Here is a 288,358-nt window from a genome sequence, read left to right as displayed (position 1 = left end):
GGGTATGTGCTGACACTTCTATGATTGCAGTTTGAAACCACGGTTATAGCTGCACAAGCAGTTGGACGTAATGCTTCATCTGGTGGGGTTTAGTTTGACTGCTCCGGTGGGGTTTAGTTTGACTGCTCCATCTGCCCTCTGCAGGGGTGGTGGACCGATTAGAATGGTCCACCCCCGGAGGCTTATGGATCGCTTGGATTCCAGAAGGTGCTCGGGGAGTTTCCAGTGTCCAGAGCTGGTGACCCTGTCGAAGCCCTGGTTGATCTCTGGAATGGAGAGATGGCCCAGGCTGTTGACATGGTTGCTCCTAGACGCCCTCTCCAGCTTGGTGGAGCCCGTTCAGCTCCTTGGTTTTCCTCGGAGCTTAGGGTGATGAAACAACTCAGGTGACAGCTGGAACGACGCTGGAGGAAGAGTCGTCACGAATCCGACCGAACACGGGCTAGAGCCTATTTTAGGGACTACTCCGTGGCAGTGGGGGCGGCAAAGAAACGCTTTTTCTCCGCCTCCATTGCATCTGCTCAGTGCAGACTGGCGTGTAACATTACCTCCCCCAGGTAATGGGGGAGGAACCATCCACAGCTCGCTGCGATCAGTTTGCGTGTCACTTTGCAGATAAAGTCGCTCTCATCCGTGCTGACTTGGACTCCAGAGTTTTGGCAGTTCCGGCAGAAGTGCCTCTGGTACCATATGGTCCTATTGTATTGGATTCTTTTCAGTTGGTACAGCCTGAGGATGTGGACAAGATCCTGGGCAGTGTGCGGGCGACTTCGTGTGCTCTTGACCCTTGTCCTTCATGGCTAATAAAAGCTGCCAGGGAGGGGGCAGGTAGATGGTTGGAGATGATTATCAATGCCTCATTAAGGGAGGGCAAGATGCCATTGTGCCTCAAGGAGGTGATGGTGAGACCATTATTTAAAAAGCCCTCCCTTGATCCCTCCAACCCGGACAGCTATGTCTGCCCTTTTGGGGCAAGGTGATAGAACATGTGGTGGAGTCCCAGCTGCAGAGGGTCTTGGATGATACTGATTATCTGGACCCTTTTCAATCTGGCTTCCACCCTGGATATGGGACTGAGACTGCCTTGGTCGCTCTAGTGGATGACCTATGCCGGGAACTAGACAGGGGGAGTGCGTCCCTGTTGGTTCTGCTGGACATCTCGGTGGCGTTCGATACCATCAACCATGGTATCCTTCTGGGCTGCCTCTGGAGTATGGGAATCGAAGGTACTGTGTTGCAGTGGTTTCGGTCCTTTCTTGGAGGGAGGGTCCAGAAGGTGGTGCTGGGGGACTACTGCTCGGCTCTGTGGCCATTGGTCTGTGGGGTCCCTCAGGGTTCGGTCTTGTCCCCCATGCTGTTTAACATCTACATGAAACTGCTGGGAGAGGTCATCCAGGGACTTGGACTGAGTTGTCAGCAATATGCAGATGACACTCAGCTCTATCTCTCCTTATCACCTGATCCTAGGGAGGTGGTGGACGTCCTGAATTGGGGGCTGGAGGCCGTGATGGCTTGGATGTGGGCTAATAAACTGAAATTGAATCCAGACAAGACGTAGGTAATGTTGGTCAGTAGGAGAGACAATCGGAATGAGGAGATTTTACTGGTTCTGGATGGGGTTGCACTCCCCTTGAAGGAGCAAGTACGCAGCTTAGGGGTATTACTGGACCCAGCTCTGCTTTTGGAAGCTCAGGTGGAGGCGGTGGCCAGGGGTGCCTTTGCACGGCTTCGGCTAGTGCGCCAGCTGCGTCCCTTTCTCGAGAAGGCAGATCTGGCCACAGTTACCCATGCCTTAGTCACATCAAGGCTGGATTACTGTAACGCACTCTACGTGGGGCTGCCCTTGAAGAACATCCAGAAACTGCAGCTAGTGCAAAATGTGGCAGCTAGGGTCTTATCCAGAGCTGCCCAGTGTGAGCACATCACACCCATTTTGAAAGAGCTGCACTGGCTACCAGTTTGTTTCTGGGTACAATTCAAGGTGCTGGTTTTGACCTTTAAAGCCCTAAACAGTTTAGGCCCCGGATACCTGAGGGACCACCTGCTTCCAAGTGATGCTGCCTGCTTGACAAGGTCATCTGAGGGGGCTCTGCTCTGGGTGCCAACAATGAGTGAGGCTCGGTTGTCGTGCACGCGGGACAGGGCCTTCTCTATTGCTGCCCCAGACACTGGAATGCTCTCCCAGTGGCTATTCACTCCTTGGTCTGCATCACAGCTTTTAGAAAAAGTGTAAAATCTTGGCTTTTTGCCCAGGCATTTATTTGCTGCTGCTCTTTATAGTTTTTTATTGCTTTAATGCTTTTGTTTTAAAATTTTAAATGAGATTTGTTTAATATTTCCCCCCACTTAATATTTTAATTGTGTCTTTTTTACCATCTTATGTTAAAAAAGGCTTTTTTTTGCTGTAAATTGCCTTGGGATTGCTTTAATGAAAGACGGTATATAAATTTAACAATCAATCAATCAATCAATCAATCCCCATTCAGCCATGATACTAGCTGGGTGACTCTGGGCCAGTCACTTCTCTCTCAGCCTAACCTACTTCACAGGGTTGTTGTGAGGAGAAACTCAAGTATGTAGTACACCACTCTGGGCTCCTTGGAGGAAGAGCGGGATATAAATGTAATAATAATAATAATAATAATAATAATAATAATGATAATGATGATGATGATGATGATGATAATAATAATAATAATAATATTGGCAATGGCTTAATGGCAATGGCAATGGCAACTTGAAGAAAGAAACAGAGGGTTTAATACTGGCTGCACAAGAACAGGCACTAAGAACAAATGCAATAAGAGTAAAAGTAGAAAAATCCACAACAAACAGCAAGTGCCGCCTTTGTAAAGAAGCAGATGAAACAGTGGACTACCTAATCAGCTGTTGTAAAAAGATCGCACAGACTGACTACAAACAAAGGCATGACAAGGTAGCAGGGATGATACACTGGAACATCTGCAAAAAATACAAGCTACCTGTAGGCAAAGATTGGTGGGACCATAAAATTGAAAAAGTTGAAGAAAATCAATATGTAAAAATATTATGGGACTTCCTACTACAAACAGACAAACATCTGCCACACAATACACCAGATATAACTGTAGCCGAGAAGAAAAGAAAAACAAGTCAAAATAATCGACATAGCAATACCAGGGGATAGCAGAATAGGAGAAAAAGAAATAGAAAAAAATCACAAAATACAAAGATCTACAAATTGAAATTGAAAGCTGTGCTGGGGATGGGTAGGGCCAGTAGCTCACCCACTGATAAAGATAATCACTACTTTTAAAAGGTGCCTCTTTGTTCAGTTACTATATTCAGGGGACTATGGAAGTAGATTGCCGTCCATTACCCAGTAACAACGAAAGGCTGCTTACTCTCAAAGAGCCCTCGAAGTGCAACCACTTTATTTATTATTATTTCTTGTTTACACAGTCAGACAGGTGCTATTGACTGGTTTGTTTCATCCAGACATCGAGTCCTTCTCAAGGACCTGGGATGGCTGAATTTTATCATCAGTACTGTTAGTTATTGTAGATATCATCGCAGAATATAGGCTGTTCCCAGTAAAGCTGCTTTTTGTAATTGGCTGATGGTGATTTCTGTGGCCCCTATGGTGTTGAGGTGCTCTTCAAGGTCTTTTGGGACTGCACCCAGGGCGCCAATTACCACTGGGATTATTTTGGTCTTTTTCTGCCACAGCCTTTCAATTTCAATTTGTAGATCTTTGTATTTTGTGATTTTTTCTATTTCCTTTTCTTCTATTCTGCTACCCCTGGTATTGCTATGTCGATTATTTTAACTTGTTTTTCTTTCTTCTCCACTACAGTTATATCTAGTGTATTGTGTGGCAGATGTTTGTCTGTTTGTAATTTTTTTACACTGTTTGTCTCAGTGTTCATAGTTTTGGATTTATTATTTATTTATTTATTTATTTGATTTTTATACTGCCCTTCCGAAATGGCTCAGGGCGGTTTACAATTATTACAATTATTATTATTACATTTATATCCCGCTCCTCCTCCAAGGAGCCCAGAGTGACATACTTGAGTTTCTCTTTCACAACAACCCTGTGAAGTAGGTTAGGCTGAGAGAGAAGTGACTGGCCCAGAGTCATCCAGCTAGTTTCATGGCTGAATGGGGATTTGAGCTCGGGTCTCCCTGGTCCTAGTCCAGCACTCTAACCACTACACCATGCTGGCTCCACCAGCACTCTAACCACTACACCACGCTGGATTTGTCTTCAGCCTATCATCAAATTCCTCTGCTCAAAAGTTCTCACATATACACAGTTTTCATTACCCCAGAGGGTCTTTTTTAATACAAAAGAATGGATTAGCCTCAGCAGCTTTGGTATTTCAAAGAATGATGCATTCCATTTTTTAGGACTACAGATGGAATCACTTACTTTCAGGATGACATTTTAGTGTATGGCAAAACCATTGAGGAACATGCTGCTAAACTGACAGAAAACTTAAGAAAATGCCAACGACATGGACTTACTTTCTCTGCAGAGAAATACCAGTTTTGCACACACTTGGTGATGTACCTGGGACACACAACATCTCAGAGTGGCACACATCCCCAAACAGACTTGGTGAAAGATATTTGGGAAGTACCAGAGCCACACAACAAGGATGCACTTTGCTCATTTTTAGGACTCTGTATTATTCTAAATTTGTTGCACAATTTGCCTCCAAAGTTGCTCCACTGCATCTTCCTTTGAAAAGAAGAGAAAAGAACGTAGCATTTAACTGGCATGCATCCTGCAAGGCTGGTTTTCATACTATCAAATTGGTTATTGCTGAAAGCCCTGCTCTCACTTCTTCAGTAGTGTGCTGTTCAACAGGCACTGTTGTAACCACTGATATGTCTGAATATAGTTTGTATGCAGTCTTGACCCAACAAAAAAGGGACAGAGAAGTTGCTTTGCTTCCAGAGTGCTTACTGCATCAGAGAAGATGTATTCTGTCATAGAAAAAGAAGCTGTGGCATGTTTCTGGGCAGTGAGGCACTTCAGGACTTATTTGTGGGGCAGAAAATTCACGGTATGGTCAGACCATAAACCCTTATATTAAGATGTGATCAGGCACTGTATGGCTTGTGTTGTATCGGAACAAGTCACAGAATACCTTTTTCACCCCCTTGACTCTAGTAGAGTATCCCAATACTTGCTCTGGATATAATGCGATCTTTTGATAACCAACCCACACACCAAAGATTTGTTATCGTTATGGTGGATTACTATTCCATGGGTCCAGAAGTTTCATTTGCTGACCATATTAATACAAACAAGGTGATCCTATACATGGCTGAAGTGTTTGCAAGAGAAGGTCTTCCTAATGGTCTTCCTAAAGAAATAGCGACTGACAATGGGACACAACTTACCTCATTGGAAATGGAGTGATATTTGCATAACCATTTTGTGTTTGTGAGGGAAGTCACTATAAAACACAATGCAATGTCTGAATAGGGCTCAGGAGGTCATTCTATATATAATACACATAAGATCAGACTGTACATAAAATGTATGACCTTCATGATTGTAAACAAACTGTTCAACTATACTTACATTCTCTAGACGTAAAGGAGAGGTCTGTCTCCGAGTGCTTCCAGTTCATCTGGTAGCAACTTCTCTCTAGCTGCAACTAGGGAGTGTGCACCCCACATCAATATGAGCTGCATATGTTCAAGAGAGCTGTAAAGGCTTGGGTTTTTTAGCCTGGATTTAACAGTGTTCAAATGGTTTTAAATAGTTTTAATGTGTTTTTAATTTTAATTTTAATTTTTTAATTGTTTCATTTTTCATTGTGAACCACCCTGAATTGTTTTGGATTGGGTAGTTTAAAAATGAAATAAACAAACAGTATCTTTCTATCTTTAAATGGGAGTTAGTCTGTAATACCTTTTCATCTTTCTATAGTTTTGTAATTATGCTGTAATATTATTATTTTAATAACAACAAAATGTCTTTCAAAAGGTAATTAGGCCTTCTAAAAATGTGAAATGTAATCAAAGTGCATTTCTGCAGGCTTGGATTTTAGTGCTAGTCTATTGGCATCATACTGAATGATTAAGAGTCTCTTTCCAGATTCAGCCATTAGACAATCATTAAGTTGATCACTACATATTGACTGCTGTTCTTAGCCCTCTGATCATACTACAGAAGGAAAATGTCTACCCTCAGAAGGAAACAATGTCTGATGACAGTTTTGCCTAATAGTCCTTGCAGCTGTTTTGTTCTAGAAAATGCTTTGACTTTTGAAATAAATTTTCACCTTCATATTTGAAGATGCAAGGTTGTCTCTGGTTGTTACAGTGTGTGACCTTAGCTGGAGTTGTAGTACAAAATCAACCTGAACAGGGGACCATTTTGAAGCCCACTGAGAGTTTCCTTTGTATTTCAAATCACTAAAGGTCAGTCCAAGGCCTATATTATATCACAGCCAAAATGAAATTCAGGGAGAAATAGAAGGACTGTGTTATTCTTGCTTTATTAACCTAGTAGGACTGACTGATGTCCAGACTAATGCTACACTAGTACCACAGTGGAGGAGCAATTTTAGTTGATCTCCCCTTTTTCCAAAGCCGACTATAACTCCTGAAAAAACAGGAGTACTTCAAAGGGAAGGGGAGATCAGCAAAAAAGTGCCCTGTAGTGCCAATGCTGCTATGAGGAACATTTTCCCCTGTAGTACCACTGCTGCATTTGGATTTCAGCCACTGACTATAATAATAATAATAATAATAATTATTATTTTATTATTTTTACATTTTATATCCCGCTCTTCCCCTAAGGAGCCCAGAGTGGTGTACTGCATACTTAAGTTTCTCCTCACAACAACCCTGTGAATTAGGTTAGGCTGAGAGAGAAGTGACTAGCCCAGAGTCACCCAGCTAGTATCATGGCTGAATGGGGATTTGAACTCGGGTCTCCCCGGTCCTAGTCCAGCACTCTAACCACTACACCACGCTGGCTCCTTAATCTTAATCCTTAATCTTACCTGGCATACTAAGGCTTAAGCCTGGTTCCCATAATCAGGGGCATGATTTAACCTTGGAAATTAAGTAACAGGAAAAAAGCAAGCATTTCCGAGAACATATGCAGAATTTATTTTGCTCTGCCTCTGCAAGACTATCCAACATCTGCTTAGCTAGAATCTGAGGAAGAGTTTGCAGGTCAGAAGAAATGAGATCCATTTGAAGTTCAGCACTTGTTTCAAATTAAGCAACAATCCCTTGAATTTTTAGGCAGTTTTGACATATGACATGAGTGTGTCTGCAGAAACCATGGTTACATGTCCTGTATTTTACAGATACACTGCAGAATACACTTGGCACTTAATTTAAAAAAAACCCATATTTTTATTTTTCATATGGCTTGGCTGTATGATGTGCCTTGCTTGCCCAAGTCCTGTGAAGCTATTGTTCTTCAGGTATACAAACATGCATATCAGGTGGTAAATGTTCCTAGACCAGGGGTGGGCAAACTTGGCCCTCCAGCTGCTGTTGAACTACGACTGCCATCTCCCCTAGCTTCAATAAATTGTGTCTGGGGATGATGGGAGTTGTAGTTCAACAACAGCTGGAGGGCTGAGTTTGTTCACTCATGTCCTAGACTGTACAACTTAAGATAGCAAGTGAGAAACAAAAATATACAAATTGCTAAAAACAAAAAAAACAAAAAAAACCTACAAGTCAGGGAGTTTAAACCAAGACTTGTCACTGATATGTTATTTTGATTATGCAGAGATCCACCCTCCCCTGCCGGCATTATACCATGCCCTGCCTGCAGCTTGCAGTGGAACAATCCAGGGCTGTTTTACCATCTCATCTTCTGTTTGGGTAAACTAGACCTGAATCTCAACTTTTGATTGCTTTTTGTGATTTTGTGTGATATCTTTGTAACCTGTTGATAAAATGAGGCAATCCATCTAGAACAAACTAAGCTTGAGTACATTTCATCTGGAACTCAGTTTACATGGGTAAGGTCCATTCCACCAGCAGAGGGTGCAATTGGCATTAGCACAAAACTCCCATTCTGATTTCATAAATATCATTTCAATTCCTCAGACTGAGCTCTGCAGGAAGAGGGTAGAGGTATCATTGGAGCTGTCCATAATGAAATGGCTTCTGTTGATACAGCACATAATGGAAACTCCAAGATCACAAAAAAAGTTGGATCTCTTTAGCTTCAGAATACTAGATTTATTAACATATGAAGCTGCCTTATGCCAAGTCTGACAATTGATCCATCTAGGTCAGTATTGTCTCTACTGACTGGCAGTAGCTCTCTGGGGTTTCAGAGAGGTGCTTTCAGACAGGTGGACCTTCTGCATGCAGACATGCTCTGTTCCACTCATTATGGCCCTATACCATTGTATTTTTAGATGTCAGGCAACTTCAGTAGGCTTTCAGCTGCTACTGTTTCTAAGTGCCAGGATCTTTTAATAATCATAACAATTATTTTGTTATGTGCATGCTGGCTTGCCCTCAAGCTGGCTTGAGCTTGAACCGGATTGGTTTGAGGGCTCAACCTCAAGCCAGACTGGCCCGGTTTGGCTCAAAGTCAAGCTGGACCAGTTTAGACCCAGTTCGGGGGTGATATGGATGTTAAATGCTTTTTTTAAAAAAGGTGGACTTATCACTGCAGAGGGCTTCAGTGGCCTTGCGGGGGTACTGCTGCAGCCATGTGTGTGTGTGTGTCTTTGGTGGTTCCTGTTCCCACCACCGGGCTCCCCATGCTCTCCAATGGGTTGGCCCAATTTGGGGGCATTTCAGCCCTTTGTGAGTGTGCGGCGGCTATTTTTGAGTCTGCACACACGTGCAGCAGCCTAAAAATGACCACACTCACAGAGGGCCAAAACAGCCCTGAAACGGGCCAAACTGGCCTGTAGGATACCAGGGAGGCTGGCGGAGGAGGGTGAACCTCCAGAACCGCCCCCCCCGTGGCAGCACCCCCCGAGGCTGCCGAAGCCCTTGGCAGTGGTAAGTCCGCCTTTTTTAAAAACCAAATTTAACATCCATATCACCCTCAAACTAGGCCCAAACCAGTTCAAATTTCAACTGAAGGCTATTACGACTAGGGGAGATGGGATTTGTAGTCCAACAGCATTCAGGGATTCACTCTTGATAACCCTTGGTTTACAGAATTTCAAAAGCCTTTATTTCAAAAGTTTACCTGGTTACAAAAGCCAGTGCGCATCAGCAATGTTCTCAGATCCAATCTCCAAATAACAATAATGTACTTGTAACATGTACTTGTACTTGTAACTATCAGTACCGATATGGAACAGACAATCTCATCAAGATTCAATGCACACTTAGACCACACTAGTAACTTGAGCATACAGTTCGTTCACATATGCATCACTGCAAGTGAGTGATGATCAGACACCACCGACGGAGTTTCCATAACCAGTAACATAATCTCAAATACAGTGCTTTTAATAAGTGATTAAATGATGAGCGATGTTTGTAATGTCTGAACACATTAACAGCCCACAATGAGAAAATAACGTATGATACCTGTTTGAGGTTGGAGGGTGTAAAGCAGGGCTGCTCAACTTCGGCCCTCCTGCAGATGGTGGCCTACAATTCCCATAATCAAGAATTTAGCAAGACTTTAGCAAGTCTCCAATGCTTTTTAACATCTACATGAAACTGCTGGGAGAGATCATCAGGACGTTTGGTCTGGGATGCTATCAATATGCTGATGACACGCAAATCTATTTCTCCATACCAACTTCATCAGGAAATGCCTGCCTGGAGGCGATATTGGGCTGGATGAGGGATAACAGGCTGAAGTTGAAGCCAAACAATATGGAAGCACTTGGACAGGCAGTACTTGGACAGAGGACAGGCAGATCTAAACCATCTCTTGGATCCCAACCCTCTCTCTCTCGGGATCTAAGAGATGACTTAGATCTGCCAAACCTGGATGGGGTTACACTCCTGCTAAAAGATCAGGTTCATAGTCTGGGAGTTCTCCTGGATCCCAGACTCTGCCTGGTTTCTCAGGCTGAGTCTGTGGCAAGGAGTGTTTTTTATTAGCTTTAGCTGATATGCCAGATTCATTCATTTCTGGAGATAAATGATGGTGGTACATGTGCTGGTAACCTCTAGGCTTGACTATTATTATTTATTACTATTATTTATTACATTTATAAACCACCCCATCCAAAGGCTCTGGGTGGTGCACAACAAATTCAAAAAGACATAAAAACACACAGTGCTGAAAATGATATAAAAACAATCCAGAAACAATTAAAACCATTTAAAACCAATTAAAATACTTTTTAAAAACACATTACAAACATTGGAATGCCAGGCCAAACAAATAAGGTTTTAGGGGTCTCTTAAAGGCCGACAGCGAGCCTAAACTGTAGATATCTGCTGGGAGTGCATTCCATAGACCAGGAGCAGCTACAGAAAAGGCCCGATTCCAAGTCGCCACCAGACGTACTGGTGGTAACTGGAGACGGACCTCTCCAGATGACCTCAATGAGTGATGGGGATCATACTGACTACTTTGACTACTACAATGAACTCACCAACATGCAGTTGTTACAACGGGGACATTAAGATTCTATACAGCAGCCTGTAAACTGAGATGAGAGCAATTGATTAGTGGTGACTGAGATTTTTGTATCCCTTGATGCTCTGTTATTTAGATTTACTGTTTTGATATCATTTTGTTTTAAGCTGATTTGTATTTTGATGAGTATGTTGACTGGTCATTGACCGTAATGTTAAAAAACTTTTGACTGTAATGCACTCTATATGGGGCTGCCTTTGTACGTAGTTCAGACACTACAATTGGTAGAGAATGTGGCAGCCAGATTGGTCTCTGGGTTTACCCGAAGGGATCATATAATAATGATTCTAAAATAACTGCACTGGCTGCTAATATGTTTCTGAATGAAATACAAAGTACTGGTTATTACCCAGAGGCGTAACTATAGGGGGGGCAGGGGGGGCACGTGCCCCGGGCGCCATCTTTTTTGGTCACATGGGGGGCGCCGCCATAACAAAAAAATTTTTTTTTGTTAATACAAATGTTTCCTGCTCAGTGCAGCAGCGCTGCAGCAGTCAAGGGAGCGCGTCGGCGCCCCCTCCCCCATGAGCGGTCCCTTCCGCGCCGCCTGTGCCCCCCCCATTGCTTTGCTGGCGCCTGGTGGCCAGTCAGTGGCCTGGCTTGGCGGCGGCAGCGGGCACTTGTGAGGAAAAACCTAAGTATAATGTAGTATGTTGGGGGCGCGGGGGGCGCCATTTCAATGCTTGCCCCGGGCACCGTTTTCCCTAGTTACGCCTCTGTTATTACCTATAAAGCTCTTAACGGCTTAGGTCCAGATAGCACCTTTTCTGTCATGAAACCTGTCACCTATTAAGATCATCTGGAGAGGTCTGGTCACGGTTGCTGCCAACTGGTTTGGTGGGAACTTGGGACCAGGCCTTCTCTGGGGCTGCCCCAGGGCTTTGGAATGCATAAGAGCCCCTGGTGGCGCAGTGGTAAAACTGCCGCCCTGTAACCAGAAGGTTACAAGTTCAACCCTGACCAGGGGCTCAAGGTTGACTCAGCCTTCCATCCTTCCGAGGTCGGTAAAATGAGTACCCAGAATGTTGGGGGCAATATGCTAAATCATTGTAAACTGCTTAGAGAGCTCCGGCTATAGAGCGGTATATAAATGTAAGTGCTATTGCTAAGTGCTATTGCTATTCCCTGCTGAAATAAGAGCATCTCCTTCTCTGTTTGTTTTTAGGAGAACCCTAAAGATGTACCTATTTTCCCAGGCTTTTTACTGAAACCAAATTTTTAGAATTTTAATGTGTTTTTAAATCTATTATCTTGTTGTGAATTTTTAATGTTTTATATCTGATATTATGTTTTAATTCTGTACACCACCTAGAGATTTCTAAATTAGGTGCTATATAAATTCCATAATAAATAAATAAATAAATAAATAAATAAATAAATAAATAAATACATAAATAAATAAATAAATGGCGTTACTGCCCTAACCATCCTGAGCCATTTTGGAAGGGCAGTATAGAAATTGAATAAATAATAACCATCAGCCAATTGCAAAAAGCAACTTTACTGAGAACAGCCTATATTCTGCGACAATATCTATAATAACAGCAACAACATTGATAATAAAATTCAGCCATCCCAGGTACTTGGGAAGGACTCGATGTCTGGATAAAACAAACCAGTCAATAACACCTGTCTGCTGTGTAAATAAATAAATAAATAAATAAATAAATAAACCCTGGCTATTGGCCACTGTGGCTGGGGATTATGGGAATTATAGTCCAAAAACAGCTGGCGGGGCCTAAGTTGAGCAGGCCTGATGTAAAGCTACTTCAAGAAGACTTATTCATCCATTAGGTTTTCAGAAATGCTGTGCTTCCATTTATGCTATGCTAAAGCTTAATGCTATAGATTTGTCACATAAATGGCCCACAAGTGCGTTCCCATTATACAGCCTTTGATTCAGTGTTACAAAGGAGGATCAACCATGAAAGGAGTAGCCTTTTTTTGGATAATTTATCAGTCCGTATCTCTGGGCTGCCTTTATTTTGCTACTGCCTAGACTAATATTATGAAGGTGTCTGTACAGCTTTGCATGTAGCTATTTAAGGAACAATACTTTGTAGCCAGATTAATCACAGCTTTACAAATTAGAATGCCGGAATATGAAAAGAGAATAGTTCAGCTTTTTCATAATGCAGCATTGTACACTGCACAAATGATGTCCTTTAAATTGAGAAATTAGTTACATTTCCTTGATGGCTCACTTTCTTATTAGGTCACATTTGGCTTAATCATTCAAAGCCACTTCTAATTATTCCTATAATATCTTCTCACATGCGAGAATGGCCCATTTTCCCACTAATTTCTCAAAAATAGCTTCTTTTCCTTTAAGGGCATACTGTCAGCTCCTAATGGAGAGAGAGAGAGAGAGAGAGAGAGCCAGGGAAGGAACAGAGGAGAAGGAAGGTGGTGGATGGGCTATCTCTGCTGTATGACTGAAATGGGTAATTATGCTCTGCTAAGCACATCGCTGCAGTCCAGCTGGCACAATTAAAGAAATAGCTGATCAGTTCCAGTTATTGATTCTGCTAACATGTTTGTTCACGGTTGCTTCTAGTCTAATTAGGTCCCCCACACCCCAACCCAGCTTTCCCAGGCTGAAAGCATAACTTTTAGCCAGATCTATTTACAGGCATTGAAAACAATACATGATACCCACTTATTTTTCTAGAACAGATATTATTATTATTATTATTATTATTATTATTATTATTATTATTATTATTAATTTGATTAATATGAGCCTTCCAAAAATGGCTCAGGGCGGTTTACACAGAAAAATAATAAATAAATAAGATGGATCCCTGTCCCCAAAGGGCTCACAATCTAAAAGAAACATAAGATAGACACCAGCAACAGTCACTGGAAGTACTTCTTTTATTCTATGGAAGGATAGTTTAGCTGCACCGTGTGTGTGTGCGTGTGCGTGTGTGTGAACGTGCATGTCTGTGGCCAGTTCAGACAATACTTCGACATGTGATTAGATTCCTCTGCATGTGTACAAATGATCATCTGAATTGAAAACCATGTATTCTCTCCCCAGGATTCGAATACTAGATATAATGTAGGATTCAAAATATGTGATAGTAACTACCATATGATTAGATGATCATCCAGATTGCCAAGTGGTGTTTCTTTCCCTGTAACTATTGAGTTCAAATGGTAAAAACAATAGAGCCCAGGATAGGAATTCATTCTACCCACATTGGTCTGTTCATCTGAATTAGTTTTCCAAGTAAGTATAAAAAACAGATGTATTAATCACATGTTTAAAAGTATCATCTGAACTGGCCCTGTGTGTATCTTAAGAAGAATGACTTTAGGCTTAAACTCCCATTCCTTGCCACAGTGTCGGCCAGTGAGGGTGGTGTGGGCGTCGGGGTGCAGTGAGGGGTACCTTTAAAACTCCTTACTGGTCATACCGCCAGCACCTGCAAGTGGTGGGGAGCAGTCACAGACTGCTCGGCATCCTGAGCAGTGGCTGCCCCACCTACAGCACTCACCTGGCCTCTGCGCATGTGTGGCTGCCATTTGCATGGTCAGCAACACCATGCTGACCATGCAAATGGCTGTCACGCATGTGCGGAGGCCAGGTGAGTGCCGTAGGGATGCCAGGTGCTCCCCACAGCTTGCAGGTGACAGCGGAATAGCCGGTAAGGAATTTTAAAGGAACCTCTCATTGCACCCCCACCCTCACGCCACCCTCACTGGCTGACACTATTGCAAGGAATGGGAGTTTAAGCCTAAAGTCATTCTTAAGATACACACAGGGCCAGTTCAGATGATGCTTTTAAACATGTATCATCCTCACCAGCCGCCACTGCCCTACAATAACATCATGCCTGTAAAAATCACATTTGTCCTCTCCTTATAATTATGGAAGCCATCATAAGATAAATGAAGTAACTTTACAGGAATGTCCTCTTAGGCATTTGTGAGAGAGGGACATCTGACTGAAGGAAGTATGAGAGAGAGAGAGAGAGAGAGAGAGAGCGCACACCTGCATGTCATTTCAGAAGTGTGCAGGTTTCCTTTCATAAAGAACAAGCATATCATTTCCTTCTGAATGAGTTTTAAACTCTTTTCTTAAAAGCTATACCTGCAAAGAGCAAAATGGTTTTGACAGACAATCTTAGTCGTGTCTGTGACAAGCCTTACTACAGTCAAAATGGCTGTCTCAATAGTTAGCAATGTCTTTTTAAATAAAGTAGACTTACAGAAATAAAAATCCACTGAGATACAGCCTAAGTTGTCAGTTGGAGGCCTCCGTCTCATTTCTGTCACTTACAGAGATTGAGATGCTACACAAATGGTCTGCACAAATGGTCTGTGAAAATTCCCCCTTTGAACCTTAGAACAAGCACACCAGCCAAATGCAGAAGTGACTGTGCTTTTGGCTGGCAGTGGTGCTCGAACAAGAGCAAGCTGAGTAAGTAAATGAAGTGTTGACCATCCCAGCCTTCAAGGGAAGGGGGATGATTAAGTTGCAGCTTGCAAGCTGGTGGAAGTTTGATGCATTTTGTGAGTGTGAGGAGTAAGCAGCAAGGCCTTTGAGGTTGTGCGGTGACAAACAGAAGTGCTGTAAAGCATAGCAGCTGGGCAGCAAGAAGAACTGAGAGATGGGAAGAGACATTAGAATCCACCTAGTTTGGAATCAAATTTATTATTTATGTTTAGTTTAGTTTAGTTTAGTTTAGTTTATTACTATCAACAATCAAAGATCAGCAATGCAATTTAAAACTTTACAGAAAAGTACAGATAAAAAAAGAATACATAAAATAACAATAGTAATAACTATTTATAAAATAAACCCAGCTAATTTGGCAAAGAGGCACCTTTTAACGTGGTGATTCTCTTTATTAAGCAGGGGGAGAGTAACTGGCCCTATCCACCCCCAGCACAGTACCTCCAGTGACTGTTGCTGGTGTCTATTTTATGTTTCTTTTTAGATTGTGAGCCCTTTGGGGACAGGGATCCATCTTATTTATTTATTATTTCTCTGTGTAAACTGCCATGAGCCATTTTTGGAACGGCAGTATAGAAATCGAATAAATCATCATCATCATCATCATCAGGAGAACAAATCCTATTTGCATATAAAGACAGCTGTTATCCGACATCCTAACCAAGCCAGTAATCTACCTGTAGAAGACAGGACAGGGTTAGTTGCTGTCGAGTCCTAATAGCAATAGAGCAAAATTTAGCCACCTTAAACATAATGGAAGGAATTTTATCTGCAAGCAAAAAAGCAACATAAAATTCTTCTGAACAACTAGGTAAAGATAATACAATTGGAGTTAATAAAGTCTGTCGTATGTCCTTATACAATAAGCAATGCAACAGAACATGTTGTACATTTTCAACATCCCCTAAACCACAAGGACAAGGTCTGTCACTCATTGGGACCTTCAAAAATCTCCCAGAAAGCACTGCAGAGGGAAGTACATCGTGTCTCACCCTGAAAAAAGTCCTTTGATGGCGGGGGTAGATTAAAGTTTGTAAATAAGAAGACGAAACTCCAAAAGGAAAATCAAGTCTCCTCCTGATAAGACTAAGGTCATTCTGATATTCTATGTCCAGAATTCTTTGTTTCAACTCCTGTACCACCTGGTTATAACTTAACAGAGAAAGGTAATCTTTAGAGAGACCCAGGGCTGAAATATTATTTATAAAAGCATCTAAAATGTACTAGGCACTGCACATCACTAAAATTGCAAACCATTTTTATGCAAACTGTTTTATTACGATTAATCAGGTGACATTTATATTGGCCCCATTCAAACATAATGGGAAACTGGAGTTGAAGAGGCCTGAGATTGAATTTCTTGTTAGTCCAAATGCAAGCAACCACGGTTTAGACATAAAAGCAACCTACGATTTCCCTCCCCAAACTCCAGTTTGAACCTTAGCTTTGTAGTGAGTGTTGCTGCTCCTACTTGAGGTTTCCTTTTGGGGGTCATTACATCTGAATGCTGCAGCGAGCCCTAACCAGAGTTCAGGGAGGAAGCTCCTCGCGCGATCTAGCTATGGCTGGCTACTGCGGCTGACCTCATTCCAGAAGGAAGCCCACACAACCAGTTCTCCCACCCATGCAGCCAGTTTGCCCTCCTCTCTCCAGTCTCCCTGACTGCAGTTTGAGTCATGGTAGTTATGTCCAAATGTAGACAGGTAACTATGGGGGTGAGGGGGTGGAACTCAGGGAATCCTCAGTTCTGTGTTACGTGTGAATGCACTGATTGTGTTGAGTTATCATGATCTGCCTGGGTTCAAGCTGAAAGTCCATGTACTGCTATCCCTTAGGTAACTTCTGAGCCCTCGTGCCCTAGACTAGGGAACCTCAACGATGGGTCCCCAGATGTTATTGGACTTCAAATCCCATAATCCCCAGCCCCAGTGGCCTTTGGTTGGGGATTATGGGAGATGAAGTCCAATAACATCTGGGGACCCAACATTGAGAACCCCTGCCCTAAACTGCCCTATGACATTCAGTGAGATCAAGTACCACACCAAGCACAACAAACAGGGTTTCTGGTTTCTGTGAAGAACTGATTTCTACATTTTAGCAAATGGTGATTCTTCACAGAAAGCAAGAGCTGACCAGCAGATGGCACTGAGAACATCATGCTAGGACCCTGCTGTGTTTCTGAACAGAGTGCGCCGTCCCACTGCCTAATACTCCATAAATCTGCTGAAATGTATGGATAGAGAGTGAAATCACACTTAGAAGAGCACTGTTATAGCACTTTTTATTGTTGTTTGGGAGTGGCCAAGTTCTCTCTGGCCACCAGTTTGCTGTTTATTCCTGGCTCCTGGCTGTTTGTAGGCTTCTGGGCTGGTTTGGGCATGCCTCTTCAGTCATACATAAGGTCTTGTGCATGTCCACATGGATACTTGCTATTGTTTTTGACATCAGTTTATTGATAAACTGTAGAAACTTGCCTGAGTATCAAAGGTAATTGTTGCAGTGTGTGGGCCTGTTGCTGGAAAGGATGATTTGGAAGATCTGCGCCCAGGACACATGCAGAGCTCACTACATTCCAGGCTATTGAAATGTAAATAAATGTTGGCTAACACCATGGGCTACGCTGTGCTATGGGAAATGTTATGTTGGTTTGTTCCTATGTGAGTTTTAATTGAAATTTAAGTGTGGTTTTGAAGTCTAGGTTGCATTTAAAAAATGGTGCAATAAAGTATCACTAAGTCTTTTTTTGTTGTTGTTGCTTTAAGTATCATTGTAATGTCAGCTACAAAGTGGTATGAATAGAATGAGAATCTTTTAAGAAAGTTTGGAGCAGCTTCCATATCTGTGTTTGAGGTCCTACTTCTTCCTTTTCCAAATTCGTTATCTTCCAGCTACATGAGCAGCTGCTTATGGTGGACTTTATGATGTCTGAATGTCCTTGCCTTCTATAAATATAGGGCTTTATTCTTCAACTGTGCAGTACTGGTAATGGATTGTGTTTTGGTATGCCGGTAATGGATTTCAAGAACAAACATTATTTAGTTTTCTCATACTTTGGAAGAAGACACAAGAGAATTATAATTAAGCTGGACATTTGAAGAGTTGCTACACAGCTCTTAATATTTTTTTTTAGCTCAACAAATAGTAACTTCCAATGGACATGCATTTAAATGAAGTAACATGATGCAAATGAAAAGCAGATTGGTTAGGTGGTGCATTTTAAAAAATCTATCTTTAAGGAGAATTACTACCACAGGGAGTAAGGGGGGGAAAACACCAGTGGAGATTCACCAGGTTCCACTATTTGCAATAAAGCTGTGTGCATCTGTATTCAAAGTGATAAAGCCATGCCACTTCCTATTCAAAGCCAGTGGCCCTCATTGTTGCCACACAGCAAGATTTGAAAGGAGAATTCTGCTTTGCAAAACTGTATTTTCCCTGAAGATTTCTGTAAACAAAACCTCCCGGTCATGGTGGTGAAAAAGCCACCCAATATAGTTAATAAAGGAGAGGGAAATGCACATGGTACCAGAAATTTCATCTTTGTTGGAAGTGGGAGAAATAAAAGCTTCCAAATATGGTAACAGATGCTTGTGCAAAATGGAGGGCTTGCTTTTGTGCCACAACAGAAAAGTCGACCAATAAAGCTTTCTTGGGCTGTTATACTTGTGTTCAATGGCTATGACAGCTGTCAAGGAGCAGAGGGACTCTCGGCGATGCCTTGAACATTTTAATCACACCAGCAGGCACACAGAATAAAATACGTGTGTCTTAAATGCTGTCGTTTTCATACAACTCTTACTCACCGAAGCATTCAGAATCAGAAGGAGCCTTTAATCTCATCACCCTCACATCTGTAAATGGGGAAGGGGAGGCAGGTACAGTCTTAATTCCTTTAAAGGCAAAAAGAATAGAGAGCTGTTTCTGCCACAAAACTCTCAAATGGCAGATAATGAACCATATTTCCCCATATGCTCATCCCAGATCATCAAATGACAGATTTTAATATTCATTAACTTTACTGTTTTACTATTACAACATATCTTGAGGTACTGGGGACTTATCCACATCCAGGAAATTAATTTTCACTTAATTTCTTTTTACTACCAATACTTTTCTGTTAAGAAAAGTTTTAAAACTATTGATGGTATGACTATAAAAATGAAAAAGTGACAGAAATAATTAAGATTTTTTAATATCTGATTATAGCTCTCATGCTATCATATTCATCCTACAATTAAGGTGCTTTATTAAAAGGTGTAAAACCTCTCATACAAAACAAAAAATCATAATGGTGTCACATCTGAGAACCCCTTGCTAGTTGTCATGAATACATTGGTGGATTTCTGTCTCTGAAAGACCCTGAGAGAGGCTTTGTACATGTACCTGTGGGCTTTCAAAAGATTGTTGTTGCACTCTTAAAAAAACACCCAAATTATAATTGTTCAGTTTACATTTTTTAAAAAAAAAAGGTTAAGGCACAATTCAACCATTTGAGATACAGATATGGTCCAGGGCATTTTTCACACAAGGCTTTTAAAGCCCTTTAGCTCACATCTACTCTGGAATGGAGGGTGTGTGTTCACATATTGGGCAGATTTATCCCAAAGTCCCTGTGAGCTATCGGGGAACACTTCACACACAATTCGGGTTTTTCACTGTGCATTAGAGTGTCGCACGATTTATATCCTGGGTAAAAAAAATTCCACCTTTTGTGCCGATTTTTGGGGACTTCAAGTTCGCAGTAAAGCCTTGCAGAAAACTCATGGTAAAGCTGTGTGAAGAATTCCCAGGCATGTCCTGCCCCATTCCCTTCAATTTCCAGGTTTGTATATTCATGGACTAAGCAATTGAAAGATAAGTTGGTGGCAGGCAAAATATGTCTAAGCCTTTCAATTTGGATTCAGGGCTGGTTTAGTCAAGAGAACAGTAGTGCATGGCTGTTGTGTATGCTTTGACACTCTTGCAGAAGAAGGGTTGCATGTTACAAGAAGAACTCTAATGGGTGAATGATTACCCTGAAGAATGTATGTTGCATTGGCTGAGACTGACATGACTCCATGACATCTTTGGCCATTCCTCATCTTAACAAAACATTGTTTATTTTAAAAATCAATATTTGAGGGGAATGTGACCTCATCTCTCTACCCTACTCCTCTAAAACCTTGACTGGTTAAAAGAAGTATTCAAGTGGACAGCACCTCCACGTTGATACACGCAGTGCTTTGGCTTTATTCCCTGGTGACTAAAATATGACTGTACTCTTACTGGATACACTCTTCCTAATCACAACAGAAGGAATGCCACCATAATTGAGGCCTTGAATAAATTATAACTCCACATATGCTCGGCTGAATGTGCTTGTAAATCTTGTGAAACCTCCTCATTACACTCTGCAGAAAGGCATTATATGTGTTACAAAGAACAAAGGAATGGGCAAATATAATAACAAAAGATATTTCTTGGAATTAGCTATCACACCAAATAGTATTTGAAATTACCAATGAGCTTGGGGTTGTAAACACACATGGAGCCCTTTCTCATGATCCATGAGAAGGACATGAAAGAGTGAGGGGAGGAAACCTCAAAAAGCTTACCTCCCCCACAGACAATCTTCTCCTTGTTGCTGGGAGGGCAGAGGATTGCCAGCCCAGATGACTGCCAGATGCTTCCGGCAGCAGGGAGATTTAGGAACATAGGAAGCTGCCATATACTGAATCAGACCATTGGTCTATCTAGCTCAGTATTGTCTTCACAGACCGGCAGCAGCTTCTCCAAAGTTGCAGGCAGGAATCTCTCTCAGCCCTATATTGGAGAAGCCAGGGAGGGAACTTGGAACCTTCTGCTCTTCCCAGAGCAGCTCCATCCCCTGAGAGGAATATCTTACAGTGCTCATACTTCTAGTCTCCCTTTCATATGCAACCAGGGCAGACCCTGCTTAGCTAAGGGGACAAGTCATGCTTGTTACCACAAGACCAGCTCTCCTCTCCATTTGCAGGCTGGGAGGCCCCTGAAAATCCCATAATGCACTGCTTGAGTGTGTGGTGCCTTATGGGGAGTTATTTGAAGCAGGCCGGGAGACTGCTGGTATGTGGGTGCCGCACAGAGCCACGTGGCACCCACACACAATCAGTTAGCCTGGGCAAATGTTGAGTTTGCATCTTTAACCCAGGCTAGCAGCTGGGGTTCCCTTACAGGTTTGCTGCCGTGCCGCCACCAGGAGCTGTGTGGCTCCAGATGGTTCGCACATGCAGGCAAAACTGGGCTGGACCTCCCTAGCCCAGTTTTGTCTGCATGTAAGAACAGCCTCAGAGTCTTTCTGCTTTTAATCCTCATGACAATCCTGTGAGGTAAGAAACTGAGGGACAGTGACTGACCCAAATCATCTTGTAACCTGTGTGGCTTAGCAAGAACTTAGGCCACCCCAGTGTCTACTCCAGACACTCTTTTGTGTAGAAGTGCACACTGTTTGAAGTTGGGACATTGCGTTGGCACCTCTCTAGACAGAATGTTGGCAAAGCCATTTGGGTCTCTTCCAAAGTCCCTTACTATGAAGGAGTGGCTGCAACTTGGCTCCTTCTCTCATTCTTGAATCACACAATTCCATCATTCTTGGAATGATGGAAGGAGCTTTAAATTGCATAGTATGAATACACAGCACAGCATCTTTCCACTCCAGTGTTGCTCATCTCTAGAGCATAATGATGCAGGTATGGGAAACAGCCAGTCATCAGATCCTCCCAGATGAAAGGCAGCAGGGAGAGCCTCATACTGGGTCTCCTGGAAGTCATGAATTCATGCCTCCTGAGACACCTACACTCCACCTTCTCTGCAAGACACACACACACACACACACACACACACACACACACACACACACACACACACCCCTTTTGGTGCTAGAGCATCATCTAGGCTGCAGTGCAACCTACCTAATGGACTGTCAACAGACTCCACAAGTCAGTCCTTGCTCATCCAGGCCTATAAATGGCTTAGGCCCTGAGTATCTAAGAGAATGTCTTCTTCATTATGAGCCCCACCGCCTATTGAGGTCGTACGGAGAGATCCATCTCCAGTTGCCACCAGCTTGGCTGTTGGCCACATGGGGACGGGCTTTCTCGGTTGCTGCCCCAAGACTGTAGAATGCACTCCCTACTGAGATACAATCCTCCCCATCTCTGGACATTTTTAGAAAGCATTTGAAAACCTACCTCTTCACCCAAGCTTTTTCAGTTCTTTAAAATTTTATGGTTTTAATTTGTGGATGATTTTTAAATTGTTAAACTGAAGTTTGGGGAGGTGTACAAATGTGATAGATAGATAGATAGATAGATAGATAGATAGATAGATAGATAGATAGATAGATAGATAGCCCTGGCCTCAGAACTTGCACCTCATGTCAAGCATCATATTACTGAAAGTAGCAGTATGGGCCCCTGATGCCTAGCCTCACCCTGACTCACCTCACCCTACCTCCCTGGGAATTCTGTTTTCACTAGACTCCAACTTAATCCTGCCTCTGACTTCATCCTGCCTGTGGCCCTTCAGTTTGTGATCTGTCTTTTCCAGAAGTTGGTATTTAACATGGCCAGACTATGCTTCTGTCTCTGGATCTTGACACTCAGCAATCCAGAACAGAGTTGGCTGAGGCTTGAGACCAGGTAATGAGGACATTCTGAGAATACTAAAGCGAGAAGAAGCCACACTGGCTAAAGCCACTTCCACATCATTAAGGTAAGATCAGAAAAACCCTGAAGAATATGTCTGTGACTTTTCTGTGCTGTGGCATAAGCAGCAACAAAATATAAATTGTTTATGAAGCAGAAGCAAAACTCAACATCAGCAAATTCACCCCAGTTCTTAACTATCCTTTAATCAACTGTGTTTGGGAAAAAACACCATGGGCACAACCCAGTGGGAAGTTTCCTTGTAGAAGTTCAATGGAAATGATGATCAGGAGCTACAAGTTCCTTGTATCATGGAAAATGTCTAGCAGTTTCAAAGCTTTTCTCATTAGAAAATAGACATTCAGAAGCCTAGAACTGAAATCACCCTGTAGCCATCATGTAGCTCTGCATCGTTTGCTGCTTTGCCCAGGGCATGGTCCAAAGGCGTGATGCACCAACCCTCCTGAATCTCTGTGGATCTAGATTTAGTCAGTACCTGAATATGAAACCACCTGGAAATCCTTCTTTGAATGAGTAAAAGAAAGGTTGAATATAAGTAAGGACATTTATAGTCACCTTTCTATGTAAGGTGATTTGGGGGCATTAGATTATCTCATTCCTTATCTTTGTATTGGCTTATTTGACTTAGATGCTAATGAAATGTGTTTCTTTGATTTCATCCCTAGGAACTGCCTGTTCTGCTTTTGGGAGGGCCACCATGCATGTTAAGAACAGCACCCTCATTGTACTTAAGCACACATGCACTTTTGTTCTCAGTTAGAAAAAAGAATTTTATTAAGCCTCTGAAATTTTTTATGGCAGGAATTTTTGAACCTTTATTAAGTGGAGACCCACTGCTAAAATCCTGTATCAAAGCACACTCATCGCAGTATGGCAAGTCGTCTCAAGGTTCTCACAACCTGCTAATGGAACCCTCCATTTGAATTGAGTATTACCATTTTATGACAGAGTAATAAAACATAAGTTACCTTATGACAATAATCCCAGTCCTCACATAAACCTAGACAAGTTTCAAACTTCTGAAGGACTAATTCAGCATTGTTTTTAATCCCACTCTGTATCTTGGGGACTGTGCAGGTTAAAATCAGTTTTAGTGTTTTGTTGGGATGCACAGGCTAACTGCATAGACCCATACAACACTCTCTGGAAAATGCAGGTTTGGTGGTCCTAATAACATCCATGTGCTATCATTTGCTATGTGTCCCATGCACCAAGGAGAGTCCAGATTAATCCTGGAAAATTGAAACCTTGGCCCCTGACTAGTGTAAGAGACTGGACCCCTGTGTTAATTGTTTCTAATGAGAGTGCTTCTTTTTTGCCGAGGTTTCTTAAAACTAATTACATAAAATGGAAAAATATATTACATAACAAGACAGTCAAGCTAAATTATAGACAGCACTTTTCCATCTTGCAGCTGGAGTTCTGTGTCAATTTATACAGCTCCCCCCACCTCTTCAACGTTGTCATGGAGACCAGGGACTTTTTTTGTCATGCACATGAGTAAGTCCCATGTGTCTCTATTTCCAGTGAAATCTGCTGTCACTGTGATGGTTCCAATAATTTGTGTTTCCCTCTCTCCAACTACCTTTACCCTCTAATACCCCCTTAGAAAGAAATATTCAGTTCAGCTGCCTAACTTGATTTTTGACAAGAGCATATGATGTTCCAATGCTCCTGTATACAAGAAGACAACAGTTTTTCTTCCCTTGAATTTCACCCAGATGCACCCTAATCGAAAAAGCACTCCATTGCTACTCCATATGCAACAGCCTTGTATGGCGTTGGCATTTCACCTTTTTGCTTCCTTTTTACTGATGCAAGCTCAGTGTCTTTCAAATGAAATGTCAGCCTGCTTTTTTAAAAAAACACAAATAAATAAATAACAAGAAACAAGATCAAAGTTACAAATGGAACAAAATATGCACAAGAGATCTCCTTCAAGATCAAAGATGTGTTCATAATTACCATGAATAAGTGGTGCAGTCTTTACCCAGAACTAAGCATTCCATGAGCAGGGCCAATTCTACAAAAAATAAAACAAAAGAAGGCTGTAGTGATGGAGATCTCCTAGAAGCATGTAAAAGATGGACCAAATGAAGAATGATGCAGAGAGTCCACATTTTTATTAATTTGTAAAATGGGTTGTACTGTACAGTCTTTGATTTCACCACAGCATTGTCCCGAACATTGTAAGCAAGTTACAAATTTTAACCAAATTTGTTAATTAAATGTATATTCCATCTTTCTTTTCCCTCTAGAAGTGAATACGATCCATTCACTTATATGATGAAATAGGATGCACCACTGGGGTGGGTACTAAACTTGTGGCCACCATGTTACTATCCTTTACGAATCAAGAAATAGGTTGCTGCCTATGAGAAAGGTCTCCCCTTTCTTATAGCCAAGCAACTTTCATTGGTTGGCTCTCACTCAGTACTTTACACAGTAAATTCAAGGATTGTGAGAAAGAATCAATTAGCTTATGTTTACGGTTTCTTTAAAAAGCAAAATGCCACCCACTCAAATGAGGGTAAATACAGTGGATGGTTTACTAAGTGGAAAATTCCCACATACAGGGGGTTATGAGTAATGTGAAAAGTAGGTCCTAAGCTGGGTGGGGAGACCTTTTGCTGCTCAAGAATATTTCAGCTTCCCCCTTGTAAACGCTCAGCTTTCATTAAAAAAAGGAAATACCTAACTCTTTAAGTTGTGTGGATACAAGGAATACACTTGTTGCAGGCAGGATTCTACCCAATTGTTCACTAATATAATGAAATAATTTTTAACATTATTAGGCTGCCTGTATGGAACCTAGGAAACTGCCTTATACCAAGTCAGACCATTGGTCCATCTAACTTAATATTATCTACACAGACTGGCAGAGGCTTCTCCAAGGTTGTAGGCAGGCACCTTTATCAGCCCAATCTGGAGATGCCAGGGAGGGAACTTGGAAGCTTCTGCATGGTCTGCTATTCTGCAATTATTCTATGTGTGTTTGTGTGTGCACACACACATGCACACACACAGGCTAGGCTCCCTCAGCACAACATTTCTGTTTACAGGTCTGTGAGAAGGAGCCAGCCCTCCCTTTACTAGCCAGGTATGAGCCTGGCTTGTTGAACCTCGCCCTGGTTCATCTCTTCTAGGATTTGGAAGGGAGAGGACAAGGCCACCACTTCCTTATTCCTGCTCATCTGGACTGTGTCCTGGAAGACTTTCCCCATGAGTAGGTTTTTCCTCCCTAGGGGACCTAGAGGGCTTAAGACAACTACAAGAGTTTTTTGCTTCCCAGGTTCCTAGTTCCAGACAGGCTTTGGTCTCCTCAAGAAAAAAACTCTGTGAAAGGATGCCATCCCCTGCAAGCCAGGCAGATCAGCATGCTCAGTCCTAATTGTATATCGTTAGGACATGGGAAGGTATTGAAAATGTTGCCACATGTCTACATAAATCAGAAATCAGGGCAAACAAGACATGGTGAAGATCTCATTTGCAGTACAGAGAGATACTCTGATGAGCTGTACGCTCACCCTGATGGGTGAGCTCGCTGAACTTTACAGAAAAAAGCAAGAATGCTGCCAAAGTTACCATCCCCATCTTGAGTGCCTCCTGTTTCCTGTAACAAGTAGAAACAGAAATACATGACATGACATCACTGTGTCATGTGTTTGCCTACCCACTTCAGTAATAGTCACTGATGTGGAGTTGGGCAGCAAATGCAGAACAGATGCTTATATCACAATACCTTACAAGGGACAAGAAGGGAACTTGACATGGGATTGCTATCTTTTGCAGAAATTATGTGTTCATTGTCACGTCTAGAGCCATCTCAGACCCTTGTGACCATCCTGAGGACTCTGTAAAGGTGAAACTAAAACATAGAATAAAATGGATTCTTGCAGCAGAAACTTATGTCTTTCTTCCTTTTGAAAAATGGGGAAAGAAAAAAACGACAACCCACATATATTTGAAGGCTGCCCAAGGACAGCTTTCATTTTCTTTTGACCTACTTACATAAAATGCTCTAGCAAGAATTATTCTGTTGTTTGGAAAGGAAACTTTCTAATGATCACTCAGCACACAGAACTAGTCCCTAGACCATTGATACACAGCTCACATCCCCAGTAATTCTACACAGAAAATTAAACAAAAAAAGATAAATGAGCAGGAATGGGAATTAGAATGAAGTACGATTTAAATCTTACAAGATATACACCATACTTTGAAATGCAATTCTGTTTTTATGGATGGGAAAAGTTACATAAATGACTATATCTCTATGATCTCAGAAGGGTAGACATATTAGTCTGCTGCAACAAAAACAACAAAAAGTATTCTGGCACGTCAAAGACTAATGGCAAAACTTGCTCTTGTCTTTTCTGTGATACCAGACCTGTTTGAGCTAAGGAGGAGGTGAGGCAAAAGTGAAAGCAGGTACTGTATTTACCTGAATCCAAGACTAAATTTTTTCCAAGTTCTTTGATTTTATAAATTGGGGCATCATTTTTAATTCAGAGTCCTTTTCATTTGGGTAAGTAGGTAAAGAGGCTGTATTTAACCTCTATTTTTAAGGTGGTCATACATTCAGAGTCATCTTCTGTTTGAGTAAATATGGGTATTATCACGGTCAGCTTCAGGTTCCTGTGGACCCTAGGAAAGAAATCTGTGTGCTTTCCTCATACACAGAAGTTCACACACACACATCCCTTCTCATTCACAGACACACACTAAAGTCACCCTCTGCGTACACACATAGAACACAAAACAAAAAATAGAGAAATGCACATTCACATGCAAAGGACAAGCTACTTTAGCCTTCTATTCAGGAAAACATTAGCCCGATTCACAGATGTTGGAACACTAGGACATGTGTTTGTGTGCATGACTGTACCTCTGTTCATTTTAAAAGTGAACCTAGATACAGGCCCTTCAAATGCATGGCACAGATAGGAGGAGAGCTGGTCTTGTGGTAGCAAGCATGACTTGTCCCCTTAGCTAAGCAGGGTCCACCAGGTTGCATATGAATGGGAGACTAGAAGTGTGAGCACTGTAAGATATTCCCCTCAGGGCATGATGTCACTCTGGGAAGAGCAGAAGGTTTCAAGTTCCCTCCCTGGCTTCTCCAAGATAGGGCTGAGAGAGGTCTCTACCTACAACCCTGGAGAAGCTGCTGCCGGTCTGTGTAGACCAGGCTTCCCCAAACTGCGGCCCTCCAGATGTTGCTGAACTACAACTTCCAGCATACCCAGCCACAAAAAATTGTGTCTAGGGATGCTGGGAGTTGTAGTTCAGCAACATCTGGAGGGCCGCAGTTTGGGGAAGCCTGGTGTAGACAATACTGAACTAGATAGACCAATGGTCTGACTCAGTATATGGCTGCTTACTATGTTCCTATGAATTGTACCACTGTACCTGTGTTCAGCATAACATGTGAATGACTGTACCTCTGTACAGATCTGTACCTGTGTACACTGTACACTCGTACAAGTGTTGAATAAAATGTGTGAATTGGCCTTCTGTAAACACAGGGAGGGGAAGGGGGACTGCGCCTGTTGGCCCTGCATTCCCTAATGTCCACATGCTCACCGGTATGCACTCTGGTGGTCATGTGATTGGCTTTCATGTTAAGCATATCTGCCTACACCACAGGAGTATGAATTCTGATTCTCCAGGATTCTGGGTGCCTTGGTGCACATGAAAAGCACCCCTTTCTTATGAAAACTGAATGCATTGTAACCAGGGAAGTGTGCCCAGCAGGCATGTTGGCATCAGAGGGCAGGACCAACAGGCATGTTTCCCTTTCTGCATTTATGGAATTGAGAAGGAATTTATGCACATGCATTCCTTGATGCTTTTTAACTCTCACAGACAGATGCAGAAACTGGTGAGGAAGTCAGGTAAGCCTTTGATTAGGCTTCCTCGCCCTTCATGCCAAATCTTGGTGGGATACATGATGGCAGGCCTTCGAAGCAAGTGAACTAGCATGGCAATGAAGCAATCTGGCTGCTGCCAGTATGCAGGCCTGAGCCTGAGCAGTAGTTAGCCTGGGAACCAATTCCTCTTCTCCCTGTAGCGGCAGCAGTGATCATGCATGTACATGCAAATAATATTAAACTTTTAAAAATTGTAGTGACAGTTTGTAAGGCATTGGTTGGTGCCAGGTACCCTTCCCAGTGTGTGGGCCTAACAGTGTTTGATGCCAGACTTTTCACAGGAGACACAATAGCAAAAACCCCAATCTAACTTGGAAGCTTTTACAGAGGTTAGAGGAAAATGATATGAGATCTCTCTCTCTCCCTCCCTCCCCCCCCCCACTCTCTCTCCACATTCACATGTAACATTAAAATGGAGGACCCTTCACCTCTGTCTGAATACGGGCAAGCTTAGTTTCATTCAGAAATGGACCCGTGGCTTTGCTACCCAGACTCCAATTTGTACCTTTGGTTATCAAAAGGTGTTGCTGTTTTCAACTCCAGTTTGGCGGTGCCAGTGTTATGTCCGAACACCGGCACCGCACTTTCCCCCTTAAGCAACTAGACTTGAGAGAGGAAGCTTCTCCCTCACTCTGGCTGCTATTGACTGCCGGGGCTGTCCTTCATTAAAGAAGTCAGCAAGACTGCAGAGAGGGAGCTCTCCTGAATTTCTGAATTCAGACAGGAGAGGTGGGAGGTGGAACTGTGGGTCCACATTACATACAAAGGCGGCCATGCGTGTGTGCGTGCATGCATGCATGCGAGCGCTCTCTCTCTCTCTCTCTCTCAGTGTTAAAAGAGCATTTTCAATAATTACGCCCAAAGGTGGACATGCTCTTGCGCTCTCGCTCTCTCTCTCTCTCCCCCCTCCAGTGTTAAAAGAGACTTTTCAGTAATTCCGTTTTAAGGATCACTAGTAACACAAAGCAGTCTTAAAGAACTGCATCAACATATCCATTCCTAAAAGGTTTCGTCTATATTTTTGAACTGAATCCAAGGTTAAGTCTGTGTACTCCCTATATTCAAGAGAAAACATGTCATTAAAGATATATATGTACAAAGGCATGCTAAGGATGGGTCCACAATAATGAAATGATGCATTTGCTAAGTAAAACAGGAAAAGCCTGAAGGCCATGCTGTCTCCTGATCTCACCTCAAAAAAGTAGTATGAAGAATCATAGATTTTTCATACAGCTGACATAAGAAATAAGTACATGATTTGTATGAATGACCTGAAGGCATCCTGAAAGTTTACATGATGAGGAAGATAACAGCTAATTGCCTTGGGTTCAAGCATATTGTGGAAAGAGGTAATCACAAATTTTTCTGAAGTTACCAAATGGATCTCGGAAGAAGTACAACAGACTCTAATCTGTAACAATCCACCTGAGCAATATCTTTTTCGTGGGGAAAGTCTCCCTCCCAAGGAAGAAAAAAAATGTATTTCCATTCCAAGGGGTTAGAAAAAAGGGTACATAAATTAGGATGGCAAAATATGCCAGTAAGCTGATAGAATACTGAAGCTTAACCTTTCATTTAATAGCTATACTTAACCTTTGTATGGTATGAATTATGACAATGGCAAGTTGAATCTTGATGTTGAGAGCTTACTCTTGATAATATATCCATCCTGTGCAGATTGCAAGCAGAAATAACTTGGCATAGAGACAGATATTGTAAGGCCAGCTTATTTTGCTATGTAAAAAATGTGTCTGACTGACACCGTGATGCTTAAGTCATTATCATGAAATTCTGCTCTTTGAAACATCCAAGTAATGTATTTAGCTTTGGAGTGTAAGAAGTCAGATTCAAATGGTGTCTGGATGCTGTTATTTTATAGTTGGACACAACTGAACATAATGTAGGTTTGTTGTTTTTTTCTCATGATCTTTTTTAGGCCTTGCTGAATAGCATTAGTAGAACCTAAGGAAGTTCTTAAGGACCACAGTAGCAGAGGTTAAAGTGCCCAAAGCCAGATTTTCAAGCCTTAATTGAATGCTAGCCACTCAACCATCCGAAAGAATGGTGGTGTTTTCTGTGGGTTCCAAACAATAGAGATGTGTGGGTTGATGCCATCTGCAGCCTAGGGTTTGGGGAACAAAAAGGTGTTTGAGCAATGGAGAATTTCTCAGAGATATGATAGAATGGGAATGATCTGGAAGTCATCCATCACACCACTGACATAAATCACAACGTACAACAGCCCACGGCCTCGGTGTCAGACACCGCCCGCAGCGTGTCAGTCTCACTGGCATCAGCACTTTTGTGCCTTCTGCAACCGGTTTTTTGTGGGCCATTAATTTCATTGGATGAAGTTAGCCAAGAATACCCCTCTTATCGTTGCTTGCTAATGCGGGCTTTATGATTGCGCACCCTAACGTGCACTCATGGCGCATTCATCCGTTGACACAGGCGGACAACAGTTTTTGAGCTGGGTGCCGAATTTGCCAGATGTTGCTCTATCTCGTAATTGGGTTAGCGCTATTCCACCAGCCTAATGGCTTTGGGGCAATACCAGCTGGTCTGGAATACAAAAAGCTTCCCAAGTCCCTTAGATGGGCCACCTGGTCAATGGCTGACCTTTCTGTTCTTTGTTGCCTAAAGCATTTTGTTTCATTCTCAAATGTATGTTCTCATTCTTGATTCTAAACTGAATCTTCTGGACATTAAATTAAATGACAAGTAAGTTTCTGGAAAACATTAGAAGGAAGAAGTAAAAACCTACATAACAAATAAAGGATCAAGAATTCAAGGGGAAAAATATTGTTCACTGCCGTCTTGAAATCTAATGGTTCCATGTTTGCCATAAAGCATGTCTATATTAAGGAGAGTAATTTATTAGGAAACCTACATTAAAAGGAAAGTGGACACAAGCTATACATTCAGTCTAGACAACCATGACATGAAATATATAGTAATTTTTTTTTTTTAAGTGGAACTAAAACTGCATCCAAAGTTTTGATTTTCAGCTGCAACCCTGGAAGTTCTTCTAAATTATTTAATCATCTAATTAACTTTATCTATCTATCTATTTATCATTCAATTTCTATACTGCCTTTCATAAAACTTATCATAAAACTTAAACATAAAACAGCTTACAAAAGTTAAAATACAATATTAAAATCCATAAATGTTGCATTAAAATAACATTAAAATAATTTAAAAACCATTTAAAAACACAAAAAATACAGTACATACAAAAAAGCAACCATAAAATGCAAAACTCTTGATCTTTATATCAGTTTTAGATTTTTAATCAGAGTCCTTTGTTCTTTTGTTACATTGAACAAGAGGACAATGAGGCCATCCTAATCCAATTCTACACCAAATGGTAGCAATAGTCAGCAGTAACAGTTTGGACAAGAAGAGACAAATGCATATCATATGTTTCCAATACAATACCTTACAGGAGAGAAGAAGGAATTCATGATATGGGACTACCCTCTTTTGCAGCAATCACGTGTTCATTGTCACAGAGAGAACGGCATTCATGTAATGAGAGCTTATTCTGAGTTGGAATGATGCTTCAACCTAACAGTTATCTATAGATGTCTGAATGACAGGCCTCCAAAATAACTACATGCAAATTGCTACTACTACATTATTCTTTAGCTTGTCAAAAATTGACTATGCAAGAGCAGCTGATGTTCAGAGAGTGTGTTTAAATTCCATATCTTCAAACCGTGGCTACCAGATATATCTAATGGGACCATGTATAACTATTTTACCAGCATTATTCATCTTAGTTGGCATTTGTTTCCCATTTCCACTGTTGTTGATTTAAAAACTGGGAATTTCTGGTCCAGCACATTAGCACAGCTATACTGCCTAAAAGAGTCACTGAGGTTTTTGTTCATCCTTTTTCCTATGCAGATTGAGGGTGCCATTCCAGGTTTCAGTGGGTGAATCACAAGCAGATATCAAAAGGAGAACATAAAGATTCAGCATTTTGCAATGGCATAACAATCTCCCCAGGGTCTCCTGTTCAAAAGTAAACACACACACCCCAAATTATTTATTTTGGCGGGGCGGGGGGCGGAATGCAAAACCAGTCAGTCGATGTGGATGGTTTGCACAAGAGCTCAGGCCCAGGGTGAGTAGAGGCAAGCAGGGGCGGTAGCGGCTTCCCCACTAATAACAGGGTCCCCCAATGGCCTGGGCATGCCACACAATTATAGTTCTGCCCCTTTTCTTATAACAATCCTAGGCTATGGTTGTTGTTTTTTTAACCTATTATTTTTTTCTAATCCCAACCAAAAAATTTTGTACATCACATCTTTGTTTTATAGCTGCTTGCCTCACAAACACAAAGTAACTTTGTGTGGATTGAACTAAGAGTTTATTCAGAAACTACTCCATGGTCTCCTTCTCGTCTCCCTCATTTTCCTCTCCATCCCACACATTCTCTCTACAGGATCACCACTGGGACAAACTTCTCAACAACAAAACACAAAAGATTACTGGATATAATACAACAACCTTCACAGGTAGTGATCATTCCATACAGGATATTTTTTTTCATCACACATCATTGTTGGAGACACCACTTCTCTCCATAAATTATATTAGAAAAGGAGATGCAGTCTAGGAAACTACTGAATCATTTCCCCTAATGAAGAAAGCCAACCCAGGCCAGGAATGCCTTATTAAATGTTAATGGTGCCTTATCAGTGTTGCTGCTGCAGTGTTGTATCTGTCATGTTTTTATTAGAAATTTTATAGCAGTGGCTGCTATGTTTACCTTTTCTATGTTTGTTTAATGTTTTTCTTAGTTTTGTTTAGTCAAAGATCTTAGCTAGGTCACAGGAATATTATATCATGGACCATTTCACACATGCATTTTCATAACTTGCTTTCTTATTACTAGATTGATCAACACTTAGTGAATTGTTGCTAAATGTGTAAACTGGCTCTACTGAACTCTGAGTTCAGAACAATGTGAAATGATATGAAAATGCTTGCTGTGTTATTTGATCTGATTTTGTAATTATTCTTTTACAGATGCCACAGTTCGTAAACGATGAACTTGCATGTGTGAATCAGCTCTTACTAAGCCCAGCTTGGTGGGCAATCATGATTTTAATATTAACACTATTACTTAGCAAAACTAAGCCAAAGATTTTCTCTAATAGAAAGGCAACAGCTGATTTACCAATTAAAAATGTATCCATCTGCCAGTTCAGTAGCTGACTTGTTATTCAGAACATACTGCTCTAAAAAAGTTGTTTTATTTATGAAGCCCTCCTGACACTGAAAGGAATGTATTCATAAACACGTACAAAATAAATGTGAATGCAGATGGAAATGAGCACGCAGAGAGCTGAAAGGAGGATTTTTGAAAAATGGACTTCAAATAAGGCAACAAATTTTATCTTGGTTTCCAAGCATTTAAAACTCAGTTTCACAACAACAAAAACAAACAACCCATGCTCCCCAAACAGGTAGATTGTTGACAAGCATGGGGGTGGGTGGCTGATCACTCTTCTCACCTGTCTCACCTCACCCAACGGCAGTGTTAGCCCCAAGCATGTGGGTGGCTACTTGCCAGACTGGTGACTACATTGCATTAAGGGATGTACATATCAGGGGGTATAAAAAGATGATTAATTAATTAAATACATTGAACAGCATACAGATTAAGTTAGCTGTGACTAAGTCCCACTGACATTAATAGGACTTAAGTTAGTCATGACTAAATCATTCCATTATGCAGGGGCATAGCAAGGTTGGAGTGGGCCCAGAGACAAGATTTTAAAATCCACCCCCACACACACACACACTGAAGCTCAGCTCATGAAGTAAAGAAATCTTAAATTATTTTTCAAAAGGTTTTGTAAATTGTGGACGATGCAAGTCGTATAATAGTAGTAGAGAAAGACATGCTGTTCTGGTACCTCCAAGTCTTAACACTCACATCAGTTTCGGAGGCTGAATACAACTGAAGGTGCGCGGCTGGGGGAGTCATGTGACTTGCCTCTGGGCGGGCCCCCAAGGCAGTGGGCCCCCAGACAACTGTCTCCCCTTGCCCTATTATAGTTATGCCCCTGACATTATGTTTATTACTGTTAAAAATACTCAGTCTGGGGTTTAGAAGGTCCAAGAACCACCCTAACTGCCAACAGGGATTGGGGAGGATGGAGAGAAAGATCTGGCTGGGCTAGCAGCCAACACTGAGAGCTCCTCCTCTGCTGCCACAGGAAGAAGAGCTTCTTCAGAAGGTGGCTGTGCTGTGGGGGGCCAGGGTTCTCTGACTAGCAGCCAATGACATCTCATCCTCCGTTGTCATGGGAAGAGCTTCTTCTCTGACTGGGGAGCCTCCCCTTCTATCTTGGTCACCATAGGAGGCTGTGCTGCGAGAGCAGGCAGCCCTACCGGACAGGAGAGCCTGCATGCAATGACCTCCAGGGGGCCGGCGACAACTTAGAGTAGACCTCAGTGGCTGCCTTTGCCCCCCATGACCAGCAGCATCACCCTTTCCTCTGCCTGCCACTCTGTTCCTAGCCCTGCCCTGCACCCTCCTGAAGGACATCTTGTGGGTTTTAAATTAAAGCCCTAGTTCTGGAGCGGGGGAGCACATTTAGGCGGTGTGTGGCTGGGAGTGGTGCCACACACGATGCTATCTAGAGCACTGTCGTGCACACACAGAAGCGACAAAGATTAAATCCTCCAAAATAAAGAAGCAGGCTTTATTTGAAGGGGAGGGGTTTTTTGAGGGAGGGGAGTAAGCAACAATGGGGCTTTCCCCCAATTTAGGTTTAAGGGAAGGGAGGAAGAGGGGATTACTTTGGCCTAAGTTACCCAGTAACCTCCTACCTCTGCTACCAAGTCCTAGTACCTATCTACCTAAATTCCTCCCCCAAATTTGGTTCTATTTGAAAGAAAGACCTCTAACCAAGGGTTTCTTCAGGGCAGGGAGGCTCACCAATCTGACATCTTCTTTTTTTGGCGTCTGCAGCTGTAATCTGTCTGACCAGGAACTCCAAGCAAGGCACATCAACAACGCAGCAAGGCAGCCAGCTCTCTTACTCCAGAGGCAGAGTGAAGCCAGGCACTGGGGCAATTCTCACGACCAACAAAAATCAGGCTAGGAGAGCCTAGCCCAATTTTTGTTGGTTGTAAGAACCACCAGACTCGCAGCCGAGCCCGGTGGTTCTTGAGCGGGTAACCCGCTCAAGAACCCCTGCTAAAAAACTTTTTAGGCTCGTGAGTAGACCCCCGGCTGGGAGGTGAAAAGCCGCCTCCCGGCTTGGGGGTCTCCCCAGTATGCCCTGTGCACTCACGCAGGGCATACTTGCGGCCCCCGCTCCCCCCACCCCCCGCCAGCTCTGTCACGGAGCCGGCCATTGTGTGGGCGGCCAATCCAGCCGCCCAGGGCTCCCTGCCCGCTCATCTGCGGGCTTACCCACCTCATCTGCGGGCATACCCACCTCATTGTCTGCTTGGGCTTTAAATAAATGTTGAAACTCCCTTCTTTTTGCTCCTGCCTCCCTCATTCATCCTCTCCCCCCAGCCAATGGGGGCAGAGTTGCCCTGACAACACTTGATTTGGAATGGTAACAAGCCAACCAGAGGAAAGGAGATCACAAGTCAATCAAAAGGCAGTGGCAGAAGACCAATCAGCAAGGGAGAAAAACCAGTAAACAATCAGACAAAATGGTGGCCGCCATAGCTGCTCAAACCTTCGAACCAGTTTAAACCAGTTTGCATTGAACGGGGTTCTATTCAATTTGATCATGGACCAGCCACCTTTCCTGAGGGCTGATCCGGTTCACAATTGAACCAGATGAACCAACCCAGTTTGCAGTGAGCCAATTCATTTCAAACCATTTGTGCACACCCCTAGTTAACACGTATTTAATTTGGGACCCATACATTATCTCTGTGCTCCAACACAGCTTTTCAGAAACAAATGCATGTTGCTTTTTCACAAAACATTGTCATGCACCTTAAAAATGTGTGTGCACATCTCTGAGAAAGGCCACTCCACAACTCTCTGTCTCATCTATGGGCACATCTGTCCTCTGCATATACAAATGTATCTTGCCTTTATAAAAAGCTTCCAGGGATCTTTTCCAGAGCCCTTTTGATTATATAAAAATCCTTGCACAGTATGTAAATACAGGAGAATTAATTTTTATTTTGAATGCTCACATACTTGCTTTCCATCCACATGGTTTCAAAAGGTTTCATTCTTAATAATAGGATTGTCTATCTCGGAAAGAATGGCTTAATCGGAGTAATAAAAAAGAGCCTTAATTAGGATTTATGCTCCCCTCAGAGTGACAAAAATCTTCAGTGCTCCACAGGGAGTCTTGGCTGGGGTGTGGTGTGATTTCTGCTATCATTGCATAAATAATCTCCAAGTGAATTTCTGTCTCCAAACACATAGGATAAACACAAATTAAAGCTCCACAGCTCACACATCTGTCATTCTGCTTTTTAAATGAGTTTGCCAAAAAGGCAATTCACTGAAAGGTTGTTTCATCACAGACAGTATCGCTAGTGGATGATGTGGAGAGGTTTTTGGAGCATGACTGTTTTTTATACTTTTCAGATTAAACACTAGAAAAAGGAAGTCAAGAGAACAGATATGGATCACTGTTTGAGATAAACAAGGTGATCAGGATCTGACCCAGAGAGATATATTATGATCACGCTTTGATAAGGTCATTTAACAACTCAATTGCCTGGGTCCAGTAAGCCATTTTGGTAAACTGCCAATCTAATCTTCTTGGCCTGTCCACGTTTAGACATAATGCCAACCTGGAGGCAACAGTGCCAGAGGTTCAAGGTTGTGGTTGTCCGAATGCATGAAACTGCAGTTTCATCACCAGTTTTGGTCAGTTTTCAACCCCCAACCTGAATTTGAACCTTCAGTTAGCATTGAGTTTCATCGCCAAAACCTTAGGTCCAAAAGTGGCATTGTCATTCAAATTCTGCCAACGTGTCATCCAGTTTGTGCCAGCTGCACAAACCAGAGTTAAGGGTAAGCAGCCTTCTTGACTGGCTGCTGCGGCTTTCCTTCATGTGAAGGAGGAAGTCCACATAGGTAGTTCTTTTCCTCTTGCAGTCTCCCAGACTGCAGATGGCGATCATCTGGGAACGTGGTGGGAGAAATGGAGGGAAATTGCGGGTTCATTGGATCTGCAGTTTGCCATTATGTCCAAAGGCGGTCCCGAAGGGATGGGAACAACTGGAGAGGCAATAGTTAGAGCAATAGTTAGATGGACAAAATAGTTAGATGGGCAACTGCTAACTAATGGAACTGAACAGCACATGTTGCGAGGACCGTAAACATGAATTAAAATGGAGATTCTGCCTTCTCCACTGCTAGCTTTTGCCCTCAGGCTCCAACAGAGATCCATGTAGAAATCTGTTTCTTATGCAGATTGGTGCTTCTGGCCACAGACTGCCACACAGTCAGGGTTTTTCCACGGTCAGGTTTGAAGCAGTTTCCATAATTGAGAAGGGAATCCATCTACACACATACTTCCCTGAATGGCAGTCATGACACGCAAGACAGGTTTTGATGTGCAGTTACCATATTGATGCTCACCATCTTTTTGGTATACTTGGAGCCCTCCACCATATTTTTGTGTGTCGTTATTTATGTGTGGCCTATTTCCAGTAACAGACAAAGCAACATGCTTGAAAAGGCAGTATGGTGGCTGGGAAATGTTAAGTATCTTTATACTGGGCCAAGGACTTCTCACCTGTTTTGCTACTTTGTAAAATTTCACATAAAGAACATTAATGGTGCTATACAAGTTAGGCAGTGACTTTGTCCTTTTAACTTCAATGGGGTTACTCTGAGTAATTTTCCTTATGCAATCCAGGAAGGGTTTACCATTGCCATCCCCCGCACAGTATGAGATGATGCCTTTCAGCATCTTCCTATATTGCTGTGGTCCGATATAGGTATTTCCCATAGTCTGGGAAAGATACCAGCAGGGATTCGAACCGGCAACCTCTTGCTTGCTAGGCAAGTTATATCCCCGCTGTGCCATTAGGTGGCACAATCATAAATAAGTTTAAGAAAACAGCAATGGGGCTACAGTCCCACTGGAAACAGGAATCCATTTGTGCCAATTCTTAGTTAAAATTACAAAGTGGTCCAACATATGAACATTATGTCCTGCACTTTCCTGAGCAAATACACTGAAGTGAAGACTGAAGCCCCAACTCATAGGGACATAGGAAGTTGCCTTATAGAGCCAGATCATCAGCCCATCTAACTTAGTATAGTCTACATGAACTGGCATCAGCTGTCCAAGGTTGCAGGTAGGAGTCTCTCCCAACCCTACCTGGATTTCTCAAGTAGTGAAGCTGGGACCTCCTGCGTGTAAGCAGATGTTTCCCCACTGAACGATGGCCCCATCCCTGAGTGAGGACATTCACTGGTCAGCATTGATCACCTGCTTGGAGGTGTGTATGAGGGCAGGATTGGCTCCAGGTTTCAGAGGATCCCCTGGGCGAGCTCTCTGTGCCTACTCATGTATGTGTGACATACTGACACCTCCATGGGGTCCTGGTAAAATGCTCAGGCAATGGGTGACTGAGAATGAGCACCACACAGCACTCCTTTCCTGCCATCCCTGGGTGGGCCTGCCCCAGAGTCGCGGGACTGCCCAGGCCAGCAGCAACATGCGCTCTTCACCCTCAGTGCTGTTGGAACAGTCTAATTGTCCCAGATGCCCCGGCCCTCTTCCTGTAGCATCACTCCAGACTGAGCAATGCATGATCAAGGGCCTTGAGTGGGGAAATTAAAATGGTGCCACTGTGCCAGCACCTACTTAGGTAGAGCACCTACTTAATAAAATGGAATAGGGCCCCTGCATTTGCCTGAGAGCCCCATAAGCTGACATTGGCCCTGTGTGACGGGGATCTTAAATGTATAACCACCTGTATTTTCTTCTGCCCATTTACACAAGAAAGAGAGCTGGCTCACACATGCATATGCGTGCTGATTTCTTAACCCTCAGCAATTATGACTTGTAGCTCAATGTACGAAATACCTCCATGGAAAAATACTGAATTTGAGGTGACATTGGGTGATATAAAAAGTCTGTGTGAACTGTCTAATTTGTGAAAGCTCATTCACATATGCAAGCAAGCAATCATTTGATATTACATTTACGATGAACATTTATATGTGAGTTTACTACATTTGACATGGTACTTGCTTGTGTCTTATTCCCTTCTTTTCACAGAATGCTGTCTTTGTGCCAGCACTCAGCTTGCAAAATGTTCTTTCAGAATAAAACACACCGGGGGGTGGGGGTGGAAATCTGCTGTCTTCAGAGATATTTTTGGGTGACACACTTTTATCTCTAAGGCATATCAAATGGCTTTATAAATATTGTGTGTAATGGGTACCACTTAGAGTGGCTGCTGTTGACATTTATGCATGTTTATTTATTTAAAATAATTAAATAATTATTCATCTTCATTCTTGAAATCAGGGTGGCTTCCAACATTTACTATATATTTCATGAAGGTAGTGTATTTGCTTGATTACTGAGTTTTTTTAAAAAAAGAAATCTGTTCAGCTTAGCTATCATCTTCCCTAACATTGCTCACATCTGCCTAGCTTTATATTCTGTAATCAGATACAACTGCTGACATCCAGACTAAATTACTCTTGAGTAGTCCTGTGACTTTATATGGATGTCAGTCAATGAGTGCAATCCTGAAAACGTTAAGCGTATATAAGGCTGCAATCCTAAACACAGTGACTTGGGAGTAAGCCCCATTGAATTCAATGGGACTTACTTCTGAGTAGCATGCACAGGATTGTACTGTAAGTCCCCAAGAAATCAACAGGACATAAATGCACAATTAGGGGTGTGCATGGAACTGGCCAGGCTGGTTCAGTCCCAGGCTCGGCTGAACTGGATCTGGTTCAGTTTGTCCATTAAACTGGGCTGAGCCAGTTTATGGGCTGGCTAGGGGAGTATACTTGTAAAGGGGAATCTGGGCACATCCCTAACTGGAATAAGAGTACCTCTAGTCTATTGTTTCTCAATGTTTTTTGAGTCATGGACCGGTTACTTTTTGTGTGCACAGTTTCCTGGACCAGCAGTTAGTAAAGGGGTCGCCCCCACCCCCTCACCCCCACCCCAGGCACCCTCCTAAAACAATTTTGAGCCGGTGGGGGCCATCACTGCCAGGAGCTCTCTGGAGCTCATTTCTAGGCAGGCAGCCCTCGCTGCTGGGATTACTTTATTTCGAGGAAGTGAAATGTACATTATCCCAGCAGTGAGGGCTGCCTGCCTAGAACTGAGCCATGGAGAGCTCCCAGTGGCTCTCTATTGAGCCCCCACTGGCTCAAAATTGAGGATTTTTTGCGGGGGGGAATTCCTCATGGACTGGCACTCAACTCCTCACGGACCAGCACTGGTCCACGGACCGGTGGTTGAGAAACACTGCTCTAGTCTTTCATGACGGAATAGGCCTTGCATCTTCTGAGGGAAGTAAAATGGTTTCTTGTCTGGCATAACCTTGTCCAGGGTGGTTGTTAACCACCTAGAGAGCCTCGGAGCCAGGATGTCTATAAACTAACTAAATAAAAATGAATAACATATTCAAAATTAGGAGCTTCAAGTACAAGCAGTCATGTTGCAGAACCCATACCAACAACATTAATGGAGATCTTCTTTCCAGACACCTTTAACTATGAACCTTCCAATTCACACAGTGCTCATCAAAACACTTTACTACATCCTCATTGTTGCAAATGGGGAAACTGGTGGAAATGCAGCTTCTGCACCTGCAGCTTCAGATCAGCACTGAAACTTGCTTAGAGGTCTAGTGCATGGAGGTCACTGATGAGACCCAGCCCTGCTTGGCTTCAGCAAGGTTGCTGCATTGTAGGCACCATGCCCCGAGACCAAAGAGCCAAAGTCGATGTGATATGACTGAAACTGCCACTGTCTTCTTCTCTCAAAAAGGAGCTATATGAGGCCCTGATCTGAAAGGGGGCCATGGGAGGAGAGGCCTTTCTTCCCAAACTGCAGCCTTGATCCAGATTACTTCCCCAAACCTGCTGTTAGCCATTTTTAGCCAGGGAGAGAAAAACTTATGAGCACAAAAATTTAAGTGAGAGCAATTTTAGGTCAGACACTCAGCTGGAGTCAAACAGTTAAAACAAAAACAACCCCGCAATGGCCCCAATCCACATTGTTTTCCTGCCCTGCTTTTTGAAAAAGGGGAAAACCTTGTGAATTTCAACCATGGATGTTCTATGCTTGGTTTTGCCATCAGCAAAGCAGACAATGGCATCAGATGTAGCTATTCTAATGCATGACAGGAAAGGAGGTGCCAATGATGGTCATGGACACAGTATGCAGAAAATGAGGCATGCATAATCTCCGATTGAAATCAAGGAGTTAGTTGTACATAGGGATGTGCAGGCCAGCTCAGTTGGAGCTGGGCTTGACATTGAACTGGCCTGGTTCAGTTTTGAACAAGGCCTGCCCCAATGAAAGTTTGAACTGGCCTGGCCCCCCAAAGTGGGGGGGGGAGGTGCTAGTCTGAGTTCAAACTGGATGGGCCTGGTTCTAAGAACTGGTTCACAGGCCAGAACGGGGTTATCCCAAATCAGCAGGTTTAGAATTAATTATGCACCAAAACGATTTGAGCAGCCACAGCGGAACCATTTCGGTTGGGGTGGTGGTGGTGAGTGGTAGCTTTAAAAGGAGGCATGCAGGTCTTACCTGCTCCTCTACCACCCTCTGCCACCCCACCATGACACTATCGGATCTAAAATAGCAGTGCAGCATGGCTGCAGTCCTCTGATGCCACGTGTGGGCTGTTGGGAGCCACACCGCAGCCATGTGGCATGGATTTTTAGAACTGACAGCACACGGTGGCCGGGGGGACCTGCATGTCTCCTTTTGAAGCGACCACTCTTCCCCCCCCCACCCCTGCATGAAATGTTTCATGCATATATTCCTAATATCAGTTACAACAGTGCCTCAGAACAGTGTCAGGGCTTGCTTAGAAAGCCACGGTAGTCCTGGGGCACAGGGCAATTTATTTATTATTTATTTGTTCAATTTCTATACCGCCCTTCCAAAAATGGCTCAGGGCGGTTTACACAGAGAAATAATGAATAAATAAGATGGCTCCCTGTCCCCAAAGGGCTCACCGTCTAAAAAGCAACATCAGATAGACACCAACAACAGTCACTGGTGCCATAACACATGGAGCCATAACACTGAATGTGGCCAGGGGCGTAACTATAATAGGGCAAGGGGAGACAGTTGTCTGGGGGCCCACTGCCTTGGGGGCCCCCCAGAGGCAGGTCACATGACTGATTCCCCCAGTCGCGCACCCACCCCGGCTTCCTTCAGTTGTATTCATCCTCTGTAACTGATGTGAGTGTTAAGACCTGGAGCTACCAGAACAGCATTTACAAAACCTTTTTAAAAATAATTTAGGATGACGTTCTATCATGGCACATAGGTCTTTACTCATCAGCTGAGCTTCAGTGAAGGGGGGCCCATTTTAAAATCTTGTCTCTGGGCCTACTCCAACCTTGCTACGCCCTTGAATGTGCCCCAGGGTCTTCTGGGAAACTGGTGAAGCACACACCACTTTGAGATCTATCAGAGCAAAAGTCGTGATAGAAATGTAGCAATACATAAAATAATGATCTGAGCATTGTTTCCAATGAGACGGTCGTGTGTCTAAATATTTCCTGGGCTGCAATCTTAAACCTTCTTAGAAACCTCCTCTCTAGTGACTAGTCACTTTTGCAGCCTTTAGCTTCCAAAGCATAAATATTTTCTTAATAGCGTTGTTATGCCAGTGGAAATCCTGAGATAAACACACTTAAGAGTGAAATTTCACTACAAACAGGTAGAAAAGTGTGGGGATGGGGAAGGGATCCTCTCACATTGCCAGTGAAAGTAACCTAACTTCAGCTAGCTTATTAATAAATAAAAATCCTAACAGAATCTTCAGCACAAGAAGGAAAGCTTAGGAGAGTTGGGGACCTCTGGTTAGACAGTAAACCACAGCTGATTTCACCTTCTTTGCCTGATCAAAGTAGATGGTTGTAGTCTTGTTTCTTGGTGAGTTGGTTAATATGCATGGGGGATGTCCAAGGGTGATTCTTACACTCCATTCCAAGTAGCTGTTTAGGACTGGAGGTGTGTGGGAGTTTCACAAAAGGGCCTGCATTTTTGTGAGAAAGCTGTTTCTGAAGAAGCCAAGCAGATCCGTCCCCTTTCAATCTGTGGGGCTGAATATGAAAGGAAGAGCTTGTGTTTCCTTTCCCCCATGACTTCATCTAAATGTAGCACAAGGCCTCTGGAGGCCCAAGTAAACACAATGGCACTTACTGAAGCTCTTGTCAGACTGACAGCAAAAAGCTTTGGGGAAGATGGACAAACACGTGTAGGCAGACGTGGGAAAACAGAGGCCTGAAAAGGTTATATAAAAGCTGGCCAGAACACTGACTTGCACCTCTTTATTGAGCTGTACATCCAAGATCACTTCTAAGACTTTCTTGTACAATAACAAACCAAGTTCTAAACATATTCAACATGAGATCAGGCTGCAAGTCCTCTTGATTTCAATGGCGGGAGTAAAAGTGCTTCAAAGAGTAACCTTATTCTACAATCCTAAATATAATTAAGATGATTAATTACACTGGATTAATTACACTGGATGTCTGGAACTGTAATCATGGAGAGGGCGGCACAGACTCGCCTGGGATCTTGCCTGCTCCATGCCTGTGGTGCTTCTCGCTGCTCACTTCTCCAAGCATCCTGCCCACCCCGTCTCTCATCTAAGAAAGCAGTTGCCCAGCAAAAGGGATACCGCCACATCCCCTCCTAAGCTTCCAAGCCTTTCAAATGGGAAAGTCACATGGGGGCATGCCCTCTTCCCACTCTGTCCCTTGCTCCCCACTCCTGGCAGTCAGGAGAAAAAGGGGACTGGGATGGCAAGACAGGCACTATGTGCTTAGCTCTCAGAAAATGAACCCATCAAAATGTATATTCACAATCACAAGCCCATGCAGTTGTGGTGGCAACATAAAAGGGGCAACCCCATTGGAGAGCTGGGGCAGGAATATATGGCAGGGTGGCAATACCAAGGGTTGGGTTTAAAGGGCAGCCCCAACCATGAATTCTTGAATGGCCCAGGCCCATTTTTTGCACAATGATGTGGGGGAAGAGGGCCCAGACCCTTCCCCTTGGGGGAACAATGGAGTCCCTAGGCTTACATATGAAAAGGGCCGAACATCAGGATCTGCATTGCTACCAGTGAAAAGAGCAATTTGACATGTGTGATGATTATGGATGCTGTTCCTGAGTGGACCGATGACTCATGAGAGTGTAAGGCCATCAAGATACCCCTTCACAACTCATTGGAAGAACCGTCTCTGGGGACAGGGGTGTTGGGCAGAATTGCTAATAATGCGGATGACATTCCTTCTCCCACTGAGTGTTCTGTCACAAGTGTGTCAGGCCATGGAGACATGCATGCAGGCCAGATGGTAGATGCTCTCCAGCCTGGTTGTTCTATAGAAGCAAGCCACGGGGATGGGTACCCCAGCAACACCTTTCCCTGTCTTGGCGACTGCTGTGAAGAAGCAGAGTCAAATCTGGCTATCTGCAAGCCTGTCCACCATTTGAACACGTCCATCTTTATTTTTGCCCAGAATGGAGACCCCACTCTACTGGGGCCGTAGACAACCAGGGCTCCCCTCTCCCAAGATTCCCCATGGTATGAATATCTGCATACACCTCAATGCCTTTCAAACCCAGGAATGAATTCGAATGAGAGTAAAGATCTGTCCCCGGTCCCGGTGCTTTCCCAGTTTGCCCACTCAGCTATGCCCAGAGACATGGAGCATCAAAATCTCCTTTGGGTGTATCAAAGGCTTCCCTGGAGATGAGGGGGTCACTGTGCAAAAGATCTATCATTAACCAGAGAGAATGGGGGCCCCATGCAAGCAGGGCTCTCCTAGTTTTTGATGGCTTAACTCATGAGCGCACAGTCTGACAGAAGACTGAAGGTTTTTGCAAGTCTAAGGTCCTCCCCAGTAGACTGGCTCTCTCATGAGAGTGCTAGTCCCCTGGTGGCAAGCCGCCACTGGGAAAGACTGTGGTTTGGTCTCCATGGACTGCTTTGCTGGGGTGAGCCATCGCAAGAGCATCCTTGGTCACAGTGGGCCAGACCCCAGGATCCTTTGCCCTCCCTCATATACATATACCCCCTAGGAAGTCATCATGTCCCCTTCCCTTTCCTGAGTAACAGGAAATATTAACTCCCTCAGATCCCCACTCTGAAACTGTGCGTGTGCAAAACCTTTTTTTTTTTTTTTTTTTAGGGCTCTTAGGAGGGTGGTGGTGCAGTGGCTGTCAGAAGGGCTTGCTTGCATGACATGGCATTTAAAGGATTTAAATGCCCTTTCCCTGCTGAGGACAGGCAGACCATTCCAAAGAGTCACAATCATGCTTGGCACGGCCCATTGAAGATCATGGCCAATGACTGCTGCCCTGGAGATGTTCTAGTTTCTAATCCGGATTCATGGATCTGGAGCCAAATGGCCTGATGTTGTGTATGTGGAACATAGGAAACTGCCATATACTGAGTCAGACCATAGGTCCATCTCGCTCAGGGTTGTCTATACAGATTGGAAGCAGCTTCTCCAAGGTTAAAATATATATAGCCATAACTATATTTCCTTCCTTCCTTCCTTCCTTCCTTCCTTCCTTCCTTCCTTCCTTTCTTTATTTATTTAATATTTATATACCGCCTGATATACACATCCCTAGGTGGTGTTCATAATTATAATCTAAAAACAAAACAAAACATTTCCACAGAATTTTTAAAAAACCCCAATTAAATCTCACAGGACAAAAACAATGAAGCAGTTTAAAATTAATTTTAAGTAAAAGCCCAAGAAAATGGGCGTGTCTTAAGGGTCTTTTAAAAAGCTATGCCTCCCAATACCAGTGGTAGGGGAGCCATGGCAGAAGATGGGGCATGCCATACCTGCTTGGGGTCTTTCCAGAGATATCTAACTGGCCACTATGGAGTACAAAGTGCTAGCCCTGGCATGATCAAGTATTGTTCTTCTTAGATTCTACTTCTGTGCCTAGTGGATTTATTTCTGAGCAAGCATCAGTAAATTATGGGGCCATAGCCAGTGGTAGAGAATCTATTTTGCATGCAGAAGGTCCCAGGTTGAATACCTGTATCCTCAGGTAGAGCTGGGAATGATTCCTGCCTGAAACCTTGGAGAGCCACTACCAGTCAGTGTAGACCAGGGCTGCTCAACTTCAGCCCTCCTGTAGATGTTGGCTACAGCTCCCATAATCCCTAGCTATGGGGGACTGTGGCAGGGGATTTTGGGAGTTGTAGTCCAATGGTGCAGTGGGAAATGACTTGCCTAGCAAGCATAAGGTTGCCAGTTCGAATCCCTGCTGGTACCTGTATCGGGCAGCAGCGATATAGGAAAATGCTGAAAGGCATCATCTCAGACTATGTGGGAGGAGGTAATGGTAAACCCCTCCTGTATTCTACCAAAGACAACCTCAGGGCTCTGTGGGTGCCAGGAGTCAACACTGACTCAATAGCACACTTTACTTTAGTCCAAAAACAGCTGGGGAGCCTAAGTTGAGCAGGCCTGGTGTAGACAGTTCTGAACTAGATGGAGCAATGGTCTGACTATATTCCTATGTACTGGCACCAATGAATCCTAAGAGCACTATATTACTAACTGGACAATTTTTTATGAATGTAAGAGCTTACCAAACATGAAATCCCATTCACATAGATCTAAGAAATATGACTAAGTATAAATAAACTGTAAGCAGTTTTCCAAGGGCAGACCATTCTTTGTTGATGCATTTGAGATCAAATAATTGCCAGGAAACCTCAAAACTGGCTATGTGTATGTATGTTGATTTGTAGGCACAGAAACCAATTCAGTCGACATCATTTCATTGTGGCTGACCTTTATGAAAGAAATATGAGGTTATAACATGGTGGTGTAAGTTATTACAATATGTGCTCCAAGTGGTAGAAATTTGATTTCAAGTATTTTTGATGAAGCTGTGAAGATACACCAGGCCAATTTAGCCATTTATGCTGTGTAAACTTGCTAATCTTCTAAATGCTACTCTTTCCAGTAAGAATACAATTTTTTCCAGCAAAGAGCTACACAGTAATATGACAGGGCAGATTTAAAACAGAGCACATGGTTCTTTCTCTAAGCAATAGAAAAGTAAAGATCTGGATGAGCTGCAACAAAACCACAGCAACCAAATGGCTGCAAGTCAAACGGCTTTAGAATTCCTCCGGTGTAAACATAAGACAAATGGAGATTTTTGTTTGGTTCTTTGTTTTGGACAGGCACAAGCTTTTAACATCTGTCATTCTAATAAAATGCAACATGGGTCGAGATTTTGTGTATCCCCTGCTAACTGAGCAAAGAGGCACCTTTTAAAAGTGGTGATTCTTTTTATTGAGCAGGGGGAGAGCAACTGGCCCTATCAATGCCCAGCACAGCATCCCTCCAGTGGCTGTTGCTGGTGTCTCTCTTAGGCTTCTCTTTTAGATTGTGAGCCCTTTGGTGACGGGGGCCCCTTCATTCATTCATATCTATGTAACCTTGGGGACTTTGGTTGAAAAGCGGTATATAAATATTCATTTTCTTACTGGACTGCATGTTTTGGATCTCTTTCATGCGCACAGCTCATCAGGGCACAGTGCAGATTCCTCTGTAAACATTTGAGGAGTTCCTCTCTCATTTTACTGAACTCCCCCACCAAAGTGTTACCTTTTCACCTCCCCATAAGTGTTTTTTTTTTAATTCTCCCCACAAACTGTCACTCTTTTCTCTTCCAAACTGTGTTTTTTTCTCCTCCATGCTAAGAAGTGAAGAGTTGCTCCTCAAGTTTCCCCTTTTGTTGGCACCCCTGCAAATATTTACTGAGATACTATTAGATGATTTCTTCATTTGGTTCAGAATTCTGTTCAGTGAACATTTGCTTTTTTCTGCTTTCTGTTAAAAATAGTGAGATCTTCCCCTTTCCAGGTGTGTAACCTCTCCCGGAAAGTTTCCAAAGAGTCTGAATGGATTTGTTGGATATATCACATTATGAGAGCAGAAATACCTGGGTTCCTTTAATCAAGCATCCTGAGTATTTTAATATAATAGACCATCTTTGTTCCTGATTAAGCCAAGCAATCTGGTAGATACTTAAGTAAAGGAAATGCAGCATTTAATATTGCATTTTATTTTCAAGACAATTTTTAAGTTCCTCTTATCTGAACTACCACTTATCTTCTCCTACAAAAATGCACAGGTACAACAGCTATCATTATGGAGTTATCTTTAAATGAGTGCTGCTGGGTGTTCCATAAGATGAAGAACATGTGTGGATCAAGCAAAGCACAGTCTGGATCCAAGCAATAACACACAATTGAAAATGAACCCAAATTAAATGGTATAATTAACTTTTTTTTGTTTTAAAAACAGCTTTTGAAAATATTGCAATCATGCAGACAATAACTAGGTCCTACTAAAAATTAATCTCTATGAGAAATGATGTAATTTTAAATACTGGATATGTTCCAGGATAAAGTTATGCACTTTTAGCTTGCATGGATTTAAGCAGGTGCTTAAAAATTCTCATATTTGAAGCAAAAGAGTTTCAGAGTGTTTAACTTTGGCTAAATTGTGGAGAGAGAGAGAGAGAGAGAGAGAGAGAGAGAGAGAGAGAGAGAGAGAGAGAGAGACTGTAAGATATATTTCCAAGCAGAAATTTAAGAATTATCAACACCTAAGACAATTGCAATTGTCTAGTCAATGCCTTACTATTGTACAGTTTACTGCAAATGTCTAAAAACACAAGGAAGCAGGTTAGAATTCTAAACTCAGTTGAATTGCCAAGAAGTAAGTGAAAATAGTTATTCATTTTCAGTGGGATCTTGCTTTCCCCTGTGATTAATTGTATTGGACACAGTATCCAGTTAATACTATATTTTAAAAACAGTGTAATATATTTAAAAGGAAACGTTCTTCTTGAGAAGTATAAGTTAAGTGCTAAATATTTTATTGCAGTGGTTCCCAACCTGGGGTCCTCCAGCAGTTGTTGCTGAACTACAACTCCCAGCATCCCCAGCCACAATAAATTGTAGCTGGGGATGATGAAATTTGTAGTTCAGCAACATCTGGAAGACAGTTTAGGAACCTCTGGCCTGATACATCTGTTTCTGAAAGAAGGTGCCCACATTCAGATCAAGTTATGCCCAAGTTTGGCATTTAGGAGTTTAGCACTTACTTGTACATGCTCATTAATTTGTATTAATTAATTAATATCGACTCAAATGCAAAGTAGAGTACATAATCATGAAGTCACATTTTGGGCTGTTTTGGATAATGTGTCCAAACTGGCTCTCGTCTATCCACCATTTGCCCCTTTCCTGGTGTAACTTTCCTCTTCTCCTAATCGTGTGGGGGATGGTTCAGCCAAACAGCTCACTCACACATGACCAAATGCCACATTAATACTCTTGAGTCAGCTCTCACCATAATGTGTCCAGGCCAGCTTCTGTTCACACATGATTGGGGGCATACATGAGCATGTCTCAGTTCACCTTGTGGCACATCTTTCTTCTTCCCCTAATCAGGGCCAGGGAGAGGTTTTGATTGAATTATCCCATCACATTAAATACCGCATTAATGCCTGTAGTAACTGGACCACCATCTGAACTGGCCATTTGGCAGTTTCATAAGCAGTATAATATCATCAAACTAGTTTAGATAGAAATGGAAGCAGCAAGAACTATATAACATTTGAATATTTAGATATGTTACAAAACAAAAGAACCATCTATGTACTGAGGATACATGCCAGATCACATTATTATTATTATTATTATTATTATTATTATTACATTTATATCCTGCTCTTCCTCCAAGGAGCCCAGAGCGGTGTACTACATACTTGAGTTTCTCTTTCACAACAACCCTGTGAAGTAGGTTAGGCTGAGAGAGAAGTGACTGGCCCAGAGTCACCCAACTAGTATCATGGCTGAATGGGGATTTGAACTCGGGTCTCCCCAGTCCTAGTCCAGCACTCTAACCACTACACCACGCTGGCTCACATATATTGAGCTGGCTTTGGAGAGTGGAGCAAGAGCCAATTATCTCAAGGAGCCAATAAACTAGCTAGGCTCAAGGTTTGTCTCTTAGTATAGTGTGCAGGGATGAGGATGCAGTTTTTGCTTCTCTCCCCTCCCTGCAAAAGCCTTTTTTGCTGCCAGGAATCGGTCCCTGAAGGTCGTACAGCCCTCAGGGACATATTCATGGCAACAAAAAGGTCTTCTCTGGGAAGGGAAGGGAAGGGAAGGGGAAGGGCAGGGGAAGGGCAGGGGAAAGAGAGGGGGAAATCTCATTCTCACCTCTCTCCCCACAGCTAGTTTACTGGCTCCTTGCAAGTGTGGATCTCCTGGTGCGCCTCCTATGGTTGCATAACCTGTAGACTGTTATTTCATTAGAAACTGTGTCTGAAATAAGAGACACCTGTTATATTCTAGTGTGTTGTGATGCGTCTTAGCATGGAAGGTTTCCTTATAAAATGTGATAGGCCATGCTATTTAGCACCTGTTCATTGGAGATACACCGTGGCTTGGAGAAAACAACAACTTGCTATCTCAGACTAAAATACATTGGCATTTTATAATATTTTGCTTACTTCAGTGCAGCATTGAGTAGATTCAAAGAATAGTGAGGCCCTAAATGGATCCATTTTCTGTGTAGTTTCTTTTCTAAAAAAAATAATCATGGATCAATATGAAGCTGCCTTATACTGAGTCACTCCAGGGGTCATTTTAGCTCAGTGTTCTCTACAATGACTGGCAGTTCATCCTGGAAATGCCAGAAACTGAATCAGAAACTTTCTGCATGCAAAGCTTGCCCTCTTCCCGGCTAACAGAGCAAAGGGGCACCTTTTAAAGTGGTGATTCTCATATATTTAGCCTGGGGGAAGCAACTGCCCTATCCAGCCCCAGCACAACACTCTTCCAGTAGTGCTTGATAGTATCTGCCTGGTATTTCTTTTTCGCTTGTGTGAGCCCTTTTGGGACAGGGAACCATCTTATTTCTTGTTTTGAGAACTTATTGCTTTGAGAACTTATTGATGAAAAGTGGTATATCAAGATTAGCATTGGAAAGGGCCATAGTCCAACACTAGTCAACTGTAGCTCTTCCCCACGAGTATTCATGTGCACTTGTCCAATGCATCACTTCCATACCATCACTGCCTAAACACATCCTACCCTCCAAGCTGCTTAACACACTGCAGGAGCGGGTCTCCTCTGAATGGCAGAGGAATGTGTCTCCTCTGGTGTATTAATTTAACCTTCAGTGATGGCTCCTTCTGAAGTAGGGTGTCAGTCCATGCAAATCTCCCCAGTTGCATTCACACCAGTGGGGTGCACAAAACCATTTTAATAGAATGTTTAAACCCACAGTGGGAATCTCCAGTTCACAATGGATATGGCTGTATTTATTCTTCGACTGCTTCAACTCAAACACATTATACAACATTTACGATATGGATGGGCAATTTTGAGCGAGGGGGAAACAAGGTAATAAACATGTATTTATTTATCTATCATATTTTTAGACCACCTGAGATGTGCATCTCTAGGTGGTGTATCAAATGTAAAACATAATATAAAAGAGTAGAAACAGATTAAAATTCCACAAAACACAATAAAAGCACAGTACACAGTTTTTTTGTTTTTGTTTTTTTAAAAAGAAGTGCCAGCCAGCACTCAAACAGCGACAAAATAACAGCAGTGATTTCTCAAACATTTACCCGATAAATCAGGACTGTCCCTGGTAAATAAGGACATTTGATAAATAATGATAAATAAATATGATAAATAAATTGGAATGTATTAGGACCACAGGTCACACTTTCTCCTCTGCCTTTATACATGCATTTCAATGTACACATGGTCAGTTCTATAGTAGTCAGATATATTTAATCATTTCATCTTCACATGCTCCCTGAGTAAAATAGACTATGCTTTTTTTGACTCTCTTCTTTTAAAACAGCATAGCTATATTGGTAGGCCCTGGTGGGCCTTGAAGATGATATTGTAGATTTATGTTCAGGCAAGAGATAGAAACTTGAATTGTTGTCTTTAGGCCCCGCATGGTACTGTGGAAGCTTGTATGCAAAGAAGCTGTTATATCTACCCTTCTTCCAGTGAGTATTTTAGATATTCAGCTTTGTGGATTATTTGTGTGTTGCAGGTTTAAGAATATATCTCAGCACTTGTAACCGGGAAGGGTGCTCTCGAAGGCAAAGGCTGCTAAAAGAGAATGCTTAATATTCAGTGTGCTGTCCCTTTAAAAAGGAAAGCCGCATTACAGCAGATCTTCCCTATGCTGTGGATGAGCCCCTACAGAGCACAGGAAATAATGATTTCATTTGCATATTTGCAGAAAAGTGCGGGGCCCACAATGTCCATTGATCAAACCCAGTGCTCAGAAGCCATCTCACTTCTTTGTTTTACATTTGTTTCATCTGAGCAATTTTGAGTAGGAGGGAAAAGCCAGCTTCCAGCTTTAGAGCTGTTTGGAAAATACCCACCATTTGGGGCAATCATGTGCATTCCGAAAGGAGGTAGTAAAAGGCCTTTTGGAGCCAAGGAATAGAATTAAGCTACATCAAGGCTGCTTTCAGAGAACATCTAGGGAGAATTACTCTTATGCCAGGAGCAGCCAGAGAAAAGAAAACTCTTCACTACTCTCGACTTAATTTAGAACATTGTGGTTTTTGTTTGTGATCTTCTGAGCCATCTACATGTTTCAAAGTGATAAACAGAATGGGTGGGGGCGGGGGAGAAAGAAAAAGGTTGCAAGTCAATAGATTTGTTAAAATAGATGTTTGCTAGTTCAATAGTAAGCCACCTTAAGTGGCACAGTGGGGAAATGCTTGACTAACAAGCAGAAGGTTGCCGGTTCGAATCCCTGCTGGTACTATATTGGGCAGCAGCGATATAGAAAGATGCTGAAAGGCATCATCTCATACTTCGCGGGAGGAGGTAATGGTAAACCCCTCCTGTATTCTACCAAAGACAACCACAGGGCTCTGTGGGCGCCAGGAGTCGAAATTGACTTGACGGTACACTTTACCTTTAGTTCAGTAGTGCATAGGGAAACTCCCTCTCTACCACACAAATCATCACTGGAATTATCAAAATCAATTGGATCCCAATTTTGTTACAAAATGTTCTTAGAGTTAAACAAGGCAAACACCCAGACTATGCCTCGGAATAGCAAAGGTGTAACTGTGTTCCAATGGACAATGGAAATTATAAGGGTTAATAAAAATCCAGCAATACCTTTTAAAAGAAGATTGTCTGATACTTGAAATAATTATTTTTCTGAAGCAGATCTTAAAACAAAAGACTGTCCTTGCTGTTACAGAACTCTGAATCTAGCCCAGATTTGCAAATAATTATTTAGAGAGAAGTTTGCTTCTCCTCTTCTTTGCCTGATGGTATGGCATCCACTTCCAGATGCAATGCTATGTTCACCCTTTCTTGGCAGAGGGTGAAAGAGAGGAAAGTAGAGTTGCCATTTCAGTAGAGGGGGCAATCTGTAATTTCAGTGTCGGAGGGCGTCAAAGTCCAACAGCCTTTGAGTATGTACAAGGTGAACATTTTAAAACACAACCTTAAGAGCTTTGATTGTGTCCATTTTACACTTCTATTGACTGCTACAATTATAGCAGGTGTGTATATTAAGGTAGGGGTGTGTGTGTGTGTGTGTGTGTGTGTGTGTAGGAGGGGAGGGATCTTGCGTGTACCACTGGCCTGGTCTTTACATGTACAGAAGAACAACACACAGATACATTGCCTCCAATCACACACTTTTCTGGTGTGATTGATTGATTAAATGCCGTCAAGTCAGTGTCGACTCTAGTGACCACAAAGATAGATTCTCTCCAGGATGATCTGTCTTCAACTTGGCCTTTAAGGTCTCTCAGTGGTGCATATATTGCTGTCGTAATCGAGTCCATCTACCTTGCTGTTAGTCATCCTCTTCTCTTCCCTTCAACTTTTCCCAGCATTATGGACTTCTCTAGGGAGCTGGGTCTTCACATAATGTGTCCGAAGTATGATAGTTTGAGCCTGGTCATTTGTGCCTCGAGTGAAAATTCTGGACTAATTTGTTCTATGATTCCTTTGTTTGCTTTTTTCCTGGCTGTCCATGGTATCCTCAAAATTCTTCTCCAGCACCAAAGTTCAAAAGCATCGATGCTTTTTCTGTCCTGCTTCTTCAAAGTCCAGCTTTCACATCCATAGAGCGTCACGGGGGAAACCATTGTCAGAAGAATTATAATCTTTGTAGGCAGACTACCAAGTCTATTTGTAAGTACCTATTCTAATCTTTCCATAACTGGATTCTTATGTGCCTAGGGCACGATGTCCATGTTCTGTCTGTGTGGAGGGGGTAGAGCCAGCAGCACAAGCACAATCCTCCTTCACTAAGGGAGACAATTCACATTTGGCCATCACGGAGTATTTTTAAAGGGCTGGTGGAGCCGTAGGGGATACTGGTGTGGAAAGTGAAGAGTTTGTCACATTTCTGCTCATCTGCTGGGTTAATTTAAGATTTTACGAATCTGATGGTGTTTTCTTTAGGGCTTGAATAAAGATTGTGGGAAGTTTTCTCATTCCAAAACATAAGTTGCTTAGTGTTTGGCTACATAGCCCCAAACACAGCAGAAATAATGCAATGCTATTAGGAGAGTTGTATTATCCTTAATGCTTACCTTGCTAAATTGGTTTTCAACACACCACCTCCTCAATCGATTCCATGCACTGAATGAAGTAGGCCGACCCCCTACGAGGCTAAATGTTACCCGAAACCAGTGGGTTGCTAATGTAGTGCACTTTGTCTTAATCTCCTGAGGCACTGAAGATCTGCAGAAAACATGTGACCGCGCTTCCAAAGGCATATTATTTATGAAGTTGTAGGCGCTAGCAGAGAAAAAGAAGAAGACAAGACTTTGGTGCAAACACTTAAAAACAAACAAACCACCGCCTTGTCACATTGATGTCTTTGTCTGGCTTCTCTTCGCTAAGCGGCAGCCCACGAGGTGGCGCTGTTGCTTTGTGTTGGAACAGCTCTCTCGATCTCTCGCTCCCCCCGCCACTTCCCGCCGCGTGTGTGAATGAAACGCTGCGAGGTTCCTTCCCCTTTTCTCCCTTTCCGTGCGCCCAGCCCTTAAACGCCGAGGGCTAAGCGAAGGAAGTCCCCAGCCCCATGAGCTCAGGGGAAAGAAAGCAACATCAAATCAATAAGTGGCCGGTGCGATTGCAAGCCACCGGTCGCTCGTCTGCCCACCTAGCCGACTTTTGCCCAGGAGGACTCTCTCTGTAGAGGCGCACTGTGTCTTTCTGCCACGTTCAAGCCACGATGGCTTGAGGGTTTGCTTTAAAGTGTGCGAGAGCCCTAGCAGGGGAACAGCACGGTCCCCACATCCGAATCACCTAACGTCTGCCCGCAGTTAGCACCAGGGGCTGACTGATCATCGCTCGGAGGAAATCCTCTCCAAAACGATCTGTCCGAACATTGCAGATCCGGTATGCAAAACTAGATCTCTCTCTCTCTCTCTCAAACGACTCTTCAATGACCTCTTATCCTGCCCCATTGTCCTGCCCTCGCCCGTTTATCAGCAGATTGAAAGATCCCCCGGTTCTTTGGATCACAGCACAGCCTGCCCCATCTCTGTGTGCTGCCGACTGCCGGATTAGGTGAGGAGCCGAATAAGCCGGTGACCTGTCTGTCGCCAGACAGACAGACGAGAATAACTTTTACTGCTCAGCAAGGCAGGACGATTGAGGAAGGCGGCTTGGAGAAGCGTCGCGTAGCATAGGCATGGCACTCGCCCCCGCCCCCAAGTCCCAGCCTTGCTGTTCCAAAAGCAGGCATTTTCTCGAGAGCGTTGCTTGGAAAACCAGATTCAATTCGTAGAAAAGCGCACAAGCAGCCGCCGCCGCTCGGATTCAGTACCCTTCATTAAGCCTAACTCTCACTCAGGATAAGGAGTTGGTGTTTCCATTCTTATTTTCACCATTGCTGTTGTTATTATTATTATTAGTCACTTTTACGTGTGTGTGTGTGTGGGGGGGGGCTCATTTTATTGTCCGTACGAAACCCTCCTTTCCGTCTTGAGAAATTAAGATTCAGGACACCGCTCTTTGCTCAAAGCCCAGGAAATTCGGAGTCTCAACCGTGCAGGGGGCGGGGGTGAGATCGCATTCCTTGCTATGCCCATCTTGCAGACTCCTGTACTATGAAAGCCGGAGTGATGCCTTTGGCGGGTGGGGGGGGGGGGGCGGGCTGCAGAGAGAGATCGAGTAGATCCGGCACCGGCCACTTGCCCCACTCAAGAAAGCTTTAGACAAGGCATAGAATCAGAAGGTGCAGAGGAACCCGCGAGGGGGCGTGGCTGTGGGGAAGGAGGCGGGGTTCTGCTGGCAAGGGGCTCCTGCGACAGGCGCGTGGGGTTGATGGACGCGTGGACGTCACGGGCCCTCCCCGCCCCCTTGGCAATGTCTACAGCCTGCTGCACTCCCAATTTAAGCATTTATTCCACTGGGATAGAGGAGGCTAGAGCAGCGCTGGCACCAAAAAATCATGGCTGGGATTGTATATTTCACCGTCTTTTCTCTTCTCTTTGGGATTTGCGAGGGGGTCACCGGCTCTCGGGTATATCCAGCCAACGAAGGTGAGTGAGGCAAAGGGGGTCCGTCCCGGGCTGTTCTCAGCTAGCCGATGCGCTCTCCCGGCTTTCTCCTGCAGCCGGTGCGGTCTGGGTACGTTTTTCCGAGGGGGGGGGACGGGACTCGTTAGTCACCGGGACCTTGCGAGAGGAGCCGATGGACGCGCTGCCGGGCGAGTGGCTGGCAGCGCCGGGCAACTTGTGTGCGGCGGGCAGGAGGACGACCAAAGTTCAAGCCTTCGGGGACGGACGATCGTGCGCTTGGCTATCTGCAGCGGCCGGGACAAAGTTAGCCTTGAGTAACCAGGCGAGGTGTCCGGAGCGTGGGCTCTCTGCCGCAGCGTTGCCAGCAACACCGGTCTTCGTCCCTCGATCGGCTCAACCCGTCTGCCGTCGCCCTCCCCTCGATGGGGAGGCTAAAGTTCGGAGCTTGGGGCTGGCTGCCGAGGGCCGGCTCGGATCCGCCCCCCCCCCCCCCCCGAGCTGGATTTGCCGCAAAGTAGCCATCCCTGTCCTCGGCCAGCCCGTGCGCTCGGCGGCGCAAACCGCGTGGGAGCTTGACCTGGATTTCCACTGCGATGCACTCATCACCCATGGCAGCAGCTGCACCAGGACGCTCGTGGAGGCGCCCGCCACGCGAAGAAAAGGCCACCTCCGTGGAGGGCGCCAGAAGGAGGCGAGCCGCTCGGATGTTTGGTGTGCTTTGGCGGGGGGGGGGGAGAGGGGGGTCAGTGGTTCCAAAGCAGAACCCGAAAGTTCAAAGCAGTGCCCTGTAACAGAACTCCCCCCCCCCCAACCCCTCGACTTGCTGCGGCATTCAGCCGCTCCGTCTCCTGTGTGGACTGGGCCTTTAAAAAAAATAAATAAATTGATCACCAACCTCTTGAAGGGGGCGCTGAGATAAAGAAAGAAAAACTCATGGTTTTGGTGCTGATAACCCTGATGTTGCATAATCGGGGAGACGCGCGCGCGCGACCAGACACATATACACGCGCGCGCACACACGGACTCGCACACGCATATTCACACTCCCGAGTGTTACTTCGCATATTCAGGTGGCTACTAGCGTGTCTACCCAGTTTGACAGGAAGGGGTGCGTGCATGCGCGCGTGTGTCCACTCGCCGTGAGATGCGTGGTCCCCCCCTTCCCCCCTTTTGCCTGCCTGGCTGTTAGTAATCTGCCCTCTTTAACTCTTTGTGTAACCTGCACATGTTATAATTTCAGAGGCCTGAAAAGCAGTGGATTCAAGACACAAATGCAGCAATGTGCAGTTTAAACTTAAAACTTTAAAACAAAAGGGGTTTCTCTGATTGCTTCGGGCTGATGGGCTTGGTCACCTCTGCCATTACAAATAAATAAATAAATAAATCATCTGAAAGTGAGCCAGGTCTCCCCTGCCACCACACATCATTTCCTTTGGGCTCCTTCTTCTATTTTGCATTCATTCAAAGGGTTGTGTTGCATTGTCTTCTCTGGTGCAGATGTGGTGGACCACGTTGAGAAGGCTTTGTCTCCTTTTGCAAAACAGTTCCTGCATTTTTGATCTTCCGAAGTGGGTCAAAATCTTACATGAAAATTGCAGATTATCTTCTTGGCTGGAAAAAGCAAGATGCAACTGTTTCTTTAAAAAGAAGTAGAATAAGAATATCCCACTTGTTTGCTATAAGTTAAAACCCGGTATTTATTATTTATTTAGAACCTGTGGTTTTGTAGGCTATCCCTCTGGGAAAGACGGAGCAGCTGAGGTTTCATTGAATCTGTCTCGGCATCTTTAAGTTAAATTTGCACCAGGGGAGCCATCTTTCACTTCTAACACACCCCCGGCTCTCACTCTATCTTTAATAGGAGTCTCAGGAGGTGTGGAGAATGCAGCGGTGGGCCATAGGACAAGCTGTTCACCTTGTGGATGTTTTTTTCTTTGTTTCCTGTAGAACCACCCCTTCCACTGCTCACTCCCTACACCCATTTTCTCCATATAGCTAGAATGTTTGGCTGGGGAAAAATAAAAAAAATGAAATAAACTTGCTTTTCTTAGAAGTGTCATTAAGCCAACTAGAAGGTGAGAACGTGTTAGCTTTGATGCTTATGATGGCATTGATACACTCATTTGAATTATGCTGTGTGTCGATCTTGCATAAGGCACCTGCCTCTTCAATTCATTGACATATTCCTAAGAGGTGTATATTTTATAACCAGAAGTGACAAAGAGTGTACACAAGTTCATTTGTTACAAACCAAATGAAATTGCTATACAGAGTTATTTATCTGATGGTCCAGATGCAAAACAGCATTGCCACACACACTCACCTGGCCTTGCTCTGCGTCCTCAGCTTTGTACATTATATAAGCTTAGGAATAAAATCATTGCGAAGTTCTTACCAATAGTTATGTTTCTTTTGTGTCTTTTTTTTTTTTAAATGGGAACTGTTCCCCTTTGAATGTAAGTGTTAAGTTGCTTGAATGTTCCTTTGGAACGTCTTTTTGACAACTGAAGAAATGGGAGATTGTGTGGCATTTTGGGGAGGCAAATGAACTGTGAACTGAAAAGTGATCAGTTCAGATTTCACTAAATGGCTATAGTATATTCACAAGGCAGTATGCCTCATCACTCTGCCTGTAGTATTGCTTGCCCTGCAGGACTGTTGTAAAAGTTACTGAGGTGTGTGAAGCACCTCAAATATACAGGGGGAAAACACTATATAGATGTTGAATTCAATCCAATAACTGGGCTGAAAAAATTGTTTGATCAGTTTATATCAAGTTTATATCAAATATCAAGTTTGTCACACATGAACTAAAGGCCCATGAATATCATTGGGACTTAAGTATGTCTTCTTTTCTCTTGATTGAGGTCACAAAGTTGCTGTTAGTGGTTCTTTTCAGTTAAAAATAAATATTTATTTTTGATTGAAATTAAAATAGGACCATCTTTTTAATGACATTGGCATGACTAGATGAAAAATTGACATAAAACTCATGTTAATAGGATGTTCTTCCTCATATATGGAAACAGTCAATTAAATGCTGTCTATAACTTAGTCTGTAGTTTCTGAGTAGGTGGAAATTAATATTTGGATGTTTCTTTTTTGTCTTTTTGCAGTTACCCTGTTGGATTCCAGATCAGTTCAGGGTGAGCTTGGGTGGATAGCAAGCCCTTTGGAAGGAGGGGTAAGTTCTGAATCACTATCTGATTGAGAAAGTAAAAAGAAATAATTAGTTTGTTTCTGATGAATCCTAATGGCTCGATTATTGCTGATCGAGGGTGAAGGTCATATTTCTTTCATGGCCTGTGATGTGGATGACACTTGTCTGGAGAAACCTTATACTCCCAATGATAGCTCTGTCACGAAAAAACGTTAAACTGAAAGAGTGGAGAGAGACTTTCAGAACCAGGAGTTTGGTCAAGAAATAAATATTTACTCAGGTTAAAAATATAGGTTAAAAATATTTAACCTATTTTATAGTTAACATAAACAGAAAAAGTGCATCCTGGTGATCAAATGGAAATCTAAAACTGTATTTTTCTAAGCAAAGTTTCAGTGAACTTGCATTTAGAGTAATTGCTACCCAGTCATTAGATGACCGATAGAGGGGATTAGCATATATACAGTACCTAAAACATTCTGAAAGGTGTGAAGCTGCAATCATTTAACAGATTTATCTCCCAATGAGTGAAAGCACCACACTCTCTAACTTGGTAGTCTGGTTCACAATGTATGCTTTAAAAAAAATACAAACATCTGGCGAAATGTCTGATTTCTGAAGTGGGGAGGAATTCATTGTACACAGAGAATCAGAGCAAAAGCTTGGTTTAATCCAGTGCTGAATGGGGAATGTTTAACACATTTGCGGATTTGGACATTGGGGGAGAGAGCGGAATCTCATCTTACTCAGCTATAGACAGACCTTCATTCCTAATTTAGTAAAGAAATTGTAGACAAAAAGCATGTGGCAGTCCACCATGGTGCTGAGCCATTGCTGAGTAGCCCATAATTCTTACTGTAGTCATTGGGTAACCTAGAATACTGAATGCCACAGGATAAAACATTTTACTAATTAAAAACCTTCAGTTTTCACTGCCACACACGTAGGGTGAATATTAAAAACAATTTGTTGAGGGAAAATGCTGGCAGTGTACCCACTATTCCCAGCTATATCCAAATATCCTCAAATCCCTTTAAAATTAAATGTAAACCTCTTCTTACTGTGCTTAAGTGCAAACAACTCATGCCTAAGAGAGTCAAAATAATTAAAAATCAAAGTCTGGAAAATTGCCAGATGAAGAATAAATGCAAAAGCAAGTTATTCAATTTGTTAATAAAATGTACTGTAGTTTAATGAACAATATACAATTTTTCATTTATACACACACACACATAAAAGGAAAAGGAAGACATAGTGGGGAATGGAAGGAATGTGAAGTTGTTTGGTGATGCATTATGCATACGCTCTGAATTAGCTCCATCATGGGAAAATGGGGTATTGTCCTGCCCTTATTGTTGCTCTGCCTGAACTTGACTGCAGTCAAGTTGTACTCTGCCTATGCACCCTGCACTGTCTCTGAAACCTCCCCCCACCCCCCAGCAAGAAAGAGGGAATGATTGGCAGGCCTCTGGCGGTGCAGACAGCACACATTCACTGCTGATTGCAGGCAATTGCCCTCATCTTTTGACAGTGGGGAAAGGTACAGCTTTATCTCAGTGAGAGTCAGGCATCTTAGTTAATCCTATACCCTGGAAAGGTCAATGAAAGAGTCTTTCTTTTGGTGCACTGGGGGACATCTCTTCTGTAGATTCAAATAGCTTCATTTTGAACAAGTCAGGAATCAAATGGATCAGCAGACATAGCTGGTAGTGACTTGCTAGGGGTGTGTGTGTGTGTGTGTGTGTGTGTGTGAGAGAGAGAGAGAGAGAGAGAGAGAGAGAGAGAGAGAGAGAGAGAGAATGAATACCTGGCCTGTTGGCCTACATCTTAAAAATCTTCTAACACTTTGAGGAGAAATGTATGGTATTTTGATAGGACTATGTTCACTAAATCTATGTATATGTTCTGTAAAAATGCAAGAGGGCACACTCAGTGCAAGCACTTGGAAAGTCTTTTATTATAGCATCCTTAATGCTGTGGATTTCTTTCCAAGAATCAGAAAGAGAACACTCCCCCCCCCCCCCCACCGCCCACTTCCTTTAAAAATGTCCAGAGATCATGTGGTATTCAAAGATCAGTTCTTCTCCCTGTGTAGCCTATTGTGTGTTGCAGAACCCCTGTTTTATAGATCCAGAACAGGTCATTTCTGAAGTGTGAAGTATTTCTGTGTTAATATGAGATGCTGGAGATAAAAATAGGCCCCTTTACCAGTGAATAGAGCTATTACTAAATCTATAATAGCCCTAGAGGAATGAATGTGTTATGTTATAAATTTAATTAATGATTTACTTCTAAAATTCACAGTTGAGAGGAAATATTGTGTCTGGAATGCTTTACTGTGGATTATTAAACCATGGGAAGAGTTGGTTTAGACAGCTGGGGGGGGGAAGTGTTGTCTTTGACCACACATTTAGAATTGTAAACAATAATTTATAAGAGGTGGAAATTTGGGACTTTTATTGTGTTCAGCTCTTTAGCTCCAATAATGGAGTAAATATTAAATTAATTAAAAAGCTCTGCCAAACCAAAACTAAAAGGGAAAAAGTCTGAACCAAACCCGTGTGAGGAATTTTGTGGTGAGAGCCCACTAAATGTTGTCATGTTCTTTTCATAGACTACAATAGGCTTTGGAGCCAACCCTATAACTGGAGTCTTCTTTGTGCAGACTTGCAAAAGGAAATCCCATTGACAATTTTTATTTCCCTCTCCTCTCCTCTCTCCACCCCTTGAACCGACTACAGGATGATAAAGAGAATGGAAAGCGATGGATCATAAAGGGCAGGATTGTAACACAATACTAGTTTCATGGCAGTTGTAAATTAAAGTACTCTGTTGCTCACATCATGTTAGCATTTTAGACTGATAGATGGCTTTCCAGTTTTCCCTGTTATCGGTGACACAGGTTGACACCTAGAGTATTGATTTATCTCCTCTCCCCCCACCCCCTGTTTTTGAATTCACAAGTATCTCTAGGCTGTAACTCAAATATTATCCTCTTGACTCTGGTGACACTTGGTGTTAACTGCCATAGATCTATAAATAGATCCAGCTAGCCTAGTTTCTTTCTTTTGGGTTTGTTTTTTAATTAACTAAAGAAAACTTGCCCAAGAGGTTTATGGTTATAAACGGTATAAGAGTGTAGGCTCAGCCTGTAATGTTTTGTCTGTTTTCACAAGCACATTTAATAGTTCATTTCTAGGAAGCCCTTGGAAGTTACCGGTATGTTCTAACCCTATTCCAAACAGATTTCAGGAGCTTCATAATATGGTCTGGAGTTTCAGAGTTTTTGGCTATTATTTTGCTTAATTGAGAAAGAAAGGTGGGATCCTCCCTTTGAACCTTAATTCAGCAGAACTGTGCTTCTTTTTTTCAAAAGGAAACACAGAAAAGGCCACAGCGGTGGCATTCTTTTCTGTAGAAAGCTTATATTGACTACTTCCACTTGTTCCTTTATTCTATGATATGTTCATCACAGTACTGCTGGAACACTGCTTGATGCATGTGGAACCAAATCCCTTAATCAAGGGACTAGTTTTGAGGGCTGTTTTTACATGCATCAGAATTTGAGGAGAAGAATCTGCAAAGAATTCAGAGAGGCAATATAGATTTCTGAGGCACTGTTTGTCAGTCCTTTATACCCATTGGAATACTTAAGAATATAAACTGTATCCTGTTGTTGGATGTTTGATACCAGAACAACTTGAAACTAAACCAGTAGGTGCAAACCAAAGAAGCTGAGATTTGCTTAAGTTCCACTAAGATTATGCCTTGCAGTATAAAAATATGTTAAATAAATAAATAAAATGTGGCTGTTTCAAAGAGCCTTCCATTATCCTATGCCACTTTCTACATGTTTAACAGAGGAGGCCTCTATTCATCTGATGTAATGGGTATCATATAAATGTTTTGAAAACAAAATGTGTGCTGTTGCTGCTCCAAATTGAAAATAAGACCATGAGAAGTTCTGGAAAGCACAGCAGAGCACTGAGCCTGTATAATGTGATGCCTATAAGTGGTTCAAATGTCACCTCAGTTATGAACTTGCTAGATGGTTTTAGACAAACATCATTTGTCTTGGCCATTTGTCCTAATTCATCGTCTGCAGTGTAATACTGGCCTACATTGTAAGATTATTATAAGAGTTCCTGGGATTTGTGTTTGTGAAGTGCTTTGAACACTCCAGAAGTGCCACATGATAGTAGCTCTTATTATTACATTTATTTATTTATTTGATTTTTATACTGCCCTTCCAAATGGCTCAGGGCGGTTTACAATTAAAACAAAACCATTAAAATCAGTTAACAATTGAAACAAAAATTATAAAACAGTACAAAACAACAGTTAACAATTAAAACATCACAAAACAGCAATTAAACAATCGCAACAATTAAAAAAACCCTGAAAACCAGATTACAACATTGATGGTGTTCTCCTGCACTCAGTACGTATTGAGATTATTGATTCTCTTTTGTGCCACTGATGTTGTGCACAACCTTGATTGAGATTTGTCTTTTCTTATAATCTTAGTTAAATATTATATATAGGGAAAATATGTTTTCAGGTTACATGTGGTTTTTATAAAGTTCCTGCTGGTTGGATCCAACCTGTTAAGATCATCTTATATGATAGCAATATCCCCATACAGCCAAGAAACTCTCTGGGTGACTCTGGGTCAGTCATATATCAGCCTAACCCACCTCACAAGGTTGTTGTGGGGATAAACATAACCATGTACACCACTCTGGGCTCCTTGGAGGAAGAGTGGAATAAATAATAATAATAAATAATAATAAATCTGCCATTTTCTTTGAACCATATGAAAAATCTCACTTCCCTGTGATGTTAAAGTACTTTAAAAAAATTGTTTCTTCTTTATATATGTCTTTGTTTTGTTCAGGTGTTTGAATGATCCTATGTGGCTTGGTTTCATGGCTTTTGAATAAAGAGAAATACATGAAACTCACTGGAGAACAGGAATTTAATTCTATGGTGAAGGATTGATTGTACTAATTTATCCCTTTGATTCCACACAGTGGGAGGAAGTGAGTATCATGGATGAGAAAAATACTCCAATCCGCACTTATCAAGTCTGCAATGTGATGGAACCAAGTCAGAACAATTGGTTACGAACTGATTGGATTCCCCGAGAAGGGGCTCAGAGGGTTTATATTGAAATCAAGTTCACACTCAGAGACTGCAATAGCCTGCCAGGTGTCATGGGGACTTGCAAAGAGACTTTTAACCTTTACTACTACGAATCAAGCAACGATAAGGAACGCTTTATTCGAGAGAGCCAATTTGCCAAGATTGACACTATTGCTGCTGATGAGAGCTTCACTCAGGTGGACATTGGTGACAGGATCATGAAACTCAATACAGAGATACGTGATGTGGGACCCTTGAGCAAGAAAGGATTTTATCTGGCTTTCCAGGATGTAGGTGCTTGCATTGCCTTGGTGTCTGTCCGCGTTTTTTACAAGAAGTGCCCACTGACGGTTCGTAACCTGGCTCAGTTTCCAGACACGATCACTGGGGCTGATACATCTTCTCTTGTGGAAGTTCGTGGCTCCTGTGTCAACAATTCAGAAGAGAAGGATGTGCCAAAAATGTACTGTGGGGCAGATGGTGAATGGCTGGTCCCCATTGGCAACTGCTTGTGCAACGCTGGGTATGAAGAGCGCAATGGAGAATGCCAAGGTAGGGCCTACCACATTGTGCAGTTGATTAGGGGTTGGTGTACATAATTGAATCAGAGATGAGAGTAAATGGAATAAAGCCAGTAATTAGCAGTCCCTGTGGGATGTGACGGGACATAGAGGTCTAATGAGGAAGTCCAGTTGTTCCAGGTGGCAGAGCTAAGGAGTATATAATGCTGACAGAACAAATGGCACCACCATAATCAGCAGAAGTGAAAACACATTTCTTGCTATCAGAGGGTCGATTAGAACTGGCTTGGATCTAGCCACTTATTGGAGTGGCTATACAAAGCTCTCTATGTGAGCCCCCATTATTTAAAGGGGCAGGGTCTTTCCCCCACCTCCTCAGAAAGATTTTACGGCTGTAAAAACCAGAGTAACAAACTCAGTAGCAGTAAACTGTTTTCTCCTTCATCAAGGAAGATAAAGCCTTCTTTTTGATTCTCTAAGGCCTTTACAAAGTGTAACTCTTTAGTGTCTCATTTGTGAATTTTTGCACTAAATAATCCTTGAATACGTGACATGACTGCTTTTGTGAAATATTTTTATTTCTCTGAAGGTCTCCATTGTTTCCTTTACAAAGGGCGTGCTAGGAGACTCTAAGAAATGCAAGAAGTCATCTGTTTGCCCCCCTTTCCCTAACCCCTGCAGAATTAGGGATTAAGATTTGTATAAAAGGCAGCTTATTTGAAAGTTGGGGGCGTGGGGGAGAAAGACTTATGTCTCCCTAGTTGAGCTCTGTGAATTTTAGTTGTACATCATTATGTTTTTATAAGTAGACTATTATTAATTATGGACTGATTATTCTTTTACTCCCATGTTCATTCTCTCTCTCACTCTTTTGACCAATTAATGGCTTTTGGTATAGAGTACTAAAGTGATTAGCCTGAATTGGGCCCAGTAACATTTAGTCTGAAGCCCGAATTGGGCCCAGTAACATCCAGTCTGATTAATTTTAATTGCATTTGCTAGGGGTAATCATTTAATCTCTTTTTTTATAATTGGTGAGTGAGAGAGAGGGAGAGGAAGCAAACACCAGACTGCTTTTCAGCAAAACTAGTGCAAAATGGCAGCTTCCTCCCACCTCCAAAATATCTTGCACTGAAATGCTTTTATATCATCATTTGTGGGCAGTGTGTATGGGTAATGTGAAGTTCATTATTATGCATTGAAATTAAGAGTTGGCAGGGAATCAGCTCTGAGCACAAACATCTTCCTTTGAGATCACATTTTCATCAGATGTGTGCATGTCAGTGAGGGAAGTGGGGTGGGTGGAGGGAGCACATCTTATCAGCTACACAATTATGATGGGCTGGAGTGAGAATTGAAAATTGAATAGCATAATGACAGAGCACCATGTCTAGAGTAAATTATTCTGTCCCTTAGAGCGGGCAGAGGCTTAGAAATCTTTGCATGTCAAAAAAACACCAAACTGCACTGCCAACATACAGATGTCATGCTGAATGGATGTTATTTAGGAGACCAGGGGTATCTTGGAGGATTTTCTAAAATAAGTTATTTCCCTAATTTGCAAGAGACCATTTTTGAAAGCCTTAAAAAATTAGCTTAGATTATTGGGAGGAGGGTCAGTTGGAAAACATTGGAAAGTTGCCTATTGCATCCAGATTATTGTTCATTCCTCTTAAGGAGTTGTTAAGACAGTATTGACTTACCTTGATTGATGCAGAATTAAAACACTACTTAGTCAGTGACCCACACATTTTTTCTAATCATATGACAAGAAAAGTGTTGTGTGGAAGAAATGACTTGCGATATTTTGAGAACAAGAAGTATAGTTCTTGGGTTTTTTTTAAATAAGAGTTGGTACTTGAAATCAATATCTACAAAGAAAGTACCTGGAAACTGTCTGTAGGCTTTACTGGACTTCTGAAAACCGATTATTCATATCTCAGGTTAATGACAAATCCTGATGAGATCATATATAAATAGAAGAAGGAAACCTTTTGTCTTGTGTGCCTCCCATTATAAAACCAGCCTATTAAAGGTTCTTGAAGGGAATGCAAGCCAGTAAGCAATCTTACAATGTGAAAGCCATTTCATCAGTTGTTATTTGTGGTTTCCTTGTAAAACTTTATGCCTTCCTTCCAATTCCATGACAAACCCTCCTTTTTATATACTCTTCCCAATGTCCAGGAATGACTAGAATTGCTGCTTAATCATGAAGTCTGCTGGGAATCCAGGCTTCATATCTTATAGTTTGCAGCTGAAGAATATGACCTGAAATCTTGATAGTCCTGAAAAAGCTTATGTAGGTGTTTGGTTATCATTAGAACACCTCAGGAAATCTGTTGTCTTTTGTAACATTGGGGGAAATAACCATACAGAGGGGGGAACACAGTTTTGTTGTAGAATCGGAAGGAAGAGAAGAAAGCCACCTCAGGTGACAGGTCCACAATGGCTTATAAAAGGACACTAACCCAGGTCCGCAGAGTGGTGAACTGCTTCCACCCCAATTGTTTTTCGATGTGCCGACTGTGGCAGGACAAATGCAAAAGGAGGTCAGAGGTCAGTCACTTCCTAATCCATCTTCCTCCTGTGATCCTGAGGTCAGAGTTAAGATTGATTAAGATCTTAAAAGCTAGACAAAGGCTTGGTGGGCAAAAATGGGCAGGGCGGATAGCCGGGCAATGGGTGCCCCTGTTGTTCTAAGATCTAACATTGCTCATCTGCTGGAGTCTTTAGGACAGAGGGACATTTCCTCTTGCCCCCCCTCCCCCACTCCAGCCATGTATTCAAATTGAGGGGGGAAAGAAGAAGAGACATGTAAAGTCTACCAGGTGATTCTTGAGTTGTGCTCCCTGCCCCACACCAACTGTCAATGCAGCTGCAAGTTCATTCAGTCTCCTGATCCTGAATAAAATTATCTGAACTGGAGCTTTCCCCCTCTTTTCTGACTCCTGGCGAAACAACTTAGTGTTAAGCAAGAAGAACGTGTGATTGGGGTTAACAGAAGCTTGAACTTGCTGAGTGGTTTGAGCTGAAGATAATTGTTATGTTGAGACTTTGCCATATTGTAGTTATGAAAGGGGAGGGCAACAGAAAGAAGCAGGGATCCAACCACATTAACAAGGAAGCTTTAAAAAAACAAAACCCACCCAGGAAGTGAAAACCTTTAGGAATTGTCCCATGTTGTACATGTATATGCCCTAAATGTGTGTTAATACTTTGAAGCCATCAGACTTTTGATTGTTTGGAGATGCATTTGTAGTTTCAAACAGATGAGAAGGAAATGTACACTCTGTTTGCTGATTGATCTGAGTTTAGAAAAAAGTGCATAAGCAATATCTTTAACGAAAATACTTGATCTTTCATGGCTAAAGGCAATTATTATTTTATCAGGAAATGTAGCTAATGCCTGATGCTCCCTTACTCAAACGTATCATTATGATGGAAATTGTTTTATTACACATTTGCAAAATGTGGTTTTGATTTCTGTTAGGTAATTCCTTATCAAAGTAACTAGATGTAATGTATGGAAAAAGCAAAGAAAATGCTAAATCAAGCAAGTAATAGAATTTTAGCCCTCTGTAATTGTTGTAATGCTGTGAAACTGGAAAGTTAAATTTTATGTATGTTATTTAATATAATACTCCATAACATTCAGATATTGTGATTATCCTTTGCATAAAGATTCCAAGAGTTCAGTGTTCTGTAGTCTTACATATTTTCTTGGTTAGGGATTCTGACCAACTCAACTGGCAGAAAATCCAACAAGGTTTAAAATGTAGCTTAGAAAACACCTCATCTTTGCCATGTTTGGAATTTCCCCTTTTACATGAGGGAATTGGATTCTTAAACATCAGTTATTTGAATGATATAAAAATCTTTATTTCTCTGCGTATTTTATTGAACTTAAGGAGCAAAGTTAGTTGATTGATCTTTAAAGAGTCGCCCTTTCCCCTCTATTTTTGAAATGTGGATGCTTGTTCTAGTTTGCAAACAAACCATCCTAGTCAGGTTGCAATCTTGCCCACAATCTTTACAGGTGTAGCTCTAATTGAAATCTCCTGAGTATTGCTGATGAGTAACTTTTTTGTGGTGCAGCCTTCTGGTGTATTCGGAATAAGAAAATATATTACATCCCTTGACTTAGAGGCTGATTACTGTTGACCAGTTAACAGCCTAGAATAATACACTGCTCTGGATTTAAGCTGGTGGTGTAAAAAAAAAAAAAAAGAGTAGGTTATACTTTTATTACGGCCAACCAAAATGCCACTATAGTAAGCAAGTTTTTGAGTTCTTCACAATTCCCCCCCCCCCCCCCCCGGCTGGGTGTTCAGCAAGGCAACAAGGGTGAGGGGAGTTGGTTATGCTGGAAAAGCCTCAAAGTCTATAGTTTGTGACCACATTGAGATGGTGCCAGGTGTAGGAGGCTTAATGTATTTTTGTGCTGTCAAAATGGGTGTGTGAAAAGAGCAAGTCTACCAATATGAGAAACAGCATAATTTTTCTTTTACTTATTACAAAATAAAATTGCTTGGAGATAATACTCTTTGTATTGCAGTACACCTGATCTGTTAGAAAGGATGCCCCCCCCCCCACATTTTTGCTGTAGCTGAATTCAGATATTGCAGTGTTTCTGCTTTTATTGATGTAGATCAGCGTTATCAAAAGATTCTTAAAAATGTGTGGCCTTTTGACAGTTACAGTGTGCATGAAGAAATCTAAAAAACTCCCACCAATTCTTGCTTGTAGGGTTGAATGTAGAAATGCAGTTGTCTATTGCTGGGTTACTTATCTCAGTCTAATAGCATGGTCTACTATGATTTTAGATCTTTTTTGTGACTGTGAGAAGAAGACACGATAAAGGAAGACTCCCTTACATCTTTTGAATCTTATCTTTTTTTTTTTCCTTCCCCTCGCTCTGCTTTCAGCTTGTGGGATCAAAACCTACTCTCATTTGATTTGATTATGCTTCCTCCTTTTGATATTCTTTGAGGGAGCAGGTGGGGTCACATAGTTTCATGAGCTGGAAATAATTAACACTTCCATGACTAAATGGTCACTTTATGAATATTCAGGATCTCCGGTACCCTCCCTGGGAAGCAAACATGTTGGTTCCGTTCTCATCCCCCCCCCCCCAATTGGAGGCTGGAGAAGTTTCCCCTGTGAATGAGGATTGTCAGCTGTCTGGCCAGTTTGCCTTTTGCATGCAGCAGATTCCTCATTTGCATCTTTTGTATGCCCCCTCATGCAAAGTAGCCCACCCATTTCCCACTTTCACAAAGGAGATAAGAGCTTCCTTTGGAAAGTCCTGAGGAGAAGCTCCATCTATTTATGCAGATCCCCAAAGTCCTGAGTTTCATGCAAATTTATTCTGTTTCAATTTAAGTTCTTTGTTTAAGAGATAGAGAGTGTAATATTTGCACAGAATTTCTTTTTTTGGGCCCAGTCTTTCCTCTGTATGAATACGGCTTGATTGTCACCACAAATAAAACCACTTGGGGCCCTCACACTCTTTTCAAGTTGCCTTATGGGAAAGTGCTGCTTCGGGATGCAGTACATAGCTGTTAGTAGATTATGCACTTCAGGTGTGAACTTTTATCTGTTTCAGAGCTTTGTCAACAAAGTAACACTTGGTGCAATTCAACTGAGAGACACCTAAGTTAACAATTTAGAGGCACCTTTAGCAAGAAACAAATAAGACAAACACTCACAAAAACCTGACCTAGCACTGGGATTTCTCATAGCAAATTAACATGAAGATGATTTATATTGACTTTCTCCAAAGGGAACTTTTGTTATGTTGACTTTGTTGTGGTTGGGAGAAAAAAACAACCAGATGTGGTATTTAGTACACTACTATATGGAAGAAGAAAAAAAGAAGAGAGAGAGAGAGCAAACAAGCATTGTGATTAACTTATGGCATTTTTGGCATTATTCTGTTTAGTAATATTTTTAAAAGGTAAATGCCTCTCAACCCTGCCCACCTGCCCCACCACTGAAAACAGTAATTCAAAACTACTTTTTGTGAAGCCGAGTCTTGTTATAGGCTCCAAAATGCAGACTTGCTTGAGACAGATTGGTTGAAAGGTTTATTGATTTAAACAACAACACATACAGCACGTATACCCTTCTTCTTTTTTAAAAAAAGGACTGTTTTGATTTTCTGTCTTATAAATCAACAGTATGAAATTAGAACCAAAATCCACGCTAGATCTATTTTCTCTAAACAAATAGAAAAGGGCAGATTTTTTTACCCCCTGTGAATATGCCCACAAAGCTTTTTGATGTGCAATTAGCGTTTAACTCAAAGTTAATTTCACAGAGCAGTAAACTGCAGAGTGTCAGGCCGTGTGGCATAATTAAGCAGAGGTTTAAAACAACAAAGAAACGTGCATGAGCTCTGGTTTAGTCCTGTACAGCATTGAAGGAAGTGAGACTCTTTGCTTCCAAGTATAATTGCGAGGTCTATTAGAATTAAATAATACCAGGAGGCAGCTCTCCTGGTCTGTGTTTTGGTCTAGCCTGTCAAGAATAGTAGTTTTCAGGCTGAAGGATCATGGGTTTCTGTTTTGCAAAAGTTCACTAGAATGTTTGTGCCCCACCATTTACAAATGTCATTCGATACCCCTAGTGATCCTGCCTCTTCCTACTTGCCTGGCTTACACACACTCCCAGGCAATTTTCTTTCTCTCATTCCTATATGCTCCCCCATTTCTCCGTGCCTCACCTTTTTAAAGGCAAATCGGCACACAACAGTCATGACCATAAAACTTTATTCACTCTTCAGTTATCTCTCAAGCCAATGCCCCATTTACACATTATGCTCAGCACACATACAATCTATTTACACTGCACATACGCACACAATAATAATTAAATAATAATACACTTTATTTGTTAGCCGCCCAATAACAAACTTTTCCCTGGGCAGCTCACAACAGAGGATTAAAACATACAACAAAAAATATTTATATACCGCTTTTCAACAAAAGTTTCCAAAGCGGTTTCCATAGAGAAATAATAAATAAATAAGATGGATCCCTGTCCCCAAAGGGCTCACAATCTAAAAAGAAATGTAAGATAGACACCAGCAACAGCCACTGGCGGTGCTGTGCTGAGGGTGGGTAGGGCCAGTTACTGCCCCTGCTAAATAAAAAGAATCACCATGTTAAAAGGGTGCCTCTTTGCCCAGATAGCAGGAGTAACTGGGCAAAGAGTTAGCAGCAATATACAATAAAAACACATCACACATTAAATCATAAGAGACAAAAAAGAAGAAAAGAAAATGCAAAATACAATATAAAGCTTAAAAACTGATTTTAAAATTAGTTAAACATCAGATCAAAACTGAAAACCAAAATTTAAAAGGCCTGGGTGAACAAAAAGGTCTTTACCTGGCATCTAAAAGAAGAAAGTGACGAAGCCAGGTGAACCTATACGCACACAGATTTGCATGCGCATACTGAGGGTGGCTGTACCTGGGTTTACATTTAAATGAACGCATGTACAGTCACACAATAACATGCATGCCTGGGCCAGTCATGTATCTCTCAGCCTAACCTACCTCACAAGGTTGTTGTGAGGATAAAGATAACTCTTCTTTGGAGGAAGAGTGGGATATAAATGTAAAAAAATACAATGGAAGCTTTGCAAATGAACTCCCCGTTTATTTTTCCTTTTGAAAAAGCAGCCACGAGCAGGAAGGATTTGGGATCTCTCCCTATTTCACTGTGCTGTTTCCCCAACTTAAAACATATTGTCACAAAGTTGCTATGTGCCTTCTCTCCCTAATAGCATTTTCAGCGGATAGATATAAATAAGGGAATTGGTGTGAGGGCAAAGGGTCAATTCCCTCTCACCTGTTCTATGCCCTTGATTTCAGATTTCCACCCTGCAGTGCCTTTTTTTGGGGGGGGGGGAATTAAAGATCTGCAGAGTTCCAATTATAGAACTTTCATATAAAGTCTAGTTTGGCCCTTCTGTATCCATGCAAGCTAATTTAAAGGCTTCTTATAGAGGAATCTCCTTCTGTCTTCTTAAAAATGCCTAGTGTGTTGCATTGCCCTTTTGTATTATTGTATTATTTCAATTTACAAGCTGTGTTTGAACTTTATGGTTGAATTGTGAGTGCATTAAATAGAAAGATTGGACATATAGCTCAGACATAGAGCTACCCAAAGTCATACAGGATGCTATTTTAGTAGTAGTTACGTTTCTCAACCTTTTTCTGTGGACTGAAAGACTCTGGGGAAACAAGAGCTGTGGAACGTATCTCTGGCTTTGGAACTATTAAGGAACAGGCTCCTGTTCTGTCTGCAGGATGGCGACCCTAACAATAGCCACTGCAGTCATGGATCTCAAATCCATGGTGAGATGAAAGAACGTGCTTGCACAATGGTATTCTTCTTCTTTATGATTGCTTCACGTGCTTAAATCCATATAACTGAATGAACACTCTCTTCCCCTGTTCCACTTGCCTCCATCATTTTCCTTACTTCTGATGACTTCCCTGTGTCAAAGTTTAGTTTGTAAGTTCCATGGGACAGGGACTTGTTTTCTTGTTACTGTGTACAATTCTGTGTATATTGAAGGCTCTGTCGATGGTGGATGGTGGTAATGTTGCCAAACTAAGCCCTAGCATTGTTTCTGAGAATGATCTTATGTTCGTTTCAGTCTGGATCTTCATGACCCCTGGAGCTCCAATAAAACCTCCTTAAAGGATACACTCTCCACCTCTTGGTCATGCAAGACGTTGTGGGAGTTTATGAAACCTCCTAATATAGTATAGGTGTCACAAATGATTCAGAACCTGGCACTCCTGCCCAGCATCTTGCAGTCATTGCTATTCACCTGCAAGTTACTGAGTTCCAGGGTTTTGTGGGTTTGGGCCCCAACATTCCAGTGGGTTTGCTGTAGTTACTGCCACTCCCTGCTAATGGTAGCAAGGTTCAGGCTCTGTCACAAACAACCAAGAGATAGACAGGTTCTCATAGTTGCTGTGGATGAAATTACACACCGAGTGGCTTTTGGGAACAGAGATCTGAGTGGAATCTGAGATTGTAAATCGGTTAGTGATATCAGCACTCGTCCATTTGCTCGGGATGTATAGTGAATCCATTCATTAGAACAAGGGGGGAAATGAATGTAAATTGGCAATAATGTGCTAGCACAAGATAATCCTTAAACAACAGTGTTGTTGATATTAAGCTAGCCCCAAATGGTGAGTTATGGCAATACCAGAGACCCAAATAACATCTGCTATTTAGCGACAACCCAGAAAATGATAGGTCCCTGCCCACAAGGAGCTTACAGTTTAAAAGTTGACAGTGTGGAGAGATCAAAGGGAGGGGAGAGGCTAAATTGGGCAATCCTTAGGATGTTCCTACATTTCCGATTAAATGCTTCTTTAACTATGTCAAAAAACATAATGTATGAAGTGACTTCAAAGATCTAAAGTCACAGTATGTCCCTTGTCTCCAGTATATCCAAAGTAACATTATGACACTGAGCTCTTGTGTCTTACAGTAAGAACATTAAAGTAAAGATTTTGGCACCTTTCTCCATCATATTTCAGCATTGGAAGTGGAAGTGAAATATGATTTAAGCAAAGGCTCAGGAGTCTTGCTCCATATTGATGTTGTCAATTCTATCCAGGAACCTAATTTTTTCCAGCAATTGTACTGGGAGCAGCAACACCCAAGTGTAAATACAGAATGCATAGAAACAAGTTTTACACACTGTGAGTTGGTTTCTTAAAAATTACCTAGGCAAAGGAGAATTTTAATTTGTTTCAATTACAGTGTGGAATATTCAACACCATTTACTGCAGGGTGAGGAAAGGGAATAGATAGCAGCCAATATAGCAGATTGTTAGACTTGGACATGGGAAAGGAACAGACCACCAGGTGGCATTGAGAAAGTCAAATTCTCCCAGGCTCAGTTACTCATCTATCAACCTGGTTTACTGATTTTACAAGAGTGTTGGGATTTGGAGGCAGTTTGCATGTTAAATGTGTTGTGTGAATGATTAACAATAGTAATTTCACCACTGTAATAGTGACATATAAGGGATGATTTGGTTACCTGGTTGGCTGTAGAAGGACACTTATGGTAGGAAATGAAAGCTTTTCTAAATTCAAGTCTAGGTGTGGAGTCATCATCATCAAAGCTAATTTCAATATCTCTTCTTTAATATGCTATAGATTGCCAGTTGCTTCAAGTCTAATATGAAAGAAGTCCATTGGTAATGCTAACTTTACTTATTGGCATGGATACTTTGCACAGCAGTAGTTACAAAGCTGCAGTACAGTGTCTTAATTATCCAGATAATCCTGTTTGCTTGTATTTTTAAACTATGAAGTGCTAGGTAATTATTCAATTCTTAATAGAAGTCAAATGGCAATGTAAACAATAATTAGGATGTTAGACAGACTAATGCGCTTCAAAGCAAATTGGATTTTTTTTTCATACTGTTCAGCATGAAGTCCCATAAAGCTAACAATTTAGTGGCAAGGAAACAAGTTCCATTTTGTTCATATTTTATGGGGTTATCTCTTCATGCCTTGTTTGAGAGAATAGCAGTTTGTCCCAATGAAGCTGCCTGCTCCAGAGCCAAATGTCACTTTAACAATCGGCTCCCTGCCGCTTGCCACTTGGCTACGCTCTCCCATGGCTCCAGATTGGGTCTTTGTCTGCTTCAGCGCCAGCGGGTCAGAGGTTAAACAGAATACTGATTTCCTCCCACAATATTGATGGCAAGTAAATATGGACAGGACTGGCGCTTGATTAACATGCAGCCCTCACTGGAAAGATTTGTCCTCTGGTCTCTTCTAGGGAGAGGTGCTTACTTTAAGATTAACATTTTCCTGCTTGACTGTTCTTTTCTTCTGAATTCTAGGACTTGGAAAGCAGCTCCCTTTTCCTTTGATGCATTCCCTTAAGCCTTAAGCAGAGTGCCTTAGAAAGAAAGGATGTGTTTGAAGAAGTCAAGGTCTTCGTACTGCCTAGCTTTAGAGAAATTAATATCTGGATCAAAAATTTAGGCTTCACTTCTGCTGAAAGTTGCTCAGGACCTTCAGTCTAGACACAAACATTTCTGAGATCTGGGGTTTTTCTCAAAATCTTTGTATGAAAGACCCCCAAGAAACAAGTGCAAAGTAATTATTCCTCTTCGTAATTCTCTCTGTGTGTCTCTTTCCCCCACTTCAGTTTAATGGTTATCTAGCATTTTTTCATAGATAGTCCCAGAGACAGTTAATTAAATCTTGTCTTTGTCTCCATTACTTCCATTGTATTCATCCACAACACAAGGGCAGCGCATACTGGTAACAAAGACGTGAGGACGCTGCTTCTCTTCCAGATATTTTAATCATGGGGTTGTCACACAATAATGCTGTTGGGTTTTGTTTAGTGTGTGCTTCAGGTTCTCACCAGCATTTGACTGACTTGAACAATTGGTTTTCTGTGCCCACTGTCCAGACTTTTTAAGAAGGGTGCTAGTGTTTATCTGCACTGAGGCTAGTAATGAATTACATCTGTTTTAATTATACCTACTTGCATTGTTATCCCAAGAAACAGGTGTCTGGGGAAAAAAATAATTAGTAAAACAAGCCAATGGGTTAGATGTCCCTGGTGGTTGATTTGCTTTTTAAAAAACAAAACAAAACAATAGTTTGTATTAGTTGCAAAGTATGGAATAATGTGTGTTTGTTTTATTATTTAAAATGCTGTCCTCGAGGTTCATTGGCAAGTTGAACTATAAAAGGCTAATTAATTAGTCTCTTCTCCCATATCAGTCTACACATTTTTAAAGGTTGTTTATTTACTTTTATATTGCATCCCACCACGTACTCCAAGAATTATCCCTCATGTAAAGGGGAAAATAGAACAGCCAATTCAAATATATCTAACCTATAAGTCAAAATTTTTGGAAGGGCAGTATATAAATCAAATCAATTAAATAAATAAACACAAAAAATTACCCTACCAGTGCTTAAACCTGGCTGTTAGCAGCCCAAGGAGTTAAATCTTACAGTCCCTCTGGAAGCGACACAATAGTGTGTATTTCTGTGACTGGATACTTGTAGTTATTTGTTTTTCCTTTCAAGAGTTTTCTGTAGCTGAAAAAGACATTCCCACTTGGAAAACAATTTCTTTTGAAGTGCCCAGGCTGTCAATGATGGAAGCAGCCACGAGGCAAATTAGCATGATAAAAGAACTGGATCAATAACTTTCCCCCTCTCCACTCCTCACTGCCCTTCTCTCCAAGGCAAGAGAATTTGAGTAGCACCAGAATGATCACTTTTAGCAGATGTGCCAGGCAGTTTTGAGAGTGGTATGTGTAATAGGGATGTACCATCCTCAAGTTGAGATAGCTTGATCCACTTCCCAGACTCTTCAGTCATTTGAAAATGGATTCAAGGGGAATTGAGTCCGGAAGCCCAGGCAGTTCATGTAATTATGGAGAGGATTATAAGTAAGTGTTGGGAGAAACAGGAGATCAATACAAGGGCACAAGTTGACTGAACTCATCCTTAGATGTTGGAGTACTCAATTTTGTAACATTTAGCATGAGTATGTAGAAGATTTCTTTGAGCTTAACCAATAGGCAAGTAAATATAAAACCCCATTTTATAAAATGCAAAAATACCATGGATTTGATGGATAAATTCTGCAAACTGTTAGAAACAGTTGCATTGGCTGAAGAACAACAGGAGTAGTAATTATTTTAAATAATGTGTGCTGTGTCACAAATGCATTTAAATACAACAAGCTGGAACCCAACTTCTATCTTGATGCTATTTAACTTGGCTGGCTTTTGTCTAGACCAGGTATGCTGGATAGTACAATTGATTCTGTTCTATGAACTTCTGCTGTTAGGCTCACAGAAGAGGTTTTGCTTTACAAATGTAAAGAAGAGTTCTGTGATGATCACAGACTTGCAAGCATGGCATATTTTTAGCCGGCTAAATGTGTTATTGTGTTCTTTATGTCCTTCAGTCTCTGGGATTATCATGGCACAAAACTGCACTCCTGAATGACAGAGAGAGGTTTGATCTACCTAGAGCTAAGGAGTTCTGACCTTGACTGCTCTTTTGGCTGTAGGCAATACACTTAAACTTTCTGCTTTTACATTCCCATCTGTCAAGCATGGCTGGCATTAACCTCACAGAAGTGTTTTAAGAATTAGGGAGTGTTTGCAAAGATGCCTTCAGGATGAATAGGGCTATATATTCCCCAGCTGGTAGAGACCCATTTTCTAACCATGCTGGTGTTTTAATTAGGAAATTATTTTGATTGACGATTATATCTGAGTGCACTTTACCTGTTGGGAATGTGAAACATAAAATATTTTCCTTGGAAATACAGTCGTAGTCTTTTTCCTGGCACTGCTGAATCTAAATGCATTTTCTTGGAAGAAAGGGTTTCTCTAGTTGATTCTAATTTGTGGAATCAGATGCAGGGCTGGAAAAAAGCATTTCAGTTTCTGGACACTAGGCAAAAAAATTGGAAGCCAGCTTCAGGTTTTCAAGCTTCAGTCCTGTACAACATTTTAAAGCACTGGCATCAAGCTGGCTGAATAGGTGCTTGGGATTTTTCTTCTAGCCTTGATTTGGTAAATCATTTCAACATTGTGATTTGCACAATCTAGACTTGGGAAGGCCAATGTTTTGTCTGTGGCTGTAGGTTAATCCTGAGCCAGGTTTACTGAGGCCATCTCACCTGCCAGGTGAAAACCTGTCCCTCACAGGTTATCTTCAGCTGTAGATAATACCTTGTTAGCCCAATGGCTCTGCATGTGATAAGCAATCCCAAAGAAATAGGTGACTACCTCTATCAAATCCTGAGGCAATTCACAAGAGGAGGAGAAACCAGGCTAAAGGAGCCCAGCCTGGTTTCTGCTGCTTGTGCACAGCAATGGGAGCTGCGTGGCTCCTGGTGGCAAGCCCGCCTAAATGCACCCCCAATGTGGTTAGTGGGGCAAGTGCTCCACTAACGTAACCTCAGGTTTTTGGTTGTGTGTCTGCCGCGGCTGCTTGCAGCCGTGGCGGACACACTCGGGGAGAGGGCAGGGGGACTCCAGGAATGCACCACACATTCTTGTAGTGCAATACTGGGGCTCAGGGGGAGGGGCAGGTCACCATATGGTGGTGCTGCCCTGCACCCAGCCCCTGGAGCTGCTGGACGAGCCATGGCCGGGTGCAGGAGTGCCTGAGTGAAGCCATCATTTGTTTGGGCGGGCGATCCTCCTGCCCAGCAACAGGCTAGTGATCGTCTGTGGGGATAGCGGGTCAAACCCGCTCTCCCCACAAACCCCCTTACGGCTCTTCACACTAATCATGTGAAGAGCCTCTCTTTCCCCTGATATTCCCAGGGTAGGGATTTCTTGAAAAGCTGGGCAGCTTTTCCTTCTACCTTGCTCCCACCCAGTCACTTCTACCCAGGTTTTCCTTTAACACAGCTCCCAAACCAGGTTGACCATGCTTTTTGATTGTGTGGATGGCTTCGTAGAGTAGCCTGCACCCCAGGCATGGCCAGTGAGGGAGAACAAGGCAGCTGGGGTGGGGAGAGTTGAGTGGGACATTGACCTCACTTCCTGCTCCACCTGTTTGAGCTGCTACTGTACTGAACATTACAAATAGCTAAGCTTATCCATGTGCAGACATTACTTTTGATTTGCTTAGATCACCCATCTAAATTCAAACACATTTGTTTCAAATGTTGGCCTCTCTTTCTGAGTTCTGGCTGACCTTGCAAAGGTACATAGATTATTCAATTAATGAAGCTCAAGTTCTTGTTTTACTGAGCTGAGTAGTTACTATTCTGCTAATTCTGCTGTAAAAATGAGAGAGGGAGTTTATATGCTTTGTAAGAACTGCTTGAAAATCTTGCTAGAATGGGTGACATTCATTATGCTTCAATATTTTAGCTGCATTGCCGAAAATGACATGTAATTTTTCTCTTGGCATGTACTAGTTTAACCTTATGAGGGTTGGAGTCAGCTTCAGTCTTCACATTCACCCATGCCACTCTCGTGACATCAGATTGCGCTTAGAGTTGAACTTGGTCCCCTGAATGCAATGAGGAGGTGGGAAAATGACTCAGAAGGTGACTAGCTAAGGTTTCTGGTCTTATAATGAAAGCTGTGTCTGTAAGTGCCAGCCCAAAAGTAAACCTATATTTATCAGCATAATAGTACATACTGGAACATTCCCCATGACATTCTTCGTGTTCATATACCTAGGAGATGTCTGCAGTCTACTTCTAATTAATTTCATACCGGGAAGGTAGAGGGTACTACAAAATAAATGACACAAAGAAAACATTTAGAAAGTTAAGTTTTATGCTTCAAATTCAGTGGAAGAAAAATGCTTATCTCTTTCTCTCCCCCGCACACACACAATTAACCAACATCATTTTATCTTTATATATGGGTGGCTTCACATAACCACCAGCCTGTCTGGAAGTGTGCTTCTGGTGGGCATGACATCAGAACCCATTAAATTCCAGTTTCTGAGATTTTGCACATTTCCTCAAGGTTTGAAATCGGCGGAGAATCTCTGGAGAATGCCAGGCAGAGAATGCAGGAACCAGACTTGTGTGGATTCAGATGCCATGCCTGCTGGAGCTCACACTATTGTGTGTGTTGAGATATCTCCAACATTTCTCTGACTTCCAGACTGGGCAGTGGTTGTGTGAACTTGCCCTGTGCCTTCTGCTCTCAGAAGTTACTGAGTTACATCCAAAGAAAGTGAATTCTAAGAACTATTGAAATCAGTGGTATAGTACTGTTTAGAAGTTTTTCTGAAGGACTACTTTATTTCAGTAGGACTACTCGTGAGTGATTTAGTCTGAATATCAGCCATTGAGACTTAAGATTCACTTTCTTTGTTTGGGGGAAAAAAACATTTCCTTTGGGAGTCCTAAAATACTAAACCCATCTGAGAAGTGAGTTCACATATATTATTTCAGTAAATTACAATATTTTACCAATATTTCATGAACACTGTTAGACTGCATATCCCCTTTCTTTTCCAAGCTCATGTGATATGGGTCAATTTTTCCATTTCTGCAAAATGGAATACATTTACTTTATGGCTGTGTAGTAAAATTCCACAGCAAAAACTAGCCTTTCTTCTTGATGTATTGTATGTATGTATTTATTTATTTGCAGAGAAGGTGTCTGTGTGTGTTTAGAGGAATATACAAAAGTGGCAACTCACTCCTGTAGTCCACTTTACTATTCTGCCATTTCAGAAAACTCCCTCATGGTCTTTAAGAAATTGTCCAAGACCCATCTTTTTAGAGAGGCATTTTAACATTTTAGCTGTAACTATATCTGGTGATTAAAAAAACCACCTTTTTAACTTAAAAAAACCTTTTAAACTTTAAGTTATGACTTGTAACTTTTAAATTTTGGTTTTAACTGAGATTTGTTTTCAGTTAGTCTCCATTTTATCAGTTTTAGATTGTTTTTATAGCGTACTGGCTTGACTGACCCTGTTAGCTGCCCAGAGCAATAGTGCACTGGAGGGGAGGGGCATAAATATTATAAACAAATAAACAAATAAATAAATAAATCTGTTTGTTATTTACTTGTGTAGAACAAGACCTGAGCGTTGTGGGTGTAGTGGACATGTTAGAATGGTCAGAAACCTATGGATCAAATTGGTTTTGGATTATTTATTAATTGATGTAGTTAGCATAGTAGTTGCTCTGACTTGAAGGTTCTTTGGTATGAGGCTTGTAAGTCATCAACATGGTAAACCTTTTACTTCTTGTCCACTACATCTAGCCTGATGTGGGCTCCACACAAGGAGCAAGTTATTTCAACCTTGCTCTGAACATATTCAGTAGGATGCCTCTTTAGATTTTACAGTATGTTTGGACTCCTCTTCAGATCATGTGAAAGCTTGTCCAGAGAGACTGGCATTCCTAATTCCAACTGAGATGAATGTGAAGGAGAGCCCATTGGAGATTGTGGAGTGAAAGCTGGTGTTCACAACAGCGTGCTTAATTTGCACATTCAGCTGCCACCTATCAATTGTAGAGAAAGCAAATGAGGCACATGCATGTGTTCATGCCCTTGGTTGACCCATGTGCAGGCTGAATTAGAAATAGCACAGCCACCATGTGGAGTGCTGCCATGTGAAGCTGGTTTCCAGTGGCCTCCATATGAAGTTGTATGAAGCAGCCTTCACCTGATACTTCTTCTGTAAATTTTGTCTTTTGTTCTGTCTGTGTAATGTGGGGTCGATGAAGTGGGGAAATTTGTTGGCCAAGTGTGCTTCAGTCCGTTAAAAACTGACTTCACATTGGAAAAACCTTTCTATTTGGACATGTTTGATTTTAATTAACTGAACTCCACACAGTCCATATACTCGAACCATAATTAAAGACATAAGCAAATAGCAATATCTCAGGAAATAAGGGATGTATAGATTTTCTCTCAAGTGGGAGCTGGTAGGTGGCTGTGAAATATTAAAACTGTTTACAAGTTTAGAGCCATATATGGAGCATGCATCATTTTTGAATTATTGTATCATAACCTGAGCAGTGGAAAACAAGAAATAAAGCACCTTACTGTGATGGATGGGGAGATTTTATGTCTTAGGAATGGTGCGAGGGAGGAAAAAGTATGCATTGTATGCAACCTATATTTTACTTTTTGGTGGTTTCTTTGAATGGCAGAAAGATCAACTAGAGAAAGCATTCAATAGCTGAATATATATGGTTATGTCAAATCATGCCATCCAGGCTTAAGCTACTAAATTTAAACCAATTAATGATTCATTTCAAAACTAACTTTTGTGCTAAAACTATTTAGCACAAAACTAAAATTTGGCTCACCATTACCATCTACTAACATGATGAGGCGCTTCACACAATCAGTGACAGAGCTGATACTCATGTGGGCAGCCAATCTGGCCGCCCACACGATTGCTGGCTCTGTCACAGAGCCAACTGGTGGTGGGGATTAGGGGCCACGTGGCCCCAGGAAATTCCAGTATGCCCCACGTGAGCATTCAGGGCATCCTGGAGAGACCCCCAGTGGGGGTCTCGTGTGTTGACGTGGCACAGAGTTGTGCCGTGGTAGCACACAATCCGAAAGCCCAGGTTAGCGGAGCACTCACTCCACTAACCTGGGCTAAGGGGAGGGCTACTTTGGCGGGCTGGCTGCCAGAGAACCACCGGGCTCACCTGCAAGCCTGCTGGTTCTCATAATGGGGAAAAACCGGGCTGGGCTTCTGTAGCCTGGTTTTTCACCATTGTGAGAATAGCCTCAATCAGTTGTGCTATCCAAGTGGAACAGTTGCCCTCATCCACCCACAAAACATAATGTTTACCATATTTTAATTTCAAGGCAATTTTCTTGGGCTTTTCAGAATTTATAATAGTGCTTTCCCTGCCAAATGCCGATACACCTAGGGGCCATTCACATGAACGGGTGGGTGAGCAGTGGGGGGAAGGCGGCTACAAACTCACCTTCCTCTCCAGACAATCACAAAAAACCTGCTGGGAGCACAGACCAGGCTCCCAGACATTCTGCACTGTGCCATGCATCATGGAGCTCTGGAGGCTGGGATGGTGCATCCTGGCACCTGGAGATTCCACAATGCACCGTGCCATGAGTATGATGCATTGATGGGATCCTATGTCAGATGGGCGCTCTAGGCACCTGTCTCTGTGTCTCCAAGGGCTGCGTGAAGCCTGAGGAGACACACGAGCCCTGCTGCTGGGCTAAGGCAGCACATGCTCCCTTAACCTCAGCTTAGAGCTGGGCTTGGGAGCGGGGTTAGGCTGGGCGGCAGTGCTGGGATGGGCGTGGATCCCAGCACGCCACACGAACAGGCTAGCCCAGTCTAGGCTGCTGGTGAGAACAACCACCTAGTTTAAAGGTAAAGTCTGCCATCAAGTCGGTGTGAACTCCTGGCAACCACAGAGCCCTGTGGTTGTCTTTGGTAGAATACAGGAGGGGTTTACCATTGCCTCCTCCCATACAGTGTGAGATTATGCCTCTTTCCTATATCACTGCTGCATGATCTAGGTGTTTTCCCATGGTCTGGGAAACCTACCAGCAAGGATTTGAACTGGCAACCTCTGGCTTGCTAATCAAGTCATTTTTCCGCTGTGCCATTAAGTGGCTATTTACATACACATTTTATCATTACGTCCGTGCTATTTTTTAATGTACACAGCCAACAGTAGCCCCTAACTTCCATTTCGTCTGCACTCCACCTTTTCAAGCATCCTAAAAATGGAAATAGAAAATATTAAAACCAACCTAACAAAAGAGCGGAAGGAAAAAGAAGAGATATAGGATAGGTATGTTGGTCATTGGACTGATCAAATATGATTGACTGGTTGATCGACAATATTGTCAAATGTTCCCTGAAGCCAATAATGTTATTAAGCAGATGGCAGCTTACTTATTTTATTTAACAACAATAATTAATTAATTAGCCATTTTATACCGCCACTGCAGAACAACTGTTCTCTGTTCAGAAAACAACAACAACAATAATAAAGCATACAATGAAAGCACTTAAATTAAAAACAAAAACTTAAAAACTTAAAAGCTTCAAACTTCAGGAAGTCATTTCTGATTGGGGCAGGAAGAAGAAGTGCTTGTCCCCTACCACGTGCAAACCTAGCTGCGTAGTGAAGTTTCTCCTTGTTCTGTAACCATGCATCTCCAAACAGGAACACAAGCAGTCATCAGTGGCAAAGGTCACTTCCTGGGACTGCCATCTTCTTTCCTGCAGAAACAGGCATGTCGCCATCTCTCTGGTTGTTCTGTTCAGCTCCTGTGAGGAATTATACCAGGGTCTAGGAAAACAGAAGCCGTTAAAACAGTGCTGCGAGTAGACATTGAAGCTCTTCTCACAGTCAGAGACAAGAGCTTCTGGCAGGTCTGTGAGGAGAGCTGGCTTAGCCCTCTCTCCCCGCAGACGAGCAGCCTCCAAGCCCTGGTTGGCTGGTTTGGCCACCCACAAGACTGCCGGCGAGGCTGCGAGGATCGGAGACCACTTGGCCCCCGGAAGTTCCAGGATGCCCCCAGGAATGTTCCAGGATGCCTCCAGGAATGCACGGGGCATTCTGGCGAGACCCCCGAGGCCGGGAAGCTGGCTGCAGCCTCCCAGTCAGGGGTTTGCTCATGCGTCACCATGCACCGTGGTGGCACATGAGCAAAAAATAAATAAATGAGGTTAACCAAGTGCTTGCTCCGGTAACCTCATTTAAGGGCAGGGGGAATTAGGTGGGCTATCCACCTTTGAACCACTGGTCTTGTCTGTGAGCCTTGTGTTTCTGACGATTAGGTTCCCTTAGCTTGCTTTCTACTGAACGTGAGAAGAGCATCATTGAATTACAGAGAGTCAAGGAAAGCCTAAATCTTATGTGTTCTAATGAAGTTAAAAATACTTGACCTTTATGTGAGAATATCTGACCAATATTTGACTCGTCTTTTTTTTGTTCAGTCACAGATCTAACCCTGAGGAGAAGGAGAACCCAGGCAGACTAATATCAAGTTGGTTTCCTCTGCTTATCTGGCTATGTGCAGAGTACTTATCTGGCAATGTTGCAAATTTAGTCAACATTTGTATAGCTAAGGAAAGCTCAATTCCTACTCCATAATGCACCCCACCCCATTTAATATATAGTTAAGTTCTGGAAACTGCACATGGTGCTGTTTTGGTCTCATATCCAAGCATAAAGCGTTAAATGCTCCTTAAGCCTCGAAGAGAGATTGGGGATTTGCTTGGTCACTTGGGGACAATTCTTAGTCACCACAGGTGACCAGGAAAATGGCTAATTATAATCCCAGAAAAGTACATTAAGTGTACTTTTTTGTGCGATGAAAGGCATTAATGGCTTTATTAGGTTGTAAAACAGTTGATATCTGTAATGTCCTCCCGTTAGTCTCATTTCTGCAAGTTGGTTCCCCAAAGATCCTGCAGGATTAAATATTATTGTAATCAGGTTGAATTCCAGCAGAGGTGGGAAAGAAAATCAGCAGTTTAGAGAAAAGGAGAAAAACGTCGTTACATGTATGCAATAATGATGGTTATGCAGAGTTCCTGTGGAGGAGAGTTGTTGAAAGTATTTTCAAATAGCACAAATTGTAAAGGGAAAGGTACTTTTGCTAACAGTTGTGATATTATCTCTGATCATGTGATCATAAGCTTCTTTGAGTCTTCACCATTTTATAAAACATTTTTAGCTTCTCATGTTACAGAGATGATGTTGCAACAATCCTATTGGTACTGTGTTGCATGGGTGAGGGAAAGGGGGAGAAAATAAAGCACTATAATTTGGTGACCTGTAGTTTTTAACCAGCCACCTAATTGCGCAGTGGGGAAATGACATGCCTACAAGCAAGAGGTTGCTGGTTCGAATCCTCGCTGGTATGTTTCGCAGAATATGGGAAACACCTATATCAGGCAGCAGTGATATAGGAAGGTGCTGAAAGGCATCATCTCATACTGCATGGGAGATGGCAGTGGTAAACCCCTCCTGTATTCTACCAAAGTCAACCACAGGGCTCTGTGGTAGCCAGGAGTCGACACGACGACTTGATGGCACACTTTACCTTTGCCTGTGGTCCCCAGGAGTCTACACCGAATCGAGGTCACAACTTTACCAGCCACCTAGTGGTGCAGCAGGGAAACTACTTGCCTAGCGTGCAAGAGGTTCCTGGTTCGAATCCCCACTGGTATATTCCCAAAATATGGGAAACACCTATATTGGGCAGCAGCAATATAGGAAAGCGCTAAAAGGCATCGTCTCACAATGCGTGGGAGGAGGCAATGGTAAACCCCTCCTGTATTCTTCCAAAGAAAATCACAGGGCTCTTTGGTCGCTAGGAGTTTACACCGACTCGAGTGGACAACTTTACCTTTACTTTAGTTTTTAACCACCAGCCTGTTCCTTTTATTTCCCCACCCCCACCCTGCAATGTGGGAAATCCAGTGGTCACATGTAATTTCCAGAGAATCAAAGGTTATGCCATTGGCTTGCATGTTGGGATAACTCACTCAGAGTAATCTTGCACAGTTACTCTCCAGATAAGACAGCCTTGGCATGGAAACAGAAGACAGGAAATCACTTGCCAGTCTTCGGAAGTCACCATGTGGAAGCTGTAACAGTATAAAGAGGAAATAATCAATTACCTCCAACCATATGATGCCCATCATCGTCACCCTTGCCAGACAGTCAAAATTCTGGGGAAATGGGGCTGTAATAAGCCCCTTGCCATGTGTCAAGGCTCGTGAACAGTCACCTGCTTCTGTAGTAGCAGTTTCTGCATGGTAAGCTCTGAAGTGTCTCCCTTGTGGCTACCTTCCTTTTCACTCCAAATACTGGCTGACATCCAGACTAGCATCACACTAGTGCAATGAGTGAAGTTGTGTGGGCTTAAGAAATTTGTGGAGCTACACATACATGCAGTGATCCCCAATGTTACTCATCCTCTTATGCAGGATCTTCTCTGGGACTCATGCAGGATTGTGCAAGGTGTTGTGTAAGACATGGAAGATGTGCAAACTGTTCTACAGCACATTAAGGTTGTGCACACAACCTACTATGGCTAGAAGGATGGAGTGCTGGGGGAAGGCAGGCTAGCACCTCCCTCCCCACCCACCCACCCACCCCTGCCAATGATCCGGAGGGGATCTGAGCCGCATGGTTCATGCACCCACACAACAGGCTCTGCTGTGAGACACACGATGTTCTGGAGGCCAGGAAAATGCCTCTCGGCCTCCAGATATCTCACATCGCACAACACGATGAGCACGGTGTTCCTAGGAGATTCCCTCATGTGTTGGGCGCTCTAGGCACTCAGATCTGTGTCTGCTCGAGCTGACTGCCACCCAGCACACGACCCTGTACCTGGGGTTAAAGGTGGACTTGCACTCTTTAAACCAGGTTAAAGCTCAGATCAAAAACTCAGACTTACAGGGGAGACAGTGCCTGGATCGGACCAGATCCCGGCACTTCACATGGGCAGCCAAACCCAGGCAGGGCTGCTGAAGCCTGGGTTTGGCTGCACATGTGAACAGCCTCATTGTGTAACATTTCAGCGTTAAGGAGCCAGCATAGTGTAGTGATTAGAGGGTTGGACTAGGACCAAAGAGACCCAATTTCAAATCCCCATTCAGCTATGAAACTCACTGGATGACTCTGGGCCAGTCGCTTGTGTCTCAGCCTAACCTTTCTCATAGGGTTGTTGTGGGGCTCCTTGGAAGAAGGGCGGGATAGAAATGTAAAAGCAAAAACAAACCAACATCTTCCAGTAGCACAAGAACTAATCTGGAACAGACATTCCTTCCTTTTCATAAGATCATTGCACTATGTCCTTGTACTAGTACAACAGCCTTCTAGTAGCGTAATACTAGCCTGGACACAGGCCACTGAGAAGTTGTGTCTACCTTGCAGCTTGCATTGCTACCACTGTATCAAATTGGATTCTCTTCATATCAAGACTCAAGGAGCAACCACTGTGCTCCATTGTGTTGCTCCTACTTTGGAAACCCAACTCAATTCTGTGGCCATTGCCTGTTGAGCTCAGCTGGAAATGATGTGCTTACATAGGCTATGGCAGGTGGCATACATTTGACATTTGGATGCTTGACGCAGTTACTTTTACAGAGCAGTTGGACAGATTATCTTACAATAGGTCGATCAGTGGATGATAGCCATAATAGCTAATGTAACCTCCATAAATGCCTGCCTGGAGGCAGTGATTGGCTGGATGAGAAACTGAATCCAGGTAAGATTGGGGTACTTATTTTTGGAACTCAGGAGACAATTTTGATCTGTCGGTTCTGGATGGGCTCACAGTTAGCCATAAGGAACAGATACACAGTCTGGGAGTACTTCTGGATGCAAACCTCTCCCTGCTGTCCCAGGTTGAGGTGGTGGTCAGAGGTGCTTTCTGTCAGCTTTGGCTGATATGCCAGCTGTGTGTTTATTCAGATAAATGACCTCAGAACCGTGGTACATATGCTCCAGACTTGACTACTGCAATGTGCTCTATGTGGGGCTGCCTTTGTACATAGTTCGGAAACTGCAGTTGGTACAGAATGTGGCAGCCAGTTTGGTTTCTGGGAATATTACTCCTATACTAAAGACCATATTACTCCTAAACTAAAAGAGCTACACTGGCTACACTGGTTATAACCTAAAAAGCCCTAAACAGCTTAGGCTCAGGGTATTGAAGAGAATGTCTTTTTTGCCATGGACCCCGTTGCCCATTGAGATCATCCGGAGAGCCTTGTTTGCAGTTGCCACCAGCTCATCTGATGGCTATTCAGGGATGGGCCTTCTCTGTTACTGCCCCAAGACTCTGGAATGTGGTCCCTGCTGAAACAAAAGCCTCCCCATCTCTTACAACTTTTAAAAAGTCCCTAAAGACTATTTTTTCCACCCATGCTTTTTAACTTGACTGTTGTTTTAAATGGTTCTAATGTTTTCATTTTTAATTTGTTTTATGTTGTTGTAAACCGCCCAGAGATGGAAGTTTGGGATGGTCTACACCTTTAAGTAAGCAAACAAACAAACAAACAAACAAACAAACAAACAAACAAACAAACAAACAAACAAACAAAAACACAAACAAATGGAGGCAGTGTCCCTCTGAATATTACACTCCAGGGACAAACAGCACAAGAATAATTCTAATAAGCTTCCCAGAAGCTGAAGCAGTATACTGAACTAGACAGAACTTTGGTTTCATCCAGAAGTGCTGCACATGTGAACATGAGAACAGCCCTGCTGGATCAGGCCCAAGCCCCATTCCAGTCCAGCATCCTGTCTCACATAGTGACCTACCAGATTCCTTCAAGAATCCCACAGGCAGGGGGTGAGGGCTTGCCGCCCTCCTGCCATTGCTCCCCTGCAACTTAGCAGCATCTTGCCTCTGAGGTGGCCTATAGCCACTGGTCTAGAAGCCATCGATAGACCTGTCCTCCAAAGCTGGTGGCCATCACCACAGAGAGACAGAGAGTTCCATAAGTTAATTAATGGTTAGTTAACGGTTTGGGCCCGGGATACCTGAGGGACTGCCTGCTCCCAAGGGTTGCTGCCCGCTTGACGAGGTCATCTGAGGGGGCTCTGCTCCGGGTGCCGACAATGAGGGAGGCTCGGTTGTTGTGCACGCGGGACAGGGCCTTCTCTGTTGCTGCCCCCAGACTCTGGAATGCTCACTGGTGGCCATTCACTCCTCAGTATCCATCACAGCTTTTAGAAAGAGTGTAAAATCTTGGCTTTTTGCCCAGGCATTTATTTGATTCTCTGCTGCTGCTCTTTATAGTCTGTACTGCTTTTATGCCTTTGTTTTAAATTTTTAATCAGATTTGTTTAATATTCTTTTCACTTAATATTTTAATTGTGTCTTTTTTACCATCTTGTGTTTAATTTTTTTTTTTTTGCTGTAAACCGCCTTGAGATTGCTTTAATGAAAGGCGGTATATAAATTTAACAATAAAATAAATAAATAAATAAATAAAGGTAAACAAACAAACAAATAATGTGCTGTGTCAGCACATAATTATGCTCATGGTCAGTTATTTCTTATCCCAGCCAGTGTTCCTTCTAAGGCGTGTGCATGTGCTCACATGTTTTTTCATGTCCACTCAGTCAATTTTAGATCCCGCTCAGGTTGAATTAGGAACGTCCCACTCTGAATATATGTGTGCACACACTCTCTTGATACTGCTGCCCAGAACAATATGCATTCTGCACACAGAGGGGGAAAAATAGAGAGAACACTGATCTCTCTATTTTTTTTCCATCTGTGTGCAGAATGAATATTGTTCTGGATGGCAGTATCAAGACAGGGTATGCGCCCATATATTCAGAGTGGGACCTTCCTAATTCAACCTGAGCAGGATCTAAAATTGATTGAGTGGACATGCTTGCCAAGCAAGCATCTGGGCTATTTTATGACTCAGATACTAGCCTTAAACGTCCTAAATGCTCTGTATGATTCTGCCCCCACCTTTTAATCTTTTTGGATATGTTAGTATTGCTTTTGTTTACAAATGTGGCAGATATATATGTGGAATAGGAGGGAGGTGCAGTGCATCATTGACCAGACTTTGCAAAATTATAGGAAAGTCATCTACAATTATAGGAAAGTCCAAGAAATGAAATATGTCATAAAAATTTTTTATTAATGTGCTTGCAAAAGAGAAGTAAAGAATAGTTAGAAATTTGTAAGATTTCAACTTCAAACATTATTCATTTTATTGATTGATTATCATATATGGTAAATATGAATCTGAAAAAGATCTTCTCTTTGGCAGGATGTCATTTGTGAATTATTGAACTCATTATCTCGTTATTGAGTTTTAAATATCTGTTGAGGACAATAACAGTTAGAATATGGTCATTTCTTCAACATTTATTATTTATTTATTTTTATTCAGTTTATATACCACCCTTCCTAAAGTGGCTCGGGGTGGTTTACATTAAAATCAAATGTAATCAAAATTAGATGTGTTTATTATGTCAAACACATAATACAGCAGTTAAAAAGTTTAAAAAGTGAATTTAAACTAGGTTAAAGCTCATTAAAATTAAAGCTAGATATCATTAAAAACCAGACTAAAAAGATGAGTCTTTAAGGCTCTCCTGAAAGCCTCCAAGGAAGATAATCCTCTGATGTCCACAGGGAGCACATGACACAACCAATGGGTGACAGCTGAGAAGGCCTGATCCCAGGTCAACACCAGATTTCTGCTAAGAAAATAAACCTTTCACCAAGCATATTCCGGTGTTTAAAAAAAAAAAGTGCATTCAGCTAATTTCCGTGGCAGGATTGTGTATGCAACATTTGGTTTCTCTAGGTAACTGGGAATTTACTTGACACAAACAAACTCTGTCTGTGTGTATATCAGTGTGTGTGAATGTGTGTGTGGAGCGGGGGCTGTACTCACAATCGCAAGGCAGGCAGATGGTGGGGAAGGTGGGTTGGAAACTATCTTCCGCCCAGATGGTCTAGTTTTGTTCCCTTTGGCACATTGCCGCACACCCATTCAATCCTCGCTTCATAGCACAGCATGGATCTCATTGTCCCAGCTTCCAGGAATCCCACAATGCACCGCACAATGAGCATGGTGCATTGGGGGATTCCCCCAGAAGTCGGGTGCTCTAGGCACCTGACTTTGTGTGTGCTTGGGCTGTAAGCAGCCTGAGCATACACACGGCCCCAGAGCCAGCTCTAAGGGCACACTTGTATCCTTAACCCTGTCTAACGGCTGGGTTCAAAAGTAGGGTTAGGCAGGTGGGCAGTGCTGCGCTCCTCACAGATTCTGGCACTGCACACAAGCAGCCTAACCCAAGCTGAGCTTCTCAGCATGGGTTAGGCTTCTCATGTGAATAGCCTTAGATAACTGTCTGTGTCTTTTTGTACAATATATTCATACAGAGAGAGAGAGAAAGAGAGAGAGAATGTAAGGGTGATGATCCTCCAGAATCTGTCATCTGGATCTTTAGGGAAAATAAAAGCTGTGGATGTAACAAGACTGTTGCTTTAGCAGTATCAATCTCTCAGAGTCGTGATGTATTGTGGAACACTTGTGTTGCTTTTAACTGAAATGCAAAGGCATTTGTATGAATTCAGAAGAGAAGCTTCAGAAATAGCGACATACGTATATGCTTATGCACACACGTTCGCAATATTCACACCCACTGAATGAGGAAAATATTTAGCAATGCACATATCTATACAGTCTGTCAAACTGAAGAGTTTTCTGTAATAGTGAACTGCTTCTGTTAAATAAAACTGAATCAGAGGAATGGACTACATATAAAGGACTACATTAAAATGTGCCAAAGTATGTTTTGATAAATTTGTGGAAGGCCAATTGATTTTTACTTGCTGCACATGTTATTGCACATTTTCTGTAGAAAGCTGGCATTTGTCACTGACTTGTTATAGTACTGGAGATGTCATAAATTTAAACACTGTAATTGAACCTGAATTCACTATGGGTTTATTTATCAGATCAAAGCATGCGTTCAACATATAACACTCATTCTCTTTGCCAGCATAAACTCTTGTGTTTAGTGATATGCCAAGGAAATATTAATCATTTGAGTTATGAGAATTCTATGCAGTCAGCCTGTTACATGTAATATAAGCTGGAAAGTCTCCTTTATTTGGGGACAAATCCTAGTAATGATATTATTAGTTGTGTACCATACTTATAGAAGATTTGCAAAGCTTTCAGTGGGGATCTGGCTTCTAATAGTTTGCATCACTCTGGCATCTTGGAAAAGAGGGTCATTTGTTGAGATACAGTTGTCTTTATTATAATATGCTTGTAAGAACTGCACACTTTTTGTACAATAATTTCTTAATCACAATCACGTTGATTTAAATCTTCTGTTAAAGGGAGGTGCACTTTCAATAACAGACAGAGCCCTTTCATATGACCATAAAGGGGTGGTTGGGGGCAGATAAAGAGTTTCTACCTTGGTAGCCACAGACAAGCAAAACCTCTGTTTGGGTCTGCAGACTCAACACACAGACAATACAGGCAACCATGTCTCCATTGTGGGAATTGGAACAGGGTCTCCCAAGGAGCAAAAGAACAATACCAGCATGTATCGTGCTACTAGTAGACTGGCAACCCTCATTCCATCATTAGCAGTCTCCTGATCGACCACAAAAGGGCAGGAGGTGGGACCAGCCTTACTGAAGACATTGTAAGCAAAGGGTTCATAGAGTGGGCTTTCCAGAGTGACACATTTACAGATGCCAGCCACAGCATTCTATTAGAATCATGACTGTTACTTCCCAAGCCCAGTTACCAGAGGCAAAAATCAGATTATACCTGTTCTTAAACAGTTGTACTGGCTGCCAATAAGTTTCTGGGCAAAGTACAAAGTGCTGGTTATTACCTTTAAAGCCCTAAATGGCTTAAAGTCTGGGTTACCTGAGAGAGCGCCTTTCTCTACAAGATCCCCACCATTAATTAAGAGGGGTTCATCTTTGGATTGGGCCTCCTCAGTCAGGCCCGCCCTAGGTTGTGGAACATGCTCCCCATGGATTTAAGAGGACTGTCTTCCATGGAGGCCTACAGGAGGGTCTTAAAGACCCATCACTTCAGCCTGGCTTTTAATGATATCTAATTTTAACCTTAATTTTATTTATTGTGAAATGTCTATACCGCCTTTCCTTGAAACAAGCTCAAGGTGGTTCACACAAAAGTTAAAACAAAATTTCAAAAAATACACAATCAAAATATCAGCTAGAACATAATGAAATTTGTTCAAATGTTTCTTGATTTAATGTAAACCACCCCAAGCCATTTTAGGAAGGGTGAATAAAATGAATACATAAATTAACAAAATGCACCCAGATGACCAAAACACTGTGGTAGGAGCACACACATTTTGTCCTACCTTGGTGGAGAACAGGGTGGAGGATCTGGGTTACCCAGATTTGAGAAAGCCGGGCTAGAGATTCCCATAGGTTCACATGACCATGAATCCCTGAGTATGCTCATAGAATGTTATGTGTTTAAGACAGAGTTCTGATTAGGACAGGGGTAGGCAACCTTGGCTCTCCAGCTGTTGCTGAGCTACAACTCCCATCATCCCCTGCTTAATTCAGTTGCAGCTGGGGATGATGGCGGTTGTAGTTGAGCAACAGCTGGAGAGACAGGGTTGCCTGCCCCTGTCCTATAGCCTCAAAGAGGGTTAATTAGCTTCCGATTCTGGACTCCTTACATATTTCCTGTATGTAAATGTGGCAGTTATGGTAATGCGTAGCCAATTTTTGTATACTCAACTCTTATTGGATCTCAACCTGTGCACATTTTCTCGGGTTGCATCTGGCATGAGAGGCTGCTGTATAGCACACAACATAAAAATGTTAAGGTGCATAATTAAAAGTGAGAAAGCTCACCAAAATCCAGTGGGATTCCTTTTAGATGCAAGACCTCTGGTCCACACACAGTCCAGCATCCTGTTTCACACAGTGGCCCACCAGATGCCACTGGAAGCCACAGGCAGGAGTTGAGGGCATGCCCTCTCTCCTGCTGTTACTCCCCTGCAATTGGTACTCAGAGGTATCCTGCCTTTGAGGCTGGAGGTGGCCTATAGCCTTCCAGCTAGTACCTGATGATAGACCTCTCCTCCATGAAGTTATCCAAACCATCTATGCACATGATGCACAAATGGATTGAGCTGCCTGCTCAATTAAAGTGAATTTAAGAAACTTGCACAAATGAACACTGGCTGACATGACACACAGCATTTCAGCACCAGAATGCGCTGTTTCAGGGCGGCTGCAGACACACAGGTAGCCCCGATGTAGTTAAGAACAAGTGGTTGCACATGCAGCTTTTTTATGGAAAATGGAAATAACTGGCAGTGCTGCTTGTGCAACTGTTCTTAGCATTGGGGCTACCTGTATGTCCACAGCAAACCTGGCAAAGAGTGTTTCAGTGTTGGGACTCTGTAAGGTCATGCTCATGACCATATGGGTTGATGGTGGGGAGGGTTGTCAGAGAGGCAGGCTCCTGCCTGCCTCCCCACACACAATCCGAATTGCTGGGATGGCTCTGCTGCTTGCCATGGCACACAAGTTAAGACAGGCACCTTAACTTGCAATTTCCATGCTTTTAAGATCATGAGCGAACATTTAAAACACCTTAACTCTCATCTTAAAGTAAAGATTTTTGCATTACTGAATTATGGGCAGGGCAGAGTTTATTCATCACAGAGAGGCATTTTTTCAGTGCTATATTTGTGATCTACTTAGGAGATATTATTTCTTCAGTAATCTCTTGCCTTGGTAAAAAGTTCCTTTTTTGTTGGACTTCTCCACATTTCACTTCCATGTTTCCAGTTCTGTCCACGTTGTCATGTTCTCCATAGTTTTTCTTTGAAACCAGCATATGCCAATTTACTCTTTGACTTGCTTTTCAAGAACTTGCTCCCCTACCTTTAAACTCTCTTTTCGCTCTTTTGCTCAATTTTTCTTGTTTCTGCTTTGAACAGAAGAGGATAAGATCTCACCTGATAGGTGAGAGCAAGGTTTCACCCTGTCCAGCATCGCCTTTCTCACAAAGGCAGCCAAATCTCTGGAAAGCACACCAACAGGGTAATAGCTCTTCCCCATTGCTGCTCTCCAGAAACTGGTATTCAGTGGAATACTGGCTCTCATCCTGACTAAATTTACTAGAGGATTCCTGTTGAAATCTGGTAGTCTTTAGAGTAACTCCTGAGTAGTATTACATAACTGAGTCGGGATGTCAGCCACTGCCTCTAAATATGGAAATTTCATTTAGCCCCTATGGCTAACAACCATTGACAAATCTATTCTCCATTAATGTATTAACCTCTTTTAAAGCCATCAAAGCTAATAACCGTCACCACATATGCTGGCAGTGAATTTCATATATTAATTATACATTTGTTAAGCTTGTGTTACTTTCCCATCTTCATGCACCCGAAGGAGGCATGCTCAGCTGACTTCTCTTTTTTTAAATGGTCTTCTATGCCTTCCCTAGCCCCATTATGTTGGTTTTTGTGCTGAAATGAAGGAAGAGTTGATGCACAGAAGTATCGGGATTAGGCGCAAGGCAGGCGCCTGGACACAACTTTATTAAAATCAGCAGCATCTGAAAACAGGCTTCGTGCAGGTACCTGGATGGCAAAGTCAGGGCACCGAACCGTTCTGGTCTGCCCTGCCAGCTACTAGGCTGGGTCAGGAAGATGTTACTCCTTCTTGGGCCCAGGTGAAGTAGACTGACAGGAGCGTGTGCCACAGTCAACCCCCCTCCATCCAGCAGCTGGGGGGGCGGGGTTGACCCAAGACCATTGACAAGTGTCTTCCATATGCCAGATAGCAGCCCGATCGCTTTAGCCTTATGGGCTACCCCCCTCAAGCCTGCCATTCAGCTAACCCACCACAGATGGGGTGAGGAGGGGAGATGAACACCCCCCAATACTCTCACTGCCACCCCATCCTGCCATGAAGCTGGGCCACCAGTGCCTCCCCAATCCCCGCCAGCAGGTTGGCGATGTAGACCACCGGCAAAAGGTGCACCCTATCTCCCCGAAAGAAATCTGCTCACTCCGTGGTGAAGCTTTTCTGCTGGTTTAAGGACCCTCCCCCCATGCCAGGCCAGGATCCTCTGCATTTCCTTGTTGGCCTTCCTCTTGGAATGCTCCACAGCGTGAGGGTCCCTGGCCCCCACCCAGCGGAGCCTTGGAAGCATTTCGCTGACACATATGGTGGTGCTTGGAAATAGCTTTACCATCTTCACCAGGTCCCACAACAGGTAGGAAACCACACCCAAGCCAGATGCACGGACAAGGTCATTCTCCCCCATCTGTACCACCAGGATATCAGGGCATACCACCCTGCCCACCAGCGCAGGGAGTAGAGGCATAAGCCCATCCCACCGAAGTCCTCACCTGCTGTCCCAATGCATTCTTATTCAGGGCCCCAGGCCCAGGCTCCAATCCAGCAAGTTTATAGCTGCCCAATATGGAATGCTGTCCCCCACGATCCATACAGAGGCCGCCCACACCTCTGTCACTGCTTCTGAAAGGCAAAAAGGAAATCAGACCCTGCCATCCCAGCTGCCCCTGTCCGGGCGTAAACCTTATACGCCTATAAGTGCCAGTGGCCAGTCTTCTGGACTTGCTCCTGTAGAGCCCCAGCAGCAGCCGCCAGGGATGCTGCCCTGATACGGAAAGAATGGGCACTAAAGTCTCTAGAGGGCAGCCCCGCCACCTACAGAGTCCTGTGGAAAAGTGTGGTGAACTGGTACTGCGTAAGGGGCAAGCCACTCTCATAGACAAATAGCGCATGGGACTCCGTCCTGGCCCACACCACCAGGTAGGTTTTTGGTGCTGCCACTGGGCAGAGGCCCCCTGCCACACCCTCAGGTAGCTGAATGATGGCACCCCTCCCCAGCTGATCTGTCTCGGAGAAACGTAACCTAATGGAAACCCCCCTACCAGTGATAGCCACATCCCCCACTTGCCAAAGCCCTGTTACCAGGATCCAGTGCTGATCTAGGCAACAGCTCACTCACTGGGAAAGCCCCAAAGAACATAATGAGGCAAGCTGCCCGGAACATGGTTCCTTTGTAATCTCCAGTGCATATTGCCCCCGCTGCCCCCAGCACATAATCTAGGGATTTCAGGTCCAAGGGTAGCCTCTGATACGGCTTGTGCCCCATAGCTCTGACCCACCCCTTCAGAGCCTGCCGTACCCTGAAATCCCCACATGGGTCAGGCAGGCCTGCTGCTTTAGCAAAGAAAGATATCTCCATCACACTTTGACTGAGTATTTTGCTGGCAAGCCCCTTCACCTGCAGATGGACCAGGAAACGCAGCACCAAATTGAACTCAAAAGGGGGGCTTGCCCCTGCCCTCTGCACCTGCAAACCGCTGAAACTGCATCAACGCCCATTGGTGCACTGCCCATGTCGACCGGGCCAAAGAGGTCATTATGGCAGCTGCCACCTCAGCCTCCCAAGGCTCCAAATGTCCACTGGCGAGGGATGGGCTCCAAATACACCCCCAGCGCCAACTCCCAGAACCTGTGAAACTGGAAAAGGGAGAACCCATCTTCCACCTCATTCCTGGCCCCCTTTATATGCCGGGCTCTGAACAGCACATTAAGCTCCAGGCACACCAGCACAAACAGCCTCACCAGTCCCATGACTTTCGTGGACTTCGAGGTCAGTGAGTTCACATACCCCACATTCCCCTCATTGTCGCACTAAAAGGAGACTGTCTTGTTTGAGAATTGTTGCCCCCATGTTGTTTCACAACCACCAAGATGGGGAAACATTCCAGGAAAGTAAGGTCCTTACCAAAGCCCTGGTCCAGCCAGTCCACAGGCCAGCCTGCTCTACATCAGTGGCCCTGCCAGTACAGCCCAAAGCCCAGCATCCCAGAGGCATCAGAGTGCACCTGCATGCCAACCTCCCAGTTAACCTCCCCGCTCCAGAAGGAAACACCGCTGTACCCCACCGAGAACATAGTCCATACACCCAGATCCTCCCTCACCTCTGCTGTCACACAAATGCGGTGGTGTGGCTGTGAGACACCCTTTGTCAGTGCTTAGATTCTGTGACAGAATGCCCGCCCAGTCCCTACCACATGGCAGGTGAAATTAAGGAGCCCAGCCAGTGATTGGAACTGCTTCAGTGTGACCTTCCTAGCCTCCAAGGTGCATGTAATGGCTTCCTTAAGCTCAGCTAGCTTGGCAACCAGCAGTCTGGATATGCTGGTCTCCATATCCAGTTCTGTACCTAAGTATTTGAGCTGGGTCATTGGCCCCTCCGTCTTCTCAGGTGCCAGCGGCATGCCCAAGGCTGCCATTAACTCCAAAAAGTTTGCCAGCATGGAGCCACAGACCCCTGATGCAGGAATTCTGGCCAAAAAACAAACAAACAAAAAACACCCCACAATAATCATCTAGTTAATACAGCACCTCCGTGTGACCTGTCTCCTTGGTGAAACACCATTGCAAAAATGTGCTAAAACTTTTGGTCAACGCATGAAATTGCGCAGCCCATAAGCAGTGCCTTGTCAAAATAAAACTTTCCCTTGAACTTAAAACCCAGCAAATCAAAGTCCATAGCCCTGCCACTGGCCTAGTCATCCATGCCCCATGGACAGCATGTGACTCCGGTCCACTCTCTTCCATGGTGTGGCTCTGTCCTGGGACATGATGTCACACCAGAGCATCATGATGAGGAACATGATGTCCCACTGGGGCAGCGGGGGGAGCTGGCCACAGCTGCTTGCAATGGTCCTGCAGCGGCCTGTGGAAGCCCCACCATTTGCACTGTGGTGGGGGGCGGGTGCCACTGCTGGCACTGTTGCTGCTGCTGATTCAGGTTGAGTCCCAGGCCAAGCCCAACAGCCTCCACAAAGGCCTTGACCCCCAGTCACCTGAAAAGACAAAGCCTCCTCTTTGGAAGGAGGCCGCCCCATATCCACCATACTTTGGGTCCCCACGGTTAATTGTGGGGAAGGCCCAGGCATGCCTCCTAAAGAGTATGTCGCCTCCCCAAATCCAGCCAGCCCAAGTGGGAAGCCCCCTGTGCCCCAAAAGAATGGAGCGATTGGTGCCAGGTTCGTTCCTGCCCCCCTGCCCCGAGGGCCCTGGATCCTTGCCCTGCTGGACAGGGGCCCCATCTGTTGTGGTCACAGATGCACTTCCCCCCCATATGGCACTGAGGTGCTTGCTCAATTCCCTTATGGCCTGCATGAGGAGAGAGTCCCTCCCCCTCCCCCAAGGGGGCAGCTGTGGGCGTCCTCCCCCATCCCCATCCCAACTCCCACACCAGGGAGCTGTTCCTGTGTGTCTCCTCCCCCAATTGCTCGCTTCCCTGGCCCTTTCCCCAAAACCTTGTGGCTAGCACCATCCCCTGTAAATGGGAATAGAACTCAGCCAGGGCTGCCTGGAGGGGAGCACCCTGGCCCCCACCACTGTTCCCTTCCTCTGGATCTGCCCTCCTCCTCTTGATTGCATTGCTGGCAGAATTCCCCCGGGAGCCTCTGAGAGATTGCCCTTCCCCTCCACGTGCTGGCTTGAACAGGCCATCTCAAAATGGTGACTGCCATGCAAGTTCCCCCTACTACTACTGACCCTCGTGATATTTAGCGGGGTGGTGGTGCCTACTGCCTCTTGCTTCTCCGCATGAGAAGCAGCTCAAAGTCAGCATGGGAGTTGGGGCTGGATCCTAGCTGGCCCTTGTAACCAGCCCCAACCACCACTCGCCTCCTCCCTCCTCCGCACAGCTGCCCCCCCCCCGTGGCATTCACAGCAGAGGGGGACACTTTTCTGCTTCTCTCTCTCCTTCTCTCCTTCAGTTCTGAAAGTTCACTTGTTCCAAATATTCATTCTCTAAAGGCTGTTCTGCTCCAGCTCCTGCTCTTTAAAATTGCATATAATCCATCCAAATAATACGTATTTGCATAATTGCTAAGAACTATATCATGTATATTTTTCTGATGTATTTCTTTCCTTTGGGAAAGAATTCCAGAGTCTTCCTTTTCATATTAAACTTTTAAGGTGTCAGAAATTTGCTTATTTCATAACTTGCATAAGCTGCACTGGCTCCCAGTCTGTTTCCAGGCCCAATCCAAAGTGCTAGTTTTAACCTTTAAAGCCCTGAAAGACTTGGGACTGGGTTACTTGAGAGAGCGCCTTGCCCCATATGTCCCTACCCATACTTTAAGATCTTCTTTGGAGGCCTTCCTCCGGCTGCCCCTGCCAAAACGATGTCAGGCGGGTGGCTACCAGGGAGAGTGCCTTTTCTGTGGTTGCACCCCATTTATGGAATAGCGTCCCTAGTGAAGTTCGCCTGGCTTTATCACTTTGTCCTTTTAAATACAAGGTAAAGACCCTTTTGTTCACCCAGGCCTTTTAAATTTGGTTTTTTAAATTCGACTTTTCAGATTTTGTCTGATTTTTAAATAATTTTCAAAATGAGTTTTTAATGTGGTTTTGTATTGTATTTTGTATTTTATTTTTACCTTTTGTAGTCTGTTATGATTTAATGTGTTCTGTGGTTTTATTGTATGCATTAATCCTCTGTTGTGAGCCGCCCAGAGAACAATTTCTTATGGGGTGGCTAACAAAGTTGTTGTACTACTGCTACACTACTACTACTACTAGTCTGAGAATATCAGAAGCAGCATTGAAAATGGAAGGTATCTTAGAGTTGCCATGTCTCACCCAGATTTTAAGCATCTCACCCAGCTTGCTTAGCCCACCCTGATTCTCCCAGATTTCATCTTTCTTTCTTTCTTTAAAAAAAAAGCTAAGCTCTAGCCCTTGTAGAAGCAGAGTTATGGAGCAAAATGTGCAGTCACTATTCTGCTCAGAAATTATTTTCCAGCCAATTTACATAATATGCAAATTAGGCTCCCGGATTTTGAAAGCCGGAATATGGCAACCGTACCCCGCTTGAGCTTCCAGTGACTCACTGTAGAAAAACAGCCATACATACTGGACAGTCTAGTGGTCTTTTATGGCATGTTGATTAGTATTGTCAAAAGCAGCCTTGTGTGTATGCAATTGGACATCCATTCTAAATCAGAGCTTTGGAATTGGTTTTAAATCATAGGGTAAATTTCTGGAATGACTGTACGGCTGGATGATGGACCTGGTACCAAGAAATAATACACAAAGACACAGGCTAGAGGAAGGACTGGGCTGGATTATCTTTGAGTGTCAGTCCTGCTCTGAAATCCTGACTTTGACTCATCCATAGTTTAAAGGGAGTGGAGAATGTTCACCTCTTGACTGACTTAATTATTTGGTAGCATGAAACCCTAATTGGATTAATAAAAATGCAAATTGTTGTCTGCTATGAAGTACTTTGTTTGCATCCAAGTCAGAGCATGTTCAAGTTAGATTTGTTTGGTTGGCTTTAAAAAACACACAATACAGCAACCTTATTCAGAGTCTAAAGCAATCTGCATCTCAAATTAATATTCAGCATCAATACTGAACAAAGTCTAATGCTGGGTGAAGTCTTCATGACAAGGAAAGAATAGCTGCTGTATTCCCCAAAGAGAAGACAGGCAGTACTGGTGATTGATATTGACAAAGTATCTAGTTAATTTCTCTAACGTGTGCCTACCTAGAAGGTTAAAAGCTGATCTCAAAATGCTCAGGGCATTTGATGCATGGAATAGATTGTTAAATCTCAATCTATCAGTTTGTTTCATCTTTCAAGAGGGCCATTCAAATCACATTGTGATAATTTGAAATTCACCTCGCAAACACACTCTGAATTGTTTTCTTCACTCTGTGAAACCCTCCTTCCTTGAAAGAACACACATTGCTTGAGTTTGTGAACCATCAATCAGAGATTTGCATTTCAAAAGACCTATGAGGTATTTCCCAGTTAATATACTCTGCAATTTCCCCAGTTTACTAATACCTTCTGTTCGTAGATCTTTTTCTCCTAAGTCAATGAATAAAAAGCAGTTTTATTAAAATGTAACTCACTCCTATTAAAAATTGCTAAACAAAACCCCAGGTTTATACGTTTTCCTTTGTTTAGTTTTACAACTTTAAAAACACAACATAACAGCAACAACACCTTTATTTATTGGCCAACCCATAACAATTATTCTCTTTTTCTTGTACATATTTTTAATTCAAAATCTTGATGGCAAATTTGTATATACATAAGCTCATTTTTTATTATACATATTGCTTAAACATTTTAAAGTAGATATCAAGGCTATATCTGCCAGTTCCCCAGACTGCATACATTATTCAATTCTTCTTAATTCAGAGGTGACCAACTGGTGGTATTTGGGACGGATCTAATCTGTGAATCCATTTTATATGTCCCTCCGCAGCCCTACTGAATTTTAATGAAGCTATGTGGGTGGTGGGGGTGGGGGGAACCCTGTTCAGAGATTAATTCAAAAGGAAAAGAAAGCTGTTTGCAAATGTTGTGATAGGGATATTCCATACGTTAATGCTACACCCCTCTTTTGATTGTGTACAATTCGTTCATAGTCTGATCTACCATTAGGCAGTATGCACTATTGAAAGGTAGCAAATCTACCTATTTTTATGTTTATTGTGTTTTTCTGTCCGAGGCACCACTTAGATTTCCTGCCTCAAACACTAATCTATCTTAGCCTGTATCTCCAAGTTCCCCAAATAATAGTCATGCTTCATGTGAATTTTATTATATTGATCTCTCACATGAAACACGACTATTAGTCTGCCTCTTCAAGAGGTATTCTGGTATATGTATTATGTAAATACACATGCACACGCGCACACACGCACACACACACACAGGAGTTCTGCAGATAAGGAGGCTTTTCACACATGAGTGCAAAACTGGGCCAAGGGAACCCAGTCCACTCTCCTCACTGGGCCTGCTGCTGCTCTAGCTGTCAGCCAAGCAAATCCAAACCTGCCTCCTTTGTTTTAGCTATGGTTGATTTGTGGGCAAGGGGCGGGGCAGGAAAAGGAGGGCAAAAAGAAGCCCTGAGCCAAAACAGAGATCTCTGCTCTCTTCCCTTCCTTCTTTCCTTATTCCTTGTCCGACTGCCGGTCTTCTCCACTCTCTCCCCACCAGGTTGCCGCCATCACTCTCAGCTGCTTGTTCACCTGTTTAACTTTTAAATTCCAATTTGCCTGGTTCAAGACTTAGAAGCTAAAGAGCAGTTAGCCCTGCTTCTCAGTTGAAAAGTGGTGTGGGTTGCTCATTCTTCTGCTTGGGGGTTAACTTTGGTATCCCCAGCTGCTCGAATGAGTAGCTAGCCAGTGCTAGTTCTTAGGGACCTAAGCCTATTAGGGGGGTTAGATTTAACACTTGACTACCATGGTTTTAACTTGCATGGAATTTTAATGGAATGTTACCCCCATGTTATTCAAAAGTCCCCTGTGTATATATTCATTCTCAACAGCCTTTCCCCCCAAATGATCCCATATAGTCCAGGAAACTATGCTATATGTAGCCCTGTGGTGATGACTGTGAAGACTTGTGGACCTAAAATGTTAAGGGATTGGTTCGTTGCATGACAGCATACAGTTTTGGAGTGCCCCCCACAAGAATTTAGAAGCTAACCATATAAAACTAGCCTAAACACATGGAACTGTCTTCTACTGAGCCAGACCACTGGTCTGTCTAGGTCAGATTATATAAATTCAGTGGCTTCACACAACTGACACCAAGCAAGGTTGGCATGAACTTTTGGTTCCTGAGGAGCACATTCTTCCAGCAGAAGCTGGTATTTCCAGCTGCCTCTTGTGTTGTGCAAACCCACTAATGTTGGGTTGCTAAGCTGCACTTTCCTCTGCCACCTGACCTTTGTAACCAAGTTTTGAAGTTGGATGGAAGATGTTGGATGACAGCAACCTTGTAAAGCACCTATTGACTGATAGTTGTTCTCCAAGGTTTCAAACTATATCTCTATAGCTGGAGATAACCAGGGATTGAACCGGAAACCTTTTGCTTGCAATTTGGTGCTCTAACACTGATCCACATCTGCTCCCCAAATCAAAGTAATGACCACACCCAAGTTGAGAGTTTATTTGAAGTAAAGCTGCTCCCCACCCCCTTCGCTGCATTAGCAGCGATACTAGGCGAGCGGGGGGGGGGGGAATAAAAGTTTTGGGCTCGGCCCAAGAGGCAGGCTCGCGGGCTGCCATTTTTGTCCCCCATCATGTGTTGGGGTGGACCAATCAGACCTCAGGAGCGCCTGCATAAGCATCTGGCTCTGTCTGTCCTTTCTCAGTTGCTCTGTGGGCAGGCACCCTCCCACCCATCCCTTGACTCAGTGGGGGATATTCTGGTCACCTTTTGGGGCCAAGTAGGAATTTTTGGAGTCTCTCAGCTGATTTGCTATGGTTGGGGCCTCCCCCCCCTACTTTTCACTGACTTTGTTAAGGTTGGCCCAGGTTATTTGGTCACTTTGCAGTTGAGTGTGGGTCGGGGTAGGTTAAGTGGCAATGGTGTTGGGCTGGAGGACCGTTATGGTGAGTGGGAATACGGAGGAAGGCTTGGTGATCTCACGACTCTTGTGCTGGATCCCCTCGTTGGGGGTAACCTCATGATTAGAGATAAGGTTTGGACTGGTTCCAGGTCGAATCAAAGCCCAGTCCTTCACCCTCCTGTGAGCATAACTCTTATGCAATTGACCCACATAGGGGATACCCACACTTTAGTTCAATTCCTTGTTGCAGACAGGTTTGTAATTATTTAATAAAGTGGCCCTACTTTCTTCCAACTACATGTGTCCTGTCATTATTTGGGTCTGGGTTTGCAAAATCAGGCCCTGATTTAAATCTCTTTTGGGTGCAGCAGCCATAGCTGTGAGCATGTAGGTCTTGGTATGTACAGTTATTTGCACATACCATCCAGCTATGTGCATGATGCTTAGGTTTGAGCCTTTCGTCTGTGCACTTTGAAGTTCTATTTAAATCCATGGAAGTTATTTTACAAATAAAGGTTCTGAGGATCAGGAAACAAAACAGCAATCCAGTAAAACTAGCAAATAAAATGTCCATTTTACATTATGCATTTTACGTTATTGGACTCCACCAGCCAACCCCAAAGAGAAAATTTTAGTATTTTAACTGTACTGAGCCTGCAAGAAAGGAGAATTCTCTTGGACTAAACACAGTTCATATAAGAATGTATATTAATAATCTTCAGCTTATAAAATATATAATATTCAGTGGATTGAGAGCAAAATAATATTGAGCATGTGGACACTTGGCTTCCTATTCACTATTTTCAATGTAGTTAGCAATAATCAGCTTTATTTCCTATCTATATTCAGAATTGCTGTAGTGGCTACATAGACACCTCAATACAAAACGCTGTTCAGAATAAAATGGCTAAAAATGTTCACATTTTGGGGGGGTGGGAACCTAGAGCATACCACAAATAATATGGTATTCCGGTCTACCACATTATTGTTTTATTTCATGGTCCCATTAACCATAATTAATTTCTTGTTTTTCTCAGTGGATAGATATATTTCAGAGGCATAAGATTCTTCTCTTGTGCCTTTGTAAAACTGGAATCCTCTTTTGCTCTCGTGTTAGAATGAACAACTGGCACATTATTTTTATAAAGTGTTACAGAAATAATCTAGCAGATAATGTAGGCTTTGCAGTCTCCAGAAGGTGAAACTCCTCTCCATGTCTACATTTGTGTTTCATTTTCCTTTACTATGTCAAATTAACTATGTCAAACTAGAATTAAAATGTTTTTATTATTTTTTTATCATTTCTTTTATTTGTAAAAAATCTAGGGTACCCCATAATGTGAGTTTTTTTTCCATTGCTGACATCCAGACTAATGTAGAAAGCCAACCAAGAGGAAAGGATATTGCAACCAAATTGAAAGCCAGGACCAAAAACAGGAAGCAAGGGGGAAACAGCCTGCCAAAATGGCACTTGGAACGTTCTGACTCAGAATGGGGTTGTTCCATTCTGAGCTTGAAACAGGCTCTTCATTTGAAGGGCATTCTGTTTCAAGCTTGGAACACTTGAAACTGCCTGATTCGAGTCAGAATGTTCCACGCTCAGACGTTCTGCACCTCCCTAGTATGAGAAATATTTAAATCTCCCTATTGAAAGTAATGAGATGTGCTTAATGGATAATGACCTAAAAGTTAAAAAATCTCCTTTTGTTTTGTTTTGAAAAGAGAGGGATTAGAGTCCAGATATTTGTAGTTTTATTGACCCTTGAAATATGCACATTAATATTGAAAACTCAAGAGATGCATAATACAGTCCATTATAGCAAGGTCAGAATTGCATCCTGAAGCCAAATGGAAAATAATGATGATTTTGCAAAATAATCTTAAAATTGTGTGGCTTTCAGGGCAACTTACATGTTATACTTATGTTACCTGTCGTAACTCTAGCCTATGAGATATACTTTAAAAACAAAACAAAACCCTGTGATCTTCATGTGATTTAAGAACTGAAACCTTCATTGTTTTGGATTGGACTTCTGCTTTGGTGCAGATTTTGTAGTGAAAGTATTCACTATTTATGTGTAACCCTAGGGTCTTGTTCTGGAGATCGTGGTGCAGGTCGCTGTTGCTGTCAGTGATGAGGAGAAGGCAGGCATGAAATCAGGCTTTTACTCCCCTTCAACATGAAAATGGCCAATTCAAAACTATGTATCAATAAACTAAGATTCCATCCTTCCAAAATTATTTGAAATGCCCTGAAAGACATAAATTGTATAACTCCCCCTGCCAAATGCAGGATGAGACACACAACAAAACTAAGGCAACATAACAGCAAGTAATAGATAAATCCAGATAAACTTCCAAATTTAAATGTGAAATTTAATCCAAAGACCTAAAAACGGCAGTGATAAAAAAACCCATTTTATTAAAATGCCTGGGTAAATAAATCTGAATTTCCCTGCTGCCAAAGTGTCATGAATTTAATCAGCAGGTGTACAGACCTAGGGAGGACATTCCACAAGCATAAAAACAATTTCTCAGGCACCTGACCCAGCCTCAGTAGGTGGGGGAATCCAAAGAAGGACTTCACTGGATGACTTCCAAGCACAGGCAGGTTTGTATAGGAGCAGGAAGTTGTGGAGATATTGAAGCAGCTAGCTGCATAACTGTCTGTTTGACACATCACACATGAATCATAGAATTGGAGGGGCCTTGTAGGCCATCTAGTCTCTCCTATTGCTCAATACTGGAAATCCAGAGCTAGAGAATCTCCAACAGAAGGCTGTCCATTCTCTGTTTGAATATCTGCTATGAAGTAAAGCCTCTCTCTTAATCATTGGCTCTATTGTTAAACCGGTCTTATCCTTAAGAAGTTTCTCTTAATGTTGATTGGTGAATTTCCAACCAAAATTGACTCTCCTGTAACTTAAGCCCTTTGGATCTATGCCTGGCCCTCAGGGTCATAATTCTGTTTGACTCCATGATGAGAACTGTGTGCATAGGCCTGAGGCTTGGAGGCTGAGGAATGTGGGGGTGGAGAACTGGTCTTGCAGTAGTGAGCATGAGTTGTCCCCTTTGCTACGTAGGGTTCACCTTTGGACCCTGCATTTGGAGGGGTGAGCACTGTCTGCTGTAAGATATTCCCCTTAAGGGGTGGAGGCCCCCACCTACTGAATAGCTCAGTGGAAGAGCATCTGCATGTATGTAGAAGTCCCTGGTACACTCCCTGGTATATCCAGGTGAGGCTGGAAAAAACTTCTACCTGAAAACCTTCAACAGCCACTGCCAGTCAGTGGGGACAGTACTGAGCAAGATGGGCTCATGATCTGACTCATAATAAGGCAGTTCCTGTATTCCTGTCCAGTTACTATAACCACTGCAGTACCTTTTCCATGCACAGTTCCTTCCCAGTCAGGAATACACACATGGATGCCTCCTTCCTTAGGATCTGGACAGAGGTGCGAATTACCTCTTCATTTTGTATCAGAGTAATAGACGCTTTTCTTGTCTTTGAACAAAGTTACTACTTCCCCGTGCCCCCCCCCCCCCGCACACACACACTGCTAAACATCAAAGTGGTGCTATTGGCGAAATATCACAACCAACTATTGGCGAAATAGTAAGACAGGATGTTGGAGGATTGCTTCTTGCATTCCTGTAACTTCAAAAATGCAGCAGATCTTTCATTTCTTTGTAGCTATGCATGATTTGAAACAAATGTAATGCTTGGAAAATCTTTGAAGAATGAACCGTGTTTTTATAGGCACAAGCAGAAATTTCAGTGAATGTGGAAATTATAATTAGCCATGGCAGACATTTAAAGTGGGATCTGGAATCCAGTACTGAACTCGATCCAGAATATTATATTTTATACTTAACTGTGTTCTCTCTCTCTCTCTCTCTCTCTCTCTCTCTCTCTCTCTCTCTCTCTCTCTCTCTCTCCTTTTAGAGCCTCCTTCTGTGCACACTGAGGCAATATAACACGTGAGCCATTTGTTGTAGGGTTTTCCATAGGCAGCCATTCATCGTTCTGGCTCTGCTTGAGGAGTTTCATTCAGGCTTCTTTATCAGGCTTCTTGACAGCCCTCCTCCTCAATCTCATGTTCACCTTGGCTTTCTAAAAGATGCAGCGGCAAATCAGATTGCATTAATGGAAAAAGCCCCGGCTTTGAAAACAGCTTTTTACTCCTGACAGAATGGACTGACGGAGTGAAAGTAGTCGGATACGCTGCTTTTCCGCTGTGAAAAGTGGTGTGTTTGCCAAGGCCCTATAATGTGATTTCTATGTTCCTCTTGTTCATTTCAAGCCACTGTTGACTGTGTTAATATTAACCATTTCAGCAGAATAATGTGATGATACAGTGAGCTTCATTCTTCCTATCTCCCAGTTCCTTAGTCCAGTCAAAAAAATATTAGCACGGCGTCATGTCTTCTTGTATATTTTCCAAGCAAAACGAAGCCAAACCAAAAGCCATCAGAGCCTAGCCCTTTAAGCACAGAGCCAAAATCTGTTAGAGGAGGAGGAGGAAAAGAGGCTTTATACCAGCTACTTCTCTTGGTCATTTGTTCATTTGCATTGCACCATGCAATCTTGGTATATCTCTTTAATGAGATCTGATTCGTACTGATTCCCACAAGCTTATTATTTATTACCTGTGCAGGCTGGAATGTTTGGCTATGATGCCTGTCTATTTATTTTACTTCGTTAGCATTAATATCTGACCTTTTTTTTTTTTTTTTGTACTTTGCAAGGTACTACCTCCTGTCCCAACCCACTTAGGTGAAATTTCACAAGCACTTCATCATCTCTCATAGCTTAAGCATCCGGACACACCTTTCTAATTGTCATATATATCCGACTGTCAGTGCCTCTGGCACTGAGCTCACATTTCTGCAAAAATTGCTGCAAAACTTTTTTGTATTTCACATGTTGCTAACAGACTTTGACAGTGGAGATTCCACAATATATCTCCTCATACTTAGCAAAAAAGAAGAAGGAAGTATTTATAGCCTACTGGGTTTTCTCCACCCCAGAGGATACTTAATGAATTCTTTAAAAACTACTTCAGCTTCACAGGTATGCCATACTAGGAAACACTGACCTTGAATCCTAGGCTGCTTTGAATTGCAAATCTCCTGTATTGCAGACTTAGAAGAACATGCAGTTCAAGGGTGGGTGCTAAATTCTGAAGCAGTGTTTAACCCTTTTGTGTCATTGCTGTACAAATAGCTGCACCACAAAATGTTTCTTCATGCTGTTAATATACAGGTAGCTATTAAAATGCGTGGGGGTTGGTTCTTAATAGCAGTACCTGGATATATGTCAGTATTTCAGGGTGGCTGTTCAGCTGGTTTTGTGAGTGTTTGTGCTCAGCCTTTTGTAACGCTTTATACATGGCACCACATGCGGCTGGAGTGGAAGAATTCTCAATCTACTCCCTTATCAAAATTCTGATGGTGATTCCATCATGTGCAATTGTGAGGAGTCGGCGGGGCGGGGGAGAGATCTCATTTTGCTTACCCAGAATTGAAATGCACTAAATCAGAGCCGCGTCACAAGTCTGTTTTTTAGGGGGTTATTTTGTGCGCTGTAAAGAAGTGCAACCAAGCTGCTCTTCTGCATGAATGCCCTTCTTTGTTCTTCACTCTCTATGGGACTAAAGCAATTGGAAGCCAAAAGGGGGATATTTCATTTAGAGTGAGAATCTGGTTATCAAAGTGAGAACCCTCAAGTATTACACTCCATTCAAGCTCTAAAGCAAACATCCAGGTAATCATGTAGTATTGAGAGCAGAGCACATCCAGTAGAATGATGTCATTCAATATATGCACAGTCAAGACCCACTTTACATTGACAAAGGTGCTCACAATGCCACTGAATGTGACAGGCACAAGGGAGAGGTCCTGTGCCTAGCAGCACGTTAGCAAAATCAAATGGAAGCTTCAACATATAAAAGATTGTCAACATATCTGTGATTATTTCCCCCCACTGAGCCTGCGGACTCACAATTTCTGCTGGCACTGTGCAAATGTACTGAACCACCAGTGGTGCTATTTGGCTGCAAATTCAGAGGGGAGAAATATGTGTAGAGAATAAACTTGACACATCAGACATGCCATAACTAATTTATTGTAGCCATTGCTTCACCTCACCACTACTTCTACTGTAGTGCTGTGCTGGTTTTTTTTTGTTTTTTTTTAATGTTACTGTTTAACTGAAGATGCTGGATTCTCACATCACATGCCATTATAATAAATGAATGCCGGCAGAGAAACGATGCCTTTTTATTAACTAGTTGCCCCTAGAAGAGCATGGAACATCAACACTCCTGTTGCACATTGCTCACAATTATTTTAGGCATTCTCACCTGACAAGGAAATGAATATTTCAAGTACTTTTGAGACATGGTCTTAAAAACTTCAAGTAAAAGTGATAGAACATACTCATAAGCAGCAGGCCACCCAACACATTAAAACTCTTTTGTTTTTATCTTTACTTCATTTTAGAATACTTTCAGAATACCTGTATGATTAAGAAAATTACTCAAAATATTCCCATTGAAATGAAAAGGACAAGTTAGCCATTGCCTAATGTCCTTTTAATTTCAGTGAGACTGTTTTGAGTAATTTTTCTCCTCATTTCAGCCATTGAAGGCTTTGAAGATTGCAATCATTCAGTCTATACAGGTCAGAAAAATAATGCAAAATATTATGTATATTTGCACCAAATCTGGAACTTAAGTGAATACTCACACAGACATTAATTTTGCCATATTATTTGTGATTGTCTGGTTTACTAATTTAGAAACATCAATGAGTGGTGAGGCACTTCCATATTAAAAAGAAAGGGTGGGGAAGGAAGATGTTATAATAAGTCTATGTGATTTACCACTGCACTGAGCCATGCATTGCTAAATACTTGACAAGATCTCCAGTGCTGTAGTTTGCATTCACAAATTAGACACCCCAAACTCCACAGCTCTCCCTTTCTCAATGTAAAACTGCCATTGACAAAACCTCAACTTTGCCCATGGTGTCAATTTTCAGTTGATGAAAGGTTGAGAAGACTGATCTGCATTCTTGGATCACAAAAGAAGAAAGCACCCGTCTATATCAGTTTGAGATGCTCTTTGAGAAATAACCAGCATGTGCCTTTCTGTGCTGATCACGCTTATGTCTGTGGTTTTATTTCATGGTTAATTATTATCTTTTAAAATGGCCTTGCATGTATACAGAATATTTAGGAAATCATAGATGCAAGGTTTACAGTGGGTTGCAGTAATACAGGGATTCATGTAGGGGGAAGCAACAATTAGATAATAACGAAGTGCCAGTTTAGACATAAGACTCTAGCAGGCTTTGAAGATGTCAGAATAGTGCACACCTTTCCCATACCCACTACAAGGGTAATGGGCAGATTAAATCATTTCTGTAGTTTGAGCCACAACAAACATTGAAGAATAACTGCGGGTGAAATGAGCCTACTCAGACATTATGTTATCTGTATACAGATGTCTGTATATGTGTTTATGCTTCTATGTGAATGAATGTACATGTATTCATTATAAAAACAAAACTGGATACAGGCAAATGCAGCATACAGATAGGAAGTGTACTACTACTACTACTAATAATAATAATAATTCGATTTCTATACCGCCCTTCCAAAAATGGCTCAGGGCAGTTTACAAAGAGAAATAACAAATAAGATGGCTCCCTGTCCCCAAAGGGCTCACATTCTAAAAAGAAACATAAGACACACACCAGCAACAGTCACTGGAAGTACTGTGCTGGGGGTGGATAGGGCCAGTTACTCTCCCCCTGCTAAATAAAGAGAATCACCACGGTAAAAGGTGCCTCTTTGCCCAGTGAGCAGGGGGCTAACTGGGCAAAGTATACAGATTGTATTGTTTACAGATTGTGTGCAATGTGTAAATAATTGTATGTACATACGAACCTATATGTGTGTGTACTGTGTACACAGATTATATACATGCACAACATCATGAGCTTGTTCTCACTACCAGCCCCCCCCCCCCCCCAGATAGGGCAGTGCTAGCCCAAGTAGGGCTGGTCATGAAAACCACTGGGATCACTCCTAATCTTGGCAGTCCTCTGCCAGGTAGCCTGGGTTTAAAATGCCAAGTAGGCCAGTTGTGTGGGTGAGTGGGCTGCCGGTAGCTCCTTTTGGGCTACCAGTAGCCATGTTTCCCACAGAGGCCAGGGAAACAAAGAGGTATGCCAAGAGGTTCCGGCAGCAAAGAGGTATCCCAAGGCACCATGCACCTCACACAGTGCATTGTGGGATGTCTGGAGGCCGAGTGTCCTTCCCCTCGTCTCTGGATTGGTGCGCCACTCACTGCAGCACTAATTGTGTGTGCACAAATGGCAGTGCACATAGCAGCAAGCAACGGCGGAGCGAGACCGCTGGCGCCTTTGTGCGGCAGCCATGACGGCCCCGCTGACCCCGCCCCCGGTCTGGCCTTGAGGCTCCGTTTGGCCTGGGACGAGAGAGTTGCTCTTTAACTGCCAAAGGGGCTGCGTGGCCCCTTCAGCAGTTAAGCGAAGGCTGGTGCTGCTTTTGTAGCACAGCCCAGGAACAACTCCTTTCCCTGCAAAAGGCAGGGAAGAGCCGCTCCTGGTTGCACGCTGCGAAAGCAGCGCCAGCCTTTTAACTCCTGAAGGGGCTGCGCGGCCCCTTCAGGAGCTACTTAGGCTGGCACTGCTTTTGCAGCGTGCAACCAGGAGTGGCTCTTCCCTGCCTTTGCAGGGAAGAGCCGCTCCTGGCTGGTGCTGCGAACGCAGTGCCAGTCTTTGTTTAGCTCTCGAAGGGACTGTGCTGCCCCCACTCGGGATTTAACTAGCCTCCCCACGTCTGACGTCAGATGTGGGGGGCATGTTGGGGCCGCAAGACGCGGCCCCTGATTGGTCAGCGGCCCGGGTTCTTTGAACCCGTTGGCCCAATGGTGGCTCCGCCCCTGGCCGCAAGGATTGTGTGTGGGGAAGGTAGGTAGGATCCTGCCTTCCCCCCAGCCCAAGCAGTCATGTGAATGACCTTAATGTCAGAATAGGGTTGATAATATTTATAGCGGAAACCAAAGGTTTAAAAGGCTACCTTTCCCCCTGGTAATTTTAGTGACTCAAGTCCTTTCCCAGGAAATATGGGACTCTGGATTCTATGTCAGGAGAAATCCTTCTTTATTTGTATACTCAAGAATCACCAAAACTTAGATACATGTTTTCAAGTGTACAGAGAAGGAATAATAATATGAAACACTGGCTGTGTTGTTAGATACCAGTAATGCTGCTCTAGAAGTCCAAGGGAATGATTACAGTGAAGTCTATGTATGCATGTGAAATGAAGGCTGACATTCAGCACAGTGTTAGGAGGGTGGAGTAGGAGTTGCACACTTTAACACAATCTTACCCCAAATAATATGGTAAAAGGATAGTTATCCCAGGCCAACTATCTCCTGCTAAGAAATGCTCTCAACTTGAAGGTCACCTTAGGAGGATGCACAGGCCATTTGGTAGCACCAGAAGAACTTTGTGTAAAACTTGCAGATAGATAAACTTTATTACAGTCTTTGACCAGTACAGAAGCAAGAAGGGGGGAGCACAAAAGCATGTCCATACAATAATATAGCAACAATAACTTTATGAATATACAGTAGTATGGCAGGTTACTCCAGTAGGTTACTCATTAGATGCCATCGTATATTAATTGCTATTACACAAAACCTAGCCATGTTATGAGTAATGTGGGCTTGATGGTCTGATAAGAGAAATAAAATATACGCTTCATCTCATCTGCCTGGTAGGTCCTTAATCAGGGGTAAAATTAATGAGTCACGCGAATCCCTATAAAAATTACAGACTAATAAAACATGACCCACATCCTCTATGGCCTGTGTACTACATGGACAGTAATGTTCAGAGTAAGGAATCCCACCATAGCTACCATATAAAACTGCTGAAGGCAATATGTCAAAGTGGGCCAGTGCAGATGCTCTATGAGATTTGGAAGTTATTAGGGCTTGATAATAATAAGCTGGCTTGGTGCATGTAAAACTTGTACCTGAAACAATGGCAGAGTAACTGTACCCTTGCAGAGAAGTTGCTTCAGAGCTCAGCCAGATTGTTGCTGAGCATCAGAATGCACCCTCAGGGAGATGGGAAAATGATTTTTGCTGATCTCCCCTCCCTCCAAAAGTACTGTTTTTGCTTCCCGGAATATGTCCTCTAAGGCTGTATGACCCTCAAAGACATATTCCTGGAAGCAAAAAAGTATCTTGGAAAGGAAAGCAAAAATTGTTCTCCCCTTCTCCCATGTGTGTTTTACATACTGTTCTTCTGGAGTACTGGTGCTGCCAAATGATTTGTGAAACCTCCTAAGGTGAGCTCCAAGTTGAGAGCATTTCTCCTGGCAGGATATAGTTTGCCTGGCACATGTAATTTTTCAGTGATGATTTGATTCTGGGACCTGCTATCTTCTCCAGCAAGTGATCTCAGCCTGTAAAAGTAGCTCAAGACTAAAGATCAAGAACTTAGTTCAAGCAATAGTGCCTCCTCCTGTCTTCAGCCGTTCAGATGACCATCAAAGATATCTACAGGAATCTACAGAAAAGTTCAAACTTTTGGTTCTTCTTCAGAGCCTTTGTCCCATCTCCAATATTTCCAGTAACACCCAGTTAAGATTAGTCATACTAGGATAGTGTTCCTCTGTCAGTTGAGGCATGGCCACAAGTGTTACAATCATAATTCTGGCATTACCAATTGACTTACTCCCTGTGTTTCAAAAATCTTTACAATAGCACCTGTAAATAAACCCAGCCCAGCTTTGCAGACTAAGTACCTTTGTGGACAGTTCTCTAAGCAGTGTTAAGAACATAAGAAGAACTCTGCTGATTCAGACCACAAGTCCATCTAGTCCTGTGTCCCAGGATGGCCAACCAGATGCCTGTGGGAAGACCACAAAGCTGGTTGCCCTCTGTTGTTTCTTAGGTTCCAGTGATAATTTAGTTGCATTTATGGCCCACTTAATAACTGTAACTATTTTTAGTGAGTTGACACATGACCGCATCTCCCAGTCACAAAAACTGCTTGGAATGCAGAAGTGATTTGCATAAAATTTAGCATGGGTTTGTAAGAATCGTGAGAGAGATACAAAGAGTTAGACTTTGCCTGCGGTCTCTTTGGCATGTTTACCTGCTCCAAGATATTCCTCCTTGTGAATCTGACATCGGTGGGAAAATGGCTATGAATTCTGCAAGCTTCTCTCCTGCACACAAAAGGCTAATTTATTTATTTTGCTGGTATGAGGTTACCCTGTCACTGATACACTAAAGCTTCACTGTATGAAGCCATTTCAGGCACCATTGGGATGTCACTGAGAGCATTCTGTTAATCATTGCAGTAAAATTAAACCGTATTACCTTTTATTGAAACATGATAAAAGTAATGACATAGAAAATGTAAACTGATAGCTCTAATCTGATCATTAAAATACGGAGCCAAAATCAGAGGTGGTAAAGGTGGCTAGTAGTGTAAGGGCCTCGGAGCATTCTAAACAGTAGCTGCACTGTGAAAACCACTTTGTAAAAAGAGTCACCACAGTGTCTCTACTGCTAGTTTCTGTATCAGATATACTTGGTAAATAAACAAATCCTAAATTTGCTAACTCATATCCTAACTCATATCCTCCCATAGATGCAAAGAGATTAGGGTTGCAGCTTATATGTTTCTTCTTGTTGGGGCAGTATCCCTGGCAATCCAGACTCTGTTCATCAGGTTTTCCAAAAGCAGGATAAACAGTTTGGCAGAATTTATTTTTTAATTTATTAAAAATATTTATACCCTGCCCCTCCAAGTACACTACTACTGAGGGCAGTTCTCATCAACAAAGCAAATACAATGTCAAGTAAAAGGCTAGTAAAGTTAGTAAAAAGTTAAAAGACCAGGCTAAAACTACTTTTAAAATTACAAATGTTAAAAGTTTTAAATTAAAAGTTATTAATAGAAAGCTAAAAACTGAGAACTAAAAAGACCTATCAGATATAAGCAGTAGATAAAAGATGTAAAAGGCACTTTAAAAAATTGTGTGTTTATTTTTAAAAAAAAAACACTGAGAGAGGGAGCATGGCAAAGCTCTTTGGGGAAGGGCATTCCAAAACTGAGGTGTCACAACTGAAAAGGCCCTGTCTCTAGTCCCTGCCAACCAGATCTATGTTAGTGGCAGAGCCATGAGCAGGGCCTGAGATGCAGAGCAGAGGCCCTGGCAGGTCTATATCGGTGAATGTGGTCCAACAGGTACCTTAGCCCCAAGCCACGTGGAGCTTTAAAGGACAAGGCCAGCACCTTGAATCTAGCCCAGAAGTGGACTTGTGTGACACTCGTGAAGTGACTTACACCCACGAGCATCCTTGTAGCAGGGTTCTGGACCAGCTAAGGTTTCTGAACCATCTTCAAGGGCAGCCCCAAGTAGAGCACATTGCGGTAGTCCAGTCGTTGCCAAAGCATGAGTGACTGAAGCCAGGTTCAATTTCTCCAAGTAGGGTCGCACCAGTTGGCGTAGCAGCTGTAGCTGGTAAAAAGCACCTCTGCACATCGCCACCACCTCTGCCTCCAAGGATAGTGTTGGGTCCAGAAACACCCCTGAGCTGTGGACTTTGTCTTTCAGAGGGAGTGTGTTCCTTTCCAAGACCAGATGTAGTTCTCAGATGATCAGTTTTACCAACCAGAACACTTCTGTCATATCTGGATTAAGTTTCAGCTTGTTTTCCCCCATCCAGTCCAGAACAGCCTCCAAACCCCCAGAGCTTGGTGTCATCAGCATATGAATGGCACTGCATCTCACACCCATGGATTGTCTCTCCCAGAGGTTTAATGTAGATGTTAAGCAGCATAGGGGACAGCATAGATCCCTGTGGCACCCCATAGGCCAAAGGCCAAGTGGTAGAGCAGATGTCTCTCAGCACCACCTTCTGAGTACAACCCTCCAAGTGGGGAGCAGAGCCACAATATAACCATGACCCTAAGTCCCAACCAGGAGAGACAACCCAGAAGGATACCATGGTCGATGGTCTTGAAAGCTGCTGAGAGGTCCAGTAGAATAATAGAGTCACACTTCCTCTTTCTATCTCCTGGCATAGGCCATCCACCAGGGCAACCAAGGCAGTTTCCATCCTGTATCCAGGCTGGAAGCCAGACTGGAAAGGATCTAAGTAATCAGATTCATCCAGGGCTGGCTGGAGCTGAGATGCCACCATGCTGTCCAACACTTTGCCCAAGAATTAGAACTTAGATACTGATCAAAAGTTATTGAAATCATCTGGGTCCAATGAGGGCTTTTAAAGGTAGTGCCTAATGACTGCCTCCTTCAGCTTATATATTTATATATTTTCGGAATTACTCGAAAAAGATCCACTGGACAATTCTGAGGAAAAGCGATGGTGGCAGAAATGTAGGGTTCTTTGCCACCGTCACTGCCATAGAATAGGCCCTAATTTGGGCTCTGTGTTCGGTCACATTCATTCTGAGTTTTCCTGTGTTCGGTCACATTCATTCTGAGTTTTCCGCCAATGATGCTCAAGCTGTCTACCAGTCTGCTTCATTGTCCACAACTTACCAGGGAGTCTCTTAGACTTGATGGGTCAGTTGTGGACACCGAGGTGAGACCATGTCAGTCACCCGACCCATATCCTCATACCAGAAGGAGACCAGGGTGTCAACAGGATTGCCCACTCTCTCAGCAGAAAACCCCTCTCAGGGCCATCAGGAATCCATTAGGATCCATAAGCCTCCGAGGGTGGACAATCCTAACTGATCACCCACCCCTGCAGAGGTGTACTGGGTGTCTTGGGTCCACTCTCAGTCCAATCTTCACCAGATAGTGATCATCCATGACAATGGTATTAAGACCTGGACTATCCATGGAGTACCACTGTCCACCCTTGACCCAAAAGCGAAGTCGAGCATATGGCCTGCCACATGTGTGGAACCAGAAATCATTTGAGACAAGCCCATGGTCATCATGGAGGACATGAAGTCCCGAGCTGCAATAGACAAGGTGGCCTCAGAATAGACTAATAGCCTTGGGGTCCTCAGTGCCATATCCAAGATGAGCTTGGGCAGGGAGACTGTTAGACAGTGGGGGGTGGGCGGTATCCCAACAGAATTCCAACTTTGTCTCATGATCCCAGCACCATATGCAGGCACTTGAACTGGTCAGGATGGTGGACAGTGCATCTGGTGAGAGGGATGGTCTCCCTATGAACCAGGGCAACCCCACCTCCCTGTTCACCCTAACCTGGCTGATGAGAAACCTGGTGGACACAGCTGGGAGAGGTTTATATCTCCCCTCTTATCCAACCAGGTCTGTTATGCATACCAGGACAACGTGTTCATCCAGGATTACGTCCTGGATGGCTGTAGTCTTTGCATTTGTGGACCTGGCATTTAATAGCAGTAGCTTCAGGCAAGGTGGGCTGCTGGGAGAGTTACTGTGGTATACCTGGATGGAAGAAGGACCTGGATGGTGTGATGGCTTTGATATAGCCAGTGTGCTTTCTCCTCACCTGGCACATCTTCCTCCCACCACCTATCGCCCTCTGCCAAGGACCACCTCAGTTGGAAGGGCCTCCTCCAAAGTAACACGCCCCCCCCAACAAATGTTGTGAAGAGCAACAACTTAATAATCAGAAGAAATAAAAACTCGCTCCTATTAAAACAGAGGCAATGTTCTCATGCGCTCTCTCTCTCTCTCGACGCGTGCGCGCGCGCACGCGCACACACACACACCTTTATTTATCTGTCGTTGCAGCATCCAGACAGACTAGTTTGTCATGACAAAATGCCATTGAAATCAATGAGACAAGTTAATAATGAATTCCTTAAATCCCATTAATTTCAATGAAACTAACTTAGTCTGGATGCTGCCCACCTTTCAATTACAGATTTTTCACAATGGACAACATTGTGTGCCAGAGAAAACCAGATATGTCTTGGTGTGTTGGAAGCCTCCAGGCTTGGGAAGTCTCAAGTTATATCCACCTATAATGTATTTCCAGAATGGATGTTGAACTTTCCAGAAAGTAGAAGGTCCAAGATCCAGTCTGGAAATATATGTGCCTCAACCGGAGACTGTGGTTCTCCGAAGCCCTGGATATAGATAGATAGATAGATAACCATTTGATGGTTCATGGTAAATGAAGTCTTACTTGATTCACAGACCAGTAGCAAGACCATCCCTTAGATTATGTCATTCATTACATCCCTGACAAGTAAAAGGAGTTTCTTGAAAGAAAATATGACTTTTAAAGAGTCAAATAGGTCTAAAAACTACTTGCAGTGGGTAACCAATTATCATTTGCCAAAAATGGAGTTGTATCAACTTTTCTTAATTTAACTATTTTGGTTATATGAGATAGCCCTTCTTTGAATGGGTTCATAACCAGATACTGGATTAGAGTGGTTACTTAGGCTCAGTTTTCAAAATGCTGACCCTTAAGGAGGCTTGTCACTAGAGTTTTGCCTTTCTCTCTCCTGTCAACCAATCTGTTGGTGTTAGTCTCATCAGCCAGTCAGTCCCATGATCCAATGATCCACCATTGTTAATCTTTAAGATGGCTACACTGTTCTTTAAGGCACCCCCTTCTGGCAAGGAAACCCCATTAATGAGGTGGTGTGAGGTGGTTGTTGAAAGTGGGGGATTGGATAAAGTGGCCTAATCCCAGTCTAATTAGGAGGTTACACATCCCAGTCCAAATAGGAGGTGCAGGCCATGCTATGGGGGGCCATTGGTATTTTCCTCTTGCCCAGTGGCATGACACAATTTCCAAAGTATAGTACTGCTGCTGTGCTAGTACTAGGACTGGTATTGTGTTGATTGAGTTCTGATGTTACACATACAAGGTTAAAAGGACTAAACCATCCTTATTCAGAGGTCCGTCCGTCCGCCTGTCTCCATCTTTATCTATCTATTGATCTAAATGCACATTTAATCCAGTAAATACGGCACATTTGGTATCAATTGGTATTTTCCCCCATGACTATATCGAGCATATTGAGCATTGTAAAATATATATTAAAATGATGTTAAAATAATATTAGCACTAATGATCATCAGTCTCACATATTCTCTTTGAATGGATACCACATATTAAAATTCAACCATGAAAACACATTAAACTTTTCTATATTCTATTTTTAACATTCATTCTTTTAAAAATTGTCCTATATCCAATGCTTGTTTTAAACTTCTTGAAATGAATGAAATAAAATGACTGAGTAGGGAATTCTATTATTGTTTTAAATTAGCCAGGGGAAATCATTTTCACCATTATGTTAAAGATAGCAAGCATGATCTATCCTAGCATTGCAGGAATTGGCATAGGGCTTAGTGAAGCCTCTTTTCCTCCCAGATCCTAGCTGGCTGAGCCCGTCATGGTACACCAACTATTGTATCCTGCAAACGACCTTAACTTTATGTAGTTGTCATTCTTCTCCTTGGTTGCCAGTTCGTTTCAACTGAGGTCTTCTACTGATTCTCCTTGATGCATGAGGCTGAATCATGCCTGTCATTTTCATCTTCAAGTTAAATTCTTGTGCCAATTGTATGTTTATGAGAGAAGACTATTAGGTGGGTCATACAGGATTATGTCTTAAGCAGAGAGTCAACTGTTAAAATTTTGTGTTCAGCTTTGATTCAGATTCATCAGTATTTTTTTGGCTCTCTCATTCAGTTCTAGTTTAGACACTTTTAAAAGTGGTTTGGTAACTGGTTCCAATTTTTTGAACTGGCTTGATATATTTCATATAGAAGGATGTAAAATTCTTTGTAGTGTGATTCTGTAAACTATAATGATACATTTTGGGATAAAATGTTTATCAGATTGAAACCAGGGGCATAACTATAATAGGGCAAGGGGAGACAGTTGTCTGGGGGCCCACTGCCTTGGGAGGCCCCCCAGAGGCAAGTCACATGACTGACTCCCCCAGCTGCACACTGGCCCGGCTTCCTTCGGTTGTATTCATCCTCCGAAATTGATGTGAGTGTTAAGGCCTGGAGCTACCAGAACAGCATGTCTTTCTCTAGTACCATTAAATGACTTGCATCATCCACAATTTACAAAACCTTTTAATTTACAAAGCCTTTTAAAAAATCATTTAGGATGATGTTCTATTGTAGGCCATAGGCTGAGCTTCAGTGAGGGAGGGCCATTTTAAAATCTTGTCTCTGGGCCCACTCCCACCTTGCTACGCCCCTGATTGAAACTGTTTATCAGATTGAAATTATTTATTTTTGATTTTTTTTTAACAAACAGATCTACATTTTTTTTTCTTAGAAAAAAGAGCTCTACAACAGATAAAAAGCAGAAAAATAAAACATTCATCATACAAATTGCAGGCTGAGTGCCTGATTATTGAATCACTTATTTTGATCCAGTTACACTTTGTATGGAAACTCTATCTGTTTAGAGCTTCTATTGAAGTTCAGATTCAAAACACCTGAGAGATTTTAGGTTCTGTGATGAAATCTGTCTTGTTTTAGTTCAGTTCCAACACTAAAAAAGCTATGTGAGCTAGTTTTGGGGTTCAAGTTGTTTTGAGTCTCTACTCTTAAGATACAAACAGAAATACTGATTTCTGCTTGGGGGACATGACCGTCCTATAACATATACCGGTAGTACTAGCAGACTGTTGTTGGAAATGTATTGTTTTGAGTGACTCTTACCTTGCATCCCGACCATCTTCAGCACTTTGCTGGGCAGGTGGATTGCCTGCCCAGACAATTGCTGGCTTCTGCTGGCAGCAGGGAGGTTTTTTGGGGGGGAAGGAGGCCCCTTGAACTGCCACAATGTGAGTGTGCAGTGCATTATGGGGATCTCGCCCAATGGGAGCCCCACAGTCTCTCAGGCCCGGGTGCAAGCAGCTGGGGCTGGCAGACGATTGAAGGTGGGATCTGGAGGTGGTGTTACCACCGGGCCACTGCCAGGTGTTGAGCGGCTCCTGGTGGTTCTCATGCGCAGTCGAAATGGACCGGGCTTCCTTAGCCCCATCTTGCCTGAGCATGAGAATAGCCTCACAGTTGCTTTAAATGTTTAATCGCATCAATATTTCCATTCAGGACTGAACAGATCACGTTGCAGTGCTACAGTGATACATTTTCCTCACAGATAAATTCCTGGCTTCCTTTTGTTTGTTTGTGATAAAGCCCATAACACACAAATCAGCATATTCACACTCTACTTGGTAATTTACTTGGCATCACTGAAAATGACTTATAATTTATACATGGATTAGATTTCCGAGGCTCATTAATAATCCTGCAAATGCCAGAATAAACACACATGCAACTCATCATTCTAAATAAGACAAACTTGAAAAGGCTAAAGAACTCACCTCTTAGAGCCTTGGCCATTTGTTTCTTCCATAATGGAACAAAGGAATGATGGCAGAAAAAAATGTAAAAGCTGCCAGAATGCATTCCACTGCAACTGAACTCTGAGTTCCCCTGCAGGTGTGATGTATAACCTATTATTTCCCTCAGAATTCCTCTTGACATGCAGCACAAGTGTGAAATTGCAGATACACAAGTGTACAGCTAACATCCCTCAAGTTCTTTCCTCTGTGGAGCCTTATAAACTCATAAAATGCTTGTACACCTAAGACTGTACCTGCTTCACACTAACTGCTGTTAAGATAAGCACCTCTGCTAGACTTCACTTTATCAAAGGTTTGCAAATGTGTGTTCCATTCATTTATAACATCTAATTTGTTTAGCCACAGTACCTATAGATGGACCTTGCTATATGCGGTACCATTATTTGCAATTCCATGTATCTGCGATCCGAAAATAGATATCCAACCTCAGCATATGCAGGCACAGAAAGGTTTAATACCTGTTTGTCCATGGTTCCTAGGTTGCTGGAAATTACCCTGCCACCATTTTGTTTAAAGGAGCCATTTTATGGATCTTCTGTAAATAACAACAACCACCACCACCATAGGGGCCACAGAAATCACCATCAGCCAATTACAAAAAGCAACATTACTTGGAACAGCCTATATTCTGCTACGATATCTATAATAATAACAGCAACAACATTGATAATAAAATTCAGCCATCCCAGGTCCTTGGGAAGGACTCGATGTCTGGATAAAACAAACCAGTCAATAACACCTGTCTGACTGTGTAAACAACAACAATAATAATTAATATTGAGTAAGTTAAGAGAAGTGAGTAAGACAGGACTGTTGAAAATAAAGGAATGAAAGGACGAATACAAAAAACAGCAAATGAGGAATCGCCGAGAAAAATGGCACAACAAACCATGGCACAACAAACCAGAATGGTCAGTTCTTTAATGACATACAATCGAAAGTCAACAATAGCACAACATGGCAGTGGTTCAAGAAGGCAGTGGTTAGAGAAGGTCCTACATAGTACGGTACCACATGGCCAGGTGAGCCTAATAGTACTTAGTTCTTTCATAGCACTGTCAAACACTTTAAATACTTTGAGGCTGCTCTGACGGTCAGCCAAAACTGGGCTAAGAAAGCCGATCCTCGTCTTGGCTAATCATCAAAACCACTGGGAGCCGCGGAGCACCAGGTGGCAAACCCGCCTCTGGAACCTACCTTTAAAATGAGGTTAAGGGAGCAAGCACTCCCGTAGCCTCATTTTTCTGATCGTTCACCCCAGCTGCTTGGGGGGTTTGCCAGCCCTGGCTGCTTGGGGGCTGCTTGGGAGAATGCAGGACTCCTGGCAGATGGTGAGAGAATGCTCACTGGGCACTCGCATGGTACATTATGGGAGTTCTAGGGGCCTCCTGGCCCCAAAACCTCCCTGCTGCTGGCAGCAGGCAGCAATCCTCTGGTCAGGCGATATGTCCACCCATCAAAGCGACGGAGATCGCCTGCAGGGGAGGTAAGCCTTTTGAGGCTTCCTCACCTGCCCCTTCAAGCCCTCATTATCTTGTAATCTGTTAAACTCAGTTTTACTACCTCTTTTAGTTCTCCGTTTTCTAAGTAGCTTCAGAAGGTTGCTAATGCTGGGATTTACTACATGATCAGAAGTTTGGAAGTGATAGTTCTGCCACTATTACTGGTACGCACAAGTAAGAATGTGAGAACTGGCTTGAGGTAAAGCCGGTTCGTGCTAAAGTTGAACCCCTTGGCCAGTTTTGGGACCGGTTCAGGTGAGTTCAGGGGTGCAAGACATGGTTAAATGTTTTTTTAAAAGATCGCACTTACCACTGCTGAGGACTCCGGTGGCCTTTGGGGGTGCTGCTGTGGCTGGAGGGGGGGCTCCAGTGGCTCCTCCCTCCCCCGCTGGTCTCCCATGGGCCCTATCCACCCCAGCACAGTACCTTCAGTAACTGTTGCTGGTATCTATCTTATGTTTCTTTTTAGATTGTGAGCCCTTTGGGGACAGGGTTCCATCTTATTTGTTTGCTATTTCTCTGTGTAAACGGCCCTGAGCCAGTTTTGGAAGGGCAGTATAGAAATCAAATCAATAATAGTAATTTTGGCCCTCTGTGATCATGTGGCCATTTGGGACACCACTGCACATACGCGCAGGGCATTTGCATGGCTGGGTCCAACCACACAAATGGCACATGTGCATGCATGGCAGACTTCAAAATGGCCACTGTGCACTCACAGAGGGCCAAAACAGGCTAAGCCAGCCTGTGGGAGACTGCGGGGAGGTTGGTGGGGGAGGGGGGATCTGCATGAGCCCTGCCCGTGGCCGCATCTGCACTCCCTAAGGCTGCCGAACCCCTTGGCGGCTGTAAGTGCGATTAAAAAAAAAATCACGTCTGGCACCATGAACCCTGAGCCCGCCTGAACCAACTTGAATGCAAACCAGACTGGGCCCCTCATTTGGGGTTCCAGAACTGAACATGCCCTGTCTGGTTAAAATCCAGTTCAGATTCAAACTAAACTGGGCAAACGGCTTTTGTGCACATCCCTCCACAGAAGCCCTACTCATACATTATGTTTAATGCATGTACAATCTCTGTACAGTGTATGCATGTACCAATCTCTAGGCATATTATGTTCGATGCACATAGAGAGTACACTTCTTGTCTTTATGCTTCATATGAGGGGAATCTCCCAGATTCACGTTCAAAATCAACGCATGCACCTATATACAAAACAGAAATCTATACATATGTGCAAATTCATGTATGAATAGGGCTTCACTTAAATTATTTAAGTGACTACTGCATGTTTTCTGGATGCACCTGAAATGTGTTTAGGGACCCAGGCAGTAGCTATGAGGTGTTTGTGGATGGTGGGGTGCCTTTCCCCCTCAAAGATATCCCAAGCCCCTTTTCTGTATTTTTGGCTTTCATTTAGAAAATACTCCTACACTCCTAGGCCTTTTATTGTGACTATATGAAGGGAAAGATATGCAAGCAGTATTTTACCCAATTGCTACATATTTGTCTCACATATATAAATACTCTTTTTTAAATCATGATTCAAGACAGCTCAATAATATCTTGTGTCTGGTCAATTCTTAACAATAGATTCTGTATAATAACCAAATTAGAGTCATTGTCTTCTGTAATGACTGATTTTATAGCCTTTAAAAAGTTCCTTCCGAGATTGGTGGTGTAGACACTATTGCCAGAACCAGCAATTTAGCTGGTTCTGGCAATCATATGTAACTTGAATAAATATGACTTTTTAATATTTTTTCTATAATTGTATTGTCATGAACAACTGCTTTATTGTTCAAAGGTGATTTTTTTTACTGTTCAAACAATTCATTTACTTATACGTCTTTTCTAGGAAGTTTGCAAATAAGTATATTTGCTCTAGTTTTTCACTTAAGATAATTATTCAGCGGTAGTTATATATGTTTACTAGCTGAGCCAACCCAAACAGAACATCTGTGCGCTCTTTGGGGCCAGCTGTTCTGCCCTCCCTCCCGCCCCACTCTCTTGCCCTCCCTCCCGCCCCACTCTCTTGCCCTCCCTCCTCCTCCTGCCTCAAGTCCGTGGCCGGGCCTGCAACCGTCTCAAGTCCGCAGCTGGGAATGCCGCTGCCTCTCTTCGTGGCTGGCTCGGGCTACCACCGCCTGTCTCCGCAGCGGGGCCAGTCCCGCTGCTGCCGCCTGTCTCTGCGGCCGGGTCCAGCCCACTGCAGCTTGCTTCCGCACCGCCGCTTGCCTCCCTGGCCCTCTGGCCTCCATGGCCGGGCCCCCCCCCCCGCAGCTGTGTTGTAAATCTGTTAGCTCGGCTAACCCAACAGGATTTACAACCCCTTTCAGCACTCCCTGGTGAGTTAACAGAAAGTGGCAGCGGAACTGCTCGAGTGAAAAATAAAAGGCTCACAAAGAAAAACAGTAAATGAATTAAGTCCCCTGAATTTCACTAGGTACCCCCCCCCCAACAATAACTGAGTAATAAGTGAAAGAAAACACAGAGCAAAGGAATGAAAATAGCGAAGGGCAACAGAAGCAAGGAATTAACAGAACAAAGCAGGAAGCAAACTGGAACTCGTACAAAGTTTGGGAATTCAATGGCACACTGTCTGCAGCCAGCGAACGTTGCAAACAGCACCTGAGCAATTGAGAGACTACCAAATACATATGGCTCAAGAGAACCTGCAGCCAATCAGGCTTCCCTGAGTCAGCACTTTGGCTTCCTCTCTAGTGATCTCCTGCGCCTGCGTGACTTCCACTGAGCCTCCCTCTTGAGCCGTCTTCTCAAGACAGGTGAAATCCCAGGCTCCTCCCCATCAGAAATCATGTCTGGCAGCTGTTGTGAATCCTCAGCTCCCTGAATCTGGGCTCCCTGCCAACTCCTGTTGCTGTGCCTCTGAGCCCTCACTAGCAGGCTCTGACTTTTCTGAGTCAGAAGTCTGAGTCATGACAGGCTGCGAACAATCCTCCTGGGTGCGCCTCAGCCAATCAGGCGCCTCCGCTGCCCAGCCAATCAGCTGGGTGCCTGGACGCACATTCTAAGGCACATCCAGGAGAATTAATAATATAGATATGATAAAGTTTGCCAGTACAGGTGGACCTTGCTATACATGGTACCACTGTTTGCGGTTCCATGTATTTAAGGTCTGAAAATAGTCACCCAGCCTCGGTATATGTGGGTTCAGAAAGAGTTAATAATTGCATATCCACAGTCCCTAGGTGGCCAGAAGTTACCTCTGAAGTAATTTTATTCAACGGAGCCATTTTGTGGCTCTTCTTTAGAGAAAAAATGGATTTCTTCTGCAAATTTTCACAGAAAATTGTCCAAATTGGTGGTTTGTTGGGGGTGGCGTTGCTGGATAGATGGAGACCTGCAGAGCACAGTAAGGAACTTTATTCCCATTAGTTTTGCTGCTTTTCACCAGTATTTTTAGACTTTTTTTTAAGACATTTTTTTTGAACCTAACACCTCGATTCCTATTGCTGCAATGCCTTGTTACCCACAGTTTTGTTATCTGCAAAAATCTGTGGGAGTGGAATCCCTGCAGATAATGTTGTACACCTGTACCATTAAGTATAAGGAAATACATACATTGTTATATCATATAAGGAGTGGTTGTAAGCTGTCCTAGGTTTCATCTTAGCCTTTGCCAAATAGACTGAACACAGCTTTATGCTCCCACCCCCAACCCAAGATTTCACCATGCTTAAGGCACACCAAGAATTACATACATTAGTGCTTTAAGAATTACATACATTCATGCTTTAAAGAAGTACAGTGTTTCCTGTTTTAATAAATATCACACCTCTTCTAGTTCTTTGCGAAGGCAGAGCTCTTGCTACCCCTTCCTAAGTCTGTGTAACATTGGCTAGTATTTTTTTTTAAAGAAGAAATTTTATCTGGTCACATACACACTCATATTAAAATGAGTGTAACACTCATATTATACTTCAGTAGGAATTATAGAAGAAAGATAAGGAAGAAATATATCATTTGAGCCTACCTCTTTTTATTAGAAAGATGTCCTTTGACAAAATGTTTATTGTAATAGGAATATATGTCAAGTGTCTATTGATTTTATTGATGTTCTACCTGTATAACAATACACACTGAAATTAGGCATTTCTGCATTTGTGGAAATTTGTGCATAAGGAGAAAAGTAGTAAAACACAAGTCTTCCATTTTCTTATCCACTGGCATTAAACTGTACCATTCTCCAAAATGTCTGTAATTATAATGAGATATTAATGTTGCATCCAAAATATCAAAGGGTAAAGATGACGGATGGAACTCATCAAATGAACGGCCCTTTCCGAAATGTCATGGATAATCAAGTATGGAGTTGTTAATGGAACATGATTTGCATACTACTATTTTGATTGATGTACAGCTTAGACAAGGATTGATAGTTTTTATGGTGATCATTATATAAAGCTTTCAGTGGTGTATCCATGAATTGTCTCAAGTTAATATTCATGAAAACTATGATATTGCTTATTTAGAAGTCATTCACACTGATCTTAGGCGTGTTACATAGAAGGAAGTTCTATTGGGTCTTTCAAGTAATATGTTTAAGATGCTTGCTTGTTCTTCCTTAGTAGTTTTCCCTTTATATTTTTCCTTATTTTGACCTGCTACTGCTAAATATATGAAATTTGAAAAAAATAGAACCAAGGCATTGTTTTGAATGGCCTTTGATCAGATCTTCTAGGGAATGTTTATAAGCTTGAGTACAAAAAATCAACCAATCAGCAAACTGATGCAAGAACAGCTATGTGATTGGCCAAGTCTGTTTACCTGGTATATGTAGGAGCTGTCCTTGGGTGAGCAGCCAAATAGAAAAAATCTGTCTCCCTTTGAAGCCATCAGCTGTCTATCTTGTTTCTCTCAATTTCTTCTACTTCTCTCTTCTTCTCTCTCATTACCACTGTAGCCCTTTTTACATGGGCTGACATCATGTACTATGAATGCCAGTTACTACCTTTCCTCTGCCCCCAACATTGCCACAGAAGTTCCAAGTGACAGAAATGCAATGTAGCATTTGAGGCTGAATGTATTTTTTCTGTCGGGCTCTCTTTCTAGGCTTGAAAGGCCCGTTGGCCCTTGGCTATCTGACAGACAGAGCTCAAATGCAGCCTCTGTGGAGTTCTGCAGCATTTCTCTGGTTAGGAGGAGCAACAATGGAGACAGGAGAAAGAACTGGAATGGCAGCAATACTGATGTCATAAAGGAGGGTAGGGAAAATCCAGACACGTTGAGTGAGTTAGTGAAGTAAATACTCCATTCAAAGTTATTGACAAAAGTGGCAAGGACCATGTTCTGTCAAATAAAAACCAATGGTAACTAAGTCACAAGGACAGCAATTCCCAAATCAGGAAAAGAATTTTGACTGATTTTTGTTTTCTCAAAAGATTTCCTTTTGCTTCCACTGCTATGCACTGATAAATCTTGTACTTTCCAGTGATAAATTCTTGAACTTCCCTACTGTTGCATACATTAAAGTAGGGATGTGCACAAATCAATTTTTTTGATTCAATTTGTGCCCAAAACAAATCACCCCTGATTTGTGTTGTGTCCAAATCTACCCTCTCAAATCACCCCAGATTCAATTTGTATTTGTTTTGATTCAGTTTGGATTCAGATCAATTCAGACCACTTAACAAGGTCCCAGGGCACCAGATTTGGGTGGGAGGTAGGCCCCCATGGGTGCCACCTACCATCCAAATTTCAAGGCAGTGGGACACTTGGTCCATTTTTAATGAATTATTTTAGTTTTTACTGATTTTGAACATTTCTGCCATAGGAAATAATGGAGATTTGATGTCAACATATCCTAACCCTAACATGGATCTCCAGCTTTCATTTTTTTATTTTTTTAAAGCTAAGCTCTAGCCCCTGTAGAAGTGGAGTTATGGAGCAAAATGTGCAGCCATTCTTTTTCAAGTGTTCAGATTCTTTGGTGTATAATAACTTTTCCTCATAATGAATCCCTATTAGGGATGTGCATGGAACTGGCTGGCCCGGGTTGGTCAAATCCGACCGGGCCAGTTTGGTCCAGCACCCCCTTGAACCCTCCCGGCTCGGTTCAGTCGGGGTGGTGGTTCGCGTACCTTTTTTGGTTTTTTAACAATTACCTTATTGCCCTCGGGGGAGTTCCTGGAAGCGGCAGGAGGGTCTGCAGAGGTTCCCCCTCCCCCGCCGGCTTTCTGTATGTCCCCATGCGGCCAGTTTGGCTGTCTCTTCAGCTGGTTTTCGGCCTTTCCTGCTTGGCGTGGCAGCCATTTTGGAGGCTGTGTGCCTGTGTGATTGGCCTCTGCACAGAGGTCAGTCGTGCAGGTGTGGAGCCTCTGAAACGGCTGCTGCACTGAGCAGGCAAGGCTGAAAACTGGCCTTTCCTGGTCAGCCAAACCTGCTGTAGGGGAACATATAGAAAGCCTGCTGAAGGAGGGGGAACCTCCACCGACCACCCCACTGTACCACTCCAGGCACTCCCCCAAGTGGGATAAGGTTTTAAAAATATATTTTAATACTTTTTTACAAAAAAAGTCTGCGAACCCCCTGAACATTCAGGGGGTGGTTCGGTTTGAACCCGAACCATTGAACCGAACCGGCTTGACGTTGAGCTGTTTTGCACATTCCTAATCCCTTTGAGGATTCATTGCACACCTTCATTTCTTCTGTTCATTTTGACTGTCATTGGACAGTGCCAACTGTCAACTGCTATATGCCAACTATACCCTCCCCCCCACAGACACACACACTGAGGCACTCAATTAATTTTTAAAGTTATTTTTCAAGTGTTTAGATTCTTTGGTGTCTTCATTACACACCTTCATTTCTTCTGTTCATTTTGACCCCACTGCTTTGCAGGTGCGGGTGGGGAATTAGTGGCATCCCATGTTCCAACTACCCCCCAACCCACAAGGCACTGGGTACTCAGTTTATATTTTAGGAATTTTTGAAGTGTTTAGACTCTTTGGTGTGTAATGAATTCTCATAGAGATTCATTACGAGGAAAGGTTATTAGACACCAAAGAGCCTAAACATGAAAAAAAATACTGGAACATAAACTGAATAGTACCCCACTGCGTTACGGGTGGGAGTGGGGTGTAGTTGGCACATGGCAGTTGACAGTTGCCATTGTCATGGGAGGAGAGCTGGTCTTGTGGTAGCAAACATGACTTGTCCCCTTAGCTAAGCAGGTCTGCCCTGGTTACAAATGAATGGGATACTAGAAGTGTGAGCATTGCAAGATGACCCCATCCTCAGAGGATAGAGCCGCTCTTGGAGGAGCATCAGAAGGTTCCAAGTTCCCTCCCTGGCATCTCCAACATAGGGCTGAGAGAAATTCCTGCCTGCAACCTTGGAGAAGCCGCTGCCAGTCTGTGAAGACAATACTGAGCTAGATAGACCAATGGTCTGGCTCAGTATATGGCAGCTTCCTATGTTCCACTGTCCAAAAGACAGTCAAAATGAATAGAAGAAATGAAGGTGTATAATGAATCCTCATAGGGATCCATTGAGGGAAAGTTATTATACACCAAAGTATCCAAACACTTGAAAGATAGTGACCACACATTTTGCTCCATAACTCCACTTCTACAAGTTTTTTTAAAAAATGAAAGCTGGGAATCTGGGGAAATTAATAGGAGGGATCTGAATCTTGAATTGATTGAATCAGGCGTGATTTGATTTGGATCCGAATCTAGCCAATGGACCACAGGGGTGATTTGTTTTGTCTCCAAATGACCCAAATCAGCTAGATTTGGGTACAAATCTATTTGTACCCAAATCAATTTGCACACCCCTACATTCAAGTAGCAAGTACCCTGTGACACAATGTTGTTGGACAGGGAGGGAAGCAAGTGCTGGTCTTTCCCTTTTCAAGCTAGTCTAGCTGCTTCTGTGCACTATCACAGTTTTCATCGAACTTGGGGAATGTAATTGCCCTTTCACTGAGCTGTTAACAACATTTAAGAGATGAGAGATAATCCCAGCAGACCGGACTATGCTTAGAGATGCAGATCTCTTCCTGTTAATGTTTTTCCCCCCTCCCCTTTTTCTTTTTTCACACTGATTTTTTTTCCTTTTTTTTTTACTCCTGGAAGGAGGTTTGTAAGCAAGCCTCCTGACAATGGGATTACGGCTTGTTAATGTGAGGATTCAAACTGTTAGTAAATTTTAAGAGGAACTGATTATGAAGCCTAGGAGAGTGGGATTGCGATCCCTGCTGATTCTGATGTTAAAGACAAAGGCCAGCATTTTTATTCCTATAAATGAGCCTGTTTCCATGTTGGCAAGGCATGTCAATACTGGCTACCATGATTTTTTCCTGGAGCTGGTTCACATATGCATCCTTATTGCTTGTTTTCTTTTTAAGATGACTGACAGATGAATGACTTCCACTGAAAAGGACTGTGTCTAAGGAACAAACTACTCCTTCTGTATAAATGCATGCACCAGAGTCCTCCTGATGCCATTTTTAATTTTGGAAAGCAGTTTGGGGAGGCAGTGATTGAGAATGGAGAAGCACTGAGGAAGATGGACTTTTCCCATTGCTACCTGCTCTAAATTGCCATCCAGCTGTTTTTCCATCTTGGGGAGTTTCAACTGTGATCTGGCTGAAACCCCATGTGTGCAGGGAAGCAGCTAGAAGTAACTTAGATGGGGAAAGGGGGTCTGTTCATTCATTCATTAAAAAGTACTTTCCACTCTTAAAATGTTTCCGAGGTGCCTTACAATATGCAGTTTAAAATCACAACATTAAATAGCAATAATAAAAGCTTTAAAAACGAAGAGCAATTTTTTTTTAAAAAAAGAATAATGAGTAGAGTTAAATAATAGGCAGCATAAATGCAGTAAATTAGTGAAGGCTAATTATTAGTTAAATGCTCAGAAGACCATCTTGGATCTGTAGCCTGGCACTTAAAATATAGTAATGATGATGCAGGCAAATCTCTTTGGAGAGGAATTCCAGAACCAGGTTGCCACCACAGAAAAGGCCACAACAAGTAGCCATCTGCCTAACCTCTGAGGTTGGAGAACCCAGATGAGGACCCGAGAAGAAAGATTAATTGATGGGCAGGTTCATGTGAAATCCCCCTTTCAAATCAGTTGCTGTTCTAAATGCAAAGGTGGCATTGAGGTTTGTATTTGAGGTGATAGAAGATAAGCTATGCCTGTGATTCTATATGTATGACAATCCATCATATGTTCAAGCCATCAGTTGTTCCAAGCCACAGCTGTGTGAATAAGCCATTGGTCTTTCATATTACAGGAATAGCTTCCCTGATCAGGGTTTTAAAGGTACCAACCTAACAATGTCACCATGGATTGCCCTTCGTTGCTTGAATAAAGGGAGAAATGACTCCCTGAATTTAAGAAAAATGGCTAGCTCTCTGAAATTCACTAGCTGACTCATTTCCTGAATCTTAACAGCTTTTTGCAAAAGCAATTAAATTTCCCATCAGATGAAGCCTATAATAAGCATAGCAGCAGCTTGAGCAGTTTGAAATAGGAAAGCTAGTTCAGATATTATTGTTCGCTCAGCACCGCTTGCTGCTGACACCAGTATTAAACGTTATTCAATTGAAACATTTTCAAGAGGAAGATGGAACAATCTTTGCAGAGTCAATGGACCTGAAGAAGGTGCCAAGTGTGCCCAGTATAACCTCCACTGCTCTGAATTTGTAAAGCTCTTCTTCCACAGACCATGGACTATTTTTTCTTTGAAATGGAATATGTAGGTGGTTCCCCCCAAAAAAACTTATCATATAGGATTGAGTTGTGGCTCTCTCTCTCTTTTATTTCCTCCCTTAGGGGAAAAAAAAGTCATGATATTCTGGTGTTGTTATATGGTGCTTTGGAGCCAGGCACCAGAAGAAGCATTTCAGTTATAATTTTGTAAAGCTTTTCTTACTGATAATATTATTTGCATTGTCCACCACTCTGACATTCTGCTATGTCTAAAGATTTCTGTCTAAAGATGAGTCCTATTAACTGAGGCTCACTGCTCATGAGATGTCCTTATCCACAGCTTTTCTGCCTGATTATTTAACCTCTTCAAGTAAACTATTTAAATTTTAAAATTTTAATTTTAATTTTTAAAAATGTCTTTTAAATTGTTTTGTCTTGTATTTTGTATCCCCCAACCTTGTTCTGATATGATTTAATGTGTTGTGTGTGTTTTATCTTATGTCTCAATGTTGTGTTGTAAGCTGCCCAGAGAACAATTTATTATGGGATGGCTAACAAATAAAAGTAGTAGTAGTAGTAGTAGTAGTAGTTAATTAGGGCATCATTCCCCTTCCTTTGTTTGGAGAAAGACCATAGCACAGTGAAAGAGCACCTGATTTCCATGCAGAAAGCCCAGGACCAATCCCTGGAATTGAACTTGGGACAATTGCTGCCAGTCAGTGTAGACAGTACTGATGTCTGACTTGGTATAAGGCAGCTTACTATGTAAGCCAAGTGCTGAATAGTTAATTCAAGGCAGAGTGTTTATGACTCTCAACAGTTTTGATACCAATTTACAGTCTAAAAAGGAGATTGTGGCGAGCCAAGAATTTGATGGCTGATTTCACTAGGTTTGAAATGGTTTGACTAGGATTGCTTAGAAATTCTGGGTTGTCACGATCAGCTCCATGGAAGTATGCAGTGCTTGCTAATTCTGATTAAACGTTTTAACCAGAATCCTTGTGATTGTGTGAACTCAGCTACTATCGAGGGTATTACATGGATTAATTTTCATGGGACCAAAAAAATATTGTAGTCTTACAAGAGAGCTATTAGTTCATTCTCCTTGAAATCTTCTCAAAAGAAATTATGCATGTGCTGGCAAAGAACTGGGTTCCAAGTTTTGGGAAGAGACCCATAGTCTGAGAGACCCGTTATATTTGTCTCAAAGAGACAAGGTGACTCTTTTCTTTTAGTTTTTCGATAAAGGGCCCAGCCACAAGGACAACATGTCAAAAAGTCTTGATGAGCATTTGGGATTGAAACAGCTGTGCCATTTTTGAGGGGACTCATGGTGTGGGGTAGAAAGCTCATCAAAAGAGGCTATCCAAACAATTGAGTTCTATAATTAACAGACAAAAATCTGTTCAAAGATGGCAATAACAATAAAAGGAAGAAGCTGTCTGCTTGTGTGGCAGATGTGGTTTTGTTAAATTTTGAGAAAGGGAGTCTATTTATTTAAAGAAGAAGAAAAGTAGAGGGGGGGAAATTGAAACTTCTATTTTTCACTGAGTGCCACTAAAATATACATATACATTGCAGCTATTTTCCAAGGTAGCAGGTGCTCTTGATATTGTAAACCAGTGATCATCAGTCTACAATGCATTCAGCAAGAAACCAGCAAGGCATTTTTTGCCATTAAAAAAATAATGCTGCTGCTATTTTCGTTTGCAGACAATTGATAGGAAGTAGGTTGCTTGAACCTGTTTCCTTGAAGATTTTTTTCCGTTCATTGCATATACTGCCTTGTTACTGAAGATTTTGCCAGCATTTTAAGAACAAAGGTGTTGTTTGTTTTTATTAGCAATTAAACAAATGAAGATGCTGTGCAAATAAAAGACCTTTGCTTGCAAACAAAATAGCCACACAAGGAAAGGAAGGAGAAAGATTATGGAGAGAGAGATACAATAAGTTTAAATCTCAGCATTGTAAGGAAAATAGTTGTGACTTGAAGTGCTGTATATATACATATACATATTTGTATACAACCATCATGTCTTTTATTAGATATATTGTTTATGGAACAGATTAGTCAAACCAAATTGTTTAAACTTGCATACTGGGGAATGTACCACTTGGGTGGTTCATTTACACACGTGGACAAATGTGTTGGTACCCTTCCATGAAAAAAGAAGAACCCACAATTGTCTCTGAAATAACTTGAAACTGACAAACGTAATTGGCACCCATCATTGTTTATTCTGCATTTAACAAAAATCAGACTTTGCTTTAGAGTTTTGATGCAACAGAATATTTCAAATAACACAAATGAAAATGGCATGGACAAAAATGATGGGACCTTTAACCTAATATTTTGTTGCACAACCTTTAGAGGCAATCACTAGTACAAACAAGTGATTCCCGTAGCTCTCAATGACACTTCTGCACTTGTTAACCGGTAGTTTGGCCCACTCTTCCTGAGCAAACTGCTCCATCTGTGTCAGGTTTGAAGGGTGCCTTCTCCAGACTGCATGTTTGAGTTCTTTCTATCGATGTTCGATAGGATCAAATCAGGGCTCATAGAAGGCCACATTTACAGAGCTAGTTTGCAGAGGTATACCCTGATTCACAGCAGCATCTTTATGCATGTGGAAGATCTGTTGTACATGGCTAAGTTTTCATTGAATGCCACTGTAGCACTGTTTGTGTATTCATCTGAATGCATGAGACAGATGCTGCTGCTCATACCTGTCTCTAAACTGTCTTATAGTGGCAACTAATGCAGGTTTCTCAATGTGCGCACAAAAAGATTTCTAAATCATGGAACTTGGCTGCAAGTCAACCCTGTGTGTGTGTGTAAGCGAGACTTTCCTGTTGCTTTATGGAAAACTGTGTACATGTAGACTCTGTCCAAGGGATTGGAGGTCCTGGAATAGGCAAGATTCCCAGTTGCACAGATGGAGCCTATGCACTTGCTGTTTGCATATTTATAGGCTTTTCAAGTCCTTGTATGCTACCTGGATTGATTGCACATTACTACCTGAACACAACATCTGCTTGTCCGTGACTGTATGGGAATGTTCTCACAACCGAAAGTAAGGTGGGAGAAGTTTCCAAGCTTAGTGTGGTTGCTGGGCGCACTTCCAATATTTGATCATGTGCAGGATAAAAGTAAGGTTGGAGGCAGAGAACTTGCTCATCTGTCAAGCTGCAGCCAGGTCGAAGGATTTTTCCTCCGGCCTCAGTAACAAGCTCAGGGACTGAATCTAAGTAGGACATGCTTGACCTAAAGGGCTGGGGCTTGACAGATGAGCAAGCTCCCCAGTTCCAACCTTAACTATATCTTGCACACAGTCAAATATTGGGAGTGTGTCCAGCTTCCACACTAACATTGGAGATGGCGCCTTCCTTCCTTAGCTAAATATTTATTTATTTTAATTTTATTTATTTATTTGACACATTTTTGTCCCACCCCGGATGCAAGTCCCTGGGTGGTTCACAATCTAAAAACACAACAATTAAAACATTAATACAATTAGAACAGTTTAAAATATAGCTACCAAATCTAAAATGTAAAACTTTAAAAGTCTGACTAAACTGCTATTTGTTCAGGTCCTTCTTAAAAATATCCAGAGAAGGGGAGTCTCTTAATTTTGCTAGGAAGCATACTGTGTTTAAGACCCGGGGCAACCCTAGAAAAGGCCCGGTTTTGAGTCGCCACCAACCAAGTCGGTGGCAACTGGACCTCCCTAGATGATCTTAATATTTAATAGATAAATATATCCAATTGATTTTGATGGAGCTTAGTTCCACTAGGTGGCCATAATACCTATTGTGTTGTAGGGTTAGAGTGTTGGACTAGGACCGGGGAGACCTGGGTTCAAATCCCTATTCAGCTATGAAACTTACTGGGTGACTCTGGGCCAGTCACGTATCTCTCAGCCTAACCTAACTCACAGGGTTGTTGTGAGGATAAACATAACCATTTACACTGCTCTGGGCTCCTTGGAGAAGGAGCGGCATATAAATGTTTTTTAAAATGCAACATATTGTTAAGTGCACTTAAACCCCTGGTTTATGGGGTTTAGTTGCATGTGAAATAAAATTGATGTATGGAAGAGGCAGGAGGACAAGGCATCCATACAGATGTTGCAGTTTCATTTCCCCCTGATTAAGAATGTTCATTGTCGAATCTTGAAGACAATTATGTTTTAAAATATCATGTCAGTGTGTGATCTGAATAGAAGAAAATGCTCCACCATCATTCCTTTTCATTCTCTTTCTCATTCTAACAGAAAGAACTAATTAAGGCAAAGCTAAGGGAACTGAATGCAAAGTTTGTATTATTCATGTGACCTAATCTTTTTACAATGGCATCTTTTGCAAGCCGTGTAAGAATACCATACACATTCTGTCCTCTCCAGAAAATCCTCCCAAGCGGAAGAAAAGAATGAAGGATTGTCTTGAGTATGCAATAAAGACTTTTGGGAAATAGGGATCTGTACATGGTTAGTTGCTTGTTTTGGGGTTTTTAAAAAACTTTTTTGCCAATTTCATTACTTTATTAAAAATATTGTAAAATACCTAACATTTGTTTTCTTTTTAAAAGGCCTTGGCCAGTCATAATAGGTGTGTCAGCTATTTTTTAAAAAACAAAGCAAAAAAAAAAAATCTTTCAAAGAACTAGGTTAGCTTGTGAGAGAGAAGTCTATTGAGATATAAAGAAAATTTGAACAAATTCAGCATATTATCAGTGATGTGCCAAGAGCTGAAAGGGGATCTGAATATAGCAAAATGAAGAAGGCTGAGAATCCAGGTATATGATTTTATACAGCTGAAGCAAAATGGCTCTGTGCCTCAGAAACTGCCAATGCATTTAGAAAGAGCTTTCTTTCCTTGGGTCCTGAAAAATTAATGAACTGGGTTTAATGTAGTAGAAGGCAAAAGAATGTAATGCTTGCACGAAAAAGGAAAAAAGGGTATATTGAGCTGGAGAATATCAACTTTGGACTCTATAAGCCCTCCTTACTAGCTCTTCCAACCAAAGTACATAGGCTAAGAAATAGAAGAAATAGCTGTCAAAGGGTAGGTCTGTTCCAAACCGGTCAGTGATTGAACCGGTCCACCATGAACTGGGCTGGTTCAACCAATTTGATTGTGGACCAGACTGGCCCTCGTGAAAGGGGTACAGTCCGTGATTGAACCAGACCAAGTCTGGTTCACCCGCAGACAGGTTCGCTGGTTCGAGCAGTGGTAAAGTGGAATCCGGTGAGAATTCTGCTTTGCTTCTGAAGTAAAAGAAGTTTTTGTAAAGGGCGGTGGGGGAGCAGCGAGTGAGAGGCACTTTTAAAAGTTAAATTGGAGGAGCTTATTGGCAAGCCTGCAGCGCTACCCACCCCCCACATTCTTGAAGCAGTATATGCATGGAGGCCATTTGCAGCATAGCGTAGTGGTTAGCATGTTGGACTAAGACTGGGAAGACCCGAGTTCGAATCCCCATTCAACCATGAAACTCACTGGGTGACTCTGGGCCAGTCTCAGCCTAACCTACCTCACAGGGTTGTGAGGATAAAAATAACTATGAGCTCCTTGGAGCTCCTCGGAGGAAGAGCGGGATATAAGTGTAAAAATAAATATAAATAAATAAATAAAATCAGCAACACACTGACTGTGCAAATGGCCTCTACACATATGCCGCGGCCAGATATTGCCTCCACTGAAGGATGGTGGGGGGAGCACCCCAGGCCTGCCGGTAAGTGACTATTTGACTTTTAAAGGAGCCTCTCACTCACTGCTCCCCTGCTGCCCTTTACAAAAACTTTTTTACTTCAGAAGCAAAGGGAAATCCTCACTGGATTTCCCTTTACAGCCACTCGAACCGGCAAACTGGTTCGAGTGGGTTTGGTCAGACTGATCACCAGTTGGTCCAACTGAATTGATTCGACGTGGACCATGGTCTGAATTTGACCGAACTATGAAAATTGGTTCAGCGCATACCCCTAGTCAAAGGACTAAGGCCATATTATGAGGCTCAAATGTTTTTCCTTATATGTGTATAGTAAATCTACACTGGCTAGAATGTAGATTTCTTTTGGTAGAATATAGTATGTAGATTTTTTGTTTTTAAAAAATGCAATGCTCTGTAGTTTTGCCCTATATTAACATCTTCATGTGTATCCCTTAAACCAGTGAACTTCATTATTTTTTAAGCGGGGGTCACTTTGGTAAAGAGCTTCCTCTGTGGTGACCTCCACACAATATTGTGCTTTTCTTAGTACTGACGGAACCCTCTCTTAAGAGCTCTAGGAGGAAAGCAATGGAAAGGGCTACAGTTTCCAGCACTCTGTGCGTGCCTTCGAAGATAGTGCAGGAGCGGTTATGAATTGAACTATACAGTATTTTCTAAGTAAAACTTCAAACTTTCTAAGTGAAATTCAAATCTGTGAAGCCTCTGTCTCCACCACCCCACACGTAAAGGCCTTGCCACACCCATTTTTTGACTTCGAGATAGAGGTCTGGAGGGCTGTAAAGTAGACATGGCCAAGGAAAGTAAAGAATTCTACTTGGTGGCAGTGGTGAAGCTTCATGGCACTGGTCAGGCCTGGGCCGTGACACACTCAAATGCACTTTTGAATATTATGTGTGAAAAGGCCTTCCATTCTTATACTGTTATTCAGCAGATCCTCTGTCTCTCAAAAGGCACTAGGCACTGCAAGCTATAGAGAGTGGGGTTAGAATCACAGCTTCACGAACCCCCTGGGTCTCCCTCTCCACTTTGCATTGCAGTCCACTTTATGCCAGCCAGCTTGAGTTATCATGCTGCCTGTAAGGAAATGCTGTGCTTCAAATCTCAACAACTGCCATGTTAATTTTAAAAAATTAATGGGGTTTTAGTAAAAATATATGAATATCTTATTAATATCAATGAGGATTGCTGTCCATGATCCTTGGGAGTTATTTATTTATAGTGGTTAGCTTCATCAAGTACTCAACATAGCATACGACATAATCCACAAAAACAATTCGAATCAATGAAAGCAATGCATAAAATCATAAATATGCCAAAATCAGGACTCTAAGTTAAGTAAAAAATAACACATCAGGAATATCAAATTCTTCCAGCAGAGAAGAAATTTGGCTCATGCAGAAAGCCTTCCTGTATTAAAAAAAATCTTGACTCAGTTGAGAAGGTGATCAGCTATTTCTTTTGGGACAGCATGCTCCACAGTGAAGAAGGCCCTGCCCCTTACTTCCTTGGGTGATAAGTGATGGAAAATCAAGCAGAGGCTTCCTGAAGGTCTTCAAGTTATGATTATTGTTGAAGATTCCATCATAGCAATCAGCAATTCTTAAAATGAGCACTTCCTTGGCAATCTGGACACGATGTGATTTAGAAATGATCTCTAAAATGTTGGGCAATTACATGGCCACAGTATGTGTGAGCATTCTGAAGGGATTTTGACAGTGAACCTAGAACTGGGTCAGTGTGATATAGGTCAGACCCCGTCCAACTTAAGTCATGCTTAGTATTACTAAATCATCACTGTAAGTCTCAAAATGATTCCAACTCCTTCCTGCCCATGTTTCAGAATTTCAGCTTTGGTTTGTTTTTGTTTTTTTAATGTAATTCATTACATTTAAATGTAATTACATTTAAATGTAATTTGTGACTTCTTCTCTGTGCTGCTTATAAGAAGTCTCATCATTTTGCAAACAAGCCACCTTTGTTTGCTGTGGCTGGCTGAATGATGGACCATACCCAATAGGTTTGCATTTGTGTTCAGGGACTAATTGTGTTTGATGTGGGGAGGCTGAGCTTGACCCTCCTGCATCTTCTTGCCAATGTTGCGGTTTCTGACTTTAATCAAAACCCCAAGGCCATTTGAAGCATAGCCAGACAGCACCTTGCAAGTTGAACCCTATCTAATTATCTGATGTGTGTAAACTCTGAAAGCATAAATCTTAGTCACCAGAGCTATGTGTTTTTATAAGATTCTCTGGTCCAGTGACAGCCGAAGCAAGCAAGGGCAAGATTGATCTCACAGTGATTTTTATGGACGCTGCACCACACTTCGTAAAGTTTTTGACTCCTTAAGGAGATTCCATAAATGGCCTCAGTTAATAAGGGTGAAGTGACTTGCTTTTTTAAAAACATGTTGCAAAAAAAAAAAAAAAAATCCTTGGCTGTTACAAGTGCATCATAAAAGCAGGGAGAAGAAATTAAATCATATAAAAGGATATGGAGTAAGTGGGCGAAAAACTGAAAAAGATTGCACATTGGTTTGTGGAGGTGTAGAAGAAAAGAGCAAGGGAACTCTAAAGACAGACTAAATGATAAATTCAGAGACGTGGAAGTGAGTCATGCTGTAACTCTGGCAGTAACTCTCTCCTTTCTTTTGCTCTTTGTCCTTTATAAAACTGCCTGGATGCTTCCTCTGTCCCTGGTGTCTGGTGGTGTTGAAAGACTTTTATCTTTAGCCCGTGGCTGAAAATGCCTGGGAAGACACACTTCTGAGCCACTGTTCAAAAGGTGTTCCTAATGAGACATCTGAGGATTTTTTTTATTAGCCCAAATGATGTAAAAGTAGCCAACCATGTAAGCACCATTTTTATGAGGTGATGTCACTGAACGTGGGGGACTGTGCATCCAAGAGTGCAGCCCTGATGTGCTCCAACTCTGAGGAGATGCGGAGGGGAAAATGTGTTGATTTTATCCCTTGTGGAGAGGAAAGCAAATTCACCTGGCTTTGCGAGGAGGGAGAATTGCCATTTCTGTACATGTTGGAGTATGAGGTTGGCTGCCAGTCACAGTGGGGTCTTATTCCGCTCTGTCTCAAAAATTGGCAGTGTCATACCATCAGCTGCCTTTCTGAAGTGGTCATGGAATTAAACAACTGCACCCTGTTTAATGCAGTGTGTGAGTGTCTGCAGGTGGGCAACAAGGAAGTTGGGTTTACGTAGCAGGCCCATGCAGAGAACAAAATGAGACAGATTTTCCAACCAAGTTGCTGCATAGGCATGCTTATAGGTACTGCTGCAAGCTCTCCAGGCCAGCTTGTTAAAGGGCTCTCCTCGGAATTAAAAACTGCCTTCCTCTGTTGGAGAGCTAGCAATCAAGTGCTTGTTGGCGAGTTAATTTCTCTCCTCGGGATAAGTGGACATCATTTGTTCTCTTTTGAAATTGTCTCCCTGTCTGGATACTGATTAAATGAGGTTGCTATTTATTATTCAGTCCTATACTAGTAACACTCCTTCTTCCTGTTGTTTCTCCAAGCTTGCAAGATTGGATACTATAAGGCCCTCTCAACAGATGTTGCCTGTGCTAAGTGTCCACCTCACAGTTTCTCCATCTGGGATGGCTCTACCTCCTGCACGTGCGACCCAGGCTTTTCCCGAGCAGAAAATGATGCTGCCTCCATGCCCTGCACTCGTAAGTTATATATTAATTTTCCTTTCCTGCTTCTCTTGCTGTTCAATAATTTATACATGAAACACTCCCCAGAGATGTTCATCCTGCTATGAAAAGTGTCTTGTTGGTGACAGGAACATTCAGTAACAATACCCTTTTAAACAAGTCAACACAACATGTCAATACCGGTCCTCTCTCCTGGTACACTACGGAAAATGAAGTTTGCAATTAAGTGACAGTATGTAGGTCAGTGACAAGAAAAGGAAACCCTGCTTCCATGTTTGTTTGCCCATTTTTGTTTTTGCTTTGGTATCTGCACTGTAGAAATGCCTCAAGGCTGTACTGTGTATGCATAATGAGGAACAATCATAGACTTGCATATCTTGGCTCTAATCAGAAAACAGGAGGAAAGAAAGTCTGAAGGAAACTGAGTCAGTAAATGCTGATTTGTGTCAGCTCTGAAAATAGCTTCCTCCTGTTCTTTCCAGGATTCTGTCTCAGGGAACGTGTTAGCTTGTGGCTTAACCTAAGAGTTAATTCACACAATCATATTTGTTTGCTTGTTTAGTAGATTTCTGTCCCAGTTTTCCACCAGAGTCCCTAAAGCATCTTTAAATATTGATGATGTGATTCGATATTTATATGGTTGTTCATGGTGAGGTCATTACATTCTGATGCCTTTGGCATGGTGACTGGTCTTGCTGAATCCTTTGTCAAGCATAGACAATCTAGGAACCACAGCAATGGGAAATAGGGTGACTTGTTTGTGAGAAGAATAAGAAGTGGCTTTTTTGGTAACAATTATTTATATGGAGCTGATATAAATATAAATAGAACTATTACAACTGGATAGCTCTAAATTCACATCATAGTTCTAGTGCTAAGAACTTGTGAACACAATATGGAAGGATTTTAGATTTTAACACTGATTTAGATTTTAACACTCTTTTATATTTTAAAGTTGTTTTACTGTTTTAATTATGTTTTAATTTGTGCTGTTACTGTAAACTGCCCAGAGACTGTTTTGGGCAGCATAGAAATAAAATGAATAAAATAAAATAAATAAGAAAATTTATAATACTGTCCATGGATATTTACCACAGGAGTCACTTTTTCCTAAAATTGTCTGGTTGGCTATGTACTAGCAGGATAGGATATTATCCCTCTTTCTCTAGGTTCTTGGTCATTCTCTTCAGAGTCACATAAATAGGTTTGTTCCAATATTGCACTGGAAGTATTCTACCAAGTGTTAACGTATTGTGTGTGTGAATTTAATCTCAAGAGAGAGTTGCAGAAATCTCAAGGACTAGATCCCAGAATGCATGGTAAAGCACTTTGTGAACCAGAGGATTACATTTTAATTTCACAAGAATGCCTATAGCTTGCTAGGGCTAAAGAGATGGTACTCTGAGCATGCTTATGTCACAGGTACAATTTTTTCCATTCTCTTGGGGCCACCCCACCCAACAGCCTGAGAAAAGGGCCAGAGGTGAATACGTAGTTCAGATCAGGTAGAAATAGTCCAGCACAGCAAATGGAGTTCAGAAAAACCAGAGACAGCTGTATATTGAAAGTAAGACAATGGTCCCTGATGGTGGACCCAATCAATTAATGAAAAGCTCATAAAAATGGGTGGACCCAGGTTTCGTCTTGTTACTAAAGGAGATACTTATAAGCAAGCCTTTCCTTCCCATCCTCAGGTGCTCACATAGTTCAGCATTTATGCTGACTACCATGAGATTCAGAATAAATTCCAAACCAAATTTTCTGGATAAATGAATGTGAGATCATCAAACATTCTGAGTAGCATAAGTGTGATATAATGGGGTGACACTCCATTTTAAATTCTCTGTACCCTCCCTCACATGTTATTGAGTGCAGCGTCACTCAGGATTACTGCTCCGGAAGCAGGGAGGAACTCCTACCCTGCAGTTGTCACTCACCTCCTCAAACTGACCGCTCAAAGTTATGACTCCGTTTGTTTGAAGGGGGAACTGCAGTAACTGTGACGGCTGGCAGCAACCACAGGTGATCCAAATTGCTGTTTCTGGAAGCACCCGAATCATGATTACAGTGCTTCTCCCTTCAGACAAACGATGCTGTAACTGGGAGCAGCAGCTTGAAGGGGTGAGTGATAGCTCTGGGGTGGGAGTTCCTCCTCACTTTTGGAGTTGGAAGCATGAGTGCCACTTGCGCTCATAATGTTTGAATAGGACTTGTACGTGGCAGCCTTGATTAACAATTATTAATCACAATCTGAGATTTCCAGGCCATTTTTAGGATCTTCAATTCACACATTGAATGCCACAGAAGCAGGGGCATAGCAAGGTTGGAGTGGGCCCAGAGACACGATTTTAAAATGCTCCCCCCCTCACTGAAGCTCAGCTCATGAAGTAAAGAAATCTTAAATGAGGCTGAATAGTGGTAACAAAAAGCATAGTAATATGTCTATCTATATATCCTATGTACCACAATAGAACATTATCCTAAATTATTTTTAAAAAGGCTTTGTAAATTGTGGACGATGCAAGTCATTTAAAGGTACTAGAGAAAGACCTGAAAGCTCCAGGTCTTAACACTCACATCAATTTTGGAGGATGAATACAACTGAAGGAAGCCTGGGCAGGTGTGTGGCAGGAGTCAGTCATGTGACTTGCCTCTGGGGGGGCAAGGCAGTGGGCCCCCAGACAACTGTCTCCCCTCGTCCTATTATAGTTACGCCCCTGCACAGAAGCATGGGCCTCAGAATTGAAATGAATAGGCTCCCCATGTCCATTGGAGTCCCTTGTTCTAGTTTTAAATGGGGTGATTTTGTGGACAGCTGCCCTGTCTTTCTAGTCCAACGTGGATGTTCTTTCAAAGAAGAAAAAATTTCCCACAGAACTATTCTTTTGATAGTAAATGACTATTTTTATATGTGAACAAGCTACTTTATATACAGATATATGAACATTCCTTCTTTTTAAGATTAAAAGAGCCCTGACAGACCAAAGGTGCATGATCTCATTTCCACAGTATCCTGCGCGATCTAGGAAGCCCACAAGTAGGCATGAAAGCAACAGTTACCTTGCCTTGTTATTCCCAAAATTGGATCGGTTTTATTTAGCTGTTATAGCCGATAGACACTGACAGATCTAGCCTTCATAATCTTCTTTACATATAATTCTCTTAAATGTAACTGTCGCTAATCCCATTTTGGGCAGCTCTCGTGAGAGTTCATGAGCAGCTGCGGGATAGGATAGTGATGGGGACGGGGAGAAAATAGCAAGGCTGGCCAGAGGAGGCGGCAGGCGGGCCCGGCTGCCAGGAGCAGGAGACGGCGGCCGGCCAGCCGAGCCACAGGGAGGAGGAGGTGGTGTTGGGCTGGCCCAGCCACAGGGAGGAGGAGGTGGTGTTGGGCTGGCCCAGCCACAGGGAGGAGGAGGTGGTGTTGGGCTGGCCCAGCCACAGGGAAGAGGAGGTGGTGTTGGGCTGGCCCAGCCACAGGGAGGAGGAGGTGGTGTTGGGCTGGCCCAGCCACAGGGAAGAGGAGGCGGCAGTGGGCTGGCCTGGCCACAGGGAGTTGGCGGGTGGGTGGGAGGAGAAGAGGGGGAGAAGAAGCGGGCCAGCTGGCACGTCAACCAGAAAGCCAGGGGCAGGGGGAGGGGAAAAGGCAGTGGCGAGCGGGGGGGGGAGGCAGCAGAGGAACAGATGTTCTGTGCCCGGCCCAGCTGGTGTAATCTAATGTACTTCAATCAGGGGTTCCCAGTTCTGTTCTGTTCTCCATGCCCACAAGGTTTGAGTTGAGGTGAAGTGGGGTTGGTATCCAGCTGTGGCAAAGGTTGAAGCAAAGCAAGGTGGAGTTGGGATCACACAGAACCAAGGCTGGCTGGATCCATGGAGGGGACCAAAATCAGTTCCACCCCTCAGTCTCCAATTCTGAAAGCTATTGGAAGGAGAGATGTGGTCCATGACACAGTCTTGGGTGCAGACCATTGTTGGCCATTGTAGCTAGGGACATCATGTGGTCAACAGTATGTAGTCTAACAACATCTGGGGAACCAAGGCTGGGAAACCTGGCCTTATATGGAATAATGAACTTACTAGAGTGGTAGACACAATCGCACCTAAGCATCCTCTCTGACCTGCTTTAAAGTCTTCCCCATGGTTTTCAGACGAACTGTGGAAGCTGAAGCGGCGAGGTAGACAACTAGAGCGCAAGTGGAGGAAGTCTCAGCATGAATCTGATAGATTGCAACACAGAGCTCATTTGAGGATCTATGTTCAGGCAGTGCAGATGGCGAAGAAGCAGTTCTTCTCTGCCCTCATTGCTTCTGCAAATTTATGCCCAGCTGAGTTGTCTAGGGTTGTGAGGGGGCTAGTTCATGCCCCCTTTGGCTTGAATTTGAATTTGGAACCATCTGTTACTCGCTGTGATGTTTTAATCAACTTTTGTGCTGATAAAATATCTTGTATCCACCCTGAACTAGACTCCACAGTTACCGCAGAGTCTATCGTAGAGATGCCCAGAAACTCCTCTTGTAGGATAGAATTGGATCATTTTCAGTTTGTTACTTCTGACGATGTGGACAAACTGCTTCGGACTGTACACCTCACCACCTGCTTTCTTGACCCTTGCCCAATTTGGCTAATTTCACGTGATATTCATATTATCAGAGTGGGTCTGGTAAATATCATAAATGCTGCGCTGAGGGATGGCAGGATGCCTCTTTGTCTTAAGGAGGCTATTATTAGACCTTATTTGAAGAAACCTGCTTTGGATCCCTCAGAATTAGTTAATTACAGGCCTGTCTCTAATCTTCCTTGGTTGGGCAAGGTGATGGAGCAAGTGGTTGCCTCTCAGCTCCAGGTGGTTTTGGATGACACAGATTATTTAGATCCTTTCCAGACTGGCTTTCGAGTGGTCTATGGGGTTGAGACTGCCTTGGTCAGCCTGATGGATGAACTACAATTGGCGATCGACGGAGTGTGACTCTGCTGATCCTTGTAGATCTCTTGGCAGCTTTCGATACAATTGACCATGGTATCCTGCTGGGTCGCTTGAAGGAGGTGGGATTGAGTGGCACTGTTTTACGATGGTTCCATTCCTAACTCTCTAGCAGATTCCAGATGGTGTTGCTTGGAGACTATTGCTCTGAAAAGTGAAAGCTGAAGTGTGGGGTTCCACAAGGCTCCATACTCTCTCCAATGCTTTTTAATATCTACACAAAACTGCTGGGAGAGATCGTCAGGAAGTTTGGTCTGGGATGCTGTCAATATGCTGATGACACCTAGATCTATTTCTCCATACCAACTTCATCAGGAAATGGCATGACCCCCCTCAGTGCATGCCTGGAGGTGATATTGGGCTGGGTGGGGGATAACAGACTGAAGTTGAATCCAAACAAGACGGAAGTACTGTCTGTAGGGGGTCGGGATCTGAGAGATGGTTTAGATCTGCCTGTTCTGGATGGGGTTACATTTCCCCTAAAAGATCAGGTTCATAGTCTGAGAGTCCTCCTGGATCCCAAACTCTCCCTGGTTTCTCAGGTTGAGGCTGTGGCCAAGAGTGCTTTTTAACAGCTTCGCCTTATATGCAAGATACGTCCATTCTTGGAGACTAGTGACCTTAAAATGGTGGTACACATGCTGGTAACTTCTAGGCTTGACTACTGTAATGCACTCTACATGGGGCTGCCTTTGTACATAGTTCAGAAACTACAATTGGTGCAGAATACGGCAGCCAGACTGGTCTCTGGGTTTACCTGAAGGGACCATATAACACCGATTCTAAAAGAACTGCACTGGCTGCCGATATGTTTCTGAATGAAATACAAAGTGCTTATTATCTATCAGGCCCTTAATGGCTTAGGTCCCGGGTACTTAAGGGAGCACCATCTCTGTCGTGAACCCTGTTGCCTATTAAGATCATCTGGAGAGGTCTTATTACGGGTGTCACAGACTCGTTTGGTGGCAAATCAGGACCAGGCCTTTTCTGTGGCTGCCCCAGGGGTTTGGAACATGCTCCCTCCTGAAATGAGAGCATCTCCTTCTCTGTTTGCTTTTAGGAGGACCCTGAAGATGTATCTGTTTCCCCAGGCCTTCAAATGAGATTCAGTTTTTAAATTTTAATGTGTTTTTATTAGGGACGTGTGGTCCAGAGGTTTGGGGGTTCGGTCTGGAGGTTCAGGGGTTTGGGATCAACCCCACCCACCCCCAGTTCCATCCAGACAGGAACCGAACCTCCGGACATGTTCGCAAATTTATTTTTTAATTTTAAAAAATCAAATCAAATCAAAATACCTCTAGTGCCTTTGGGGGGCTTCCTGTAGGCCGTGTGTGGGGGTTTCCGTGAAGGTTCCCCCTCCCTCCGCTGGCCTCTTAATTCACTGCCACAGCCCAGAAAATGCCAGGGCTCGCACGGGCCATTTATGCATGTGTGGCGGCAGCCAAAATGCCTGCCGTGTGCACTTACAGAGGCTCGAACAGGCCAATTACAAGCATTTTCCAGGCCACGCTGGTGAATTAAGAGGCCAGCGGGTGGAGGGGGAACCTTTGTGGACAAACCCCGCCCCAGCCTACAAGAAGCCCCCTGAAGGGGCTAGAGGTCTTTTGATTTGATTTTATATTTTTTTAAAAAAAAATAAGTCGCAAATTTGTCCGGACTGGACTGGACTGGACTGGACTGGGGGGTGTTCGATGGGGGCCGGACTGGACTCGTCCATTCAGGCTTGAGTCCAGTCTAGACTCAAACCAAACTGGGTCAGCCGGTTCCGTGCACAGCCCTAGTTTTTATCTGATTTTTATCTTTTTATGAATTTTAAATGTGTTATATTTATGTTTTAATTCTGTACACCGCTTAGAGATTTTTATCCTAGGCAGTATATAAATCCAATTAATAATAATAATAATAATAATAATAATAATAATAATAATAATAACTACTACTACAAGAACTACAACAACAACATAACTTCCATTGTATAATTTTTTTTGCCATGTATTACGGGGTAAGAAAATCTCAGAAATAAGAAAGAAAATCACATTCTAGTCCACATTCTAGAGAACAGTACCAGAGAAGAAAATCTCACAGATAAATGAGATGGAAGCAACATCAAGAACCTGGGAGAGAAAGAACATTACAAATACTTGGGCATTCTCCAGGCTGATAACATCACACACACTGAAGTTAAAAGAAAAATTGGAAGTGAATACATAAGGAGAGTTAGAAAAATCCTCAAGTCCAAACTCAATGGAGGGAACACCATATATGCCATAAACACCTGGGCGATACCTGTTATCAGATACACTGCAGGAATAATAGACTGGACCCAGGCAGAGCTAGAGACGCTAGATCGTAAGACCAGAAAAATCATGACCAACAATCATGCTCTGCACCCCCACAGTGATGTAGATAGGCTATATCTCTCTTGCAGCTCAGGTGGAAGAGGAATGCTGCAAGTCCATCAAACAGTAGAGGAGGAGAAAAGAGGCCTTGAAGAATATATCAAGGACAGTGAAGAAGGTGCACTTCAAATGGTCAATAATGAGAAACTATTCAACACCAATGAAACAAAGCAGGCCTACAAGAAAGAACAAGTCAAGAACCGAGCAGAAAAATGGAGAAATAAGCCCCTGCATGGTCAATATTTGCACAATATAAGTGGGAAATCAGACATCATCAAGACCTGGCAATGGCTTAAGAATGGCAACCTGAAGAAAGAAACAGAGGGTTTAATACTGGCTGCACAAGAACAGGCACTAAGAACAAATGCAATAAGAGCAAAAGTCGAAAAGTCAACAACAAACAAGAAGTGCCGCCTTTGTAAAGAAGCAGATGAAACAGTGGACCACCTAATCAGCTGTTGTAAAAAGATCGCACAGACTGACTACAAACAAAGGCATGACAAGGTAGCAGGGATGATACACTGGAACATCTGCAAAAAATACAAGCTACCTGTAGCCAAAGATTGGTGGGACCATACAATTGAAAAAGTTGAAGAAAATGAAGATGTAAAAATATTATGGGACTTCCGACTACAAACAGATAAATATCTGCCACACTATACACCAGATATAACTGTAGTCGAGAAGAAAGAAAAACAAGTTAAAACAATCGACATAGCAATACCAGGGGATAACAGAACAGAAGAAAAAGAAACAGAAAAAAATCACAAAATACAAAGATCTACAAATTGAAATTGAAAGGCTGTGGCAGAAAAAGACCAAAATAATCCCAGTGGTAATTGGCGCCCTGGGTGCAGTTCCAAAAGACCTTGAAGAGCAGCTCAACACCATAGGGGCCACAGAAATCACCATCAGCCAATTACAAAAAGCAGCTTTACTGGGAACAGCCTATATTTTGAGACGATATCTATAATAACCAACAGTATTGATGATAAAATTCTGGCATCCCAGGTCCTTGGGAAGGACCCGATGTCTGGATTGACAAACCAGTCAATAACACCTGTCTGACTGTGTAAACAAGAAATAATAACTACTACAAGAACTACAACAACAACATAGCTTCCATTGTATAATTTTTTTGCCATGTATTACGGGGTAAGAAAATCTCAGAAATAAGAAAAAAAAATCACATTCTAGTCCACATTCTAGAGAACAGTACCAGAGAAGAAAATCTCACAGATAAAGACAAAATATCAGTACACTGGCATTAAAAAAAAAGTCTTTGTGATAAATGAGATGGGTGAGAGAAATTGGACTCTTTTTAAAGATCTGCTCCAGAGGAAATTTCTTGGTTGGCCTAACGTTCTTGACCAGATGATGGAAAAGAACACAAATAACAGAGGGTCTTTCACACCGATTTTGGTTCTTCTTACCAGTCGGTTAAACCAGGTGATAAACCCAATTCCCTTGTGCTGACAGTCATAATAATCAAGCACCTTCTTTGTTCATTATGCTCTCTTTAACCCCAGTAGTCTCATTCAGCCTTGCATTTAGTAATCGCTCAGTGTGACGGCCTCCTAATGAAGAAATAAAACATAGAATCTGAGACCTATTCTTCTAGCAAAAACATGCACTCTGCTCCATTGGCTTGTAAAATCAGGTTTCTGTTCACTATTAGGCCAGGTGAAAAAAAGGAACATTGGTAATTTAGAGGAAAACACCTGGAATGAAGAGAAAATCACTCTCCATCCAGTTTAGTAGAGAGGAGGAACATATTATTGTTGCTAATTATTTATTTTAATTGTTTGACATTCACAAGTTTCTATTTGTGTACATCATCATTCTTTTGGTAACGGTTCCTTTTAAGTACATTAATTGCTACTTTCCTTTGGTTTTATAGCTTAAAACTCTAGGCCAGGAAAGGTAGACTTTTATAGCTCTCCATTTTGCCTGACTTTCACATTGGAAGCAAGGAAACAAGAAAGCTTTCCTCCCTCACCCTTCTTATACAATCACCATGAAATATTATGATAATTGCATGCTTAATTTTTATGCACTGGTTAGAAATGCACTGTAGTACACTGCCTATAAAGTTTTCACATGTCATCATCAAAAACTTGGCTCAAGAATATCTTGTTTGTAAAATGTTAACTCTCATGGGACCAGCATTTTCTGTTTAGGGTTCATGTATATAGAAACTGTGTGGTAGACACTTCCTGTAAGTGTTTCCATGTTCAGTGAGCAAAAGTGAATGCTAAAGTTGATAGACTTACAGTGCAGGGAGCATAAGTCTGTCCAGAATAGACAGAGCAGTCTAGAGTGCACAGGAGATCCTGATAAACCATAGATCTCACCCAGTCCACATGAAACTGAACCCTGCCAGTTTCATCTGCATGGTCATAGCAAAGGGTGGGTAAAAAGTATTCCCAGTTTCCTTTTGGCTGAGTTGCCTAAGTGTATTACCTCCAATCATTCACAATCCCAAGGAACTGATTAGGACTTCCCTGACTCCACCCTATCATTCAGCAGGTGGCATGGGAAAACATCTGAGTGGAAAACTGTTGGGCCTACTCTACTTATGGAGGGGGAAGTAGGGAAGGCTGTAACTCATCATGGAGCACATACTTGCCTTGCATGCAAAAGACCCCGAGTTCAATCCCTGGCATCTGCAATTGTTTGCAGAGAGCTCTTTCCCCATTGCTTTTTTCTATGCTGGGATCACTATGAGCAATACCCCAATAAAAGACAGGCAATTGGTGCCACATCTTTCCCCCAGCTCCACCCTTCCCTATTTTCTTCATTATCTCCCTCACTTCGCGGGGCTGCCAGGGAGACAGGTGAACACGGCCTCCTCTCTTCTAGCTATGCCCCTGTTTGAACGCTCCTTGTGCTCTGTGGGAAAACCTGCTCCATACTGTCCTGTACTGGCAGTATGGAGGGCAGTACTTGGGCTGTAGGACTTAGCAAACCAAGTCCATGGATTATTCTCTGTGTTGGGCTTTCACAAGATTTTCGCTCTTGGGTCCAATTGCCTGAAAGTTCCAAGATGCCCTGAGTGGAAACTCAACTAAATTCTTGAGCAGAAGCTCCAGATGGAAATCTCTGAGTCCAATATCTTGTGTGGGCTTGCCATGTTATAACCCTTGTGCCTGACTGTCTGGGAACCAGGGATGATAAAAATCAATCTTTTTAAAAAAATCATTGTTGTTTTTTGGTATAAAATAGATTTTTAAAAATATGTCAGATTTTTTAAAATTTCAATCTGATTTTAATTTTTAAAACAATGTTTTCTTTTTAAAGAAAGGTCAAAGATATCATCATGAATCATAACTTCTAATTCGATTCTATGAACATGTTAACAGTAGTATATGGGGATGAGAGATAACAGACCTGATCAATCCTATTCTGCAGGTGGTGTACATGCAGCACGCAAACACAGTCCAAGCCCTTGCTGCTTCCCCCACCCAAATGCAAAGAAAAGAAGGTAAATAAATAAATAGAGGATTTGGGGGGATCGGGTAGATCTGAGCATGGCGGAGGAGTCTGATATAAATGCAAGGTGTGGGGAAGGGAATAGAAAGTGAAACCAAAAGTGAACAGAACATACATATTAATGCAGTCCTGAATAAACGTTTTCTGAGTGACTCCTCCACTGTAGAAAGGAAACATCTATCATTGTAGCAGGTTATAAAGGAGACTCTTTTTCGAATTTTTAAAATGCAGTTCCTGTACCTGTGGTTAAGATAGGTATGCGTGCGAAAGGCAAACAGTACAACAAAGAAAAGCAAGGCCTGGTTGCCCAAATGAAACAGCATTGTGAGAAGTTTGTCCCTACTTTCTAAAAATGATTCCTTCATCTATATCTGAATATGTATTAAGTTTATATTTGACAGAAAGAATGTCCTTTTACTAGAAAATGATGATTAAATAGAATCTTCCTGACTAGTGATTTAAATAATTAAAATCAAGTACTTCTGTGAAGCAATTTAAATCAAGATTTGAATCATGATTTGATTCAATTCATGATTTGAATGATGATTTAAATCGATTTTATTTAAATCCAAATCCACCCTGCTGAGAACCTCAGGCTTCTTCCTTGCTTGCTGCAGGCTCATACAGATTCACACTTTTACACACTTTTCTACCCTTGTCCTCCTAATTAGGGACCCTTTTCCCTCACGTTGCACACAGGACAGCAGACTGGAAGTAACTGAATCTCTCTCTCGCACTCTCTCTCTCTCTCTCCCCCCTCCCTTGCCTGCCTTCTCATTTCCCTCCTCTTTGTGCCCACAGAATCATCCTCTGCTCCCCCTGCCTCTTCTCAGGGAACTGTCTTTATTCCTTGTACTACCAAGGTTGCCAAACATTTCCATTTGTACTGTGCTTCTATTATCTAAAAAGACTTTATTTTCTTGTATGCAATCCTAAGAACCTTGGAAGAAGGGTGGGATATAATGGAATGTATAACATGCATTGAAGAGCAACATATACATATTTCCAAACATTTATACTTCATTATAAAGCACATGCACTGAATGTTCTAGAATGGACATTTATATTTCATACTCAAGTCAATGAGAGTAGTATCTATTTGCATCATTTTAAAATAATGATATTTTAATAATGTTTTAATCAAATTGTTTGATTCAAACTATTAGTTGTTTTGAGTGGGGCACAGTAATTAGTATTGTTTGTCCAGCTTGAAAGTCCAACGCAAATCCATCCCTCATTAAAGGACACTGAATAATTTGGTCTGTTGGGCTATCTAAACAATAAGCAATTGATTGATATTATGGCATGGCCTTGATATTTATTACTAAAACAGCTGCCTAACAAGAACAGATTTTTGAAAGCTGCTCACTTCCAATGCATCTTTTAAAAAACTTTTTAAAATTTTCACTTCAGGTTATTATCACAACATTGGAGGCCCTCCTATAAACTGCAAGCATCACTTAGATTGTCTTTGCATTCGCCTCTTCTAATTGAATTTAGCCGCTGCTGTATTTCCTCTAGAAAGTATATTGTTTTTAGATTACCATTTCAGTCCTATTACTCAAAACCCCTGCTTCTAATGCTTTCTGACAGATATCAGCATAATGAAGCATAATGAAATGATGAGCAATCTACGGTGGAAACTCAACATGGATTCCACCAGTGCTGTGTGACTATTTTGTACAATTTGAATGCAGATGGAAATAACACTGTCCTTACCTTGTTTCCAAGGTCAAGGGCTAAATAAAGGTCTGAGCATTTTAATTTTCCAAATGTCAGAATATGCCTTCAATTCAGTTTGTTGTCTGCTTAAAACGTCACGGAGATGTGTTTTAGACCTATGTTTTCCCCAAATGTGGGTACAGCTGTGTATCTAATCTGCATGAGCAACCTGTACATGAAAATGATTGTTTATACAAACTAAAGGTTGCTTTAGGGTGGATTTTCCATAGTTGCTTGTGTTTTTTATAAACAAGCAGAGCATTTTATTTTTATTTATAAAATGATGCCTTCATTCTATGTCTAGACCATCTTGGACTGTCATATGTTTTAGTTTTGTATAATTTTGAGGTCACTGGTTGATGGGGGGGACGGACCCAAAACCAAAAAAAATTTTCTCCCTCTCACATAACACGAGAACCAGGGGTGATCTCATGAAATTGATTGCCAGGAAATCTAGGACCAACAAATGGAAGTACTTTTTCACACAACACATAATCAACTTGTGGAATTCTCTGCCACAAGATGTGGTGACAGCCCACAACCTGGATGGCTTTAAGAAGGGTTTGGATAACTTCATGGAGGAGAGGTCTATCAACGGCTACTAGTCGGAGGGCTATAGGCCACCTCCAGCCTCAAAGGCAGGATGCCTCTGAGTACCAGTTGCAGGGGAATAACCAGTTGTGGGAGAGAGGGCATGCCCTCAACTCCTGCCTGTGGCTTCCAGCAGCATCTGTTGGGCCACTATGCAAAACAGGATGCTGGACTGGATGGGCCTTGGGCCTGATCCAGCAGGGCTGTTCTTATGACCCTCAGCTATGTGTTTCTGAGTGTACAAAGCACTTCTGGAGCATGGACAGCTCTCCAAACTCCATGGGTTCTTGCCCAATAGTGTGCAAGCAGTGGAACTGCTGCCTTATACCATGTCAGGCCATTTGTCCATCTAGCTCAGTATTGTCTACACAGACTGGCAGCGGCTTCTCCAAGGCTGCAAGCAGAAATCTCTCTCAGCCCTATCTTGGGTGAGGGCTCCTGGCATGTTCGCTGTCTTTCAAAGCGTGTGCCAAAGGTAACCAGGATGTCAGCTCATGTGTATACTTTAGTTCATTACATCCATTCAAATCTGAATAAAATCAGCAGCACAGAGAAATAAACTCCCCAACACAGACAGGGAACAGAGATTTTCCCAGCAACTTGAAAGTATATAAAACATACATGTCAAGACAATGTCAAGTAATGTTTGCATTACTTTAATTTCTTTTGTTTAGCCTAGAAGCTAGTCTCTAGTGCCAAGCTTTCAAACCATTCACAGTCTCTACTAAGACTTCCCTGCTAGTACTATACCATTCTCACTTCATCCTCTCTTCTTCAGTATGTTGGCTGGATAACTTGAAAATATTCCAGATATACTCATTCACTTACTGATTCAGGCCCCAAAATAATGATATAAAGTTAACATTCACTTGTAAAATCTCAACCCATTTTATACGGCATCTTCTTAAGGTATCAGAAGGACAAAAATGACAGTACTAAATATGTCTGTATCATGACTCTTAGACATATGGTGATTTTATTACCCAACACATAACCAGGAAATGTGGCTGGCTTTGCTTATCACCTTTAGACCTGACTATGAATTTGGCAGCCAAAAACTCCTTTGGCAGGTTGGAATGAAGAATTTTGTGCCAGAAAAAATGACAACAAAACCCCTATGCCATCTAAAGACTAACAAATGTATCACATATATATGATTAAGTGCGCTGTAGGATTAAAAGGTCCATGCCACAATAATGTTAGTATGCCATGGAATGACTTGGCATTGGATTGTTTAATGTGCTACATGATTCTCTTCTGTTATTTATGCCTGGTTTTTTTTTTTTAAGTCACTAATGCTAAAAAGAGCCAGTTAGGAATGCTAAAAAGAGCCACACAGGAATATAGGAAGCTGCCCTATACCATGTCAGGCCATTTGTCCATCTAGCTCAGTATTGTCTACACAGACTGGCAGCAGCTTCTCCAAGGCTGCAAGCAGAAGTCTCTCTCAGCCCTATCTTGGAGATACCAGGGAAGGAACTTGGAACCTTCTTCATGCAGTTGCTCTTTCTAGAGCGGCCTCATCCATTAAGGGGAATATCTTATAGTGCTCAGACATGTCTCCATGAAAACCAGAATTGCATAATCTCTATCCAAGACATAGAGCTCTTTCTCACGATCAGTAAGAAAGGGTGAGTAGGGAGAAAGCCTTGAAATGCTTACCTCCCTGTAGACGTCCCAGGCTGCTGGTCTGGGCGTGAAGATCACATGCCCAGACATGCGGCTGCCCCCTTGGGTAGCGCATAGGGTCGGGAGCTGGGGTGCGTCGTCGGCCCACCCCCAGAACTCCCATTATGCACTGCATGAGTGCACAGTGCATTATGGGGATCCCCCTGATGCCGGCCGAGAGCCCCGCAGTGTCTCAACCCCAGATGCAAGCTGCCGGGGCTGGCAAATTATCCTAACGCTTGTCCCCTTAACCTCGTTTTGGAGGCGGGCTTGCCGCCATGGCGCCACTGGGAACCATGGCTCCCATTGGTTCTCATGCACAGGGAAAACTGGGCTGGGCTTCCTTAGCCAGGTTCCCCCTGTGTGTGAGAACAGCCTCAGGGTCTTGCTGCCCTCACAAGAAAAATTTCAGCATTGCTTCTACAATGAAGTGAAGCAGAGACTGTTAATCAGGACTGGAGAAGAAGATATTTCACCTCCCATTATGCCAAAATCAAATTGGGGTGCCATAGGCCTCAAAATGTGTTAAGGTTACTGGGCAACAGAGGGCATCCAAGATTTTCCATACTTGTTTACTACAGTGAAGTTGTGTGCCTATTCCCCAAAGAAGAAAAGTGGCTGATGGTATTTCAAGTAGCTGCTGCCCTTCGTAGACTGAGGCCTGACCATTGTAAAAACACGTAGGCCCTCGTGATAAATGCTCAGCATTGGCCATGCTGCTAAGAAGTGAGGGTCACTCTCAAAGGCAAAGTTTATGTAAACATGCCTGCAGCAATGAGGGAGTTCACAGCAACTGCTGAAAGAAAGCAATTAGAGGCTGCAACATATGCAACTGTCAGGGTTTTCTCCAGAGTCAAACTTACACATCCATCCTGTTTACTCAGTGTTACAACCTGTCTTTCAATGGAAGTGAGATTTGCAGTGAAAATGCTTATCTCAAGGGCTTCAGCTTTCAACCCTGAGTTATTGAAAGATTATTGACGGCTCTGAATTTACACATTATTGATGGAGCACTAGAAAAAGGAGTCCAAGTCTCTAGTGCTGAAACACAGATAGACCTTCCTACAGGAAGATCAGCAGTTGCTAGGCTTGCCATCCAAGCTGAGATGGTTAATTGAGGCAAAAATAAAAGGAAATTAAAAGGAGAAAAGAGGCTGTAGGGCACAGTACACAGAAAGGAAAAAGAAAACTACTGTAAAACTTTGTGAAGCCAAGAAAAACATTATTTAGATTTGTTTAAAAAGTAGTTGGCTGCAATAAAGATAGCAACATTTTAAACTTCGTTACTTTTAGCTAGGAATTTTTTTTTATCATGAGTGAAAAATGCTTACCATCAGTAAATTTAAGGAATCCTGCCCTACAGTGTTAGTAGACCAGTACAGCTACATCAAGAAACAACACATTTAGTTATTTTTTTCCTTTACACTGACTATATCCTTTTCAGAAGCACGCCATTCTATTTCCATTGTAAATTTTGTCTCTTAGGAGTTGGATTTTTAATTGATTATAGCTTTTAGCACCCCACCCCGGGGAGTCAAAAGACTCTTCGGAATTCCTTTTATGCATAATCTCTCTCTCTCTCACACACACACATTATTTTGTTGAATGTAGTGCCTAGTTCCTGAAGATCACATGGCAGAAAAAGTCTGACACTTTATGATGGTGGTATTTTACACAATGGATAATATGTAAGCATTGCAGCTATAGCAGGGATGATATCTGTCAATTTATTCCTAAGCGTCTGCCCTTTGAATAGTTTCTATATCCTATGGAATATTTTATTACTGATTTATCATCCTGTCAGTGTCATAGAACTGATGTAAATCTGATTCTTTATAACAGTTCCCTTTTGGAGTACAATAAGTGTATTGGCTGGCCTTTCCTGTTAGATCACCCATATTATCATGCACCACTTCAGGTTCTCCCCCCACCAACCCCAAGGCCTTATTCTGGAAAACTGCTTATAGATGCCAGAGAGACATCAACATCTTTTTAATATTGCTGGAGTATAAGAGATTACCTCACCGGATATGACTCATAAAGAAGGATTGTTCACTGGGTGCATTTAACACCTAATAGCATTGGGATATACACTTCTGATAAAGCTAAAGATAGACCAATAGTTTTATTTTTATGCTTTTAATATTTGCCTTTTTTGAAGGAAACTGTAACTTTTACAATTAGAGACATACTACATTCTTCACCAAACAACACTTTTACATCTGCATGTAATCACAATTTGTATCAAACAAAATTTACCAATGAAGCTGACAGATATGCACAATTATTTTCAAACTAAGATGAGATTTTTAAGGGGTTTAAAAATGATCATTCTGTACTGCTGCCAGTGTTGGCAAACTGTATTTGTCTTTGCTGATTCCCTGTCTGTCTGCATAATAGACAAGAGAGAGCCATAGGAGAGTCAGACTGGGCTACAACGTTCATGTAGCACAAGGTGATAAACATCAGAGATTTTCCTGTGCTAACCTGTACCTCTGTTTTCAGAAATATTCTCTAATTTGTATGGTTTGATGTTAAAATGCAGAATGAGGAATGAGAGAAATTAATGTGCAGATGTGGCTTAATTCTGCCTTCAAGTTATACTTGCATATGCTAGACAATAACCCACAGATGACAGTAGCCAAAGCTACTGCTTAAACTGTCCACCCTGCACATTGTTTGGTGGTTTTATAGTATATTGTTCTCATACTTCCAGTTATTCAGGCATTAACTAGCTCTATTCTCCCACATAGTAATCTTCATTTGCACAGCCTCATATTACACACACACAGAGACACACACTTTAAAAATCAATGGTTGAAAGATAGTTATCTTGTCATAATTGATTCTGCAAGCTCGGGACTTGTTTTACTCAGCGACTTTTCAGGAACCCTCAACCTGCTGCAAGATATAAACATTGTTGATCATAGCAGCAGCTGGTCTTAATTTCACTTCATCGATGGGCTGAAACAGCCCTTTCCAGGACATGCTATTTGACCTAAGGATTCTGCTTGCTTAAATCTGGTTTGGATAAGCTTAGTTAGCAGAGAAATAAGAAACTGCCATTTTCAGAGCAGTTCATAGAAGATATATTTGTGAAAATGCTCCTATTGTAAACACAATCCTTATCAGGTTGTTCAACATTTTAATTCTAGTGTGATTCACACATGCATCTACATCAGACTCGCTTCACCTGCATGTTCTTCCTAGTGGTTTGTTGGTTTGTTTGTTTTGGCATTGCCATGTTACATGGTGCATGTTACATTTACAAATGGAGAGTGCATAGTCAGGATCTCAAAATCTGTGATCCTGAGTGTACACTCTTGCATAGGAAGTTCTTTACAGGACCACAGCAAATTCAACCTAGTCCAGCATTCTTTCCAAGAACCCTACCCAACTGCAGCATTCCATGATCCTCCAGAGATTGAAATGTGAACCGCTAGGACTACCCAGCCCAATCTCTGCCCACCAATATATGTCAATTAATATCTCATCATTTCATGGTTTACAGCTGAACTGCCTTTACCAGAAAGCATTCTGTAAGTCATAACTAAGTCCCATGGAAATTAATGGGATGGTAGCCATGTCTCATTTGTCTCAGTGGTGCTTAATCATGACTAACTAACTGGATCCTTCCCATCGTGTCCAGAATGTGGGATGAGATGAAATGTCTTCATCTGGCATGATGGCCCTTTTAATACTTGCAAGTAAGATGATGTGGTGTGGTGGCCAGTCACACATGCAAGTCATTACTTGATGTTGCATTTATTGCTGCTCTGCTTTCACTGTCCCACTCACTGCACAACACTTGTGCTGAGCTATATTCACTGGCTTGGGAAAAATAATATCCCTGTGACAAGCTATTTAAACTGGTCAAGTTGTGAAAAGCTTTAATTGAGGTTAGTATCTGCTCACACCCAAGGAGATTTTCAGAAAAACCATCTCACTGGACAGATTATGAATGAAAATGAAGCCTAGATAGACTAAAATGTATGAAAACCTTAGTCATCGCAAGCGCTGACAGGCAATTTCTAAATAGTGTGTCCTCACATTTCTAAGCCTTCTGTGTAAGTCCTGATTGTTTCTAACATTGGTGGGTTGTGTTTTTTTAAGGGTGATGTATGTCAGAAAGGATTTATGTCAGCAGGGACAGGTTGGTTTAGTTTGTCAGCATTAAATGCCTTAGCTGGCTCCTTACTGCAGGTTTTGTAGTTAGGTGATGGGTGGCAGTACTGGGAAGTTGGAGGCATTCTTCCCCAGGTAAGCCCATTTCATTTAAAGGAAATATACCCTTTGGCAAACTGCTATTTTTCTTTCCTGCTTCTGGCATAGAGAGAGAAGAAAACCATACCAAAGTTGTAGTCCATTTTTAAGACCTTTTGGGGACAGCTGTGTTGGCAGTATTGTAAGATTTACAGAGGGAAGCAGTCTACAAAATAGTGTGACCTTGCAGTTCCCATTTGTTTCAATGCTAGCTATGTGCTTCCATACAAGTCCTATAAAATAAACAGATGATCCATAATAAAAAGGTTTGATGGTTTGTGCCTAAAGTCACAAACAGGGTGTCTCTGCTAGTGTACCCTTTCCTTTCCTTTCCTTTCAGCAAGGCATTAAATAAATCTTTAACATTGAAATGAAGTGTGTAAAAATAAATGCCACTGGAATCGGTGTGAATATCTTTCAAACAAGCACTTGATTTTGGGTTAAAATGGTAATTTTGTTTGGGTTGACATCTGGATTTGCAACAATTCTGCTCATAATCACACAATCACAAATATTTTTATCAAATATTTTCTGTATAGTTGATATTTGGTGTTTTCTTAGCATTTAATGTTTGATAGTTGGTATTTAGTGATTGACATGCATAGTCATGTAATATTTTATGATGATTTATATACTGATTGCCATTGCATGTCCCCATCAAATGCTGAAAATACTAAATATTGCGGCATGATGATGATGTACCATCATAGAGGACAGGGGACATGTAAGAGCATATAGCATTTAACAGTACGTGGTACCTGATAAACAAGTTATTTATTTATCATATTTATATACCACCTGATATATGTATCTCTATATAGTATTTTACAAATAAAAATACATTAAACTATTTTTTTTAAAATTAAGTGCTGCTTCACCCCCAAGGAGATACTGTATCATCATTGATAAAATGTATTACAATCTTAAACCAAATACAAACACCCCTATGCTTTGTAGTTTCTTCTTGGTTTCTGGAATGTGTGAAAACCTGTGATTATGGAGCACTGGACTGGTGTTTTTTAGGTTATTATGTCATATGTTATCTTGGTGTGGTAGAAGAGTTTTGGATTACAAGTGACAGCAAGAGATGACTGGCAGTGAAATCTATTCATCCCTTAGCAGTAAAATGCATGAATTGTGGTGCAGCAGTTACAAGGATCCTCCTCCTCAGACAAGGATGAGGTGCACCATTTTCATTGTCAATTATTTATCCCACTGCCAAGGCACAGATACCTTGGGGAACTACTTTCACCAGCCTTTCTCTTCTTCTCCTAGCTTGGTTATTTCCTCAGATCCTTTCTCCACTGCCTGGGATATATGCAGAACTTCAGTGACTCTACAGTTCACTGCTACTCTCTGGGGTAACCCGGATAGACCATATTGTGCCTGTTTTAAAACAGTTGCACTGGCTGCCAATATGTTTCTGGGCAAAATGCAAAGTGCTGATTTTGATTACCTTTAAAGCCCTGAATGGCTTGGGCCTGGGCTACCTTAGAGAGCGCCTTCTTCTACATGATCCACATCGCACGTTGAGGTCATTTGGAGAGGTCCGTCTCCAGCTACCACCAGCACATTGGGTGGCAACTCGGAACCAGGCCTTCTCTGCAGCTGCTCCTGGCCTGGCCTATAGAATTTATTTATTTAAAATATTTCTGTATCATACAAAACGTGCGTCTCTGGGCGGTTTACAGTGACCAGAATGCACTCCCGGCAAATATTGGCAGTTTAGGGACGCTGTTGGCTTCAAGAGAGCTCTGAAAACGTACTTGTCTGGCCTGGCCGTCCAAAGCTTTTAAATCATTTTAAAGTATTTTTAATTGGTTTTGAATGGTTTTAGAATTGTTTTTATGTTTTAAGCAGTGTGTTTTAAATGGTGTTTGTTTTTATGTCTTAAATAAATAAATAAATAAGAATATGACTGTTTCACATCACTTGTGCAGAAGCCAAGGACTCTCTTCCTATAGATCCTTATCTATTTCTGTGAGGTTTTTATCTTATGGGAGGTTCCGTGGTGGCATTCTGTGTGAAAAACAAAGGCCTGAGGGTGGGTGAGGAGTGTCTCAAACAGAAGACATGATCGTTCCTGCCCTCTTCAACCTGCCAGAATTCCAGTAGCTGCATTAGCAACTGTGCTCTTCAAAGACCGGATGCTGCCTTTCTCTTTGCTTTAACATCAGCCCACCATTTGGGAACTCCCCCGCACCTTCCTTTTCATGCTGGAGGTGGTGCAACCTGCAAGCATCTGCTTCCCTTGTTTTCTGCTTGATTGCTTCCCTGTTTAGACACCGCCATGCTCTGGCCTACATACTAATTACAGACTTTTTGCTTCTGAGGAGCTTGATTCATTGTGGCACATTTTCCCACGTGAAACTGGACATAACATCGTCAAAAGCATCTTAATGGCCTTCAGAGGTACTCTCATTTTAACCCTCAGTTTGCTGCAGTCCATGAAATAGTTCTCAGATTGAGAGGCAGGGTATCTTCTGTATAGATACGAATATGAATACCAATATGAATACGACAATAAATGCCAGTGGCTTTATTTTTACCCAACTCCAAAGCTACATGAACAAAGTAATTGCATGTTGTGATAGCAAATATTACTGGTGGGACATTGTACGTGGTTTATGTTTAATGTGTAATTTGCAGATGCATTTGCTTTTGCTTTGTCCATATATATTCTCTCTCTCTCTCTCTCTCTCTCTCTCTCTCTCTCTCTCTCTCTCTCTCTCTCTCTCTCACACACACACACACACACACACACACACACACAGAATTCTCCAATTCTCTCTTCTCAGTCCTGTTTACTCTCACACACAACACTCTTTCCTCCATCATTTACTCACATTCACACATACTATGCATTCCAATTACCCTTTTCACACCACATCATCCATTACTGTCTCACATACAAAGACTGTCACCAGCAAACCAAAAGTGACTCCTAGCACTCTCATACAAGCTTCAGTTCCGGTGTTCTTCCCTTGCCCCTCACTGCGGGGAGAAGTCATAGGAACATAGAAAGCTGCCATATACCGAGTCAGACCACTAGTCCATCTTGCTCAGTATTGCCTACGTACTGCATAGACTGGCAGAGGCTTCTCCAAGGTTGCAGCCAGGAATTTATCTCAGCTCTATCTTGGACATGCCAAGGAAGGAACTTGGGAACATAGGAAGCTGCCATATACTGAGTGAGTCAGATCATTGGTCTGTCTAGCTCAGTATTGTCTTCACAGACTGGCAGCAGCTTCTCCAAGGTTGCAGACAGGAATCTCTCTCAGCCCTATCTTGGAGAAGCCAGGGAGGGAACTTGGAAAGTTCTGCTCTTCCCAGAGCAGCTCCATCCCCTAAGGGGAATATTTTACAGTGCTCATGCATGTTGTCTTCCATTCATATGCAACCAGGGAGGACCCTGCTTAGCAAAAGGGACAAGTTATGTTTGCTGCCACAAGACCAGGTCTCCTCCCTACAGCTATGCAAAGTGTCAGTCACTAATCAGTGCTGAATAACTTTATTTTGCGTTGAGCCAAACCAAAGCACCAACCAGTGTGAGGCAAATCTAGCTAAAGCTGGCTCATTTGGCCTGCATTGATTCAGTCCTGATTTGGCCTCTTTGGCTTCTTCCTCCCAGATACTTCTCCAACCCCTAGTTAACTTTCCAGGCAGCGTGTGACCCGAGCAGTGATAAGAGTTGCTTCGGTGACTTTTTTAAATGTAGCATTTTCAAGGGCTGCCCACAATTCCCTGTCTCCTAAGTAAACTAGGGTTTGGGATTGTGGTGAGAGGGGAGTGGCTGAAGTGTAAAACTAATTTGAAGCAAATTAGGCTGAATTGCGCTGAACCTTTGAATTGGGCTGAACCAAAGCCAAAGCCCTGAAGTGCCAGATCAGATTATGGGGGCCCTGCAAAACTTAAGTGACCCTCAAATCAAATCTGGTCTGCTTCATAGAGCCCTGGAAGATATTGAGGCTGTTCACATGAGCAGCCCCACCCATGCTTCGGCCAGGTAGGGCTGCCTGTGTAAAACACTGGGATTGGGGCAGATCCCAGCGCTGCCCCCCGTATTTCCAAGTTTTTTACCCAGGCTTTTACCTGGGTTTAAGGGTGCAAGTGCACCCCTTACCCCAGGTCCAGGGTTGTGTGTGTGCTTGGGGTGTAGGCAGCCTGCGCAAACACAGAGCGCCCAGCTTGAGGGGGAATCCCTCAATGCACCATGCATCGAGGTGCATGAGGTGACTCCATCAGGGGCGAAGCCACCATTGAGCAAATGGGTTCCAAGAACCCAGGCTTCCGCCCCTCGGAGGCCCCGCCTCATGTGTCAGACGCAGGGGGTGTAGCTTTGCTTGCAAACGGGGCCGTGTGGCCCCGTTTGCGAGCAAAATCCCCAGCCAGCACCGCATTTGTGGCGCAGCCGGAGCAGCTCTCTCTGCCACGCTGTGAACGCGGTCCTGGCCAGAGGTTTTGCTCACAGACAGGGCTGCACAACCTTGTTTGCAAGCTAAACCAGCCTTGCATTCACAGCATGGCCGGGAGCAACTCCTCCCCCGCTTCTCGTGCAGTGAATTTTGGGATTCCTGGAGGCCAGGAAAGAACTGAATCGACTGGGGAGAAGGTAGCATTGATCTTGTCTTTCCCTACACCTTTTGGCTAGACTGCAGTGTGTGTGATGCATAAAGAAAGTGGCCTCCAGGAATCCCAAAATGCACTGCACAAGCTGCAGGGGCGGATGGAGGCCAGCAGCAATGGTCATGATGAGAACAGCCTTATCGAGTGACTGAGGAGATCCCATATTTATTTGAAACATTGCCCCAGGGAACCAGAACCCACAAGATGTCTGGCCATTATGACTGTTCTTATGACTTTTACCTGGGTAGGAGAAGCCTCCTACCCAACTTCAAGAGCTATGTACACTCCCATTTTCTGCTCGTGTGTGAGTTAAAGACAAGATTCAGGGCACAAGCAGTGATTGTCTGATAAACAGCAGCTGGGTCAGAGGGCTTTTCTCCCCACCTCGTTAAAGACCTGGGTACAGTTGCTGGGGAGCCCTCTGACTCAGCTTCTACATCGGAATATAGGAAGCTGCCGTATACCGAGTCAGACGATTGGTCTGTCTAGCTCAGTATTGTCTGCGCAGACTGGCAGCGGCTTCTCCAGGGTTACATACAGTAGTTTCTCTCAGCCCTATTTGGAGTTGCCAGGGAGGGAACTTGGAACCTTTTGCTCTTCCCATAGTGGCCCCATCCCCTGAGGGGGATATTTTACAGTGCTCACATGTAGTCTCCCATTCAAATGCAAATCAGGGTATACCCTGCTTAGCAAATGGAACAACTCATGACTGCTACCACAAGACCAGCTCTCCTCCTGCTTAGCACATGATCACTGCTGGTGCCATCCAACTTTGTTTTTAATTCACCCACAAGCAGAAAGCACAGCTACCGAAATTAGGAGGCTTTTCCTATCCTATTCCTATTCATAATCATGAGGACGAATCTATTCACTTCTCTTCAAAGTAAGCAGAGGGCAGACAAGAGAGTCTGATCAGACCCTGAGTATAATGCTGAGAGTGAAATTAATACCTGAACCATTCTTTTTAAGCTGTGCGTCCTTCCTAATTATCTCTCTGTACTGAGTACTCCACGAGTTCTAATGCTGTACGATGTACTCTGCTTATTGTGGTGTTTTATCCATTTTGAGGGACAGGCTTAATGTTTTTTGGAGTTACATCACATCAAATTTGCACGGAGACAGTATGCAAATGCTTTTGAAAAGCCTGAGGAATTCGAGATCTAATTAGAAAAGTTATTTGTGCCTCTATACGGAACAGTCTGATAGGTAGGTATGTGTAAAGTGAGAGGGGGGAAGTTATTAACATTGCACAGAGGGATCTGTGAAACTCAGTGAATCGGCAGATGTCAGTAAATCATTTTTAAAAGGTTTGAAAGCCCTGAGAGAGGTTGTGTAAACTGGGCCCCTGAAAAAACATTGGGTAAATTGGGCACAACACTGTCCAGGATAAAAAGAGCCACAAAACATTTATTCATGCAAAACATTTATTCATACAAGTATTAAGAGATAGTGTGGTGACATTTTTGGTCACAGTCCAGCAGTATGTGCAGACAGAAATTGGTGATGTGCATGTTTTCTCAGGCTGAAAAGTATGATCAAGGTGCTTGGGCTATGATGATCTCTTTGGAGGGATGTAGAAAGAGCAGAGCGCTGGAGTTCGTCTTTTCCTCTTCCAGCAAATGATTGATAGCACTGGCAATGACCTGACTGCAACTCAGTAGCACTTGGAGCAGGCTTTTCAGTCTAGGGCAGCAGTTCCTAACTTGGTTGGTTACAACTCCCATCATCCCCAGCCACAGTCACCTAGGAAAACAGACATGCTGCACCCATTTGCCCAAATGAAGAGCTATTCTGACGATCAGTGGAAAGCAGGCTAAGGGTGCTTAGCCCGCTTTCCACCGATCGTGAGACTCACTGGGCTCGCAGCCGAGCCTGGTTGAGTCAAAGTGGGTCACCTGCTTTTTTAGTCCTCCGCTAAGCCCGGGTTAGCGGAGTGAGCGCTCCGCTAACCTGGGCTTCCCGATCGTGAGTAGCCGCCGTGCTGCACCACGGCTACTCATGAGTAGACCCCCCGGAGGGGAGGGGGAAAGCTGCCTGCTGGCTCTGGGGGTCTCTCAAGTATGCCCTGCGTGCTTGCACCCAGCTAGTTTTATGGCTGAATGGGGATTTGAACTCGGGTCCCCCCAGTCCTAGTCCAGCACTCAAACCACTACACCACGCTGGCTCCTGCTGTACAACTTTAAAGGCAGCCTTGAAGGTTTAGCAACAAAGCTGCTAAACTAAAAAGTGTGTCCAGGCAGCAGCGTGGTGCTCCTTCCAACACCGTGATACTGCCTGAAAATGCTCTTTTTGCCCATCAATAGGGTAGCCCTTCCTAAAATCTCCCAAAGTCTTTCCAGTTGCAAAATGGCCTGAGTGGTGATGAGAGTAAGGCGGAACACAGTATTCCTCACAGCACAGATTTAAAGTAGGATTAGAACAAGTAAAAATCTAGTTCATTTAAGTCAAAATTAAAGGAACAGTTTACAGGCAAATGAAAATGAAAAACCAGATATTCAAAAGCAAAACAAGAGACCTTCCATCCTGCTCTGTGATGTTGTTAGGTTAGGAGGCTGTTAAAAATAATTCTGGGTGCCTGGTTGAAGCAGTCTCTGCCCCCAACTAGAACACAGAACTCTTCACTCACTCAGTCAGGACACCGAGAAGGACATGAATGAAGCCAAGACAAAGCTCTCACACGCATGTTTCCCCTCTGTCTTCATAAGGGACATGAATAGGAGAGGTTTATGTTTTCGCTTTCTGACAATGGGAAACTGCAGAGCTAGGTGTGAATTTAAAAATTTCCCCTCCCAGTCTGAGCAGATATCCAGTTATATGTTGTGTGACTGCTCTGGCTATCTGAAGTCAGAGACTTACAGTAGCAACTACTACTGCCCATACAGAAGAACAAAAGACTGCCTTCTCCCTGATGGCTTACAGATTGCTGGACAACGGAATGATATATTATTCACAAACAGGAATAATATATATCTGCATGATATATTATTCACAAACAGGAAATATATAGAGGCTGTTCTTATGAGCAGTCACGCCCGGACTTGGCTGCCTGTTGAAACCCCAGTAGCTGTGAGCCTTCCAGCGGTGCCTTGCCAGTAGGGATGTGCAAAAAATTTCGGGCACAGATCGATCTGTGCCTGAAACGAGCAATTTCGGGTGATTCGGGTCTGAACTAAATCACCCCCGATGTCCCCCGATATTTTTCGGGGCCGAGCCGAATCACCCCTGATTCGTGCCCGAAAAATTCGGGTGATTTGGGCTGACGTCTCTTTGAATTCCCCGCCTTTTTGCATCCATTGATTTCAGTGCAAAAAGGTCTGGTGTGACGTCAGCTCGAATTTTGGGTCCCAGGGGCAAAATAGTGGGGTGGGGTGGTAGTGCCTAATGGATGGAGGCTACCACCCAAATTTCAGGGGAATTGGGCAAAGGGCTGATTTTTGGGGAATTTTTGAAGTTTTAGTGTCTTTGGGGCAGTTCGGGGGCATAGCATGGGATCTGGGCAAAAAGAGTGGGGTGGGGTGGTAGTGCCTAATGGGTGGAGGCTACCACCCCAATTTCAGAGTGATTGGGCACTTGGGGTGTGCTGGGGTGGCCCAGAGCGAGTGGTAGTGTAGTGCACATAGGGTGCTAATGAGATTTTCAATGAAACACCATGAATCCACTCTAATTTGCTATCATAGAATCTACACTCAGAACACCTCAGAAACAACAGAACCCTGTACCCCATGGGTTAGAAACCCATGGGGGTGGTTGGCACCCTATGTGCACTACACCACCACTCGCTCTGGGCCACCCCAGCACTCCCCAAGTGCACTTATGGGGCTGCTGAAAGCTCCATGCATACCCTATGAGGAAAAACCTTAAAGACACATAAACTTCAACAATTCCCCCCAAATCAGCCCTCTGCCCAAATCCTTTGAAAAAATTCAGGTAGCTTCCTTGATCCTACCTGGCACTACCACCAACCCCACACTGCTCTAGGCCACCCCTTTGCCCCCTGCGTGAAGCTATACATTTGCTGACACCTCAATGCTTCTCTATGGGGAAAAACCTTAAAGATGCGTAAAATTCATCAATTCCCCCCAAATCAGCCCTCTTCCCAATCACTCTGAAATTGGGGTGGTCACCTCCACCCATTAGGTACTACCACCCCACCCCACTATTTTTGCCCAGATCCCACGCTATGCCCCTGAACTGCCCCAAAGACACTAAAACTTCAAAAATTCCCCAAAAATCAGCCCTTTGCCCAATTCCCCTGAAATTTGGGTGGTAGCCTCCAACCATTGGGCACTACCACCCCACCCCACTATTTTTCCCCTGGGACCCATTTTTCCTACCCGAATCAATTCAGATTCAGATTTAATCCGAACCCAAACCGAATCAGGGGTGATTCGGGTAGCCCAGATTCGGGCACAGAACCGAACGGGGGAGATTCGGTTCGGGTCCCGAACCGAAAACCCGAATTGCACACCCCTACTTGCCAGTAAACCACCTAGGGAGGCTGCTGGATAGCTGAGTGAAAGCTGTGATGGAGACCGAGGAGCAAATCGCCACCGGGAGAGCATTTCAGAGTCCGGGGGCAGCAACAGAGAAGACTCTTTCCCCTGGCTAACTGCTTGTTTGCTTACACACACACACACACACACACACACACCTTATCTCACTGTGGCTCTAGTCTTTTCCAGCTCTATGAGGTCTCATTCCCCAGACTGTCTAATGAGAGAGTTTTCTCTCATTTTCTGGGTCTTCTGGGGAAGTAATTATTTTTCCTGGGGTATGGGGGTTGTTTTGGTAGTCTGGGCAAGGTCCAGAGCCTACCTGCAAAATGTCATGTTTTTATCTCTTGTGGTTTGGTCTGGGAATTTCATGTAAATCAGACTGTGAGGCCCAATTCATTCATGCAGTCATTCATATATATTTATATATATATATATATATATATATAGAGAGAGAGAGAGAGAGAGAGAGAGAGAGAGAGAGAGAGAGAGACATACACACACATACAAGAAAATATAATTTTGTTTTAATTTATCCAAGCAGCTCGGTGTCTTCTAGATAGAGATATTTCATGTTTGTCCTCACTACAGGTTTGTGAGGATAATCCATACAGTTCAAAAGTTTGTATTGTTTTATTTTATAATGGAGGAAGGGTGTTACTGCAACATGCCATTTACTTGCAGCTAATATTTTCAATGGTCCAAAGATAGAATAATGGTCCATTCTTAAAGCAATGTTGAGAAATTTTTGTATCGACAGCATTTCTGAGGGTCATGTTGGACTCGTTTTACCTTAGGACTCGTTTTACTGTAATCCGACTTACAGAAGGATTAAAAAGGAGAATGGAGACATTATAAGGGGCAAGCACAAAAGTGGGGCGGGGATCCAGTGAGACTCTGTTGATCAGGCACCGACAATAACCTGGAACCAAATCTGAGAAGGTGGGGCACGGGTGTGTGTGTGTGTGTGTGTGTGTGTGTGTGCGCGCACAAATGCGTGCATGCAAGTGCGTAAGTGCACACACAGAACAGGAATTTTGTAGTTTGAAGGAGACTGAGGCAGAGAAAGAGGTGATTTGGCTAAAGCCACCTTGAGAATGAAGGGCCCTCTTGTGAGTTTTTATGTGGGGTAGTGAAACTGTTGCCTTGTAAAATACTTAGATCCGTGTGAGCAAAGCAAATATTTCAAGAACACTGTCCTAGAACTGTTGATAGTTCAAAAGTGTTTTTAGGGGTTTTTTTAAGGTGACGTGCAGACTGAGACAGATACATACTGCAAAGCTACTAGATAAATTTACTGATCACATGATAATTTCAGTACCAGCATTCCCTCAGGGGAGACATCCTGCCCATCCTTGGTCTGGAAGAGTAATAAAAAGTTACACTTTTGTTTTTCAGGTCCACCATCTGCCCCCCAGAACCTGATTTCCAATGTCAATGAAACATCAGTCAACTTGGAATGGAGCCCTCCGTTGAACAAAGGTGGCCGTGAGGATGTTTCCTACAATGTGGTGTGCAAGAGATGTGGGGCCAATGATCTGAACAACTGTCGATCGTGTGGAAGTGGTGTACACTTCAGCCCTCAGCAGAACAGTTTAAAAACCACCAAGGTTTCCATTACTGACCTTCTGGCACACACTAACTACACCTTTGAAATCTGGGCAGTGAATGGAGTATCCAAGCAAAGTCCTAATCCAGACCAGGCTGTGTCTGTCACTGTGACAACTAACCAAGCAGGTAAAAGTTTACCATTTCCTTTTGTTTTCCCCCACCGTCCATCTCACTGGAGAATATTATCCAATCAGTTGGTACTGAAAGCACACCAGAAAACCTTGCTTATTGGAATGAAACTATCTTTTGATGAGATTCAACACCAGTGTCCTTTCTGTGTAATCTTGTATTGCATGCACTATTCCAAGAGAACATTGGACCTCATTCCTTCTAGAAAGTGCTATCTTAAGTGTGTCATACTCTTTCTTGTGTAGGACCCCTTAATAAATGGTGGGCTAATAAGATCTTATTAAGGTCTAATTATTAAAAGAGGTCTTAGCACTTGCCTCAGATCTAGAATTGCAATTTTGTTTGTCATTGAACACTAGCTTCTGAAGGAAATTGGGCACTGAAATCTTTCAGCAGCCTCCTCCAAGCAGTTCCAATTGCTGTGCCCAAAGAACAAACAATGGCAGCCAGTGGGATGGGGCTGGGGGTGGGGTGGAGAAGGAGCCACAGGTGTCGTTCGCTTCCACTCTCCTCACCCATCCTGGCTGCCTCTTTCTTGCTTTGTCCCACCTGAATGCTAATGACAGGCAAGTGAGCTGGTCATCCACTGGGTTCCCCAGCCCAACGAATGGCTAACCCTCATACTTAAGGTTAATGGCAAGACATGGGGAGAGAGCGAGCACCAGGATGGGGAAAAGAGAAAAAAGAAAGTGAGAAAAATGGGAATAAGCTGCACCTGTTGCTCATTCTCTACCTCCCCAGTTCCATCCCTACTGGCCACCACTGGGAACAAATACACTTTAAATAATGTACAAATTCGTGTACAAAGTACAACAATTCTAGCCTGTTGCCATTCAATTCTAGCTTGTTGCGTTGTCCTTTGGGGACAGGGGACCATTTTATTTATTAATTTATATCTGTGTAAACTGCTTTGGAAACTTCAGTTGAAAACCAGTATATAAATATTCATTGTATTGTATTGTATTTATACATTTCTTTTGCCTTGGAAAGATGAAATTGATTTGTGATCTTTTATGTGCATAGTAAGTTCTGGATTATTTCTTCCTTCTGAGTTCTGCCCACAAATTTAATTCTTGATTGTCTTCAGGATCCAAAGAAAAAATTGTAGTTACATATACTCGTTTATATAGTTATAGATGTACATGCCGAAGATGTACATCCACATGACCTGGTCCTGCAAAGCAGTAAATGCATATGATCATTCAGAAGTTTGTATACCTCCATTTGTAAAGGACCACTTAGTTTTTCTGGCTGGGAGACTTGATAAAGTTCATCAGAATATACATTTGTGGAGATTTGTGGAAGAAGGTGATGACACATTTGAACTTCATACATTCAGTTTCATTTAGCTTCTGTTTTATAACCAGATCCTGGGAAATGGTACCATCCCTGAACTGCCACTGAAATTAATGAAATTAACAATACTTAGAGGCTATTCTCATGATCAGCCTAGCTCCTAAGCCTGCTCCTAACAATAATCAATAAGCAAGTGCTCCTTTAACCCAGCTGCCAAACTCATGTGTCTTCTCAGTTCCATAGAGCCGAGAGACACAGATAGGCACCTAGAGCTCCCACCCAGCCTAACCCCGCTCCTAAGCCGGCCAACATTTAGGGAACAAGCGCTCCCTAGGATTGGGAGCAATTGTCTGGGGGAAGGTAGATTGAACCCTGCCTTCCCCACCCACACCATCATGTGAATAGCTCCAATATGTTATAAAACTGAAATTTGATGGCATACAAATTTTGGCTGCCTGAGCCAAAGGCAGAAAAGGTGCAGAAGAGGGCAACCAAGATGATCAGGGGCCTTGAGCACCTTTCTTATGAGGCAAGGCTACAACACCTGGGGCTTTTTAGTTTAGAAAAAAGATGACTGCGGCAAGAAATGATAAGAGGTCTATAAAATTATGCATGGTGTGGAGAAAGTGGATAGAGAGAAATTCTTCTCCCTCTCCCATAACACTAGAACCAAGGGTCATCCCATGAAATTGATTGCCATGAAATCTAGGACCAAAAAACAGAAGTACTTTTTCACATAATCAACTTGTGGAATTTTCTGCTACAAGATGTGGTGACAGCCAGCAACCTGGATGGCTTTAAGACGGGTTTGGATAATTTCATGCAAGAGAGGTCTATCATCAGCCACTAGTTGGAGGGCTATAGACCACCTCCAGCTTCAAAGGCAGGATGCCTCTGAGTACCAGTTGTAGGGGAGTAACAGCAGGAGAGAGGGCATGCCCTCAACTCCTGCCTGTGGCTTCCAGCAGCATCTGGTGGACCACTGTGTGAAACAGGATGCTGGACTAGATGGGCCTTGGGTCTGATCCAGCAGAGCTGTTTTTATGTTCACCCTAGCTATTCCCTCCACAGAACATAGCATTTATATTCAAAAAATGGCATTAGGACAATCCTTTATCCTTAATCCTTTATTCTTCAGTCTCTACTAAAAATATAGCTTCTTTTTGATATTTTAAACCGATATTTTGCTAATAACTCACCATCTCCTTCTTCTAATTAAAGAAGATAGCACCAAACTGGATAATACCCCAGTAGTAAGTCCACTCCTTGAAAAACCATGCTGTACTGTAAAGCACTCTGGTCCAGCAGTGCATGCATAGTGTGCTAGCCCTACCTGCCAGGATGAAGGGATGACACTAAAAGTATTACTGTGCTTCTATTTGCTTTTCTTTTCTTTTTTTCTTCTCCTTAAATAAGTGTGAGGGAACTATCTGGACTGGAATCACAAGCATAAGATGTGTGTTAACTCTTCTTTGGTGTGTGTTCCTGACAAAAAATATTCCCTCAACTGTTACTTCAGGAAAGGAGCTGTCAGAGATTGAATCACAAAGACACTTCTAGCATCATGTGCAGTGTGGCTCGCAGTTCTATGTCTCACTGTGACTTAGAGAGACAAAATGCACATAGTGTGTGTGTGTGTGTGTGTGTGTGTGTGTGTGTGTGTGTGTGTGTGTGTGAGAGAGAGAGAGAGAGAGAGTGTGGCGGGTGGTGTGGATAAGGATTAGATGAGGGAAGTCAGGTAAAAGGAAGCAGAAAATAATGTTGTCAATAATATATTCACAGAAATCCGTAAAGTGAAGGCATTCTCAGCAACTATTTATTTTCTTGGCATCACATTTTTAAAAAACACAATACTCAGCAGTCCATTTTTGAGCCTTGAGAAAATAAGAGTTTTTCTGTGTTGTAGACTTTTAAAAATCAGAACAATATATGAGAGGGGTGTGTGTGTGTGTGTGTGTGTGTGTGTGTGTGTGTGTGATAAAACAAGAGGCACATTGGTTTTTTCACTTTTTAAAAAGGTTCCTCACTCTCTTCAGATTCAGGCAATTCAAGGGAATGCCTAAATGAAAGATGCATGAAAATATGCCTTTTGCTCTTATATTAAAGTGTGTGTGTGTGTGTGTATCTAGATAGATAGATAGGTAGATAGATAATATATAATATATCAGTAAGAGTTGATCCAGATATAACATTTCTGTTAATCAATATATATTTCTTGAGAATATATTGTTAGGAATGTTAAAGACCGCAATTCACAAAGTGCAACATGTCATCAACAGAAAATGAATACATCACTAATTTCTCTGTGAAGACAGGAACCTATTGATAGCAACGTTGCTAATATATCTAATTGTAACAGATACTATCAGTGGTACCTGTGTCCTGATTGAACACATTTCTAATCAATTGAAATTAATCTATATGTGCAAGATCCAGCCAAAGTTAAGCACTTTCCAATCCTTTAATTTCATTGGGAGGCTTAAGCAGCAGGTGCTTAAATTTCTCACATTGAATTAGATGGCGTCTGACTACTGTCAGAAAATACAAAGAATAGTAACAACATCCATACAATGCTAAAAGGCTGATTTCAGTGAGAAACTGTACCAAAGATCTTGCTGAACAGCCCCAAACCTCAAGCATTCCCTCTTTCCTTTCCCTAGAGGATGATGAAGTGAAGCTGTTCAAAATTAAAAATAAATCTCTCAGTAAAGAGACACTGATAAGTAAAGAATCGTTAGCTATTGTGAAGAAAACAATATAAATTTTTGTGTGTGTCGTTATACATAACTGTTTGAATCATGTAGGTGTCAAACTTGACAGCCCATCAAATTTATCTTCCTGTATATGTTGGGTGCAGGCAAATAGTGAAGTAAGGTCAGTGTGCCTGTATTAAAGCAAAAGAAGTTCACATGTGAATACAGCTATATGAAAAATATATGACATAATTCTGATTAAAAAACAGAGACCCAGCTATATTCCTTTCCACTTTGCTTCATTTTGGGTTGTGTGGAGGACCGTGCTCTTTCCTTCCTCTCTCCCTTTCTTCTTTTGTAGCAAAGTTACATAGCTGGTTCTTCTTTTTTGTTTAGCAAACGTATACAGAATGCCAGATAATTTTTAGTCTTAAGTCAGCCATCGCAGTAAAGTGGGTAAACCCAGCGGTCACAGAAATGCCAATTAGGATAGGAATGCCCTATAAATAAATAAACAAAGTCTTTTTCCTCACTGCACTTGGCTATGGATCTTTTAAAAATTCTGCTGTAGTCAACAACGGGTTTTCTGTATGAAGATATCTTGATCTGCACACTCTCTTTTCCTCCTCCTCCTCCTCCTCCTCCTCTTCTTTTTTAGTGTTTCTAGCCGTCTGCCTATCATAGATCTCCTTCATTTCAGAAGGACTGGAGCACCCTGTTCTTTCACATTCCTGCCCCTCCCTCCAATATATATGCATATTATCTTTCTGTCTTTGATAACCTTGGTCCTTTACTAATTCTTGCCTCCTATTTTCAGGCAGTGACGGATACAATCTATAATGCTAAACAAGTTGGAAATTACCACATTACTCTGCTAACTAAAATTGTGTTGGATGTTTCATTTCACTAGCAACAATTTTATCAAGCTTAATGTGAGTCCATCTGCACCTATAGCAGATATTTCGATACCGTGGAAAAATATGAGTGCACTCACACTTTGATTTTGCTAATTGAAAGACAGTATTTAAGAGAAAGAAAGAAGGGAATCAAAAGGATATATTGATAATGGGTTTTTTTTTAAGTTTTAACTAATTCATAGAAGAACCAAATGTTATTAGGATAGTTACTTTCAGGTAACTCACAAACATAGGAAGATTTATGTCAAAAGGGAACAAATTCTTAGTGCTTGGGTGTAATGTTTCCTGAAGTCTGTGTTTTGTTTCAGGTGCTGATTAAAATTCTATGCACATTGCACCACACAGCACAGAAAATGCATATAAAGCTCTCTATGTTCTGCCAGTCTGATTTAGGCTATACAATAGCACATGGGTAGCAAATGAGGATCCATTTGCTATCTCATGTCCTGAGTCACTTTGTGCTGCTCACACTGACAATGATGAAAGTTGCACAGGCAAAATCAAAAGTATCAGATGGCCCTTAGCTTGATTCTAAATCTTATAGCAGAAGCTGCCAAGGCCAGTAAAGCTAAGGGTCTGTCAGCCTTTCTGTTCTGCTGCCAATGTATTTCACAGTAGTACGCACGCACACACACATACACACACAGGACAATTATTCTAAGTAGCTGCAAAACACATTTACGTTTTCACATACAACTGAAATTAATTGACTATCCAGTTCATCATCCTCTCCACTTTGTCAGCAAGACGACTGAGTACATGCCAGCTACAGCAGTTTCATTATCTGCACCCCTGTTATCCAACTATCTGTCCAACTTCACTGTGTGACTTCTTTGTCCTTCATATCCCACCTGTCTATGTGACCCTTGGTTTATCTCAATGTTGTGGATCTTTCATGCAACCATTGTGTACATGTGGTTAAGCCTCATTTCAAAAATATAGAAGTTAACAAAAACAATGTCCTTCCTACTTTCCCAAGAGATGAAAATAGTAGTATTTATTTCATTAATAGGTTAGAGAACCCTCTCTCTACACACACTGCCTTTACTGTATGTGTATTTAACTTTGCATTGGTGAGTGAGTGTTTTGTTTAGTATGTGTAAGGAAATCTGTGACAGGAAGCTAAGTGAAATTAATGAGTATTATGTTTAGTTCTCAAAGTAGTAAGGGCTAAGGTCATTCTTATTTGTGGCAGGGCTGAGATCTAAGGACTAGAACTCTCTCCTTTGGGAATTTGGTCTTCTGTACTCACCAGCTTCCATGTGCGGCCTGGCAGTTATGCTACTTGATTAGGATGCAGTTGTTGTGCAGCATCCTGATCCAAGACGAGCAAAGGCCTAGCTTGGCAAAGGAGATCTTAGTGTATTGGCAGAGCCCTTGAATAAGATGCTTTATCCAAAATGAAGAGCCAGTAAAAAGTATGGCAGGCTGTGTTGCTATAGGTTTCTTTACCAACTTTACCTCATTGGTGTAGGAGCCTCTTTCTTTTGTATATTGTAATATCAGAATTCTAAGATCACGGTCCATGCTGTGCTTCTGTTTAATTGCAGTATCTCACTTCCTAAGATTAGAGTGACGCTGGTGTGACCATGAGTGATGATGTGGACTCCTTCCATATGATTTCAGAAATCTGACATTACTAGAGCAGTGTTTTATAAATGTTTCCCTCGCAAACACAAAACAATCTGGATTTCACACTGGATTTAACGAAGACTTTATTCCAGAAGCAACTCCATTTTCTCCCCCTTTTCTTTCTGACTCTACCCCACACACTCTCTACAGCATCCCCACAGAAGCTGGCCACCAACTTCCAAACCACAAAAGATTATATTATATCTGGATCACTAGACAGAGTACAACGCAGTGCAGAAGGACACACCCAGTGGTGGTCCATGTCACAAATGGTCCTATTCTCACCTTTGGCTCCATGCATTGACCTCGTCACTGATAAATATACACTGGACTGAAGTTAAATCATGGTTTATGTGCACACAGCTGTATATGCATAGAGTCTGTACTTGTACTCAGGAATCCTGATCATGCATGCAAACTCTACAGACATGCAGTTGTACATGCTTGAAGTCTTTCTGACTTTCAGTTCAGTGGGTAATGAGCAGGGTGAGGCTTATGAATGGGAAGAAGCTGGAGGTGCGGCCAGCAGGCATGATCCTGCTTCTCTTCCACATTTACTCAATGTGTAGAGCTGAAGTTGAGAATAGACAGCAGTCCTTTTTGGGAGGACAGCTCCCAGAACTCCTATCAATAGATTAAAGGTAAAGGTAATGTGTGCCGTCAAGCTGTTGTTTTATCGGCTTTTAGTTGCTTGTTTTGGTGTAGTTTTTCAATCTGGTTTTAAAAAAAACAAAACAAAAACCTGTTTCTGTTATTATGTGATCTGTTAGCTTACATGGAAGGTGCAGTATAGTTCCCGAATGTTATAAACAATGGCTGACAGTGCTATGACAATGGAAAAACCCTTGTGGGGATGCAAAGAGGTGGGATACTAGCTGTGCTCCTGCAACCCATCAGCAGTGGAAAGGGGCAATTGCTCTATCCGTCCCCCTAAAGGACCTGACCTCAGCAGTTCAGGTCAGGTTGCCTCATGAGGAAGAGAAAAGAAGTCCCCAGCCACACTTGAACAAATAATTGACTGGGGAGAATCAGGAGAGGGGCTGAGCAACCACGCTCCCAATACTGGCCACACCACCTGCATCTGACGTTGAAGCAAGGGGTGTGGTAGATAGGGCACGCATGCTAGTGTGCACATGCCAATTTGCAATGGGGTGGGGGCGCTGACATGAGCATGTTCCCCAACTACCGGTCAGCTTCCTATGGCCCTGCAAGGAATATCAGCCATCATAACAAAAACTGTGCTGTGATAAGGAAAATGTAGATGGCTCTGTCCACCCAGTCTTCAGCTTCTAGTATTACTGCAGAAGTTGGGAAAGTGGCTCTCATTCTGCACAGGTATTATCAGAAGGGGGTCTAAGAACACGCTTTTATTGCATTTATTACTAGAAGTGTAGTAGGATGGAAATATTTCCCTTCCTTGTTACAAAGCAATAATTAACATTGATATGAATATACAGGCTTCTGTGTCTGCACGAGGGATACTAAGTCCTCTCTTCCTTACATCAGCTAAGAAGTAAGTGAGTATTTTCACCCTCTACAATTTGCTGAAAAAACATAGTTTTGAAAATCTAAACAAAGGGGTTATGAAGCAGCTCAACAATTCATGCGTACAATCCTGTGGATGGAGAATAGCTTTCAAAATTAGTTCAGTTTTGTCTTTTAACTATTCACCTGGTTTTTGGTAACTGAAATTTATGTTGGGAAAGGGAGCATAGGTGGAGGGGGAAATTCTCTTTCTAACTTATTTTTGCCATGCCTCCGTGGGCAGTGATAGCTTCATCAGTGCCCAGCCCATCAGTGCTTCATCATCAGATAACATTGCCAGAGGTTGGCTCATGCTGGCTACCATTTCTCCCTATCTAGAATGAGCCAGGAAATGACCCTGCTTCACATCATAAGGTCACTTCCTGGCACATTCTAGAGAAAAATGGTGAGTGGCATGAGCTGGCTACCAGTAGCTGTCACTGACAGCAGACATGAAGTCAAAAAAGTAAAAAGAATTAACCCTTCTATGCCATGAACAAGAAGAATAAGCCTCCTGAAGGTAGCACATAAAATTGTGACTGGTTAATTATTGTGGTTTAATTACAAAGTTGAACTACTATTCTTTGAGGCTATTCCCACTATCCCTGGAAAGCAGGCTAAGGGAGTACCATTAACCTCATTAACCTCAACCACTGCGTTAACCTCATTTTTTTATCGTGTGTCGTGTGGCGAGAAACAAGTAGACCCCTGACTGGGAGGCTGTAAGCAGCCTCCCAGGCTTGGGGGTCTCTCCAGGCTCAGGGGTCTCTCCATCCTGGAACTTCCCCCGATCACACAGCCCCCGATCCCCGCAGCCCCCACTGGCTCAGTGATGGAGCTGACTGTCGTGTGGGCAGCCCATCCGGCCGCCCAGGACTGCCATTTGATTGTCTGCCGGAAGAGCGGGCTAAGCCTGCTCTCCCCACAAACCCGGAAGAAGCTCTTCTCACCGATCATGAGAAGAGCTTCTTTGTCTTTTGTTTAATTTCTTTCTTTCCCAAAGGTTTGGGCAAATGAATACTTTAAAGAGGAAAAAATCAATACAGTACAATACTAGAAACTGAATTTAAATAATTTCATACTGAAGTTAAAATTGCCCCATGTCTTCTTAATTCTGACTGCTTAATACCAAGCCAAACAAGAAAGTCTTACAGCTTTTTCAGGAGTCATTCAGGCTTAGGCTTTAATAAATTACCGGAGGAAAGAGTTCTATAATTATTAGGGAGCCAACAAAAATATCTCTCTATGTGCTCAGAATCAGCACAGAGATGTTTCTGTCAAGAATGTGCTCTCTGTAAAAGAGATTGCATGAACACAGAGGACTTTCCCTGAGGTGTGCTGATTTGCTTCGTTACAGCATGGCGTCACTGCCACCTCCTTCCTGTTGTTGACCCCTTAAAAGTGAAGAAAGCCGCCAGACTGACTTTTGGCAGAGGCAAAATTATGTACAGGAAAGGAAGGGAAGGGTGATTGTTCAGCACCTTAGTCAACCAAGATAAGAAGAGTTGATGGCAAGATGAAAGCCTGAGATATAACACACATACTTGCTTTCTACGTGCCAGAGAAATTTCACTTTGGAATGGGAGTCTTATTGAGAATGTGAAGTTCAGTGCTATGTAAGAGATGTGATCTATTCAGCAGTGAAATAGAATCTGTATCTTAGAATCCACATTTTGCCCATACTACTGTGAATACTTTATTTCTTATTATGAATCTTCTCTGGTCTGCTAGCCTTTGTTCTGTTAGTTCTGTGTCTGGATGCTTCTCTTTCCCAATTTGGTACATTCTTTTAAAATAACGTCTTCTAGTTGGACTAGACTTGTAATAGCAGATCATTATTTCCTTGTTGGCATTTTTCGTATATTTTTTCTGGTTAAGTGACGTTTCTTCCAGTAACTTTGCTGTCTTCAGCCCTGGTTGCTCACCTGAAAATCCTGAGTCCTGTTGCCCACTTGCCACCAGATGTCCAGGGACTCCAGCACCTGGCGCGGTCCTTGTTGACCTGGGCGACAACCAATCCGGTATAGATTTATTAAAGTTACGTCTCACCATATTGTTGATGGGAGAGGCACTCTTTGTCTGGCTTCTCTGGTGAGACCTGTCCAGTATGGTTGGATCTCTGGCATAGCTCTCACCATCCTCAGAGCACGCAAGCCCCACAACCACGCCAAGGTAGTGCCTCACTGGGGATACCACTGTTGCTAAACTGTTTCAAAATCAAAACCAGGCAACCTCCCCTTTGCCTTCACCTCAAAAACCTGAATGCCATTTAACAGAAAAGCAACAAGAATTAAAGCAAAAAATAACTGAGCACATGAACCAAACAACCACCAGGGTTCGACTTCCAGCTCTAAAAACAGTTGCCAAAAAACAACTTGCCCAGGTATTAAAAGATGTCAATGCTGCATTTGCAGAAATAACAACCAATAATTTGCAAGAAACAAACCAACTAATGTACACTGCAGCAACAATAACAACACAAGAGCTCGGATATAAGATCAATGGACCTGTAAAAAAAGAAAGTAGTACATCACCTAAATGGAAGATTAGATTAGAAAATAAAATCTCCAGGCTTAGATCAGATGCTAGTAAATTGAAAGATGTGAAAGACAAGAAGCTGAAGAATGAAAACACCAAACAGTATCTGATCCAAAAATACCACATCGATTCAAGGAAAATTAGAGAAGTCCTGGAAATAATAAAGCAACAAATAACAGCAGTGTCAAAGAAGATTAGAAGATATGAAGCCAGAACTACACAACACAGGCAGAATCTCCAATTCCAGTCGAATCAGAGACGTTTCTACCATAGCATAGGAGGAGAAACTGCAAGAAACCTAGAAACACCAAATAAAGAAGAAACAGTGCAATTCTGGGGGAAATTATGGGACAGTCCAATAGATGATAATAAAAAAGGGTGAAAGAGGTCAAAAAATGTAACCAACAAAAGCAAGATCTAATAATAACACCAGAATTAATAAGTGAAAGAGCAAAGAAAATTAAAAATTGGACTGCTCCAGGTGATGATGAACTGCATGGCTTTTGGCTTAAACACCTAACAAGCCTTCATAAACAACTATCAAAACAGTTCAATCACATTTTGCAAGGAGGTGATATTGAACAATGGCTAACAACTGGGGAAACTCATCTCATAATGAAAGACCCAGCCAAAGGTGCAGTTCCAAGTAATTATAGACCGATAACCTGTCTGCCAACCATGTTCAAATTATTAACTGGAATAATAGCACTTACATTTAGCACTTACATTTATATACCGCTTTTATAGCCGGAGCTCTCTAAGCGGTTTACAATGATTTAGCATATTGCCCCCAACATTCTGGGTACTCATTTTACCGACCTCGGAAGGATGGAAGGCTGAGTCAACCTTGAGCCCCTGGTCAGGATCGAACTTGTAACCTTCTGGTTACAGGGCGGCAGTTTTACCACTGCGCCACCAGGGGCTCATAATAGCAGATGAAGTGATGCAACACTTATTAACTAACAAAAAGCTTCCCGTTGAACAGAAAGGAAATTGCCCGAACACCAGAGGCACAAAAGACCAGCTGCTGGTTGACAAAATGATTTTAGAAAATTGCAAGAGAAGAAAAACAAATCTAAGTGTTGCATGGATTGACTACAAGAAAGCCTTCGATTCATTGCCTCACACATGGATACTAAAATGTTTAGAAACAACTGGTGTCAGCAAAAACATTCAGATATTTATTAAAAAAGCAATGAGCATGTGGAGTACACAGTTAACAATCAATGGCGAGACACTTGGACAGGTTAGCATTAGAAGAGGTATTTTCCAAGGGGACTCACTATCCCCTCTGTTGTTTGTAATTGCCATGACCCCACTTTCACAAATACTAATCAAAACAGGCCTCGGATACCAAACATCTAAAACATCAAGTAAAATCAACCATCTACTGTACATGGACGATCTGAAGTTGTATGGAAAGTACCCAGTCAGAAATTGAATCACTGCTAAGCACTGTCCGTATATTCAGTAGCGATATAGCAATGGAGTTTGGACTAGACAAGTGTGCTGCATTAATAATGAACAGAGGGAAAATAAGAAAAACAGAAGGAATAGAACTGCCCAATGGAAGCAAGATCAAGAACCTGGAAGAGAAAGAACATTACAAATACTTGGGCATTCTCCAGGCTGATAACATTGCACACAATGAAGTTAAAAGAAAAATTGGAAGTGAATACATCAGGTGAGTTCGAAAAATCCTCAAGTCCAAACTCAATGGCGGGAACACCATACAAGCCATAAACACCTGGGCTATACCTGTTATCAGATACACTGCAGGAATAATAGACTGGACCCAGGCAGGGCTAGAGACGCTAGATCGTAAGACCAGAAAAATCATGACCATCAATCATGCTCTGCACCCCCGCAGTGATGTTGATAGGCTATACCTCCCTCGCAGCTCAGGTGGAAGAGGAATGCTGCAAGTCCATCAAACAGTAGAGGAGGAGAAAAGAGGCCTTGAAGAGTATATCAAGGACAGTGAAGAAGATGCACTTCAAATGGTCAATAACGAGAAACTATTCAACACCAATGAAACAAAGCAGGCCTACAAGAAAGAACAAGTCAAGAACCGAGCAGAAAAATGGAGAAATAAGCCACTGCATGGTCAATATTTGCAGAATATAAGAGGGAAATCAGACATCACCAAGACCTGGCAATGGCTTAAGAATGGCCACTTGAAGAAAGAAACAGAGGGTTGAATACTGGCTGCACAAGAACAGGCACTAAGAACAAATGCAATAAGAGCAAAAGTCGAAAAATCAACAACAAACAGCAAGTGCCACCTTTGTAAAGAAGCAGATGAAACAGTGGACCAGGACCTAATCAGCTGTTGTAAAAAGATCGCACAGACTGACTACAAAGAAGGGCATGACAAGGTAGCAGGGATGATACACTGGAACATCTGCAAAAAATACAAGCTACCTGTAGCCAAAGATTGGTGGGACCATAAAATTGAAAAAGTTGAAGAAAATGAAGATGTGAAAATATTATGGGACTTCTGACTACAAACAGACAAACATCTGCCACACTATACACCCGATATAACTGTAGTCAAGAAGAAAGAAAAACAAGTTAAAATAATCGACATAGCAATACCAGGGGATAGCAGAATAGGAAAAAAGAAATAGAAAAAATCACAAAATATAAAGATCTACAAATTGAAATTGAAAGGCTGTGGCAGAAAAAGACCAAAATAATCCCAGTGGTAATTGGCGCCCTGGGTGCAGTTCCAAAAGACCTTGAAGAGCAGCTCAACACCATGGGGCCACAGAAATCACCATCAGCCAATTACAAAAAGCAGCTTTACTGGGAACAGCCTATATTCTGCGACAATATCTATAACAATAACAACAACATTGACAATAAAATTCAGCCATCCTAGGTCCTTGGGAAGGACTTGATGTCTGGATAAAACAAACCAGTCAATAACACCTGTGTGACTGTGTAAACAATAAATAGTAAAAAGTATAATTTGATTTTGATACTGCCCTTCCAGAAATGGCTCAGGGCAGTTTACACAGAGAAATAACAAACAAATAAGATGGATCCCTGTCCCCAAAGGGCTCACATTCTAAAAAGAAACATAAGATAGACACTAGCCACAGTCACTGGAAGTACTGTGCTGGAGGTGAATAGGGCCAGTTATTCTCCCCCTGCTAAATAAAGAGAATCACCACGGTAAAAGGTGCCTCTTTGCCCAGTTAGCAGGGGATATCACTGTTCATTTTTTCCTTTTTAAATATGACTGTGTTTAAAACAATTACAAATTGTGTTCCGGATAGCAGCCACTTTTTGGAAAAGTTTAACAAAATCATGTCTGTCATTGTCTTTTGTTATTTTGATGTCTTGATGATTCAAAGTATACTCTGCATCCACAGGGAGTCTTAAAAGCAAAACAAACAAATAAAGGCATTTTGGTGAAGCCACAGAACTTTGAAGTATAATGTGGTAGGCAATCCAGAGAGTAGGAAAATAATCTCAGCATTGGATTGTTCTGAAATACGACTGAAATGAATGGTTAGCTTTTAAAAATCTCCTTCATTTGTCTGTCACATATGCTTGGGAAGAGATGTCTTGGGACCTAGAAAATAAACAGTTCTGATCAACTGAGAATTCCTTCCCATGGCCATTTAATTATGCATCTAAAAAGAGTTTGCTGTGGTAGGAAATATCTGATCTAAGCTACATTTTTCTATTTGGCAACCAGCCATGTCCATGTGCATTCAGCATTTTATTAAGAATGGCCATACGTGCAGACAATTACAAATAACGGGAAATCTTTTACTGGGAGGAGTTAAATTTATTATTTTAAACTGAGAGCATTTTTTTTAACACATCAAAATAATACAAACAATAACGGTCTACTTTCTGGAGAACATGTGTACCACCCATTTCCATGAATTTGTATTCAACGAGAGGGCAAGACTCTCACTCAGCAAGGCAAAGAAAAGGTTTTAACAAGCCTTAGTAAATCACCAACTTCAGGGTTCAGTGAGCAACTTAGGGGAAAGTAGCCTGCCCGGTAGTGACAAGAGGCAATTACAATGTTTAAAGACCAGTTTGGTCACATTTTGATATAGATCTGACAGTTTTCTGTGGGAAATGGAACTTACTGTCACTCCTCAGCAAAGTGGTTTATTTACAATTCTGATTAGCACCAATCTTACTTTTGCCTATATTTATTGGAGGATTGGATGGGGAAAATGCTGCACTGTGACCACATTGTAATGAAACTGGAAAGAGACCTGATATCAGAAAATAGCTGTCTGGTTGTTTGTTACCATTTAACAACCAACCAGACAGGTCTGTTTTAAATCTCCACCTCTGGATAGTTCTCAGTGATTTGACTAGGACCTGAGCCATGATAGCCCTCTCAAAGTGAATGTGAAGACCAGGCAGTTTCTCTTCAAGTCCAGATGAGTTTCCCAGAAGCAATTGGGCCTTACTATTTGCAGTTTCCAAAATGTTCAGGCAGGCATCTATATGTTCTAGACATCTCTCAGATATTCACCGTATTCTCTCAACTGACTAAAATTAATTGTTATCTCTTGAGAGCAGCCAGAAAGACACCAGAGTCTAGTCTGCAGTTGAGCAACAATAAAAGGATTCAGAGAACTTTATCAAAGCTTCCATTAACCCCCCGCTGGTGTCCTCAAACAGGATTTTTTTTAACAAGAGTGAGAGCACAAAAGCTGTGCTACACAACTGTCCCTGTGTGTCCATTCAGAGGCTTTAAATCCGCAGAGTTACTAATTAAAATGCCATGAAGTGTAGCACAAATAAACATAGCCTGCTTCTGAGTCCCTGCATTGCTCCACTGACTCATGATTCAAGGAGCAGAGTAGGAAGCTGACCTGATTATATCCATGGATGAGAACGCTAGCCCAGCATCTCTTCCTGTATTGAACTGTTAAGCTCTAGTTGTAGAGGGAAGCAAAAAAGAACTGTCGGATACATTCATATGTGAAGGATGATGGGACCAGAAATCTCTTTGTTTAAAATCTCTCCCTTATGGGAAGACAGACAAGTCCTTGCATTAGTCTCCTAGCAGAAGCCTTAATGAACTGTACACAGTTTGCACTGGCGGAGCATTTGGGGAATCAGCCATGTTGTCAGCTTACACAGGTTTGCAGTTGCTCACAAATAGAGCTGTAGTGAGGCTACTGCAGTCTGTAATCAAAGTGGCAATGCTTCCAGGGACATCATAATGCAGAGCCTTTCTAGCGAACGCTACTCTTTTCACTGAGATATGTCACATCAGATTTAGCTTTGCATGCGAACTGGTGTGTAGAGACCGTGGGTGGGGTTGGGTTTTTGTTTTGTTTTGTTTTGTTGTTTGGTTTGGGGCTTTTCCCCCCCAATGGATGACAAAGCTCCAGTGGGGTTTCCCCTGCCCAAGCGAATCATGCAAATGTATGGTTGCTATCTGTGTGCACTTGAAAGATTTCATGCAGTCTGCTTAGATTAATGTAATCTGCCTTCATTACTAAATTCAAGCTCTGGCATCCTAGGTCTCTGATTTAGTAGCCGTCTTGGTCGTTGGAACAGTTGGTTTCGGAACTCTTGTAAGTGAGTGGGGGGGAGAAGCATTTCTTAATTACTCTCAGACATTTATAGTGTTTTTCTACCTCTTTCCTGAATACAGTTTAGAGAAGAGAAATAGCAAGCTAGGCCATATGTACATATTTTATGCCTTTGGGGCATTGTTAGTTCAGAACACTCCATATGGAAAACGTCCTGTGGGGAAAAATAATGCAAAAAAGCTACTTTGCTTTTGCCTTTTAAGATGTTCAATAAGATGTAATAATATGTCCTCACTGGCCATTTTTTAAAACCCTTTTTTAAAAGTGGGAGAAACCAATTCAGAATTAAATACATTTGACTAGCTTCTATTAAGTTATCTTGGTTGTATATTTTTAAGAGTAAAATAATTTCTGTGTTCGTGATATGTCATTGGTTATTTCCCTGGCTAACTCCATAAGAAGATGGATAGAATTACATTTTAGATCAGTTGAAAATTAAGTGTGGAACATTTTCATGGGCATATTTTAGCTTAATGTATATAGATATAGGAGCACCTTCACAAAATAACTGCATTCATGGAATAGGTAACTGTAGAACCTGGTCTATGACTTATGAAGAAACTATGACTTAATTGATGAAGTATGTGTTATGCATTCCTTATTCAATTTACCAAGCAGATAACAGTTCTGTATACTAGGGATGTGTGAATCAATTCAGATACAAATCGATTTGTACCCGAATCTAGCTGATTCGGGTGATTTGGAGACAAAACAAATCACCCCTGTGGTCCATTGGCTAGATTCGGGTACAAATCGAATCGTGGCTGATTCTGTTCGAATCGATTTGGGTTTCGAATCCATCCTATTAATTTCCCCAGATTCCCAGCATTCATTTTTTTAAAAAAGCTAAGCTCTAGCCCTTTTAGAAGTGGAGTTATGGAGCAAAATGTGTCTGTTCGGATTCTTTGGTATATAATGACTTTCACTCAATGAATCCTTATGAGGATTCATTACACACTTTCATTTCTTCTATTCATTTCTTCTATTCATTTTAGACTGTGCCAATTGTCAACTGCCATGTGCCAACTACACCCCACTCCCACCCACAAGGCAGTGAGGTACTACTCAGTTTAAGTTAAGTGCCTAATGGGTAGAGGCTACCACCTAAATTGCACCCAAAATTATGAATCCTCATAAGGATTCATTGAGTGAAAGTTATTATACACCAAAGAATCCGAACACTTAAAAAATAGTGACCACACATTTTGCTCCATAACTCCACTTCTATAAGGGCTAGAGCTTAGGTTCATCTGTTTGGGGAATCTGAAATAATAGTCACTGGTTTTAGGAATTGTTTTTTTGTTTGCTTGTTTGTTACATTTATATCCATTCTTCCTCCAAGGAGCCAGAGTGTTATACATGGTTATGTTTATCCTCACAGCAACCTTGTGAGGGATATTAGGCTGCAATCAACTTCAGATTGCAATTACATTTAACCATCATAGTTCCTTGTGCTTAAACCATGTGGACTTCTGAAGTAAAGGATTTTGCTATCTCTCAGCTCAGCTCAGTGCTGAAAATGAATAGCCACCTCTTAACCTCTTGTACTTCGTTTATGTACTTGATGCACACATCCATAAACTCTGTGCTCTGAATTGCCTGTGTTGGTATCTCTCCAAATAAACAGGGGTTAGGGTGTTGGTGGAAAGTCTTTGAGGCAGCTCTAATGTGCAACCTAACCCAGGCTAGGGAAGCCCAGCCTGGGTTAGGCTGTGTGTGAGAACCGCTGGGATTGGACCTGATCCCAGCAGGGCAGCGCCACCTAGCCCCACTTTGAAACCCAACTCTTAGTCAGGTTTAAGTGCTTGAGTGAACCCTTAAGTGCTTGAGCAAGTTCCAGGATCGTGTGTTTGCTGGGGCTACATTCAGCCCCAGTGGACACAAAGGTGGGCAACTAGAGTGCCCTACTCCTCGGGGAACACCCCGATGCATCATGCATGTTGCACAGTTCATTGTGGGATACCTAAATTCATCATCCCAGACTGCAGAATTCCATGCTGCAGCATTCAGCACAGATCATCTGGGAGTGTAGACTGCGCTCCCAGCAATGAACCAGTTCTCCTCTAGGGGGAAGGTGTGTTTAACCAGCCTTCCCCCCACCCACCCACCCAGTCGTGTGAATGACCTCACTGTGGGACAGCAAGGTTGACAAGTTATCCTAGTACTTTCGAGTTGCTCTGCAGGACACATTTTCATCACCATACAGCTCTCCTTCTCCTTTTGCTGCTGTGTTATGTTGAAAATTTGAAAGGCTGCAATTATGCAAACAGCAGGGAAGGAAGAACCAAGAGAAGTCCTCTGAAGGTTGGAATGGGCACAGAAAGATATGGCTTCAATGGCAACAGAAGACATGTGATTTTCTCTTCAACCAGAAAGCATTTGTTAAAGAGCGATGAGCAGCAAATTTCGTAAACTGCAGAGGCTCCGCAGGGTAGGCATTGTCTGGCATGTTTTGAGTCAAATACGGTCTGATCTTTACCCACTGCTGTAAATTGCTCACTTATTTCACATGTCACCAGCTTCCTCTAGGCAAGACAAAAAAGAAGAAGATAAAATTTGTGGACACGTCTGTGGTGAACGGAATGGTATAGACCTTGTAAATCAGAAAAGCCCTAAGAAGTCAGAGGCGTATCTAGGGAAAATAGCACCTAGGGCAAGCACTGATATTGCACCCCCTGTCCAAACATCTGACACCCATCTTTCAGATAACTTTACCATAATATCAGCTCAAAAATACAAGTCAAGCTCGTTAATCTTTTAAGATTTCAAAAACTATTTAGCAGTGGACATAGCTAGACCAAAAAATGCTGGAAAACTACAAATTTCAGTATGCTGGGGCTCATGAAATACCCAAATACTATGTGGAGGTGTACTTGGAAAACTAATGTCTAATTCTCTACTATGCATTGTAGCATCACTATTACATAAGTTTTAAAAATAAATGGAGAATTTAACTTTTCCCAGATACTCTGAAAATAATTAAACGATATGCAGAATAAACTGTGTCACTGCTTGGAATATATTCTAGTCTTTCAGAAAGACAGTTAAAATGAGAGAAAGAGAGCAAGAAACTCCCAGTAGGCCTTAATACTAAGGATTTCACAGTGATTCAAAGACAAACTCTCCATTAAATAGCCATATTATTAAGGCATCACATTTAACTCACTTATCACAAGAAGCAAAGTAAGAGCAAATGAATACAATCCTAGCTGATAAGCTTCAGCTCATTATTCACAAGCCCTGATTCTCTGTACATAGTGCTAAACTGAATATGTGTACAGTGACTTATGTTATATTAAATTTTAAAAAATACCTTTAGCCCCTTTGGGGGTTTCCTAAAGGCTGTGGGTTGGGTCTGCAAAGGTTCCCGCTCCCCTCGCTGGCCTCTAGGGATTTGCAGGGAGCATTTGAGCATGTACGGTGGCCATTTTTAAAATATATATATATTTTTAAATGGCCACTGAAAACAAAATGGCCTGGCATGGCCTAGGGCCTCACAGTGGCCATTTGAGCATGCAAAGTGGCCATTTTTAATTTTTTTTTAATTTTAAAAAATGGCGCCCCCCTTCAAGTGGCGCGCGGGGCACGTGCCCTGCCTGCCCAACCCTAGATACGCCCCTGTAAGAAGTACATGAACACATAGTGCGTTTGATTGGAAGAGGCAAAATGCTTTTAAGGGTTTCAGCACTTGTAAGGACTTGTACTTACTGAGATGAGATTTTGTTTTCTCTCCTGGCTTCCCTTTGTCATTCCATTTCATCCTTCAAGTCCTTGCCATTCTTCCTGAGGATCTCCTTAATTTTCAGGAGCAGGGATGTCTATTCCCCCCCTTCTCTGAGGACAATGGCAGAAGCATGCCATAATTAATCCAAAGGCCTGCTGCTAATCAACATCTCTGTTGATGAGACTACCAACATTCTGACATTATGAGACAGGACTCTTAGGAGGCTTGGGCATCTTATCGTGGAAGCGCAAGATCCTCACTGATCCCTCCTTCTGCTTAGTTTTTCTGAACAGTGGAGGATCACTTTAAATGGCCATTTGCAGTCTGGCGGCTTCTTAAGCTTTTGCATTCAAGGAAACAAGCGTCATCATAAGAATGCACATTTCCTTGCTTGGCTGCAAACAACAGACTCTGGATGCACTGCAGTTATAGTTACCACTTGGTGCGTTTATAAGCAGGCCCCTTGGCACTTGAACTGAAATCAGCTAGATTAGGAAGCAAGGTGGAGCCTGCATGAGCTGTGTGATAATCTTAATTTGTTCTGTGGGAAAACCATTTTGCACTAAGCATGACAGTGCAAAATGGCAGGCAGTAAGCATGTCATGGGGCCAAAGAGACTTGCTCCCTTTTTTTATTTCACCTACTTGGTATCATTCACCGACTTTTTGATGTCATTTATGAAAGGAAACACCAAGACAGGAACAATTATTCTTAGGACATTTTGGAAATAGTCATCAGTCAGCTATTGTTAGCATTATTTGTACAGGCAAACCTCATTATTCGTGGGGGTTCTGTTCCTCGCCTACTACCATGAGTAATGAAACCACGAGTAACAAGGCATTGTGCCTATGGAAAATGGGGTTAGGTTCTTGGATGGGGGGAAAAGGCAAGGGGAGGCTACAGCACTGTGCTTTGTGGAGTCTCCTTGTGCCCAGCAATACCCCAGAAGCCGCAAATGCCCCCCCCAAAAAAACCTGCAAAAATCATGAGGAAATGCCTTTTTAAAAAGAAATGAGCCACAAAATGCCTCCTGCTTACATCCTGTTTACAAATGCTTACAAAATGGTGGCCAGAAATGAACAGTCACTTCTGGCCCTCTAGGAACTGCAGATATATGGGTTTTAACCCTTGAGTATCCATGGATAATGAAATCAGTTGTCAAACCGCCCTGAGCCAGCTTGGAAGGGCGGTATAAAAATCAAATAAATAAGCAAGCAAGTAAGCAAATAAATAAATAAATAAATAAATAAATAAATAAATAAGACACCCACAGATATGCGAAAATGCAGATGGTGAGTCCACAAATAGTGAAGTTTCTCTGTATAGCACATTCATGGCTATATCATAGCCATGTATGATGAACATAAACAAAATTCATAGGTCTTTAGCCCAATTTGCAATCTAAAATCTTGAGCAAGACAAGATATTTCCAGGGTACAGGGGCAGTAAGGAAGAATGGGAAGAATAATTCAAGATAACAGAGGACCTTTGGGCAGTTGAGGCACGTAAATTGGAAGAGTGAAGATCACACATAGAGATGTGATAGAAGATACAGGCAGAAAGACTGTGGCAGAGACATCTCTAAGGAACTGAGGAAAGGTGTCACATTTTCTGAATGACAAATGAAGTTATTTTGGTAGCAGAGTTTTGGACAGAGCTCAAAGGTCTGAAGTGGAGCAAGGAAAGATGGGCACAATAATCAAGAGGGAAAGCATAGAAAAAGACCAGATAATGAATCTTATTTTTAACTGTGGAAACTAATAGGAATTTTCCTAATTATATATCTACTCACTATTTTCCCTGATAGAAACCATGTTGAATTTCAAAAAACCGAGGGTATTTCACATGACTTTAAAATAATCCTTCGTTATGTGGCAAGTTTAATTTGTGGTAACTGGTGGGGAAATAGCTAGGCACAGGGATGTTTTCTCTAGGGGTGTGCAATTTGGGTATTCTGTGTTTCGATTTGTAACCAAATCAAAACAGCCCCGATTCGATTTGGATCCAAATCTAACGCATCTGAATCACCCCAGAGTCGATTCAGATCCGAATCACGGCTGATTCGGGTTTCACATCTGTCCTATTATTTTCCCAAGATTCCCAGCTTTCATTAAAAAAAAAAAAAAGCTAAGTTCTAGCCCTTATAGAAGTGATGGAGCAAAATGTGTGGTCACTATTTTTCAAGTGTTCGGATTCTTTGGTATATAATAACTTTCACTCAATGAATCCTTATGAGGATTCATTACACACCTTCATTTCTTCTATTCATTTTGACTGTCTTTTCAACAGCGCCAACTGTCAACTGCCATGTGCCAACTACACCAGAAGTGACTGAATGGTGAAGCATCAAATTGGTGTTCTAAAACGATGATTTATTGATCCATGTGAATTACCTGATACTTATTTATTTTTATTTTATTTTTTACATTTATATCCCACTCTTCCTCCAAGGAGCCCAGAGCGGTGTACTACATACTTAGGTTTCTCCTCACAACAACCCTGTGAATTAGGTTAGGCTGAGAGAGAAGTGACTGGCCCAGAGTCACCCAGCTAGTATCATGGCTGAATGGGGATTTGAACTCGGGTCTCCCCGGTCCTAGTCCAGCACTCTAGCCACTACACCACGCTGGCTACCACCACGTGGTAACTTTTCAGTTAAAATCTGTTCAGGGGTTAGGGTTGTATAAATAAAAAATATACAGTGTAAAAATTAAAAAGTATTGTCATACATGCCCTATTTGCAATCAGAATGGCTTGTTCTAACTCTATATGAGGCTGCCTTTGAAAAGTGCTCTGAAACTACATTGGTTCAGCAGACAGATACTAGATTGTTGTCCAGCATGAAGTGTTCAGATCACATCACTCCAGTTTCAACTGCACCAGCTATGAATTTGCATCCAGGTTAATTCAAAAGGATCACCTTAACATTTAAGGGCCAGGATATTTTTAAAACCATCTCCTTAATTGCCATGATCCATGATATTTTAAGAAACATCTCCTTCTGTACTCTAATAGCACTGCATACATAATAAAGTGATAATAAAAGACCAAGGATATATATCATATCACAAGAATAACTACATGGAATGTGTAGTGATAACCAATCATGCACTGTTATATATAAGAGTTTCCCAACCTTGGATCCACAGATATTCTTGGCCTGTTGTACTACAACTCCAATCATCCCTAGCCACAATGGCCAAAAGGACCCAAGATTGGGAAGGCCTGCTTTTTATCATATACCGTTCATGCTTCCATTAATGTCCCATGACGGAGTTGTGTCTAAAGGGTTATTCACACAAGTGGAAAGGCATCTCTGCAAGGTCCCCCCTCTGAATTCCATGGATTCCTGCAGCCCCGATCTGGAAGGTCCCCTGATCCTCAAGAGTGGATTTGTGGGGTTGGGGGTTGGGCATGACTCAGGCTATGGAGGTCCATCCATAAAATAACAGTCTCTTTTAAGTACCTAGCAACACCCTGGGGATAAAATGTAAATCAATAAATAATCATTGGCTCATTAATGATAATAATCATTAAGCATCATTAATAATGATTAATAAATGATCATTGTAAGTAAATAAATAAATAAATCTGGCTATGTGCTGGAGCAATCTGATGACTCTTATTATTGTCATTGAACCACAGCCCTCTTTTGGGTCATCATTGGACACAGCCCTAAAAGACTATCATTCCAAGAGCTCAGTTGTAACAATCATGGCAGAATCTATTTTTGGATGACTTCAGCCTTTATACAACCACTGTAATCCCAAATATGATTGGCAGCTTTCTGTTCTTCTGCTTTGCCACTTAGAATATCAAACAATTCAGCAGTTTTTCATCTTGAACACAAAGCTGAAATCAGAGGTCAGTAAATGCCAGGCGAACTGAAACAATGTGGCACCTGTAATTTGAGCTGCTGCTGACACCCAAAAGTAGGATTTTAATTCTATGCTTGCACATTTCAAGACTCAAAGACCCTTGGTAAGTTTCTTACTTTGCTTTCAGCTGACCTGCTTTTATTTTTACAACTATGGAGTGTGCAGAATAAAGTTCTTTCCCTCGTCTGAGCTTCACATGGTTCATAATTTGCCGCAGCAAAAGTACAGGTTTCAGATGAAGGAGAATGGACTCTGTTCAATTACAGAGCCATTTACAGGTAAAAAGATGTGGGTGGTAAGCTGAAGAGACTTGAGCAACATTGCTTTTTCCCCCTTCTCCTTTTGCTGAATGCTTGGGCAGCCCTTTCCCATTTACAGTGGTCTCTCGAGTGAAGAACAGGTTTGCAGTATATTGGCAGTCCAGAAAGGCAAAGATTTCTTTGCAACCACCTCTACTATAAGAATTTTCAGGGTGAGCAAGCATTGCTATAGTTTTTAGTTGTCGTAACACAGAAGTTAAATTAAAGCCATTAAAACACTGAGGCTGTTCTCACATACAGCCTAACCAGGGCGAGGGATGCCCAGCCCAGGTTTGTCTGTGTGTAAGAACCGCCAGAGTCGGTTCTTACATCGGAATCCTGGTGGTGCCTTGGCAGCAAACCCACCAAAGAAGCCCACTGTCAGCAATCTGGCCACCCAGAAGGGAAGTCCAGGAAGATAATCCACAATACAAAGTGGGCTGCAGAAACAAAACACGGCTCGGAATAGTTCTCTATATCAGGCTTGGGCTGAAAGCTGTTGACAAATGTTGTCTTCCAGCAGCTTACAGAAAGCTGTTGACGTGCTTTATAGTCCAAGCTGATAACTCAGCTGGCAGGGATTCAAGGCTTATCAGCCCTCTGCGAGAGGCGTTTACTCCTCCTGATAGTTTCCAGCTGCGCTCTTCGCCTTGTGACACGCCTTTGCTGTGGAGTCAGTGGGGGTTGCCTGCACAGCTCATCTTCTAGTCTGTCCGTCGCTGTCTCTGCTGCCTCAGACTGCTGTGCCTGCTCTGAAACATCGGAACATATAACAAAAGGGCCACACATGTAAAGAACAAACCAAAACCAGCAACAAACCGTGTGCAGTCATGGGAACTGACAGCCGGGCTCTGCCCCTCAGGCACCCCTGCATCAGCGAAAAGGCTGTCAGCTTCCCCTTCCTCCTCGCTATCTGAGATCGAGGGTGTGACACCCACCAGTTAGCTGAGGTTAAGGGCTTGTTTCTTTAACCGCCGACTAACTGCTCATGTGTCAGCACTGGCTTGCAGCCAGGGCTGAGACACTGTGAGGCCTCTGGCCAGGGAGATCCTCAAAATGCACCACACACTTGTGCAGTGCATTATGGATTTCCAGGCACCGGGATGCATTGTCCCAGCCCCCAGCCCTCTGCAATGCCAGGGGCATCCTGTGTCTGTCTGGGAGTGCAATCCATGTGCCTAGCACGGACCCAGTGATCGTCTGTGGGGAGGTAAATTCCAGAAGCATTCCTCCCCGCATGCCCATTAGTGCTTCTCACTGATCGTGAGAAAGGGTCCATTGCATGGTACAACAGAGGAGACCAATTTTGACCTATTCCTGAAGCCACTTGTTGATTTTTTTTTTAATTTAATCAAAGTACCACTGGCACAACCCTTTCTTGTGTTCATACACAATCCTATTACACCTTATGGCCTGGTGCACACAATCATTCAAATATAGGTTTAATGTGCTTTGCTGACATTACCATGATCATAAACAACCTTGGCGTGACCTCACACAATCACACTACTGCCAGTAACCAACATTAAAGCTAGATTCATATGCCTGTGTGAACCAGGCCCTATTATGTGGGGGGGGGGGATTTATCTCAAAGTGGGTTTATTTTTTCTACTCTAAAGATGGGCTTCAATCTGACTGGTTTGTTGTATTTTACAATTTTAGCTGTGGATGAACAGGACTGATATGGTAGATACTAAGAGCTTATGATATAAAACCTCTTACAGTGAGGGAAGGTAACTATCCAACACACCTGACCATATTTATTTATTTTTATTTATTTATTTTTACATTTTTATACCGCCTTTCGTTAAAAGAAAACCCCAAGGCGGTTTACAAAAATTAAAACATACAATAAAAGCAGTAAAAACATCAAGCTAAAAACATACATACAAATGGCTAAACCTGCATTCCAGAGACTTCAGAGCAACTGCTGAGTTTATTTTTAGACTTGCTGCAGTTACCTATGATACGGAAACCAATTCAGAAAGTTCAGTCCATTGAATATATATGCTCCTTTGCCTTCTTTACATATTAAGCAGCCACAGTATTGTTTGTATAGTTAAGGTGAGATATAAGGTAATATTCCACCATTATAAGCACTGTACATTTTGTGAGTCACAGAAGCCAACCCATCTGTCCAAATCTGCATGAAATTTGACCTGGAGCCAACTACATGACAAGTGCCACCATCTCTCCACAGTTCATGCAGATCCACTGCGAAATTGCCAAGATGCAGTCATTTGAAAACTGAGAAACCTATTTTGCTTGTTAACAACCTATATTCTGCCAAGGCTAACCTGTCTTTCTTTTTAATTGCCCCTTTAAATTTGTCCAAATATTCAGGTCCACAGTGGAGAGTGTTCTTTCTTTGTTTTGAATTCCAAGAATCCCTCTCTGCCTACTTTGTAGGAAGCACGGCAAGAAAGAAATCATGACCATTAAGCAAACTGTGATTTAAACAGATAAGTGCCTTCGGTGTATACTCTTAGGTGTTGCCCTCTGTTTATAGCTTTAACTATAAAAATGTAGCAGTTTGTTGGTGTTGTATGTATAGTGTAGTAGTTTTTTGGTGGAGGGGGCGTAGTTTCTGACCTCTACAGACACCAGTAAGGGATAGCCTCTATCTACCTTGATCCCATAGGGTCTAATCCAAGCCTGTTCAATATAGCGCCCCCCCCAGCTGTTTTTGGACGACAACTCCCATAATCCCCAGCCACAGCGGCCAATAGCCAGAGATTTTGGGAATTGTAGACCAACATCTCCAGGAGGGCCGAAGTTGAGCAGCCCTGGTCTCTAATCATGGTAGTAATTGAACAGTGTGGAAAAAATGTTCCTACTCCCCTGAGTGAGAGGGGTTTCACCAGCTAAATAGCAGTTTGCTCTTTACTCTCCTCTTCCCACCTTGCCAAAGAAGGCAGTGTGGGGGCAAAGACCCCTTCTCACTTTTTGTCCCAAAGTCTAATGCCCCTGGGTCTCATGAAGAGAAATGCACTCTTTGTTTGCTCAGACAATATGCCATCTTTTGATAGCTTCTGAAATGTACCATAATACTTTGTAGACACCAGTGATTGAAATGTTCGTTTTATTCAAGAAACATGCTTTAACACTAGTAATTTTAATTGGCCAGAATGTATCTGAATGAGGCAATAGAGAAATAGGAAAGATGTTTTTCAATTCCTCCTTCCTTCCTTCCTTCCTTCCTTCCTTCCTATACAAGAAGCTTAAAATAAAGCCATTGAAATTTGTCTTGTTGTTTGTCAGGATTTATAAGCATGTTTTTATATTCAGTCTCTATTAGTTTGGAAATCCTCTTAGCACCTCCTATAGTGTCTTTATGCTTATTTATGAATTAAATTAAAAAGAGACACAAAATGGCTCTCCACTGTAAAATGGCGGAAATGACTTCCAAATTCGTTTATGGGTCATTTCCAATAACTCAAAACTGTGGATAGACGAATGTCACCTATTTTTCTGCCCACTGATAAAGAAACTGGGTCTCTGACTAATTCTAAATAGAACAAATTGCTTGCAGTTTGTCCACCTGTATCATGTTTATCACTGTCATTCCAGAATTTGGGAATCCTTTCTTTTGCCTTTTTGGGGGGGTGGGGGGAGTGGCTATAACATCCAGACATATTTTTATAAATTACCTTCTTACTGAAAGACGTGTTTTCCTGTTTGTTTAAATCTGGCATTCATACATACAGGAAACATAGACACTTGTTTCCTGCCATGTTTCTGTTGGCAAGTATTAAGTTATCTTTGCGGGAACATGCCAACAGGCTTTCTTAGCAAGCAAGCAGAAATAAAACAAGCCCACAGACTAAACAGATATCTCGCTTGAGTTGTTCCTGCCTTACCAAGAGCTTCCTTACTAAATAAAGCAAAGAGCATTCTCTAAACTCTGCTTCATAACTTTGTAGTGGGAATGATCCAACCAAATTCATAACAGTGATGTTCATGGTCCAACCGAATTCAAGCTCTTTTAAGGCTGCAAGATTATGCACACTTGTTTGAGAGAAATTCTCACCGAACTTGCATAGGTTTAGGCTGTGTATCTCATTGATTTCAGAGAGAGAGATTTCAGTTGAGCTCAGCCCTTCCACTGAAATGGTAAAAGTAAAGTGTGCCTTCGGGTTGGTGTCGACTCCTGGTGACCACAGAGCTTTGTGGTTTTCTTTGGTAGAATACAGGAGGGATTTACCATTGCCTCCTCCTGCACACTATGAGATGATGCCTTTCAGCATCTTCCTACATTGCTGCTGCCCAATATAGGTGCTCCCCATAGTCTGGGAAACATACCAGCAGCATTCAAACCAGCAACTTCTGGCTTGCTAATAAAGTCATTTCGCTGGTATGCCATTTAGGTGGCTTTTCCACGAAATAACTGGTGATAAACTTTGGCTGCAGCTACAATGTTGAAGTTTTAGTTTTCCAACTTGACACTAAGTTCAGAATTTAGTCCGACATCCAGAGCAATGAACCACTCTTGAAGCAAGCAATTTGTACTAGCACAAGACATTAGATGATCCGTGCTAAAAAACTGGGGATTGCACAGTTGTGCTATGGTGCTATAGCAACCCTTGGGCAAATGTTCCTATTAAAACAAATGAGGCCTGCAACCATTGCTGAGCTCTTGCACAAGCCTAGTTGCAATCTCACAACAGTAGTCTGGAGTGCAAGCTACCGACTGAGTGCAGTTGTTTTAGCTACAGACTTAGCGCAATAGCTAATGCACTGTCCTTCCACAAGTGGTTTGTTGCTCAGATTTTAATATTGTACTTTTAGAAACTAAAACAGTGTTAATCTCTAAAACTACTTTACTCTTCAGTGACTGCATTAATTCAAGCTCATTATGTCCACTTATAAGGATTGGATGATATAAGCAGCAGCCTTAAGGTCAAATTACATCTTGAGGCTATTCACACGATTGCAGAAAATCGGGCTAGCCTCCGCTAGCCCGATTTTCTGCAATCGTGAGAACCATGGGGCTCGGCTCCGAGCCCGTTAGTTCTTGAGCGGCTAACCCGCTCAAGTAGCCCTCCCCTAAAACCGTGTTTGCGGAGCGAGTGCTCCGCAAACCTGTTTTTTAAAAATCAGGAGTAGCCGTGGTGCGGCTCCACGCCATGGCTACTCATGAGGAGACCCCCGGAGGGGAGGCAAAAAGCTGCCTCCCGGCTCTGGGGGTCTCGCCAGCATGCCCTGTGCACTTGCAGCTTGCCCTGTGCAGGACATACTGAAGCTCCCGGGGACCAATTGGCCCCTACTCCCCCCAGCTCCTGCCAGCTCCGTCACAGAGCCAGCAATTGTGTGGGCAGTCGATCCAGCTGCCCAGGGCTCTCGCCCCGCTGACTCTCTCAAACTGGGTCTCATTGATCATGAGACCCAGCTCCTTGTGTGGGAGAACAATGTTACATAGTCACCCAATGAGGCTATTCCCATGATCACCAGAAACCGGACTAAGGGAGCTTAGCCCGCTTTCCAGGGATTGTGGAAACCACCGGGCTTGCAGCCCGCCTAATTCCCCTTCCCTTTAAATGAGGTTAACAGAGCAAGTGCTCTGTTAACCTCATTTGGTTGATCATGTTGCACACAAGTAGACCCCTGGCCGGGAGGCTGTAGACAGCCTCCTGGGCTTGGGCTTCTCTCCAGGATGCCCCGCATGCTCGCACAGGGCATCCTGGAACTTCTGGGGACCATGCAGCCCCCGATCCCTGCAGCCCCTGCCGGCTCTGTGACAGGGAGTCGTGTGGGCAGCCAATCTAGCCCCCCAGGGCTGCATTTTGATCATCTGCGGGGAGAGCAGGCTAAGCCTGCTCTCCCCGCAGACCTGGAAGAAGCTCTTCTCATCAATCATGAGTAGAGCTTCAGTGTGTTTAAAGAGCAGCAGTACTAGGAGAGGGGCTATTTTACCCCTTGCCTTTTGCTATTTATCCAGCCATGCAACCTATGGAAATATCACAGGAACTGCATTCATACCTGTACTTTTTCAGGATGGATGAGACTTTAACAGGAGAAGCTCCAAATGCAAGTACAGAAAATAATGCTCCATTTTTTTAGCCAAGAGGTCCCAGCCCACTGCCATTTCTGGGGAAGGAGCCACCACCCTCTTTCAGAGGGTGGTTCAGAGCCCTCTGGGATGTGGGAGGGGGAAGTCCTATGTCTTTGCCGTGCCGCGCACTCACAGAAGCAGAAGCGCGGCGAAAGCAATCACATCTCAGAGGGGGAAGTCCTGTGGCATCCCTGGGGGTCCTCTACCACAAGCGTGATGGCTGCTCTTAGGGCAGCCACCATGCTCAGTGAAGGTAAAGATGGCTGCCACTCATCTGCCGGGCAAGCTCCTGTCTTTCCCATAGCCCTCCCGAGCAGCCACCGAGGGTCGTGTGCATGACCTCATCGGGACCTTTTTCGGAAATACATTGCTATACCATTCCTTTTTTTTTCTAACCAGTTTTGGAGATGCCACAATTTTGGCATACATAATGTTTCATACAATCTTGTATGAGTTCTAGATAGCCAATCCTTTTGTTGCTTGGCACTATATGAATTGGTCCTGATATGGAAATGAAGACCATTTCATAGTTAGCTTTAAAATTAAATGCTTTATTGGATACAAAATGGCCAATCCAAAACTTCTTTCTAACTTGTCAAAATTTCAGATTAAGATGTCACATGGTTTTTTTTTTACTTGTATATAGGATTCTTAAGTACCCTGCTTTTTCTTTAAACAACAGGTATCTCATTTTATCTCTTATCCAAGAAAGAAATATTTTTCTAATTCAGTGCTTCAGTATTTTCTAAAGTAATTAATAATGATGCAGGCTTTCACAGAAGGTAAAACTCTTAATCATAGTAATATTAATACTTTCAAGTACTTAATTTTGATCCTTGACAACATGTTGAAACCATCAGCAAGAAGAAGTGTTGTAGTTATTTTCTACTGAGGATGAAATACCTTTTTTTAAAAGAAGTGATCTAATTTAAATATTTTGTTTGAATTGTGTATGTATGCCGTAATCTGCCTCTGTTCTGTACAAATAGTTGTATATATTAGCTAGTGGTTTTACATTTTCCAAGGAATTTTCAAGGTGAAAAAGTATTAAATATGAAGCAAACCATAGATTTCTCTCCCGCACACAAATTTATCCAATTTCCCCCTGAGGGCTTCACATTTCTATCCACCTAAAGGCGCATCGGGGAAGTAACATGCCTAGCAAGCAAGAGGTTGCCGGTTCGAATCCCTGCTGGTATATTTCCCAGACTGTGGGAAACACCTATATCGAGCAGCAGTGATATAGGAAGGTGCTGAAAGGCATCATCTCATACTCCGCAGGAGGAGGCAATGGTAAATCCCTCCTGTATTCTACCAAAGAAAACCACAAGGCTCTGTGGTCACCAGGAGTCAACACCAACTTGACGGCAGATCTTTACTTTACTTCATGTTTCTAATCAAAATCCATGAGGGGGGAACCTCATGGATTTCAAGGTTCTGGGAAATTGAGTTCTGAAGTTGCCCAATAGGGAGAATTTAAGATTTCAAACCTTGGGGGCAAGGGGTAGCCCCAATCATCATATGAACTGGCTTGGGGAAACTTACTGACTGTGCTAAAACTTAGCCAGATTCTCTTTCTGTGTTCTCAGTGACTGTATGAACATTGAGCTATTGTCTCCTCTAACCCAGTATTGTCTGCTCTGACAGCAACAATCTAGTTTGTTTAGGTTTTTTTGTTTGTTTTTGTTTTTTGCCCCGCTACATAACTAATGCCAAGGTCTTAACCTGAAATCTTATATATGCAAAAATGTTTTTGTAAACTGCCATGAGACTGTGGGGCTATTCTTACGATTTTTGTGATCGTAAGAACCACTGGGCTCGCAGCCAAGCCCGGTGGTTCTGGAGCGGCTAACCTGCTTCTGTAGCCCGCCCCTTAGCCCGGGTTTGCAGAGCGAGCACTCCGCAAACCCGGGCTATCTGCTCGTGAGTAGCCGTGGCGCGGCTCCGCGCCGTGGCTACTCATGAGTAGACCCCTGGCCAGGAGGCTTAATAGAAGCCTCCTGGCTCGGGGGGTCTCCCCATGCACTTGCGCAGGGCATACTGGGGCTTCCGGGGACTGCGCAGCTCCTGAGCTCCCGAGCCCCCGCCGGCTCCGTCTTGGAGCCGGCCATCGTGTGGGTGGCTGATCCGGCTGCCCAGGGCTCCCTGCCCGCTCAGCGCCCTAAACCGGGTCTCACTGATCGTGAGACCCGGTCCTATGTTTTTTAGTAGTATACAGGCAGCCCCTGTTATCCCCGTACCAGCACCCGGGGTTTCACCTTTCTGTGGCCGGGCTATATGGACCAGACCTTATTATACATGGTTTAAATAATACTCAAAATTCACCTATATGAGGTTTCTGGCTGGCTGAAAATGACATCATTTCTGGTTACCCTTCTGCTAAACAGAGCCTTTTGTGGCTCTTAAATAAAATATTCCCCATGAATTTTCATGGGAAATTGGCCAAATTGGGGGGTTGGGGGAGGCATTGTAGGACAACTGGAGACCTTCAGAGCATGGTGATCAGTGTTCTTTCTAATTGTTTTCATCCGTGTGCGAAATTAGATTTGTTCTGGGTGGCAGTATCAAAGACAGTGTATACACACATGCATTCAGAGTTAGACCTTCCTGATTCAACCTGAGCGGAATCTAAAATTAACTGAGCGGACATCAAAAAATGTGTAAGCACATGCACGTGCACACGTCTTAGAGGGAACCCTGATGGTGATTGATTGATTGATTAAGTGCCGTCAAGTCGGTGTTGCTACTTAACTACTACATAGATAGATTCTCTCCAGGATGATCTGTCTTCAACTTGGCCTTTAAGGTCTCTCAGTTGCTGTTGTAATTGAGTCCATCCACCTTGCTGCTGGTTGTCCTCTTCTTCTCTGTCTTTCAACTTTTCCCAGCATTATGGACTTCTCAAGGGAGCTGGGTTTTTGTATAATGTGTCCGAGTCTTGTCATTCGTGCCTCGAGTGAAAATTCTGGATTGATTTGTTCTGTGATCCATTTGTTTGTTTTCCTAGCTTTCCATGGTATCCTCAAAAGTCTTCTCCAGCACCAAAGTTCAAAAGCATCAGTACTTTTTCTATCTTGCTTCTTCAAAGTCCATCTTTCGCATCCCTACAGTGTCACAGGAAAAACCATTGTCTGGGCAATTCTAATCTTTGTGTGTGTGTGTGTATGTGTGTGTGTATATGTATATATATATATATATATATATATATATATATATATATATATATATATATATATATATAGTGTATCTAAATATCCTTTCCAAGGCCTTCATTGCAGCCCTACCAAGTGCTAGTCTGCAGCGTATTTCTTGACTGCTGGACACTTTACTGTTGATGATCAATACTAAAAGTTAGAAGCTATTCACCAAATTAATGTCTTCATTATCAGTTCTGAAGTTGATTGCTGTACCTGTTGTTATAAGTTTAGTCTTCTTTACATTTAGCTGTAGTCCTATTTTTTTACTGTGACTTTCATTACTAGAGCTTGCAGATCATCCACATTCTCAGCTATCAGAGTGGTGTCATCAGCTTAGCTCAGGTATTGATGTTTCTTCCTCCAGCTTTAAAACCCTGCTCATCTTCTTCCAGTCCAGCTTCTCTCAGTATATGTTCAGCATATAAGTTGAGTGAATATAGAGAAAGTATACAGCTTTGTCTTACTTATTTGTCAATCTGGAACCAGTGTGTTTTACCATGTTCCGTCTGGACTGTGGCTTTCTGTCCTGTGATCCTCATGAGAACAATGAGATATTCTGGGATACCCATGTTCCTAAGGATATTCCACAGCTTGATATGGTCAACGCAATTGAAGGCTTTTCTGTAGTCTTTTCTGAAACCAGCTTGAGCATCTGGCATCTGGAACCAGCTTGAGCATCTGTCATTTCCCTTTCCACGTAGGAATCTAATCTACTATGGATGATCCTGAGCATTATTTTGCTAGCATGTGAAATTAAGGATATTGTGTGATGATTTGCACAACCTGTTAAGTGGTTTGCACAATCTGCACTATCTCATTTCTTTGGTATGGGTATGTAGATTGACCTCTTCCAATCTGTTGGCCATTGTTTTGTTCTCCAAATTTGCTGGCATAGTTTGGTTAGAACCTTGACTGATTCTTCTTCTGTTGCCTGTCATAGTTCTGTAGCTGTTCCATCAATTCCTGTAGCCTTCCAACTTGGTAATGACCGAAATGCTGATCTAACTTCATCTTCCCCTATTAGAGGTTCTTGAAGGAATATCTCCAGAGCATGGTGCAGTGCTTTATTTCTGTCATTTCTGCCTTTTTCTGCCTTTCTTTTTCTGCCAAAAGAAAGATGGACTGCTGAGCTTGGACCTACTGAAAGTTACACTGGGCTAGCGGGGCTGTGGGTGGGTGGGGAGGAAGGCTCATTATACTCACCTTCCCCCCAGACTACTGATTCTGTGTTGCTGGAAGTGCAGATTGCTCCAGATGATCCAAGCTGGGTCCCTGCAGCACGAAGCTCCGGGGGCTCGGACTATGTGTTCCGGCTTCTGGAGATCCCACAGTGCACTATGCGACATGCATAATGCATTGGTGGATTCTTCCAGGAGACAGGCGCTCTAGGTGCCCATCTCTGTGTCCACTGGGGCTACCCCAGTGGGCACAGAGATGAGTACCTAGAGCGCCCATCATAGCCCCAGTGAACACAAGAGCTTGTAGCCCGGGTGAAGGGAGCACCCACTTCCTTAACCTCGGCTAACAACCAGCCTCAGAAGCAGGGCTAGGCAGTGCAGGATTGGGCCCAGTCTGGGCTTCCCTAGTCTGGGTTAGGCTGCATGTGAAAACAGCCTCTCTATGTTTTTTTAATAGTATACTGTATAAATGTGACCAACTAAATAAATAAGGTAAATCATAACTCTTGAAAATTTTGTTTAATTCTATTAACATGATTCATATGAATTGAAATCTTTTAGAAGGTAGGGGAAAAGTAAATCCTGCTGTGTTTATAAAAGGAATTGTTGCTAAAAATATCAGTCACTGTATGGTGGCATCCAGATCTTCAGTGTTCTCAATGTCATAGACGCCCTTGGTTTCCTACTGGACATATCACTTCTTTCTGTTGTTTTTCTTCTCTTGAGCCAATAATGAAATACTTTCACCTGAACTTTGTTGTGTTTACAGGTGCCAAAGAGATTTTAGCATTTGCTGGCCTAAGGAAATTGCTTTATGCTACTTGGCAAAGTTTTGTTGTGCATCTGCTCTCCCGCTCTCTGTTTGCAGGCCACAAGCAAAGAACTGCAGCAATAAAACTACTAGTAGGTGTTTAATGGTAGGGTATTGAGGAAGTAGATAAAAGAAAATTGCTCCACATCAGTAGGGAGCAGTCCTTTTGAGAGGAAAAAAAGAAAGATGGGCTGCTGAGCTTGGACCTGCTGAAAGTTACACTTAGCCATTTTGTCAGTGACAGCTTCCTCTTTTCTTTGCAACCAAGTATACTGAATTCACCAGGAAATAAATTATCTGTTGGAAAATGTGCATTGCATAGAATTTATCTGTGCATGTGATATGTGTAAGAATGAAGAACCTTTAGGTCCTCATCAGCAACTAGTTTTTCTGAAATGGCAGTAGGCTCTTCTAAGTTCTGTACCATTTTGGTAGGTAACACTTTGTTCATAATTCTTTTGCCTGTATGTTGGCAAGGTGGAGCAGATGGTGCCTTCTAGTGAGCCAGATTTGGCTCAGGGGATCTGTAGTTGCTGAAGCCTTCTTTAAATAGTATGGGAGTCATCTAGAGTAATGCTCTGACATCATGCAAGAGGTTGGAGTAATTTTTGAATATCTCTCCTTCCCTATGAAGTCCGCTGTGCCTCCTGAAAATATGTCCATGAGGGCTGCACAACCTCAGTGACATATATTTTAGATCACAGTGGGCTTCAAAAGGAAGAGGTGATAGGGGGAAAAAATCTCCCTCCCTCCCTCGTGTAATGGTGCAGCGCTATTCTGGCTCTCGGACACTGTTCCATCAACCCAATGTTAGTCTGGATGTCACCCTATATTTTCTTTTCTTCCCTGGTTGTCCTGTGTATTATATGGCACAGCATGGGAGGAAAAGCAATGTGCCTATAATGTAAATTTCAGTCTTGTTTATTATTTATTTATTTATTTAACATATTATTTCTATACCACCCAAAGTCACATCCCTGGGCGATTTACAACAGAAAGGTTAAAACTTTAGTTAAAACAGAAGAAATGACAGAAGAGTTAACACATTAATTAAAACAAAATAAATGATAACAGAAAAGGTTGACACATTAGAACAATTTAAAATTTTAAAATATTTTAAAACAATGTTAAAACTATCAAAACACTATTTAATTAAAGGCCTGGGTGAACAGATGCATCTTTAAAGACATTTTAAAAGTTGTCAGAGATGGGGAGGCTCTTATTTCAGCAGGGAGTGCATTCCAAAGCTTCGGGGCAGCAGTGGAGAAGGCCGCCTTGAGAACTCTTAATTTGCCCTCAAATTGGAAATTGTGGAGGGTTTCCATTTTGATGCTTCCCACTTGTTTTGGCTGTTTCCTATTTCTAATAAAACAAGAGACAAGTTTTGCAATAAAGTCCTAAACACTTTGGCTTTATATGCATTATGTCATCTTCTCTGTGTTCCATTTTGATCTCTAAAATCAAGAAAGAACAACCACCTTTTAATAATTCAGTTTTAAAACATACTTTCCCCTGTAGTTCTTTGACTAGCATATGTTGGCCTGAGTTTAAGCTACTTTGGGGTTAGTGTCCTTTGAGGACAAGACATTAAGCAATGTATTTCAATTATGAATGAAGGTTTAGACTAAATGTTTAAAACTCCCTAAACCTAAATGCACTTCAGCATGGTACAAGCTTCATAGATAAATTGTGGGATCTTCTTCCATCAGGTACTTTTAAGGAAGTTATCTATTGATAATATTATAAGTAAAGTAAAGTGTGCCATCAAGTTGATTTCGACTCCTGGTGCCTACAAAGCCCTGTGGTTTTCTTTTGGTAGAATACAGGAGGGATTTACCATTGCCTCCTCCCATGCAGTATGAGATGATGCCTTTCAGCATCTTCCTATATCGCTGCTGCCTGACATAGTAGCAGCGGGGATTTTAACTGACAACCTTCTGCTTGTTAGTCAAGCATTTCCCCACTGCACTATTAGGTGGCTAATATTATAAGTAGGGTACCTCAAAGTATCCATATGGGACTAGCTATCACATGGAGATCCTTCCTAACCATCTGTTCTTAAATGTTGTTGAGCCATGTTCAGCATCCATGGGGTATAAGAACAGATATGCCAGCACTTGTTTTTACACAGATATTAGGCCCATTCACACATTATGTTCAACATTCATACAGCGAGTGTACAATGTATACAGGTACATATCTGACCCAGGTACAGTCATTCAGATGTTATGTTAAATGCTGGTACAGCTGTACACTTCCTATCTGTACCATGCGTTTGAAGGGCCTGTATCCACTTTAAAATGAACACAGGTAGAGTCATTCACGCAAACGCATGTACAGACATCTGTTCATTGGTACAGCATAACAGCTGAATCATGCTATTGTGGTGTTTCAGTGACAGATATGCACATGCAGGTGTTTAGAAAACAATTGTAAGACACTAGGGCAGTTCACATGGTTGACATCAGGGCAGGAGAAGCCTCCTATCCTAAACTGGGAACTGGGCACACTCTTGTTTTCAATCATGTGTTAGATAAAAATGAGGTCAGAGGCAGGGAGCTTGATCATCCATCAAGCCCCAACTGGTAGGATGTTTTTCCCGCCTACAGAAACTAGGGACAGAATCTGGATAGGAGATTTTTTCCTATGCAGCTGGGCTTTGACTGATGATCAAGCTCCCCATCTCTGACTTTGTTTTAATCTAACAAATAATCATAAAATCACTAGGACTCCCAAATTCACTGACTAATGTCAATATAAATAGATCAGAATAAAATTAAGGAAATTAGGAGCAAAATATGTCTCTCGAACGGACTCAACAATATTCAGGAAAGACCAGTTCTCTCCTTAAATTAACTTGGGGCAAATGAATGAAAGTTATGTTGCTTTGTTTTAATCTACGTGTTGATGGTGGCCACCTTCCCTCTCTCCTGTTATAGCTTTCTTAGTTATTTATGCATATTAAAATGTAGCTACTACCTTTCAATGTATTACAATGCAATACAAAGGAGAAATGTTGTGGAGAGTGGGTCTGACTCATTTGGAACAGCTACTTTTTCCCATATGAACCTGCTGGTTCTTTAAGATCTTCACTGGAGGCACTTCTTTGGGTGACCTGCCTTCCAAGGTTAAGCGAGAGCCAACCAGAGATAGGGCCTTTTCAGTTCTGGTGTTCCTATCATGGTACCAGTGTGGAGCTACAATTGGACGGACACGTTCAAGGAACATGCACTATTTGCCTCCGGGGCTGCTTGCCTTCTGCCTCTCTCCCCTCCAGGCTACCTCTCTTTCCCCCGTTCCCCAGCTGCCCACCATCTTGCCACCTTTACGGTGGCTCCAAATGCACAAAAAGCCACGGTAAGGGCTCCTAAGCTTTGCCTGACCACTAGCATTATAACGACGTTATGGCCCAGTGCCTGTTGCTGGACTGTGAGGTTTTTATAGCATGCTTCAGCCGGGCAGCACTCAGGAGCAATTGCTACAGTGCCTTGAGTTTTAGGAGCTGCCACAGAAGCAGCACAATGGCAGGGGACCAGAGGTTGGAGGGGGAGGCAGCAGCCAAGCAGCCTCCACAGTTGATGATGGACAAGGTGATTCACGTGGCTGGTGAGGAGGTGGCTGCAGGGCTGGGGTTACGGGGGAGAAAGGGGGTTGGTGGCATGGCTGTGGCAGCTGCCACATTTAAAACACAGGCCACTGCCAGCGTTGCTACACCACTGCATGGGACATTTTCCCCACTAGCATATGGTTGCTGCCTGCTTTTGTTATTTTTTATGCACTAGATAAAGACCATTGTATTCTCCAAACATTAAAGAATGAACTTCTGGCTTTGCTGCTTTTGTTTGTGACAGTGTTTTAGCTTTTATTCTTTTTATTCTTGTTGCTTCTAGTTTTATAATAGTTGTATTATCTATTTTCTTTTGGTGGTTTTAATTTGTATTGTTAGTTACTGGATGCTTTGTATACTATAATGCAGGTTCTATATATTTTAAATAAAATAATAAAACTATCTCAAGGAGAGAAATGTAATTGCCACCATAAGCATACTTCAGCATAGACAGAGTGATGCAAAATTAGGTAACTGTGCACCCCAATTCTAAGATTTGAATCTTCAATTCACTATTTTTTAAGTTCAAAAGATGGAAATATTTGATTTGTGGATTAATGATAAAACATAATTTTAAAGTGCACTTTTGTCAGTGATTTAATAATCAATATTTCAGTCTAGAATTAGAGTTCAACTGACATTACAAGTACAATCTGTCACATCCTTCTGGCAATGCTTAGTTATTGTTTTCAGGATGATGAAATTCATGGCAGCGTATGAGAAAAACAAGAAGCTCCTTGTGATCATTTCTATCTAATCATAATTTTTAATTGTAAACCGCCCTGAGCCATTTTGGAAGGGCAGTATACACATCAAACAAACAAACAAACAATTAATTAATTAATTAACTAATTTTAATGGTAAGCTTTGTAACGTTTTGAGACTCTGATGCACTAAGGTAGAAATGAAGGAAAATGTGGTCAAAATGGGATTCATTGAGGCTATTCACACGAGCATGCAAAACTGGGCTACAGGAGCCCAGGCGGTAAACACAGCAAACTACACGGGGGCTACATGGTGGGAAACCTTTCAAAGTACCCTCCTGCTAAAATGAGGTTAAGAGAGCAGGTGCTCCCTTGACCTCATTTTTTTTTATCGTGCTTGCAGCCATGGCTGGCGCACTCGGGGGAGGGAGGATCCCAGTAATGCGCTGTGCATTTGCGCAGTGCATTATTGGTGTTCCGGGGGGTGGGGCGCTACATGATGGCACTTCCCTGCACCCAGCCCCCAGAGCCACCAGCAGGAGCCACCCAGCGAAGGGTCAGCGATAGTCTGCGGGGAGGGTAAGTAAAACCCGCTCTCCCCACAGTCCACCCCTGAGCTCTTCTCGCAGATCATGAGAAGAGCTCCGTTATTATACTGAATAGGAAATAGGCCATTGTGATTTAAGCAGCTGCAAACTGCAGTTTTACTGTAGAACTGAAGGTTGGGTCCATGATTAGGAAGAGCATATTTAGTTATTTTATTTTATTTTATTTTATTTTATTTTATTTTATTTTACATATTTTTATACCGCCCAAAACTTACGTCTCTGGGCAGTTTACAGCAAGATAAAAATATTAAAACATTAGTTTTAAAAAACCAAGAAATTTAAAACACAACAATTTAATTTTTTAAAAAAACAAACAAACCCAATATTCTAAAACAACATTAAAAACAATCAAAATTGTTTTTGATTGTTTTGATATTGAGATATAGATATAGATATGATGGTTGAGAGGGGAAACCCACAAATAGACCTGAGAGATTTCTAAAGTAAAAATCATCTGTCCAGCATCTGAGGCACTGATTAACCAAGCAGTCTTTTTGTTTGGAGTGTCACTAGTCTGCTCTTGCTCTGTATGGTGACAGTTTAACCCAATTTTCTTCATTGAGCCTTGATGTTATTGCCAATGAAAGCAAAAAGAATCTTCCCACCAAAAAAAGAGAAGCTCTTCTTACTTAAGGATTTGGGGGTTATAAAGCTAGGATGGTTGCATTTACTAGTGCTGTAATTATTTCAAGTAACTTGATATAACCCATTTGAATGGATTCTCCCCATTTCTACAGTCTTTTCTATCACTCTGTATATTTTATTGCACATGAGGCACAATATGAGGGATAGACAGACAGATGGGCAAACATGTTGAAGGGGGTGGGAGGAGAGCTCCAGATCATCGCTAAGAGAGATGCCAAACTGTCAAGCAATAGATCAGGAAACAGTCTTCCTGACAGACGCAATTCAGCCCTGAGACTTCCTTTTGTGACTCCGTGCACAGTGCCTGCTACTTAGTTTTTCTCCCATCAGACCTGTCTGATATGGTCAAGTAATTTTGAAGCTTTCATGTTTAATTTTATTTTATTTTCCCCCTGTTTCTGGTGACATTTATTTATTTTGTTGTTTAAAACATAGGCCCTCAAGGTGGCTTAAAAATTATGAAAATATCAACCAGTCACTAACTACATTTGATTTGGGACCTGAGACTCTGTCCTTCTGTGTGTTTAGATTATAATTTCACTTGAAAGGTCTTAATAGACCCTCATTCTACCATTGTTGGTTCTTGGCTTCTGGTTGGGGTTTTGGTTTTTTGGTGTGTGTGTGTGTGTGTGTGTGTGTGTTTTAAAGATGAAGCATCTGCATATTTCTAGATTTTTAGGGACAAAAGAAGAAATTCATTCAATAGCCGTCTAATCTCTGACTATACAGAAACAGCTTTTGCAGATAAGATTAAAAATTTCCTTAATGTCCCCTTTTCATCTCCAGAGACCCCCACCATTTGTACCAGCACTTGTCAGTTGTGGCAGCACTTGATAACAGCTGGCTAGAGACATGACCACACAGTTACAGAACAACAAGGACTGGGCAGCCTGGATCGTAAATCTTCAGGAAGCCCATTCCTCTGGCAGGACTACAAATCTGTTACTGTCATAGTCAAAGGGAGGAGGCATTGTCCTCTGGCCTCTTAAACATCTGAAGTTCAGACAGACACCAAAGAGGCCCTACAGGATGCTATCAGGGGCATCTGTTGAGACAATCCTCATGTATTCCATTGTTTGTTTTATCTTAGCTCTCCGTATTGCACTCTGAAAGAGCATAGAGTTTAATCCATTTTATCATTCTAGTTGAATTGGCCAGAAACCTATTAGTGCTTCAACAGTGTTCCTGTTGAAGCAGTCTCTAGGATGACAGCTGTGAAGTCAGAGAGAAGTCCAGGACCAAAGATACTAACTGCCATAGTGCACAAGAGGCCTTTCTAAAGTTTCTAAAATCTCACTGTGGATTTGGTCATCTTGCAACATTTGCATTAGGATTTGAAATCAAACTGAACTTGAGTGGGCCATGTTTAAAAACCTTTTTCTGCCCTTGTGAAAGGAAGGAGAGTGTGTGATTAGGATGCAGAAAGTCCCAGAGTTAATGTGTCTGTTTTCAGTTAAAAGAATCCAGCATAGTAGGACTGGAAATGAGTCTCCAGGTTTTTAGGCAGGCATCTTTCCAACCTTATTAGAGATACCAAGGACTGAAAATGGGACTTTCTGCATACAGACTTCCTTTCTGTTGAGCTCCTGATGTTGTCACGATCATGACCAGCCCTAGAGCCTTCTCCACTACCAGAAATACCAGCTACCCTTTCTTTCCCAGCTCAATGAAGAGGGTTGGTGGAGGTGTCTTACAGAAAAGCTGTTGGGAAAAGGCAAACAATAAGGAAACCTCGCAGTTGTGAGGTGCAGTGTAGGTGCAGAAATACATTAGACACAGACTCCAGATGTGGTCTGGGTCTACTCCCAAATGGATGCAGGGAATTTGATGTAAGAAATGTAGTATTTGACCCTCCATTTTTGGACTCTGCTCTACTAAGATGATGTATCCTTCCTTGCAGCATGGCACAAACAAGACTTGATAAATAAATGTATATACCAGTGATGTCATCAAAGAAATATTCATTATTGTGCCTTGACAGAATAGCATGAATGAGGTGTGGGCATAAAGTCATCAAACCGATGTGATGGCAGAGGAGGAGCTCTTTGCTTAAAAGTTGTAGAGCACAATTCTGCATATAGAAAACATGTTTATAGTCCACCTTCTTGTGCCATCATGCCTAAGGCTAGGTCGTTGTTCAGTATCTTCAGTCAACGTAGCCAAGCCATCTTGTTTTGCATCTGTGCAAAAGATAAATATTCCACTCTCCTTCACTATTAGGTCTTTTTTCAGAGTCATTGTATAAAATTCTTCTCCTTTCTTTCTTGGCAGCTCCGTCTCAGATTGCTTTGATCCAAGCTAAAGAAATAACAAGACACAGCGTGGCATTGGCTTGGCTGGAACCTGACAGGCCAAATGGAGTCATCTTGGAATATGAAGTCAAATATTATGAAAAGGTATTATTCAACCTGCACAGATGTCTTCTTCCCCATTATGTTCGATACCATAGCTATAGGTTTACCTTTATTATCACATAAATGGCCATTATCAGGGACAAAGTTGTTTGCCTTTGTAATCATCTCCAGTTTGACATTTCATACATTTGAGCAGTTGCACTGAATAACATACTACACTTTGTTCTTTCTGTGTAGTAGTGTTAGCATTTTATTTTCCTTCTCCTTAGGAACTATTTGATTCCAGTGGAGCTATTTATCATAAGAATCAATAGAGCAGAGTAGTGCAACATTAGCCTTACAACAGAGACAGATGTGTAATAATGAAGTATATAACCCAGTAATAATAATGAGCTCTCTATGAGCTGATAGCTTTTGCCCAGAATGATGGTGGAACTTTTATAGATTTTAATAGGAAATAAGGGAAAGAAAATTACATTTTTCACCTTCTCCAAGTTATATGGAGATACTATTTCTACAAATAATTATTTTCTCCTCCAGTTCAGAACTTATGGAAAGAGCTATTTTTTCTTAAGCTTGTCTGTGAAATGAACAACTACTTTCCCCCTTCTTTCTCTGCCTTTTTAAAAAATATAATCACTTTATTTGCTTCTCAAAAGCATCAGAAATGGATTGTGGATTTTCACTGAATGAAATTACAGCATTTTTTTTCCTGACACCTTTTCCCAGCAGAAAAGGATAGACTTTTAAGAAAAGCAGCTAGGGGTGTGTGTCTTTTTGTGTGTGTGTGTGTGTGTGTGTGTGTGCGCGCGCGCGCGCGTGTGCGTGCGTGCAGGATGTTGGCAGCCATTTCCCAAGGGTTTAGGATCTATAGCTCTGAACTGAAACAGAGGGGGGGGGGAATAGGTGCTGCAGATAAAATGCTATATTTTAATCATGAGAATTGTTATTAAAGAGTGTAGTCACAATTACACTCTTGTCTTTTTAAAAGCTGTAATCAGTGAACATATATGTTACATCACAATAATTATTTATAGTTCCTCAGTCGAAGAAGAATGATAAAATATAAAGGCCTGCTGAACTCTCATGTCACTGAAGATAATAGAAGACAATAGAAAAGCTTTCAGAGATCCTTTGAATATCCAGTCCCCATTAGTAACATCCTCATAATTGATTTGGCAATGAGTAAAGTTCCAGGGTTCACAGAGCTATGAGGGGCATATTTATTTGTTCTTCCCATGTTCCCCCCACCCATTAGGATCAAAATGAGCGTAGCTACCGCATTGTGAAAACAGCAGCCAGAAACACAGATATCAAGGGTTTGAATCCCTTGACTTCATATGTCTTCCATGTGAGAGCAAGGACGGCAGCTGGATATGGAGACTTCAGTGGTCCATTTGAGTTCACAACCAACACAGGTAATGACATATTTCTCACAGGTATAATTCTGGGTCCTTATTTCCCCTGCCAACTCCCTTCATTTTGGAAAAGCACTATTTCAACTTTGTTTGAATTAATGTTTGTTTGAAATTCATTCATTTGAAATAAAGGGACAAATTATGGACTTGGCCAGTTGAAGTAAATTGACTTGGCCAAATTTGGACTTGGCCAAAATGTTGTGTCCCAGGTAACAGTTTTTCTTTCTATTGCTTCTCTGATTGTTTCCTCTGCTTCTCAGATGTCAAATCTATAACTTGGAATGAACTCCCCAATTGGATCAAAGCTTCCCTTTCCTTTTCTTCAGGTTGACTTTTGGAGTTACAATATGGGTCTCAACTGGATGTGAGGGAAGATGCATGGCTGCTGCCAATAACAGCAGCAGTCCTGTCTCCCCTCTCTCCTTGTAATACAAACAAATGAGTGATGTCACCATATTGCCAAGTTTCTCTACCTCTACAAGCAGTAACCAACGAAGTGGAGCAGGAAAATAAGCAATGTGGTGAGGTCATGTCATATGTTTTGTATTGCTACAAATTACCAGAGGAAGAGAAGCATGTGGAACTTCCCATTTTGCTGGCATCCTTGTATTTCATCATATCACACCACCATGTATCTCCATGTAACATCAAGTTCTGGCTATAGCGTTTATGTACTTTTATCCTGATCTTGGGAAGAGTCAGGTCCTCAGCTTATGCTCAGTGATCTATGTGTGTAAATATCAGAACTCAAGACTTCCAAACACACGCTTTGAACACAGGTTCCTAGGACCAGAATGCCACTAAATAATTTCAGAAAATCACTGATCACTGTTGAAGGAAGAAAAAACAGTTACATAAATCCACCCACAGCAAACATGACATTTGCCAGCATTTGCACATCCTGTATGTTAGATGCAAGCTGTTTTCAACATTTTAATAAGGAAGCCTTAATATGATACAATGGCATGATACGTTGTAACTACTCTGATGCTAGATTTAACATGTTTTTTTAAAAATACTCATCTTCCTAAAATGCTGACATGAGTTGTTTGCATAAATTTGTCATCTGCAAAGAATCCCCTATGATAATGCTTTCATCTCTATTGAGCCCCTGGTGGCGCAGTGGTAAAACTGCCGCCCTGTAACCAGAAGGTTACAAGTTTGATCCTGACCAGGGGCTCAAGGTTGACTCAGCCTTCCATCCTTCCGAGGTCGGTAAAATGAGTACCCAGAATGTTGGGGGCAATATGCTAAATCATTGTAAACCGCTTAGAGAGCTCCGGCTATAGAGCGGTATATAAATGTAAGTGCTATTGCTATTGCTATTGCTATTGCTATCTCCCAAGACAGGTATGTAATACATGGATAGGAGCTAGTGAATATTAGCATTCCCCTTTCACTTTCCAAAACAACCAGAAGTGAATATCCTACACTACTCCCACACCAAGATGTACTTGGTGTGGGAGTAGGGTGGCAGGAAGCATGAGAACTTTGGCAGAGGATGGCTCATTCTTCTGTACCGTACATCACATATATGTTGGGCTGGTTACTTGACTGCCTTCCAGGCCTACACTTTAGTCAATCAGCCTTATTTATTTTGGCTTTGGGACATGCTGACAGTGGACCTGAGTAGGAACTTCACAGCTCCAGCATGTCTCCGGTTAATATGGAAGGAGAAGCTCAAGAGGAGGCTTTGTTTGTTCCACACTGCTGCCATTGCTATCTAGCCTTGGCTACTATAGTCCACACAATTATTTGAATCTAAGTTTAATGTGGGTTACTGACATTAGCATGATTGTGTGAACCTATGCCAAGGTGGTTTATTTATAGCCTAAGATGAATCTGAGATTCCTGTCTAGGAGTGGGTTCATACAGTCATGCTAATAGTTAAACCCACTTTAAATCGACCCACATTAAATCAAGATTTGAACAGTTGTGTGAACTGTTCAGGCCACAGTAATACAATCTCTGGTTTACCTGCCTTACCTGTTGTCATCTGGTTCTTACTTCTATCGTTGAACAGGGACCATAGTTAAGTAGGGTTGTGCTTCCTCAATGTCTTTTTGGTTGCCCTTAAATTGGGCAGGGTTGTTATTGCAGGGACCAGTTCCTTGCCAAACCCCCAGGTTGGAGGTCAATGGGCTGGCCACAGTTACAGAAGCCACTACTTTCTAACAGGGTTAGCTAGCAGTTGTGCTGAACCGTATATAGATGAGTGGTATGCACATGCTTTACCTGCAGACTGTCCCAGTTTCAGTCCTCGGCATCTCTAGTTAAAAATGATTCCAGATAACAAGACTGCAAAAGGGACTCCTGAAACCCTGGAAAGCTGCTGCCAATCAGAGTAAACAATAGAGGGCTAGATGGTCTGACTTACTGTGGCAGCTTCATATATCCAGATGTCCAGATAAGAACATAAGAACAGTCCCCCTGGATCAGGCTCAAGGTCTGTCTAGTCCAGCATCCTTTTTCACACAGTGGCCCACCAGATACTGTACCTCTGGGATGCCCACAAGCAGGAGATGAAGGCATGCTCCCTCTCTTGCTGTTGCTCTTTTGCACTGGTATTTAGAGGCATCTTGTCTCTGAGCCTGGAGGTAACCTAAAGCCATCAGTAATAGCCATTGATAGACCTGTCCTCCATGAATTTGTCTAAGCCCCTTTTTAAAGCCATCCAGGCTGGTGGCCATCACCAGAGAATTCCATAGATTAATTATGCGCTATGTGAAAAGGTGCTTCTTTTGTTGGTCCAAAATTTCCTGGCAGTCAGTTTCATGGGATGACCCCTGGTTCTAGTGCTGTGATAAAGAGAGAAAAAATTATCTCCATCCACTCTCCACATCATGCATAATGTTATAGACCTCTATCATGCCTTCCCTTAGTCACCATTTTTCTAAACTAAAAAGCCCCAGATGTTGTAACCTTGCCTCATAAGGATGGTGCTGTAGTTCCCTGGTCATTTTGTTTGTCCTCTTTTGTACCTTGTCCAGTTCTTCAATGTCCCTTTTGAGATATGGTGGCCAGAACTGTACACAGTACTCCAAATGTGGCCACACCTTAGATTTGTATAAGGGCACTAGCAGTTTTATTTTCAACCCCCTTCCTAATGATTCCGAGCATGGAATTTGTCTGCTGCACACTGAGTTCCCTGCTTAAGATGATATTGTCAGACTGTCAGTAACAACTGCCCTATTCACTTTCTGCCAAATATGGAAGGTCTAATTCAGTAAAATTGTGGTCTGCTTTACACTTGTCTCCCATTCATCTACCCCCCACCCTGTACTCCGCTCCTCCAGTCTTCCTGTTGCAAATATAAAATGTGTTATCTGTCTATACGGTATGTGTATGTACCCTGCTTGACAATGTAAAAAGCATGATTGCTTCTTGAGATAACAAGAGGGGAAAGGATATTTAATTTCCATTGCACAGAACAATTTTAATCAGTTCAGGTTGTGTCTTTCAGTGTTAACATCCCTCAGGCAAGGCACATGAAAATGTGAAGTGCAGTACTCAACTTAAGACAGCAGAAAATGTCTTGTTCTGTTTGAGTCTCCTACTTGCTTGTAGTCAAGGAATGAGCATCTGGTCCATTTTAAATCAAATAAAATGGGAGCAGTTCAGTGGGCACTAAATCAGCCATTATACTCTCATAGTCAAAGTGAAGGGGAGAAAGAAGGGAGTCCTTCTTCTCAATGAGTTTTCCCCAAACCACTATTGAGAATAATGCCTTTAACTAATTAAGGCCCTCCTGGAAAATTATGGCAAATGAATGCCTAATGAAAGTGGCTTTGAACAGTACAGCGAACTGCCTCTGCACTTCAGAATGCAGAACCAAGCACTTTTCTTTGTGATCCGGTGCTGTTTTTGTCTGTGGCATAACCACAGAATGTTAACAGATATCTTTTCTGCTTCTAGTTCCGTCTCCAATCATTGGTGAAGGTACCAACCCCACCGTCCTGCTTGTCTCAGTGGCTGGCAGTGTTGTGCTTGTGGTCATTCTCATTGCTGCCTTTGTCATCAGCAGGAGGTAAGAACTTAAGCTCCCTTCTTTCCCCCTCTCTTTCATGCCGGAGCTTTTTTGTCTCTCCCAAACAAAGCTAAATTCTTTGATTAGCATCATAAACAGTGCATTTGCATCACAAGCCCTATCTTGTGTTGCTTTGATCTCCTCCACATTACTACCACAGCAGTATGTAATGTAATGGTAATAGTTCTAGAGCTATTTGCCCTTCAAATGCAAAACCGATTCTAGTCATGGGGTGGTGGTGGGAGGTTTTAAGATGCAAGCCAACAACATAAGATCTGAAGAGCTTTAATCTGATGCAGGGTTCTAATGAATGCATCATTCTGGGCTGACGGATTGTATACTAGACTTGCCCAGGCAAGGAAAATTAAACTGAAACAAGCCCCTGTATTTTAACTTATTCTGGGGTGAAGGATGCCTTCTTGATTTTCTGATTGCTTCTACATTTCACCATGTTGGTAACTGCCCTTACAAGAAACACAAAAGGCACATCAATTCCACAGTTTATATGCAGTGAAACACCAGACAGGTTAAACTAGGGGGTCCTCAACTTTTCCACCATGAGTCTTACTTGGATGAGAAAACAATTATCCAAGCTTCCTCAAGGGTAAATAATTTTTTTTAAATGCTTTGCTTGGCAGTGTTTTCCTGCCCTCCCTTGCAGTGTGGAGGAGAATGGCAGATCAAAGTTATATGGCCATGGGCTCTATTGTCCCTGAGGAGGAAGGAAGAAGAAGCTTAAAGAAATGGAATGTTGACTGGATCCCAAGTAGTGACAACCAGCACATTATCTGGGACACAAAACAACCTGTAGGAGGAAGGGTGATTTGGTTCTCCGCCTCCTGCCAACCAACAGACTAATTAAAAATGGACATAAAGGAATTGTCTTGCTGCACCCTCTTAACACCCATTTGGTTCACCTGTCAAGTCAAAAAGGTTGTTCACAGGACCAGTCCTTCCTGAGTAGGACTGGGCTAGCCCAGGTAGGGCTGATCATGTGAAGCACTGGGTTAGCTATTGATCCTGCTGCTCCTCCTTCAGGTAGCCCTGAATTTAAACCCAGACAAAAAGTGAGGTAGGAGGATGAGCATGTATCTCCTACTGCACTCCCTGGTTGTGTGAGTTATTGCACCGCCGGCAGCTGCTCCTGGGCTGCCAGCAGCTATCATAATCAGAGTTTGAAATCATCATCTGTTATTTCTGAGGTGTTCTGAGTAGAGATTCTCTGGTGGCAAATGAGAGTGGATTCATGGTTTGTATTGAAAATCTCATATGCTTCCAGAGAATCTACACTCAGAGCACCTCTGAAACAACAGAACTCTGTACCCCATGGGTTAGAAACCCATGGAGGTGGTTGGCACCCTATGTGCACTACACCACCACTCTCTCTGGGCCACCCCAGCACTCCCCAAGTGCAGTTATGGGGCTGCTGAATCCTCCATGATTCCCTATGGAGAAAAACCTTAAAGAGATGCATAAACTTCAACAAATCACTCAAAATCAGCCCTCTGCCCAAATCCTTTGAAAAAGTTCTAGCTTCCTTGCTCCCCTTGGGCACTACCACCAACTCCACACCACTCTAGACCACCCCTTTACCCCCAACATGAAGCAATACACGTCCATTATACCTTATGGAGAAAAACCTTAAAGAAGCGTAAACGTTAACAATTCACCAAAAACCAGCCCTTTGCCCAATCCCTCTGCAATTTGGGTGGTAGCCTCTACCCATTAGGCACTACCACCCCACCTCACTCTTCTGCTCCGGATCCCACTTTATGCCCCAAATCTGCCCCAAAGACACTAAAACTTCAAAAATTCACCAAAAACCAGCCTTTTGCCCAATCCCTCTGCAATTTGGGTGGTAGCCTCCACCTATTAGGAACTACCACCCCACCTCACTCTTTTGGCCCTGGGACCTGAAATTCAAGTAGAGATCAGATCAGACCTTTTTGCATTGAAGTCAATGGGAGGCAAAAAGGCAGGAAATTCAAATAGACGTCAGAACTCAAAATGAAGGAGGAAGAAGAGGCAGCACTTTATCGACCACAAAATGGAGGGCCAAAACTACAAAAAATTCGAAACCAAAATGGGGGTAATTTGTTTCGGCTCCAAAACATTTTGGGAGGGCAAGAGGGTGATTCGTTTCGGCAACGAATCACCCAAAATGGGCAGTTTTGGGTACAGATTGTTCTGTACCCAAAATGTTTCGCACATCCCTAATAGACACCAGCAACAGTCCCTAGAGGAGTAGTGTGCTGGGGTGGGTAGGATGAGTTGCTCTCCCCTTGCTAAGTAAAGAGAACCACCACTTTAAAAAGGTGCCTCTTTGCATCTTGGTTAACAGGGGTCCTGTCTTCCCCCCAGCCCACCCTCTTGTGATCCTGTAAATGACCTTAAAGTCTATCAAAACATGGTTGTACCACCAGCTGTAGCCATGGGAAGACTCTGAAGCTCTTCTCACGATCCGTGAAAAGAGCTTCTTCCGGGTCTGTGGGGAGAGCGGGCTAAGCCCTCTCTTCCCACAGACGAGCAGCCGCTCGTAGCTGGGTGGCCAGATTGGCTGCCCACAAGGCTGTTGGCTCCGTCATGGAGCCGGCAGGGGCTGCGGGGATTGGGGGCTGTGCGGCCCCCGGAAAATGGGGCGAGCGTATGGAGCATCCTGGAGAGACCCCCAAGCCCAGGAGGCTACTTGCAGCTTCCCGGTTGGGGGTCTACTCCTATGTCGCCACACACCACGGTGACACACCAGCAACAAAATGAGGTTAACGGAGCACTCACTCCATTAACTTCATTTAAAGGGAGGGGGTTTTAGGCAGGCTAGCCGCCTTGGGAGCACCGGGCTAACCTGCGAGTCCGGTGGTTCCTATGACCCACGGAAAGCAAACTAAGCTCCCTTAGGCCGCTTTCCATGGATTGTGGGAATAGCGTGTGTGTGTGTTTGTGTGTGTGTGTGTGTGTGTGTTTGTGTCCTAGGCCATGGAAAGGGATATCCTAGAGCTGAATATTTAGCTTTTAGCGTAGAAAGGATACATTTCTAGCCCCACAAGTAATGAAGAGGAAGGCATGGTCTGTGTTCCACCTAGTTGCTCAAAGAGAAGGAAACCTCTGCTACCAGGAACTGGCTTGTTATACCAGGCACTTGACTGTTTTTGTTTTGTTAAAGCTTTCTCATTCAAATTACATTTTATTGTATTAAAATTATTGGTTGTAAAAATACAGCAGCCTGTATGTAGGTTGTTGCTGTTTCACTTTGACTTCCAATGTTCCTTTCCATCGCATGTACTCCTAGCTCATACCACCCTATAAATACCCAAAGGTTTTAAAATATTGTTTAAAAGCTGACAGAAACACGTATGCATTATTTCTCCCCACACCTTACCCTATATCACCCACAGAAACTGTCAAATGGTCAAATTGATTAGATTTTATGATATCTTGTTTTATAATGCATACTTTTGTACTAATTTTTGTGTGAAATTATTGCTTATAATTTTAGAAGAGATGAGTAAAAAGATTGTTGTTTTCCCCAAATTGGTCTGTAATCCAGTTTGCTATGGTGCAGTAAATTATTAACCCACGTTGAAAAGTAGAGACCTGGCTCTGAAGACACACAAATTTGTGTCTTCAGATGTAACAAATTTGTACAAATTTGTGTCTTCAGATGTAACAAATTTGTACAAATTAATACCACCCTCATGCTACAGACTGGACCTGAGTATGTTTATTTGTAAAATTGAATGTTAGATCGCAAAAGAATTAAATTCCCAGGAAAGACCTTGTGTTTCACCCTTGCAATGTGATTAAGTGAAATACGATGATCCTTCACTAAATTCTCACTGTACTGTATTGCTAATCTGCTATTGCTTAAACACGGAAAGAATGTAGTTCAAGTTGTGACTGGGTAGCCTTAGAAGATCACTATCTTTTTCACTCAGTTCCTTATCAATAAAGCAGACCAATACAGATGTTATCTGGTGCAAGACATAGGGAGCTTGTCCGTGGCCATGAGACAAGGTTCCACTGGCAGCTCGCTTCTGCACATGTGTTAGCACATGCGTGCCCAAGCCATAAACCCTGCATCCATGTCAGATGCAGGGGGCACGGTCTGTGCCACGATGAGGCTTTTATGTTTTTATTTTTTTAAAGAATTTTTTTATTTATTTAACCTATTTTTCCACCACCCAAAACTTACGTCTCTGGGTGGTATACAACAAAATACAAACAGAAAAATTATTCTGTTTTACAAACATTAGTTAAAACAAAAACAAAATGTTTAAAACATTACAATAATTTAAATTTTTTAACACAATATTTTAAAACAGCATTAAAACAATATTAATTGAAAGCCTGGGTGAACAGATGCATCTTTAAAGACTTTTTAAAAGCTGTCAGAGAGGGAGAGGTTCTTATTTCACTAGGGAGAGTATTCCAAAGCCTCGGGGCAGCAGCGGAGAAGGCCCATCCCTGAGTGGCCACCAGATGAGATGGTGGCAAGTGCAGACGGACCTCTCCTGATGATCTCAATGGGCGGTGGGGTTCATGACGAAGAAGGTGTTCTCTTAAATAACCAGGGCCCAAGCTGTTTAGGGCTTTATAGGTTATAACCAACACCTTATATTTTTCCCGGAAAAATATCGGCAGCCAGTGTAGCTCCTTCAATACAGGAGGTATATGGTCTCTCTGAGATGACCCAGAGACCAACCTGGCTGCCGCATTCTTGACCAACTGTAGTTTCCGGACTACATACAAGAGCAGCCCCACATAGAGCGCATTGCAGTAATCCAGTCTGGAGGTTACCAGCAGATGTAACACTGTTTTGAGGTTGTTCACCTCAAGAAACGGATGCAACTAACATATCAGCTATAGCTGATAGGAGGCACTTCTGGCCACTGCCTCAACCTGGGACACCAGGGAGAGGCTTGGATCCAGAAGCAACCCTTGACTGCGTGCCTGTTCCTTCTGGGGAAGCATGACCCCATCCAAAACAAGCAGATCAAAATTGTCTCTCGAGTTCCAACCCTGCACAATGAGTACCTCCATCTTATCTGGATTCAGTCTCAGTTTGTTGTCCCTAATCCAGCCCATCACCAAATCCAGGCAGACATTTAGGGAGGTTATGCCCTCTCCCGATGATGCTGACATGGAGAGATAGATTTGGATGTCATCAGCATACTGATAGCACCTTGCATCAAATCTCCTGGTGATCTCTCCCAGCGGTTTCATGTAGATGAACATTGGAGACAATATGGAGCTCTGAGGCACACCATACAAAAGTTCAGATTTTGGAGAAGAGCAGTCTCCAAGGGATACCATCTGGAACCTGCCCAAGAGGTTCAAGCGGAACCACTGCAAAGCAGTGCCTCCCACTCCCAACCCCCTCAGACGCTCCAGAAGGATACTGTGATCACTAGTATGGAAAGCCGCCGAGAGGTCCAAAAGGACCAACAGAGTCACACTTCCACTATTCAGCCCGATTGCAAAATTTCCCCTCCTCAGTGACTGGGAGCTTCTTTCTCTGCCTTGCAGAGAGAGGAGCTCCCAATCAGCAATTCAACAAACTGCTGACTGGGGTGGGGAAACTTGCAATGGGGCTGAATAGCCCCATCCAGACACTGGCCACGCCCCCTGCATCTGATGTGGATGCAGGGGGAGTGGTCACTAGGGATCCTGCCCAGGCAGCATTTCATTGAAGCGTCTTCACTGGTTGGGAAGGAGAGGGGTGCGTGGGGAGAGGGATGCACTGGCAAACCCGCTGGCTGAGTGCAGGATGGTTGGGAGCAGGGGTGTGCTCTGCATGTGGGGGTGCCTTGGCAGCTCTGCCAGACCTTGGTGGCTGAGGGACGCGCGTCCTGCACCTCTGTCACCACGCCTGATCTGGTGTGAGAAGTATATACTGTAAAACATGGTACACAACTTCTGTAATGCTATGTTGTATTAGTGAGCTGAAATAGCAGGGATATACTGTTCCAATGCCTCATATACTTCAGTAAGAGGCAGGGGCATGTCAAAGTTGGAGTGGGCCCTGGGCCAAAAAGTGGAGATGAGCTCCTTCCTTCCCTTTTTCTTGGGAGAAGCAGGAAGGTGGGAGCAAAGAGCAAGCTTTTGCCCAGCTGGTGCAACCCTCCTTCCTCAGGGACATAAGTCTCCCCCCACACCTTGTGTCAAATTATAGCAATGCCCCGTGTGAGTCTTATTATTTATTACTTATTTTATTTTGTTCGATTTCTAGACCACCCTTACAGAATAGCTCAGGGCAGTTGTTGCGGGGATGAAAGGGAGGGAGGGGAAAGAGTTTGCTCCCATAGGCTCTTGGGAGCTGTTTCTTATCAAGGAGCACACAGATCCATGCATGAAAAGGCACATGCTTCAGCATCCTTCATGGAAATGTAGTAGTCCTATTCATGAGAGAATTCTGTGAGTGCATCAGAATCAACCCTGTGCTCGGTAGTGGCTACCGTCTCTTGTTCAAAAGGATCTAACCAATGCCACATTGTGACATTCTTCCTAGAAGGCTAAATCACAATACCTAATGAAGAATAGGTCTATCAGCAGCTATTAGCGATGATAGATAAATGGAGCTTCCATGTTCAGAGGCAGTGTATCTTTGATTAGCAGCCGCTGGGTACTAGCAACAGGGAAATTTTGCCTTCATGTTCTGCTTCTGGGCTTTACAGAAAGAACTGTTGGAAACAGGAAAGATGCCTGGTCTGTTAGATCAAGCAGGGCTCTTTTTCTTTGCTTATTTCTGTAACTAAGACCATAGTCCTTCAGATTTACTGTCTCACTTCAAATTGTTTTATCCTTAAAAAAAAAAAGCAGAGCAGTTAAATCCATGTGGTTATAATATCTGATAAGTAGTCCTTCACTGTAATGGATTTCAGTGGGTGTTTAGCTGGTTCACCAGCCTCCATGCTGACAAGACGAAAAGAACACATGAAAACATAATGCAGAAAGATAGGTTTATTAAAAGCTATCGCAAGAGAAAATAGCATCACTGAGTCTGATGACTTAAATTTCCCTCTGCTTTTATTGATCGCTCTATTATTTAAGGCAGGATTGATAGTGGGGTGCATTGGATTTCTAATTATGAGTCGCCACCTTGGAGAATTGTGCCTGTCGAGTTGCTCTGAGAGGATTCCTACCCTGCTTCCCTTCTTTTCCCTCCTTTAAAAAAAAAAAAAAGCCACTTCCCGAGACTGATAAACACTGCCTGGTGATTGGTCCTCAATGGATCACTTTCTAGAAAATGAAATGTCAACCCCGTGCCCTCCTATTGATTCTCTTTAGTATCGGCCATAAAGCTGTCAAAGGAAAGGCTGTTGGGAGCCAGGTAGCTGACAGACTTGCTGGAGCTGATGTGTATGCCGCCAGCACTCTTCAGCCTCAAGCTGTCTGCTTAGTTATCTCTGCCTAGAATGGTTCAAATTGGACAAAAATAGATAAAGAGACAGTTGATATCAAGGATGAGTGCTTGGCCCAGCCCTTTGTGGGACTGGGAGAAGAGGAAGCAAATGGGTGGTAGATTCGAGGATGTTGCTGTGACACAGAAGAAATGAAGGAATGTACAGATGGGGACAGTGAGATAAATGAAATGCTAGAAGTAAGCCTCACAGTTTTCCTTGCTGACTCTTCTGTGAGTCAGTGTACTTCATACTCTGAGAACTTTCTCACAACCAGAGAGAGGGCTCAGACAGGGTGAGAGGAAGAAGCCTCAAAATGCTTACCTCCCCACAGGTGATGCACTTGGTGTTGCTGGGAGGCCGGATTGGATGCCCAGATGATTGCCGGGTTCTGCTGGTAGCTCCAAGGGTCGGGGTGCCGGGACACATCACCCCGCGCCCTGGAAGCCCCATTATGCATTACACAAATGTGTGGTACATTATGGGGATCCCCCTTCCCCTCCCCAAAGCTAGCTGGGAGCCCTGCAGTCTGCCAGCCCCATCTGGGGCTGGCAGACGATTGGTAAAACAGGGTTAGGGAGTGCTTGCTACCCTAACCCCATTTAAGAGGGTGTCTCCTGAAGTAGGTTTGCTGCCGAGGCACCACCAGGATTGGGCACGGTCCCGGTGGTACGCATGCGCAGGCAAAATCGGGCTAAGCTTCCTTAGCCTGATTTTGCCTGCACGTGTGAACAGCTTCTCTATTTAAAGGAGCTATCTCACTATAAAAAAAACACAGGCTGAGTGTATGAGGTGATTCTCACAATCAGCAGAAAGCGGGCTAAGGAAGCCTAGCCCGCTTTTTGGTGAGCGTGAGAACCACTGGACCCGCAGACAAGCCCGGTGTCCTCAAAGCGGGTAACCCGCTTAACTAGCCCTCCCCTTAGATGAACTTAGCAGAGCGAGCGCTCCTCTAGCCCCATCTTTTTGGTCGTGTGTTGTCACGGCGTGGCTCTGCACCGTGGCAACACATGAGGAGACCCCTGCCGGGAGGCTGAAACAAGCCTCCCCAGCCCTGGGGGTCTCTCCAGGATGCCCTGCGCACTCGGGTGCTGCACAGACCCCGATCCCCACAGACCCCGCCGGCTCCATGACAGAGCCGGCAGTCGTGTGGGCGGCCAATCCGGCTGCCCAGGACTGCAGCCTGGATTGTCTGCGGGGAGAGCGGGCCAAGCCCGTTCTCCCCACAGAACCCCCTCCAGCAAGTCTCACCGATCATGAGACTCACCTCTATGTTTCTAAGGGAAATCCAGATCTCAAGTTGAAGTAGCATAAAAGGTTTTCTGAGCAATTTTTATGCAACAAATTGTGTTGATTCACATATTTCTGGATTTTCTGGATGCATCAATTGCTTTCAGTTTGTTGGTTCTGTTGTAAACGTGACATGTTTTTGAAGCAAAACAAAATGTTAAATTCAGTTATTTAATGATGTACACACTGATTCCGATCCAGAAATTGCTATGCATAGCAGACTCAGTAAATGCAGTGCTGTACACATGGGTCTTCTCAGCCATAGTGGCAGCTTTGAAACTGGTGATCCCATGTGAAGAGGAAGAGAAAAACTGGGAACAGCCCGTCTCAAAGATGTGACTATTATAGACATAAAACATTAGAACTGGAAGGAACCTTGGAGGTCCTCTTGTCCAACCCCCTGCTCAAAAAAGAAATCCTCTCCGATATGTCCAACAGATTGCTGTCCAGCTTCTGTTTGAAAGTCTCTAGAGAGCCCAACACTGTGTTAAGTTTTGTATAAAAGTGTTAACTTCTGAACAACACTTACAGTTGAGAAATTTTTATTTTGTAGAATTTAGGTTGAATCTGCTTCATTGTAATTTTGACCTTTGTTCTAGTCCTGCCCTCAGGAACAACAGAGAACAAATCCACTCCTTCTCAACCTGTTATTTGAAGATAGATGTCTGATCTCCCTTTAGTTTTCCATTCTCCGGACTAATCATATCCATCTCCTTTAAGTGTTCCTCATAGAACTTGGTTTACAAACTTAGGTTTTTCTGCCTTCCATCTTTATAGCCCACCTCTGAACCCATTCCAGTTTATCAGTGCCCTTTTAAAAATACAATGCCCAGAACTTCACACAGTATTCTAGGGATGTGCGAGCCAGGCTTGCATCGAGCTGGCTCGGTTCAGGCAGTCTGAATTTGAACTGGACCAGCCCCCAGTTCAATGAATCCTCCGTACCTTTAGAGGAGGCAGTGAAGAAGTGGAGGAGGGTAGTGGTGGGCTTCTCCAAGCCCACCTCTGGCCTCCTAAATGAAAGCTCAGGCTGACTGCAGCCCAGTTCGGGCCTCTGTGCATGGAGGAGTTTTGTTTTCTATGAAGGAATGTTTAATCATGAGCCTCACATGAGGATTATGAAATTTTGCTGAAATCAAGATATACTGTGAAGCTCTTCTCACAATCAGTGAGAAGAGCTTCAAGCGGGTCTATGGGGAGAGCACGTTATCCTACCTCTCCCCACAGACTATTGCCAAGCCATCCCTGAGTGGCCGGATTGGCCGTCCACATGATTACCAGCTCCGTCATGGAGCTGGTTGGGGCTGTGAGGATCGGAGACCGCCTGTGAAAGAGCCCCCTGATGCCAGGAGACTTGTAGCCACCTGGTATGAGGTCTCCTCGTGAATCGGTGTGGCACAGAGCCGCACCGCAGTGATTCATGATTTAAAAATTGGGGTTAGCAGAGTGCTCGCTACTTTATAAAGCGGGCTACTTTCGTGGGCTAGCTGCCATTGAACCACCGGGCTTGCCCGTGAGCCCCGTGATTCTCACAATGGAGGAAAACCAGGCTGGGCTCTCTTAGCCCGGTTTTCCTCCACCGTGTGAATAGCCTCTACGTCTGTTGCATTCCTATGATCTACTAAACTAGTAACTTCTTTTAAAAAAAGAAGATAAAGCTACAGAATTGCCTGCCATTATGATCACAGTGTTTCCCTGTGCAAACACTGCGTTAACCATGAGTGGTGAGGTGCTGGGGTGTGGGGGGGGGGGGTGAGTGACATGCCAGGGTGGGACTTCTGACCTGTTTTAGGCACTGTAACTGTGTAGGATTTTTTCTTTTTTTTAAATGTCCAAATAGGGCTAAGATTAGCTTTGCATGGCTTGCTTTCAACAAAAGAAATACAGTAGTGTTGAGCCATGCTGGCTCCTACTAATCAGCAGATATTTTTCTGAGGGTGTACAAATCCACTTCTTAATAATCTGTTCTAGGATCATTCCAGGTAATTATGTCAATCTGACAGGTTTGTTTTTTGCCAGGTCCACCTTTCCCCACTTCTTAAAGATAGGGACATTTGCTTGTCACTTCTGACACCTCACCCATTTTCTAGGAGTTCTCAAAGAGAGGAAGGAAATTATGGTCACTCTGAGATCACCTCTGCAAGTTCCTGGGATGTAGTTCACCTAGCCCTGAAGACTTAAATTTATTTGAAGTTACTGGATTTTCTTTTACCATCTATTTACCTATTTTGAGCTGCGATTTCCTTCTCTCTTGGTTCATGCATTTATTGCGTGGTTGGGCCACAATTCCCTTGCAAAAGTTGCAAAATAGGAATAGTTGCAAAATAGAAATTAAGCCACTCTGCCTTCTTTCTGTTACCCATTACCATTTTATCATCTTCTCCAAGCAATACACATACCAATTACTTAACCTTCCTCTTGTTTTGAACATAATTTTTAAATCCTTTTTGTTGGTTTTGGCATCCATTATAAGCCTCAGCTCATACCAAACCTTCGCCTTCCTGACACCATTCCTACAGATTCTGACCTCTCTTTTGTATGCTTGCTTGATTATACACCTTCATTCCTTTTAAAAAATAAATAAATCTCCTTTTTGCTTTTCACATGTTCAAGAGCCATCTGTGCATCTACACTGGTTTCTTTAGCTGTTTCCTGTGTTTCCTTCTCAAAAGAATTATTTCTCACTCTTCAGAATCTCCCATCACTCTTTGACTCTTTTTTTCCCTTTAGGATTTCTAGCTGTGGGATCTGATCTAATTTTTCACTGAGCTTATGAAAACCTGCTTTCATGAAATCCATGGAACTGACTGCCTTCAGTTTTCCCTCCTCTTGATACTGTGAATATGATGCGGTCACTTTTGCCCAGAGTTCCTGTCACTTTTCCTTCACTGACCAATTTTTCCCTGCTGGAAAGCAATTGAAGACCTAGCCACACCAATAATTTGGTGATTATTTGGCAGTGAAATCCCTACACATGCATAAAGTACCTTTCTTTACAAGGGACAGCTTTGTATGAGCGGCTGCCAGTGCTTAGCCTGGTAGTGTGCCCACATGTTCCTACGGCACTAACATGTAAGCTTCTGCAACAGTTAGCTGGGCCACGGAGAAAGAAGGTTAACATAATTCACTTAAAGCTAGTACTAGCCTTCTTAGATTCAATCAATTCAGTCAGCAGAAGATAGGTAGTTGATTGAATGTTTCCCAGCAACTCCTTTTAACAGAACAATTCTGTTTCATCCACTGCTTCTGGCAATACTATCTCTGAGTCAACCCAACTGATGGTCTCCAGGGTTTGATTTCTTGGAAGTATAAAGCAAAACTGAGCACACCTTAAGAACAAAACTTGCCACCCACTTGGTTATCTGGTCACTTCTTTACATACCTGATATTGCTTCATGCCAAGTAAAATAATTCAAAAATAATTTCTTTAAAAGCCTTGGAAAACTTTTATGCCTGTACAAAGTTGTGGAGTGTTTTCTAAAAAGGAAATAGGATGGTATAGGCTCTTTAAAAAAAAAAAAATCCAGTTCTTTACCTAAGCCTGTTTTTATCATCACAGAGCAGTGAAACCACAATTAAGGGAGTCCCATTGATATCCCTGCTGCAATGACTTTGGGCAAATTGCATTGGTCCTGTCCTTCTGCTCCTCAGCTTTAGCTGTCTTTGTTTCCCCACTTTTGTTGTGAGTGTTGAGATGGTCAGCTCTGGTGCATTGGCTGGGACAGAAGCATGCAGGCTTCATGCTGTTTTACTACAATACCTGATAATACCCCTTGGACCTCGCTTTGTCATTTGTGGCACATGCCTGTCAGATTTAAGGCCCACCTCGACTTTATCTCTGAGTCCCACCTGTAGACTAGCCTGCATCTCTGACCCCTGCTGCTTCTGTATTCCCTTCCTGAACCCCACCTCCCATTTAATCACTGTCAACTAAATCCCCATAATTACGGAATTCAACACTGTGACAAAGGTTTCTATCTGTCATTCAGGTGAGCTGTCTTTGAATGTCAGATTGTGTCCCGCATTCCTAAGGCCTCCGGAGAACTTCCCATGCCCTCCTAGTGACTAAATAATCAAGAGTGGTAGGGAGCCAGGGGGAGGTATCTTTGCAAGACAATAGCCCCCCCCCCAGCTCAATTTCTCCGCCCTGAGCAAAAGCTCAACAGGTGACAAAGGTAAAACTGAAGTAGGTTGGTAAGCCTTTATTAGAAGTGAATACACTGTAATTAGGGACTGAAAAGTATTTCTTGTGCTTCCTTTTAGCTGCTCTCTTCTTCAGAGGTTTTTTTTTTTTTGGAACGTCTTTCGTCATGGTGTATTTTTGTTAACGTAAGATGAAGATTTTAAAAGTTGCTTTGAAGGAAACACATCTGCATTTTCCTTTTCATGTAATTTTACACAGGAGTTTTATTGATTGTATTTATTTGAGCATGCTTGTTCTGCTTTTAAATAATAAAACCACCAAAGTTTAAAATGCGGTAAAATCAATACAAACAATCTCTGTTTAAAACAGCACTATAAAAGAACAGCGCCACAAAAAGTATAATCAGAGAGCGAGAGCATCAGTCAATAGAATAAAATGCCAATGAAACAGCAGATCTCTAATAGTCACTGAAAGACCAAAAGATGTGGGGTATCTTGGAATTTCTGGAGGAGAGAGTTCCAAAACCTGGTTTTGGAATCAGCTAAAGCTGAATAAGGCACTCCTGAACACAGCTGTTGTTTTACTTTAAACTCAGTAGGGCTGTTCACATGGCTGAAAGCTGGGTAAGACCAGTGTCATATTCAGCTTCAATTGGGTGCACTTCCAATTTTTGGTCTCTTCACAAAAACCTAGGAAGTAGTAGGGGAAAGTGATCATGTGGGAAGCGAGTGCAGGCTCCAATGTCACCATCCTACCCAGCGCTTTTAATCAGCATATTATCAAGAATAGAGAAAACACCATCTGAGCCTGTGCCTGCCTCCCACACAATTACTCCCCACTTCTTCCTACCTAGGTTTTTGCTGACAAATGACCAAAAATTAGTAACATGCACAGCTCCCAAAACTGGGTAGGATGCTTAACTTGCAGTTTTCAAGCATTATAGCATCTTATCTTACAGTGACTAGTCTTTTTTCTAGCTCTGTGAGGTCTCATTCCCTGTCCTTGCCTATGGGAGAGTTTTTCTTTTTTCCAGGGAAGTAATGATTTTTTCCAGGTTTTGTTTTTTGATAGTCTGGGCAAGGTCTGGAACCAACCAATGGCATGTTTCTATCTTTTGTGGTTTGGTCTGGGAGTTTCATGTCTATCAGTCAGTCAGTCAGTGAGGCCTAAGCAGCTTTATATTATAGATATATAATATCTGGATTGCAAATATCATCAGCTATTTAACTCATTGCAATTTTTTTATAAGATCAGTGGAGATGCCTTCGAATGAATAGCTTCTGGATTGTGACCTTGTGTCTAAACATCTAAATAAAAACATGAGGAGAACCCTGGTAGATCAGACCAAAAGCCCATCTAGTCCAGCAATCCATTTTCAGTTAAATACTTCCTCTGAACATGGAAGTTCCATTCAGCTATTGTGGCAAATAGAAATATTTCATTATTGTGACATCCACTTGTAAAGCCATCCAAACCAGTGGCCATCACCTTACCTGGCGACAAGCAGGAACTGCAGATTAATTATGCACTGCTAATACCAGTTTTTCCACTTCCAATGGTGGCATGTGCTTTGTACATGTAAGCATGTGCTTTGTGACAGTTGGGTCTCCCTCCCTGCCTCCCTCTCTCTTTCTCATATCCCAGATTGACACTGTAGTCATGAAGGGAGGGGGTTTTTTTACAAGTGCAGAGACTGCATAAAGAAAGAAACAAAGCCAGGAGTGATCTAAATCAGGGATTTTCAACGTGTGGGTCCCCAGATGTAATTGAACTTCAGCTCCCATAATTCCCAACCAAAGGCCACTGGGGCTGGGGATTATGGGAGTTGGAGTCCAATAACATCTGGGGACCCACACGTTGAGAAACCCTGATCTAAATTACTAAAGAAAGTAGCAAAGGAACAAAGTCTCCCCCTCTCTGGAGGTGGGGAAAGGGGAATAGATGCTTTCAGGCAGCAAATGTTGTCTGAAAAGGATCAGCAAATGCTCGCTTGGGGCTCCCAGTAGCCCAGGCAGGGCAGGGGGGGGTTCGTTCAGGGCTCTTATGGAGCCCGTCACGTCCTCCCCCCCCCCGTGGGCTTCAGTGGCCCTATCATTGGCAGCTCGGGTTCTTTGAACCCATTCACACAATGGTAGCTACGCCCCTGATCTCAATCTGCACAGGAGGAGGCAATGGTAAACCCCTCCTGTATTCTACCAAAGAAAACCACAGGGCTCTGTGGGCGCCAGGAGTCGAAATCGACCTGACGGCACACTTTACCTTTTAGTACAAAAATGTACAAGTTCTCACAGGAGCAATACAAAGAGCAGAAATGACCTTACCTTAGGGAAACATTGAATTATAATTGCTAAGATGACAAATATTTATATACCACTTTTCAACAAAAGTTCCCAAAGCAGTTTACATGGATAAATAAAATGGTTCACTGTCCCCAAACAGCTCATAATCTTAAGAGAAACATAAGATAGGCACCAGCAACAGCCACTGGAGGGATGCTGTGCTGGGGATGGATAGGGTCAGTTGCTCTCCCATTGCTAAATAAATAATGGTACTTGTGCTTTGATCATTCCTTTGCTTTGGGCCAAACTAAACTCTTGAGATCCTGAGAACTTATGGAGATACTGAGACCAGCTAAACTTGGTAGTTATTCTTAACCATGTAAAAAGCATTTATTAATATTATATTAAGAATAAGAATAATAAAATAAAGTTATTGTATGCATTAGGATTGTGTTATGTGTCGTAATAATCAAGTCTAGGCAATATTCATCCATAGAAAAATGTGATTTGTATGTACATGTGTAGAATGATAATAGCTTAGTCGCGTATGTTTACATGCACTGAAATAGCTGTTGGATTCTGCTTGCAAATGTGATGATTACACATATAAAACCAATTTTTTATTCACAATTTTAGTTGTTTGCCCAAACCTCGATTAATAAATTCTTCTGAATTGGTCACCGAAAAGGCTTCATGTGGAAGCAAACTGCATGGGCAAAACTTGTTTCCTAAAATGTGAGGCTGTTTTCCTTGATAGTAGCAATTAATGCAATAGAAGGAATGCAGCAACTCTTTGTGCAGCAGGTAAATCTAGGTTAGGTCATCAACCACAGCAGCAGAGAGAACAAGTTTTGGGAAGCACGGTAATTCAAGTCCTGGCAGGTCCAGAGACTCTTGAGTTCACCACTAAGTAAGATATTTATTTTGACTTGTAATGCTCTTTTTCATTCTGACAGACGCAGCAAGTACAGTAAGGCCAAGCAAGAAGCAGATGAGGAGAAACATTTGAATCAAGGTAAAAGGCAGTTTGATTCTCCGATCTGGTTCATAAAGCATGTCCTGTGTGCTCCCGAGCTTAGGATGTAAGATGTGACATTCCCATTGCTATGAATGTTGTTGGATTTCTTCATTTGCAACTTTCAACTGAATATTTGGATCTCTATTTGCATGCTGCCTTATTCTACATACCTGCTTTTACGTGAATCTAGTAGTTTTTAGCAGTGTGTACACAAACATCACATCATTTGCAGGGATCTTATTATAAAAGCAGCATAGAATAAAATAATGTGTTGTAAGCATCCTTGGAAGCCTTCTAGTCCAATCCCCTATTCACTGCAGAAAACTGCTATAGCATTCCTGACATATGGCTGTCCAGCCTCAGTTTGGTAACCCCCAGCAAAGGAGAGCTACCACTGAACAAAATAGTTTCCATTGTGTAGCACACAGTTGTATGTGGTCAGTATAGTGGGCAGGTTTGCTTGGCCTGTGGAAAATAAGTTGCCGGGGACCTGAGGTTCCCAGCAAGTGCACACTTCCGACACGAGCTGCAAGTTGCACACATTTTGTTTCATCTGAGCCCACCAGTGTCAGGTTGACATTGTCCTCCGTCACCTGACATCCACCACCTGATTTCAAGTTTTGGTTAAAGATGTCAGGTTAAAGGTAGAGAGTGTGGCTCATCAACATAAATGTGGTGGGTTCACAAAATGTAATGTTGTGAACTCATGCCAGGAGCATGCATACACTGGGAACCTCTGGTTCCTGCCAACTTACTTCCCCATGGGCCATGCAAATCCACCCAGTGTCTGTATATTCTTAACAAGTAGGAGAGAGCTAATTCACCTGGGAAGTATTTTCTGGATTGAACACATGGAGGCTGTTCTCACACACAGCTTAAATCTGTCTAGGGATGCTCAGCCTGGGTTAGGCTGCACGTAAAAACTGCTAGAATTAGTGCTGATCCCTAAGGCATCTCAGAGAGAGAGAGGGAGAGGAAGGAGAGAGAGAGAGAGATTGAGAGAGAGAGAGATTGGCGTGTGATGTACTTTAAACTTATCAACTGTGATCCAGCAAGGCATTTAACATAATCACCAGAATTACATGCTTATGCACCATTTTCCAGCCATTTCCTCTGCAATAGCTCCCCAGACCTAACTTTTTAAAACCTAGTGGAGTTTTTATGGTGGGTTGGGGTTCAGCAAGGGGAGCTAAAGCGGCTTGAAGAGTACTGGTGCATGCACAAATCTGGAGCATAGACCACTTTGGATCTCAGCCCATTTGCTGTTTTTTGTTTTGTTTTAAAATCCGTCCCAGCTGAAGAAGCACAGAGTACTGGACTTAAAAGCTGTGTTACTGCTCAAAATACATGTAAAAATACTTGACTGCTTGGGTTGCCATTGCTGTGTTGCTGTTCACACAACTTAATATGTAAAAGTGATCAGCATTTTGTCTTTTAAAAAATTGCTTTTGTGTTATCTCCAGGATATGTTTTATTCACACAGAGATCTTCATTTCTCCTATGATTTCTTCAGATACAAAATTGAGGGATCTCTCTTTATGACTATCTCTCTGTTAGGGCTGCTTCCATCTGGGCAGAGAGACTCGAAAGGAAATTTAATCCTAGAAGTGCTTACTCATTATTGCTCCTAATGTAACCTACTGAGAATTCAAGCGTACTGTTTGATCTCATCATCCCCACCCCACCCCCAAAGGCAATTTTCTTGGTTTCCAAACCTGGCTTTAATACATTTTAGTTTGATTCATCCTCATATTAAATAAATAATAACTTATTTATTTATTTGACTCTATGGATGATCCTCTGTTTCTTTACTCATCCCTTTAAGCACTCTTTGTTTGTGAATACAGGTATGTACCAATGTTCCTTCAGTCTGACATGGCTTTACATGTGTAGCTCAGCAGTTTTCAATGAGGCATCTTTGTATTGCAGGTGTTAGAACATATGTAGATCCTTTTACATATGAGGACCCCAATCAAGCTGTACGGGAATTTGCGAAAGAAATTGATGCTTCCTGTATAAAGATTGAAAAAGTCATTGGCGTTGGTGAGTTTCAAGACAGTATCATGTTAGTAAATAACAGACTCATCATGTTGAAGATTACTACTACTACTACTACTTATATATTGCTTTTCAACAAAAAGGTTCTCCAAGTAGTTTACATTTAAAAAGTACTAGCTGGCCCCACACAGAGCATCTGTGCAACAATACACTCTCCCCATCTTCAGGCCCAGTCTCTCGTGCCCTCCCCCCACCTTCTGCCCACGTCTCTCCTGCCCTCCCCCCACCTTCTGCCCCAGTCCCCAACAGGCAGTGGTGCTTTGCCCGCTGCCCGTTCCCCTCCTGCCCCCACCTTCTGCCCCAGTCCCTCCTGCCTGACCCCCACCTTCTGCCCACGTCTCTCCTGCCCCATGTCCTCCTCCATCCCAGCCCGCCACCCGTCCCGGCCCTCCAAAGGGCGACGGGGCTTTGCTCGCTGCCCATCCTCCTCTGGTCCTCCTCCATCCTGGCCCTCCATCCTCCTACTTGGCTCCCTTCCTTCCATTTTCAGGGTTTTCCTCCTCTTTCCTCCTCCGTCCCGGCCCTCCATCCTCCTCCTCAGCTCCCTCCCTGCCGGGCGCGGCTCAGCCACCCACCTGCCCAGCCAGGCTCCTCTTGGTAGCGCAGCTGCGCCACTCACCACCTCCTCTTCCTGGCAGCCCAGCCACCACCTCCCCCAGCAGGGCTCCTCCCACCTTTCTCTCCCCACTGGGTGTAGCGCAGCTCAGTCACCCACCCAGTCGGGCTCTTCTCAGCAGCACGGCTCCGCTGCCCGCCACTTCCACCTTTTCATTGGTTGTGGCTGCAGCATGGGCAGGCTTGCCACGCATCCCTCCTACACATCCCCACACATTCTGGCTAAGAGAATAAGAGAAATAATTATATAGATTATATAGATAGATAATAAGATGGTTTCCTGTCCCCAAAGGGCTCAGAGTCTAAAAGGAAACACGCCAGCAACAGCCACTGGAAGGATTTTGTGCTGGGGTTGAGCAGGGACAGTTGCTTTCCCCCTGCTTAAGATAAAGAGAACCACCATTTTGAAAGGTGCCACTTTGCCCAGTTAACAGGGGTTTGCTTTAATTTCATTTCCTGGCATTAATCAATGAATAACTTCAGTTGAATGAAACAACACCCACTGTTATTGCAATTATTATGATATCATAATCATCATCTATTATTATAACATTAAAATAAGTTGAGAACATTTTTGTTGAAAAGCAGTATATACTTATTTCTATAAATGAGTATAACAACATATAATAAGAAACACATTTAAAAGCACATTTGTTGTGCAAACAGAAAAGTGCCTTCTCAGTCATAGCCCCCCTACTTTGGAACTCCCTGCCAGAAAAGAACCATGCCACTCCATCTCTCCCATCTTATTGGAGATGTGTGAAAATGACACTTTTAACCCAAACTTTCTGTCAATAGTGTGGATGACTATTAACTACCTTGGACTGCCTTATTGACTGCTGCCATGTTTTCTTCTGTTTGTGTCCTTTTCATTTGTGTGCTTTATTTTATGATTGTTAAAAGAATTTGTATATCACTTGTACGACAACAGTAGAAGAATGTATACAAATGCAATTATCATTTTTGAAAAAATTTGTTGATGCATTTATTTAGACTAGCCAACCCCACACAAAGGATCTGTGCGCTCTTTGGGGCCAGCGGTTACCTCTCTTCCCCCCCCCCCCGCCACCTTCTGCCCCAGTCTACGCTTCCGGGCCCAGCCGCCTCTCCTCCCCACCACCACTTCTGCCCCCACACTTTCTTTCCCCACCATGCACCTTGCCTCCATGGGCGGGCCGGGCCCGCCACCGTCTCTGGCCTCTGAAACCAGGCCCGCCGCCACGGTGTCCAATCCTCCTGGGTGCACCTCAGCCAATCAGGCGCGTCCACTACCCAGCCAATCAGCTGAGTGCTGGGACACACATTCCAAGGCACACCCAGGAGAATTAATATAATAAATAGTGCCATCCATAGACATGACACTTTACAAAGTACAAGAGGACTGTAGTCCACCCTGCCAACCAATATGCAGTCTAATTATGTAGTGAATATATTGTGCAATGAATTATGTGTGTTGTCAGGTTCATTCATGGTTATTTCTCTGGTTTACTTCCTTTTCTGCAGGTGAATTTGGTGAAGTTTGCAGTGGCCGTCTCAAAGTGCCAGGGAAGAGGGAAATCTGTGTTGCTATCAAGACTCTCAAAGCTGGGTACACAGACAAACAAAGAAGGGACTTTCTGAGTGAGGCCAGCATCATGGGTCAGTTTGACCATCCCAACATCATCCACCTGGAAGGGGTAGTTACTAAGTGTAAGTAAGCCATGATCCATCACCCAAATGTGTAACCATGTCTTTGACTAGGACAATTTGAGAGCTACTATGAAAATTAAATCAGGCTAGAACTTTATCCCATATTGCTATGAGATGATAGATGGAGCAGATCCACTGATAGCTAATAGGAGGAAATCAGCGCAGTACTATTCATTAATCTTGTTGTCAGCTGTAAATGGTTTTATGGTTGCAGCCGACACCTTATCTCCAAGCAAGTTGTGCATAATTTTACAAGGGGAACATAATGCTACAAGGTTTTAGGGGAGAAAGAGGGGGAGAATGTAGTGGCAAATGTCTTGTTCTGGAGGCCTTTCCCCATTTCTTTTTATTGGTATGCTAGGTGAGCATTTTTAAAAGTCATCTGTTAGACCTTTTATGGGATGGGGGGGGGGGAAGCAGATGGTAGATAAAACACCTAAAATAGTTCTTAAGAGTAAAAGCACAATAAATCTGCAGTGCTGTATGCTTCAAGTTTTTAAAACACATGTGTAGGGACGAGGCCTTTCATTAGAAAATAATCCTTGTCCTTAGTGTGAAACATGTTTGTGTGTTCTTTCTGATTTATGTCGTTGATACATTTGCTTCTATTCAAGCAACACCTGGTCAAGTCTATATTCTCCTTTCCTCTCCTCCCCTTTTAAAGTCGATTAACATTCACTGTACCAATGAGCAGTAAGAAAACAATGAAACCCCACAGTCATGGTTTTCAGGCCAGAATTGAAAGCTTGTATTGGTTTGCCTAAGTAGACACAAGTAAAAGTATGATGTAGAGACCTTGACTTTTTAAAATGGCTTCACTCCAGATAAACCACTAAGTGTTGCTGTACACAATATTGTATTGTTAAGAAGAAAATATTCATATGGATTTCACCTCTGTTTTTACTGGGATTGCAGTCCTTAATTTGATCAATCAATTAAAGGTTTAATTATAGATTTTTAATGCATACCAGTTAACTGGAAAAGTCACTAGTTCTGGACTAGCATTGGCTTAAAAAATTGTTTTTGCTTGATTGAATAAATATGGAGCTCAGATAAAATTGTTTTATCTTTAACGGGATCCAGAGTACATTCATAACTCTGGGTTCTGTGCCTGCATGGGATCTTGTGGGTGGAATGCTCATGCTCCTCGTAGGACTCAACAATCACCTCTCATGCTCAGCACATCCATTTATTAAAAGTTTAATTATTATATTTAATAATTATATTATGAACAAAAAAGCCAGCTACATCAGAGCACCGTGAAACCCTGTCCAGTTCTGTTCCATGATACACTTTTCATCTTCTGTGTATATGTTTTTGTTTTTATTTCTTAATACCAGCTAGAGGAGGAGCAATCAGGAAAATGACACATAGAGAGGCGAGGTCTTTCCCCCTGCACTGCATTTTTAATGATCATCCCACTAAAGCTGCTCATTGGCACAAGGTGCCCATTGGTTCAGCAGCACACCTCACTTGACTCTGCTGATGATATTAACAAGCTGGCATGTTTAAAAATCATAGCAGCATAAAATCTTAGCTCTATCCACTTCTTTCGTTTCATGAATCACAAATTGAATGCTTTGATCTCAAAGTCTTAGAGTGCTGTATGGAAATAATAAAGATGACTTTCTATACCTGTTAAGTTGCTACTTTCTGAGGAGACCTGACATGAGTCTTGGCTGCATGTACCATTCTCCCCTTGTTTAGGAGAAAATGAGTGGACTGGACTGTGTATATTTGTTCCATACCCTCCATATGCCACTCTCTGTAGAAACAAATGCTGTACATAGACAGATTCTTCCCATGATGCAGAACACTGGGGCAAGCACAGGTAGATTTTGTCTAGGAGAACAGTATCTGTCTGTGTTGATAAATGCTTTAACTGTGAGGTGGGCTTCAGACCACATTCAGCCAACACTGAGGGAGGCTAGGTTGTCATGCACTCGGGACAGGGCCTTCTCTGTTGCTTCCCCCAGACTCTGGAATGCTCTCCCAGTGGGTATCCGCTCCTCAGTCTCCATCACAGTTTTTAGAAAGCATGTCAAATAGTGGCTTTTTACCCAGGCTTTTATATGATTGTCTCCACTGCTGCTTCTTGTATTTTGTACCGTTTTTATGCTAGTCTTTTAATTTATTTATTTTTTAAAATCAGGGTTTTAAAAATATTTTTAGCTCAATATTTTAATGTGTCCTTTTTATAATCTTGTTTTTAAATTTTATTGTGAGCCACCTTGGGATTTTCTTAATGAAAGGCAGGGTAAATATTTAACAATAAAATAATAATAAAATAAAATAAACATGGGGCAGACTTGCAAGGACATGTTTTGAGGGCACATGAGGCAGCCATCTTGCTGACACTAAGCAGGTTTAGGTCTGGTCAGTGCCTAGGTTGGAAACTACCTGAGAACTTCATGTACTCCCATCTTAGGTTCCACAGTGGAAGAAAGGTAGGATAGAAATGTATCTAACACATAAGCCCCGTTCAGACATTTTGAAAGAAACCTGCTCATGGTGAGCGGTAGGAAGTCCCGCCCCGGAGTTGTCACTCATTCCCTCTCTTCATCTGCTCACAGTTACGGTGGTGGTCGTCTGCAGAGGGACCCCCTATAACTGTAAGGGAAGGCGCTTCCATGATTGGCAGACAGGGGAGATCCAGGCTGCAAATACAGAAACACCTTCCCTCATGGTTACAGTGAATCCTTCTGAAGATGACCATTGCAGATGGCCATAACTGTGAGTGGCTGAAGAGAGGGAATAAGTGACAGCTACCATGTGGGATTTACTACCCACTTCAAGAGCTGTAACCATGAGCATGGTTTATTTCAAAATGTTTGAATGGGACTCTTGATATATATAGATAAATGTACAGATACCTATGCAATACATACAAAATATATAAATTCCAAGTGTGTGCCTTAGGTTGGTTGTTGACACTCCAGTACCCTTACTTCCCTTCACCTTTTGCACAGCCAAGATGTTCCTTACTCAGCAGGATTTTACCTTTCACTTTTAATTGTTTTTAACCCTAACTGATGGCTGCACTGCCTTGGTTTTTGGCACTGTGTTAGTAATTATTTCAGTGTTGTTATTATAGGTATCTTCTTTGGGGCTTGTATTGTGCTTAATCTATACTTTTTTGTCATTACTATTATACTTGTTTTCAATACGTGTGGCTATAATGGTTAAAGTTCTCAGATAATTTATTTAAATTTTCTGTATAAAAATGCTTTACTTGTAAATAGTAATAGAAGAGTTGTCTTCTGTGTATACAGAAAAGTCTGAGGTTTAGTTCCCAGCATCTCTTAATTAGCAAGTGTTAGTTGCAGTGTTGGTAAAGAGACCTCTGTCTGAAATCTCAGAGAATTGCTGTCAGTCAAAACAGACCATAGGCTTAGTGGACCAATGGTCTGATTCGGTATTAGGGTCCAAGTTTAAATCACAATATGTCTTTTAAAAAAAAAAAGGATTGATTTTGAAGGTCAATGAGTGCCCCAAATTCTTCATTTATCTGTGCAGTTGCTTAAAACATTTTGCATCAAATCCAAATGTGCTTAAATGCATAAAGTGACACACTGCTTACATTTCAAGTTAATGTACAGTACAGTATACATTTCACCAGCTTAAATATACTGCTGAATTTCTTTGTATCCAACCTTTATTGTCTATGGCATGCAAGATCTCCTCATGTTCCACAAGCCCTAGTTTAAAAAAAAATCATTTTAAATGATTTTGCAGATATATTTCCACAAAAAGATGTTTCTGTTTAGGCCACAATGTGTTTGCTATAGACAGTCGTTTTCATACCATCTTAGTAAAACAGAGAATTTACAAGGGAATCTTTGTATTGAAATCCCACTGAGGCTTTTAACCCCCAAGCTGTTACAGCTGTAACAGTTATAAATGACTGGGTAGCATTTGCATAATGTACTTGTCACTGCATTAAAATGATTTAAAATCCCCAACAGAAGGTGGGAGGCCAAACCAAGTATGCTCTGTTGCCTGGCTCCCTGTAGTTCAGGCTTTTGTGACAAACCAGCATAGACACCTCTAAGCCATCACCATTTGGTAAACAGGGTTACTTTGGTAAACATTCATCTCAATTTTTCCTGTAGGTTTACTGAGTGTTGGTGATAAATGGGTGAATTTAATACTCCTGAACTTACAGCAAGATAAATTGTGGGTGTGGAATTGGAGGGGGGGGGAGAGAGAGAGAGAGAGAGAGAGAGAGAGAGAGAGAGAGGAGGTTTAGGTAGGTATGAATTCATTGTTACTGGTTTAACAAGTATCTTTTAATAATTCATGATGACAACCTGCCCCTCATAGACTCAACTACTTTTTCATATTGTACACAGTAGTTAACTTCTACAGCTCAAGCCATCATCGATACATCACTGAGTGCAATGCATCAGACTTTCAATGAAAATTTATTCCCTGCTCGTCCAAAGTGTAACAGAATCAGAGTATCTGAAGCACTGAGCCTCTTTAGATTACCCTGTTGCACATGGATCTCATCAGTGTTAACTTCAGAAGTCACAATTCATTAGGATAAGATAGCCTATCCTGTGACTCTAGGAAGCTATTCACACACGCGTGCACAATCCAAGTTTTGCATTATCCGGGTGGCACCGCAGTGGCAAACCCACTTGTGGATCCTCCCTCCAAAACAAGATTAGGAGAGCGAGCGCTCTCCTAACCTCATTTTTTTAAATTGTCTGTCAGCCGAGGCTGCTTGCAGTCGTGGCTGACGGACTGTGGCACTCTCAGGGAGGGGAGGGGGGATCTCCATAATGCACCACACACTCACGCGGTGCATTATTGGAGCTCCAGGGAAGGGCAGAGCTACCAGCAGCAGCTGGTGCTCATCTGGGTGGGAGATCCGCCCAAGGGAAGAAAACTGCTCGTCTGCTGCAGGGAGGTAAGCTCTTTAGGGCTTCCTCCCCACAAACTGTATTGCCATTTTCACTGCTCGTGAGAAACAGCTCTACACTGTGAAACACTTCAGCAGTACTCTGCTTAGGTATTATGATTAATGGAGTTATGCATTAATATATTCAAATGAAGAGTGTATCTTATTTCTTTAAATTGACGAAGTATCTTTTGATTGCAGAAGGTTAATTAAAAACCCATTTAGATGTGTTTGTTCTGTCAAGTGACTCTAGTCACAGTTGCAAAGAGTAAATGACATGGGGAAATATGCAGATTAGGTTTGAGTGAGTTCCATTCTCACTGATGAATATCGTGAGGGATGAATGTTCATACATCAAGAGGATGATTTTTGTCTGCATTTGCCTTTAAGAATTTGAATCCCTGGTCAGAATTTCTAAATTCATATTGATGCAGCTGTTCTGGAGGGTTGGGTTTGGTTTTTTCCTGCACGCATGCACAGAAAAAAACCCACCTTTGCTCATACATATAAGAAAGGTAAAGTTACAGCAGCCTGATTTCCATTTCACATAGGGACTGGTTTGCATGCACAAATGTGGAATAAGATTAAGCAAGTCTGAGTGTTTTGGCATTGGCTGAAGTGGTGAGGGAATCATGAAAAGAATATGTCCTGGAGAGGCTGGCATTAGGCCAGCTGTCCCTCAAGCAAGCAAATAAATAAATAAATGGTAGGAAATGTGCAGGCTTTTAATATTCCTTAGCATATTGTTTTCTAATCAAAGCAAAGTTATTTCTGAAATGGGAGCCCTTCGTAAAATTGCAAGTTGAAGCAACCTGCTGAGTGAAAAATGTGCTAATGTAGAAACAATTACAGGAGCTTTTCAGTGTGGAAATATTTCACAGCCGCCCAATTTTCCATTTGAGCCAAATGCTTGAGCAGATACCAATGGTGGATGTTTTCTGTGCTGTGGGGAAATGCTTTTCTTAAACTAGAACCTCTCAGCTAAGAAGCAAATTCAGTTTTACCCATAGAGAGGCTATAATTAAATGGCAGAGCACCTGCTTGACATACAGAAGGTCCCAGTAGTCTTTGGCTGGAAATGATGGGTGTTTAGTCAACAACATCTGGGAGTCCCTCTTACAGGGAACATTTGTCCTCACAGATTCAGTCCCTGGCTTCTTCAGGTAGAGCTGAGAAATAGATCTATCAAACACTTCAGAGAGCCATTGGTAGGTGCTGGCAGTACCGATCGAGATTGACCAATTGTCCAACTCTGTATTGGGCAGCTTCATATGTATTTATTTTTCATGTTTGTACACATTCATGGCCTGTACAAAATGGAAGTTACCTAGAATATGTTTGCAGAGTGCTTTAAGAACCACATGAGATGAAAACATGGCTAGTTTAATAAGTATACCTATGGATTATTTTTATTTAGCCATTTTATTTATTTATATCTATGTAAGCTACTTTGTGGTTTTTTTGTTGAAAAGCAGTATATCAATATTCATCATATATGTATTCATACTGTGTTTAATAATCAAGGATTTATTGTACTGTTCAGTGATGCCAATGACATCCGATTTGAGTAATCGAAGTTATTTTTCAGATTTGTGCGTTAATTTTTGCTGTTGCTTTTGCAAATCTGGCCATTGTTATTAAATTTGACCTTGCCTACACTACAATTCATTGACCAATTGGACCTCACTTAAGGCAGTATGGATCAAATTCATACAGGGGCTATTCACATGCACAGGCAAAATCGGGCAGCCCAGCCCGGTTTTGCCAGCGCATGTGAACCTCCGGGAGCCGCACAGGTGGCAGTGCAGTGGCAAACCCGCTTAGGGAGCCCACTGCTTAGCCTGGGTTTTGAGCATGAGGACCAGGCTTAGTGCTCATGTGTCGGTGCGCCACATGGCACCGACACACAAGTAGCCTCCTGTCCAGTGCCGGGAGGATCCCTATAATGCACCACACGCTTGCATGATGCATTATCGGAGTTCCGGGAAGATGCATCCCAGCCCCCGACCCTCCATGCTGCCGGCAGTAGTCTGAGTGGGCGATCCACCCACCTAGGAAGGAGCCCTCGATCATCTACCGGCTTTCTCCCTTGCAGATTGGCTCACCGTGTTTTGTGTAAACAGGTTATGATGCAACATAAAGGCTACAAATTAAGCAAATAGGGGGGAAATTGCTGTTTATGCTACACCTGATTTTCACTTTACAGCTGTCAGTCTGTGTTCCTAAAACCATAACTTTGGTTTCTCACAACCAAATGCCTACGGCCATACAAATTCCCTAGCAAATGATGCAATTATATGTACGTTACTTCAAGTGCAAATAGGCCTATTTGGGTCTATTACTGCATCACCATTTCTACTTTAGTGAGCAATTATGGATTCTTATATTCCCTGGAGACCATGGTGTGTACTGTAGTTAAAGACCTTGTCAATGAGTCAGCCAAAGTGTTAATCTTCTGGCTGGAGCTCTTGAACACTTCAGCCCTGTATTATTTCTTTTCTGGCACACCCTGGCTGAGAAAGAAGCTAGGTGCTTTCAGAATTAAATTAGATGGTGAAAATTATCCCTCGCCCTAATTGGCTGCTCAGTGATGAATTGTGTTTTCTTTCCCATTCCTAGGCAAGCCTGTCATGATCATAACCGAATACATGGAAAATGGTTCTTTGGATGCCTTTCTTAGGGTAGGTACCTGCAGTGTAATACACTCAATGAGGGAAACATTATGATCACTTTATTTATCCTTGGTAGCAGAAGAGGAGACAGAATTATGTTCCAGAGATGCTTACCAGTATGTTTTTATGCTGCAGCTGCTGGAAGGGGTGGGAAGGCAACGATAGAGGTGAAGCATAAAATAGTAAGCTCTAAATAATCCGTGTTTAATCAGATGCAGGTTTGATTAAAATGCTCATTAAAAGTCTTGTGTTGTAGGTTAATTAAAATTGGAACATTCCACACATCCTAGGAAGCTAGTACAAAAGCCACCGGGCTATACTTTGATGATGAAGTATAGGGCTAAAGCACAATGGATGAGGCAATGTAGCTTTACACACACACACACACACACACACACACACACACACACACACACACGGGGGGGGGGGAAATAAGGCTGTGGTTCCTAAATTGTGAGCCCTTTTGGGGGTGGAGTTTGGCACCTGGAAATACAAAGCCCCATGGAAAGGCAGAATCCTGAGGCCAATTATGTCTTCCTCCTCCAATAGATTCTAGATAAATTGAATGCCTCTGGAAGTGGATCCTCACTCACTGCCCCATTCCCAGTGTGGTTTGGGAAGATAAGCATTCAGAAAGGGCTGCTCTTATTATTCCCCCTAAAAGTGGTTTTAGGTGGAGTGTCTGAGAGACCCTGATTTTGTTTATCTTCTAAAACGAATGTGGAATTTACCACAGTAAATGAACAGATCCTTGTTCATAGCTGCAGGCTGCATGCAAGGTTCTCTGCATACTCACTTGTAGGATGAGAGCGGCCAAAGGTAGGAGACTGAAAGTTTCCAAAGTTAATGTATTCTTTTCTTTGCAGAAGAACGACGGTAGATTTACTGTAATCCAGTTGGTGGGAATGCTTCGAGGCATTGGCTCTGGAATGAAGTATCTGTCCGACATGAGCTATGTGCATCGCGATCTGGCTGCTCGAAACATATTAGTCAACAGCAACTTGGTCTGTAAAGTCTCCGACTTTGGCATGTCCCGTGTTCTGGAAGATGACCCTGAAGCAGCCTATACGACTAGGGTAAGGCTGGAAATATTACTGGGCATTAGTTTCAATGGGAAATATTATTATATATTCATGTGTCTGTAATCACTACAGCCATGGCATTATATAAAGGTTGCATACTTGAAATAGCTGGTTCTTAAATCCCTTGCTCATGGCACTATAACCTCATGTAAATACATGTCCCGTGTTTCCAGTTGGTCAGTTATTTCGAATGTTTCATGGACTATTCAGATACATAAAATAATTACAATTTTCTTTGAGTGCAAATCTCTTGCCCCACTGATTTGTAGAAACATTGATGCAAATCTGCAAGAATGCTTTAGGTGTGTGCATGCAGAACACATATACACCTAAAGCATTCTTCCTTATTGCTTCTTTTCAGGTATCAGCAACTGATGTGGCTTTCTCGCATGAGTGAACAATACAGATAAAGCTACCTACCCAGTGGGGGGTGGATCGATTTAAAAGTTATGTCATTAGTTCTTGACTTGCACAAGCTAGCCATCTTAAAGAAAGCCTGGATTGGAATTTGAGGGATGAGTGAGATCTTCCTCTGCTGGATGGGGTTACACTCCCCCAGAAGGTACAGGTTCGCAGCTTTGAAGTGCTCTTGGATCCACACCTCTCCCTGGTATCCCAGGTGGAGGCTGTGGCCAGGAACGCTTTCCATCAGCTTCGGCTGATTTGCCAGCTGCCTCCATGCCTTGAAGAGAACAATCTCAAAACAGTGATGTATCAGCTGGTAACCTCTAGGCTTGACTATTGCAGTGCACTCTACGTGAGGCTGTTATGTAGTTCGGAAACTTCCGTCAAAATGTGGCAGCAAGACTGGTCTCTGGGGTAACCCGGAGAGACCATATTCTTCTGTTTTAAAACAGTTGCATTAGCTACCAATATGTTTCCAGGCAAAATACAAAGTGCTCATTATCACTTTTAAAGCCCTAAATGGCTTAGGTCTGGCATACTTTAGAGAGTGCCTTCAACCCATTGCACATTGAGGTCATCCAGAGAGGTCCATCTCCAGTTACCACTGGCACGTCTGTTGGCAACTTGGAACCAGGCCTGTTCTGTAGCTGTTCCTGGCCTATGGAATTCACTCCCGGCAGATATCCCTAGTCTGGGCTCATTGTTGGTCTTCAAGAGAGCCCTAAAGACTTACTTGTTTGGCCTGGCCTTCCAAGGGTTTTAAATTGTTTTTTAAAGTATTTTAATTGGTTTTAAATGGCTCTGAACTGTTTTAAATTTGTTTTTACATTGCTTTAGCCTGTTTGTTTTAAATTGTGTTTGTTCTTGTATTTTATTTGTTGTGTACCACTCGGAGCCTTTGGACAGGGCAGTATAGAAATGTAATAAATAAATAAATAGATGTGCTCATCAGTCTTGCATGCTTTCCATTTTTGCCAAAATCTGAGTTTCCCAATACTGAAAAATGTATTAATATATTTAATGGAATGTAAGTAAGTAATCCTATAAAAACCTGACTGCTTTCTGAATGCAGACTGGATTTAATAGGCTATAGATAACACACTTTTCATTATTACTAAGGACATAGGAAGCTGCCTTATTCTAAATCAGACTGTTTGTCCATCTACTGCAGTACTGTATATATATTGCCTTCCAGGATTTCAGGCAGGAGTCTTTCTCATACCTAGCTGGAGATGCCAGGGATTCAACCTGGGACCTTCTGCATGCAGCTGCTCTACCGCTGAGCTAGGTCCCATTCCCTAAGGGGAATATCTTACAGCAGATAGCACCCATCCAAATGCAAACCATAGTGAACCCTGCTTAGCAAGGGGGACAATTCATGCTTGCTTCTACAAGACTAGTTTAATCCCATAACATTTTACTATGTATTGCATAAAAAGGGAGCATGTAGCGTATCTTAAGCACTTGCATGTGTGTATGTGCCATTTGAAATCCATGGCACTCTCATGCATGTAAGTATATTTAGAGCTGGTGCCTGAAGATGTAGAACAATAGGATTTTATAGGCATTGTTTTACAGATTTTGCTAGACCGGTTTTAGTCATCTGCATGTAAAGTCTAATGAGGCAAGCAATGCAGCTTGTAAAGCAATATCTCGATTATCACCTTGAAGTTTGTACACTGCAGGATAAAAGGAGGTACAAGGTTTATAATGTAGATTTGTAAATTTTTCGTTAGATCTTTTGCTTTTAAATGCCTTCCATTCTCCATCTGTTCTCCTGAACAAAGAGATTGTTAGGAAAACCCAGTTTGTGCTGTTTAATTCTCTCATTTCTCCTATAATGAACATGCAGTTCATTAAAAGGGAGGGGGGCACAGTCTGCCTTGTGCTGTTCTTAATGCTGTCCAGCCCTGCAATTTCCCACTAACAAGGGCAGCGAGGTTTTGAGCCAAGACAGATTTCTAGAGAGCTGTGTTCAAACAGAAGGGCAGGAGGTAACCTACTGAAAAGCCTCCCTTTCAGTTTTGTGAGTGCAAATATAGTAAAGTGTTTTCCCTTCCAAGAGCACTGCAATGAATATCTATAATTTGCATCACAGTGCATTGTCTTGTTTTGATATCAGTATTCAGGACCATTTGGATGAGTTCCACAGTTTGAGCAATCAACAGGAATTTCAAATTGTGATTGTTGTTTAAAATCCAGCAGATCCTGTTAAAAGCTGTGTCAAACATACGGGTCGCTTGGGGAAAATGTACTTTTATTCCATTGCCATAGTGGCTGAAGAAAGCTGTACATTGGTCACTATCCAGAGGCACCAATACCATGCATGCAAAATACTGTATCTTCAAGTGTGCGCCTGGCTTTCTTGATCTTGTGTTGCAGCAGTTTGCTGGTTCAGCACTAGGAGCTGCTGTAGCGGAAGCTGAAGTGCACATGCTGATGTACAAGATAAAACAAGATGCCCAGGCCATTGTTTCAAGCATTAAAATAGGGGCTCTCAGCCTTGGCTGCCCAGATATTGCTGCACCACAACTCCCATCATTCCCCACCACAATGGCCAAGGACTGTGTTCCAATCCCCTTGCAGTTTTGGTTGCCATTTATTTTTCTGCCTACTGATATCCTTTTAGAGATGGCATGACTAGAACTGTACGGGTGAAGCCCATCATCCGTGGGAGTTTGGTTCTCTGCTGCAGCTTCGGATAATGGGGCATTAAGGCAATCAGAATGCGGGGCTTAGGTTCCTGGAGACTGGAAAAATCAGCAAAAATGGCAAAAGGTGGGGGGCGTGCTATCCAGGAATGCCCCCTCCCCAAGTCTCCAATCCCCCATTTTCCCATGAAAAATAATGCCTTTTTTTAAAAGAGCCACAAAATGGCTCCTTTCCCCAAAATGGTGGCCAGAAATGACTGCAGACGTCATTTCCAGCCACCCCAACTCTGCAGATAAGTGGGACTTAACTCTTTGTTTTTCTCATATGCCAAGGTCAGGTGTCAGTTGCCCAACTGTGGGTCCATGAATGGCAAGGTTCACCTGTACACACTATCCCAAATGTAAGCATATCATAATTTTATAGAAAGGCATTATGAGACTGGCCATATATTTTCATTCTCTTTCCGAAGAAATCACCAGCATGGAAGTTGTCCTTTGCAATGCCACCACATGCTGAGATGACTTTACACTGAGCTATTCCTCTGTATAGACCTTTCCTCAATAGTCACAGCCAATTCAGACCTCAGCAGTGAGTACAGTATGCAGACTTGTGAGGGTTTCCCCCCCACCCCGTGCATCACTTTACACTTCCTTACCCTGAGCTACTTTTGCTCTTCTTTTCTTTCTGCCTTTCACTCAGTTTGGAGAGCTCTTCAGATTCCACTTGTATTTTAATCAGCCTGAATAAACCTGGCTGTCTTTCTGCTCACCCATGAGTCCAAATTATTTATAGGTAAATTAAACAGCACTGGCCCCAATACAAAGCCTTCCCTGTTGCATTATTTACTTGCTTCCATTCTGTGAGAACAATCTCTTTGTACTTCCTCTTTGCTTCCTGTTGTTTAACAGTTACCGATCAGTAAGATGATTTATTCTCCTACGCCATAACTGCTAAGTTTACACAGAAACCTTTATTAAGGGAACTTTTTCAAAACCTTTTTTGAAGACTAGAGTGAAGTCCATTGGATCACACCATATACATGTTTATTAATATTCTCAAATCATTCTAAGTGAAGCCATACAAATTCTTCTTCAGCAAATGTGGTTATTGTATACGTTTTAATGAAACTCTTCATAAATATACCTGGAACCGAACACAGACTAATGGTCCGATAATTCCTGCCTCTTCCCAGGATCCCTTTTTAAAAAGTAACTGCTGCTTCAGTTGCTACCTTGCAATCCTCTGGTACCACTGAATTCTGCTTCTCATAACAGAATGAGCCCCCGTAATCCAGAGAAGGGCTTGGCGGGCAGGCAGGGAGGAAGGTTCAGTAACCTTACCCTCCCCACAGATGATGCCTTGAGGGAGCTGGATGCGCAGATTGGGCACCCAGACATCAGGCAGCGTAGAGGGTCAGGGGCCAGGACACGTCCCAACCCCCGGAACTCCCATAATGCACTGTGTGGTTGTGTTGTGCATTATGGGGGTCCCTGCAGTGATAGGCGGGTGCCCATCCATATTGCAGTGCTGGCTAAAAGCAGCCAGCGCTGCACACAATTTTTAAAAATGGGCCTAAGGGAGTGTTTGTTCCCTTAACCTCATTTAAGAGGCTGGCTCCACAGGTGGGTTTGCCGCCAAAGCACCCATCAGCCAAGACCAGGTTTGGCTTCCTCAGCCCAGGTTTGGCTAAACTGGTAAGAAGAGCTTCAATGTGAAGTCTGATAAATGGCACTAGGACTTTGAAAGCAAGAACAAACAGATTGTTCTCGCACAGTAGAATTCCTAAAGATCTATTTAATTTATTTATGAATAATCTGGATTCAGGGGTAAGCAGGAAACAACCACAACCCATTTCCTCACTTTTTCAGGAATAACTTGTAGATTCGAGTTGTATAGTCAGTATGGAGGACAGGCATCATGAAAATATCTCCAGGTTTATGCACGAGATAGCCAACGTAGACTGGATTTGTTTTTGATAATGCAAGATTGATTGGGGAGAGATGCAAGCAAGCCAGCGTGTTGTAGTGGTTAGAGTGCTGGACTAGGACTGGGGAGACCCGAGTTCAAATCCCCATTCAGCCATGAAACTAGCTGGGTGACTCTGGGCCAGTCACTTCTCTCTCAGCCTAACCTACTTCACAGGGTTGTTGTGAAAGAGAAACTCAAGTATGTAGTACACCGCTCTGGGCTCCTTGGAGGAAGAGCGGGATATAAATGTACAAATAATAATAATAATAATAATAATAATAATAATCTTCACATGCCTTCATAGCAGTGCCATATTGAAGCCATATAGAAGAAAAAAGGCAGACACAGATGAGATAATCAGCCATGCTGTTTTAGTCGTTTTAGTAGCAGAAAGCATGAGAGCAAAGTGAAAGAAGAAAACACAGAAGTAATCTATCCACATACTCTGTAAATCTTTGGGTTATTTTTTTTTTTTAAAATCTCCCAGATGGATCTGAAAAAACCCATCTCAATTAAAAACACCTTGTTCATTTGCATAAACAAATGGAGAAATCTCTGGCAGCTTTTTTATTCCAGAGAAGCAACTCAGATAATGAGGGTAGCATTACTTTTAAGTCATTAGTAAATGGCTAATGATCTGATTAGATGTTCTGTAGGCATGCTTCACAAGTCTGACTTCTAAGTTTTTTACTTATGATCAAGATGTTACACAGAAGATGCCTAACCAATTTGCTTACTAGCTTTATCATGTGAACCTAACCCAGAATTCTTTGATGAGTTTAGGCCTCAATGAGTGCATATATTTTGAAGAGCTGGACAAGACGTCTGGCAGCAGACAAGCAAGATTATAATAGCAAAGCACTTGCATTAGTAGTAAGTATCCAAATGTTAAGTATGCAGTGATAATTTTGTGATCCATTTTATGAACCTTTAGTTGCATCAGTATAGCCTTAAGCAGAGACCTGGTTATGCACTGATAAAAATACACTGAACATTTTCCTGATTTGCATCCCTGTGACTAAAGAAAACAGATGGGTGACATTCCCATCCTCAACAGTAGTATATGACAAGGCTTGTGCAAACTCTACACTAATAAAGTTGTGTGTGTGTGCGCGCGCGCACACACACACACACACACCAGATCAACCCAATTTAGAATAAATTCAGATTGTACAAATTAAGCAAAGCTAAATACAAATAAATATTAATACAATACATTAAACAGGTTGCATATTCTTGATATTGGCATAATTTATTCTGCTTCTACTTGACATGGGAAGAGGCAAAGGACTTTGTAGGCCCTTGAATCCCCACCTTTAAGCACAGAGATTTCTTCTCAGTCCATACTTGCTTACATCCTTGTACATTTTAAAAACATTTTTGCTGATTAAAAAGAAAATTAAATTAGTTAAACCTAATTTGCTGGATGCTGAATTCTGTACTCTGTGCTAAAGTCCATTTACCTATAACTGAAGAGAAGAGTTGCTTTTTCAGCTGTTAGGGCATCTCATGAATACAACCTCATGATTTTAATTATGTACATTGACAAATAGCTATCTAATGGCGCAGCAGGGAAATGACTTGAGGTTACCAGTTCGAATCCCTGCTGGTATGTTTCCCAGACTATGGGAAACACCTATATCAGGCAGCAGTGATATAGAAAGATGCTGAAAGGCATCATCTCATACTGCCCAGGAGATGGCAATGGTAAAACCCCTCTTGTATTCTACCAAAGACAACCACAGGGCTCTGTGGTCACCAGGAATCGACACTGACTCGATGGCACACTTTACATTGATTTACTGTTGTTTTATAAATGCCATTGTTGATTTATCTACAGGGTGGGAAGATACCCATCAGGTGGACAGCTCCAGAAGCTATTGCTTACCGTAAATTTACATCGTCTAGTGATGTCTGGAGTTATGGAATTGTAATGTGGGAAGTGATGTCATATGGAGAGAGACCTTATTGGGATATGTCCAACCAAGATGTAAGTGTTCTACATCATCATCTAAGTGTTACCATTAGTTAAAATGTTACCTATTGTCTATAACATTCACATAACCTTCAGATTCAACTTTTAACTACATGAAAGCAATTTCCCCATGTGACTAGGACTGATGAAAGAGCAGCGGGGGTGGGGGAGAGATCTCAGTGGAATGGGAGCTAAAACTTCTATCTGCTTTTGGTGACCCAAACCATAATCCTACCTCCACAATCCTACCTCAAGTGCTTAGCATCATCTTTCCTGTTACTTGCTACATTTGTATATTTGACAACCTTGTTTGCATCATGCCAGATGAAGGGTTAGAAAGGAATTGCAGCTCTTTTAAAAGGGATCTCAGGAAAAGGAAATGCTTTTCCATTTGCAAAGCATTTCAGACATTTTAGTGAGGAGAGAAAATTGTTAATATTGATTCTGTACCACAATTTCTCACTTGAGAATCCATTAAGAATACATCAGTAAAACTGGCTTTCCCATTAAGGGTAAATATTTCAAACCTAATGTGGCTTAATTTCATTTTTTTGTCCCAATAATTCCCATCCAGAAAATGCAAAAAAATTTCTTTGGTATATACAATATGATATTATTATTGTGGGAAAGGGTTAAGTAATAACAACAGAAGATACGTCCTTTGGGGACATTAAAAAACAGCTTTAGTAAATGACCCCTTGTAAATTATGCAAGTCTCTTTAACTGTACCATCTGGACTTCTTCAGTCAATTTTAAGAGGAAGTTAATAAAATGTGTGCTGTTGTAGAATAGTGTTATAGAAGAAAAGGAGGAGGAATCCAATATGCACCACGTTCTCAAAAGGAAGCTCATCCAATGAAAATTAGATATAAAATTTATCAGGAGATTTATCAGCAGATTAACATTTCTTCCTTTCTTGATCTTGAGATATGAAATGCAGAGCACTTTAGTCAAAGTTAGGAAGTTGAATAATATTCTAGAAAATTGTTTGCACATGGATAGCTTTGAAGCTGAGAAGCGATTCCATTTTAATTCCCTTCAAATGTGAGTTATCTATCTACCTACAGTATCTATCTATCTACCTATCTATCTAAGAGAGAGAATAGACCTGGAAAAAGCTTTGGAGATCCAGTGCCAGGGCAGACTTGCAGAACAGACAGTATTGGGCTAGGTTCCTGGCCAATGGTCTGGCTCAATAGGAAAAGAAGTCACCAGAAGTTACCATGAAAACAAAGCTTCAGCTGCACTTCAGAAACATGGCCAGCTTTCATTCACAACAAAACAGAATTCAGCGCAATGCAGAAGTAGGTTTGCTAATGCTCTTTAGGCCCCTTAGCTCATGAGAGATCAAGAAGAATACCCGGATTAATTGGGCCAGTGATGTAGCTATGACGCCTTTTGCCAGAGGAGGCAAACGAGATGCTATGCAGCTCACGTCACTCATATTGTCACATAGATAAAGAAAGGCTTCACTGTGGCAGGGATGGGGAGGAGGAATATACATTGTTCTCCTTGCAGTTAGAATACCAATAAGGCTTAGAAAGTTATTAATTTTGTGGTTGTGAATAGGGCAGGTTTGGTAGCCTGGGAGACAACACTTTTTTCTGTTTACTGAGCGCCTAGTGGCAATGGAAGTATGAATCCACATTGCTTGCCATTGTATCTTAGCCACTCTTCTTGTGAAACCAGTTCTATGGTTGTGTGAATCAATGTGTGTGGCCAATTAATCTTTGTTCTCTCTGTAAAGACTACCAACAAGAGTGCCCATTAGTGCCAACTGTGATGGGGTGAAGGGTTGTGAACTGGGTTCCCGGCTGTCAGGAACTGGATCCTGATTATGCATGAGCTCATTCTGCATAGGTTTGCCAAAGAGGCAGCATGTGATAATGAGCTATATGTATGGAAGGGTTTATGGTGGCTTTTATACAGCCGGGCTATGGATCACTTTGGATACTGTTAATAATTACACACTTTTAAGTGACATAGTAAGCCAGTTTGCAGCTGCCCTTTATGGACAGAGAACAGCCTAAGGCAATTCCCCCTTTTGCATTGCACAAGAGACATACAGATTTGGGGACGAGAAAACAGGACCAGGTGTTGCTGGCAGTGGAGCTGAACTCAACCATTGCTCAGGAAACAAGAATACAGTCTGGCCTCGTGATACCTGGAAAAACCTTTAGAAGTGATGCAGCACTGCAAATTTCCAATACTAATCGACAGACCTGTTCAATCAGTCAAAACATTTATTTCACCACTTTCTAGTTTTGAGTATTTACAATGCTATTTTAAATGGCATGAGTTCTAAAAGAATACAAAGCCAAAGGAAAATTACACATCTGTACATTTAAAATGTGCCCATCTTGCATTATAGGTAAAATGCATTGCAAACACAAGTCTCAAAAAGAAACAAGAAACGATGGCCAGTTTAGCAATTGTTGGAGTTATATATACAGAGACATTTTCATTCTTGTCTTTAATTGTGCAGTTGTTTCCATGCTTAGACTTAGTCAAAGTCATCCTGTTTTAAGTGTGTGTGATGGATTGTCTTATTCGGAGCTCCTAAAATACTGTGTTGGTTTTTTTTGTTAGGTTATCAAAGCCATTGAAGAAGGGTATCGGCTGCCGCCCCCGATGGACTGCCCTATTGCTCTCCATCAGCTGATGCTGGACTGTTGGCAGAAGGAACGTAGTGACAGGCCTAAATTTGGACAGATTGTCAACATGCTAGACAAACTCATCCGCAACCCCAACAGCTTGAAGAGGACAGGCTCTGAGAGCTCCAGGTCAGCTATGCTTTCTTAATGGTGATGGATGAGGGAATATATTGGTGGTGACAGGCAGCTGTAACTCACCTAAACTTCTGTGCTCAGATCGATGTCTGCTTCATAGCTTTGGCCAGACTATTTCAGCTTTTTTTTTCTCCCTGCAGTGGAAGGCTGTTTCCTATTTGCTTTATGCTGGCATTCCATTGGTGCACACTGAGGGAATCTGTAGGGTTTTGATACTTCAGTATGCAGAGATTCATGTTCCCCATATCATTCTATTTGATTAATTAATTACATACTGACTTACACTTTTATACTTCTGCACCATAAGGACCCCAAGGCACCTAAGAAATATTATATAGAACCGAAAAGTATATAACACAAAACATAAAAAGAATAAGGACAGCGTAAAGGCAAGGAGAACGAAAAAGACTTGAAACTAGATCAGAACATATTACAGTTGGGACCAATATGAGTTCAAGGCAAACTAAAAATATCCGTGGAGTAAAAATGTTTCACAACCCACTGCGGGGGGCGGTTGGGGGGGGGCAGAACTTCCAAACAGCCATTAAAGTTCTGCTTCTTACCCCACCCCCACAAAAAAACCCAAACATAGATATATTTATTTCAATTTAAAAGTCAGCATGCAGTAATTCAGTAGATCTTACTTCATGCTGATGTTTAAATTGAAACAAATATGTCCAACTAGTTTTTCACTTAATAACTTTGAACTTCTTGTCATATACAAGGAAACCTCATTATTCGTGAGGGTACTGTTCCTCACCTACTACCACGAGTAACCAAACCACAAGTAACGAGGCATTATGCCTAAGGGGAAAGGGGGTTATGCTCCTGGATTGGTTAAAAAGGGCAAAAAAAAAAAAATCCCCAAAAAGGTGAAAAAAAAGAAAAACCTACTGTACAGTTCTCCTTGGGATCTCCTCGGGATCTCCTCCTGCCTTCCAAATTGTGAAATGCCCCCCCCACAAGAGCTAAAATAGAGATTAAACTGGCTAAAAACCAACTGTACCATGCTCCCCAGGGTCTCCTTGTGTCCTCCTTGTCCCCAGCAGTGCCCCCCATGGAGCTAAATTCCCCCCAAAACCATGAAAAATTGCAGGGGGAATATCTGTTTTTAATAGAAATGAGCCACAAAATGGCTCCTGCTTACAAAGTGGCTCCTTAGAAATACATACAAAGTGCGACAGGAAGTGATTTCGTGGTCACTTCTGGCCCTCTAGGAACCTCAGATACATGGGTTTTAACCCTTTAGTATCCATGGATAATGAAATCAGGTGTCATTTAGAAAACATGAAAACGCAGATGGTGAGTCTGCGAATAGCAAGGGGTGTGTGTGTGGAGAGAGAGAGATCACATCATTTTAATTGAAAGTGTAATTGTAAAAATAAAACCAGATATTTCCCCCCACCAAGTCATCAGACAATGGGCTTAGAAGACTCTTCCCTAACTTGCCTAAGCTAGCTGAACCTCTGACGCCTTTGGGTTGTAGAGCAAGGCCATAGAGGGAAAACAGACTTGAGAGTTTAGTGACTGTAACAGATAGGTAACAGAATTGTTTTTAATTCAGGTGACATATTTATCTTGCTTTAAAATTAAGCAATTTGTTTTTATTAAAAAAATTGTTGAAAAGGAATGCTTTGATGGACCTTTGCCTTAAACAGGTATTGCAAAGAACCACCACCTCAGTGCCTCAGTTAGGGCTGGGTTCTGTGCCAGCTCTCACTTAGAACAATACTAAGAGCATAAAGGCTTATTTGATAAGACTTTACCCTGTGAATAACAATGACTTCAAAAGCCAATAAATCAAAGTATACCATTTCATTTTTTAAAACCAATGAACCAAATTGTAATAAAGCACTCAGAAAAAGGGAATGGTAACCCTTTCTCTTATCTGCGACAACTTCAAAGGAGTCTTAAAAGATGGACAGTGCTCCTGAATCCAGAGTGACTTACATTGGTAGGGTCAATATGATTTGATCCTGACTATTACCCCTTGCAGCCTGTACCTCTCATTGCCTTATACTTAAATAGCTACAGATGATCTATAACCTGACATAATTATACATTGCACGGAAGATCTGTAGTTGGATGTCCTAAGTCTTCATGTGCCCATTCTACTAATGCAACTACTGTGATTGTGCTGGGTGTGTGTATTTGTGTGTGGATTTTTGCCAATCTCTCCTTCCGATGGAGGTGCCCTCCATCACCTGAAAAGATGTCCTTGATGGTCATGCAGCCCTTAGGACATATTTTCAGGTGGCAACAATATTAGACAACATTAATCCTCAAGACAGCTCATAGGTATATTCCTAATATTAATATCTCATTTGAAAAAGCTTTGGCTTCATGCAATGCCTTTTGTCCGTAGTAGGGCTCGTCACCAGGGGAGTAGCAAGGTTGGAGTGGGCCCAGAGACAAGATTTTAAAATGCCCCTCAGCTCACTGAAGCTCAGCTCATGAAGTAAAGAAATCTTAAATGAGGCTGAATAGTGGTAACAGAAAGCATAGTAAAATGTCATTTAAGGGTACTAGAGAAGGACATGCTGTTCTGGTAGCTCCAGATCTTAACACTCACATCAATTTCGGAGGATGAATACAACTGAAGGAAGCCCGGGCGGGTGCGCAGCTGGGGGAGCCAGTCATGTGACTTGCCTCTGGGGGGTCAAGGCAGTGGGCCCCCAGACAACTGTCTCCCCTTGCCCGATTATAGTTACGTCCCTGCTCATCACGCCAGTTTGATTGTTTTTAGACTGGAACTTAATGACTCCATCATGTAAATAGAGAGGTTTACGCTCACTAGAAATGAGCAAGCATGAACTCTCATGCTTTCAAATGCTTTATTTTTAGCTGTCCCTACTATTCAAAGCGGAATCCCCAAGGTGTCATAGCTGAGCAGAGGCAAGATTTGGAGGAAGACTAAAATATTCTGACAATGGCATTCATCTTTAGCTGAGGGGGAATCACTCCTTCATATCGGTGTAGTGGTTAGAGTGCTGGACTAGGACCGGGGAGACCCGAGTTTAGATCTCCATTCAGCCATGATACTTGCTGGGTGACTCTGGGCCAGTCACTTCTCTCTCAGCCTGACCTACTTCACAGGGTTGTTGTGAGGAGAAACTCAAGTATGTAGTACACCACCTCTCTGGGCTCCTTGGAGGAAGAGCGGGATATAAAATGTGTTTTTTAAAAATCCCTCAAATTAACTTCCATGAACAAATGCAGCAGCAGTCAGCAGAGGCCAGACAGCACCAGATTCAACTGCTATCAAGTCTAGCATCAAGAAAAAAGTGGTTTTTCACTTTTAAATGCTCATGCCCCTTGGTGACCATTGCTTACCATTTACATTATCAATGACAGGTTATTAGCCCAGTGAGGGCCCTGCCATCCTGTTTCCTCTAGATTGCTCTAATTGCATCTGTAGCCTGACTGCAGTATCTCCCCCTTCTGTGTTAAATTATTGAAGAAGGAGGGCTGCATAATACCAAGTCGTTCCATCTCATTCAGTTGTATTTGATTTCCAGTCCACTGATAAGCATAGATCTCTGACAAACCCGTAGTTATTACTGTAGAATCTGGTATTCATTGCCTGTTTCCTCCATGTGACACAAGGACCTTTTCGTATTTGAGCACAAAATACAAAGTGGAAAATGGTTTTTGTTTTGTTTTGTTTTGTTTTTTGCTCACGTGTGTCTCTATACAGGAAAGGTTTTCTGACTAGCCATCTCTTACTCTTTGATGTATGCTAAATATATCACTGAGAAAGGGGTGTGGTGACTACTAAGAATTAGAAGTAGCAGTCATTCAGATTGAGGACAATAACTTATGAGAAGTCTGTAATACACCCAGGCTTTGATGCTATGGACTGGAAATAAATTAAAACAGACATTTTCAAAACAACCAAAAATTGATTTATTGTAGCAATTTAGCGCGGTCTATAGAAAACCAGTTCTACATGCAAAGTGTAAAAAATAGTAAAAGATGCTATCAATATATAATTCACTGATCATTTTTTTTAAAAAAAAATCATTATCCTGTGGCTATCTTAAAGGGAAACTGAAGCACACATTCCACATAACAAAGATCAAAGCCACCATTATGTTAGGCTAGTCTGGCACATGTATCAGTCAGGAATTGATTAAAGTGTGGATTAACTCTCACCATCCCTACTTTGTATGCTTGCTTTCCTTGCTTGCAGACTTGGCCAGGACTAACTAGCTGAACCCTTCCCTAAGTTCTGAACTTCCAAAAAGCACGGTAGCACATAATCTTACCGTTAATGATTGCTGTTGAATTGAGACCTGCTCTTTCAAAGTCGACAAGGAGATACATGGAGCAGGGATAGGGAAACATGTCAAAGTAGACTACCACATGACTAGAATTTCATTTGCATTTCAGAGTATCTTAGATAAAATAGGCATGGAGTTTGGAGGGATCAAAGTAGTGCAGCCAATGCTTTTGGTGTAAGAATTCAGGTAGGATTGCCTCCTTCTGGAAATACTTACTGAGGTTATTCACACGACCGCTCAAAAGCAGGCTAAGGGAACCCAGCTCGCTTTCTAGCAGTCATGAGAACCTCCGGGAGCTGCATGGCTCTCCGGTAACCCCGTTTTTGGCAATCATGAGCCACCATGGCGCAACTCTGCACCGCAGCTACTCATGGGGAGGTCCTCAACCGAGAGGCTCCAACAAGCCTCCCAACCTCGGGGGTCTCCCCAGAATACCCCATGCACCTGCGCAGGGCATTCTGGGACTTCTGGAGGCCATGCAGTCCCCGATTCCCACCACCCTTACTGGGTCCGTGACGGAGCCACAAGTTGTGTGGGTGGCCAATCCGGCCGCCAATGACGAGCTCCCCACAGAGCCTGTGTGTAGAGATCGTGTGTATAGCCTCACTAAATGGTAGCTGGCATTGATAGACAAGTTTGAATCAGATAGCCTCTGTTGTCGGTTTTCTTTTTTGCAGTTGTGCATTGCAGTTTAATGGGGCAACCAACACTTGTCACCTAATTCATCTTTTATATAGTTTATCCTAAACTGAAGACTGGTGCACAAAGTCAAGATCTTCCCCCACACAATGCTTTCTGATTGGCCCCAGTAGAAAACCTAGCCTGTAACTTGGCCTTGCACAGATATAACAGTAGTTTCCTGACAGCAGTTTACACAATTGTCGCAATATATTTACCAGCTATTATAATGCGCTTTGCTTCTGAGCATCTGTAGCTGAGAACCCAGGTCAGATGTTATCCATGTGACTGTGTCCTTGAGGTCCGTTGGGCTCTACATCATAGAGAGGAAGATTTTGAAGATTTTGACTATGGGGATTGGCCCTGAAAGAAGTATTTAATAGCATGAACTGTGTCTGTACTTATATGCTTAGAACTTAAGCTATGAAGACATTACACTGATGTTGCAACCAAATTATAGGCTCATTCACATGACCTGAAACAGAGTCAGAGGAGCTGGAAGCTAGGATAGGAGAGCTATCCATTGCCGTGAGAACTCAAAAAGCAAGCTAGGAGGAGGGGAGAGTGATCAGGCAGGGGCTGGGTAGGATGGCTTTTCATTGACAGAATCTGCTTAGGGTGTGCCCATCCTAAACAATTCCCACATCCCACACCATCACTCTTCCCCTCCTCCCTTGCTTTTTGAATTACACAACTATGGATTGGGAGTGCATGTGGCTCTCCTACCCTGACTGGCGGCTCCTCTGACTCTGTTTCAGGTCATGTGAATGAGCTTTATGTATCACACATAGGAATGAGGTGTCTGAAACTGAGGGGCTGTTTCCTGAAAGGACAGAGACCATGCTCCTCAAGGCTCCTTTTAGCAGAGAGAAGCTAGCAACTATACTCAACAGCAAGGGTGTGTCCAGTAGAAAAGCAGTGCACCAGACAGAACTTGAATATTTAAAATGGACCATTGAACTTACCATAGACCTACCAAGACAAATATGCTCCCGACTCTCTCTATAATTTCATATGTGATTGCAGGCAAACAATAGGAACATAAAGTGCTATTTTTCACCATGTAAATCTCATTCTTTAAGCTAGGCTTCCCCAACTTGCGGCCTTCCAGGTGTTGCCAAACTACAATTACCATCACCCCCAGATACAACTTATTGTGGCTGGGATGATGGGAATTGTAGTTCAGCAACATCTGGAGGGCCGCAAGTTGGGGAAGCCTACTTTAAGCCCTTTGAAACATTTTGTGTACAGTTTCCATGTAGGACTTTATGAGCCCTGTTCCTGATAGATCTCAAGCCCTACATGCCCCTCTTATCTGTATATACTTAGTACAAATGATTGTGGAGTCTAAATTCAGCTTCAAACATCTTTTTAATCTGCTCTTTTTTGTTCTTAGGCCTAATACTGCTTTGCTGGATCCAAGTTCTCCTGAATTTTCAGCTGTAGTTTCTGTTGGTGATTGGCTCCAGGCTATTAAGATGGAGCGATACAAGGATAACTTCACAGCTGCCAGCTATACTACCCTAGAGGCTGTGGTGCATATGAACCAGGAGTAAGTACTCAGCGGTATAACAAAAAAACTGGTAAATCTGGATTTAATCGGCTTTTTTTGCTTTGTGCTGCTTATCATTACACTCATTAGAGTATTGGAATGCCTTTTTGTCTAGAATTTATATAGCTTCTAAATGCCTTTCATAATGCCTTCAAACATTTAATTAAGCATTTATTTACATTCACCTTGCTTTGCATTTTTTCCCTTTTTTTGTACTTCTAATGTTTTTTGCTGGATCTATATGTTACATAAAGTTCTCACTCCTCGGCATCTTCCTTTTTGCTTCATACAGTGACCTGGCAAGAATTGGAATTACTGCCATTGCACACCAGAATAAGATTCTGAGCAGCGTCCAGGCAATGAGGACCCAAATGCAACAAATGCACGGCAGAATGGTTCCGGTTTGAGCCAGTACTGAATAAACTCAAAACTCTTGAAATTAGTTTACCTCATCCATGCACTTTAATTGAAGAACTGCACTTTTTTTACTTCTTCTCCTCGCCGTTTGAAATAATAATAATAATAATTATAATAATAATGAAAGATTTGCAGCATTGATAGATATGTAAAGATTGCTGAGAGTGTCACGTGGAGGGAACCTACAGAAATGACAGCTGGTCATTGGAGAACAGACCTGGAACAAATTTTCTTGGAATATACTTCTATGTGGATCGACATTATGTAATATACATGTATCTATATAACATCACATACAACTTCTGATGCTGTGTTTGCTGCCAGATACTGTGCTTGAACAAATGAAAGTACTATTGTTCTCCACAACAGCCATTGGGATTACAATCATTGTGTTTGATCTGTGGGATATAGCACGGTGGTTCATTTTTTTAATTGGAATGAAGAATCTTCTGTACCAGAAAATGTTGGCATAATCTGTGCATCAATGGTACCTTGCAGAAACCTTGAGGGAAAATATCCTTTGGCTTATCAGTGCCTCTCAGTTGAAGATTTGCCTGCCTACAAGTTGAGAAATAGAGCAACCCACATGGATTACTGGATTTGTGGAGTGGGAAGAGTTTGTAGTGTTGGCTGCTGTTGTGCCACACTGATTCTTCTCTCTCATTTTTGAAAACATCTTAGTCTGCCATTCATAACTATGGATCTTCCAGACTTGCATCCTTTTGCCCTTCTAAGAGACATTTGATTGTGCAACACTGAAAAGGTTAGTGGAAGTGTGGCTTTCCCACTCGGGTCATAGTGACTTCATTTCTGTACCAGTCATAAAGCAGAATGTGTTCATGGTGTGTAACTTTTTTCCTTTTTTTAAAAACTATTTATTTTCCACTTAAAACACACAAAATTATAAACAAAGAATCACATAAAACTAGCAAGAAAATTATAAACATAATACAAACATTATTCAGTACTATTAATATCAGAAAGGGCACAGAAAATTATTATTAATTCGATTTCTATACCGCCCTTCCAAAAATGCTCAGGGCAGTTTACACAGAGAAATAACAAGTAAATAAGATGGATCCCTGTCCCCAAAGGGCTCACATTCTAAAAAGAAACATGATAGACACCAGCAACAGTCAATGGAGGTCCAATGCTGGGGGTGGATAGCGCCAGTTACTCTCCCCCTGCTAAATAAAGAGAATCACCACGTTAAAAGGTGCCTCTTTGCCCAGTTAGCAGGGGGGATCCATATCCATATTATTTTAAACTAAAACATTCCACCTGATAAATATCATCTTTAGCCACTCCTGGTCAGAGGTACACTAACCCCCAGACCTTGGGGGCCTGGTCTCCAAGGTCCAGGGGAGCCTCCAAATGGCCGGGGCCGGGAGCCTCCAGAAGCTAAGCCACCCCGCGCCCACCCTGCCAAAGGTCCGCTTTTTTATTTAAGTCTTACCGCGGCCAAGGGGTGGCTGCGGTGGGAGGGAGCGGAGCAGTCCTTTTCCCCCTCTCCCCCGGCGGTGGTAGGGTGGGAACAGGAGAGACACTGGCCCCATCTGTTTGGGCCAGCAACTTTAAGCAACTGTGAGGTGCGTCTGTTCAGTTGTGATTGTTGCAAGCCCGTGACAACACAGATGATCTCTAAACTGCCCTCTGACATCTGTTCCCTATACATTCCCACACCCTTTGAGCTATCTGGACCAAACTTTGCAAGGTGACTTCCTAGGACCCTATGAGTAACATAGGGTACCCAGGGACCCCGACAACCACCCCGCATAGACAGATATACAGTGGGTATAGCCACAAAAGCTTGAGCAGTGCTGGGTACTTAAGCTAGTATTTATAAATATATTTGAAATGATACCTTTCATTTTAGATGTCCCACTTATTAATTTTCCAAATATTGTTTTTGTCTTCTTTCTCTGTTTAAAATATTAATCCTAGATAGAAAATGCACTGTACCTATAAACCACTCCAAGGTCTGGGGGAGCCTCCAAATGTATGTATTCCTTCGTAACTCCACTGTGAATGCTATGTGCATTCCAGCTTCATTTAAGACCTGCTATATCTAGTTTTTTAAATATCACATTAAACAAAACAAAAAAAGATTCCAGCTGTGGTAGATATTCTATTCCACTTCTATGTTGAATAAGTATTGTACATCAGGAGAGGTCCTGATAAAAGAGGTAGTATTTCACTGATAGTTGCACCCTTTTCCTTTTGCTCTGTCAATTGCAAGTCATATGCATATTACTCAGAAGTTCTGCTGAATTCAATGTGGCTTACTCCCAAGTAAGTGTGTATAGGCTTATAGACTTCTACATATTTGTAATGGTTTTATGATCTGAGGAGCATACAGAAATGAAAGAGAATTAAGTCCACTCATGATTTGATGCCAAGAAAACAACTGTGTCAAGAGGTGAGGCCACATTTTATCTGGGCTTATGATTTTGAGCATGGCAAGTTAATATCGCCTATTAAGTCTTCAGTTTTTATTTTTTCACCATCTCTTTTTCTACTCTTGACAGCAGCTTTTGCACAAAAAGAAAGTGACACTTGAGTTTGATTTGTTAGAAATCACTACATTTATTTGGAAGCCAGAAGCACTGACTGAATTGAACAAGTCAGACTTGCCGTGTTCCCAACGTCACTCTCATCATTTTTGTCACTTGTAACAACAACTTACCGATTTTAACCACAAGCTTCCCCTCTGAACTTGATTCTGAAAGCAAGTTGTTGAGAACATGGGATGCTAAATTTGGATCCTGTCAAACCATGACAGCTTAGTAAAACCTTTTTGCAGAATTACCCATAAAAGCTTTTCTATTTGGAAGAACATGTGTTTTTTATTTTTTAAGGTAACTTAAACAAGCATATTTTAATACCAGTTTGCTGGAGAATGTTAGACTTTGACATTCACTGGAAACACTGAGATTATTGACTTTGCCAGTTTCTAAAGTATAGAAAAACTTCACACATTTACACATGCTTTCAAATTGCTATACGAAGCTCGGGCTATTCTTTTAAAATACATAGACACACAAACATGGCCACTTTGAACTATGGTTCTGTTTGCTGAAATAGGATGTAACAAGGATTCTACCTTGAATGTCAGAATTTACCATAAGTATTGAGATTATGTCAACTTACTTTTCTTTGCAACAGCCCACCTCAGTGCTGCTATCACTAATCAGGCATACCATCCCTAAAATAGAGGTAGTAGAGTGTAGCATCTCTATTCTTTTCCCAAGCAGACAGGGAAATTTGGGAAGAAAGGTGTGACACTTGGTCAGCTCCCTTTACAAGAGGTAGGGAGCTACAATGTGTGTGTGCGCAACAGAAGAATGGGCAATTGCCACATATTTGACCTGTGAAGTATAGTTCAACAGAAACAAAAATGTAAGCAAATGTAACCAGTTGTGATGGGTACACATATGTCCCCTGTGCAGATCTGTGGGTTGCAATCATTTAGTAAAAAGTAAATTACACTCCCTTGTGGAGGTGTGCAAAGAGGTTCGATTCTGAACCTGTTTGACATCGAACCGGTTCAGTTCTGTGGCTTGATATTGGACCGAACCTCCCGGCCTGTTCGGGGGGTTCTAAGTTAATTTTTTTTAATCCCGGCCACACAGATGCCCATTGGCCATGCGCGACAGCTTCCAAAATTGACTGCTGCAATGGAGGGCAGGCCTGGCCGAAGACCACCCAAACTGGGTGATCTGGATGTTAAGGGAGGCTGGCGGGGGAGAGGGAACCACCAGAGACCACCCCCACAGCCTCGGAGAAGCCCCCAGAGCAGCAGTGGCTAGTTATATTTCTAAGGTTTTTTTTAAAATCACAACACCCCCTCGAACTACATGGGGAGGGGGACATGCCTGGTCTGACTGAACCGGGCAACCCAGTTTTGTGCACACCCCTACTCCCTTGCATGAGTCACTCCATCTAGCCCAGTACTGCTCCCTAATGTTTCAAAGAGGAATCTTCCCTAGTTTTGTTTTCAGAGACCCTCTGAAGCTATTTACATGATCCCCACTGGGACAGGAAGGGAAGCAACCCTTCCCCCCCCCCCAGACAATCCTTTGCCATGTCTTTGGTGTGCAGTGCCACCACACACCCAGGTGATCAACGCAGCATGGATCATTGGAGGCTGGGACTCACGTGTGGTGCATTGGAGAGATCCCACAGGAGTTGGGCATACACCCCTGGCACCTGGGGTGAAGGGCACACTTATTCCCTTAACTTCAGCTAACAGCCTTTTTACTTCTTACTAGAGATGCCAGAGATTGAACCAGGGTTCTGATGCATTCAGTGTGTTCTACCACTGAACAATGACTTCACTAAAACTGTGTTCTAGGAGGAAATCTGGAAAAGGAATGCAGAAGCGCTCAGACATAAACAAGAAACATTTCCCTAAACCAGCAAGCCTGGCTTTCAACCTTTATATTTTCCTTTTTTAAAAAAATGAATACGGTTTATAAATTGAATGCATACAGTGATGGAGGTAGTGTCATCTGAACTAAAATGTAGCTAGTCTTGGGCTTTTTTTTAAATGAAAAATAAAACACGTCCTTGCTCTGTTACTTGCAAGGGAATACTCAAAATACATACGTGGGCTTCCCATGATAACCTTGACTGGTAAGTGTGAAGCCAAGGGACAAATTGCATTTCTTTGATGTGATGTTTGTCTTTCATAGGGAAAATGGATCCTGCTTCTTTGGACTCAACTCTTCCTGGTGCCCATGTTGACCTTGGAGGATAAAAGACAGAGGTTTCCATGCCACACTTTCCTCTGCACAAACTGTAGGGATGGTGGACTGTGGATAAGCAGCATTTCTCCCTGAAGAGTTTCTCTTTGGCTTTCTTCTTTTTTAAAAACATCTTTTGTCAGCAACAAAAACAAAGGATTATAAGGCCCAAGCGTGGCTCTTTCATTGCCATTTGAGGAATGTACTGTATCAAAGCCCTGCAGACTTCTCTTTCCTCACTCCATTTATTTAATTTTTTCCTTTGGTGTTTTGTTCTTCATGTCACTGCTGCATCTGTATGAGTTGAGGTGGCAAAGCCCTACATCATGGACGCCAGGCTTGGGTGCCATCGCACAGAAGCCAGTTCACAGAAGCTGAGACTGCATATATGATCATGAAGTGATGCTTTACTGATATTGTGCCATTGCGATAATATCAATATTTTTTAATAGAATGGAAAATAACTTATTATCTCTTCCAGGATGTGTGAGAATATGTACGGCCTGTGTGTCTGTGTGTGTGAGAGAGAGAGCGAGAGAGTGTGTATGCGTGCACATGTGTGTGCTTATGTGTTGCCAGTTGCACAGGGCCACCTGTGAACATGCGGGGAGCATCTCAAGATAGCTTGACAGGTTGTGGCAGGGCTGTTGAAGTTACCAGGCCAGTAGGTGAGCTATGCAACGGTAGCGAGAAAACACACACACTCCCTGAATGTTACAATTCTGTTGTATCAATTCATGTATATGTAGCTGCCACACTAACCTTAACAAATCGTTCTTCAGTCTAGAGCAGGACTTCTTTCACTTTAGTTGTGGAGTGTTCCATAGTGAGTGATCCAAAATGGTGATTAAGAATTCCATCAGTAACTGTTGTCTGGATGAGGCCTGTTCATTACTGAAGCAGCGGTACCTTAAAGGAAAAGCAGGCCGAGATCACATCTTCATCCATCCGCAGGTTCTTTTAAAGGGAACTATAAAGTTGCCTTTTCTTTTTCTTTTTTTCTCCTGGAAAAATAGGCTTTGAAAGACTTGTTGAATGCAAACAGAAATATGCAATCCTTATCCATCCACAGAAGCCAGTGATTCAGTGTGCCCCCTGCAAGGACCTTGAACCCCTAAATGAGTGCTAAGCAAATATAACTCTGGATACTGTATTTACCTGAATCCAAGACTAGGATTTTTCTAAGTTTGTTGTTAGAAGTTGTGGGGGCGGAGTCATCTTAAATTCAGAACTCTTTTCTTTTTGGATACGTACAGGTATAACTTGTATTTAACCTCTATTTTTATAAGGGGATTGTCTTAAATTCAGAATCGTCTTCTCTTCAGGCAAATATGGTGTTAAGTATCCAGACTGGTTAGCTATTATTAAGCACCACTGAAGTCAATGACTATTAAAACCCTTGACTTGCAACAGGCTTTAGTTATAACTAGGTTAGTCTGGATGCTGCTCAGTGTTATTTTCTCCCAAGTTAGCGAGAGGTTTGCAAAAATGACCATGTTCCTAGTGTAGGAAAATTGCTATACAAGGCTGCACTAAAGATAGTAGTGGTAATGACCTACTGGTCCTACCAGGAACTTTACACAGTCTGGAGAGTTCACTGCTAATTTTCTGTATACTGTTCTGGAGGTGAGCTGAATGCTGGAGTCTGGGGAATGGGCTGCTCAGCTCAGCAGTTGATGTGCTCGACCTGCTTTCTGGCTGCTGAAGGCTCTTCCCTACTAAGATACAGAGCAGCAGCCCAGCAAGCTGAAACAGGACAGTCAAACCAACGCATCTTAAAGGGGAGGAATAAAGGAAAAAAGAACGTGTAAATATTGCATTGAAAACGTTCAGCATTAAATAGGACCCTAAAAATGGGTCTCAGATTTACTTTCCTTCCTTGCTTCCCTTTCTCCCTCCTTCTTTCTCATTTTAAAGATTATTTTTGTTGGTCTGATGAACACAAAATTAAAGATCAATATTCCTGGAATTGTGTAGTTGTGTTGATGGCAGGGCACAGCACTAAAACAGCAGCAATACAAGACTACCCAACAACCAGAAATGCATACAAAACTGGCCTCCATTTCTTTGTATTGCAGAAGACACATCAATGGAACTCTCTTAACACAGCAAACCTCTGTACATTAGAAAATTGTTCTGCTCACAACCCCACTGGTTGATGTTTGTCCAGGTTTCTTGCTGTATTAACTTTGTGATGGATCTATGTATTAAATATATATATATATGTATAAAGCAAACAAAGCTGGTTCTCCAGTAAACAGGACTTCAAAGCAGTATTTTTCTTTTACATGACATTTTCATAACCAGAAAGAAAGCATCCTGAATACTAATTAGACAGATTTAAAAAGAGAGTACATTTATTTTTTTGTATCACTACAAGTATGTTGGAATATGCAAGGTTAAAAATTAGAATGTATGAGGCATATGATAATTTAGTCCATACTGAAATAAAAAATCTTAACTGTGCATTGCTTGGTTCTCAGATCTGAATGATCTTTCAGTTAGAAATATAGATTTTCTATTTTGTTTTAATTTGTAATTTTTCCCTCTCCATCAATCTTAGGTACACATAACTTATGTCATTTATTTATGGTCTTTTATACCTAGTTTGTAAAATTGTAAAATAGCAAACTAAATGCAGAAGTTTGCATTTGAAAATAATAAAGTAGTTGCTGTACAAATCTCAAATGTGGTTCCTGTTATTGAATATTGCTAATACATACTATTTTGCTTTCATGGCTACATTGTAAAAAGCTAAGCTTGCTTCCTTCTAGAAAATTAGTCTCTGATCTAGGTGAATGAGTTGTGACTAGGGATGTACGAACTGGTTTGAATGCGAACTGGTTCAGTTTGAATGTTTGAATTCAAACTGAACCAGGCATTGGGTTTGACCTGCCAGTTCAAATTCGAACCAAACTGAGCCTGGTTTGATTCAAACTGGTTCAAACTGGTCCAAGCCTCCAAAACTGGGTTGGGTGGTAGGCACCCATAGGTGCCAAACCCCAAAGCAATTGGACACTCCTAAGGTTTTTAATGATTCTTTGAAATTTTTTTCAATGTTTGCATCCTTGCCATAGGGAATAATGGGGATTTGAGGCAGCCCCATTCCCCACCTTTGGGGGGTGCCAAGGCACCCCAAAGTGGGTCTGGGGGCACAGCAGGGCTGGCCTCCACCCCCCACAGGCACCCCCAAGTTGATAGGATTTATTAATAATTAATCAGGAATTTTTAAAGAATTAATTTCTGGTTCCTTTGGAAACCATTGCCTGAGCCTTTCCATTCAGAAAGAACACTGTGTGTCCTGTCACCTTAATAGCTTAATTGCTGTGAACCCAACTCAGAGTTCAGAGCAATAAGCATTTAAGGTCAGTAGGTGAAAAGGCACTCTGTTATTTCCTATGGAGCCAATGCATGTCTAGTTCGACTCCGTGTCATCAGGAGCGGTATCCCCAACATAGTGTCACATGCAGTGTACTTCTTGATCATAACTATCTATGAAAACAATTTGAACATACATTGAGGTCATTCACAACATGACCACAAGGGGAAGCCTACCTGCATTCCCCCAGATGACCATTTGCCCATCAGGGCTCCATCATCCATGTTCCCACACAAGCAGCAATACAGCAGTGATTGTGGGGAGAAGCAAACTGGGGCCACCAGGCATCACACAATGCACAATGCATGAGCAGTGCAGTGCACGGGGGAAGCTCTGCACTGCCTGGCCTCTCCTTCACTCCGGCTCTGTTGTAAAGATGGCTGTGGGTGGTGTAGGGAGTGGTTCCCTTAAAAAGCAGGTAAGCAGGTCCTTACTATCTCCACTGCTGCCCTGACACATTTCTGGACACGACCCTTACTCTACCAAAGGCTGCACACAGCTGCGGAGCTGTTCCCTGAAGCCTGGGCATGGCATCGGCACACACATGGCACCATTTGCATGGTGAGGGATACCCAGAGGAGGAACAGTGGGACTGAGAGCAATCCTGGGGCCCCAGACAACCAGCCCTACCTGGGATAGCCCTGTCCTACCCAGGTAGGGTTAGTTGTGAGAATGGGCTCTACCTTGGAAGTGCAAGAAATGAACATAAGAACAGCCCTGCTGGATCAGGTTCAAGACTTATCTAGTCTAGCATCCTGTTTCACACAGTGGCCCACCCAATGCCTCTGAGCAGCTCACAGGCAAAAGGTGAGGGCATGCCTTCTCTCCTGCTGTTGCTCCCTTGCAACTGGTATTTAGAGGCAGCTTGCCTCTGAGGCTGGAGATGGCCCACAGCCACGAGACTAGTAGCCATTGATAGACCTGTCCTCCATGAATTAGTCTAAGCCCCTTTTAAAGCTATCCAAGCTAGTGGCCAGCACCACATTCCATGGCAGAGAATTCCATAGATTTAGTATGCCTTGTTTGAAGAAGTACTTCCTTTTGTTAGTCCTAAATTTCCTGGCCTTCAGTTTCATGGGATGACCCCTGATTCTAGATGTTGTGAGAGAGGAAGAAATTTTTCCCCTCTGTCTATTCTCTCTATTCCAGGCCTGCACAACATAAGGCCCAGGGGGCAGCTCTAGCCCGCCGAGACTTTTTTGCTGGGGATCTCCTGCAGCAACAGCACCTAGAAAGGCAGGCAGTCACCCTTTGGATCTGTGACAGTGATAGAACAGGGCCTATTTTCTGGCCACTACCTCTAGTTAGAATTGTAGGTCCCTTAACAAAGTGAAAAGATCCACCAGGAACTAATAACTGCTTTCATTAATAAATCTCTGGCAAATTTTTTCAAAAGTCTAAAAACTCATCTTTTCAACCAAGCTTTCTCAGCTTTTTAAAATTTGTCGGTTTTAATTCTGTGGTTGATTTTAAATTGTTGAATTGTTTTAACTTTTTATATGTGTTTTAATTGTTTTATGTTCACCACCCAGAGACTAACATTTGAACAGTATATAAATTTGATAAATAAATAAATAAATGTAATAATTCAGTTCATTGCATTAGTGTGCTGAAAATTGACTTTGGCCTTCGAATACCATATCCTGGTTGCTTCCAGCCCACCTGGGCATTTAAGTTATGAAGCCTTGCTCTACTCAATACATAATTTTATACCCCTTGATCATGTTTCCCTGTAGTTGCCTCTTTTCCAAACTAAAAAGCCCCAGATGCTGCAGCCTTGACTCTTAAGGAAGATGCTCCAGGCCCCTGATCATCTTGGTTGCCCTTTTCTGCACCTTTTCCAGTTGTACAATGTCCTTCTTAAGATACGGTGACCAGAATTGTACACAGTATTCCATATGTGGTGACACCATCGAATTGTATAAGGGAGTTTTATTAGCAGTTTTATTTTCAACCCCTTTCCAAATGATTCTAAGCATGCTGCACACATTGTGCCATTTCACAGCTGCAGCACATTGTGTCAACATTTTCAACAAGCTGTCCACCATGACCCCTAGATCTCTCTCCTGGTCAATCACCAACAGCTTAGACCCCCATCAGCGTATATGTGAAGTTGGGGGTTTTTTTTGCCCCAATAGGCATCACTTTACACTTGCTGACTTTGAACTGCATCTGCCATTTTGTTGCCACACACACACCCCGCCCAGTTTGGAAAGATCCTTTTGGAGCTCCTGACAATCTGTTGTGGATTTCACTACCTTAAATATTTTGGTGTCATCTGCAGATTTAGCCACCTTTCTGCTTACCTCAACTTACCCTTAACAAAGGGTAATTTATTCATTTATGAATAAATTAAAATGAACTGGTCCAAGTACAGATCCCTGGGGACCCTATTTCTTACTTTACCCCATTGTGAAAACCGTCCATTTAGTCCTGCCCTCTGTTTCCTGCCCTTCAACCAGTTACCAATCTACAATTGAACCTGTCTCCTCCCTTCTCCCATGACTGCTAGTTTATTCAAGAGCCTTTGGTGGGGAGCTATGTCAAAAACCTTTTGGAAGTCCAAGTGTACTATATCAACCTGATCACCTTTATCCACATGCCTGTTGACACTCTCAAAACATTTGAAAAGGTTAGTGATGCAAGAATTGCCCTTGTAGAAGCTGCTGGTTCTCCTTCAAAAAAGCCTGCTTTTCTATATGTTTAACAATTTTGTCCTTAAGTATGCTTTCCATCAATTTACCTGGCACAGAATTTAAGCTAACAATGCATTGTAGGGATAAGTTACATATTTTTGTAAAGAGGTCAGCAATTTCACATTTGATGCCATCTGCAGATGCCAACTGGCCCTGGCGATTTGTTAATTTTTTCAGACAGTTTAGAACATGATCTCTCTATCTGACTCAATTCTTTTGCTTCTGTCCCTGAAAAACTTGGTTCAGGCACAGGCATACACTCAGTATCCTCTGCCGTGAAGACAGATGCAAAGAAATGGTTTAGCTTCTCTGCAATTCCCATATCCTCCTTAATAATCCCTTTCACTCCCTCATCATCTAGAGGACCAACCCCCTCCCTGGCAGATTTTCTGCTTCTGATGTGTTTAAAGAAGTTTTTGTTACTTCCTTTGATGCTTTTAGAGAAATGTTTCTCACACTCTCTTTTCACCTCCCTTATTGTCTCCTTGGATTTCTGTTGCCAGAGAGTGTGTCCCCTTTTCTGTTCTCATCATTTGGGCAGGCCTTCCAATTTCTGAAGAAATTCTTCTTCCCTTGTATAGCTTCCTTGACTTTTCTTGTTGGTCATGCTGGCCCCTCCTGGACTTGGTGGTAGGGATGTGCACAAAACCGGTTTGCCCGGTTCAGTTCGAATTCGAACCAGGTTCGAACCAGGAGGGAGTGGTTCGGTTTTGGTTTTGCTCGAAACTCCCCCTGGTTTGGATCGAATTTGAACTGGTTCGGACATCCAAAAATTGGTAGGATGGTAGCTGGCATGCAGGGGTACCTGCCACCCAAACCCCAAAGCAATCAGACACTCGTACGATTTTTTTATGAATTTTTGAAAATTATTATTATTTTTCTCTCATAGGGTATAATGAGACTCGAACCAGCCCATTATTCCTTATTGTGGAGCACCCATGGGTGTCAACAACCATGCAAACCTCGAAGCAATCTAACACCCCTATGATTTTTTATGAATATTTGAAATATTTTTAATTATTTTTCTCATAGAGTATAATGGGACCAGAACCAGACCATATCCCCTATTGTGGAGCACCTAGTGGCACAAAAGTGGGGTGTTTGGTAGAAAACCAGGGGTGCCTACTATCCACAAAGTTCCAAGGCAATCGGACACTCCTCTGATTATTGGTGAATTTTTAAATTATTTTGGAATTCCTCATAGAGAATAATGAGGATTGTAGCAAATGTATAGCTTCACATCGGAGAGAAAGGGATGTCCTAGAGTGGAGTGTGGTGGGTGGTAGTTCCTAGGGTGGGCAAGGAAGCTATCAGAATTATTTGAAAGGAATTGGGCAAAAGGCTGATTTTTAAGTGATTTTTGAAGTTTACGCGACTTTAAGTTTTTTCTCCATAAAGAAGCATGGAGGTGTCAGCAAATGTGTAGCTTCACATCGGGGGCAAAGGGGTGGCCTAGAGAGGAGTGTGGTGGGTGGTAGTGCCCAAGGGGGGCCAGGTAGCTATCAGAATTATTTGAAAGGAATTGGGCAAAGGGCTGGTTTTTAAGTGATTTTTGAAGTTTATGTGTCTTTAAGGTTAGCAGATAAGAGTGGATTCATGGTTTGTCATTGGAAATCTAATATGCTAGCAAAGAATCTACACTCAGAAAACTTCAGAAACAACAAAACCCAGTACCCCATGGGTTAGCAACCCATGGAGGTGGTTGGCACCCTCACTCTGGGCCACCCCAGCACCCCCGAGTGCAGTTATGGGGCTGCTGAAACCTCCATTCTTCCCTATGGAGAAAAACCTTAAAGCCACTTGTGGGGTGCTGGGGTGGCCCAGAGTTAGTGGTGGTCTAGTGCAAAGAGGGTGCCAACCACCCCCATGGGTTGCTAACTTGTGATCATGAAGCCTTGATTACTAATTCCTGTTCATTAAAGCTCTGGTCGCTAATCTTCCTGACCACTGCTTCTTATGTAGAGAGTAGGCTTCCAACTGAGGCAAACAGGCTCAACGGGGATATGGCCCCTCCCACCAGATGTGACTCACCTCAGCCCTAGCTGGCTCCTCCCACTGTCTCCAGGCAAAATAGAAACTCAGGGATGGACCTTCTCCATTGCTGCCCTGAGGCTTTAGAATGCGCTCCCTGTTGAAATAAGAGCCTCCCCATCTCTGACAACTTTTAAAAAGGCAGTTAAAGACACATTTGGTCACCCAGGTTTTTAATTAGATTTACAGTTTTTAATAGTTTTTAAGTTTTAACATTGTGTTAAATTTTAAATTGTAAAGTTTTGATTTGTTATGTTTTAATTTGTACTGTTTTTATTGTAAACTGCCTAGAGACATACGTTTTGGGCAGTATATAAATGTGTTTAACTAACTAACACACATGGAAAGCCACACAGTGACGAGAATGAGCCCACTGGGACACACACTGGGACCTCTCTCCTAAAGAGCCCCTCAAAATTTTCCCCTCCTGTTTGTTTGTAGAAGAAGAAAAAAAAATTGGTTTAGAAAAGCTTGCTACCTTTTCAGGTCTGTTTCTCCTCTTCCTAGAGTAGGCATCCATTCTGTCAAAAACAAACCCCTAGAAAAGACTACCCCTCACAAACCTACCTTGTCCTTTCCCACTTGTTTTCTTGTTGATTGGCTTGCTTGCTTGCTTGTTTCTCTAGGAAAGAAAACAAAATTTTGCTGCCTCCCCTTGTCTAGGCCACCCCATAACAAACTATTCTCTGGGCAGCTCACAACACAACACTAAAACATCCAATAAAAACACATAGAACACATCAAATCAACACACACACATTATAGAAAACAATTTTAAATCTTTAGAGAACCACCCATATTATTCTACACAGGATGTCAGCCAGTATTAAGGCCAAGTTAAGAAAAGTGGCTCAAACACCCTCCCCATCACCACCAAGTGATTAGGAAAAGATGTCACTTTGCACCAGCAAGGGAGACGGACACATGCATGCGCGCACGCGCTCACACATCTTTATCCTGTGGAGTTGGGCCAACTAACAATGCCCTCCGCAAGGGCAAGTTTCTTCTATAATGTCATTCACAGACTTCAAATCAGGAAATGTCCATGGCAACATCAAATACAACTTGCTTTGCTTGCAATTCAGCCCATTTTATTGCTTCCTATCAGTCCCAGCTAGATTGATGCCAGAATGTCATCAATTCCTGAATGTCATAAAGTCCAAGTTGCCAGATAGATTCAAGCTGGAATGATAGCTTGCAAGTTCAGTCTGCTTTATTGCTTTCTATGGGTCCTATCTAGGAGGTTACTACATAAGTCCCATTTAAAAAGCCTCTCTGTGATCTGCTTCATATCGGGTTTTATTCTTGCACAGGAGAATAAAAGTGCATCATATTAACTAATTTCTATTCATTTTTCCTTCTTTTTAAATAGTTAAAATTGCATTATTATTTTTTCATTCCTTTGCCAAAATATTTTTTTTAAATGGGGGGGGGGGTCCAGAATACAAAGCCACACCTCACAGAAATAGAAGATCTGGGGCAAATTATAGAGAGGGTATTCATAGGAAAACTATTAATTCAAAGCCACTTTCCAGCACTTTGAGAATTTGTAAAAAGAAATTAAAAACCCATCATTTTACAATTCTTTGATCAACGTGATTCTAAGTATAACAATTAGGATTTGAGTGTGCTATAAGTATCTAATCTTTGCTAAGGGTCCTTGAGCACATGCTCCAACCAAGAATCAGATCAGATTAGTTTATCCTTCCCTAATGCAGATAAGATTGAAAAACAGATAGAAATGCATTTTCAGCCCTATCCAGATATTACTTTGTACATGTATATACATGTCTGCATGTATTTACATCTTTTTAATGTGAATGATTGTACATGCATTCATTTAAAAGGTGAATCTAGGATCATCTCCACCCTCAATGCAGGATAGAGATAGGAACAGGTTGTAAGCACATCAGGAGACCTTTTCCTGCTGACTTACTTGGCCCAGTGGGGAGGAAAGTCCTATTCACACAGTATGTTCAGTGTGTGTATAATTTCTGTGCAGTGTACACATGTACAGATTTGTACACAGATTAAGCATGTATCAACAGGACTTTCTTCCCATCATTGGACACATATATCAGCAAGAAATAGGGTCCTTTGCTTCCTGTCATTGTTAATGTGAACAATAGAGCGATCTAGAAATGTGAAAAGAAAAGGCCTTGCTGAAGAACCAGCATGGTTTCTACAAGTGAAAGTCTTACCCCACTAACCTTTTGGAGTTCTTTGAGAGTGTCAACAGGCATGTGGATAAAAGTGATCCAGTTGACATAATATACTTGGACTTCCAAAAAGATGTTGACAAAGTTCCCCACCAAAGGCTCTTAAGTAAACTTAGCAGTCATGGAATAAGGGGACAGGTTCATGTGTGGATTGATAACTGGTTGGAGGACAGGAAACAGTAGGAATTAATGGACAGTTTTCACAATGGGGAGAGGTAGGAAGTGGAGTCCCACAGGGTACTAGGACCAGTGCTCTTCTTTAACTTGTTCATAAACGATCTGGAAGTTGGGATGAGCAGCGAAATGGCCAAATTTGCAGATTACACTAAACTATTTATGGTAGTGAAATCCGTAAGAGATTGTGAGGAGCTCCAAAAAGATCTCTCCAAACGGGGGGAGTGGGCGACAAAATGGCAAATGCAGTTCAATGTTAGCAAGTGTAAAGTGATGCATATTGGAGCAAAAAACCCCAACTTTACATATACGCTGAAGAGATCTGAGTTCTCGGTGACTGACCAGAAGAGAGGTCTTGGGGTCATGGTGGACAGCTCATTGAAAGTGTCAACTCAGTGCGCGACAGCTATGAAAGGCTAATTCCATGCTAGGAAAGATTAGGAAGGGGACTGAAAATTAAACTGCTAATGCTATAATGCCCTTCTACAAATCTATGGTGTGGCCACATCAGGAGTACTGTGTACAGCTTTGGTCACCGTATCTTAAGAAGGATATTGTAGAGCTAGAAAAGGTGCAGAAGAGGGCAACCAAAATGATCTGGGGCCTGGAGCCCCTTCCTTATGAGGCTAAGCTACAGCATCTGGGGCTCTTTACCTTGGAAAAGAGGTGACTAAGGGGTGACATGATCAAGGTGTATAAAATTATGCATGGAATGGAGAGGGTGGACAGAGAGAAATTTTTCTCCCTCTCTCATAACACTAGAACCAGGGGTCACCCCATGAAACTGAAGGCTGGGAAATTTAGGACCGACAAGAGGAAGTACTTCTTCACACAGCGCACAATTTATCTATGGAATTCCTTGCCATGGGATGTCGTGATGGCCACCAGCTTGGATGGCTTTAAAAGGGGCTCAGACAAATTCATGGTGGACAGGTCTATCAATGGCTACTAGTCCGGTGGCTGTGGGCCATCTCCAGCCTTAGAGGCACTATGCCTCTCAATACCAGTTGTGAGGGAGCAACAGCAGGAGAGAGGGCATGCACAAACCTCTTGCCTGTGAGCTGCTCAGAGGCATCTGGTGGGCCACTGTATGAAACAGGATGCTGGACTAGATGGGCTTTGTGCCTGATCCAGCAGGGCTGTTCTTATGTTCTTAAGTACACCATGGTCATTGGAAGTGATGGCTGACACAATCTAATAAGTCTAAGGGAGATGGAGCAACCTGTGGGGCTGCTGTAAACATGGAAGCAGTGGCACCACTGTAGCGTTCAAGTAGTGGCCCTACCAGTGTTAATGCACTCTTCTCCATTGCAACAATGGGGACACTGGTAATGCTACTGCCCATTCTCTGCAACTTTGCCTATGTGTCTGCGTTTGTAGCAGAGGCTCCACCAGTCACTCCATCACACTTACCCTTTCACATCGTTTCAGCCAAGGGCCCTATGTCAAACAAGTGTGACTTTACAATATTTGCATATTAGCACTAGAGTGGTACTCTGCGTGGCATGGCAGCCACTATTCACTGTTCATCAACTGAAGCTCTGGTGTTGTAGTGACTGAAGGAGATGATGAGTTATTCTGCTTGCTGAGTTGACAGTTTCATAAAAGTAGGGAAAGGAGTTAATGAAAAGTGCCCCTCTTGCTAGAGCAAGACTGTAAGAAGACCAGACTCATAGTCTGAGAGACATAGGACCGGGTCTCCCGATCAGTGAGACCCGGTTTCTATGGGTGAGCGGAAAGAGTGGGCGAAGCCCGCTCTCCCTGCTCACAAGCGGGCAGAGAGCCCTGGGCAGCCGGATCGGCTGCCCACATGATGGCCAGCTCCGTGACGGAGCTGGTGGGGGGTGGGGGGAGTGGGGGATGTGCGGCCCCCACAAACCCCAGTATGCCCTGCGCGAGCATGCAGGGCATACTGGGGAGACCCCCGGAGCCGGGAGGCAGTTTTTCACCTCCCAGCCGGGGGTCTACTCATGAGTAGGCGCAGCACGAAGTTGCGCCGCGGCTACTCACGATCGTAAAAAGCAGGTGTGCCGGAGCGCTCGGCTGCGAGCCCGGTGGTTCTTATGGTCAACAAAAATCGGGCTAGCCCGATTCACTGTTGAATCTAATTCACATATGAGGTGCAAACATAATGATAGGGTCTTGAGGTGGTGCAATGAGGTGGTTCAGCTGCATAGCTCAATCTGCAAAGAATTTGTTTAGAACCTCCAATCTAATCCAGTCCCCTGAACTCTACTATGGGGCGATTCTCCGTAGCTCAGGGCGGTTCACAAATATAATAAAACAGTTAAAATCAATCAATCATCAGGAATGAAAATTTTAAAATACAATAAAACAGCTAAAAATTAAAACAATTCAAAACCTTATAAAAACCTGATATGTTAAAAACCCTTTAAAACAATTTTAAAACCCTGGAAGGCCAGGCCGAACAGGTAGGTCTTTAGGGCTCTCCTAAATGCCAATAAAGAATTCAAATTAAGGATTTCTGCAAGGAGCACATTCCACAATCTAGGAGCAGCTAGGATAGTTCCTATTATAGGAACTGTTCCTACTATCCTATTATAGGATAGTTCAGAAAAACATAATACTGTGTAATGCAGCAAGATGTGGACATGGCCTAGGCCTCTATAGCTTTCATTATTTCTCTTTAGTATCATGTACTGACGTAGGTGGTGGAGCATCTATGGTATAAAAACTGCAGAAAATATGATAAGTAGCTACAGTGAATAGATCCCCCCCCCTTCTATTTTTGCTTCTGTGGAAGTGCTTAGCAAGAGGCAG

At 42.5% G+C, this 288,358-nt stretch overlaps 1 protein-coding gene across 2 annotated transcripts; it reads left to right on the top strand.

The window, feature by feature from the left end:
- The first annotated feature begins 57,351 nt into the window (after positions 1-57,351).
- On the top strand, positions 57,352-277,766 carry EPHA4 (EPH receptor A4). Of its 2 annotated transcripts, XM_053307712.1 has the most exons (18): positions 57,352-57,509; positions 60,605-60,672; positions 65,682-66,345; positions 145,662-145,817; positions 175,436-175,774; positions 218,937-219,061; positions 220,278-220,437; positions 224,353-224,464; positions 240,531-240,589; positions 242,522-242,635; positions 244,769-244,954; positions 252,480-252,541; positions 253,399-253,608; positions 260,480-260,629; positions 263,204-263,397; positions 269,761-269,916; positions 270,209-271,096; positions 275,028-277,766. In XM_053307712.1, exons 1-17 carry the CDS (start codon positions 57,419-57,421, stop codon positions 270,321-270,323), a joined length of 2,961 nt encoding a protein of 986 aa, XP_053163687.1. In that variant the 5' UTR covers positions 57,352-57,418; the 3' UTR covers positions 270,324-271,096; positions 275,028-277,766. The 2 variants fall into 2 exon arrangements, with proteins under 2 accessions (XP_053163687.1, XP_053163688.1); XM_053307713.1 differs by lacking the exon at positions 275,028-277,766 and having other exon boundaries at positions 269,761-269,947; positions 270,209-270,338.
- The last annotated feature ends 10,592 nt before the right edge of the window (positions 277,767-288,358 follow it).

This window comes from Hemicordylus capensis, chromosome 3, assembly GCF_027244095.1.
Source record: "Hemicordylus capensis ecotype Gifberg chromosome 3, rHemCap1.1.pri, whole genome shotgun sequence".
Taxonomy (NCBI): Eukaryota; Metazoa; Chordata; class Lepidosauria; order Squamata; family Cordylidae; genus Hemicordylus; species Hemicordylus capensis.
The sequence above is the reverse complement of the archived record's forward strand: the minus strand, read 5'-3'. Positions and strand labels throughout refer to the sequence as shown.

Excerpts from the sequence above, each read along its gene's own strand:
- EPHA4 (XM_053307712.1), top strand. The coding sequence starts at position 57,419 with ATGGCTGGGATTGTATATTTCACCGTCTTTTCTCTTCTCTTTGGGATT. Across the intron at positions 60,673-65,681 it reads CAAGCCCTTTGGAAGGAGGG|TGGGAGGAAGTGAGTATCAT; the intron begins GTAAGTTCTGAA and ends GATTCCACACAG. Across the intron at positions 269,917-270,208 it reads GTGGTGCATATGAACCAGGA|TGACCTGGCAAGAATTGGAA; the intron begins GTAAGTACTCAG and ends TGCTTCATACAG.